General features: G+C 55.8%; 3 protein-coding genes and 5 long non-coding RNA genes across 12 annotated transcripts; all 8 read right to left on the bottom strand.

Annotated features, from left to right (window-relative positions):
- Positions 1-15,673: 15,673 nt before the first annotated feature.
- On the bottom strand, positions 15,674-22,318 carry LOC117099172. The gene is made up of 2 exons (XR_004443725.1): positions 19,221-22,318; positions 15,674-16,218 (listed from the first exon to the last, which is right to left on the bottom strand). It is a non-coding gene; the product is annotated as an uncharacterized LOC117099172 (long non-coding RNA).
- Positions 22,319-31,542: 9,224 nt separating this feature from the next.
- On the bottom strand, positions 31,543-61,525 carry UBAC1 (UBA domain containing 1). The gene is made up of 10 exons (XM_033238582.1): positions 60,883-61,525; positions 55,569-55,689; positions 53,294-53,367; positions 46,931-47,038; positions 45,115-45,217; positions 44,738-44,846; positions 43,896-44,118; positions 38,246-38,332; positions 36,328-36,466; positions 31,543-32,094 (listed from the first exon to the last, which is right to left on the bottom strand). The coding sequence occupies exons 1-10, from the start codon at positions 61,018-61,020 to the stop codon at positions 31,979-31,981; spliced, it is 1,218 nt and encodes a 405-aa protein (XP_033094473.1). The 5' UTR covers positions 61,021-61,525; the 3' UTR covers positions 31,543-31,978.
- LOC117099171 lies at positions 57,683-60,864 on the bottom strand. The gene is made up of 2 exons (XR_004443724.1): positions 59,702-60,864; positions 57,683-57,879 (listed from the first exon to the last, which is right to left on the bottom strand). It is a non-coding gene; the product is annotated as an uncharacterized LOC117099171 (long non-coding RNA).
- Positions 61,526-106,589: 45,064 nt separating the features above from the next.
- On the bottom strand, positions 106,590-203,923 carry NACC2 (NACC family member 2). Of its 3 annotated transcripts, none has more exons than XM_033238579.1 (6): positions 203,746-203,923; positions 156,984-157,928; positions 116,454-116,618; positions 114,080-114,185; positions 113,106-113,203; positions 106,590-111,945 (listed from the first exon to the last, which is right to left on the bottom strand). In XM_033238579.1, the coding sequence occupies exons 2-6, from the start codon at positions 157,867-157,869 to the stop codon at positions 111,437-111,439; spliced, it is 1,764 nt and encodes a 587-aa protein (XP_033094470.1). In that variant the 5' UTR covers positions 157,870-157,928; positions 203,746-203,923; the 3' UTR covers positions 106,590-111,436. The 3 variants fall into 3 exon arrangements, with proteins under 3 accessions (XP_033094470.1, XP_033094471.1, XP_033094472.1); XM_033238580.1 differs by lacking the exon at positions 203,746-203,923 and adding an exon at positions 159,066-159,488; XM_033238581.1 differs by lacking the exon at positions 106,590-111,945 and adding an exon at positions 111,954-112,790 and having other exon boundaries at positions 112,903-113,203.
- Positions 203,924-212,339: 8,416 nt separating this feature from the next.
- LOC117099167 lies at positions 212,340-221,237 on the bottom strand. 2 transcript variants are annotated; one of them, XR_004443721.1, is made up of 3 exons: positions 220,989-221,237; positions 213,313-213,443; positions 212,340-212,523 (listed from the first exon to the last, which is right to left on the bottom strand). It is a non-coding gene; the product is annotated as an uncharacterized LOC117099167 (long non-coding RNA). The 2 variants fall into 2 exon arrangements; XR_004443722.1 differs by lacking the exon at positions 220,989-221,237 and adding an exon at positions 216,328-216,600.
- On the bottom strand, positions 216,738-218,257 carry LOC117099168. Its single transcript, XR_004443723.1, has 2 exons — positions 217,606-218,257; positions 216,738-217,292 (listed from the first exon to the last, which is right to left on the bottom strand). It is a non-coding gene; the product is annotated as an uncharacterized LOC117099168 (long non-coding RNA).
- A 2,812-nt stretch (positions 221,238-224,049) lies between the features above and the next one.
- TMEM250 (transmembrane protein 250) lies at positions 224,050-228,345 on the bottom strand. Of its 2 annotated transcripts, none has more exons than XM_033238577.1 (2): positions 227,084-227,340; positions 224,050-226,472 (listed from the first exon to the last, which is right to left on the bottom strand). In XM_033238577.1, exon 2 carries the CDS (start codon positions 226,352-226,354, stop codon positions 225,935-225,937), a length of 420 nt encoding a protein of 139 aa, XP_033094468.1. In that variant the 5' UTR covers positions 226,355-226,472; positions 227,084-227,340; the 3' UTR covers positions 224,050-225,934. The 2 variants fall into 2 exon arrangements, with proteins under 2 accessions (XP_033094468.1, XP_033094467.1); XM_033238576.1 differs by lacking the exon at positions 227,084-227,340 and adding an exon at positions 227,955-228,345 and having other exon boundaries at positions 224,052-226,472.
- Positions 228,346-235,844: 7,499 nt separating this feature from the next.
- On the bottom strand, positions 235,845-242,868 carry LOC117099165. The gene is made up of 3 exons (XR_004443720.1): positions 242,587-242,868; positions 240,806-241,556; positions 235,845-237,117 (listed from the first exon to the last, which is right to left on the bottom strand). It is a non-coding gene; the product is annotated as an uncharacterized LOC117099165 (long non-coding RNA).
- Between the last annotated feature and the right edge of the window lie 17,008 nt (positions 242,869-259,876).

Raw genomic sequence — 259,876 nt, 5'->3', positions numbered from 1 at the left:
TTTTTTTTTTAATCCATATTCGTCATAGATACTGGTCTGAAGTTTTCTTGTGGTGTCTGTGTCTGGTTTTGGAATTAGTATCCTACTGGCCTCATAAAGTGAGTTGGAAGTGTTCCTTTTTTTTTTTTTTTTTTTCTTGTTTTGGAAGAGTTTGTAATTGGTATTAATTTTTTTTCTTTTAGAAGATCGGTGTTCACTATACCATCCAGGCTGGTCACCAACTCCTGGCTTCAACTGATCCTCCCACCTCAAGCCTCCTGAGTAGCTGGGATCACAGGCACAAGCCAGTGGACCCAGCTTTAATTGTTTAAGTGTTTGGTAGAAATCATTATTGAAGCCATTTGGGTCTGGGCTTTTTTGATTACTAATTCAATCTCTATTTGTTATAGGTCTTTCCAGATCCTCTGTTTGTGTCTTTAGAGGAATTTGTCCATTTTATTTAAGTTACAGTGTTTTGGGCGTAAGCAATTTTAAGGAGAAAGTTATCATTACTCAAGATAGGAAAGGTCAGGGCAGGGTAGGGCAGGGATTTTACCTCCCACCAGGTCCCTCCCACAAACTCCCCCTAATATAATACCGGCGGAGTTTGGGCTCTGGCTTTGGATGTGTTGAGTCTCAGATGCCTGTTGGGCCCCCTCATGGAAACGCTGGTGGGTGGTTGGATGAACAACTTACCGGCGTGACCCATGTTGGAGACTGGGAATGGTGACCACAGAGAGAGCCTTTAGAGCTGTCAGACAGGAAGAGGCACCAAGGAGCCATTGCTCAGGTGGAGGGGAAGTTGAGGCATGGTGCTTGGGCCTAGGGGCAGCACTTGGGAGTAGCCAGCCTGAAAGGTGAGAAGTCAGGAGAGGGGTCCCCAGTTTATGGCCTGGAAGCTGACTCAGATTTGGCGAGTGCAGGTTTTGTGGAATGGTGGTGTATTAGTCCGTTTTCACAATGCTAATAAAGACACACCCAAGACTGGGCAATTTACAAAAGAGAGGTTTAATGACTCACAGTTCCACATGGCTGGGGAGTCCTCACAATCATGGTGGAAGGCAAGGAGGAGCAAGTCACATCTTACGTGAATGGCGGCAGGCAAAGAGCGAGAGTGGGCAGGGAAACTCCCCCTCACTTAATACTGTCAGATCTCGTGAGACTTACTCGCTATCAGGAGAACAGCATGGCAAAGACCCGCCCCATTATTCAATTACCTCCCACCGGGTCCCTCCCACAACACGTGGGAATTCAAGATGAGATTTGGGTGAGGACAAAAGACAGGCAGGAGTTCTGAGGATGAGTATTTGCATTCCATGCCTGAGTCTGCTGTAAAGGAGAGCAGCGAGACAGGCATGGGGTGCGGAATGGCGTGTTTAAAATAGGAGTGATGACAGGTTCCCGTTGGAGTGATGCAGTAGACAGGATCTGATGATGGGGAGCAGGCGTTGTGTGCCCTTGAGCAGGAGCCCAGCAGAGAGACCCTTTTTCCTCTTGTAGCAGCAGAAGAGAAGGGAGCAGGGTGCAGGACTGAAGGAGGGCTGGGCTGGGATGGGAGCCTGGCTGGTTTTCCCCCGGTGGCCCTGGAACTGGTTAAGGACAGGGCAGAGGCAGGGCAGGTTGGAGGCAGAGAAGGCCCGGGATAGTTATCTGGGCTGGATGTGGGGCAGTATTCTCGCCTCCTTGGGGACATCCCTTAAGTGGACAGGAAGGCCGGGTGGTACAGGTGTATGTCCTCTCACCAAGAACACGGAATGAAGGTGGGGCCTAGACAGTGGCTGGTTTGACCAGGACAGAACAGTTGAGGGCGCATGTGAGGATCCATGCTGACGCCAGACCTCAGTGGGGAGTGAGGAGAGGGGAGAGTCCAGGGACCAGAAGTCCCCCTAGGCTTAAAGAACAAACCACAAGGAGAAGAGGAAGAAGTCTCTATGTCATCGAAGTTTCATTATCAGGGCTGCTATAATGCTTCTCATTGCTTATTAAAACCCAGTTCTGGCCGGGCGCGGTGGCTCAAGCCTGTAATCCCAGCACTTTGGGAGGCCGAGACGGGCGGATCACGAGGTCAGGAGATCGAGACCATCCTGGCTAATACGGTGAAACCCCGTCTCTACTAAAAATACAAAAACTAGCCGGGCGAGGTGGCGGGCGCCTGTAGTTCCAGCTACTCGGGAGGCTGAGGCAGGAGAATGGCGGAAACCCGGGAGGCGGAGCTTGCAGTGAGCTGAGATCTGGCCACTGCACTCCAGTCTGGGTGACAGAGCGAGACTCTGCCTCAAAAAAAAAAAAAAAAAAAAAAACCCAGTTCTGCAAGATCAGCCTGGCCAACATGGTGAAACCCCATCTCGGCCGGGCGCGGTGGCTCAAGCCTGTAATCCCAGCACTTTGGGAGGCCGAGACGGGCGGATCACGAGGTCAGGAGATCGAGACCATCCTGGCTAATACGGTGAAACCCTGTCTCTACTTAAAAATACAAAAAACTAGCCGGGCGACGAGGCGGGCGCCTGTAGTCCAGCTACTCGGGAGGCTGAGGCAGGAGAATGGCGTAAACCCAGGAGGCGGAGCTTGCAGTGAGCTGAGATCCGGCCACTGCACTCCAGCCTGGGTGGCAGAGCAAGACTCCGTCTCAAAAAAAAAAAAAAAAAAAAAAAAAGAAACCCCATCTCTACTAAAAATACAAAAATTAGCTGGGCACGGTGGCATGTGCCAGTAATCCCAGCTACCCAGGAGACTGAGGCAGGAGAATTGCTTTAAACCTGGGAGGCTGAGGTTACAGTTAGCCAAGATCGTGCCACTGTACTCCAGCCTGGGAGACAGAGGGAGACTCTGTCTCAAAAAAAACAAAAACAAAAACCAAAAAAAAAAAAAAACAACTAATTCTGGCCCAGTATGGTGGTTCACACCTGTAATCCCAGCACTTTGGGAGGCCAAGGCAGAAGGATCGCTTGAGCCCAGGAGTTCAGGACCATTCTGGGCAACAAAATAAGACCCCACCTCTACAAAAAATAAAAAAAAAAGTTAAAAAAAAAAAAGGAAGCAATAGTGTGCACCTGTGGTCCCAGCTACTCAGGAGGCTGAGGTAGGAGGATCACTTGAGTCCAGGAGGACGAGACTGCAGTGAGCCAGGATTGTCCTGCTGTACTCCAGCCTAAGTGACAAAACAAGACTCTGACTCAAAAAAAAAAAAAAAGAGAAAAATATTTTTGTTAGAGCAAAACAGGCTGATCTTTTTTTTTTTTTTTTTTTTTGAGACAGAGTCTCACTCTGTTGCCCGGGCTAGAGTGCAGTGGCTCACTGCAAGCTCCGCTTCCCAGGTTCACACCATTCTCCTGCCTCAGCCTCCCGAGTAGCTGGGACCACAGGCACCCGCTACCACGCCCGGCTAATTTTTTGTATTTTTAGTAGAGACGGGGTTTCACCATGTTAGCCAAGATGGTCTTGATCTCCTGACTTCGTGATCTGCCTGCCTCGGCCTCCCAAAGTGCTGGGATTACAGGCATGAGCCACCGCGCCCGGCCCTTTTTTTCATTTTTAATGTTGAGACCAGGTTACAGCATCATTAGACATGATGAAGGTAGAGGGAAGGTGCTCAGAAGTCTCCTACAAGCATAGCAGCAGCTCAGGCACAGCTCCAGTAACTCCAGGGCCCAGCCTTCTGGGGAGGAGTTGGGTGGGCACATACCTTGAGGGGCTCCCACCTGCCCACGGAGAGCACAAGAGGAGAACTCATCCTGTTTGTCCTGCTGTTCCCCTCTTGTTCCTAGATACATCCTGAGGGTCCCACCAAGTGGACATTGGCTTATTATGCAAGCAACAGGATGAGGCCCCTGGACTCCTCACTAGCGAAATAGTGCAGTAACAGCCACGGCGCCCCCCAAAGATGTCCACATCTTAATTCCTGGAACCTGTGAATGTGTGACCTTACCTGGTGTCTTTTTTTCATCTTTTTTTGTTTTTTTTTGAGACGGAGTCTCGCTCCGTCGCCCGGGCTGGAGTGCAGTGGCCGGATCTCAGCTCACTGCAAGCTCCGCCTCCCGGGTTTACGCCCTTCTCCTGCCTCAGCCTCCCGAGTAGCTTGGACTACAGGCACCCGCCCCCTCACCCGGCTAGTTTTTTTGTATTTTTTAGTAGAGACGGGGTTTCACCATGTTCGCCAGGATGGTCTCGATCGCCTGACCTCGTGATCCGCCCGTCTCGGCCTCCCAAAGTGCTGGGATGACAGGCTTGAGCCACCGCGCCTGGCCTACCTGGTGTCTTAGTTCATTTCTGCCACTATAACAAAATACCACAGACTGGGTGATTTATAAACAATATACATTTGTTTCTCATGGTTCTGAAGGCTGGGAAGTCCAAGATCAAGGCACTGGCAGGTCCTGTGTCTGGTGAGGGCACTTTGTTGCTGTGGTTCCTCTGGAGGGAAGAATGCTGTGTCCTCACAAGGTGGGATGGACAGAGGGGCAAGAAAAAGCCAGACTCCACAGGAAGCCTCTTTTATAAGAGGAGCCCTAGTGACCTAGTCCTAAATGGCCCCACCTCTTCTGTCACCACAGTAGGTACCAAGTTTGTTGTTAGTTAACCTAAATAACAAACAGAAGAGCTCTCTAAAAAGATATTTATTCAGGAATAGGGCCTTACAACGGGAACACGCATATTACAGTAACTGGGCATGTTCAAGGAAGACAAAGGTTTTAAAGGAAAAAAGGAGGATGACATAATCATTTTGAAATGATTACCCTTGACTGCAAAGATTAATAGCAAGGGTGACACCAGTCCAAGTCTGGAAGGTAGCTGCTGGGCAGGTATCCTTGCAGAAGTATTTTCTTGTGTAAGATTTCAATGACCTTGGCCAGGCGTGGTGGCTCACGCCTATAATCCTAGTACTTTGGGAGGCTCAGGTGGGCTGATCACTTGAGGTCAGGAGTTCAAGACCAGCCTGACTAACATGGTGAAACCCTGTCTTCACTAACAATACAAAAATTAGCCAGGCATGGTGATGGGCACACCTGTAATCCCAGCTACTTGGGCGGCTGTGGCAGGAGAATCACTTGAACCCAGGAGGCAGAGGTTGCACTGAGCCGAGATTGTACCACTGCACTCCAGCCTGGGCGACAGAGCAAGACTTGGGCTCAAAACAAAAAAAAAAAAAAAAAAAAAAATGCAACGACCTTTGTGCAAGGTTGTGGTTTTTGCAGTCTTTTGTGATAGTTTTTGTTATCGGGCATACAGACCCTCTCTTCGTGGCCTTCCCTGGCTGTATTTGTTAGGGTTTTCTTAACATTGGTCACTCTGCTTTGATTCTGACAACTTTCAGTTTCAACATGAATTTTGGAGGGGATGACATCTTTTAAATCATCGTAGCTGGTAAAAGGGACTTTGGAGATGGGATTAAGTGAAGGGCCTTGAGATGGGGCGTTATCCTGCATTATCCAGGTAGGTCCCATGTAATCACGATCATAAGAGGGAGGCAGGAGCTTCACAGTTGGACAGAAGATGTGACCACAGAAGCAGGGGTCAGAGGAGAGAAGATGCTGGCTTTCAAGGCAGAGGAAGGGGCCACAAACCAAGGAATGTGGAGACCCCTAGAAGCTGGAAAAGGCAGAGACAGACTCCCCCCTACCCTAGAGCCTCCAGAAGGAGCCAGCCCTGCCAACACTTTGACTTTACCAGAGTGAGATAATTTAGACTTCTGACCTCAGAACTGTAAGAGAATAAATGCTTGTGTTTCAGCCACTGAATTTGTGGTAATTTGCCACAGCAGCTGCAGGAAACGTATACACATGGTGACTGATTACTGAGTTCCTTCCCCAAACACACTCAGGAGCATGTAACCACCCCAGCCTCCTAGTGGAAGCACAGGTCCTGCAGAGAGGCCATGCCTGTGCACCCTAGGAGCCAAGGCCACCCTCCTGCATAGGGCACCACCCCCTGCACCTGCACACTCCAGCCTCCACATGGCCCTTGGTCAGGGCTGGGTACACCAGTGAATGTTTCAAAGTAAAACGTCCCTTACTGTGATCATTCTCAGCATTTTTTTTTTTTTTTTCTGGAAAGATATAACAGAATATGTTCATGTGTGACATGGGCCCATGGGGGTGTTTGGGATAGTTGCCATACCCAGCACACCAAGAAGGTTCATATTGAGAACTGGGACAGGAAAAAATACCATCTTTACCATCACTGGCTGTTAATCAAAATTTAATGTTTTCCTGAATTATGAATCTAGGCAACCAACTGCTGCAGCAGCATCAGCAGTGTCTGGGACTCCACCTCCTACAGAAGTCATGGATGTCTCATATCACATCACCATTGCTGCAGATACCACAGAATACCATTATGCTCATCATTGCTTCAGAATTACCATAACTCCTAGACCAGCTGCTCGATTACATTATTTAATGCATTCGTAAAGCAGCACATGCAGTGCTGTACCACCATTTAACATTTGCGATGAAAGTCTTTTAACTTCATTTTTAATCTTTATAGGCATTAAAAGCATTATCTGAATCTCAAAGAAAAGTCCAAGACCTGATGGTTTCCTGGTGAATTCTACCAAACATGTAAAGAAGAACTAATATCAGCCCTTCTCAAACGTTTCCAAAAAACTGAAGATAAGAGAACATTTCCTAACTCATTCTGTGAGGCCCACTTTACCCTGGTACCAAAGCCAGACACACACACCACAAGAAAAGAAAACTATAGAGCAATATTCCTTGTGAACGCTGATGCAAAAAACCTCAACAAAGTACTGGCAAACTTCAGCAGCATATTAAAAGGATTATACACTATGACCAAGGGGATTTATTCCTGGAATTCAAGGATGGCTCAGCATACAAAAAAAAAAATCGATGTAATACACTATGCTAACAGAATGAAGGAAAAAACTACATGATCATCTCAATGCAGAAAAAGCATTTGACAATACTCAACACCCTTTCATGATAAAATCACTGAACAGATTAGGAATAGAAGGAAACTTCCTCAACATAATAAAAGCCATTTACGCAAAGCCCACATCTAACACTGCTCGCTGATGAAAGGCTGAAAACTTTTCCTGTAAAATCAGGAATAAGAGGCCAGGTGTGGTGGCTCATGCCTGTAATCCCAGCACTTTGGGGCTAAGGCGAGCAGATCACCTGAGGTTGGGAGTTCAAGACCAGCCTGAGCAACATAGAGAAACCATGTCTGTACTAACAACAGAAAACTAGCCAGGCATGGTGGCACACACCTGTAATCCCAGCTACTCGGGAGGCTGAGACAGGAGAATCACTTGAACCCAGGAGGCAGAGGTTGTGGTGAGCCGAGATCACACCATTGCACTCCAGCCTGGGCAACAAGAGCAAAACTCCATCTCAAAAAAAATTAAAATCAGGAATAAGGCAAAATATCCACTTTTGCCCCTTCCATGAAGATCTAGCCAGAGCAATTAGGCAAGAAAAGTAAAAGGCATCCAAATGGAAAAGGGAGAAGTAAAATTATGAATGTTTATAGATTATATGATCCTATATGAAGAAAATCCTAAAGATTCCACAAAAGATCTGTTAGAACTAATGAATGAATTCAGCAAAGCAGTAGGATACAAAGAACAATCTGAAAAGGAAATTATGAGAACAGTTCCACATACAATAGCATAAAAACAATAAAACAAGAATTAAGGAGGTGAAAGACTGGTACAATGAAAGCTGTGAAATACTGCTGAAAGAAATTAAAGAAGAATTAAAGAAATTAAATGTAGAGACACTTTGTGTTGGAAGACTTAATATGGTTAAGATGTCAGTACTACCCGAAGCCATCTACAGATTTAATGCAATCCCTATGAAATCCCAATGACATTTTTTGCAGAAACAGAAAAGCATCTTAAAATTCATTGGGAATCTCAAGGGACCCTGACTAGCCAAAACAGTCTGAAAAAGAGCAAAGTTTAAGGACTTTCACTTCCTGATCTCAAAACTTTCTACACAGCTACAGTAAGCAATGTGGCACTGGCATAAAGACAGACGTACAAACCAATGGAATAGAATAGCGAGCCCAGAAACAAACCCTTGCATACATGGCCAAGGGATTTTTAATGAGGGTGCCAAGACCATTCAGTGGGGAAAGGACAGTCTTTTTCAGCAAGTGGTGCTGGGAATAGTAGATATCCACACGCAGAAAAATAAAGTTTGGCCCTTACCACAGATAGAAAGATTCAAAATGGATCCAAGACCTAAATGTAAGATCCAAAACTATAAAATTCTAAGAAGAAAATAAAGGGCAAAGCCAGGCACAGTGGCTCATGCCTGTAATCCCAGCACTTTGGGAGGCCAAGGCGCGTGGATCACAAGCAAGAGATCAAGACCATCCTGGCCAAAGTGGTGAAACCCTGTCTCTACCAAAACTACAAAAATTAGCTGGGCATGGTGGCGTGTGGTGGTAGTCCCAGTTACTCAGGAGGCTGAGGCAGGAGAATTGCTTAAACCCAGGAGAGAGAAGCTGCAGTGAGCCGAGACTGCACCACTGCACTCCAGCTTGGCAACAGCAAGACTCCATCTCGAAAAATAAGAAAGGAGGACTTCTTGAGCCCAAGTGTTTGAATCCTACCTGGGCAACAGAGAGAGAGAGCCCGGCTCTACAATAAATTTAAAAATTAGCCAGGTGTGGTGGTGCACACCTGTAGTCCCAGCTACTCAGGAGGCTGAGGTGGGAGGATCACTTGAGTCCAGGAGTTTGAGGCTGCAGTGAGCCGTGATTGCACCACTGCACTCCAGCCTGGATGACAGAGCAAGACCCTGTAGCAAAAAAAAAAATATATATATATATATGTGTGTATATATACACGTGTATATATACGTGTATATATATATACACATATATATATGGCGAAAGCTTCGTAACACTGAATTTGGCAATGATTTCTTGGATGTGACATCAAAGGCATGGGCAACAAAAGAAAAGATAAATTGGACATCAAGAAAATTAAAACATTGCTTGCATTAAAAGACACCGTCAGCAGAGGCCGGGCATGATGGCTCATGCCTGTAATCCTGGCACTTTGGGAGGCCGAGGCTGGTGGATCACTTGACCTCAGGAGTTGGAGACCAGCCTGGGCAACAGAGTGAAACCCTGTCTCTACAAAAAACACAAAAATTAGCCGGGCATGGTGGCTCATTCCTGTATTCCCAGCTGCTGGCAGGGCTGAGGCAAGAGAATTGCTTGAGCCCAGGAGGCAGAGGTTGCAGTGAGCCAAGATTGTGCTACTGCACTCCAGCCTGGGTGACAGAGTGAGACTGTCTCAAGAAAAAAAAAAAAAAAAAAAATCAGCAGAGTACAAAGACAACCTACAAAATGGGAGAAAATCTTTGCAAATATTGTATCTGAAAAGGGATTAATATCCAGAAAACATGTGGAGAACTCCTAATACTCAAAAATAGAAAAGCAAACAACGTGGTTAAAAAATGAGCAACAGGCCGGGCGCGGTGGCTTACGCCTGTAATCCCAGCACTTTGGGAGGCCAAGGCGGGCGGATCACAAGGTCAGGAGATCGAGACCACAGTGAAACCCCATCTCTACTAAAAATACAAAAAAAAAAATTAGCCGGGCGTGGTGGCGGGCGCCTGTAGTCCCAGCTACTCAGGAGGCTGAGGCAGGAGAATGGCATGAACCCGGGAGGCAGAACTTGCAGTGAACCGAGATTGCGCCACTGTACTCCAGCCTGGGGCACAGAGCAAGACTCCGTCTCAAAAAAAAAAATGAGCAACAGGCTTGAATAGATGCTTCTCCAAAAAAGATACACAGATGGCCAAGAAGCACATGAAAAGATGCTCAACATCACTAGTCAATAGGGAAATGCAAACCAAAAACCATGAGAGACCCCCTCTCAGCCACTAGAATGGCTGCTACCAAAAAACTAGAAAATAGCAAGTACCAGGGAGGATGTGGAGAAGTGAGAAGCCCTGTGCACTGTTGCTGAGAATATAAAATGGTGTAGCCACTGTGAAAACCAGCATGTAAGTTCCTCAGACAATTAAACAGAATTACCATGGGCCCTGTAATTGAAAGCAAGGTCTCCAAGGGGTGTCTGGACACCCCTGTTCATGGCAGCTTATTCCACTTGGGTGGGAACAGCTGAAGTGTCTGTGGACAGATGATGGATAAGGAAAATGTGGCCTCGCCACACAAGAAAATACTACTCAGCCCTAAAAAGGAAGAAAACTCTGACCCACACTACAATACGGATGAGCCTTGAGAACCTTATGCGGAGTGAAATGAGCCAGTCACAAAAGGACACATCCTGTGGTTCCACTTATTGACAGTCCCCAGAGTCATCAGGTTCATAGAGACAAGAAGTAGAAAGGTGGCTGCCGGGCTGGGGAAGGGACGGAAGTGAGTGTTTCATGGGGACAGAGTAGGCAAATGGAAAGTTCTGTGGATGGAGGGAAGGGACAGTCCTGCATTGCAGTGACTGCTTAGTGCCACTGACCTGCGCACCTGCAATGGTCAATCTCTGCCCTCCAGCGGGTGCCCCCGTGGTGCCAGGCCCCCCTCATCTTGAGGTGCACAGCGCAGCGGCCTCTCACCAGGATGGGATTCGCTGAGGGTTGGAGCCTCAGTTCAGGCCAGGGCCCTGCACCTGCCCCCACCACACCATACACACCTCCCCAACTCTGTTCCCCATGGGCCCCCTCCTCGCTCCACCCGTGCTGTCTGGCCCCTTCTCCCCCAGGTTCTGCACCACCCCCCAAGACAAGTAGAGCGGTTGTGGTGGGCCCACTTGCAGTCCCAGCTCCTGGGGAAGTGGCAGGGGCTGCTGGAACCCAGGAAATCCCAGCTCACTGGGCATCTTGCACCTACCAAAACATACCCTCAGCAGAAAATGAGAGAGCAGGAAGGACGTCGGCAGAGCCCCTGTGGACTCTTCCACAGGAGGGAGGACTCTCATGCTAACTTGCAAGGAGGCGCCCCGGAAGCCCCCAGTCCAGGAATGATGTGGGAAGGGTAGTTCGGAGGCAGGTTTCTGACCCCTCTGGCCTCCATCAGAGCCAACGCAAAAACTCCACCTGTTACATAAAAACGGACTGAGGCCGTGGTGCACTCCTGTCATCCCAGCCCTTTGGGAGGCCGAGGCGGGAGGATCGCTTGAACCCAGGAGCTCAAGACCAGCCTGGGCAACATAGCAAGACTCCACCTCTACAAAAAAATTAGCCGGGTGTGGTGGCGTGTGCCCGTGGTCCCAGCTACCCAGGAGGCCGAGGCGGGAGGATTGCTTTGGCCCACTGGATTGTTCTGCTAGGAGGGGGTAGTTTACAGCCTGTGAGCCACGGCAGTGAGCACTGTGAGCAGGAACAATGGGGGATGGGGTTGGGGTGGGCTCCACAAGCGCTGAAAGCTGAGCTATCACCTGGGAGGTGCCCCTGCGGCTGCCGAGTTTCTCTCTGGATGTGCACCATATCTGTGAACCCTAAGGATGGATCCGCACTTCGCTGGGAGCCTCGGACGCTGGGGGCACCATCCCCAGTCCCTCGGGGCAGGCTCAGATCCTGGCACGCTGACATTGCCAGCCACTCCTGGGCACTTGCTGTGTGCCGACTCAGGACTGGGAGCTGCACCCAGGCCCCACGATGTCCCCTAGTTTGCAAATGTGGAAACTTGAGTCTCAGAGACTCAGGGACATTGGCCTCTGTGAATCTCAGGGCTGCTTCTCCTGAGGCCTGAACCAGGCCTGGCACTGTCTGCTGGGTTTTGGGCCCAGCCCTGGGAGGACCCAGAACGGGTGCTCACAGACCTCCCATCTCACGGCTAACCCACCGCCAGGGAGGAAACCTGTGGATGCTTCCACTGAAAAATGTCACTCTCTACAAGTATGCAAGGGAATCGGACCGTCTCCCATCAGATCTGGACACCTACCCAACACCACAGCCCCTAACACTCCCACCAGGTCGCTCCAGGCTGGCACAGGTGGCGCCCAGGCAGGCATACTTAAAGCAGGACTTCCTGGCTTTACCACATCATCACTCCCCCAAGGAGGAAATGCTAATTTAATTAAGTGAATTAAGTGCTAATTTAATTAAGTGAATTAAATTCAATTTCTCCCTTGTGAGAGAAATTAAATAGTAAGGAATGCGATTTTGCCAGGTACGGGTGAGCTTTGAACAGCCACGCCATGGAACAGCTAAGAGGTCTGTGCCACCCGAGACCTGGTGAACGCCCGAGTTTCAGCCTCACACACGTTCCTTCCCCCAAGAGCGGCTGTGCTCTGTTCTCCCACGGGAGAAGCTGTCTGCTTTTGGTGCTCCCAGACACCTCCTGCGTTTGCCCGTCCTGCACTGCGCTCTGTCGTCTCTCACACTGCTCGGCCGGCCATCGGGCTCCTGGGACAGGTGAGCCCAGGACACCCCTGGGCCTCCCTCCACACACGTGCTCTCTGAGGCCACCTCGGGCTCCCCGGCTCTGGCCCTGCTTGCCTGTCCTCACGCTGTGTGGATCATCCCCCAGTGTTCCATGACTTCTGGTGGTCAGTGACCTGAGAAGTGGGGCGAGTAGGCGCTGTTTCCTTATGCGTCAGGAATCTGGGGGCCCTGCAGAGAGGTGCCATTGCCCTCACCAGCCCCAGGTTCCCACCTCCGTGGGGGAAAGTAGAGGGACGAATGGGACACCCTCGTGTGGATTGTGGCACATGGACCCAGTCCCTGTCACCCTCGTCCAACTCACGGTCAGGTGCCAGTCCTTCTGGAACCCTGGCCTCTGGTCACCCCACCCTCCTGGGTGACCTGATCCCCAAGCATTTCAGATGCAGCTGCTGGGGAAGGCAAAATGCACCATCACTCACACATCCCCTCCCCTCCTTCATAACCCTAACCCTAACCGCACACCTGCCTCCTGGGGCTCTTCTCCCTGAGCCTGCCTGCCTCCCTTTTGCTCCCGTGCCCCCAGCTCACCTCCCGCTCTGGGTGGTGACCCAGGTGAGGCCTTCTGGCCCTTGCAGCCTCTGGGCAGCCCCAGGCCAGCCCTGCAGATGCCCCTGGCCATGGACGGAGGAGTGGGGAGTGATGAGAGAGGAAACCCTGGCCTGGCTGAGCTCTGCGCCCTTTGCCTTCTCAGTGGCCCCAGGATGGCCCAGCTGGTAGCCCAGATATCCCCAGCGGGCCAGCCCATCAGACCCTCCCCGGCAACAAGGTCACACAAGCTTGGTAAAGGTGGCAGTGTCCCGCCCTGGACCCAGGCCTTCCAAATCGGGCCCTGTACCCCCTCAGGAGGGGCACAGGACTTTTCCCTACCTGGCCTCCAGCCTAGTTGGAAGTCAGGGCAGGGTGAGCCCATGCTCCTGGGCATCTGGCCTGCAGGCTGACGCTTGCTCACCTCATCATAAGGAGGTCTTTTCTTTTATTATCAATAATAATAATAATAATAACAATAATAGAGACAGGCTCTTATGTTGCCCAGCCTGGTCTCAAACTCCTGGGCTCAAGCGATCCTGCCACCTTGGTCTCCCAAAGCACTGGGATTACAGGTGTGAGCCACCATGCCCAGCCTTTCTTTCTTTTTTTTAATAATTTTTGTAAAGAGATAATTTCAACATATTACCATCTCCCCTAATGACAGTGGTTTGTTTTGTTTTTTAGGTGTTTTGGTTTTTTTTTGTTTTGTTTTTTGAGTCTCGCTCTGTTGCCAGGCTGGAGTGCAATGGCTCAGTCTCGGCTCGCTGCAACCTCCACCTCCCAGGTTCAAGAGATTCTACTGTCTCAGCCTCCCAAGTAGCTAAGATTATAGGTGCCTGCCACCACGCCTAGCTAATGTTTATACATTTAATAGACAGTGTTTTATCATGTTGGCCAGGCTGGTCTTAAACTCCTGACCTCATGTGATCTGCCTGCCTCAGTCGCCCAAAGTGCTGGGATTACAGTCATGAGCCACCCCGCATAGACTTTCTTTTTTGAAATGGAGTTTTCCTCTTGTTGCCCAGGCTGGAGTGCAATGGCGTGATCTCAGCTCACCGCAACCTCTGCCTCCCGGGTTCAAGCAATTCTCCTGCCTCAGCCTCCCAAGTAACTGGGATTACAGGAGCGCACCACCACGCCTGGCTTATTTATTTATTTATTTATTTATTTATTTATTTATTTGTGTGTGTGTGTGTGTGTGTGTGTGTATGTGTGTGTATTTTTAGTAGATATGGGGTTTCACTATGTTGGCCAGGATGGTCTCCATCTCCTGACCTTGTGATCTGCCCGCCTTGGTCTCCCAAAATGCTGGGATTACAGGCGTAAGCCACTGCGCCCGGCCAACTTTCTTTTTTTAATTTTTGTAAAGGTAATTTCAACATATTACCACTTCTCCTAATAATAGGGTTTTAACAAATATTAGGCAGCTTCATTTTTGCTTTGAGTTGTGCTTTTAAAAGAATTAAATCAGCCAGGCGCGGTGGCTCAAGCCTGTAATCCCAGCACTTTGGGAGGCCGAGACAGGGGGATCACGAGGTCAGGAAATCGAGACCATCCTGGCTAACACGGTGAAACCCCGTCTCTACTAAAAAATACAAAAAACTAGCCGGGCAAGGTGGCGGGCGCCTGTAGTCCCAGCTACTCGGGAGGCTGAGGCAGGAGAATGGCGTAAATCCGGGAGGCGGAGCTTGCAGTGAGCTGAGATCCGGCCACTGCACTCTAGCCTGGGTGACAGAGCGAGACTCCGTCTCAAAAAAAAAAAAAGAATTAAATCAGGTCACTGGAGATTAAAACATTTACCATGTAGCAGACGGGGCCTGTCCAGAGCACCAGTCAGGAAAACGGGCTAAACAGCTGGCTTAGCTTAGCTTTAGGACTTCCCTCGTTCCCTCCTCTCCCTCCAGTCCTGGGGACGGAGGTTTGGTGTGGGGGTCAGCGTGGCCACCGCCCACTCATGCATGGGAGTGCTGCACAGCCCACTCCCCTGCGACCCCCAGGCTGGGCTCCAGCAGTTGGCGAGGAGCCCCGGGTTGGGGATCTCCGTGCCCCAGCCCTTCCCGGTCAGGCTAGTTACCTCCCACAGCGCAGCACGCATCTCTGTCTCCGCTGACTTGCAAGGCTAAAAAAGTGCAGAACCCAAACCAAAATGTGCCTGCCCATCATGTTTAGAATACCACTGTTACAGATGTATTATCGTATAAGGTCTGGCACGGTGGCTCACGCCTGTAATTCCGGATCACTTGAGGTCAAAAGGTCGAGATCAACCTGGCCAACATGGCAAAACACCCCCACCCCGCCTCTACTAAAAATACAAAAATTAGCTGGGCATGGTGGCGCACGCCTGTAATCTCAGCTACTGAGGAGGCTGAGGCAGGAGAATCGCTTGAACCCAGATGGCAAAGGTTGCAGTGAGCCGAGATCACGCCATTGCACTCTACCCTGGGTGACAGAGCAAGACTCTGTCTCAAAAAACAAACAAACAGAAAAAACAAAAGTATTACCATGTGGAAATTATTTTATGATGAAACATGCATATTGGTTTGCTTCAATAAACTGTTCTGATTCTAACAGTACTTCAGGCCCAGCATGGAAATTTTGAAAAATCACAGATGATAAAAAACATGAGACTAGCTTGAGTCTCAGGTTTTTCTTCCCTGGAATTTTGGTTTTTCATGAACTTTCTGGGAAATGAAATTTAGTAGTTTGGTGGCATCGATTAGTTCATAGAGGATGTAAAATGGAGGGATTGGGTTCAACGCCTTAAAAATCCCAAAAGTTACAGCTGGAAAGAAAGGTGGAGGCAATTTTTTTTTTGTATTGAAGTGAAATTCACAAAACAAACTCAGCCTTGTTACGGTGGACAATTCAGTGCCGTCTGATCCATTCCCGATGCATCACAGCCAGCACCTCCACCTAGTTCCAGAACACCATCATGCCCCCAGAAGGAAACGCCCCCCCCATCAGCACTCACTCCCCATTCCTCCCTCCCCCAGCACCTGGTAACCACCCATCTTGTGTCTCTGTGGATTCACCTGTTGTGGACGTTTCATAGAAATGGAATCAGACAACATGTGGCCCTTCATGCCTGGCTTGTCCTGCTCAGCATGATGTCTTCAAGGTTCACACCTGTCACTGCATCAGGACTCACCTCCTTGCGTGCAGAACACCCCATCGTCTGGTCGACCACACGTTGTCCACCCACTCGTCCACCGGTGGGCTTCGTGTTGTCTCCACCTCTTCGCTGCTGTGAACCCCTTTGACTTTTTGAACTAACTTTCAGATTCGCTCTTGTAGTTTCAAGGTGTGGAAACACCAAGCCATGTCGAATCTACAGAGGGTGAAAGAGACCCGCGGGTTCAGGAATGGTGCAACCAGTGGCCTGGCAGCTGCAGGTCCCCCATGCTGGGGAACTTTTTTTTTTTTTTTTTTTTTTTGAGATGAAGTCTTGCTCTGTCGCCCAGGCTGGAGTGCAGTGGCACAATCTCCGCTCACTGCAAGCTCAGCCGCCTCCCGGGTTCACACCATTCTCTTGCCTCAGCCTCCCTAGAGGCTGGGACTACAGGCACCTGCCACCACGCCCGGCTAATTTTTTTGTATTTTCAGTAGAGACGGGGTTTCACCGTGTTCGCCAGGATGGTCTCGATCTCCTGACCTCGTGATCCGCCCGCCTCGGCCTCCCAAAGCGCTGGGATTACAGGTGTGAGCCACCACGCCCGGCCTGCTGGGGGTCTTGACTGTGATGGTTTCCCAGATGCCCGCTTGTGTCAGGAGCCTCCAACCTGTGAACCTCAAACACACAGCTTGGTGCGTGTCAGGTCCAGCCCAGTAGAGCTGTTCTTTTTTGGGGGGCGGAGGGTGATGGAGTTTCACTCGTTGCCCAGGCTGGAGTGCAATGGCACGATCTCGGCTCGCTGCAACCTCCGCCTCCCAGGTTTAAGCAATTCTCCTGCCTCAGCCTCCCGAGCAGCTGGGATGACAGGCATGTGCCACTATGCCCGCTTAATTTTGTATTTTTAGTAGAGATGAGGTTTCTCCATATTGGTTAGGCTGGTCTCGAACTCCTGACCTCGTGATCCACCCGCCTCGGCCTCCCAAAGTGCTGGGATTACAGGCGTGAGCCTCCATGCCCGGCGAGCTGTTCTTATACAAAGGATGGGACAAGGAGCAGTCCTGGCAACCACACGGGGTGTGCAGTGTTAAGCTGCACGTGGGGTGTGCTGGGCTCCCTGTGAGCACGCAGGGCCTCTGCATGTCCACAGAGGGAAGTGTGGAGGCTAGAACCACACCCTCTGTGTTGAACAGAGCTGCTGACCTCAGGAGCTGGGGCCCACGGCCCTTCCTGGGACCACCAGCTCTCTGGGGGTTTTAGGAGTTAAATGAGGGGCCCTCTCTGAAGGAGAGCAGTGCTGAGAATATGTGTGCGCACCCCCAGGCGCGCACCCCCAGGTGTGAGCGTGTGTGGGTGTGCATGCATGTGCATGTGTGTGCATGAGTGTAGGTGTGTGCATGAGTGTGGGTGTGCATGCATGTGCATGTGTGTGCATGAGTGTAGGTGTGTGCATGAGTGTGGGTGTGCATGCATGTGCATGTGTGTGGGTGTGTGTGCATGAGTGTCGGTGTGGGTATGTGTGTGCATGCATGTAGGTGTAAGCATGTGTGTAGGTGTGTGTGCACGTGCATGCGTGTGGGTGTGTGCATGTGCATGTGAATGTGTGTAGGGGGTGTACTTGCATGCTCTCAGGAGGTGGATGCTCTGACAAAGGACAGTACCATCCTTCCCACGATGACCCAGTGCAGGCAGAGGCACTCATGAGGGTATCGGAAGAAGCTGAGAGCTGGAGCAGCCAGGTTTGGTTGCGCTGAGTGAAGTGAGTGGGAATCTGAGAACCATTTTCATGGGGGTTACACCTGGGCACCCTTGTGCAGTGTGTCACGGGATGCAGGCTGGACAGCCAGTGTCAAGGCTGGGGAGAAAGGCCAGGTGAGGAGGGCACAGTCCTCCCTTTCGGTGGGTGGCAGCAACCTCCTCTGCAGTGAGTGCGTCCAGCAGGAGCACCCACACCTGTAGCTCAGGGCTTGTGTGCGTTTTTCACGAAAATCCCCAGCCCTAAGTGGCACGCACGGAGTCACCCCTGTCCTGCCCCCCCGTCCTCACCACCCTCGCAGGGCCCTGCTCAAACGCACCAGCCCAAACCCGTTCCTGCCCCTGGGGACTGCAAACCAGCCATAGTCCCTCCCCACCATGCACCACCTGCTCCCCAGCCTCTGAGAGGCCAGTGACACAGCAGACAGCTCCAGGACTGGCAGTGGCGTGAGGGCAGCCGCATCATGGATGTGGCGGGGCCAGCCTGGATAGGAGGGAAGCAGCCAGAGCGTCCACTGTCTGTGAGGGTCACCTTGGCCCCAGATTCACTTCTGGGTAGGGCCTGTGGGGTCAGATCCCCTCCCTCAGCGAGCCCCAGGGAAGCATGGGGTCTGACTACCTCCATCCTGGGACTGAGTTTGGAGGCCTCAGTGCTTGGCTGGCAAGAGCAGCCACCTGGGGACACGGTGATTAATTCAGCATCAGAATGCAAGTGTGGGCGTTTCCAGGAGCGCTGAGGTTCAGGTTTGGGGACGGAGAAGAAAAGCAGCTCATTTTCAAAAAGCACTGAGAAGCTGGACCCCGTGGCTCATGCCTGTAATCCCAGTGCTTTGGGAGGCTGAGGCAGGACTGCTTGAGGCCAGAGTTCAAGACCAGCCTGGGCAACACAGCAAGACCCCCTCTCTAGAGAAATTTAAAAACTAGCTGAGGGCAGTGGTGCATAACTGCAGTCCCAGTTACCCTGGAGGCTGAGGCAGGAGGATGGCTTGAGCCCAGGAGTTCCGGGCTGCAATGAGCCGTGATGGCTCCACTGCACTCCAGCCTGGGTGACAAAACGAGAACTAGTCTCTAAAATAAATACATAAAACCTAAAAAAAAAAAAAAAATGGCCAGCTGCGGTGGCCCACACCTATAATCCCAGCACTTTGGGAGGCTGAGGCGAGCAGATCATGAGGTGAGGAGTTAAAGACCAGCCTGGCCGACATGGTGAAACCCCGTCTCTACTAAAAATAAAAAAATTAACTGGGTGTGGTGGTAGGCGCCTGTGGTCCCAGGTGCTCAGGAGGCTAAGGCGGGAGAATGGCATGAACCCGGGAGGCGGAGGTTGCAGTGAGCCGAGATCTTGCCACTGCACTCCAGCCTGGGTGACAGAGCGAGACTCTGCCTCTGTGTGCAAAAAACAAAAACAAAAACAAACAAACAAACAAAAAACAAGGAGAGCCCTGCAGGCCCCTCCTTAGGCTAACCTCAGAGGTCTTCAGTGGTCAGAGGGTGCGAGGAACTGTGGCACATGCTGATTGGGGCGGCTCCCACCATGCCCTGGGATGCACCCTGGCTGGGACCAGTTTCCAAATTCCCCTGCATCCGTCTCAGGCTGGGAAACTCTCCAACCAAGTTGCCTCCAGTCACTGGATAGGAAGCGGTGTCTCAGCTGAGCCGGACCCTCTCTCCTTCAGCTGGTGCTGCGGTGACTCCAAGTGACCAGTGACACCAGGTGTGACAGCTTCACACAGCGTTTATCATGCTGCACTCAAGGGCTGCGGGAAGGGAACCCAGGCAGGGCCCAGTGCCATGGTGGTCTCTGCTTTGCCGTGAAGAGAACGGCCGGGTGACACAACCGCAGCAGGGCGTTCAGTGTGCTCTTCACTTCCATCTGTGGCAGTCGATTCTGGCTGTCACCCTGAGCGCGTCCACGTAGCCTCTCTGAGTGGCCTCTCCACATGGCCTGGGCTTCCTGGCAACGCAGTCGCCTCGGGGAAGTGTGACTTCCTGCGTGGTGGTGACTCAGGACAACAAAAGCGAGAGGTCCCGACAGCCAGGCAGGTACCACAGGGCCTTGCTGAGGCAGCCGGGGATCTGCTGACACCACTGGTGGCCAGTGAGTCAGAGGCGGAGGTGCCAGAGACCCCGCCCGATGGGAGGAGATCTGAGAGCCTGCAGCCACAGGCTCCTCCAGGACTCGAGCACCAGGGCCACACAGAGACCCCTTTCTCTCCTAGGCAGGCCAGGCCGGGATCCCCCAGCGCCCTCACCTGCTCTGTGACCACAGGGATGTGGCCCTGGGGATGTGCCCTGCCGCTCTGGGTTCCAGTGCAGGACTCAGGGCTGGCCACCTGAGAAGCATCTCCAGGATATTCCAAACCTAGAACATTACAGCATTGTGGCCCTGCTCTGGAAGGCCGCGTGGAAGCTAAGTTGTTGTCCTGGCCTGTCCTGGCGGTGCCTGTGGCCTTGCTTCCTGTCCTTGTCCCCAGGGGCTGCGCCCATCCTACTGCCTTCGCCAGCAGTGCCAGCCGGGTCCCAGGCACCCTGGAGCTGCTCCGTCCCCATCAGGGGCCAAGAGCTGCAGGTCCACACCCGAGGCCCTGGTCACACAGGAGCCACAGGACAGCCGGAAGGGAAGCCAGGAGGCCTTGTTTGGGGAGTTGGGCTCACGGCTGGCCTCCCTGTGATGCTCCCCCACACAGAGCACACAGGCACACCTGTGCATGCACACAGAGCACACACGCACACCACACCACCACACAGACCACACACAGGTGATGCCGCAGGCAGAGTGCACCACAGCCCCACAGCCAACACCCCTGCCCTCTGGGCGAGTCCGCTTCCGAGCTCACTTCGAGGAGGATCTTTCTGGTGACAGAGCCAGTGCTGTGGGCGGGAAGGCCCCAGGCCCTGGAGCCAAGGCCCCACCTGACCATACCTCCTGCTCTGTGGCACCTGTGTCCCCCGCCACCCTGAGCCTGAGTAAAATTGTTTCTCTAGACTCTGAGGCTGGGCCCTGGAAGTCAGGATCACCCGGACCTGCCACGGCGGTGCCTGCTGCGGCAGAGCCAGGACGCCGGGTCTCCTGTCTCCATCCATCTCCACTCAAGGACAGGGGTGCAGATCCCAGAGCTTCTGTCAGGACCCCGCCAGCTTGCAGAGCCGCTGCGGCCACATGGCTCCTGGTCCAGTGCCTGCTCCACCACGGCCCTTGGCAGTGGCTCTGACCCCTGGCTGTGGCCCTGGTGCCCGAGGCTCACGGCGGGGCAGGAGCATGCTCTTGGGTGTGGGTGGGGTCCACTCTGACAGGGAACTGGAAGGGAACTCACAAGTCTGGGATCCAGGCCTTTGTCATTTAGGAGCCCACGAGGGGTCAGCCAGGTCCCCAGAGGGGAAGGGGATGTGCCTGGGCTGTGCAGTCCACAGCCTCTGGGTGAAGCAGAGGCCAGCCCAGGATGGGGCTCGCAGTTCTCGGGAGCCTGGGAGGCGGCAGTGGGAGGGTGGACGTCCCCGCCCACCCCACAGAGAAGCCAAGTGCAGGGCAGGAGTGGGGCCCCACGGCCCAGGGGGCACATGGCTGCTGAGAGGAAGAGCACAGCTGCCTGGGGGAGGCTGGGCACGATGCAAGGCAGACAGAGACCCACTGCTGGGGGAGAGCCAGACTCATGCCCCGCCGGCACCAGAGCCTGCCCACAGCCTGGAGGCTGCCTGGGAGGTGTGGGAGGACCACACTTGGGGCCCTACACAGGCTGGGACTCATTTTGAGCCCCTAAGGACAAGTTGTGGGAGAAGGGAGCCTCTCTTGGGAATGTGGAGAAGACAGTGGGGCACCTGCTGGCCAAAGAAAGCCCTGGGCCCATGTCCAGTTGTGTGGCAGTGGTAGTGGCAGTTGGGGTCAGGGCACTCAGCCATGCTCCCCGGCGACTGTTGGGTGATGAGCAGCCCGACGGCAGGCCCTGGCCCTGCCAGCCCCAGGCTTAGGCTAAACCCAGCAAAAAAGGTCCTGTCTGGCCTTGGAGAGCCCACTGTGCCCTGCGGGGTATGAGGCTGGCAGGCCCTTGAGGAGACAAGCCAGGAGACATCCCTGGCGGAGACTCAATCCCAGGAAGGTGCCGGGGGTGCACTGGCAGGTTCCCCTGCAGGGAGCCAGCTCTTCGGAGCCCAGAATGCAGACACCACCAGGGGCTCCCACAGGCTCCCTTGTGTGCCAGGCCAGGGAGCCCCCCTGGGAGTGGGGCAAGGGTGGACCTCACTTAAGTGCAGCTGTTCAAGGGGAGGCTGTGAGGCGGGAAACCAGAGCGAGCTCTGAGAGCACCTCGAAGAGCCACTCACTGCCTCGGATCCCCGCCCCCCAGCCCTGCCCAGTCTGCAGCATCCAAACCCTTGTCTCCCAGAGCCACACAGCTGTGTTCTCCTCTTAGGAGCCAGTGCCCAGCCAGGCACCAGGCGTCCTCACCTGGAGGCGGCTGTGCCTCCCAAGCCTCCGCTGGGCACAGAAAGCTGCTTGCAGGTGCCATACCTCACCCCCAGCCCTAACAGGGAAAGAGCCCTGGGTGGGTGGGGGCACCGCCAGGCACACGCTGTCTCTGGGCGGCACTCTCATGGCTAGGAGGCTCACATGGCTAGGAGGCTCAGATGGTTAGGAGGCTCACATGGTTAGGAGGCTCTCATGGTTAGGAGGCTCACATGGTTAGGAGGCTCTCATGGTTAGGAGGCTCTCATGGTTAGCAGGCGCTCATGGTTAGGAGGCTCACATGGTTAGGAGGCTCTCATGGTTAGGAGGCTCACATGGTTAGGAGGCTCTCATGGTTAGGAGGCGCTCATGGTTAGGAGGCGCTCATCGTTAGGAGGCTCACATGGTTAGGAGGCTCTCATGGTTAGGAGGCTCACATGGTTAGGAGGCTCTCATGGTTAGGAGGCTCTCATGGTTAGGAGGCTCACATGGTTAGGAGGCTCTCATGGTTAGGAGGCGCTCATGGTTAGGAGGCTCACATGGTTAGGAGGCTCAGATGGTTAGGAGGCTCTCATGGTTAGGAGGCTCTCATGGTTAGGAGGCTCAGATGGTTAGGAGGCTCTCATGGTTAGGAGGCGCTCATGGTTAGGAAGCGCTCATGGTTAGGAGGCTCTCATGGTTAGGAGGCTCACATGGTTAGGAGGCTCTCATGGTTAGGAGGCGCTCATGGTTAGGAGGCGCTCATGGTTAGGAGGCTCACATGGTTAGGAGGCTCAGATGGTTAGGAGGCTCTCATGGTTAGGAGGCTCTCATGGTTAGGAGGCGCTCATGGTTAGGAGGCTCACATGGTTAGGAGGCTCACATGGTTAGGAGGCTCTCATGGTTAGGAGGCGCTCATGGTTAGGAGGCTCTCATGGTTAGGAGGCTCTCATGGTTAGGAGGCTCTCACGGTTAGGAGGCTCCGCCACGTCTGCACATGGGGTTCCTTCTCACCAGCCTGCGCTGGGCCCACAATGCCAACCGTGCCTTTCCTCTGGCTGAGGCTGTGCCCAGCACATGAATGCTCTGCCCACCCCACATCCCACAAATCGCAGCTCATTCTCCTGCCTTTCTGTGGGACCGAGCACGCCTCCGAGGGCAGCGAAGGGCACAGGTACGAACCCCACGGCTAGGCTGAGGCTGACCCAGGCAGGCCCTGCCTGCTCCCTGGATGCACAGAGGCCCCCGATGGTGCTGTCCCCACACCCCCAGCAGGACTATCCTCTGGGATTCAGGCTCCTACGGTCTATGGCTCCCATGCTTCCCGTCCCAGCCCCCCCCCCCACCCGCCTGTTCCAGCGAGTTTTTTCCAAGTGCCTCCATGACCACCCAGCCCTGAAACGGGACAGAGCAGGGCCCTGACCTCGAGAAGGATGCGGGCTGGTGGACCCCCAGCCTCTCCCACAACCGGTACCTCCTGGAGCCCCCCAGTCCCCACCAGCTAACAGTGAGCCCCACCTCTGCCTTCAGACTCCTCACCCGGCATCCCACCACCATGCTATCTCGCTGTAATGGCCCAAGTGGCTGGGCCACCTCGCTCTGTGCGTGGGGGGAGGAATCCCCTGCTTGTGTGGACAGCCCCTACAGCAGGCGCGGCAATGTCTTGAGCACACGATCTCAGGGGAAGTCACCCCTCCAGCGGCTGACCCACGCTGTCCTGGAATCTCAGCATGATCCCACTCCACGAGGAAACACGTGTGTCATCGCCGAGCTCAGCCGCCTGCACAGGAGGGAAGCTGGCCAAGTGAGCACTCCAACTCCCTCCAACTTCCCTGCATACAGGTGACCTGCCTCAGTGCCACACCCTGGTCTAGAGCCCTGAGCATGGCCACGGGGGCCTGCCCGAAAGAAGAAAAACAGCTTAGCAGAAGCTCAAAATGACACCGATGGCCCTTATCTCAACAGAAGGATGTGCACTGGCACATTGTGTGGGAGCACCCATGCCCCCCAGAGCCGGGCAGCCCGGCCCAATGGGCTGAGAAGCCACTTGGCCCTCAGCAGCTGGAACAAAACTGCGCTCAGAGCCAGGGTTGGGCAGCTGCCTGCCCCTAGCTCATGGGCCACTGTGGCAAAGGGCACATGCGAACGGCGGCGTTACTGGTCATGGAACTGAAGTCCACGTAAAGGAATAATTTCTAGAGTTTGCCAGCCATTTTGTTTCACCTTCTAAGATACGACCTCAGCCCTAAAATACGCGCGCTGGACACAGGCTTTGTTCACAGGGACGGTGTCTCGCCCATGTGTGCACTGATGGCCTGGCCCAGGGAAGCGGCAGGACCGCGACCAGGACCAGAACGCTCCCCACCCCGCCAGCAGCCGGTGCAGGAGCAGAAACCATGTTCACCAGGGCAGCTGCGACGTGCCTTCCAGAACCCACCTGCGCACGGCCCACAGCCCCGGGGAAGGCCTCGGCGGCACAGGGTGTTTATTCACCGCTGTGGCTCTTCCCAGAACTCCACGACTGCAAGCAAACCGCCCCCAGGTTAAAATGTGGATCCACGCTCACCAGAGGGCAGGGCTGAGTGAGAACGCGCATCCCTGACCCCAGGGCCTCGGGGGGCTGAAAGGCAGGTGCAGCAGAACACGTGGCCAGTGGAGGAGGCGCACCTGGGGAAGCTGCGTGTGCAGGACCAGCCAACGGCAGCAAACTCAGCATCTCTGAGGAAAGGCGCACGCTTCCCTCCTCACAGCCGCCATATCAGGCAGGTGTTGGTGTGACCCCTCGCCCACCTCATGGATGCTCAGGCCACAGCAAGATGATGAGCCGGGCAGCCATCGAATCCCTGGAAAGCGCGGCTCCGCAGCCCGCAGTACCGGGAGCCGCCCCAAGGACACACCTGTCCAGAGGTTCCTGGGAAGCAATTTCCAACATTGACTCTTAAACCCACTGAGGAGAACATGCTCTTCCGACTCGCAAGTTTGCCAAAAGAAGATGGCGGGCGAGGGGGGCACTGTGGCTGGCTAGACCCTGCTGACGTAGGACAGGCCAAGGGCCTGTGGCCTGGCAGGAGGCTAGGGGACAGGCATCTCTGGACCCAGGTCCTGGAGCAGGAGGCCCAGGGCTCGCAGGCCTGTAGCCCTGCCCACAGGTGCTCTGAGCAGCACCTGCATCAAGCAGAGCCATCCAGACGGGCTGACCGCGGACAAGCGTCTTGGGTGCTTCCTTGCCTCTGCTGCCTCCCTGACTTCAAACACACTTACAAAACCGAGTCCCCAGCGTTTGGTTGGGAAACACCACTGGGTTTCCACACTGACTGCATTTTGTTGAAAGTAACACCCATCCAGCTGGGTTACACGTGAAGCTTTGAGGGAAAGGGCTCTCCACAGGGCACGTTTAACTGCCCGGCCTCATAATCGGAAAATACAGGGTGTCCATCTCAGACCGACCATGGCTCCCAGTGATCCCCATGAGGCCACACAGCCACCTGGCCCGTGCATGCCCGCTGGGGTGAGGGGCATGCGGGGGGTGGTCTGTGGACACGGCAGAGCCGCTGTGCTGCTCGTTCTTGTTTCTCCCGTCACCGGGACCCTCAGCAAGCCCAGCCCTGCCCCAAGGGGGACTGTGGGCCCAAGCAGCTGGCAGGGGATGGCCTTGTCCTGCCCAGCTTTCCCAGGGCCGGCCCAGCCCTCAGCAGCTAAGACTGAGAACGAGGCTGTCTGAGCCTTGAAACAAATTTAAACCGTATTTCTGGCATAGTCTTCATTCTCACTGAGTTTTCCAGGAAGGCTGCTACCAGGTCAACTGTCCTTTGCTGAGTTTGGAACTTTATCCAGGACAGAGGCCCACTCCTGAGAATCACAGCTGATGACCAAACCCCACGGACGCTGTCACCGAGCCCATCCCGGCCTCAGCCCGAACGCGTCACTCTCAATGTCAGAGTGAGTCCACTCACAGGGATAAGGGACTGATGACTACACTCTTCCTTCCCCAGTGTCGCCACCTGAGAATCCACACACTCAAATGCACGATTTGGTAACATTGCTACCTTAACTTTTCTCTTCTATTCCTGTATGGTCAATGGACTTTTTGTTTGTTTTATTTTTGAGATGGAGTCTTGCTCTGTCGCCCAGGCTGGAGTGCAGTGGCATCTCAGCTCACTGCAACCTCTGCCTCCCGGGTTCAAGCAATTCTCCTGCCTCAGCCTCCCTAGTAGCCGGGAATACAGGCACCCGCCACCACGCCCAGCTAATTTTTTATTTTTTTTGAGATGGAGTCTTGTTCTGTCGCCCAGGCTGGAGTGCAGTGGCATCATCTCAGCTCACTGCAACCTCCGCCTCCTGGGTTCACGCCATTCTCCTGCTGCAGCCTCCCAAATAGCTGGGACTACAGGCGCCTACCACCATGTCCAGCTAATTTTTTGTATTTTTTAGTAGAGGTGGGGTTTCACTGTGTCAGCCAGGATGGTCTCAATCTCCTGACCTCGTGAGCCACCTGCCTTGGCCTCCCAAAGCGCTGGGATTACAGGCGTGAGCCACTGCGCAAGGCCTGCCCAGCTAATTTTTGTATTTTTAGTACAGACAGGGTTTCACCATGGTGGCCAGGCTGGTCTCGAACTTCTGACCTCAGGTGATCCACCCATCTCAGCCTCCCAAAGCACTGAGATTATAGGCATAAGCCACTGCGCCCTGCCAGTAAATGGGTTTTTAAAGCTAAGCTTGTATACAGGTTGTATTTTCTCTAAATATCATTGCAAGAAAGCAAAGGAAGCATTTAGAGGAGCTCCGTTATAAACAGGGGGCTGAGATGCCTGATCCCACCCAGGCCCCATGCCCAGGCTCGGTGCAGTGTGGCCACATAGACTCACGGTGCCAGCAATGCCACGGGTAGGCAGCCTGGCAACGTAAGCCTAACATCACTACCTTGATCTGGAACAGAAGCCTCCCACACCAGATACTCCGGTAACTGCAGGTCCCAGCGCCTGAGGCATTGCTGGGGCCGTTTTCCAGATACCACCAGCCCCACCTGAACCCGAGTGGGGCTGCCACCCGACTGAGGCTGCCACCCGAGTGAGGTTGCCACGAAGCAGAGGTCCCACAGCAGGAGCTGCTGCAGATGAGGGGCCACGATCCACAGGGCGGGCTCTGGAGGCTACTCCGCCAAGCCCGGCCCGGGTCAAGGCCAAGTGCTGTCAATAGCAGAGGCAACTGGCACAGCAGGCGAATCCGAGCGTGGCCCATGAAGCCAACTTGACCTCAGGTCCTAACCACGAGACATGAAGCTGTGGCTGCCACCCGCTCGACAGGACCCCACCCATCTGGGGCGGCCACAGCTCCAGGTCCCCAGCCGGGAAAGGAAACCGACCTCAGGAGCAGGAGCCCACGGGGAGCCAGCGCAAGCACCCGGGGGCCGTCCTGTCCCCTCCCTCAGACCCAAGAGCAACATGGGAAGGAAGCAGGCACACAGGAAGCCCCTCGAGGCCAACGGCTCCTGTCCCTTTCCAGGAGTCGTAAAAGCACAGGAGCACAACCAAAATGAACACGGCTGCGCTGACAGGCAGCAATAGGCTTTTCTTTTTTTGAGATAGGGTCTTGCTCTGTCGCCCACACTAGAGTGTAGTGACACAATCTCAACTCCCTGCAGCTTCAACCTCCCAGGCTCAAGCAATCCTCCCACCTCAGCCTCCCGAGTAGCTGAGACTATAGGTAGGCAACACTACACCTGGCTAATTTTTTGTATTTTTTGTAGAGAGGGGTCTCACTATGTTGCCCAGCCTGGTCTCAAACTCCCAAGCTCAGGCGATCCTCCCACTTTGGCCTCCTAAAGTGCTGGGATTATAAGCGTGAGCCACCACACACACCTGGCCCCAGTAGGCTTTTCTTACTGAGGGATCTCCTGAGACAGGGCCTTGCTCTGCTGCCCAGGCTGGAGTGCAGTGGCCAGATCATGGTTTACTGCAGCTTTGACCTCCTGGGCTCAAGTGATCCCCGTGTCTCAGCCTCCCCAAGTAGCTGGGACTACAGGTACATATCACCTTGCCCTGCTAATTTTTGCATGTTTTGGTAGAAACAGGGTCTCACTATGTTGCCCAGGCTAGTCTCGAACCCCTAAGCTTGTCAAGCGATCCTCCTGCTGATCCTCGACCTCCCAAAGTGCTGGGACTCCAGGCGCAAGCCACCGCTCACCCAGCCTCCTGAAGCATCCTAACAGGAGACACGCATGAGTTCGTGTGAAGCCCGATGGGGTGACTCCCTTACCTGCACCCACCTGCCCAGGGCTGGGATGTACCGGGGACAGCCCAGCACCCCCGGGACATTCTCAGCTGGGGACTTTGCTTTTCTGTAGAGGATGAGAATGGAAACACAGAGCCCCGAGCGCCCTGTCCAGGGCCGTGCTTTAAGTTTGATGTGCACGGGAAGGCTGTAGCCCCAGGGCCCAGCCCACAGCTTCAGGATGGGGCAATTTCACAGTGTGGGAGTAGAGCAGGAAAGAAAACAGATAGGAGACCTATGAACGATGTACTTTGAATCTGCAGAATAAAAGATTTAGTTATCATTCAAAAAACAAAACACAGGCCGGGCGTGGTGACTCACGCCTGTAATCCCACCACTTTGGGAGGCTGAGGCAGGTGGATCATGAGGTCAGGAGTTCCAGACCAGCAAGGCCAACATGGTGAAACCCTGTCTCTACTAAAAATACAAAAATTAGCTGGCTGCGGTGGCGCACGCCTGTAATCCCAGCTACTCAAGAGGCTGAGGCAGGAGAATTGCTTGAACTCAGGAGGCAGAGGTTGCAGTGAGCTGAGATAGTGCCACTGCACTCCAGCCTGGGAGACAGAGAGACTCGGTCTCAGGAAAAAAAAAAAAAAACAAAACACAACACAACACAGGCCGGGCACAGTGGCTCACGCCTGTAATCCCAGCACTTTGGAGGCTGAGGCAGGTGGATCATGAGGTCAGGAGTTCCAGACCAGCAAGGCCAACATGGTGAAACCCTGTCTCTACTAAAAATACAAAAATTAGCTGGCTGCGGTGGCGCACGCCTGTAATCCCAGCTACTCAAGAGGCTGAGGCAGGAGAATTGCTTGAACTCAGGAGGCAGAGGTTGCAGTGAGCTGAGATAGTGCCACTGCACTCCAGCCTGGGAGACAGAGAGACTCGGTCTCAGGAAAAAAAGAAAAAAAACAAAACACAACACAACACAGGCCGGGCACAGTGGCTCACGCCTGTAATCCCAGCACTTTGGGAGGCTGAGGCAGGCAGATCATGAGGTCAGGAGTTCGAGACCAGCAAGGCCAACATGGTGAAACCCTGTCTCTACTGAAAATACAAAAATTAGCTGGCTGTGGTGGCACACGCCTGTAGTCTTAGCTACTCAGTAGGCTGAGGCAGGAGAACTGCTTGAACTCAGGAGGCAGAGGTAGAAGTGAGCTGAGATTGCGCCACCGCACTCCAGCCTGGGAGACAGAGAGACTCCGTCTCAGGAAAAAAAAAAAAAAAGAAAGAAACACAGGCCAGGCGCGGTGGCTCATGCCTGTAATCCCAGCACTTTGGAAGGCAGAGGTGGGTGGATCACTTGAGGCCAGGAGTTCGATACCAGCCTGGCCAACATGGTGAAACCCAGTCTCTACTAAAAATACAAAACTTACTGAGCATAGTGGCGGGTGCCTATAATCCAAGCTACTGGGGAGGCTGAGGCAGGAGAATTGCTTGAGCCCAGGGGGTGGAGGATGCAGTAAGTCAAGATTGCGCCACTTCACTCTAGCCTGGGCAAACAGTGAGACTCCATCTCAAAAAAAAAAAAAAAAAAAAATTAGACGTTGTGGCATGCATCTGTAATCCCAGCTACTCGGGAGGGTGAGGTTCGAGAATCACTTGAACCTGACAGGTAGTAAGCCAAGATCAAGTTACTGCACTCCAGCCTGGGCAACAGAGTGAGATTATCTCAAAAAACCCTGTCTCTACCGAAAATACAAAAAATTTGCCAGGCGTGGTGGCGGGCACCTGTATTCCCAGCTACTTGGGAGGCTGAGGCAGGAGAATGGTGTGAACCCAGGAGGTGGAGTTTGTAGTGAGCCGAGATCGTGCCACTGCACTCCAGCCTGGGCGACAGAGCAAGACTCCATCTCAAAGGAAAAAAAAAAAAGAAGTGAGATTCGTGGGCTGGGCACAGTGGCTCACGCCTATAATCCCAGCACTTTGGGAGGCCCAGGTGGGCAGATCACGAGGTCAGGAGATCAAGACCATCCTGGCTAACATGGTGAAACCCCATCTCTACTAAAAATACAAAAAACTAGCCGGGCATGGTAGCAGGCGCCTGTAGTCCCAGCTACTCGGGACTAGGCAGGAGAATGGCGTGAACCCAGGAGGTGGAGCTTGCAGTGAGCCAATATCGTACCACTCCACTCCAGCCTGGGCGACAGAGCGAGATTCTGTCTCAAAAAAAAAAAAAAAAGTGAGATTCGCAACTTTTGAAAAGCATTTTTAGTATTTCTGCCCAAAGAGTTTAAACTGGCCAGGCGCGGTGGCTCAAGCCTATAATCCCAGCACTTTGGGAGGCCAAGACGGGCAGATCACGAGGTCAGGAGATCGAGACCATCCTGGCTAACATGGTGAAACCCCGTCTCTACTAAAAAAAAAAAAATACAAAAACTAGCCGGGCGAGGTGGCGGGCGCCTGTAGTCCCAGCTCCTCGGGAGGCTGAGGCAGGAGAATGGCGTAAACCTGGGAGGCGGAGCTTGCAGTGAGCTGAGATCCGGCCACTGCACTCCAGTCCGGGCGACAGAGCGAGACTCCGCCTCAAAAAAAAAAAAAGAGTTTAAACTAACTTTAGTTTTAAATCTAAACCTCAAAAACAATGAAGAGACCTAGACATGTGAAGAGAAACATTTTCTGAAAACATTCTTACTCAGCTAAAATGCAGCCAGAGCTCTGCTAAGGTTCCCACACCAGTGGGCAGGGAAGGGAAGAGGAAGGGCTGGTTCAGAAGAGAAGTTCAAAACAAACAGCTTGGAACTGGCTGCTTCCAACAACAATGAGCAGGCTTCACAAAAAACAAAACTCATTTTCTCATTTTAAGACACAGATAATGGTAATGTTTTTTAAAACGAAAAAAAAGGAGGAAGCCAGAGGCAGGCAGGGGCTGCCGTGCTCAGGCCCAGCACCTGTGTCCCGGGAATACGGGCTCAGCTCCAGTCCCTTAAATCCAATACAACACGAGGCTTTGCCCACCAAACAACGCCACGAGACTGCCCACATGCCGCAGTGGCCCCGGCGCCCACCCCGGGTGGGAGCAGCGAGCACAGAGCCGTGGGGATGCAGCCTCCCAGGGACGCATGGGCTGCTTCTGTGGCCCCAAGAAAAGACCAAGATAGGAAATAGGAAAAGGGATTTTATTAAAGAAAAGTCAGCTGTGAGTGACTAAAGTAGCATGCTTGACGTTAACACTCTGGGTTGAAACCTACCTCCGTCAAATAACACGTGGACTCTCCAAGCAAACGTCTATGAGGCAATTCAAGCAGCAACAACAACTCAAGAGCCCAGAGGAGCACTGGAGAGGAGGCCCTCACTCCACTTCCCAGCACAACAACTTTTTTGTAAACACCTGGCAGATGCTAAAAATACGGCTTTACACACTACCATCACCGAAGTTTATAAGCAGTAAGATCAGAGAGCGGGAGCAGCCGCGGTGCCTCTAACAGTCCAGGGCCGAGGTGCTGAAGGTGACTTTCCAGGTGAGGTCCGCTCTGCCCAGTCTCGGGCCGTGCCAGGGGGCTGCTGTGGCCGGACAGCCGAGGGGAACAGCGCCACCTACGTGCGATTTAGTGTCTGGAAGATTCTAGAGATTTGCAGCATGACGGGACCCGTTTCCGGATCATTCATCCACTGGGTGCTGTTCAGCGGGTTCTCTAGCATGTCTTCAAACGCTGCAGGGAAAACAGAGCCAGCCTGACTGCCCATGCCCCCACTCAGCCAACAGGCACAGGCGTGACTTTCCTCTTCGGCAGCTTCCTAACGAAGAGGGTGTGTCTCCAATACAAAGGCCACACAGAGCTCACTGCTAAGTGTGCACTCTCAGGCTGAAACCCACCCAACTCTGTCAGATGCACCCATCAAATCAGATCTGATCACAATCATGCACTCAATTCTGGCAGGTGGGCAGCATGCCTGTGCATGCTCATGGCACCCACACTCTGGGCAGCTGTCTGGCAGCCGCCAGGGCTCAAAAATCATCTCTCCCAACAACTCCACTTCCAATCCCACCTCGAGAAGGTCAGCAGATGCAGAAAGGACACACAAAGACACTGATGCAAAGTTAACAACAAACTGGAAAAACGTAATGCTCAGCCTTAAGAAAATTACTTCTTTAAAAAACCAGGCCGGGCGCGGTGGCTGAAGCCTGTAATCCCAGCACTTTGGGAGGCCGAGACGGGCGGATCACGAGGTCAGGAGATCGAGACCATCCTGGCTAACACAGTGAAACCCTGTCTCTACTAAAAAATACAAAAAAAAAACTAGCCGGGCGAGGTGGCGGGCGCCTGTAGTCCCAGCTCCTCGGGAGGCTGAGGCAGGAGAATGGCGTAAACCCGGGAGGCGGAGCTTGCAGTGAGCTGAGATCCGGCCACTGCACTCCAGCCTGGGTGACAGAGCGAGACTCTGTCTCAAAAAACAAACAAACAAAAAAAAAACCAGCGCATTTAAAATGCAACACAGCACTTCTTCAAAATGGAAACTTGGGTTTTCACAGCTTTACAAAGCTGTTTCCCCCAAACAGGTGGATTTTAGCAAACAGCTCTCCACCCCACCCACTGTAAGGGAGCACGCGTTCTGCTGGCTGCCGGCCCCTCTGCAGGATCGATGGCTCCATGCTGACCTGACACACATGGATGCGCTTCAGCATAAGTGGCCCCAGGTCTACAGGCTCCAGGGACAGGGCTCACTACAGGAGTTCACAGCCATTCACGGCCCAGTAGCCTGTGGCTGAGCACAGAGCTCAGAGTGAACCCAACTTGGGTCTGTTCGTGATTGGAAACAACCCCCAGGCCCTAAAACAATCCCTGGTGCTCTGATGAAAAGTCCCCAAAAGCTACTTTAAAATCTGTGAAAAAGCCGGGCGCGGTGGCTCACGCCTGTAATCCCAGCACTTTGGGAGGCCAAGGCGGGCGGATCACAAGGTCAGGAGATCGAGACCATCCTGGCTAACACGGTGAAACTAAAAATATAAAAAATTAGCCGGGCGAGGTGGCAGGTGCCTGTAGTCCCAGCTACTCAGGAGGCGGAGGCAGGAGAATGGCGTGAACCCGGAAGGTGGAGCTTGTAGTGAGCCAAGATCGTGCCACTGCACTCCAGCCTGGGTGACAGAGCGAGACTCCATCTCAAAAAAAAAAAAAAAAATCTCAGAAAAAGTCCCAGAAAGACAATGACAACCTGATGCCTGATGTCTACGAGAACAAACTGTAAGGTACGAAACAGCTGATTCACACGCAGGGCGGGAGACTTAATTTCCCATTTCCTCCCGAAGACAGCAAAATCAATTCTGGAAGGATGCAAGAGTTGAACAAAAAGATAAAGAGTTAAACATGAAAAACCACACCGACGAGTATTTATCTAAGAATTTAATTTTTTTGGAGACAACGACTTGCTTTGTTGCCCAGGCCAGAGTCCAGTGGCGTGATCACAGCTCACTGCAGCCTTGAACTCCTGGACTCAATGATCCTCCCACCTCAGTCCCCTGAGGAGCAGGGACTACAGGCACATGTGCCACCACTCCCGGCTGATTTTGCTTTTTTGTTTCTTTGCTTTTTTTAGTAGAGAGGAGGTCCTGCTATGTTACCCAGACTGGTCTTGAACTCCTGAGCTCAAGTGATCCTCTTGCCTCAGCCTCCCAAAGTGCTACGACTACAGGCATGAGCCACCATGCCCAACCTGAGAAAGGACTTTCTTCTCTATATCCTAACTTCTGTATGTCAGAAAATGCCACACAAAATTAGAGAGCAAAAACCGTTTACAACACACAACAAAGGCAGATGTGCTTAACATCCAAGAAGCTATTAAGGAAGCTCCAGGATTAATATTGCAATAGAAAAACAGATGCGCCAGGTGCAATGGCTGGACAGGTAGAGGTTGCAGTAAGCCAAGATCAAGTTACTGCACTCCAGCCTGGGCAACAGAGTGAGATTATCTCAAAAAACCCTGTCTCTACCGAAAATACAAAAAATTTGCCAGGCGTGGTGGCGGGCACCTGTATTCCCAGCTACTTGGCGCATGCCACCACACCCAGCTAATTTTTTGTATTTTTAGTAGAGACAGGGTTTCACAATCTTGGCCAGGCTGGTCTTGAACTCCTGATCTCGTGATCCACCTGCCTCAGTCTCTCAAAGTGCTGGGATTACAGGCGTGAGCCACCACACCCCGCCATGGAAGGTTTTCTTTAAAGGTTCACATCCTAAAAAAAAATCACCCTGAAGGATATCAAAACATGGGATTCTGCCCATTAGCATGAGTAAATAAGCCAGAAACTGAACAACGGCATCTGCAGCACAAATAAATGGGAAAAGGGTCAGCATCCAGGAGGTGAGGACCTTTCCGAATGAATAAGAAAACAATCCGGGCCGGGCGTGGTGGCTCACGCCTGTAATCCCAGCACTTTGGGAGGCCGAGACGGGTGGATCACGAGGTCAGGAGATCGAGACCATCCTGGCGAACACGGTGAAACCCCGTCTCTACTAAAAAATACAAAAAACTAGCCGGGCAAGGTGGCGGGCGCCTGTAGTCCCAGCTCCTTGGGAGGCTGAGGCAGGAGAATGGCGTGAACCTGGGAGGCGGAGCTTGCAATGAGCTGAGATTCGGCCACTGCACTCCAGCCTGGGCGACGGAGCGAGACTCCGTCTCAAAAAAAAATAAAAGAAAACAATCCAAGGGAAAAGAAGGCCAAACACTGAGCGGAAGGTCTCTCACGGCCAAGGTTCTACTGACAGCCAATACACTTCCGAAAGAAGGCCAGCCTTCAAGATCAGGGCACGGCCATCCCAGCTTCCAGAGACACTTCCAGCCTGCTTGGGTGGTAAAGGCCCTCCCAACATCCCGGAACTCGGCTCCTGGGGACCAAAACGTCTGTAATCTCAGCACTTTGGGAGGCCGAGGCGGGTGGATCATGAGGTCAGGAGTTCAAGACCAGCCTGGCCAACATGGTGAAACCCGACTCTACTAAAATACAAAAAATTAGCCAGGCGTGGTAATGCACGCCTATAATCCCAGGTTCTCAGGAGGCTGAGGCAGGAGAATTGCTTGAACCTGGGAGGCGGAGGTTGCGGTGAGCCGAGATCACGCCATTACACACCTGCCTGGGTGACAAGGGGAGGCGCTGTCTCAAAAAATAAAAAAAAAGGGGGAACATCAGGAGTGGCACCACATGCAGACAACCCAATGACCCCTGGATTCCCGGTGCCTTCCATCAACAAAATACTCCACAACCCCCACAAAGAACGCAGTCAGTCAGTCACAGAGCCCTGCTTAAAACGTGATTCCACTTACACAAAGGTAGTAACAAATGAGAGATTGTTTGAGGAGACACAAATACGGCAAAACTCTACAGGGAAGCAGAGAGGTAAGCCGTGGCCACGGCGACAGCCAGGCTGGAGGGAGAGATGAGGTGCGTAGGGGAGGAGCACCCCAGGCCCAGAGCTGAATGGCAGATACACGGCTATTAGTTTTATCCTTCTTTAAAGTTACAACATCATAAACACTTTTGCATGTAGGTATCTGACAATAAAAATAAACAACTGCCATCGAAGACCCTGAGGAATAATAAGAGCAAAAGCCCACACCACGCCTTGTTCTCATGTGAGTTCCTAAGCTGCTGGTGTGGTCTCCACCCCGCTGGCCCTCGGAAAGCCACTGGCACTGGCTTTCTGAAGCCTGTGTCAGAGTCATCGTGCAGGAGACAGTCACACCACGATCAGAACCTGACCTGTGGGCTCCATGGTGACGTAGCAGAGCTACACCCGCAGGATGCCAACCTGCATGGCAGGACGTGCTGCCAGCGCATGGCGATCCTCAGCGCTGGATCCTCCGTGTTGCCTCCACAGCACCCGCACGGCCTACGAGGGAACCAGCCAGCCTCCCCGACCCACGACTTAGCATAAAGAAGGCGCACATACCTAGCAATGTTTTTGGGTTGGTAAGGCCCAGCTGCACCACCGGGTTATCCAGGATGGCCTGAAAAAGAGGACTGTCGGGGTCGATGCCCTTGTCCAGCTCCTCCGGAGAGGGCTTCCGGTCCCCCAGCAGCCACTCGCACTGCAAAGCCAAGAGCACCAATGCCACTGTTACCACCTTCAGTGCCTCTGCAAGACGCCACCTTTCTATTGAGCCCCCGAGGCTGATCTCACTGGAAGGGACCCTACCATGAAGACAAGCCCAGTCTGGATTCACTGCTGTGCATGTCAGACCAGGCCAGATTGAGAAGGAAGAGCTAGTCTGCTTTTCTCTGCAGACGCTGGCATTGCAGATCACTGACTGCTGCCGCTTCCCCAGCTACCTGGGCCAGCATGGCCCACCCAAAAGTGCTGGAAAAGTAATTAACAAATGTACCAAGTGCCCAGCTTGCCTGTGGTCCTGTTATGGGCAGTCAGTGGTGCTGGAGCCATGAGGACACAGGCTCCTCATCTCTGTCTTGGAGGTGTGAGCCACCAACTCCACTGGCATTGGTGGGGGGGTGTCGGCCACCACAGGGCCCTCCCCAGGCACAGCTCCATCGGCCCAGCTGGCACACGGGCACAGGACAGGAATCATTCTTAAAGAGTCAGTTTAACCAGATAAATGGGCTGGGTGTGGTGGCCCATGCATGTAATCCCAGCACTTCGGAAGCCAAAGCAGGAGGATCGATTGAAGCCAGGAATTCAAGACCGGCCTGGGCAACAAAGGGAGATCTCATCTCTAAAAAACTAAAATCAATTAGCTGGGCATGGTGGTGTGTGCCTGTGGTCCCAGCTACTCAGGAGGCTGAGGCGGGAGGATCGCTTGAGCCCAGGAGGTCGAGGCTGCAGTGAGTGTGATCACACTGCTGCATTCCAGCCTAGGGGACAGAGTGAGACTCTGACTCCAAAAAATTAAAAAAAAAAAAAAAAAGATAAATGAATAAATTACCCACCCATAAAATAGGTACATATAAGGCACCCTTTTAAAAAGACAAAGCCTAGAATTCTGTATTTTTAAATTTTTTACTGTTTGCGCCATCTATCCTATTGTCTCACTTAAAGAGCCACATAGCCGGCTGCATGTGAAAGTAGACAAACACATCGCCTCTACCATGCCCAGGGCACTCATGAGTGAGGCTCCCAGCACTCACCCAGCCTGACACTCACTCACTACAGCCGACACTCACTCACTACAGTCAACAGTCACTCACTACAGCCCAACACTCGCCACAGCCTGACACTCACTCACTACAGTCGACACTCACTACAGCCCAACACTCACCACAGCCCGACACTCACTACAGTCGACACTCACTCACTACAGCCCAACACTCACCACAGCCTGACACTCACTAGTCGACACTCACTACAGCCCAACACTCACCACAGCCTGACACTCACTCACTACAGTTGACACTCACTCACTACAGCCCAACACTCACCACAGCCCAACACTCACCACAGCCCGACACTCACTCACCACAGCCCGACACTCACTCACCACAGCCCAACACTCACCAGAGCCTGACACTCACCACAGCCCAACACTCACTCACCACAGCCGACACTCACCACAGCCCAACACTCAATCACCACAGCCGATACTCACTCACCACAGCCGACACTCACCACAGCCCAACACTCACTCACCACAGCCAACACCACAGGCTGACACTCACTCACCACAGCCCGACACTCACTCACCACAGCCCGACACTCACCACAGCCCAACACTCACTCACCACAGCCCGACACTCACTCACCACAGCCGATACTCACTCACCACAGCCGACACTCACCACAGCCCAACACTCACTCACCACAGCCCGACACTCACTCACCACAGCCCGACACTCACTCACCACAGCCCGACACTCACCGCGGCATTCTGTTGGTTGTTATTCACTCTGAGGGCGTCTATCACCTCCTTCTCATCGAATCCCATCTCCATCAGGGAAATGACGGCCTAGAGGACAGCACAGCCGTTAGCTTGCTGGGGGCGGCAGGAGGCCGAGGAACCAGTGCCCTGCATGCAGAGAGGGGGCCCTGCTCCCCGGCACCCTAGCGGGGGGTGCTCCCAACAGCCCTGCGGACACTCTCCGTCCATGTTCTCTTTCCTCACAGCTCTACTGAAACAGATCTTGGTTTTCAGCATCCTAAAGCTGAAGAAGTGAAGAGTATGACTGTAGTTAGCAGAGCCAGGGGGTCAGTGCAGCTCCCAGGCTTGTCTTCAGGGAGCCACAGGTTGTGGGGAGAAGCCACAGGTTATGACAGGTAGAAATGCATCGCTTATGTGGACATGAGGCACTCAGGCCAACTTCAGACCCCTTCAGGTTTGTCCCAGTGACTGTGTGGATAAGACTGTCTCAGCAGCCACTGCAGGTTTACCCCAGAGGGGCTTGTTACCCAAGAATAAGTGGCATTAGAGAAAAGCCACGTCAGTAAATGCAATCTCAGGGAAACAAAAATGTCATTGTAATCCGTGAAAAAAGGTTTTATTCAGATTTTATCTTAGAAAAAAAATCCTGGCCGGGTGCAGTGGCTCAAGCCTGTAATCCCAGCACTTTGGGAGGCCGAGACAGGTGGATCACGAGGTCAGGAGATCGAGACCATCCTGACTAACACGGTGAAACCCCGTCTCTACTAAAAAAATACAAAAAGCTAGCCGGGCGAGGTGGCGGGCGCCTGTAGTCCCAGCTACTCGGGAGGCTGAGGCAGGAGAATGGCATAAACCCGGGAGGCGGAGCTTGCAGTGAGCTGAGATCCGGCCACTGCACTCCAGCCTGGGCGACAGAGCGAGATTCCGTCTCAAAAAAAAAAAAAAAATCCTAAAACTAATTTTTTAATTTTAATATTGAACAAAACTTAAGCTACAACTAAACATATACTAATTCATTTTTGGGGAAGGACGTACATTTTTCTGGTCACAATTCATGTAACAAGATAATACGTCCTTTACTCTGGAGATTTATAACACAATGTTAAAGGGGTCCGTTTTGAAAAAATATAAATAAATAAAATGAAGGCTTCATCAAAATTTCAAGGGCCTCTCCTAATCCCTGAAAGGTCAGATCCCACTCTCTTGAAGCCCCCAGAGTCCTCTCCATCTTTGTCAGTTTTCCGGCCACCATAAGGCCATTAAGTGGAGGGGTGCCGGCCCCACACAGCTCCCAGCACCACCCAGGCTGACTTCATGCAGCACCGCGCCCCACGGACCGTGCATGTCCTCAGCCAGTCTAGCTGGACTGCATTGTCAGATGCTTCCAAGAGAACCTGGCAGAAAAAGACTTGAGCTGGGGTAGAGCTCAGGAAGGATGCTGGCTGGAGCTAAACTGTGTGCATGATCAGCTCAAAAGTCCTGGCCAGGTGCACTGGCTCACACTTGTAATCCCAGCACTTTGGGAGGCCAGGGCGGGAGGATCACCTGAGGTCAGGAGTTTGAGACCAGCCTGGCCAACATGGGGAAACCCCATCTCTACTAAAAATACAAAAATTAGCTGGGCGTGATGGCACACGCCTGTAATCCCAGCTACTCGGGAGGCTGAGGCAGGAGAATCACTTGAGCCCGGGAAGTGGAGGTTGCAGGGAGCCGAGATCGCACCACTGTATTCCAGCCTGGGCAACACAGTGATACTCCATCTCAAAAAAGAAGAAAACTCCGTATCTTCTATTTATGGTCCTTCCTGAGCCATATCCTAACTCCAGGAGCTCCAACAATGAACTTTGGAAGAACCCACCGTACAATATTTTGGTATCAAAGTCACATAGAATAGCCTGGAATCTATTGAATTCAAGGACAGGATGCCCTTCTCACTAGCTTCAATAGGAAGCACTCTCCCTCATTTCTACCTCAGCCCAGGAAATGATGCCCCAGTACTGCTGAGGCAACACCTGGCAGCCCCTGCCCTCCCTCCCAGCCCATGGGGGCACAGACTTGCTTATGGGCAGCAATGGGAGAGGGGCCTTGCACTCACGGGCTGCAGGATCTCTGCCCTGTCAGCTCTACCCCCGGCCAGCAGGTATCCTGTCCACCACTGGAAAGGCAGGGGCAGCAGCAAATCTGTTTTGGCCTCAAGTCAGAGCTCTCCAATCCTTTCTCGGTAACGAAGCTAATATCTCGATCCCTACTGGATACTTGCCTGATCTCAAGACTCATACAGAAACCAAAGGGTAGAAGGACTGATAGGCTGGCCCCTCAAGCCTTGACCACCTTGTAACCATTTTCATCAAAGACATTCTACGGAATATTCTGACACAGAGACATGACAGGAGGGAATGACAATGGGGAAGATCTTAGGAAAATGAGCACGTTAAGATTGTTAAGAATGAGCATCTCTATTTAACAAAAAGGCTTAAGACGGCAAGAAAGAATATGACTAACAACCTCTAAGAGACCGTGTAGCACCACAACACAGGAGAGTGCAAAGTCCAGCCTCAGTGCACAGGGGACCCAGCTGGAGAGTGGCCGCTCCGCCCGACAGGCTTCCAGGATCAGATGTGAACTTGGCTCCCTAGGAGACAAGCACAACGAGACAAACTTTCTGCTAAACCTAGAAATGCTAGATAAAAATAAAACAAAAATGCTTTTAGGCTGGGCACAATGGCTCATGCCTGTAATTCCAGCACTTTGGGAGGCCAGGAGTTCAAGACCAGCCTGGGCAACACAGGGAGATCCCTATCTGTACAAAATTTTAGAAATTAAAACACTAGCCCCATTTGGTGGTGCGTGCCTGTAAGAGCTACTCAGGAGGCTGAAGTAGCATCATTTGAGCCCAGGAGGTCAAGGCTGCAGTAAGCCATGATTGTGCCACCACCCTCTAGCCTGGGTGACAGAGTGAAACTGTCTCAAAAAAAAAAAAAAAAAGAGAGAGAAACTTTTAAATGCATAGCTAAACTCACAAGAAAGGGATATCCGGCCGGGCGCGGTGGCTCAAGCCTGTAATCCCAGCACTTTGGGAGGCCGAGACGGGCGATCACGAGGTCAGGAGATCGAGACCATCCTGGCTAACACGGTGAAACCCCGCCTCTACTAAAAAAAAAAAATTACAAAAAACTAGCCGGGCGAGGTGGCGGGCGCCTATAGTCCCAGCTACTCGGGAGGCTGAGGCAGGAGAATGGCGTAAACCCGGGAGGCGGAGCTTGCAGTGAGCTGAGATCCGGCCACTGTACTCCAGCCTGGGCGACAGAGCGAGACTCCGTCTCAAAAAAAAAAAAAAAAAAAAGGGATATCCACAAGTGATAAAAAATCAAGAAGGAAGAGACAAAAAACTAGCTCTATGAAAGGGTGTGCGCAAGATCTAATGTCCATACACAGACAGAACGTGCGCCTTGGGCCCATGGGAGGTAGACAGTGGGAAATGACACCCTTACTTAAAACGAGGATGAAAAGATGAGAAGATGGACTAGAAAAGCATTTGTCTCAATGGGATCTAACTAAACTGAAGAGCTTCTGCACAGCAAAAGGAACGACCATCAGAGTGAACAGACAACCTACAGAAGGGAACATTTTTATAATCTATCCACCTGACAAAGGGCTAATATCCATCATCTACATGGAACAAACAAATTTACAAGAAAAAAACAACCCCATTAAAAACTGGGTAAAGGACATGATCAGACACTTCTCAAAAGAAGACAGTTGGCTGGGCGTGGTGGCTTACTCCCGTAATCCCAGCACTTTGGGAGGCCGAGGCGGGCAGATCACTTGAGGTCAGGAGTTTGAGACCAGCCTGGCCAACATGGTGAAACCCTGTCTCCACTAAAAACACAAAAATTAGCTGGGCGTGGTGGGTGCATGCCTGTAGTCCCAGCTACTTAGAAGGCTGAGGCAGGAAGAATCCAGCCTGGGCAACAGAGCAAGGCTCAACATTACTGATCATTAGAGAAATGCAAATCAAAACCGCAATGAGATACCACCTCATGCCAATCAGAATGATGATTATTAAAAAGTCAAGAAACAACAGCTGCTGGTGAGGCTGTGGAGAAACAGGATCGCTTTTACACTGTTGGTGGGAATGTAAATTAGTTTAACCATTGTGGAAGACGCGTGGTGATTCCTCAAAGACCTAGAAACAGAAATACCATCTGACCCCGCAATTCCATTACTGGGTATATACCCAAAGGAATAATAGAAATCATTCTATTATAAAGATACGTGCACACATATGTTCACTGCAGCACTATTCACAATAGCAAAGATACAGAATCAACTCAAATGCCCATGGATAAGAAAAGAAACTGGATAGGCTGGATAAAGAAAATATGGGACATACACACCATGGAATACTATGCAGCCATAAAAAGGAACGAGATCACGTCCTTTGCAGGGTCACGGATAAAGCTGGAAGCCATTGTTCTCAGCAAACTAACACAGGAACAGAAAACCAAGCACCTCATGTTCTCACTCATGAGTGGGAGCTGAACAATGAGAACACATGGACACAGGGAGGGGAACACCACATACTGGGGCCTGCTGGGGACCTGGGGGAGGGAGGGCATCAGGATAAATAGCTAATGTATGCTGGGCTTAATACCTAGGTGATAGGTTGACACGTGCAGCAAACCACCATGGCACATGTTTACCTTTGGAACAAACCTGCACATCCTGCATATGTATCCCAGAACTTAAAATTAAATTAAATGTCAAAAGAAACAAAGAAAAGCATTTGTCTCCATGGGACCCTGTGCAGGGAAGACCTGAGCTGTGAAGCCGGGGGGTTACACTGCAGGACATGAGGGGCAGGGGCCCCACTCATCACCAGCAGAAGCAAACTCAGAATCACCCCAGGTGGGTGTCTACAGCCTGGCCACAGGGAACTCCATGGAAGACACAGCCCCGCAGGTGAGGCCACAGCACAATGTCACACACCCCAGGGAAACGATCAGCGCCACACGTGAGACAACAGCATGCAGATGGAAGCCCTGACGGAGCAGATCTGCCGTCTGAGCATGTCGGAGAAGACAGAAACTTCCAAGGAGGAAGTAAGACCCGAATCAAAGAACAGGAGAGAGAAGGAAGAATGGGGAGATGAGGTGCGGGCGAGGAAGGTCCACACACACAGGTGCAGGGACTCTGCAGCCCTGCAGACAGCACCATGGAGGCGGTTGGCCAGCCTGAGCGGCCCCTTGCTCACAGACACCCACCACAGCAGATGACCCTCCCGGTCTCCGAGCAGGACCCCCACCCCGCAGAGATGCTGCCGAACAGGGGAGGCTTGTGGATATGAGTGGTCAGCAGGAACTGTAAAATGTTGTTTTTCAAAAGGTGATGAATGTGGCAATAGAGAGGAAACTGGGGTGCCTGGATTCAAGCCAGGATAACTTACAGGGGTGCTCAGAAACTCGGGCCATGGTCCCCAGGCTCGCCACTTCCCAGGCCCGCCCATAAACCCCTTCCCCAGTTTCTCTCTCTCCTGGGACAAGAGCCGGCTCAGCCCAAGGTCAGCCACACAGCCCAGCTTCCTTTCTATGGCGCCACCTCAAGGGAAGGCACGGCGACTCTGCCTGGCGACAGGTCTAGTAACACATACCCGAGCATCAGCCCGAAACTCCCTTTTCCTCCGGATCTTCTTGAAGATTTCCGTGAGCTCATCTCTGGCCTCCTCCTCGGTGGTGCTGGCTCCTGCGGCAGCCTCAGGGGCGGCTGCTGCGGCCCCCTCAGCCCCTGAGGGAGCTTGGCCTGGAAGAGGCGTGTCTATGGTCGGGTCTTCCGCATGTTCAATGAGCCACTCCATGGCCTGAGGCACCGACATGCTGCAAGGCAAGAGACTCTTTCCAACACCCCCCGGCTAACGGACCAGGGCCTTCGCCTCCTGTCCGTTCCCAAGAGCCTCTGCTATGGTAGTGACTTCTCCAGCATCAGCTGGTGGCCCTTATAATGAGAACCTGAACGAACACAGGTGCCACTGCAGCTCTGGTCCTTGCCTCAGACTACCTTGAGACCCTGGGCAGAAACAGAAGCCCGTCTAAGAGAGGCAAGCGGACCCGGAGGTCTCTGCCGGGAGCTTAGGGATGGAGCGCCCCCGGCTGCCCCTGGATCTCGGATTATTCGTTTTAGATCTGAACACAGAAGCACAAAAAGTGACTCACACGGAAATCCTGAGAAGACTGTTAGAGGCCGTGTCCCTGCTATGAACGGGCTTCACCTTGAGTTCTCATACAACGGCCCAAAGAATTGATACAACGACTGTTCTGTCACATTCACCCCAAAAACACTTTGCAGGCACATATTTAAGGTACCTCTTCAAAACCCCACATTAGAAAAGATTCAGTCAAACAAAGAGTTTAGGGTAGGAGGACGTCACCCACGGTGGGAGCCCCACAAGACCAGGCCCCACGTGTCTCCGGCAGGGAAGGAGGTGGCCCCACGCACTGGTTCAGCTGAAGGGCCTTGGTGGCTCTGTTCTCCGGAAAGCCCATCTCCGTGAGCTGCCGCAGGGCGGCCTCGTCCACGCGCTCATCCTCGTCCTCGTCCAGCATCGCTGCAGGGAGACGACAGGGCCATGAAGGCTCCAGCCTCAGGCCCAGGGGCCTTATCTGAGCACAAACATTTGCAGGAATTATCTGTCTGAGCTCTGCCTGCCCACCCTCAGGCGTATCAGCAGGAGTTGCCGGTGAGGCAGGCCCCAGGCCCTCATCAGCGCTTCCATAAAGCACTGAGGTTCTGGTCGTGCGGGTGTGGAGCTGCAGACGCTCCCCAAGGCAGGCAGTGACCCACGCCTGGAATGCAGCATCAGGGTTGACTCATACCATTCGCCTTCTTAAACAATTCCACCGCATCTGGGTTCAGTGCTAACAGCTTCTGCGCCACCTCGATGAGAGACACCAGTATCTTCCGGAGTTCTGTCTGGAACTGCAGTGAAAAAAAAGGAGATCAATTCTCTAAATGTCCAGCAAACCTACTCGGACCTATGACTTGCTCCCATCCTGGAACTCCGATCCTCAGAGTCGAGATGACACTGCTTTCCTGCAAGACAGCAGGATCAGCTGAGGGCAAGGCAGGGGATCGGCAGGGCCAAGGGCCTCCCTGAAGGTGGGACTGAAGCCAGTGAAAAGGGACACGAACGCCTGGTGACAGTCGCTCAGTGCTGGCCTGATACTCAGCCTGTGCCCAGTGAGGAAACCGTCGGTCTAGCCAGCATGGGTGGGGGCAAGCTGAAGACCCTCTCTGGGTTCAGGGAAGAAAACAGAATCATCTGAGGCTCCAGGCCCACGAGTCTGCCGGCCCCCGGTGGAGGCATGCCTGCCACACAGCGGTGGCCATCACTGTCCTCCCCAGGCAGGACAAGCTGTGGGATGGAACAGAGACGCCCTCCAGAACAGCTCCTGGCTACAGGGCCTAGAGGTCAAGTGTCAGCTGCCCCTTCTCTCACACAAGTGTGAGCCTTGGTGTGGATACCACACTAGAGAAACACCTCTGAGCTGGACACACACAGGATGGGAGACACACATGCTGGCTGCTGGGGAAAAGTCACCATGCCGTGGTCGGGACAGAACTCTCTGGAAGAGACTCCAAGAGGTTCATTCCTAAAATGAAACAGGGTTTATGGCAGCGTCCTTAGGTCAGACTGGCATCGGATGAAGTTGGAAGCCAGCCGTCCTCCCACCCCGGCACAGCACGTGCCCCCTGCTGGGGTGTCGACGTGAGCACTGCGAACACTTTTCTTTTTTTTTTTTTTTTTTTTGAGACGGAGTCTGGCTCTGTCGCCCAGGCTGGAGTGCAGTGGCCGGATCTCAGCTCACTGCAAGCTCCATCTCCCGGGTTTACATCATTCTCCTGCCTCAGCCTCCCGAGTAGCTGGAACTACAGGCGCCCGCCACCACACCCGGCTAGTTTTTTGTATTTTTTAGTAGAGACGGGGTTTCACGGTGTTAGCCAGGATGGTCTCGATCTCCTGACCTCGTGATCCACCCGTCTCGGCCTCCCAAAGTGCTGGGATTACAGGCTTGAGCCACCGCGCCTGGCCACTTTTCTTTTTTAACTGAGAACGTTCTGATCCAAAACAACTCACGGGTTCAGATTTTTTTTTTTTTCCTTGAGACAGAGTTTCGCTCTTGCTACCCAGGTTGGAGTACAATGATGCGATCTCAGCTCACTGCAACTTCTGCCTCCCGGGTTTAAGCGATTTTCCTGTCTCAGCCTCCTGAATAGCTGGGATTACAGGTGCCCACCACTATGCCTGGCTAATTTTTGGTATTTTTAGCAGAGACAGGGTTTCACCATGTTGGCCAGGCTGGTCTCGAACTTCTGACCTCAGGTGATCCACCCGCTTTGGGTTCAGAATTCTATCTAAACATGTTTGCCAAACTCAGGGCCGGACTGACGTTTTCCCAGGGTATCTATCTTTCCAGTCCTGCCTTCAGATGGCTTTCCAACTCTCACTTGGAAATAATTTTTGATTTACAGAAAAAAAGCAAAATAGTGCAGTCCTATAGACCCCCTCACTGACTTCCCCAAATACTCCTAGAGAATCTCCTCTTGCTGCCCCGCCCTGCGGGAACCCCCCACTGCAATCCCCCACACGGGGACCCCACGCGCCCGCCGCCGCTCTGGGCCGACACTTACATCTCTCATGTTGGTCTGGACCGCAGCCCGGTCCATGTTGTAGGAGGGCAGGTTGGCGGTGGCCCGGAGTATGGCCTCTTTATCTGGTGCTTTCTGATCTTGTTTTTTCTACACAGAAAAGTCATCAGAAAGTCAGACATGATGTAACAGCACCAAAAAGCAAGATGATAAAAACTGAATCAGCAGAGCTCTGCCCAGGAAAGACTCCGTCTCCTTTAGGAGCCAGAGGTGTAAACTCCTTGATGAGCTGGGGGAGCCTGGAGAGTTCTGGGCAAGGCCCAGGGACAGCAGACGTGTCCTCAGCGTCTGCTCTGCCGTAAATGAGAGTGAAGCGGTAGGTGAGGGGCAGAGCAGGAGCAAGGGTCACAGAACCACAACCACACAGGGGCTGTGGCAGGGCTGGGGCAAGGGAGGCAACTCCAGAAGAACCACCCAGGCTGCAGCTGAGCCCTGAGGCCAAAATCACGAACTCATCTCTGCTTCTTCTGGAAGCTCCTGACGGGCAGTTACGACAGTAGAAACTCACGAGAACACAAGTGATGGGAGAGGAACAGAACCAGAAGAGTGACAGCACATCCTCAGAAGACGGCAAAGGATGAGGATGGAAGGATCAGCGGAGCTACGAAGGCTCAGGCCAAGAGCAGAGCATGGACGCAAGACCCTTCCAGCCTCCTAGAACTGCATCAGTGGCAGGGGACGGCGAGTGAGCCTCAGGAGCTAGGACTCCATCCTCCCCCGCCCTGCCCTGCGCTCCCCTGCCATCCAGTCCTGCCGGCAACTCCCAGAGAGCTGGGCTTGAGACCCCGGGCCAGAAGCCCTCGGCTCATGAGAGGGAAAGCGGCACCCCCAGCACCCTCGACAGGGAGACCCAGCAGCAGGGGGGCGGGGCAGACACAGCCATGAGGTGGGAAGGGGCAAAATGGCAGGGTCTGCACCCAAAGGGCAGTGCCCCAGGCAGCCACTCAGTCCCAAAGCACTGCTAACAAGATCCAGGGCCTCTGGAAGGTGACATTCAGCCACAGACAGCCGGCCAAACGTTTGAGGAAAGCTTCCAGCACAAAAGACAAAAACCCAAATAAAAACAGGAACAGGCTGGGTGCAGCGGTGCACGCCTATAGTCCCAGCACTTTGGGAGGCCGAGGAAGGTGGATTACTTGAGGTCAGGAGTTCGAGACCAGCATGGCCAACATGGTGAAACCCCATGTCTAATAAAAATACAAAAATAAGCCGGGTGTGCTGGTGCACGCCTGTAATCCCAGCTACCCGGGAGGCTGAGGCAGGAGAATGGCTTGAACCTGGGAGGTGAGCTGAGATCACAACACTGCGCTCAAGCCTGGGTGAGTGACAGCGAGACTCTGAAAACAAAAGAAAAGGAATAACAGAAAGCAGCACAAAGTGAGGAGCCAGCAGGGAAGAGGACAGTGTTTATGAGCCAGGACGCACAGCCCGCAGAGGAACACACCAGAACGCTAGAAGACAACTGAGGAGGAGAACCAGCTTAGGAATTTAAACACGTTACAGCCAGATCAAAAAGGCTACAGAATGCTTCTTTAGAAGATAAAGCAAGGGATCCCTCAGAAAACAGGCCTACTGGCCAACTCATAAGGGTTACAGAAAGAGAGAAGAAAACAAGATCAAAAAACCAACTCAGGACATTTTCCAGGACTACATTTCCCAGAACTCAAACCTCTGAATTTCCAGAGTCAATGTGCCAGGCCCAGCGAAGAGAAAAAGACCTGCAGCAGAGACACCGTGGAACATCCCAGAACGCTAAAGCACACCAGATGGCAGAAGGTTCTAGAAGGAGCAGAGGAAGGGGAGGCCTCGGCTGGTGCAGGGAGGAGTGGCTCAGAGCTGCCTCGTGCACTGCACACGGCGGTGCCCCCTCCACAGCTCCTGCGCTGGAATGCGAGGCCTCAAGACGGTTTCCCCTCCCGGGCACTAGAGGAAGTCAGGCTCCACCAGACCAAGGGACAGGTCGAGAAGAACAAGACACCTGGTCCTGCGGCAGGCAGAACTCAAGGACGGCGGCACGCTCCCCGTGCCTGGCAGAGCATGGCTGCCAGTGCGTGGCTGCAGAGCATGAGCAGGAGGACACATTCCACTCTGGGTCAGGTCACATCACGCGGCACAGCCGACTCTGGGGAAAGAGCATGATCCTTGGTGGGCCTCACCTAATCAGGCAGGTCCTTAAAAGTGACGGGTCTCTTTCTGGAAAGAGAGATTCGACACTTCAGAAATCCCGCTGCTGGCTCTGGAGGAGGAGGAGGCTGTGTAGGTAGGAATGCGGGCCACGCCCAGGCCCTGGGAGCAGCCCCCAGCTGGCAACCAGCAAGAAAACGGGTCAGAACTGGACTCTGCCAACCGCCGGAAGACCTCGGAATCAGAATCTTCCCCAGCCTCGGAAAGGCCGGCAGCTCTTCAGCACCCTGAACACAGCCCTTCCGCACTCTCATTTCAGCTCGAGACCCTGAGCACAGAAACCAGCTGAACTCACCCAGCCAGACTCCTGCCCTACAGAACCGCAAGCTACAAGCCGAGTAGCGTTTGAAGCGGCTACGTGCGTGGCGATTTGTTGGGCGGCAACGGAAAACTCGCATAGACTTAGCAAACTCTACCATAGGAGAGAGGCAGGAAAGCCAGGCTGTGCAGCAGGCCTGGAAGACAGTGACTCAGACACATGCACAGGCCAGAGGGATCTGGAGGGACAGCCCTAAGAGAAAGGGAACGCCCCAGCGACCTAACATCTGTGACCACGTTTCCAGAAGCTTTATCAGCTCTGTGGAAGAGCATGAAAAAATCAGCGATAAGCCTATAAGAAACTCAACAAGCAAACGAAAGGAAGAGGCAAGTATTAATTCCAGGAAAAACAAAGTTGTGTGAGAAGGATGGATAATCTTAATCTATTTTGCTCACAGTTGAAAACTACACTTCAATTATAATAGTAATGAAAACCCTGAGATCTTCAAGCAGCATTATGATCTAACCCTCAAGGGAGGAGAGAGGGCGGCACTACAGCTTCTCCATTAAGAAGTCAATAGAGACTAAAGTTGGTCATTCAAGGAATAATAATATCCACATATTATTTAGAAATCAGGAAGAGAATTGTTAAAGATAACAAGAGTTGGCCGGGCGCGGTGGCTCACACCTGTAATCTCAGCACGTTGGGAGGCCGAGGCGGGTGGATCATGAGGTCAGGAGATCGAGACCATCCTGGAGAACACAGTGAAACACCGTCTCTACTAAAAACACAAAAAAATTAGCCCGGCATGATGGCGGGCACCTGTAGTCCCAGCTTCTTGGGAGGCTGAGGCAAGAGAATCACTTGAATCTGGGAGGTAGAGGTTGCAGTGAGCGGAGATCGCACCACTGCACTCCAGCCTGAGAGACAGAGCGAGACTCTGTCTCAAAAAAAAAAAAAAAAAAAAAACAAGAGTTATGAGTGGTTGGGCCAGGCGTGGTGGCTTACGTCTGTAATCCCAACACTTTGGGAGGCCAAGGTGGAACAGACCACCTGAGCCCAGGAGTTCAAGTCCAGCCTGTGTAACATGGCGAGACCCCATGTCTAAAAAAAAAATACAAAAATTAGTAAAGTGTGGTGGCACACACCTATAGTCCCAGTTGCTTTACTCCTGGGGCTGAGGGAGAAGGATCACTTAAGCTCAGGAGGCAGAGGTTGCAGTGAGGCAAGATCATACCACACACTCCAGCCTGATGTGCACTGCCTGGCTTGTGCCAACACGCCCAGCTAATTTTTTATGTTTTTTGTAGAGACAGGGTTTCATCATGCTGCCCGAGCTGGTCTCAAATTCCTGGGCTCAAGTGATCCTCCCACCTCAGCCTCCCAAAGTGCTGCGACTACAGGCGTGGGCCACTGCACCCAGCCAAGACTACTAATTTTTATTAAAAGATTTGTAGTATTATTTGACCTTTTAAAAACATACGTCACTTTGACTTAAAAATTAATTCATAAATACAAAAATTAGCTGGGTATGGTGGCACACACCTGTGGTCCCAGCTACTCAGGAGGCTGAGGCAGGAGGACTGCTTAAGCCCAGGTCAAGGTTGCAGTGAGTTATGATTGTACCACTGCACTGTGGCCTAGGCAACAGAGTGAGATCCTGTCTCTGAAACAAAAACAAAAACTAAATTAATTTAGGCCAGGCGTGATGACTCATGCCTGTAATCCTAGCACTTTGGGAGGCCGAGGCAGGTGGATCACCTGAGATCAGGAGTTCGAGACTAGCCTGGCCAACATGGTGAAACCCCGTTTCTTGTAAAAATACAAAAATACAAAAAAAATTAGCCGGGCGTGGTGGCACGCATCTGTAATTCCAGCTACTCAGGAGGCTGAGGCAGGAGAATCATTTGAACCTGGAGGACGGAGGTTGCAGTGAGCTGAGATGGCGCCACTGCACTTTAGCTTGGGTAACAAAAGCGAAACTCCGTCTCAAAAATAATAATAATAATAAAATCTTACAACGTTTCCAGTTTGCAAATATTTAAAGAGAAAAGGTAAGTTCCTCAAGTTAGCTCCAAGCTACCCATCCAAGGGGCTGTGGGGCAATGGCTATACGGTCAGACCCATCTGTTTATATTAGTTACGGGCCTGGAAGTCTGAACACCAACAGTCAAACTGTAATCTGAGAACTGTGAATGCTGCCTGCAGCAGTTCCCAGAAACAGGCCTGACTGAGGGACAGGCGGAGGCAGGCCCAGATCTGTCCACTACAGATGGGTGGGGCAGCAGTCTGTGTGTCACTCACGCGTGGCTAGGTGTGGCTGAAGATAAGGAGGGGACCCAAGCCCAGGGCGCTCTTCCTGGGGACCCATGGTCCCAGAGAAACCCAAAAATAGCTTCTGCACTCCCAGGCACGGGCCTAGCCCAAAAGAGTTTGGCCCACTGCTTCTCTGCGGTGAACACTCTCCTTAGCCTCTCAAAGCATGAGTAAGAAACTCTACCCTTGAGATGAGTAATGCAAAGACAGCAGGGGAAAGTGGCTGCCCTTCTCGCCAGCAGGCTCCACGCTCGGCACAGGCTCGGGCCCTGCTGTGGGGTAGGACATGCCACTTGCAGAACACATCTTCCTCTGCTCAGTGAGCTTTCCAAAGTGTGAGCTTCTGGGGTAGCCAGCAAACACCACACTGCACGGTTCTCCTAAGGTACACGCGTGAGTGGACGGCGCAGACCATGAGTCAATAACGTGTGTGTGAATGTACACACCAAGGACATCCAGTTCTGTTTTGCAAGAAACAGACAAGACAGGCAGAACTCAGCCCCTCTCAGCATGAAGAGTGTAGGCTGAATATCCCCCCCACCTGAAATGCCTGGGACCAGAACTGGTTCGGATTTTGGGTTTTTTCAGATTTGGGAATATTTGCATTCCAAATAATAAACTCAAAAAGCACCAACGAGCACTTCCATTAAGTGTCATTTCGGCATTCAAAAAGTTTCAGACTCCGGTGCATGTGGATTTTTGGATGGGGATGCTGAGCCTGTGCGGTGTGAGGCGGAGCTTGTCGCGAGTGCTCCCTCGCCAGCCACTCTCTGCGTGCGCAGCCCTTATTCCGTGTGGTGGTTGGTTACCAACTTTCCTCTGTTTTTCTGCTTCAGAAGAGGAGGGAATGGGAGCACACACAGGTGAAGGCGGACAGCAGCACGGGAGTGAACTGTCACGCAGGATGTGCCCCTACTCTCCTGTCTGTCTCAAAAAACTCAGAGGCAGGTTTTCTGGGCTGGTCTCGTGAGCAGGGACCAGACTGACATGGATTAAACAAGCTCTGCCAGGAGAGAGAACCCCTTATAACCACATCTACTGTAAATGGCAAATGTGTGGGTTGGTGAACAACTAGTATAGAGAACTTCTTTATAATTCTTTTTAAAATTTTATTTATTTATTTATTTAATTTTGAGATGGAGTCTCACTCTGTCACCAGGCTGGAGTGCAGTGGCATGATCTCGGCTCACTGCAACCTCTACCTCCCGAGTAGCTGGGACTACAAGTGCCCACCACCATGCCCAGCTAATTTTTAGTATTTTTTTTTTTAGTAGAGACGGGGTTTCATGGTGTTAGCCAGGATGGTCTTGATCTCCTGACCTTGTGATCCACCCACCTCGGCCTCCCAAAGTGCTGGGATTACAGGCGTGAGCCGTGGCACCCGGCCATTTTTTTGTATCTTGTTTAGTAGAGACAGGGTTTCACCATGTTAGCCAGGATGGTCTCAATTTCCTGACCTGGTGATCTGCCCACCTCGGCCCCCTAAAGTGCTGGGATTACAGGTGTGAGCCACCGCACCTGGCCTATAATTCTTAAATGTAAACTTCTACCAATCAAGGTCCCCAATTGCAAACTTTGAAATTTACCTTTTCTTCTGCTGAAACCTCAGCCATCTTGGGAAGTGGTGATGGAGCACGCTTTGTTATCAATAATAGGACGTCTAGAAAAAACAACATGTATATCCATCACACTGGTTATCGGTTCATATCCACAGAACGGCATAAAGGGTGCTGGGGCCGGGCGCGGTGGCTCAAGCCTGTAATCCCAGCACTTTGGGAGGCCGAGACGGGTGGATTGCGAGGTCAGGAGATCGAGACCAACCTAGCTAACACGGCGAAACCCCGTCTCTACTAAAAAATACAAAAAAAAACTAGCCGGGCGAGTTGGCGGGCGCCTGTAGTCCCAGCTACTCGGGAGGCTGAGGCAGGAGAATGGCGTAAACCCGGGAGGCGGAGCTTGCAGTGAGCTGAGATCCGGCCGCTGCACTCCAGCCTGGGCTACAGAGCGAGACTCCGTCTCAAAAAAAAAAAAAAAAAAAAAAAAAAAAAAAAAAGGGTGCTGGATGCCCTGAGAACAGAACAGCAGGGGTTCGGCCAGGCACGGTGGCTCCCATCTGTAATCCTAGCACTTTGGGAGGCCGAGGTGGGCAAATCACCTAAGGTCAGGCGTTCAAGACCAGCCTGGCCAACACAGTGAAACCCCGTCTCTACTAAAAATACAAAAATTAGGCGGGCGTGGTGGCACACACCTGAAATCCCAGCTACTCAGGAGGCTGAGGCAGGAAAATCACTTGAACCCGGGAGGCAGAGGTTGCAGTGAGCTGAGCACCACTGCACTCCAGCCTGGGCGACAGAGCAAGACTTCATCTTAAAAAAAAAAAAAAAGAAGAAGAAGAAGAGCAGGGCTTCAGCTGGGTGCAGTGGCTCACTCCTATAATCCCAGCACTCTGACAGGACGAGGCAGGCGGATCACTTGAGCCCAGGAGTCCAAGACCAGACTGGACAACATGGCAAGACCCCATCTTTACAAAAACACAAAAAATAGCTGCACATGGTGGCACATGCCCACAGTCCCAGCTACTTGGGAGACTGAGGTGAGAGGATTGCTTGAGCCCAGGAGGTCACGGCAGCAGTGGGTCTGACTGTGCCTCTGCACTCCAGCCTGGGTGACTGAGCAACACCATGTCTCCAAACAGCAGGGATTCCTTTGGTCTCCCCAAACCAAGGATCTACACCAGCCTTTCCTCCCTTTTTCATGACGTCTGTATGGCTCTAGCTGAGGTACAAGCTCCCAGGCCTGGCACAAAGACCCAGGTGACCCGTGGCCCAGGAGGTGCACAGAGCATGGCCCCAATAATTGTGCAACGAATTGCTGACAATCCTGCATAGGGCCCTCATTTTAACTGGCTCAGTTTTGAAAAAGTCTGTGAGGCTGGCGAGTTTACTCTTAACCCTCAGAGGTCAAAAGCTGAGATGTGGCTCATCCTCAGCCCACGACGGTGGCCATCCCCCCACTGGCTTGGAGCTGGATGGTCATCTCAGTGGATATCTGTTAGCAAAACTTCCAGGATTTTCAAAACAGCTTACTTCAAGGAATTTCATAATTAAAGGCATTATTTGAATGACATAACCAAAACTGATGTTAGCTCTTCAAGTGCCTCCAGACACAAAACCATAAGCAATTAAATGGATGTGTGTGTCTAACACTGCACTGGGATGCTGACAACAATCACCACAACGAAGGTGAAACCTGCAGAACCCCTGGAGTCTCTCGCTTTGCTCCGAAACAGAACTAAAAGCAAAATTCATGTTTGGCGTCTCAAATGTCTGCTGCTTGTTCCATTTCAATTTCTGCTGTTTTTCACAGATATTCTATAACGGAACTCTTTTTTTTTTTTTTTTTTTTGAGACGGAGTCTGGCTCTGTTACCCGGGCTGGAGTGCAGTGGCCGGATCTCAGCTCACTGCAAGCTCCGCCTCCTGGGTTCCCGCCATTCTCTTGCCTCAGCCTCCGGAGTAGCTGGGACTACAGGCGCCCGCCACCTCGCCCGGCTAGTTTTTTGTATTTTTTTAGTAGAGACGGGGTTTCACCGTGTTAGCCAGGATGGTTTCGATCTCCTGACCTCGTGATCCGCCCGTCTCGGCCTCCCAAAGTGCTGGGATTACAGGCTTGAGCCACCGCGCCCGGCCAACGGAACTCTTTTTAATAAAGGAAAAACAGAATGCTTCTAGTCGATCTCATTTTCGTGCTCGTGTCCAGCTCAAAACACTGACTCCTGTGGGTGGACCGCCCCCTCCTGGCTCCGGCGCCCCCAGCAGCGCACGATGCCTGATGCCAACTCGCCCGCCCACAGCAGCCTTACCTTGGTCCTGGATGTTCTCTTCCAGGATGGTCCTGGCATCACTCAGCACCCTCTCTGAGGCAGCGTGGATTAATTTATGATGGGTTATACTTTTGGGATCTTCTAAGCTCCCATGAACACACTGGGGAAAAATAGATATTTCAAGGTAGAAAATAAGTAAATCGTAATTCTAATAACATAGGACCTGGTATCCCAAGCCACACCTGGAATTTACTGGGTTTCCTTAGGAGCTAAGAAATTACACCATGGATGAAATTCAACAATTCCCACTAATAGTAGACGGCAAATGAAGCATCACAGAGCCAGACCCCCAGGGCCAGTGAGCTCATCCCCAGCCCACAGAGTACTCCTGAAGCAAGCTCCCGGCTCTGACATACCACACACCCTACTGACCATTCACAGCCACCAGAATTGCTTCTTTGGTCTAGAAAGATCTGGAAAATAATTTTAAATGAAAAGAGCAGATCCATCGTTTTCTGATGGCCTAAAGATCTACGTACGTTTTGGGCAGTTGTTTTTCTTTCTTCCACAGATGCAAGAAAGGGGCCCAAGAGGCTGCCCAGAAAGAAGCCTGGCTCACAGAGAGCCCGAGATTAGGATAAGAGGAGCACTTGGCATGACTGCTCTTGGCTTGACCGAGCTCACTAAGCAACAGCCATGCTGCACCCTGAGACTGGGATAAGAGGGGCACTTAGCATGACTGCTCTCGGCTTGGCCCAGCTCACGAAGCAGCAGCCATGCTGCACCCCTGGGCGGCTCGAAGGGGGACCGATGGGCACACCGTCACCAGGGCCCTGGAAACCCTGCAACACCCACGCAGGAAACAGGAGGCCACACATGGGCAGCAGTGAGGAGATCCCCTCACACACACCACAGCCACCTCTGACCAGTGCTCAGGGGCACCTGGGAAGCCATCTTGACAGCTACTGACTGCAAACTCCAGGAGGAAGTTGGAGCAGACGCTATGACCCCTTCCAACCTGCCATCACGAAGACCTCACAGCCAACGGCTGGCAGGGGTAGATCCTGCTCCTCAATTCAGCCAGCATCCTCTCGGCAAAACAGCGCACAGCTGTCCCTGACTCATGCACATGGCACTGGCTTGCGGGAGTTCTGCTTTCCTCTGGACACGGGGGCTGTGCGTGTCGGCTCACCATTTTGTGAAGAACGGCAAACACCAATGGTGCCACGTGATGAAGACCGAGGTCGGCACATGTGCCTGCGTGTTCGTGCCCAAGTCGGTCCAGAGCTCCACGACTCCACCCTATTATCTATCTGTCTCAGCACCATATGGCCCGACACATCACACCACACCACAGCACACCAAACAGTGCCCACCTAAATACCCACCGTTGCCACAGCCTGGCCTGAAAACCCTTCAGAACTCAGAGCTTGGGCGGCGAGAAGGCTGACTATTTTCTTGCTCTTACACATCCCCTGAGGTTAGATGGTAGAATTACCTGAAGATCAGAAAAGGATGAAACCCTCGAGGGGCACTTTCTAAACCTGGTAGCGGGCTCAGCCCCTGGGTCAGGAGCATGGCCCAGCCTGGAGCCGGGCCGGGGCACCACCCCAGGACAGGCCGTCCTGGGACATCTCAGGTGGCCGGGCAGAGGCCCCGCTGGCAGCTCACTTTGTACCTCCCTTTGCTGCCACAGAGGCTCTGAAACACCCAGCACACACAACTGCTTGCTGGGAAAGAAAATCTAAGCACACACTTCACCTCTCAACACTGGCATCTGAAGAGTAACTGGAATTTTCTGTTACTCTCAAGACTGAAAACAGCTTTGAAAAAGGGGCTGTCACTCCTTCACACAAAACTGGCCAGGCTGAGGGGATGTGAGGGGAGACACGGCTACTGGGAAGACACACTCCTGCCATTTACGACAGGGCAGAGAGCCCCTCAAGGGCCTCTGGATTTGACAATGGCTCTGCTCCCTGAAATACTGGGGGTGCTTCTTCATGATCCTAAAGTTTGCAGGCTAGTTCATTTGTCAAGTTCAGAATATACAGACTACAAAATGCAATTTTCCAAAATAATTCTCATACCGATTCCCAAAAAATCTGTAGTCCACATGCCACCAGCACACCAGGAACAACATGGAAGCACTAGGATGACCATGTCACTCTGCTTCTTTGTCCTCAGCAGAAGCTGGGGTATGGCAGCAAAAAGGCCCCAACCAAGGCCGCTGGGGGAGGGAGGCCCTCACACCCCCACCCCTCTACATCCTGCTCCTCCCCAGAAGAGCAGTGACTCGGTTTCTGCTTGTTCCTGACGCAATCCGTCATCTGAGGACCCATCTTCATGCGATCTAGGAAACGGAAAATTTAACAGCTCTACTAGTAGGTACTGTGTTCTATTTTGGCAATTTCATAAACTCTTTTTTTTTTTTAAAGACAGGGTCTCATTCTGTCACCCAGGCTGGAGTGCAGTGGCACAATCTGCATTCATTGCAACCTCCACTTCCCAGGTTCAAGTGATTCTTGTGCCTCAGCCTCCTGAGTAGGTGGGATTACAGGAGTCCGCTACTATGCCAGACTTTTTTTACATTTTCAGCAGAGAAGGGGTATCACCATGTTGGCCAGGCTGGAATTTCATGAATGTTTACGACACACACCAAAAACTCTACTGCACCACAGGTATGATTTTCCTAAACTCATGAACCACCTGTTGCACAAGACGGGTTCCTCTGCCCGCTTCTCCATTCCAGGGCCGTGGAAGCTAGAGACCACCACGGTGATCCCAATTTGCACAAAACAGAAAAGGGAAAGACAACAGCAAGAGTTGTAATCATAAGACCCCTCGATTCAGCAATGCACACCCAGGAGCACAGCGGGGAGAAGGCGACATCATGCCCCTCCAGGTAGAGGGGAAAGAGGAAGGATAAAATCGTGCCAGTGTCAGCACGCACTAGGGACCTGGCGAGGAGGAACAAAGCTAAAACACACCAGACCTCACTGCCTACAGCAGGATGACATCCAGGGACTGGCTTCCAGAGAGACATTCAAATACATAACTTGAGGGTTCTCTTTTCTGACTAATGTATTCTAGCCCTGCCTGCAGAACCACGATGGGATGTGGTGGTGGGGAGCCTTTCTGACGCTCAGCTCTGGAGTCCTGAAATTTATGTCAGCTCTTGTGGTGTGGAAATCCCCTGCTAGTCAGATCCTCCACACCTGCGGACACCGCAGAGTGAAATACAATCTCAGTTTAAAGTAGGATAATGACAAAAAATCCCAAATGATACATCTCAACATCAGATGGAGTAATAAATACCAGGAATATCATAATTAGCATCACGTCGGAACTGGCTGCCTAACTGACCCCTGGTGCTCCTGAAATTCATGAGTGAGTATCTGTGGATCAAACAGCTCTCATTTCCTATTTCCTTTCATAAAAGAATGTCATGATGGCCATGTGCATCACGCCCTGGGTGAGTTAAACTAAATGCCGCACCAATGCAGGTGACGTCCCATGTCGGTGCAGTGTGGGGTCCACGGGATATTTTTTGTCCATTCCATTAACCCACAAGTTTGTTTTAGTGCCACACTCTGAGCCTGGCCCTGGACTTGCGGACATAAACCCAGTCCCAGGAGCTTCTGCATTGGCGCAGGGAGGATACAGCACCTCAGAGAAGTTTGTGGGATTTTTTTTGTCTGTTGTGGTTTTTTTTTTTCTTTTGAGACAGTCTTGCTCTGTCGCCAGGCTGGAGTGCAGGGGCGCGATCTCATCTCACTGCAACCTCCACCTCTCGGGTTCAAGTGATTCCCCTGCCTCAGCCTCCCGAGTAGCTGGGATTACAGGCGCGCGCCACCATGCCTGGCTAATTTTTTTGTATTTTAGTAGAGACGGGGTTTCACCAGGTTGGCCAAGATGGTCCCGATCTCCTGACCTCATGATCCGCCCGCCTCGGCCTCCCAAAGTGCTGGGATTATAGGTGTGAGCCATCCCCGCCCAGCCCGGAGAAGTTTTTTAAAACACAAGCAACTAGGCAAGCAACAACGCCTGGCTCCAACAGCCTGGATGCCCATAGAGTTACCGGCGCTGGAGCTTAGCGCTGCCCCGATGGTTTCCAGACGGCGAAATCATGCAGACTGGGCCAGAAGAAAAGCAAGAAAGCAACCAAAACATACTGGCCCTTGAACGCAGGAGGCTCAGCCCCCTCCTTGGTGTGAATCCTGAGGACAGCACCTCCCAGTTGTTCACAGCCAGTGCGTTCCAGACGGGGACTTGCCAAGCCTGCCTCTGACAGTTCCAGAACTTCACAGAACCATGCTCACAAAAGCAACTCGAAAGTACTCTATGCAAGCAGCTGCTGTTGTAAGAACTGAGGTTTATCCTTAGAGACCACACTTAGCTCAAGTCTAAGGCACTCAACCTGTCAACACAGATATGTAACTTATCACATGGAGTCGCCGCTAGAAAGCTGCAGCCTCCTTCAACCTAAATTCTGCCAAGCCCTCAGATCATGTCAAGTATAGACAGGAGGTCGGTCTGACACACAGACAGGCTTCTTAGGTGACCTTACTGAATCCTTTAGAGACTCGAGAACTAGTGCCAAAAATCAGCAACCTAAGGAACTAAATACACAGGACTATTTCAGGTGAATAAACTTTAAAAAGTGTCTCAGCCAGGAGACCCTACTCCTGGGCCTTCCCTCTTGACCAATTTTACCTCTGCAGAAAAGCAGGGGCGCGGGGCCTTGTCCCGCAACGGCACTATTTCAGGGACTCCAGCTAAGAGGCACCGTGGCCAGCCCGGCTGTGCCAGCCAGGAAAAGAGGTTCAAGCAGCCGGCTCTGCGGGAAAGGGGAAGAGGAAGGAGAAGGGGCCTCTTAATGAAGGAGCCTACGTTAATTCTCAGCTCTCAGAGATGCTGCTGAAAAAAACCTCACCCCAACAGCAAAAAGGTACAACTGCTGGCAAGTCGTCAGGCCCTGCTCCGTCGGCGACTCCACTCTCCAGGCCTCAGTTTCCCGATCTGCCCCTAACTCCCCGCGTAGCTGCAGAGTTAACTAAGAGGCTGGCGTGAAGAGGGCTCGGCCAGGCGGCTGGCACCGGGCGAGCGCTTAGCGACCGGTGTCCGCCGGGCGGCCGGCCAGGCCCGAGACGAGCGTCCAGAGGTGTGGGATCCGAAAGGGGGAGAGTCGGACAACCGGGCAGGAGGCGCTGCCTCCACCCCCGGAGAAGAGGGCCTGGGAGCTGCGGACTGGGCGGCGGACCCCAGGCCGGAGCGGTTCGGGGACTGAGGTGGGGTCCGCAGTCGGAGGCGGCCGGGGCGGGTGTTGGGGGCGGGGGAAGGGGCCCGGCCTTACGTGCTTGAGGCAGCGCTCCTTGAGCTTCTCCACTGAGGTGTCCTCGGTGGCCTCCTCCAGCCACTCGGCGCCGTCGGACGCGCAGATGTGCAGCCGCAGCACCTTGCCCGCGAAGATCTTCTCCTCCTGCACAAACATCCCGCCGCCGCCGCAGGGGCCTGCGCCCGCCGCCCGGGCCCCTGAAGGTCACCGGGCAGGCGGGCGGGGCGGGGGCGGGGCCAGGCCGCCCGCGCGCTCCTTCGCTGGGACGCCGCCGCCCCGCCCCGGCTCCCGTCGGCCCGGCCGCCGTCACTCGCCGCGGCCTCAGCGGTCGCCTCGCTCCCGCCGCTGCAGCCGCCGGGGGCGCGCTGTCGCCGCCGCACCGGAAGTGCGTCACGGGCACCCCTGACGCATGCCGGGAGATGTGGTTCTCAGACAGGTGCCTCGCTCCCGCCGCCGGGGGCGCGCTGTGGCCACCGCTGTGGTCACGGGGCGCGCCCGGAGCATGCCGGGAGCTGTAGTTCTCTGGCCGCTTCGATGCTCACCCACCTGCAAGCTCTTCCCACCCGGGGCACTCACCACGTGGGACTGTATAGGCTCTAAAGGTAAAATACACGCTGGATCCCAAAGAAGTAACGGGAAAAAAGAATGTAAGGCATCTTGATAATGTTTTCATATTGATTACATGTTGAAATAATATTTTGTATCTATTGGGTTAAGTAAAATATGTCATTAAAATTAATTTCGCCTGTTTCTTTTAACCTTTTTAAGATAGAATTTCAAACTGCGTACACGGCTGCTGTGATATTTCTTGGAGTGCAGTGGCGCGATCTCAGCTCACTGCAAGTTCCGCCTCCCGGGTTAACGCCACTCTCCTGCCTCAGCCTCCCAAGTAGCTGGGACCACAGGCGCCCGCCACCGCGCCCAGCTAATTTTTTGTATTTTTAGTAGAGACGGGGTTTCACCGAGGTCTCGATCTCCTGACCTCGTGATCCGCCCACCTCGGCCTCCCAAAGTGCTGGGATTACAGGCGCCAGCCACCACACCCGGCCTGCTGTGATATTTCTTTTGGACTGCACTGCTGTAGAACGGAGGCTCTCCAAAGAAATTGGCTTTAACAAGCCTAGGTCTCTCTGATTCACACGCAGGTCAGAGAGCCACTGTTCCCGCGAAGCCTAGGTTTGCAGGGCACCTAGAGGGGAGGGAAGCCGCCCTTGGTGCAGGTGGTGCTTGAATTCATTGTTGGTGGGGTGTGACAAAGAGTCTTTGCTTGACCAAACTTAGGCAGCCTCCTAAACCTTCTACACCATCTGTGCTCTTCCTTGTAAAATCCAGTTTTAGCGAAGAGCCTTGCTAAGTGAGTTTAGCAAGAACTCCCAGCGTCAATATCAGATCACCCGCGATGTCTGGTCAGGTTCCTCCTCCCCCAGGTGCTGTTTGATATCTCCAGCCTCTCTTCAGCAAGAACCCTGTCAGGTCGGTTTAGCCAGAACCGCCCTCATCCCTGGTGTTTTATCCTATTAATTTTCCATTCACTGACCCCACCCTGCTCCCTGGTTGTAAGTTTCCGCTTGCCCTTGCTGTATTCGGAGCTGAGCCTGATCTCTCTCCACACTGCAAGCCCCCATGGCAGTGGTCCCTGTACCTAGCTCAACGGTCCTGAATAACGTCTTTCTTACCACACTCCTAAATATTAATTTTGTAGTTCGGTTAGACCTGAAGCATTGACTGATCTGTACTCATTCATCCCATTCATTTAAAAAACCTTTACTGCGCAGAGATGAGTAAGGCAGGGTTCCCGTTCTCAGAGGTTAGCAGTCTAACCCGGGAGGCTGTCTCCACCTCTCGCCTGCAGGCTTTTACTCTCTCCACACCATTTTGCACACACGTCCTCATTTTTCTCCTGATAATTCCAACCTTGTCCAGATTCCATGTGTCTAGCTCAGCACTTACTAATTGCCTCTTACGAGTGGGAGCCTCTGCTACTCAGTGAAAATACGGTAGTGATTAAGACCAGACACCAGGATACAGTCCTGGAATGGGGCATTTTTAACACAGGAAGCAGAAGTACCGACTGTTGGAGATCCTAGTGCAAGCGGTGGTGGTATCGTGGAAGCTGGTGGAGGAGGAAGGGGAGGAACACCAAGGTGGTGAGTGGAGAGTGGGAGAAGCCAGAGGGCTTGAGGGAGCCAGGTCGGAGCATTCAGACGTTGCTGTGAGAGCCACTAAAGGTGTGACCAGGTGGCAGAATGAATGGTGGTGGCTGTGGAGGGGACAGGGAAGAGGGCAGGGTGTCCTTCCAGGGGAGCAATGTGGAGGGAGGGGAAAAGGAGAAGGGGGCTTCCAGTGGCCTGTGGGAGGGGAGGCCAGCAGGACTGGAGGGTGCAGACACAAGAGTGAAATCAAGGATGACTTGAAGACTTCCAGTGTGGGTGGCAGAGTGCAGGGCAGTGCCACCCTTTGAAGTAGGAGGCAGGAGGAGGAGGAGGAGCCATTGGCCAGGAAGTCATTGAATAGCTTTGGACACGGGGACCTGGATGTGCCGGGGGCATTCACATGGCGGTGGCCCAGAGGCAGCTGGACCTACAGGGCTGAAGTTGAGGAGAGAGGCCCAGGCTGGAGACAAACACTGGGCAGTCAGCCTGGGCCACATAGCAAGACCCTCTACAAAAAATAAGAAAATCAATTAGCTGAGCATGGTGGTGCACACCTGTGGTCCCAGCTACTCAGAAGGCTGAGATGGGAGGATCACCTGAGCCCAGGAGGTGTGGGCTGCAGTGAGCCGTGATGGCACCACTGCACTCCAGCCTGGGCAACACAGCAAGACCCTGTCTCAGAAGAAAAAAAAAAAAAACAGGCCAGTCATGAGCACATCGATGGCAGCTGGAACTAAGGGGATGCCCGCCCCCTTCACATGTAGAGGAGCCCATGAAGAAAACAGAGAAGTGTGGTACGAGGAAAGTTCCGAGAGTGTGGCTCCATGAAACACAGGGTGGAGAAGATATTGAGGAGAAAATGGGGCCCGTAAGAGAAGAACCAGAAATACCGTGTCATCTCAGGGAGTGTCTCCAGGGACCGGAAGGGGACTAGGGCCCAAGCCTGCCTGGCTGCGGATCTGGTATCTGCAGCTACGGTGATGCTGCGTAACAAAACCGCCCCAAAACTCAGCGGTTAAAACAACCAACAACCCTCGGGCACTTCTCACAGGTCCACGGTGCTGCTGACCAGGCCAGGCTGGGCCGAGCTCATGGGGCGCCCGCCGTCAGCTGGCAGGTGGGCTGGGCGGGACCCCTAGGCCCTCAGCCTCGGTCTCACGTTCCCCAGTGAGTTCCCACGGGAGTGTGTGGGGTCCACCACAGCATGTTTTTCAGCCTTTGCTAGAGCCGTGTTTGTTGATGTCCTCTGGACCAAAGTTAAAGAGGGAGGGGACAAAGTGACAGGGAAAGGATGGAGCCATGGGAAGCCACTAAAAGGCCACAGATGCACCTGTTCCACCTTCCGAGAAGGCTGGAGGAACAGAGATAGGAGGGCACCAGCTGTGGGCGGCCCAGCGGCATGTTCAGATTGGAGAGGTTGGGCGTGTTTCTGGGCTGAGAGGGCAGAGGGGTGGCTGGGGCTGGAGGAAGGAGGAGGGGTGGGTGGCTGGGGAAGGGGCTGAGGCTAGGGCCTCAGGGGCATCCCGCTGGCTTCTGACAGGAAACATCTGAACCCCCCAACTTGGCATCAATCCCTTGCCCAGTCTCCCTGCTGCCTCCTGGCCACGGGCTTTACAGCGGGGGGACAGTGCCATCACCAGGACCCTGCAAGGGTGCACAGAGGCCATGCTGGCAAAGACTCAAGACTGACGCGAGTCCTGGAGGGACCCCTGTGCCCTCCCGTGGAAGGATAGGGGGTTCGTGGTACTCTGAGGCTACTCCAACCCCCACCCCGCTTCACCCACGAGGCTGTCAACGGACGGGTTCTCATTGTCTCCCCTCCTGTCATGGGTCTGAGGCCATTTCCTATAACAAATTGCCACCAACTGGGGCCGAGGGGTGGTGCTTAAAACAACGGAAATGGCCGGGCGCGGTGGCTCAAGCCTGTAATCCCAGCACTTTGGGAGGCCGAGACGGGCGGATCACGAGGTCAGGAGATCGAGACCATCCTGGCTAACACGGTGAAACCCCGTCTCTACTAAAAATACAAAAACTAGCCGGGCGAGGTGGCGGGCGCCTGTAGTCCCAGCTACTCGGGAGGCTGAGGCAGGAGAATGGCATAAAACCCGGGAGGCGGAGCTTGCAGTGAGCTGAGATCTGGCCACTGCACTCCAGTCCGGGCGACAGAGCGAGACTCCACCTCAAAAAAAAAAAAAAAAAAAAAAAAAAAAAAAAAAAACACGGAAATGTATTCTCGCCCAGTTCTGAAGGCCAGAAGTCTGAAATCCAGGTGTCCGCGGGCCATGCTCCCTCTGGAGCCACAGGGGAGGGTCCTTCCTGCCTCCTCCAGCTCTTGGGGACTCCGGGGTTCCTTGGCCTGTGGCCGCATGGCTGCAGCCTCTGCCTCCGTCTTCACGCAGCCTCTCCTCTTCCCGTGCCTCTCCTCCGTGTGCCTCCCACGAGGACACTTGTCGTTGGATTTTGGGTTACCCTCATCTAGGATGATCTTACCTGGAGATCCTGAACTTAATTACATCTGCAAAAACCCTTCTCCCCAAATAAGCTCCCACTCGTAGTTCCAGGGTTGGGACACCGAGGTGTGTTTATCAGGGTCACTATCCAGCCCACCAGAGAGGCTTCCGGCCGACCCCCGGGTACAGCTGGAGCCCAGCAGGGGCTCCTCAGTGGCAGGCAGTTCCCACCCTGCCGGAGTCGTCGGCCTCTGCCGTTCTGATGCTGTCCTTTTTGAACAAGGGCTTATGATCCTCCTCCCTCATTGTCTGTGTCAGAAGTGGCTTCTTGTGTCTCTCGCAGCCAAAGCACTCAGGCTGGCCTGGCCCCTCACCCTGCCTCCTGAGTCTCAGTGAAGCCCCTCCCTCCCTCACACCTGGGTTGCTCACGGCCGCACCAGCACTCCTGCTTCTCTCCCTACCTCGAAGCCTGTGCCAATCCAGCCCATTCCTCAGAGCCCATTCCTCAGGCTCAGGGCCTCCTCCTCCAGGAAGCCCGCCTTGGCTGCATCTCCTCTGGGACACCACACAGCACATCAAGTGTGTCAGCAAGGAGCCTGGAAGTTGCTGGAAGCCGCCTCCCTGTTCGTGGCAGCTTTGCCCCAGGCCGAGGTCAGCTGGCAGTACCTCCTCCCAGCCCCTGAATGCAGGAGAGGAACAGCAAGTACCAGAGAGGTCTAGGGGGAGTCCCTCTCCAGTGGCCAAGCTGTCCTGAGGCCTCCCAGGCCCCATTCTCTGGGACTCCCTGGAGTGAAGGGCTGGCATGAAGGGAAGATCCCGGAGTCAAATGGCCCGGTCTGGCATCCACATACTGTCTCTTCCCAGTCAAGAGGCCTGGACAGGTTATTTTCTTTTTTCCTTTTTCCTTTTTTTTTTTTTTTTTTTTGAGACAGAGTTTTGCTCTGTCACCAAGGCTGGAGTGCAGTGGCGCGATCTCAGATCACTACAACCTCTGCCTCCTGGGTTCAAGTGATTCTCACGCCTAGGCCTCCTGAGTAGCTGCGGTTACAGGTGCCGAACCCACACCCTGCTAGTTTTTCTATTTTCAGTAGAGACAGGGTTTCGCCATGTTGGCCAGGTTGGTCTCGAACTCCTGACCTCAGGTGATCCGCCTGCCTTGGCCTCCCAAAGTGCTGGGATTACAGGCGTGAGCCACTGCGCCTGGCCGGTTCTTTTCTTTCTGAGCCTCCGTTTCCCTTTCTAGGAGCGTTAGGCTTTGGTGTGGACATGGAGACACGACCCAGAGCCCCCTCTGAAAGAGGACCTGCTGCCCCCATCCCTCAGCCTCAGCCTCAGCCTTGGAGGCCACCTTTGAGGTCACACCCCTCCCTGCATGGCGGAGCTGAGTGGGGTGTCAAGACCCAGCCATTTCAGAGGATCTCCCGGCAGGGAGCCCTTCCCCGAGTCCCCCGACCCCCCGGCTGGCCAAGGCCTGCATGAAGGTTCGGCTTCTCCCTCTGCCCGATGCTGCCTCCCTGGCCTGATCCAGTGGTCCCCAGTGCACCCCAAACTCCATCTCAGCCTCTGCTTCCAGGGAACCCGCCAGGCAGGCCCCCCTTGGTGCATTGGTCCATTGTGTGTTTAGTGCCTACTGTGTGCTGGGTGCTGCTTTAGGCCCAGGGGAGCAGCAGGAAGAAGACAGATGAGGCTTCCCATCTGGTGGAGAGTGAGCCCCATGCTCCCAGGGTGGGGGAGGGGCCTCTTAGTTGCAGCAACAGACCCCAGCTTTGACCAGTTCAGGCAGAAAAGGAATTCAAGGAGGGGTTTCTGGGGCGCTCTCAGAACCTCCTGTGGCCAGGAGGACCAGGCTGGGCCCCAAGACCATACTGCAGAGGGGTCTCCAGGAGAGCCCACCGCCACGGCCACGCCGGGCACCCTACCCCACCCACAGCCATAGGAGCAGGCTCCGTGGCGGCGGTGTCAGTCCTCAGATCTCCCTGCAGTTCTCAGGAAGAGGGGCAGGCCAGGTGCGTTCTCTGGAGCTGCCTAGTTTGGTCTGGGCGTAGCTGCCCAAGGCCCTGCAGGGAATCAGCGAGGGCCCAGGTGACAGATTCCCTGCATCTGCAGGGGCAGAGCCAGTCCTGGTCTGAGGCCTGGAGTGAGGCCGCCCCAGCCTGTCCTGGCTCCTGCCGTGGCCCTGAGAGTTCCCTGGAGGAGCCCCAGCTGCCCTGGGTGGTGGCAGCTAAGGACATGGCTGCCCTGCCCACGATCTCCCCGACCCCTGCCTCGACTTAGCTCCTTGGGCAGATGTGGCCAGAGCCCCCAACCCCCATATGGTGTCAGCACCTGGTTGGGCAGGCCAAGCAGGGTCTCCTGGCAAAGGGGGCTCCAAGTGTGACTGAGGTGGGGGTGTGCCGCTCTCATCCACTGCACCCTCAGGAGGCCTGGACCTAACCCAAAACTCAACAAGCAGCAGCCTGGCCGTGGTGCCTTAAGACAGCCACTAGAGGGTGCAGGTAAGCTGTCAGCCTGTCTGAAGGGGCAAGGTGGTGGGGGTGAATGTGCAGGCATGTGTGTGTTCGCGCGCGCGTCTGTGTGTGGACGTGTTGTATACATGTGTGCATATGTGTGCACTGTGTATATGTGCCATGTGTATGCATACATGTGTCCGTATGTGCATGCATGTGGGTGTGCATGCGTGCCATGTATGCATATGTGTGCATGTTCGTGTGTGGTGTGTGTGTGCACCTGTGTGTGGGCGTGTTGTGTGCATGTGTGTACGGTGCATATGTGTCATGTATGTGCATGCATGTGTCTCTGTGTGCATACACGTGTGTGTGCCATGTATGCATATGTGTGCATGTTTATGTGGGGGGTGTGCATGTTGCTGTGCATGTATGTATGGGTGCATGTGTGCCCATGTGTGTGAGTGACTCAGGGTCTTGGGGCCTGGGATTGCCACTTCTGATCCACAAACCCTGCAGGGGGCCATGCCAGAGCCTGGACTGGGAGCAGGAGCTGACCTACAGGAGTCGGGGATGCGTGGAGCTCTGAGGACCTAGATAGCTCAGGCCAGCACCCCCAGAGAGGGGCACTGGAAATGGGCCGTAAAGGATGACTAAAAATTCTCTAGACAGCAGGAGGGAGGAGGTTGGAGGGTGGCGCTGAGGTGTTCCAGCTCCCAGGGCCCTATGGGTGTGCTGGGGAACCCAGCTTGAAAAGCATAGCTCTGGTTCAATCCCCTGCAGCGGGAGACTCTCAGGTGCAGAGAGAGGAGTGGATGAGCATCTATCTAGTCACTTGGTCTGCTCACTGAAAAAGCCGGCATCAGGCCCCACACAGCCAGTCCCTGGGAGCTCCAGGGTCTCGGGACATGGTCCCCCACCCTGCACACAAGGCCTCCCTCCATCACTCTCCAGCAGCCCCCGAAAGGGACAGCCGCTGTAGGAGCGTCCTGGGGCTGCCAGAACAAGCCCCTTCAAACCAGCGTTCTTAAAACAATAGAAATGCATCCTCCCCTGTCTGGAGACCAGAAGTCCTAAGCCAAGACACTGGCTGGCTTGGCTCCTTTCAAGGCTCCGAAGCGGGTGGCGGGAGGGGGGGCGATCTGTCCTAGCTTTCATGGCACTCCCTGGTCTGTGGTCGCATCAGTCCAATCCCTACCTCTGTCCTATGTGGCCTCTTCTCTGTATCTTCTTCTCTTCTTATACAGATACCAGTCGTTGAATTCAGGGTCCACTCTAAATCCAGGATGATCTCATCTTCAGATTCTTAACTATTGATATTTGCAAAGACTGTTTCCAAATAAAGCCACATTTGGAGGCTGCAGGTGGACATGAGTTTTGGGGCCCCTTACTCAACTCACTGCACCAACAGAGAGGTTATGGGCATTTGCAAGGGCAGGGCATGTCCTCATCACTCTGCTCGGCCTCAACAGCCCCGCCCTGTCCTTGCCCAGGGGAGGCCTAACCTGTCTTCACCAGACAAGTCTCCCATGAGCTTTGGCCTCGGTCTCTCAGCCAAGGTCTCAGGCCTTGTGACCTCAGAGGGGCGTCAGTTCCGAGTGTCCCGGCATGCAGAACGGGAATGGGATCCAGGGGCTGGGGAGCCGGAAGGTGGCTACACCCCCACCCTGTAGTAGCCAAGGCATTGGGAGCTTGTGAAATGTGAGTGATCCCAAGGTTAATTAATTATTACATTAAAAATGCGCCCGTTAAGGGGCCTCGCAAACAGGAAAGTATTAATCACCCGTTTCCTCAGACTGACAAGCGCATTTCCCTAAATTCCTTGGCTGCTGACTTAACCGAATGATAATCTCCCTGCTGCTGCCACTTCCCATGAAGTCACAGCTCATGAATATTCCAGCATCGCAATTTGCTTTTTAAAAGGACAGACTTATTATTTCATTTTTAAGTTTGCTGTCATGAATAGTAATTTTCCAGCCCCTAAATAATGAAATGGCAGTGACCACTCCGGCCAGCCGGGACCCAGGAACTCAATGACACAATGGGGCTAGTCCCTGCCATCCCCTGGGAGACAGGGAATGCCAGGTCGCCCTGCACCAGTTCCCAACTACAGTCAGCCCATGGAAACAGCAGTTAATGGGTGGCCCTCCCCTCGGCACTTAACAGTTTATAAGCTGGTCCCCCTCCAGGTCCTAAGTCTTTGCAGCCACTCTGTTCATTGGGCCACAGCAGTTTTGCCATAGGTAGCAGGTTGGGAAGCATAGCCATGAAGTCAGACAGATGCCAAGTTCAAATCCTGACACTGCTGTTTGCCTGCTGTGTGTTCTTGGGCAAATCACTTAACTTCTCTGGGCCGTGGTGTCCTCATCTGTACAGTGGAATTGCAAACCAGGATCGGACCCCATGCTCACCCAGTGCCAGGGCTTGTGTTTCTTCTCCCTCTCTGCTGCGTTGGATCTGGAGAGACCCAGGACTAGACCCCACTGGCCTGAAGTTTAGATCTCCTCTTTTGATGGAGCAGAAATGATGGCACCGAGGGCTGGCCTGAGAAACAGCCACTTCAGCTTCCCTGGGAGCAGCTTCCCAGGGTGATTTCTATTACTTAATGCAATTCCAGGCTCTCCCACGTGCCCAGGAAGCCATGGCAGCTCACTGCACACATGTTTAAGTGGCAAATCCAATTTCACAACTCCTTTCCGTAACTGCTCACGTGAGGAGGAGCACCTCCTGACACCCCCTTTCCAGAGATGGATGGTGGTAAGTGGGACGGGCCCTCCTCACACCGTCCCTCCTCTGGGACTTGGCATCATCACCCTGGCTGGCCTTCCTGTGCCCCGGCTGTTACCAGAGGGAGCCTCCCTCCTGAAACCCCAAAGGCTCCCACCATGTCGGCCCCGAGGGTGGGAGCATCTCCCCAACTGGCCCCCAAGAAGACAGGCTCCTGGCTGTCCTGGGCTTCCACACCTTTTACACCCACGACGCTTCTCCCCAGGCATCTACAGCCCAGTCCCTTCGGCCTGGCCCTCTCCCCTTGCCCCATCACCTGGCAGGAAGCTCCCACCAGGCTTGAGTGAGGACCCCCATGTCGTGGTGCCCCACATGCAGGTCCTCTGGGATGAGCGCATTGAGCACCCCAGTTCCCCTTGTTTACCTCTGCCCCTTGTTGCCCTTGACAGACCGAGTCCAGGTCTTACCACTTCCCTATTGCTCTTGCCTAGGTGCAGGTAACAGCTCTGCCTGCACTTGCGCTGGATTGCTCTGAGTGAATGAATGAATGAACTCCTATCAGAGGGGCCAGTGACACAGGTTTCCCCTGAAGATGATATGTGTTTATGGAGTGTGAGCCACTCACAGACGGCTCTGTGAATTATGTTTTCATTTGCACGGCCTCCGCCACAACTTACTTTTCAGAGCAATGGTAAGAAATGTGACTCTGACCCGTAGGGACCCACAGGGCCACTCCCAGCAACCAAAGTAATGTCATGCAGGTTTCGGGGTTGGGGTAAACCTCCAGCATGCAATTAGTTGATAGCACTGTGTGAATGTAAAGCATTGGCAACCCTTGGGTGAACACTGTTGACTCAGGACCAGGGTTTTACTGTAACCGGATGCCTTTACCATCCCCGGGAATCATGTCACAGAGTCTGAGTGGGCCTACTTTCCGGAAGGCTGCGTGCTCTGGGCTGAAATGGCATTCGTGGAACTTGCAGTAATTTGTCACAGGGGCCTGGTGGGTGGAGGATGCTGGGGGGCAGGGCTGTCTCACACGAGGGATGTTTGGCATCCTGGTTCCTGGGCACTAAATGCCAACAGCACAACTCCTTGCCTCCCTGTGGCGAGAACAACAACAGACTCTCCTGGGGGAAGGCGATGACATCACCCCAGCTGAGAATTTGGTACCAGAAGGTCGCAGGCCAGAGGCACTCAAGAAAAGAAAAGAAAAGAAAAGAAAAGAAAAGAAAAGAAAAGAAAAGAAAAGAAACGGAGTTTCTGTCTTCCCTGTGCTGGCTTCACCTGGGCCTTTCCTGTTCTGGCTGGGCTGGGAAACCCTGGGCCCCAGAAAGCCCTTGTGGGGTGCGGTTAAGAGGTCCGGAGAGGGCAGGAGCTTTCTCAAGGCCATGGGGGTGGGCAGTGCAGAGCAGGGTGGGACCCGGGCCTCCGAAGCGCCTTCTGGGGCACTGTTGCCTGCTGGGATCTGTGCAGTGGCCGGATCTCAGCTCACTGCAAGCTCCGCCTCCCGGGTTTACGCCATTCTCCTGCCTCAGCCTCCCGAGTAGCTGGGACTACAGGCGCCCGCCACCTCGCCCGGCTAGTTTTTTGTATTTTTTAGTAGAGACGGGGTTTCACCGTGTTAGCCAGGATGGTCTCGATCTCCTGACCTCGTGATCCGCCCGTCTCGGCCTCCCAAAGTGCTGGGATTACAGGCTTGAGCCACCGCGCCCGGCCGCCTGCTGGGATCTTTCACTGAATCCGTCCGTCTCTTCTGGGCTGGGGCCCCCTCAAGTGCACAGCCTCCGGGAGGAACGTCCGCCTGACCAGGGGAGTGCTATGAGCATCAGGCCAGAGGGGCAGGGGCCTGGGAAGTCTCCCCAAGCACCTTCCCTGCTTCAGCCAGAGGAAAAGAGTGGGCAGAGAGCCCGCAGAGGCTCCTGCTCCTGCACCCAGGTCCAGAGGCGCCGCCCAGGCAATCCAGGTGTGGCGGTGTCTCTCTCCAAGGTGCTGAAACGCCCCTCGCCTGGCCACCCTCCAGGCTGGAGTCCTTTCAGCCACAGGCCGCTGTGAGTTCCTGTCTCACCAAGACTCCCCGGACATGCCAGGGCCCCTCAGCAACACTCTTCACCATCCACATCTTTTTATTTAAAAATTCTAGTAAAATACGCATAATGTAAAATTTACCATTTTAACCATTTTTTAAGTGTATAGTTCATTTATTTACCTACTCTATTTTGTTGTTGTTGTTTTAGATGGAGTCTCACTCTGTCACCCAGGCTGGAGTGCAGTGGCACGATCTCAGCTCACTGCAACCTCTGCCTCCCAGTTCAAGCGAAATTCTGTCCCCATTAACACTGACTCTCCATTTCCCCCAGCCCCTGGCACCCACCTTTCTACTTTCTGTTTGTATGAAATTGACTACTCTAGGGACCTTATATAAATGGAAGCATATAGTGTTTGTTCTTTTGCAACTGGTTCATGTCACTTAGTACAATGTCCTCAAGGTTCATCATCCACATTGTAGCCTGTGTCAGAATTTCCTTTTTCCTTTTTATTTGTTTATTTTTTTTTGGAGGAGTCTCGCTTTGGCACCCAGGTTGGAGTGCAGTGGCACCATCTCAGCTCACTGTAACCCCTGCCTCCCGGGTTCAAGTGATTCTCCTGCCTCGGCCTCCTGAGTAGCTGGGATTACAGGCGCACACCACCACGCCCGGCTAATTTTTGTATTTTTAGTAGAGATGGGGTTTCACCACGTTGGTCAGGCTGGTCTCGAATCCTGACCTCGTGATCCGCCCGCCTCGGCCTCCCAAAGTGCTGGGATTACAAACATGAGCCATCGCACCCAGTCAGTTTCCCTCTTTTTTAAGGCTGAGTAATATTCCATTGTATGAATGGACCACACTGGTTTATCCACTTATTTATTGATGGACTCCTGATTGTTTCCATCTCTTGGCTATTGTGGCTGCTGCTATGAACATGAGTGTGCAAATATTTCTTCATGTCCCTGGTTTCAATTATTTTGGGTGTAGACCCAGCAGTGGAATTGCTGGACCATACAGTTATTTTTTTATTTTTTTATTTTTTTGAGACGGAGTCTCACTCTGTCGCCCAGGCTGGAATGCAGTGGCGCAATCTCGGCTCACTGCAAGCTCCACCTCCCAGGTTCACGCTATTCTCCTGCCTCAGCCTCCCGAGTAGCTGGGATTACAGGCGTCTGCCACCACACCCGGCTAATTTTTTGTATTTTTAGTAGAGATGGGGTTTCACCCTGTTAGCCAGGATGGTCTCGATCTCCTGACCTCGTGATCCGCCCGCCTTGGCCTTCCAACGTGCTGGGATTACAGGCGTGAGCCACCGTGCCCAGCCTGTAATTCTATCTTTAATTTTGTTGTTACTGTTGTTGCTTTCTGGTTTGGGTCGTGCACCATCTTAACTGGTGCATCATCACCTTCTTTTCTGACTGCATTTTGCTTTGCTTCACTTTGTATTTTTGCAGTGGGAGTTGCTACAGGCAGGCAGAATGGTGGTGGAGAGCACAGTTTTTGAGCCAAACAGAGCTGGACCCAAAGCGTTGCCTCACAGCTCAGCCACACGTGACCTGAGACCGTCCTCAGAGGGAAGGAGGAAATGCATGTGGGGCGCGGAGCAGAGCGCAGAAGGAAACACAGGGCAACTGTTTTCATCGTCATCGTGACAGGCAGGACTTTGTACTGAAGGGAGGACTTTAACGTGGAGGGCTGTGTACACAGGTGACTGACTGTCCCACCTGGCTTACCTGGGTGGGGGGGTGGCTGCTGCCTGCAGAGGCTCCTCTTTTCCTCGCCGGCTTGTCAGCTAAGCCGCAGGAGGCCCACCGTCTGTGGTGATGATCTAATGCTTCCAGTTCCGTGATAATGGCCTCTGAAGATGCACAAAATAGCTGATGTTTGGGCGCCCCCGACGCAGGAAGCATTCGGCACCGTTTCTGGGAACACGAGACATTTAAGTGACTTCCTTGCTGAATATTTCATGATTTACATTAATGGCTTTCTGGTGTTTTTCATAACAAAACTGTCCACATGATGATGGGTTAAAGTGTGGTTATTCCACCCACTCTCGCTGTAAAACACCATCCCCCAGTACCAGTCTCTGCAGTCCCCCTGCTGGCCCCGTCTCCCCAAGGGCCCACCTCCTCCTAAATGAGGCTCCCCTCCTGTGGGACAGGTGTTACCCATGCATCCAGCAGGCACCTGCATGCAGTAGGGGCTCCGACATGGGGATGGAGGCATTTGTGACAGTTCTGTGCCACAAGGGAGGGCCAAGCCCAGGGACCTGCTACATCAGCCAGCCTGCAAAGTGGCCTGGGGTCTGGGGCTGGAGGGACCCTCCCAAGCCCTGGTCCAGACGTCCCATATTTTGAAGCACATGACTTGCACATGTCATGACCTTGACGGGTTTGTTTGTGTTTGTTTGTGTTTTGAGATGGAGTCTCGCTCTGTCGCCAGGCTGGAGTGCAATGGCGCCATCTCGGCTCACTGCAGCCTCTGCCTCCCAGGTTCAAGCAATTCTCCTGTCTCGGCCTCCCAAGTAACTGGGACTACAGGTGCACACCACCATGCCTGACTAATTTTTGTATTTTTAGTAGAGACAAGGTGTTCATCATGTTGGCCATGCTAGTCTCGATCTCCTGACCTCAGGTGATCTGCCCTCCTCAACCTCCCAAAGTACTGGGATTACAGGCGTGAGCCTGGCCTAATGTTTGTATTTTTAGTAGAAATGGGGTTTCACCATGTTGGCCAGGCTGGTCTGAAACTCCTGACCTTAGGTGATCCGCCCACTTCAGCCTCCCAAAGTGCTGGGATTACAGGTGTGAGCCACTGCGCCCGCCCGACCTTGACAGTTTTGAGAGTTGCTGCTCAGGTTCTGTCAGGCATCCCTCAACTGGGCTCTGTCTTTGGTGTTCCTCACAGTTGGACTGGGTGATGGGTTTGGCGGGAAGAGCATGCAGGTGACACACCCTCCCACCACACCGCATGGGGGGACGCTGCCAGCATGGCCTTCACTGCCAGTGTTGACCTCGGTCACCTGGCGGAGGAGAGTTTGCTGGCATTTGCTTTGTCATCAGTGACCACCACTTCTCCCCTTTACTGTCTTCTCTGGAAGATGCCACTAAGCACAGGCCACACTTAAGGGGTGGGGACTCAGGTCCACCTTCTTGGGGAGTATCTATATACATTATTTGGAATTCTGCTTGAGAGATACATCCATTATCTCCCACTCCTTGTTTATTTAATCTTTAATTTACAGCAGAATGGACGCATGTGTCCTTATGTTACACTGTGGGTTATGACCTGGGGTTATGCTATTTTGTCACTCAAGTTGTCCCAGCATTGGCCACCGGGAGCTCTCTTAGTTTGGTTCCTGGGCCCTGTTGACATATTCCCATCTGTTTTTCCCTCTGAGAGATTTTTAATACATATTTCTAAAATTTTAATTGTGGTAAAGAGCCCATAGCATGAATTTTACCATGTTTTTTCTTTTTCTTTTTTCTTTCTTTCTTTTTTTTTTTTTTTTTTTTTTTGAGGTGGAGTCTCACTCTGTTGCTCATGCTGGAGTGCAGTGGTGTGCTCTCAGCTCACCACAACCTCCGCCTCCCGGGTTCAAGTGATTCTCCTGCCTCAGCCTCCAGAGTAGCTGGGATTACAGGTGCACACCACCACGCCCAGCTAATTTTTGCATTTTTTAGTAGAGACAGGGTTTCGCCATGTTGGCCAGGCTGGTCTTGAACTCCTGACCTCAGATGATCTGCCCGCCTCGGCTTCCCAAAGCGCTGGGATTACAGGCGTGAGCCTCCGCGCTCAGCCCATCTTCACCGTTCTCAGGCACACACTTCAGCGGCATTAAGCACATTCACACTGCTGTGCAAGCATCCCACCATCCATCTCCAGAACTTCCCATCTTGCAAAATGAAAACTGTGTCCCCATTAAACACTAACTTCCTGTTCCCACTTCCCGGACCCTGGCACCCAGCATTCTACTTTCTGTCACTAGGGACTTGATGACCCTAGGGACCTCAAATACAATATTTGTCCTTTTGACAGGCTCCTTTCTGGTAGCATAACGTCTTCTGGGTTCATCCATGGACCTTGGAGCATTGTGTAGGCTGGAGTGTGTGCCAGAATTTACTATATATATATATATTTTTTTTTTTTTTTTGAAACGGAGTCTTGCTCTGTCGCCCAGGTTGGAGTGCAGTGGTGCCATCTCAGCTCACTGCTAGCTCTGCCTCCCGGGTTCACACCATTCTCCTGCCTCAGTCTCCCGAGCAGCTGGGACTAAAGGCGTCCGCCACCACACCCAGCTAACTTTTGTATTTTTAGTAGAGACGGGGTTTCACTGTATTACCCAGGATGGTCTCAATCTCCTGACCTCGTGATCCGCCCGCTTCAGCCTCCCAAAGTGCAGGGATTACAGGCGTGAGCCACCGTGCCCTGCCAATTTCCTACCTTTTTAAGACTGAATGTCCTCACGAATTCTTAAATAGTGTGATAATAAGAAATGTCTATTCCGACTTTGTCCAGGATTCCTGGCACAGGCTCCTAAAATCCTTGGAGTCCCTGAGTGACAAGCTTGCCTTTGGGATGCTGACGAGATGGCTGGTGGCTGGGAGCCCCTAGACAGCTTCAGGGTGGGGGTGGTGCCCTGAAGGACCAACCACTGGTTAGAGGGTTAGAATCTTCAACCCCACCCCCTGACCCTGGGGAGGGGAAAGGGGCTTGAGGTTGAGTTCGTCCCTGATGGTTGATGGTTTGATCAGTCAAGCCTATTTAATAGAACCTCCATCAAGGTCCCTAAATGATAGGGTCCAGGGAGCTTCCGGACTGATGAGCACATCAAGGTGCTAGGAGCGTGTGCCCAGAGAGGACCTGGAGGCCCTGGCCACCCCTCACCTCACCCTGGACATCTCTTCCATCTGGCTGTTCTGGAGCTGATCCTTTCTAATAAACTGGTAGCAGTAAGTAAACTGTTCCCTGAGTTGTGTGAGTCATTCTAGCAAATGAGGAAGAGGTGGTGAGAACCCTCGATTTACAGTTGGTCGGTCAGAAGCAGCGGTGGCCCCAAAGGGAGGCTGGCAGCTGAGGTGGGGGCAGTCCTGTGGGACTGAGCCTGCCTTGGGGTCTGTGCTAACTCTGGGCAGTTGGTGTCGGCATTGAACTGAATTGTTGAACACCCCGTTTGTGTCTACAGAGACCTGGAGAATTGGTTGGTGTGGAAAATCCACACATTTGGTGTCAGGGTGCCGCGGTGTACAAACACCCCTGAAGCCGTTTTATGGACCACTCCAGGGCCTGCTAGTTTCCAGGAAGTCACCACTCGAGAGGCAGAGGGCAGCAGATGGTGGCAGATGCGGGCACAGGGGCTTCTTACCCATCCCCGCTCCCCTGTGCAGCCAGCTGGGCTGAGAGGGCGAGGTCCTCCTTGGGTGGAGCATTTCTCTGCACACAGCTGTAGTTAGCTCAGTACAACGTCACTGAGAGCTGGGAGAACCTGGGCCTTGGGATGAGGAGGGGTCTTAGAGAGATCTTGCACCTTCTCCCTGGTGCAGGGTGGGGGTGGTGGGCAAAGGTGGGACATGGCGATGGGGAAATCACCCAGCCAGGGCCCCTCTCACTCTGCAGGGGGTTGGCATCCAGCCCCCATGGTGCCTCAGAGCCTCTCGATATTCCATAACTCAAGTTGTAAAATCATAAAAACCAGAACTATCCGGAGCCTCTTAGAAAAGCCGGGCACGTGCAGTGCAGGCTGGACTTGAAGAATGCACAACTCACCCTTTCATGGAATGCACGGCCTTTCCAGAGGATCCTCACCTGTGTGGGCTGCTGGCCCTTCTTGGAAAGCATTTGACTACCTGAGAGCAGCCCTGGGACACCCCCCATCCCCCCCAGCAGCCCTGAGACACCCCCCTAGAACCCCCCCCAGCAGCCTGGGACACCCCCCATCCCGGCCAGCAGCCCTGGGACACCCCACCATCCCCCCACCAGCAGCCCTGGGACACCCCCCATCCCCCCCAGCAGCCTGGGACATCCCCAGACCACCCCAACCAGCAGCCCTGGGACACCCCCATCACCACCAGCAGCCCTGAGACACTCCCCAGAACCCCCCACCAGCAGCCCTGGGACACCCCCTAGACCCCCACCCTCAGGAACCCTGGGACACCCCCCAGACCATCCCAACCAGTAGCCCTGGGACACCCCCCAGAACCCCCTCAGCAACCCTGGGACACCTTCCATCCCCCCAACAGCCCCGGGACACTCCCTAGACCACCCCAACTAGCAGCCCTGGGACACCCACCAGAACTCCCTCAGCACCCTAGGACACCCTCCATACCTCACTCAGCAGCCCTGGGACAGCCCCCATCCACCCCCCTCAGCAGCCCTGGACACCCCCATCCCCTGCTCAGTAGCCCTGGACACCCTGTTAGGGCCCCAGTTTACCTCCCCAGGGCCTCTCCTCTCAGACCCCAGCGACCCCAGGTGAGGGCCTGGGGGTAAGTCCAGGTGTTGGGCCTCCCTGGTGTCTACCTCACTCTCTGTGCTTCTCCAGGCATCAGCCCCTCTGCAGGGATGGGACAGGAGCCAGCGGTGGCGGAACCCTGGGCCAGGAGTCAGTTCCCCATCCCAACGCACTGGGCTCCGGGGAAAACTGCTGTCTCCACCTGGACTCCATCTCCTGTCTGTCAGCCAGGACTAGCCCTCTGCAGGCTTCCAGCTCCAGCCTGGCACTGGCCTGCAGTTGTCAGGATAGACACCTCTGAGCCTGAGGGTGGAGGCCCTGGGTGGCTCTGGGTGGGGAGTGACCAGCAGCTCTGACAGCGAGGCGCATGGGGCAGGGCGTGGCAGCTGGAGGCCCTGCCACACGTCACCGAACTCTACCAGAGAGAGGCCAGGAAGCCCAGACACCAGAACCACCCCAGAGCCCTCTGAAGTCATGACAGTCGGGGAGGAAAATGAGTCCCCAGACGCAGGGGCAGAGCAGAGCTGCCGGGAACCAGCAACAGCAGCCTGGCCAGGGAGGCTGCCAGCCAAACCCGGGAAACAGGACCGGGTTGGGGCAGCAGCCACGCAGAGAGCATGGGCCCCTCCCAGGGCCTGGCACAAGGACACCCTTTAATTGTTGGAAACAGGAGCGTGGAATATGAACCACAAGGACACTGCGTTTCAATCTGGCTTCAGGATCTAGGCACACAGCGCTTCAAGCCCGGTCCCCATCTGCGGCATGGGCCTCCTGCTAGGGCGTCTGGGAAAACCTAGACCCTGGGGACCAGCAGGGACTCAGCTGCAGGCGGTGGTGGCCTGTCCCAACCTGGGGCCATGTGGAGAGCAGTCCTGGGCCTGCAGACCACCCCAAGCAGGGGTAGACATACCTGCCCTTCCTCCAGGGACACCCAGGGAGGCCGGGCACCCAGGAAACACTCATGGCTGAACCAGCGCAGCCGGAGCCTCGCAGCAGACAATGCAGGACCACGGCCCTCACTGCCTCCTCCCGCCTCGAAGCCCAGCTAGGGATGGGGGTCATTCCCATCTCCATTTCCACAGCCAGCCCCTGTGCTGAGTTCACGGCCGGCCCCCATGCTGACGCCGTGCAGGCCTGGCCCAGGAGTGTGGACGTTTCCTTTGTCTTTTTTTGAGATGGAGTCTCGCTCTGTTGCCCAGGGTGGAGTGCAGTGGTGAGATTTCGGCTCACTGCACCCTCTAGCGCCCGGGTTCAAGCGATTCGCCTGCCTCAGCCTCCAGAGTAGCTGGGATTACAGGCGCCCGCCACCACACCCGGCTCATATTTTTTGTATTTTTAGTAGAGATGGGGTTTTGCTGTTGGCCAGGCTGGCCTCCAACTCCTGGCCTCAAGTGATCCGCCTGCCCAGGCTCCCGAAGTGCTGGGATTATAGGGGTGAGTCCCCATGCCCGGGCAAGGTGGGCGTTTCCATCCACATTTGTGGGTGAGGACTGTCCCGGTCATGCAGTTCCCATGTCTGCCAGGAAGCCAGTTCCCATGTGGTGGCAGGACACGCACCTGCGTCCCGCACTCCTCCTTAGACAGCATATGGGGCAACCAAGCCAGGCTGGGAAGAGGAGTGGGCTGCAGACTCGGGGAGGGTGTGGGGGGGTTCCCTAGAGCTGTGGGTGGCCTCGCTCCCACAGTGGCTGCAGCACCCACCCACCTGGCTGTGCCGGCCACTGGGACCCTGCCTCTGGCTGGCGGCACAAGCTTTAGGTGGTCACCACTCCTGCTACTAAGAGATAGGTAAACTGAGGCACAGAGAAGGCTGGTGAATGGCTGCGCTGGGTGATTCCTAGAAATTAATCAGCTCCCTCCTCCCACCTCTACCCCTACCCCATTCCTCCAGCAAGACCAGAACTTTCCGGAGGAGCAGGGTCTGAGAGGCGCCCCCTCAGTCAGCTGACTCTGCTGTGCAGGGCCCCCCAGCACAGTTTTGGGGCTCAGGTTGGGGGTGGTCCCTGAGCCTAGTGCCTCACTCACACTCCTCCTTTGGCCTCTCCCCACCCCCCGTGGCCAGCCTGGCATCAGCGGCCTGGGCACCATGGCTGGGCCTGGACACACGAGCTGCATTCAGATCTGGTCCCTGACGAGGAGGCGGCGGGAACACAGTGTTCTCTTGGTGCCTGGCCAGACAGCCTGGCCCCTACCCTCCTCCGCTCAGGCACTTTCAGCAGTGGCAGCGGAGTCTCAGGCCCTGCCCACTCCCAGACACACACTGTCTGCAGCCCAGGGCCCGCGGGTGCCCCCTGCCAGCCTGTGGGACAGCGACACAGGAAAGGGAGGTAATGGGGGAGCCCTGCTGCCCTGGGTGAGGGGACAAGGACCCCACAGGGGCCAGGTCTGGCCACCACTGACCCCAGGCTGGAAAACCAGGACATGACCCTCCCCCACCCTGCTTGCAGGTTGTCACGGGACACGTGGCCATGCCCAGGCACACGGGGAAGTGTCCTAGCAGCTCTCCTCTCAGCGCAGGTCCGGAGGAGCTACAGGCACGACTCTGCCTTGAGAACTCCCCCCAGCCTGCTCCTTCCCACCCTTGGCTCATGAAGCTCCTCCAAGGACCACAGGCCTTCCACAGTGCAGCCCTGCCACGAAGCCTCCCCACGTCTTGCCTCCAGCATCACCTGGCCGAGATGGACCTAGGGCATCCTTCTCCAGCATCACCTGGCCGAGATGGACCTAGGGCATCCTTCTCCAGCATCACCTGGCCGAGATGGACCTAGGGCATCCTTCTAGGGCCGAGGTCATGGCCACATAGCCCCCAGCCAGGAGGGATGACACCCCCTCCCAGAGGCCAGCAAGATGGACATGGAGACCCCACTCTTTGGAGCAGAAAATGGTGTTGAATGAGGGGCAGAGCTCATCCTGGGTCACCAGACCTAGGATGCCAGAGTCAGGATCTGACCCAAGTCTCCAGCGGGTGCCTGACCATGGGTTCAGCTGTTCCACCTCTGCAAGGATTTGGGGAGCAGAAGGAGAGAGCCCCTGAAGTCAGGGGACAGTGGGGCCTTGTCATTGGGAGGACAGGCGGGTGGTGAGAGCCAGTGATGGGAGCATGGCCTGGACTGGCCAGGAAGTGGTAGGCCAGGGGAGTGGAGGTAACAGGGCCCACCGATAACAGGGCATCTTCTCCAGGGCCTCATCCAGTCTCAGATCAAGTTTATGCATCATTTTCCTCCTATTGACAATTGATCAGCCACCAGCATGGATGCCTCAGGGCCACCAGCACGGATGGCCATCAGCCGGGAGGAGATGGGGGTCCTGGGGGTCCACACTACTGTGCTGTCATCTCAGAGCTGGAGCAGCCAGGGAAAGGAAGGGAACGACATTTGGGGGGCACAGCTGGCCGCCACCGCCCGCTGAGGTGGGTCTACAGCAGGGGCAGGAAAGAGAACGTTCCAGCAAGAAGTGCAACCCCACTGATGGCCCCAGCCTGCCCCTCACCCACCTGTCCCCCATCTCGGTGAGGACAGCAGGTGTGTTCTGATACCCTGTCCCTGCCTCCGTCCCGGCTGTAGGCTGGTCCCGTGTCACACCTGGTGGCCTCTTGCTGCTCCGTGGCCTCTGAGGCCCCAGGTACATGCTGGGTCCTGCCCAGCCCTCCCCTCTTCTGCTCTCAAGAGGACCCCTCCAGGAGACCCCTCCCTGCCCAGCGGCTGAGGGGGCTGCGTTTCCCAGCTGGCGCCCGAGAGTGGCGCCCGTGTAGTAATTCCTAATTAAATAGAACACAAAACAGGGGCTCGTCTAGCGATTAGCCAAACCAGTTGGATTTTGAAGAGCAAATATCCCGTTGGCACCACTTCTGCCGAGTCCACATGGCCGTGAAGCGGAGACATACGGGAGCTCGGTAATGAATATGGAAACCTTCTTTTCTGGTATTGCTCACTCATAAACGAAGCCGCTTTATGGAGCACGAGCAGAGGGAAAATGACTGCGCCCAGCCTGATTTATCTGCTCAGATGCTTTGTAGTGCTTCAGATTAATAAAAATATTTAATAAAGAATCAAGAGGGTTTATCTGTAATGCAAAGAGAATCACATTGCCTATATTTTTATTACTGAAAAATTGGAAGCAGGAAGAAATAATGATATAAGCTACTGTATAAATGACAAAAATACCCATTCTGGTTATGTGCTTTGTGCGCCAGTCCCTCGCCGCCCTCTAAACATAATCTATTCGCGTGCCTCTTTCAGCTGATTCCAGAGCCTGCTCTGCACTGTGGAGTTTAATATCACCCTGTTCTCAACTGCACAGGAAAGTGATTAAATAAGAAATAAATTCGGCTGTCATTGCATTTAAAATCAAATCAAGGATCATTTGTTACTCCAAATGAAGCAGTTCTCCTTCCCTGCCCGTAAGTAGGCTGCTGTTCGCTGAACCATTTAGGAATGTATATATAGTAAACTCCCGCATAATGGCTTGTACTCTGATATGATCTTTATGGCGCTGCCGCTCCGAGTGCCGGGAGCGCCCATAAGCAGCACATGGCTTTTTTAATTTAAAGTTATAGGTACGAGACTTCGAGGTCCATCCGAGTCTCATTGGAGGGGGCCCGTGTGAGATGTGGGGGCCACTGCCCGGGGCCCCTCCCCCTGCATATCCGCTCAGCTGCAACCAGCCCTCCTGTCCCCGGAGGAGGATGGGGGAGGGGAAGGAGCTAAGTCAGGTCCTCAGTGATGCACCCCTAACCCCAACCCGACCCTAAAGGGCAGGAGGGGCCGGGAAGCTGCTCAGAGGCAGGAAGTGGAGAAGGGGGCTCTGCTGGGCTCCGTGGTGGGAGGGGAGTGCTGGGAGATGGGGTGGCACAACGGACCCCATCCTGTGCATCCTCCTCACCTACAGTTGCCGTCTCCAGGCTCGAGCACCCCCCAGTGCCTGGCAGTGGCCGAGAAACAGAGAGGGGCTGGCAGGGACAAGGAAGCAGAGCAAGTCAACTTGGGGCATCGCGTGGAGGGCATCGTGGGCAGCTGTGTGAGGGGCCAGCCCAGTTGCTGGGCTAGCTTGAGGGCAGCGGGCAGCTGTCCCGTCATGCTCATGTCCCCGTCTTGTGGCTGCAGCAAGAAAGCCCACAGCCTGGAGGGCTTAATTCAACAGCTGCTTTCTAGAGGCCGGACGCCCACAATCAGAAACAGCTAGGCTCCTTCTGAGGGTCTGAGCGGAGCCCCTTCGGAGCCTGTGGTCGTGGTCCCCGGGCCTGTGGCTGCAGGTCTCCAGTCCCTGCCCCGAGGGCCTGCATCTCTAGCTCCGCTTCCTGTAAGGACGGTTTGTGGGGGCACATTGGATGAGGGGCCCCCCACTCCAGGATGGCCTCATCTAAACCAATCGCCTCTGCGTGACTCCATTCCCAAATAAGGTCCCTGCAGAGGTTCTGGGGGTTGGGACTTGGACGTACCTTTCTGGGATGACACAGTTCAGCCTGTGGCTGTCACCCTTACACGGGTCTTAGGGTCTTATCTGTTCTTATCTGGCATCCACGGGTTGGAGAGAGGCAGGGTGACTGGTCTTATCTGTTCTTATCTGGCATCGATGGGTTGGAGAGAGGCAGGGTGACGGATTAGTACATTTCCTGAAACTTTATGCGTTTAAACGCTAAAGTCAGCTGGGCGTGGGGGCTCATGCCTGTAATCCCAGCACTTTGGGAGGCCGAGGCGGGCAGATCACATGAGGTCAGGAGTTCGAGACCAGCCTGACCGACATGGCGAAATCCCCTTTCTACTAAAAATACAAAAATTAGTCGAACCTGGTGGTATGTGCCTGTAATCTCAGCTACTTGGGAAGCTGAGGCAGGAGAATCGCTTGAACCTGGGAGGCGGAGGTTGTAGTGAGCCAAGATTGTGCCACTGCACTCCAGCCTGGGTGACAGAGTAAGACTCTGTCTCAATAATAATAATAATAGTGTTAAATAAATAAATGCTAAAACCTACTAGGCTATTTTTTTGTAGGAAAGTCTCCTAAAACTCACCTCCCAGTGCCCTGCCTTCTCTGGGAGAGCCTGGGAGTCAGACTGGGAGAGCATCCTGGAGGTGGTGTCAGCCTCCTCTCCCTGCCTTTTTCCTCCTTCCATCAGAAGGAAGGCCGCAAGCTGCCACCCACCACTGGCTCCTGGCCTGGCCCTTCTGGCCAGGGCTCCCGTACCTGCCACTGTGCCCTGGGCGTGCGGCCTTGCTGACGCTGTCCCCTCCCCCAGCTGCTGAACACGAGTGGGTAAGTCTCCAAGCTTCAAGCTTCTTGAGCCCTGTGAAGTGCTCTGCTCACCTGTTGGTTGGGACTCGGGTGAACACGAGGGAGCGGAGGCCGTCAGAAAGGATGCAGTGAGGGCTGCACTTACCCCCATCTCTCTTTTCGCTGGGGCAGGCCCCTTCCTCCTGCCCCTCGTAGATGCTGGCACCTGTGCAGGCCTCTGCTGTGACTCCAGAGCTAACCCATGCGCAAACCTCCACATGCTGACCTGGGCAATGGCCTCCCCCTCTCCCAGGTCCAGAGAATGGCTCTGAAAGCCTGTAGGGGCCAACAGCAGCAGCCTGTCCCCCACCCTGCACCTCCAGCCTGGGCTGTCCTCCTCATCCTGTGTTCCTGGGCCTGGTGTGGAGCTGGACGCGACCTGAAGGGCCTGTCCCTGTCTCCCTGCGCAGGCATCGGGTCTGAAATGCCTTCGGGGCTTCAGTGTCCATGTGGCCTGCAGGACACTTCTTCTAAAGTGGACCAAGAGCCATTCACTCGTGCCAAGGGGTGTTTGAGAACGGAGCCAAGAGCAGAGCCTGCAGGGGCAGTGCTGGGGAGTGAGGGGTGCCAAGGGCTGTGGCCGGGCGCCTACAGCCTCCCCATCTGCCCTGGGGCCCCCTGAGCTTTGTCCCCTGCCACAGCCAGTGCCAGCAGCAGGTGAGACTGGAGGGGCCTAGAGGAGCCTGGCCTGCCCCACTCCCAGGTGGGGAGGTTGAGGCCCAGGGTGGGGAAGGAGCACTGGCTTCAGGGTGAGATAGGCTGGGCAGGAATGCTGGCCCTGCCCAGCGTGAGCTTGAGCAAAACACCCCACCCTGAACCTTTGCTTCCTTCTGCGGAAAATGAGGGTGTCCATGGCACCCGCCTCGAGGGGTTCCTGGGAGGAAGCACCTAGGGCCAGCCTGGGGGGCACACAGTGGGGGGGTTGGTGCACACTTAGGCCCTTGGCTCTGACAGGCCTGGAGCAGTGCAGGGCTGCCGTGCCGGGTCCTCAGTACCAGCTCCCAGGCAGCCAGTGACTCCCCAGAGCTCCCGGGTCACCAACCCAGGCTTGATGGAGGCCCCGGCCTCATCTCTGACCCCTGACGCCAGCCTCCATCAAGCCCCACATTTGACTGGAATTTCGCCTGCATCTTTGGCCACGTACTCACAGGAGGGTCTGAGCAGCCAACCCTTTCAGACAACCTGGCCGGGGGCCCTGGTGGTCCTTTCCTCCACTGCCACTCCCAGGGGACCTGGGCCCCTGTCCCTCCCCGGCTGGAGACCTGGGGGTGGAGCCCCTCTGTCCAGGCCCAGCAAGCTGGGATCCCATCCGGTCGGCGCCCACCACTGCCTCTGCCAAGTACATGACGGTTAATGTGATCGCCGTGTTAACAGCCCACTGTGTCACAGTGTGCGATATAAACTCAAAAATTAATTGTCTCACCTTCAAGAGAGTCTTTAACTGCTCCTGAAAGGAAACATGGCTAAAACCATAATTTTAACGTCAATTCTTATTAGAAGGTCACGTTTGACCAAATTCTTTTGTTAGCTCATGACTTCGCATTTTCTCCTCCTTAGAAAACACATCTCCTTTATCTGTGTTAGCCCTGATTCTTAAAATAACTGAAGGGGCCAGGTGCTGTGGCTCACACCTGTAATTCCAGCACTTTGAGAGACCAAGGTAGGTGGATCACCTGAGGTTAGGAGTTCAGGACCAGCCTGGCTAACATGGCAAAACCCTGTCTCTACTAAAAATACAAAAATTAGCTGGGCATGGCGGCGGTCACCTGTAATCCCAGCTACTCGGGAAGCTGAGGCAAGAGAATCACTTGAACCTGGGAGGTAGAGGTTGCAGTGAGCCGAGATTGCGCCACTGCACTCCAGCATGAGCAACAGAGTGAGACTCCATCTCAAAAAATAATAGGGGCTGGGCGCAGTGGCTCACGCCTGTAATCCCAGCACTTTGGGAGGCTGAGGCGGGCAGATCACGAGGTCAGGAGATCGAGACCATCCTGGCTAACATGGTGAAACCCCCCTCTCTACTAAAAAATACAAAAAATTAGCCAGGTGCGGTGGCGGGAGCCTATAGTCCCAGCTACTCGGGAGGCTGAGGCAGGAGAATGGCGTGAACCCGTGAGGCGGTGCTTGCAGTGAGCTGAGATCGCGCCACTGCACTCCAGCCTGGGCAATAGAGCGAGACTCTGTCTCAAAAAAAAAAAAAAGAAAGAAAGCAAGCAGAGGCCGAGGGTCCCCAGCCTGAGGTGTGGGAGCTGGGCCCCTTCCTCTGGGCTCCTGGGGGAGGTGGGCACACCGTGTTCCCCAGGCAGCTCTGGCCCGGCTGCTCGCAGGCCCCTCCCTTGAGCAGGTTGATTTTCAGTGCTCAGAGAACAACAAATCACTCTCTGACAGTAATGGGGATGAACAACAGACACTTAATTATGAGGCCACGAGACAGCGCGATTATTAATTTTAAATTGTGCAACCCAGTCCTGAAGGCTGAGCCTGGAGTGCTATCCCGGGGGGTCACGGGGGCCTGGGAGCCACAGGGCTGGCCGGAGCTCAGAGACTCGGCTGGGCACTGGACTTGGGGGGCACAGGGCCGTGAGGCTGGGGGACTCCTGGGTGCCCCTGACCTCCCCCTCCCCACAGCAGAAGGCCCAGGGAGATGGCTCTGCAGAGCAGAGCCTGGCGTGGTCCGGCTGCAGGCTACCTCCCATGGGCTGACAGGGGTGTGGGCGGGGCCAGGACTCTGGTGCCTGAGAGGCTGCTCTGCCAGCGTACTCCAGGGCTGATGAGGGTGTGACTGTGCCAGCTCCCCACATCCACTGGGGACCAATTCTGGCAGAGGGGGCCCACGCAGGGATGGCCTAACCCTTCCCAAAGCAGTTGGGGCAGGGGCTTTACTCTGCGCCTGTCTGGGGCCTAGGCCTATGACCACTCTCCTAGCCAGAGTTGGTGGTCAGTGTCTGCTGGGCAAGGAGGGCACCTCAGAGGAGCCGCAGGGACCCCTGGAGGGGATCCCAGAGGCAGATCAGATCCCAGGTCCCTGGAGAGTCACAGACCAGACACGCAGCATCAGCTCCTGTACAGAGGCTCAAGGCGGAAACCTTGCACGCCAGTGCAGGGTTGACCTTGAAAGGTGATGGGGGGGCCTGTCCCCAAGGCTCGATGACACTTGTGTTCCTTTCTAGGGCTCCTCAGCTTTACCCAAATTTGCCGTCTCCCAAAGTCCTTTCATCTCTAGCCACAGGGGTTCTGGATTTCCTCCGGGTCTATGGGGACTCAGGAGCTGCAGAGGTGGCTGTGGGGGGTGGCATGGGGACATAGCTCTGGACAGAATGGGAACACAACAGGACCTGGAGCCCTGGGGGAGGCTGCAAGGCTGAGTACATCCCGGGACAGACTCCCGGCTGGCTCCTGTGGGAGGTCGGCGAGAAGCCCGGTGCCAGGCCAGGCAGCTTGTGCGACCGACTGCGCGGCAAGCTGTCGGTGCTGGCGGCACTTGGCAGGCGGCGGCGGCAAGGGGATGTTTGCAGACTGCCGCCGACAGCTTCCCGGCTGAAATCTCCCTGGTTAGACTACGCAGAAGTGAGCAGTGCCTGCAGGCGGGTCTCGGAGGAGCGGGAGGCGGCCGAGGGGCTGCTGGGGCTGTCGGGCCCTTCTGGGGCCTCCCACTGGGCCTGCCCACCCGCTGTGGGCCTGGCTTGGGGCCTGGATCCAAGCCAGCACCCCCACACCCTGCAGGCTCCTGGATTCTGGTCTCTGGGGCAGTCGTGTTAGGCACCAGGGGAGAATTTGGGGGAAGGCTCTGTGGGGAGGAAGCCTTGGACCCTCTGATGGGAAGCCCCTTTGTCTATTATCCCAGGTGGGCTGCACAGCTGAGGTGGGCAGAACCCCCCCGTCCATTTGGGGTACATTCCTTCCCCAGGAGCTGTGGGAGCATCTGCAGGCAAAGACGGGGCAAGCTTGCATGGTGGCGTTGCCATTTGTCACTGTTTCTGTTTTTTAATTCAGGAAGCACATGCACAAAGCATGCATGGAGCTGTTTCGTGGAGCAGACCGCGTCACCGGGCACATCGGAGGGTCGCACAGGGAGTGGAGAGCCAGCCTTGCGGCCTCTGGCCTCTGCAGGGGCAGCAGCTCCCCAACCTGCGCTCCCCATGCCCTCCCCTCTCCACACCCCTCAGTAACCCCTCCCCTCCAGCCATTTCCCTCTCCTCTCCACACCCCTCTGTAACCCCTCCCCTCCCACCCTTTCCCTCCCCTCCAACCCTTTCCCTCCCCCTCCACACCCCTCTGTAACCCCCCCCTCCCACCCTTTCCTTCTCCTCTCACACCCCTCTGTAACCCCTCCCCTCCCCTCTCCACACCCCTCCGTAACCCCTCCCCTCCCGCCCTTTCCCTCTCCTCTCCACACCCCTCTGTAACCCCTCCCTCCCACCCTTTCCCTCCCCTCGCACCCTTTCCCTCCCCCTCCACACCCCTCCGTAACCCCTCCCCTCCCACCCTTTCCCTCCCCTCTCCACCCCTCCGTAACCCCTCCCCTCCCACCCTTTCCTCCCCCTCCACACCCCTCCGTAACCCCTCTCCCGCCCTTTCCCTCTCCTCTCCCCACCCCTCCGTAACCCCTCCCCTCCCGCCCTTCCCTCTCTCTCCACACCCCTCCGTAACCCCTCCCCTCCCACCCTTCCTCCCCTTTCTCCCCATTGCTCCTCTCCTGGCCCGTCTTGAGGTCAGACAGTCACATCACAGCCCCGTTCTGTTTGATCTCCCCAAGAACCCAGAGTTGCTGTATACAGATCCCTGCCCTCCTCCCTCGTCCTGCCAGTTTCAGGCAGGGCACAGACCTCAGCCCTGGGATCCACCTGGGGTGGAGGCAGGGCCACTGCCACCTCCCGGGGCTTGGGCCCAGCCTCCCTGGTGGCATGCGCCCGTGAGTCTGGCGGGGTCTGGCCATACAGGTCCCTGCCCGGTTAGGAACCAGGAAATGGAGGCTCTGAGAGCCAGTGGCATCCAGTCCTTGGGCTGTGATGGGCAGGGGAGCAGGGGCAGGCAGCTTGAGGCCCAACCCAGGGGGACGGCAGGGCAGACACAGCCCTGAGCTGCTGTGTGCAAAGTAAGTGGGGGACACTGATCTAAACACATGAGTTCAGGCCATGGTGGCTCACGCTTGTAATCCCAGCACTTTGGGAGGCTGAGGTGGGCGGATCACTTGACCTCAGGAGTTCGAGACCGGCCCGGGCAACATAGTGAGACCCCCGTCACTACCAAAAATTTAGAAGAAAAAAAAATTGGCCAGGTGTGGCGGTGCACACTTGTGGTCCCAGCTACTTAGGAGGCTGAGGTGGGAGAATTGCTGGGGTCCCGGAGATGGAGGTGGCAGTGAGCTGGGAGGTCAAGACACTGCACTCCTGCCTGGGCAACAGACTAAGACCGGTCCGGAAAAATAAAATACAAACCTGAGTTCTTGGAAAACCAGGACGAGGGCTGTGAACATGGTTGGAGTTTTGAGTGTGTTGTCACGTGAACAAGAGGCACAACTTGTCTGAAGTCTGAAGAGGCTCCCTGCTGGGGCGGCCATAACAAAAGGGAAGGTGTTCTCAACAGAGGGGTCGGGGTGGCCAAGGCCACATGGCAGAGACCCGGCCGAGGACCAGACAGGATGGAACGGGGGTCTGGCGGGGAACAGAGCTGGGGGTCGTGAGCAAGGGGAGACCCCATAGGGTAAGGGAAGCTCACCAGAAAAGCACAGAACACCCACCTAAGTTTTGATTTTAAATGAACGATGCATTTTAAAAATAGAAATATGCCCCCAAATTGGATGGGTCATATACTAGAAACTGATTAGTTGCTAGTATGAAATGAGAATTTCACTGGGTGTTAAGTATTTTTATGTGTTCCCTCTGGCCAGAGGGTGAGGGACAGACCCTTGGAGCTCAACTGGCCACAGGGGAGACCCCCGCCATGGCTCACCCCTGCCCTGGGAGTCCTGACGTTCTCACCGAGGGCAGCCACCTCCCTCTGGGATCTCCTGGCTCTTTCATCCCAAGGTCCTTTCTTGGAGGTGACAAAGAGGGGCAGAGGAAAGCACTTAGCCCGGTCCCACGCCAGAGCACCCTTCCTGGAGGAAGGCAGGGTTTTGCCTTGGTTGACCTGGCTCCCAGGTAGCAGGTGGCCCCTGGCTAGACGCTCTGCAGGCCCCAGACACTTCCAGCACCCCAGCCTCCTGCCCAGGCTAGGGGTGTTCCTGCCTTGCTGGGCACCTACAGGGCCTTGGGCTAGGCACAGAGAGGCCATGCGGCTCCCGGGGCAGCCCAGCCCTTGGCCAGGCCACCGGCCCACACTGAGACCTCTCTGCTCCCCGGAGTGGATGATAAATGTCTGCCAAGGAGTGATTACAAACAGCGCAGCTGCCGGTTACAGGAACTGGGGCCGGGCGGGCGTGGCTCTGCCGGCGGTCGCGAGGGCTCAGGCTTCGTCCGGTCTGGAGACTTGACTGCCCACCTTCTTTTTCTGGAGGGACAAAAAGAACAGATTTATTGCGGCCATAAGAAATCATCCGAGCACTTAGCAGCTTCCAGCCCCTGGTTTGAGGGGAAGCTGGGGCGGTGGGGGCTGAGATGAGCTGGCCTGCGGGGAGTGGGGGCCGGTCAGCTCCCGGAATCCCCCTTCCCGAGGCTGCTCCACCCACCAGGAGCACGGGGAGGCTGCTGCTGGGGGAGGGGCTGTGGCTGGGAAGTGCCCCCGCCCCCTTTCCCCACCGCCCTCGCTCAGTGAGGCTTTTCTCCTGGGAGAGACAGAAGCAGCCCCGACCAGCCAGGGCAGGCTGGGGATTTAGGCCTCAAGGTTGTCTTTGCGGCCCGAGATGTCCAGCGGCAGTAGGCTCCCCTCCCAGGCCCAGCCTCTGCCCTGCAGAAGGGTATGCCCCTCACAGCACCAGGTCCCCTCTCCCAGCCCGGTCCTCTAAGAGTGACCTGCGTCACATGGTTTCACCCCTCTGAGCCTCGGTTTCCTTTCCTGCAAAATGGACAAAACGGGCGACTTCCGGTGGATTCCAGGGCACCTGCCAGGCCTCCGAGGACAGCTCCGAGGCGTAAGGGGCTCACCCTGCAGGAGCTGCTGTGATGTTCTGCTCCTCGCTGGCCTCCTGGGCCCTGAGGACAGAACGGAGGGGCAGGCTCTGGAGCTTGAGGGTGTGGGCCTTGGGGGCTTTGGTAGACGAGCTGCCACTTCCCCGCCACGCCTTCAGTGCACATCCCAGCAATCGGAGCTGTCGGTGATCAGACTTCAATATTCAAAAATAATCGGTGGGCCTGAATTTCCATACAATAACTGTCTTATTAAATCTAAATTTAATGTGTATTTGGAATCCTTAATTTAAAGTGTTACTGCGCCCACCATCTGCTCCACTCTCTAAATACAAAAGCAGCCAGCACATAACTCAGTGCGGCTGCGGAAAAGCGCGGTCCCGGGAGTGGCGCGCACCACTACTGCTGCTTCGGGTCTGCCTGGCCTGGCCGGCTCTCCCTGGGCAGCAGCACCCCAGGCACTGCAGAGCCAGGCAGGAGAGGTGTCTCCTCCTGACTCCAGGCTGCAGGAGCTCCGTGGCTGCCTGGCCCTCCGCCCCTACTGCTGGGGCTCTGGCAGGCCTGGACTCTGAGCCTCCCACCTGGATTCAGGCCATGCCACCACCTGCCCGCCCTTCCCTCCTGTGTCCTGGACACCCTGCAGAGCCTGCTCCTGGCCATCTCCAGCACGAAGACTTCCCCTGCCACCCTGACCACTGCCCTCTGCCTCCTCCCTGATCTGACGTGAGCCAGGGCGGCTAGGTGACCCCCGGGGTTCCTTTCCTGTGAACTCACTGGTACCTACGGCTGCCTCTGCAGGGACCACCCACCCTGGACCCTGGACTCTGAGCTGCCAGCCCTGGGTGCTTAGAGAAATACTCTGAGCCAAAATTGCTTCCTCAAGCATCGGTATGGCCTGGGACAGCTCCCTTGCCTTCTCTGTAAGTGGGCATGGGGCTGCGAGGGGCTAGGAGGGGTCAGTCCAGCATCTTTGGTAGCTTGAAAGGGCGGGGGTCTGCGGACTCTGCAGCCCCCTCCTCCCTGCCTGCTGGCTGGCCGCCACCCCCCACCTTCTGTGGCCCCTCCTGGCCAAGTCCACCCCTGGCTTGGAAGGAAGGGTGGGCCCTGCCCGGGACCAGAGTACCCAGGGACAGCCCCTCCTCCACCAGGGAGCCCTCGGCCTTGGGCCAGCCCCTGTCACCCCGGCTCTTCCCTGTGATCAATAATGTTCCATGGGCTGGACTCCCACTCCAGGCCAACCCCTCACCATGCCATCCTCTGCAGGATGAAGTCAGAGCCCTGGGAGGGGCCAGCGGTGCCCCTCGAGCCTCTTCACCACGGAGGCGAATGGAGTGGGGGCAGAGCCACGTCTCATCCCTGTGCCCAGGCCGCTGGGGGCACAAATGTGCAAGGAGCCCACCACCCACTTGCCCATGTGCAAGCCCTGGGCATGCCAGACCCCACTCACAGCCAGCCCTGGTGAGGGCACCCGGCCCAGGTGACCCCCCAGCACCAGGTCCCTACACAGGACAGTGGCTGGTGGAGGGCACAGCTGCACTGGCCTGATTCAGATTCTCATCTCAGCTCCAGCACTCACTAGCAGTGAGGTGGCTTTTTTTCTAGCCTTTTTTTTTTTTTTGAGACGGAGTCTCGCTCTGTCACCCAGGCTGGAGTGCAGTGGCCGATCTCAGCTCACTCCAAGCTCCGCCTCCTAGGTTTATGCCATTCTCCTGCCTCAGCCTCCCGAGTAGCTGGGACTACAGGCGCCCACCACCTCGCCCGGCTAGTTTTCTGTATTTTTTAGTAGAGACGGGGTTTCACCGTGTTAGCTAGGATGGTCTCGATCTCCTGACCTCGTGATCCGCCCGTCTCGGCCTCCCAAAGTGCTGGGATTACAGGCTTGAGCCACCGCGCCCAGCCTTTTCTAGCTTTTTAAAAATTGTGGTAAAATACACAAAACACAGGTTGCCATTGTAACCAGTGCAAACTGTATAATCCGGTGGCATTAAGTACATACATAATATTATTGTGCAACTAATACCATTATCTAGTTCCAGAACCTTCTCCCACGAAGGAAGCCCCGACCCCATTCAGCAGCCACCTCTACACCTCCCTGGCCGCTGCCCCCAGGTCCTGGCCACCCCCGTCCACCGTCTGTCGCCACAGAGTCGCCTGCTCGGGGCCTTTCGTATCAGTGGAGTCGGGCCACACCCACCTTCTGTGGCTGCCGTCCCTCACTTAGCAGAGTCTTTCCAAGGGTCATCCGCGCTGTGGCTGTGAACATTTGTGCACACGTTGTGCCAGGAGGGAGCGGCCAGGTCACGTGGTGATTCCGTGTGTAACTTTTTGAGACCTGTTTCCACAGGGTCTGAGTGCACCATGTGACATCTTCACTGACCATAAGATCTGGAACCTCTGGGCCGGGTGTGGTGGCTCATGCCTGTAATCCCAGCACTTTGGGAGGTTGACGCAGGCGGATCACGAGGTCAGGAGATTGAGACCATCCAGGCTAACACAGTGAAACCCCGTCTCTACTAAACAAAATGCAAAAAATTAGCCAGGTGTGTGGCGGGCGCCTGTAGTCCCAGCTACTCGGGAGGCTGAGGCAGGAGAATGGCGTGAACCCGGGAGGCGGAGCTTGCAGTGAGCCGAGATGGAGCCACTGCACTCCAGCCTGGATGACAGAGCGAGACTCCGTCTCAAAAAAAAAAGATTTGGAGCCTCTGGAAGCCACGATGTTCCCATCTGCTAAATGGGAATCATAACCTCTGCAGCACGTGAGGAAGCGCGAGGGAGAGGATGGGGTCTGCTTTGCCAATGGGTGCATGCCGCGGCTCTGTCACCATGATGATCCACGAGCCCGGTCTTTGGAGGAAGCACCAGGCCTGTTCCACCATCTGCACGTGCTGACGCCAGGTGAGCTGTGGAACTGAGCAGAACCAAAGGGACTCCGATGGAACGGCTGAGGGCACTTCCGGCCCTGAGGCTCTGCTGAGCCGCTGTGAGCCCGTGCTGGGCGGTCACGCCTGTCTCAGCTTTGCAGCAGCTGGTCTGGCCTGATGCTCCAAGTGGTCGCTTTGTTCTTGGCTCGCCCCATAAAACCATGAGAATTGGAGGTCCCGTGTGGGGCATCTGCAATGTACCAGCCACGGAGCTCGGGGCCCACAGCAGTTTCTCAGGAAATACTGAATGGACACTGTTTTCCAGTTTCCGTGACACATCTGTAAGATGGCAATCGTTATCCTATTTTACAAAATCTTAGACAAGTTAAGTGACTCTGAAAGTCCCCCAGCCAGGAGATGGAGCTGGGACCTGGTCTCAGGCCCGCCTGGCTCCTGACGGCTAGGCCGCTGCGCACATGTGTTCAGGTTGCTACTGAACAAGGGCACTCAGCTGAAGGGGAGGAAGGGGCGAATCTCCATTCCCCATCCTTTCTCCCTCCCCACCATCACATGGCGGGCACTGCCTCTGCCCAGGGGCTCCTTGTGATTGTAACAGAAGGCCGAGTGGTCTGGTGGGTCCGGGGCCCATTCTGTGCTGCTGGATCACCCTCCACACAGCAACATCACGGGAACCATTTCCACGGGCGCCATTTCCACAAGCACTATTTGCCTCTGTTGTGTGACAAGGGTGGGGGCCGGAGAGAGGCCTGCATCCTTGACCAGAGCCCATGAGGGAGAAGGCAGCGCAGAACCGCACCAGCCTCTGTGTGGGACTCAGGCTGCGGGCTCGGGCCCTCCGTGTTCTGGCTTCCAGCACGGGAGGAACAGAGGGGATCCTGCTGTGGTCAGTCCTCCCTTGCCAACCGGGGAGGTGGTCATTGTCCCATACAGAGAGGGAGACTGAGGCTCAGGGTGGCCAGGACGTAAGCCCAGGACCCCGGCTCTTCATGGTCCTCTCCACTCGACCCGCCCATCTTGGGAAATTGTGGTGTTTGGATCCAACTCTTTCTCGGTTTTTTGGCACAGAATCCCCCAGTGAAATCCTTCTGAGGGCCCAGCGTGCGTGTCAGGCAGCTGAGCTTCCGTCTGGGCTGAGCAAAGTCTGCCTGACCAGGCGTTTCCTGGGGTGTCCTACACTCAGGCACTGCTGTGTGCTTTGTAAAAATGGCCACTTTGAGCCCCCATACCTTGCTGGTGGGCACCAGCATTATCCCGTTTTACAGAGTTGAACACTGGGGCCGAGAGGAGCTGAGCTACACACCAAGGCCAAATGGGGAGCACCCCAGGGACCCCCACGCCTCCCAGCCCGAGGCCCGGGCCAGCGCTGCCCTGGGCACAGACGTGCAGCCTCCCCGACTCCTCAGGTTCCTCTCTGCAGCATTTCCCGGGGACGTTGTACATATTTTTACGGAGCTGGTTCTCCACCCGGATCACAGCTGCGGTCCTAGCGGTAATTGACTGCTCTCTAATCAAATTGATTTCCATTCCAATGAGTCCCGCCGTCCTCTCCATTCCAGGAACGCTGTTCTAGCAGGAGGAGCTCAGTACAAATGCACCATCAAACTGCAGAACGCAGAGCGCACCACGGTCCTCTCTGCCACGTAGTGACAGCTAAATGGCCTGAGGGCTTAGGCCTAGCCACTCACTAATGCATTCCCACTTGGGAGAGGCACACACCCCGGGCTCATCTGCATCTGACAGGAGGGCTTGGTGCGTATTCGGAATGGGTCAGAGTGATGGGATTTCTTTCCCATGGAGTCCCACTGGAGCCTCGCCTGTCCCCACTCTGCTGGGGCTGGCACGGCCATTGCCTTCCGTTCCTGCAGTCCCGGCTTCTCCTCTTGGCTGTGGCCCAGCATGGAGCTGGCTGGTTCTTCCTCCTGCACACTCCAACCTGGGACTGAAGGCCCCTGAAGTTTCCACATGGGCTGACCCCAGAGTCAGCTCTGTCTAGGCTGTTTCTGGGTCTGCTTGGACCACTGCCTTGGGGGCACAAGAAGGAGGGGGGTGGTCCTGAGGCTGTGATTGCCCAGGGCCCTGTGGTTCCTGGCATCTATGTGGAGGGACAGACCCAAAGCCCATCAGGGCTGGCAGGGACATTCATACTCAGCCTACTTCAAGTGGGCGAGGAGAGGGGTGGCCTGCCCAAGGCCCCAGGACCCCTGCCGCCCAGCTCCTGGCCTGGCCCCACCACCTGCACCCTCAGGTGGTACTCCCAGAAGCTGAAGCAACTTAGGGGGGTGCCTCGTGCAGATGGGGGACCTCCTGGGACTATCCAGGCCTTCCTGGGTGACCACGCCTGTGGGTGGAGTGATGGGGGTCTCCAGGTGTCTCCTCCTCTGCCCCATCAGAGGGAGCCTGAGTTTTAAAACCAATGCAGCACTCCCTCAAAGCTTCACGACTGACCACAGTGGCTCCCAAGCCAGGGACTCTGACGGGAGGTGACCCCCATTCCTCCTCCCCTGGGTGCGAGAAGCTGGAGCCCAGTGGGGTGGGCATACAGAGAACCAGGAGGAGCAGGAGGAGCCTCTATGGGTTCCCCTGGCGCTATCAGGAACCAAGGCTGCCAGCCCCACCACTCTAGGGTGGCACAGGTGCCTCTGGGCCGGCTCCAGAATCCTGCCAGCCCCTCTGTGCCCAGGCCTGGGGGCCTCTTTCTGCCACAGTCACTGTTACCATGGAGAAGGGACACTGTCATCGGCTTCCTGCCCCCTGGCCAGCACCTGGACTAGGTTGGCATTGGAGGTGCCACACGCTCACATCGTTCACACGCCAGGGGAGATGCCAGCTGGGAGCAGGGCTCCCCAGGCCTCGTTCACAAAAAGCGTGGGATGCCCCTGCTGGCCCTCAGCTGTGGCTGCCAGTTCTCACAGCCTCAAGACTCTTGATTCCAGAAACTGAAGCCAGAACAGACAGGTGCTACCCAGGGACCTCCCCCAGCCCTGGGACCTCTGTCATGGGCCCTGTGTCCCCTTCTGATGCAGAATCCAGTCGCCAATCTCTGACTCTGTGGTCATGCCTGGCTGCTCTGGGGCAAGCAGACTGCTGGTGCCCCCAAGGCCCCTGCAGCGGCTCTGTTGTGACTTGGCCTCTGGTGGCACTGAGATGGGCCTAGAGCAGCCCTGCCCCCAGGCAGTGGGACCCTGTCTCTTCCCATCCCTCCACTGCGGGCAGCTCTGGGTAGATGGGAAATAGTTTTATTTATTTATTTATTTATTTTTTTGAGACGGAGTCTCGCTCTGTCTCCCGGGCTGGAGTGCAGTGGCTGGATCTCAGCTCACTGCAAGCTCCGCCTCCCGGGTTCACGCCATTCTCCTGCCTCAGCCTCCCGAGTAGCTGGGACTACAGGCGCCCACCACCTCGCCCGGCTAGTTTTTTGTATTTTTTTAGTAGAAACGGGGTTTCACCGTGTTAGCCAGGATGGTCTCGATCTCCTGACCTCGTGATCCGCCCGTCTCGGCCTCCCAAAGTGCTGGGATTACAGGCTTGAGCCACCGCGCCCGGCCATTTATTTTTATTTTTATATTTTTTTTGATGGAATCTTACTCTGTTGCCCAAGGCTGGAGTGCAGTGGTGTGATCTTGGCTCAATGCAGCCTCTGCCTCCCGGTTGCCTAACCACGCCCAACTAATTTTGTATTTTTGGTAGAGATGGGGTCTCACTACGGCTGGTCTCAAACTCCTGACCTCAGGTGATCCGCCTGCCTCGGCCTCCCAAAGTTCTGGGATTACAGGCATGAGCCACCGGCCGGGAAATGGTTTTAGTGCAAATGCCATAAGCAAGGCAGAGGCTGGGAGGCAGTGAGGCCCACACTGTCAGCAGCCAGGCAGGGGCGGCCCAGCCATGCCCCAGGCCCCAGGGTGCTTTGTCCCACCCTGCTCAGCAACCTGACCAGCCAAGGCTTCCGGAACCCCGTTATCAGCAGACCCAGATCTCAGGCGCCAGTGTCAAAGAGAAAAACGCAAGTGAGTATGTCTGCCACCTCGGAGGAGGATGCCAGATGAGTGGATATAGAAACTCCAAACTTCAGGCCTGGTGCGGTGGCTCACGCCTGTAATCCCAGCACACTAGGAGGTCGAGGCAGGCGGATCACCTGAGGTCAGGAGTTCGAGACCAGCCTGGCCAACATGGTGAAACCCCATCTCTACTAAAAATACAAAAATTAGCCGGGCATGGTGGCAGGCGCCTGAAATCCCTGCTACTTGGGAGGCTGAGGTGGGAGAATCACTTGAACCTGGCAGGCGGAGGTTGCAGTGAGCCGAAATCGTGCCATTGCACTCCAGCCTGGGTGAAAGAGCGAAACTGTGTCTCACAATAAATAAATAAATAAATAAAAAGAGAAACTCAGAACTTCTCTTGGGCCAATGCCCACCCCACAGCAATGTGACAGCCACAGAGACCCAGTGAGCTGGGAAGGCCTGCAGGCCTGGTACAGGGCTCTGTGGTGAACAAGGAGAAGCGTGCGTGTGGCCGGGACAGGCACAGGATGGCTGTGGACGTGGGAGTGCGACCGCTGACTGAGATTTGCTACCATACAGGTCAGAGGACGGTTCCCCCCCGCCTTTTTTTTTTTTTTTAACATTCATCCATCTGGTAAAAAAGGAAACCATTCGTAAGCCCCAGTGTTGGTAAGGGGGCGGCATACGGGCACATCTCCGGCGAGGACCGCGGATGCCTCTCCAGCGGGCAGTGAGGACACCTCCACCCTGGTGCTCCCATAAGCCCGGCAAAGGGAAGCGGAGCGAAGATGCGCGGAGCACCCCGACCTGGACGAGGCCCGCAGGCCACAAACACCAGAGGCAGCGAGTGTGCAGTTGTTGATCTGTGTAGTCTCTGCACACGAGTCTGTGCTGCATGAGGAAAGAGCCAGGTCTGTCCACCACAGAGTGTGGGCCGTCCTCTCTGGGCAGAAGGGATGCCCTTGCGGCCTCACTGTGTGGCCAGGATGTTGAAGGCAGAGTCCAGGCCCACGCCAGACCCCCAGAGCCAGATCTGTGCACTAACAAGATGCCCAGGGGGTTGGAGGCACAGTCAATGTGAGGAGCCTGATGGAGTTCATGCCTTTGGCTGAACATGTGGGGAAACTGAGGCACAGAACAGGACGATCTCATGAAAAGGTGGCATCAGACGGGTTTTCCAGTGTTGTTTGGGGGAGTTAGCTGCATGGGGCTGCTCCCACAAAAAAGAGGGGCTGCTTGCTCAACGTTTCAGCGGCGAGGAGGGAAAGGAGTGGGGTGGGCAGGCCGGGCGCGGTGGCTCAAGCCTGTAATCCCAGCACTTTGGGAGGCCGAGACGGGTGGATCACGAGGTCAGGAGATCGAGACCATCCTGGCTAACACAGTGAAACCCCGTCTCTACTAAAAATACAAAAAACTAGCCAGGCGAGGTGGCGGCGCCTGTAGTCCCAGCTACTCGGGAGGCTGAGGCAGGAGAATGGCGTGAACCCGGGAGGCGGAGCTTGCAGTGAGCTGAGATCCGGCCACTGCACTCCAGCCTGGGTGACAGAGCGAGACTCCGTCTCAAAAAAAAAAGGAGTGGGGGGGCTCCCTGCCCTGGGGGGGCCCTGGGGTCAACCCTTCCTCCAAGCTCGTCGGACCCAGACTACCAGGGAAGGACCCACGGCAGAGGCTTCCAGAAAGAGAGGGGCTCGGGTCCTCCCTGAGCTACTTGTTTAAAGCAAGGAGCCTCCATCTCTCTCAGACTCACTTCCAGCCCCCAGCCCTGGCCAGGTCGCCTAGCCCGCCATCAGCAAGAATCTGGCTTTGGCTTGTAAAGGAGCCCTGAAGGCTGACCATCATGGCCCATTCATAGACACTGGCCCCTTGAGTGGGTGCAGGAGCTGCCTCAGGGTTGCAGTCAGGTTGGCTCAGCGGAGGGCGCCTCTGTTTAACCCTCTCCTCTCCTGCAGGCCCTGAGTGAACCCAAGCCACTGCTGGGAAACACAGAACGTGCCGGGAAATGCCTCCCTCTGCAGCTGCTCCCCGGCCTCCCCGCACGGGGACTGAGGTTTGTCACAGGCCACAAGCTGCACGCCCTGCCCCGCCTTGTCCTCTCAGCAGCCTTTCCCAGGGGATCGGTTTCTCTTCCCCACCCTGTCTTTAAATATATACATGTACTATATATGTGTTTTTTTTTTGTTTTGTTGGTTTGTTTTTTTTGAGACGGAGTCTCGCTCTGTCACCCAGGCTGGAGTGCAGTGGCATGATCTTGGCTCACTGCAACTTCCGCCTCCTGGGTTCAAGTGATTCTCGTGCCTCAGCCTCCCAAATAGCTGGGATTACAGGCATGTGCCACCATGCCAGGCTAATTTTTGTATTTTTAGTAGAGATGGGGTTTCACCATGTTGGCCAGGCTGGTCTTGAACTCCTGACCTCAGGTGATCCATCTGCCTCCCAAAGTGCTGGGATTACAGGCATGAGCCACCGCGCCCGGCTATAGATGTATGTTCTAAATCCACCATTTTAGCCATTTTTCAGTGCACGACTCAGTGGCACTGAGCACAGTCACCTTGTCGTGCAGCCATCACCCTTGTCTGCAGAACCCTCCATCTTCCCCAACTGCAGCTCCACCCCCATGAGACACTGCATCCTGCACCACAGCCCGGCCCCTCCATCCTACTTCCTGTCTCTGTGGTTTTGGTGACAGGGCACCTCACGAAGTGGACCCTTGCAGGAGGGAGTTGTCAGCCTGGCTCCTCTCACGGAGCCTCGTGCCCTTGGGGTGCATCCCTGTTTTAGGGCGCATCATGCTGCACTTGGCAGATGGACCTTGTTTGCAAGTTGTCATCTTCATGGGTTCTGGGCGGCTGCACCTCTGGGCAGTGGGAAGGGGCGCTGCCGTGACCGTGGGTTCCTGCAGGGTCTTTGGGGCTGCCGGAGTGCTTCTCCCCAGGGACTCCGATCCGGCAGAGCTCCACCTGCCCGGCTGCAGCCAGGCTGGTCTGAGGGCACCCCAGGGAGTACTCCTTGCCTTTGGGATGGCCTGGCTGAGCCCGGGGCCCACCCCAGTTCTGGTGCTGACCCCCTCACACGGGTCCTGAGCTTGACTGGCCAGTGTGCATGCTCTTGCCGCTGCTACTGTCACCCTTCCCAAAGAGGCACCTCCATGTCACCCTGCCCCCTGAGGGACAGGGCCAAACAGCCCAATCCGTCCCTCCTTGGAGGAGAGCAGAGGAAGCCCCTCGTGGTGGGGGTAGGGCGAGGTGAAGGAACAGGTGGCACCTCAACCTGTGGGTGTGGTTGGTAGGGGACCTCAACCCTGGGCTGGGATCCCAGTTCCGGGGCCACGCCTGGGCTGAGGTGCCTGGAAAGACATGTGCCCTGTCACCAGCTCGCAGGCCCCAAGCCCAACCTTGAACCGGGTCTTGTCTGTCCCCGAGCCCCTTCGATGAGAAGTCACTGGGAAGCGCTGGTCTCCCGGAACGGTCCTGGCCGACTGACATGGGACAGCTGGGGAACCAGGGCCCCAGTGGGCAGCCAGAGCTGTGGACATTCCTGGGCTGCTGGAGCCTCCCAGCTGGAGGGGAGGAGGAGCGGGGGATGAAGACACGTGCTCAGGACCTCTGAGGCTGTCCCTCTGTCCCTCTGTCTCCTGACTGTCCCGTGTGACCCTCCCTCCCTCCCTCCTGAGTGCAGCCCACAGCTGGAGGCCACAGCTGCTTCCTTGAGAGGAAGCCTAGTTTTGCCCTCAAGAGGACTCCAGGAAGAGGGGCTGAGGGGGGCGAGGGAGGGGCACCATGGAGCTGGCTTCTCAAGGGATTGGCTTGGAAGGAGGGGGCACCCTGAAGCTCCTGTGCGAGGGAGAGCTGCCTCCTGGTGCCAGGGCAGGTACCCGGCGCTGGTGCTCAGGGAGCCCCATTCCAGAACCTGCCCGACTATAGGGGCCAGAGGGACACATAGTGACCTCCCTGGGTTGTCTCGTCTTACCTGCTAGAGCTGGCAGCCAGCCACACACCTCAGCCAGCCTTGGCCCCATCTCGAGGCCCCTGCCCCCAGCTCAGGACGCCCGCTCTGCCCAGCCTGGGTCTTGAGGGTGGGTGGGAATGGTACCTGGCAGAGACCCAGTTCCTTTGCTGGCTCAGCCTGGCTATTTGCTCACTGAGGGGTCTGTGCCCCCCACCCAAACTCCTCTCTCTCTGGGCCCCCAAGCCTTCCGCAGCCAGCTGAGCCCTGCCTGGGAGAGAGGCCCTGGAGAGGCTGGGTGGGGACTTGTCATCGGGAACCTTCCCACCTCCAGGCCTGCTCAGTACCCTTGGCCCACCCAGATAGCCTCCCTCAGCCTGGTAGGGTCCCAGGCAGCCAGGCGGACCCCTCCACAGCAGCTCCCCACTCCCTCTGGAAGCCCAACCCTCAGCTCACTTCTGCCACATTTCCAGTGGGGCTACCTGGAGTTCCCCCAAACCCCACCCCAGGCTTCCTCTACCCGCTCCCAGCTCCAGCCCTCCAGGATGGCCGCAGAGCCCCAGGGAGCCCCAAGGGGAGGGTGTGGCCTCGGGCCCTCAACGTGAGGGTGGGGATGCAGCCCTCTCCAAGCCTCTCCACCCCTTAACTCCGTTACAGCCCACGGAACCCGTGGACACCCCACCACTCAACCTACCTCCTGCCCGTCATCTGTGTGCTCAGACCTATGTGGGGCCCCCAGTGATCAAGAGGTCATGGGAGCCGGGTTCCTGTGGGCGGGCCGATGAGGCTCCATCCTCCCCCCACCCGCCCCACCCCCTTCCTGCTCCCAGACTCTTCACCCAGCCTGAGGTGCCCACTGCCAGACACCTTCTAGTCTTTGAGACCAGAGAGTCCTGGCCTGAGGGCCACAGTAACCCATGGCAGGGTCAGCCACTCTGGGCGAGCAGCTAGGGGCCCTCTGCCCCTAACCTGCTGCCCCTGCCCTCCTTCCCTTTACCCGTAAAACTCCCCCCGCCCGCATCATGGTTCCTCCCCAAGAGGCCTGTGTCCACCGCCAAACAGAATGTCCGGCCAGCCTACTCCTCACAGGCCGCCTGGTGGGATGGGCACAGGGCAGGGCTGGACATCCCCCAGCCCCTGGGTAACACCAGAATAAGGCCGGGAGGTGGATGAAGGCAGGGGTGCTCTCACTGGCAGCCCGGGGAGCCTTCCTCTCATCAGAGTGGGGTTTGTCCATCCCACGGGTGCCAAAAGGCACACGTGACCCAAAGCGGCTCAGGAGTGAGGGAGATCACAGGGCCCCATCCCAGCCCCCAGACTCTGAGCTCAGCTCCCTCCCGGGCCCCTCCTCCACCCAGGGCTCCTGACCCTTTTGTGCCGAAGTACAAAGGGCTGGGGACAAAGCCGTGGGTCCTGCTGATGCAGCACCCTCCTGTCAAAACTGACAAAGGGGTGCCAGGTGGGGGAGGCCCATGTAAGGCTCCTGATGCCTCAGCCAGTTTCTGTCGGGGCTGCAAGGGCGAGGCAGCCGCTGGAAGGACGGGGGATGGGGGATCCAGGACATGGGATGGGATGGGCAGCAGGTGCCTGGCTCCCCCGCCTCCTTGGAAAACCAGGGCTGACTCAGAGGAGAAGGGCTGGGCTGGGTGGGCTGGGTGGGCCCCCTCCCAGAGTGGCAGGATTCCTGGGCGGAGCTGGGGCATTCTCCATGACCCTTCCTCCCCTCACCGTGCTGCCCAGGCCTCAGCAGTCCTAGCTGCTGGGGTGGCCTGGGACCCACCTGAGTGGGGCATTTGGGGTCTCGCAGGTGTGCATCCAAGCTGTCTGTCCTCACCAAGCTCCCCACTAGCCAGGCAGGTGCCTGGACACTCAGCATCTGCCAAGTCCACCCCGTGCAGGTGAATGAATAGGCCAGGTGGGGCGGGCACGTGCCACTTGTCTAGAGCAGAGTCGGCCTGGAGGAGCGGGGCTGGGTGGCCAGACCAGCCCTGAAAACAAGCCCTGCCTCGGAGGACGGCCCCGAGAGCCGGGGGCTCTGCTCCTTCTCCAGGAGGACGGTCCTGAGAGGCCAGGGCTCTGCTCCTCCAGGAGGATGGTCCTGAGAGCCGGGGGGGGGGGCTCTGCTCCTTCTCCTGGAGGATGGTCCTGAGAGCCAGGGGCTCTGCTCCTTCTCTAGGGAAGTTGAGTCAGACGCACTTACCCTGGCAGCTTGAGGCTGGACTTGGTGGTGGGATGGGGACCGGAACGCTCCATGTTTCCTGGCCCCCACCTTGGGCGTTCCTGGTGGGGACAGTGTGGTGATGCGGCTCCTGTAGGAGGTAATGGCTCAGGGTGACCCCAAGCCACCATCCGTATTGTCACAGGGGCCCTTCCATCCAGGGGGCCCATATGGAAACCACATCCATTTAAGACATCAGGGGCTGCCCTGTGCTGGCCCAGAGGACCCTCTTCTGGGAACACAGCCATGAAGCCCTGCCCAATAAATTCACCACCTCCCTTCGGGAAAGCAGGTGCCACGAACCCTGCGAAAGGGGAAGAAAGGCCAGGGAGGGGTGTCCATGAGGTGATCAGGATGGTCCCCTGGACGAGACCTTCACATGACCACAGGAAGTGAGGAGCCCACCATGCAGATGTCCAGAGGAAAGTGCTTCCAGACGTAGGAGGCACCCATCAAGGGCTCGGCAGGACCCCAGTTCTGGGGGTCACATGATTGCAAAGCACTCGGCCTGTCCTTGTGGATACACCAGAGGAGCAAAGGGAAGTGGGGCTGGCCACGCAACAGAAACCCCAGGACACCAGCCTCAGGGCTGGAGAGAAGGCCAATCCTGTGGGCCCAGCTCTGCCCACCTGCACTTGTCTCTCTGTGCACCTGGGGACAGACATGGCCCAGGAGGGGTGGCAGAGGGGGAAGGGGAGGGAAAGAGGGAGCCATGCACCTTTTGGGTGGCAGGTGAGGCAGGGGCTGCCCCACTTCTCAGACGATAAAACCAAGGCCCCGAAAAGCAGATCCCTCCGCCCTGGCAGGTCGCCTGGGGGTCCGGACAGGGCTCCCCTCTAAGAGGCACACTAACACCTGCAGACATCCTACCCACCTTGTAAAACACTGGGGAGATCAAGAGACGGGTCAGGTGGCCTTGAACCCCACAGCCAGATCCCTGCCCTGTTGTGTGGGCAGCTGGCCTGGGGACGCCGCTAACAGGGGCAGGGGTCCTGAGGCTGCCCCTGGGGGACCACTGGCCACCCCGCCTTCAACAGCCCAACCTTGGCTTCTCTGCGTCTCCCCCAAACCCCACAGGGCCAAGTCAAGTCCAGGAAACTTAGGTTTGAACTGACTTTATTATTTTGTAAATGTGAATTTTACAAAGCGCTTTACAATTAATGATCACATCCTTTTGTTTGCTTGTCATGGATTTCCACTGTCTGAAACGGCTCTGAGCACGTTTGTAGCCCTCTGTTTCCCTGGTCGGTTTTGGATGTTTCAGTTTTAGTTATTGATACAATGTCAGCCATGGCTAAAAAGTAACAGTCTTGACTCTACCGAGTAACAGCACAAAAAGAGAGTGAGGGCTCAGGAAAACAAAACAAAGGCTTCCTCCTTAAAAAAAGACAAAAAAAAAAAAAAAAAAAAAACCAAAAAAAAAAAAAAAACAGCGAAGCATCTTCTGTGGCTGAAATCTAACTCAGTGGTACTGTGAAACCTTCCTTTACAGCACAGGAAAATTTATTTTTTTAACAGTCGTGAGTTACAGTACTTTAACCCCTAAACAGACTCTTTAAAACAAACATCTCCTTTTTAAAAGTCTCTCTTTTCCAAATATTCCGTCCGAAGGATGGATGTTCTACTTGCACCCAGTGCCATCCAAATGTTCAAGTCAAAAATATTTATACATTTTATACTTAGTTCTTTTCTTTTTTTTTGTCTGCTAAAAATAGTATTGCAAGTTTTGGCTTCTTTTGACATAAAAATCACAATCATGTGTACGATGCTAACAATGGAAGCGACTGATCGGAATACGAGCAGGTCGTCCAATCTGAATGCTTTCGATTCTGCATAATTTTCCTTTCTTTTTCTTTTTCCAAAGAAACAAAACAAACAAACACGAAAAACCTTTGCCATTTTAGAAACATCTTGTACCAAGCCCTAAATGCTCCGGTGGTGACACGCACGCACGCGCACACACAGACACAGACACACGCGCGCGCACACACACACACTCGTACACTGGAGCCGGAGCTGGCTGGCTGACATGACAAATTTATGCAGCAGCAACATTCTGAAACAGTAGTTACAGCTGAGGACAGCTATGAGTTCTCGATTCTGTCTAGGACTCGCTGCTGGCAGAGGCAGACAGAGATTTCTTGGAGTTTTCAGTTGGTTCATGGGCCATACACCTTTTCCACTTGCTGCCAAGATGTTTCCATACACATTTCCCTTCTGAGGGGAACCCAGGCAGTACATGGCTGGGTGGGGTGGGGGGACTGGGCCAGTGCTTACAGCTCCAGCTGTCGAATGAGGACAGGCCAGGGTCAGGCACTCGAGTCCCCTCAGAGGGCTCCAGCCCCGAGGGCCAACCAGCCCTCTGTCCCTACCATCCACCTTCCTCCTGGCAAACACAAATGCCAAAGAATGACTCTTCCTGGAGGAGAAAGGAGGCCAGGCAGCCAGCTCCCACCTTCTAGGAGCCCTGACCCACAGTCGCCAACACCGGGACACTCAGGCGGGTCCTGCTGGCCTCTCGCCCACAGCTTCATCCACATTCAGGGGCAAAGTACAATAACCAAATCCAATGCAAAGTTAAGTGACGACAGAGAACTCGGGTGGGCAGACACAGTGCGGAAAACGAGACAGAATTCAAGTACCGAGGCACCCAACCAGGCGCGGCCTGCTGGGCTCACAGTATCTGTCACACCTCCGGTCCCTCCTGGACCTCTGCATGCAAACCAGCTGCCTCCTGGGCCCATCCCCTTGGGGAAGAGGAGGGCAGGGCAGGAGAGGCGGCTAGGTATCAGGCCCACCACCTGCCAGGCGGCAGCTCCAACACAGTCCAGTCCCTTCTGTCCTCCTTAAAAGGTGCGGAGATAACGTAGCTCTGTAATAGATTCTATATAGGATATGCGTATTGCTAATAGTCAGGCTTAGGGATAAAGGTGCGGACAGCTCATAAATACTGAGTGGCTCGTCTCTCTCTATAGGGTCTGGATGAGTCAGGGTCACACTCACAGGACAGGACAACCCCGGATTCTGGAATTAGTCATCTTGTAAACAAAGGAGGGAAGGGTCCGGCTTTCTTAATTGGTTTCCTTGGGAAAAATGATCAAAGGATGCTAAGGCACTCTGGAAGGCCCCTCCGAGCCCGGGCCGCCGCCCCCGCCCCACGGTACATTCAGGACGCGGAGGGAGCACACGGCAGGTCCGCTCAGCAGCCATGCACGTCCGCAGACACTCCCGACTCACGCCCACCGTGGGACACATTAGTGCAAAATGCTCAGCCTGGCCCGCCCGGGGCGCAGGGAGAGCTCAGAACCCATTCACATTAAATTATTATTATTTAAGTTTTACCTATAGCTCTTGCCTTCCTTACCCAGAACAACAGAACAGACGGCGATTACAAACGAGTGAGGAAGGGGCCACGGGACATTGTGCAGGCCTGAGCAGCAGTCAGGCGTCCTCTGTGCAGCCACCACCTCCGGCAGTGGCCAGCGGCTCCCTCCCTGTTCTGGCCAAGGGTGGGGGGGCACCCACTTTGGAGTGGAGGGCGGAGAGAGCCCTTCTGTCAGCAGTCAGGCCCCCAGGGATGGTCAAATTAAAGTGCAAATTTGGGTGTGGGGCAGATGCAGGAAACTCCAGAGGGAACTGAAGTGCAGCTCAATCTCACCTACCTGCCCCTGCTTCCTCCCAGCTCCAAGGAAGGTTTGGTCCAGGTTCCCAGTGGGCCCCATGGGGGCTCCAACCCCACCTGGGCCCAAGACAGGGGAGGAAGAGGCAGAGAGAGGCTCCCTCTAGGCTGGGTGGTTCTGAGTTCAGCAGGAGGTCCAGCTGTCTCTGCACCACTGATCCACCTCCGGCCCTAGGAATGCAGGCCTTGGTCTCCCTGGACTTGGGCCCTGAGGAACAGGTGGAGGGGCCGAGGTTAGTGTCCATAGTGTCTGCCCATGGTCCCCCACCTCCTTCTGGAAAGCAACGTAGTTTTCTAGAGGGCAGGCACGTGCTGGGCCTGGCTGGAGGAAGCCCAGGGGGCTGAGTGCAGTCTATAGAGGCGGCCCCATGGGAGGTCTCCCAGGGCCTTGCCACAGGGGTAGGCTGTGGGGCAGAAAGGGGTCACCCAGTGGGAATGTGTCTAACCCACACCCTGTAGGTCCCCAAGCCAGGGTGCAGCACATGGTCCTCCCCTAGCGGGGGCGGCCTCCACTTGACGGGTTGTGGAGGTTGGGGGAGTGGGCTGTGCTGGTCGGCCACCGCTCACCGGCCTGTGTGCACACGGGAGGGGGTGCTGACGGGTACAGCGCTGCACTTGTTTTGCACACGCAGATGGGGAAGCTGAGTTCTGGAGGGACAGAGGTGAGCAACAGACATTTCAAGTCTTGGGATGGGGGGTTCTTCTGGCCACACTTCAGAAGGAGGGCTGCCCCTGGACAAGGGCCCAGGCCCCCAAAACGAAAGGGAGAGGCACCTGGGTAGGTGGCCACACCAGCACTTCACATAGGACTTCACATGGTCTGTGACCCCCACCACTTAAAAAATAGTCATTAAATTACAAATTAAATTTCTCCAGCCTCAAAACCTACCAGCCCCACCATCCATGGGCCTTTCCTCCACTGTCTCTGGCCCCCAACATGCATCCCTAACCCTCTGTCCCCTACCAGTGCCCACACCTCCAACTGCCCCAGCCCAGACCTGTCTTGGCCACCTCCTGCCTGCAGCCTCCATTCATGCACACCCCCAAGGCAGACGGGGAGCCCAGCACTGGGAGGACCCACTCTCGCCCTGGCCCAGCCCTGGCCGCTGCCTCCTGCCTGAGCGGAGCCCCGCTCCCCAGGTCGGACCCTGAGCTCAGCTTCACACATACTGGTCGCCCATCCGGGACCCCCTTTTCCCCCAGTGGGAGACGAGTGGTCCCTGGCCCTGGGCGGGGGGCAGGGGGGTGCACCCTGACTGCCACAGATGACCCGCCCCAAGTCATGGTGGGCCGGAGACAGGTACACCATCCCACCCAAAGTTTTTGCTCTATTGAGTCTGAAAGTTTCCAAACCATACATGAAATAGATCTAAATTACAACAAAACCTAAAAAAAAACAAGACAAGCATAATCCCAAAGTGGCTGAGGCGGCAGAGGGCGGCGTGGGCTCCATCAGCTGTGCACGTCCCACAGTGGGCCCGGGCAGGACAGTGGGAGGCCAGGCGGGGTCAGCGGTGCCCTGGGGGTCAGGGGACCGAGGGGCTGCAGAGCCGAGACAGACTGGGCAGAACAAGGATGGGGTGAGGGGGCAGAATAAAGTACCCTTTTCTCCACCCCCTGAAGGGTGAGCCACAGCCATCACTGCACCCCTCGCCACGCCCCCTGCACACGCACTCGCGCACACACACACACACTCGTGCACACACCCCACACAGGTGGGAGGCCTGGTGGGCCTGGCCCCGAGTCTCAGAAAGAAGGAAAAACGAGGAGTTAGGGCCCTGGGGCCTGAGCCCTGCCCCATTACCCCAGATGGGTTCCACGGGTAAGGAAGGAAGGGTCAGTGACACACAGCCCAGCGCCCCCCACCCCCCCACCGCCACAGGCCACTGCCCCTGCTTTGCCTTCCGGGCAGAAGGAGCAGGAAGGGCGGGGAGGAAGGGGCAGAGCTGGGCACCAGGGGCCTGGCGGCCTCCCGCCCTCCCCGAGAAGGGGGAGGGAAGCTACACTTGGAGACTGACCTTGTGAATATCAAAAGGGAGCCCTGGGAGCGTCCTCACAGGAGGCTGCCAGTGGCCTAATTGTTTACAGTATAATGAATGCATTTGTTTCCTTCATCAATTTTAAATACAAGCAGAATAAAAATCACATTTTTCTCAGGCAACAGTAGCAGTTCAGTAGGTAAGTGGCTTGATCACATTTGTTTGTATTAGTAACGCATGCAAGCAGCTCTAGTACTCGGTCCCTCTCGCGCAGCCACCCAGCTCCGCTTACAAAGTCCCTGCATAGGTGCCCTCCGGCCTCCGGGCCGCGGCCGCGGGCGTCTGGGGCCTGCTGGGGCTGCCCCCGCCCTGCTCAAAGGGCTGTGGGGGGCTCTGGCCATCGGCGGGCAGCGGCTCGGGGGCGGCCACCTCCTGGATGACCGAGCCGGCCCCATCCACCTCCTCCCCGGCGTCGAAGGCGGGGTTGGTGGCGGTGCTCAGGTCAACATTCACGGTGTCAGTTCTCAGAGCCACGATGGTGGCCGCGTCGCTCCGCCGCTCGGCATAGATGCGCTGCTCGAACACCTGTGCCGCAGCGGGCGGGAACTCGGGGTCAAGGGGCACACTGGCCGCCGAGGAGCCCATGACTGTGCGGTACATCTCCACGCCCTCCGGCAGCATGGACTTGATCTTGGGCAGCCAGCGCTTGCGAACGCGGCGGGCGTTGGTGCACATGTCCGCGGCGATCACGTTCATCTCGCTCTCCTTGAAGCTGGGGGCGAAGTTCTGACAGTACACTGTGAGGACGGGGTGGCGTGAGCTCAGCCACCTGCCTGCCGGGAGGGCCCGCCCCTCCCCAAGGCCACGGAACCATGATGCCCTGGATGAGCCTCCCTGGCCACTCCTGGGGCTCTCCTGGGCTCAGCCAGAAGACCAGAGGTCACCTTTCTCACTGCGTGGCCTGGGAGGCCTCCCCACCCCATTCCTCTGGAACAGTCTCTGGCCTGGTCAGGCCCAGCAGCCTTGGCTGTCCGCCAGCTGTGAGGCTCAGGCCTGTTTTTAATCTCTCCGGGCTTCCCTAGCCCCACTGGCTAACGGGAACTGGTCAGAGGGTCCCCCTCTCAGGAATAACAAGACCCCTCCCCGTCCCAGTCCCAGCCTGGAGGAGGGGAGTGACAGAAGCCATCACTTCAGCAACCCTCGCCTCCTTTCTCCAGCAGGAGCCCAGGCCAAGGCCGGGCCATTCTTCCCAACAGCATCAAACCCAGAGGCAGATCCCAGGGGCCACGTCCACCTTGGTGCCTCCCAGAATCTTCCCAGAGCCCCGGCTGCCACCCTACGCTTTGGGACTGTAATTCCTGGATGCAAAGGCCCCTTTTTGCTCTAAAACAGAATTTGCCTCACAGGTTTTTTTTTTGTTTTTTGTTTTTTTTTTAAGAAAGAAAACAAGATAGTGCTTCTTGGGCTGAGGGCCACAGGAGGCTGTGCTCTTGGCCACCTGGTGTGAGCCGGCAGCAGTCAGCATCTTCCACATCTGGGGTGCGGGCCGGGGGAGGTGGCGGTCTGCCCCGGAGATGGACTGGGCTCCGCCCCCACACGCCCAAGAGCGGGAGGCAGAAGCCGGCCGAACAGATGGCAAAGGCTCAAAATAACCGCAAAATGTAAATAAGGGGTTTTGTTCAAAAAGGAAAATTAGATCTATTTCACATATTAAAATAGTTTCGCAGCTGAATTCATCACACTTGGAAACCTACCAAGAACGTTAACACCTCGAGACCTGGCTTCTGAGAGCTGCTCTTTTCTCCTGTCGTTCCCTCAATCCGACCGTGCTCAGCCCCCGGGGACGGAAGCTGCAGGTGGCCGGGAGCACCCCCGGGGCCCACCCAGTCCTCCTCAGGCTGGGATCCGAACCCAGCCTCAGCCCCAGCCCCCCACCCGGGAGACCCCAGGCTCTTACGTTTCACAGCGTTCAGGACCCGGCTGTCCAGCGGCTTCCGGCTGGGGTCGCTGGTGGACGAGCGGATGCCAGTCCCACAGCTGTTGGCCAGCGTGTTCCTGGTGGAGGGACCAGAAAGGGTGAGGACAACGGAGAGGGGACCTGGAGGCGACCCGCCCGTGTGAATGCCCTGCTGGGAAAACACTTGGCCTCACCCTTGGCTGGTTTGCATGTGTCCCAGCTCGTGGTCTGGTGGCAGCAGCCAGCCCAGCCACCCTCTAAGGGACAATACAAAGGAAAAGCGTCTGGGCTGAGAAGATGACCAGGTGACGGGGCTGCAAGGTGACCCAAGCGTTGTCCTCAGGGACTCTGGGGGCATCTGAGGAAGTTGCTGTGTCCTCGGGAAGGTTCTGTCAGCCCATCCGCACAACAGAATAAGTGTGGCTCTTTGCTTTTTTTTTTTTTTTTTTGAGATGGAGTCTGGCTGTGTCGCCCAGGCTGGAGCGCAGTGGCCGAATCTTAGCTCACTGCAAGCTCCGCCTCCCGGGTTTACGCCATTCTCCTGCCTCAGCCTCCCGAGTAGCTGGGATTACAGGCACCCGCCACCTCGTCTGGCTAGTTTTTTGTAGTTTTTAGTAGAGACGGGGTTTCACCATGTTAGCCAGGATGGTCTCGATCTCCTGACCTCGTGATCCGCCCGTCTCGGCCTCCCAAAGTGCTGGGATTACAGGCTTGAGCCACCGCGCCCGGCCTAGCTTTGCTTTTTTTGTTGTGGGGGTTGCATCCATAAGGCCCTTTGAGAAAGGCCATGGAAGACGGCCCCTCCCTCCCCGGGAGCCTCTCCACCGTCCTGGGGCTGGCAGGCCACAGCTGAAGTCAGGAATGCAAGGGGACTTTCAATGCCACAACCCTGGACAATCAGACAGCTCACAGCTAAAGGAGCCAGAACCCTCTGCAGCTCCACTGTGCCCTCCAGCACCCCTGCCCCGACCTACCTGTCAAAGAAGGTGGCCAGGAGCCTCCGCAGCAAGACCTTGTGCTTCACCCCTGCGCAGAGGTGGCAGTTCATCAGCTGGCCGCGTGTGATGTAGACCCCAGAGCCTGTGGCCGCCAAAAAGAAAAAGGGCTCATGGCCTTCCCAGGCCACCAGGGTCTGAAGAGGCGCACAGAGGGGTGAGGGGGAGGGTGGGGAGGAGCCGGAGGCCTCCAGGATTTTTTTTGGGAGGAGCAATTTGAGGTCCCACCTGCTGGTCACCAGGAGAGGCCACGGCCAAGGCCAGCCCCAGCAGGTCCCAAATCACACATGGAACTAAGCAGGGGGTGGGGAAAGCCACGGAGCCCCCCTACCCTCCCCATCGAGCCCCAAACTCCAAGCTCTCCCCGCTATGCTGCGACCCCAGGCTCAGCTCCCTCCCTGGGAACACGCTTTGTTGCTGTTTAGAGACGGGATCTTGCTCTGTTGCCCAGGTTGGAGAGCAGTGGTGCAATCACAGCTTACTGTAGCCTCGACCTCCTGGGCTCCAGTGATCCTCCCACCTCAGCCTCTTGAGTAGTTGGGACCACAGGCGCCACCACCGTGCCCAGTTAATTTTGATGAAGTCTCCCTATGTTGCCCAGGCTGGTCTTGAACACCTGGCCTCAAGCAATCTTCCCACTTCGGCCTCTCAGAGTGTTGGGATTACAGGACTGGGGCACCGCACCTGGCCTGTGGGAACGCTCTGAAGGGCTGGCTCTAGCCCTGGGTTTGGGAAACACGCATGTCTTTGCCTTTCTGCTCCGTCCCAGATACCAAAGAGCCTCAAGCAATGATGAGGGAGACGGAATCCCGACTGGAGGGTATGGCTGGAGCTTTGCAGGGCCCAGCACTGACCTCCTCTGAGTATGTGTGAAGGGGGAAACCAGCTGGGGCAGCAGCGTGGCCAGGGAGGTCCACGCTGTGCTATTTACCCTCAGAAACTTGACCACACCCCAGGTGTCCCACTAGGGTCTGGGTGAGCGAGGGCATGAACCAGCAGCAGGACTGACCCCGCTGGGAACAACGGGGAGGGACCGCTTTCTGGGGACAGCCAATCTCAATGACCACGAGATGCCACGTCCTGAAGGATGCTGATGTCCAGGTGTGCCTGCTTCCAGGAGCCTGTAGTGCCCATGGCCTCTTCCTGCCATGGCCCGTCTCCTGACCCACTGCTCCCACAGGCCCTTCCTGCCAGGGTCTGGGCTGGAGGAACTCTCCTGAGGAGCTCATAACTTGAAGCCCCTCACCCCAAACACAGGCCACAGCTGCTGGAGGCTGGGGTGACAGAGCGTGTCTTCCCAGGACCATACCAACGTGAAGCACCAGGGCCCACGTGGGCACCTGTGCCCCAGAGCCCAACCCCAGGGGCCCACCCAGCCCTGGCAGCCCAGCATGGTGCTCCCCATCCAGAAGCAGTGCCGGGGCAGGGTGAGGGCTCAGGGCACAGCAAGGTGGGCCCTTACCCCTCCTGGCCAGGGTAGCCCAACACCGCCAAGTGCAGCCCAGGAGGCCGCTCTCCCATGAGCACGAAGTCCCTGGCAACTGGAAGGCGAGGCCAGCCCAGGCCACTGGCAACCCTTAGGTGGCGGCACACACTTAAGGCACTCGTCCTGCTGGGAAGGGAGGACCCTGACATGCTGCCCAAGGTGTGGCCTTTGGGGGTGGACAGGAACAGGACAGGGCTGGGGCAGAACTGCTCAAGCTGTGGCCAAGGAAAGCGCCTAAGGGCCCCAGCGCAGGGCTTCCTGGAAAACCAGGAAGAAATCCCCGGAAAATGGTCCAATAGTCACCAAAGAAGATGCCCATGGCACGGGTCAGACTGGCTTCAGCCTGCCTCATCTTCTCCTTGAACGGTTGTAAAAATCTACAAGGAGCTATGATGCCAAAGGAATCCAACACAAAAGGTAAATATTCCTGAGCGAGGCCTGGCCCCCATGGGCTTCTGGACTCAGACGTGTTTGTTCTGCCAGAAGGATCCCGCCTTCATAGCAGCTACCACTCAGAACCTGGCCGTTACCCCCAAAGGCTGCAACTGGATCCTCGGGGGGCGGGAGGGCTGGCAACCATACATGACATGGTTTTTATCTGTGACCCAAATTAAAACACATTGTGACTGCAGCCCCTGCCAATCAGGAGTGCGACCAGCCCAGGGGATTCAATTAAAATGCTAAATTAATTCAATTGAATAACTTCTCTTAATGACACATTCTTCTAAAAGGAAACTACAGGAAATTTAAGATTTTTTTTTTGACTGATTGGTGATGAGTACATTGTTCAGAGCGCTGCAAAAAAGAAATAATAAATGAATGAGTGAGGACATTTGCATACAATAGATGGGTGGGAGGCAGCCTCACCTGCCACCAGCTCCAGCTTTTCTCCGGGGTCCCCCTCCGAGTAGAGCTTGGGATGGCAGCGGTATCCGATCTGGCTGATGAGGCTGGCAGGCAGGGCCACGAGGTCGCGGCGGATGAGGACGCAGGAGCGGCTCTCCAGTGGCACTGGCTCAGGCTTCTCTTGCACTGCGGGCCCAGAACAACCTGGTCAGGTGGGCATCTGGGGGGCTGGGCTGCTCTGTGCCTGCCCACCTGCCCTCCATGCTCCCTGGGGCCTGGGTTAGACCCACTCTGCCTCCCTGGGCCCAGGTCAGGCCATCTGTGCCGCTCTCCTGCTGGCCTGGGTCAGACTGGCTTCAACCCGCCCCATCCCTACTTGGTGCCCTCTTGCCCACCTGGCCTTGCCCTCACAGTGAAGACCCTGTGAACGAGTGAGCAGAAGACGTGAGGCAAGGGATGCCCGCCCAGGCCCAGGGAATGAGCTGCGGAGGGTTGGCTCCTGGGAGGGTGCTATGCAGAGCCTGCTGGCCAGGCAGGAGTGACAGCTCAGTGCTCAGGGCCCCAAGGGAGAGTACAGCATGAGACAGGATGGAGGATGGAGGATGGAGGATGGCTTGGCGGGGCCAGCAGGGCAGCCACCTCTGGGGCCATAAAAACTGCCGGGTGGAGGAAAGGCGGGTAGTTGGACAAGGGTGACAGGTACTGTGGCCCCCGACTCTTCTCCCAGCAGCTCCCAGCAAGGGGCAGTGGGGCACGGCCACCCGACTCATGGGCAAGGACATGGGGACTCAGTGCATCCAAGAACACGGCCCTGGGACCGTGTTGGCCCGACGAGGAGCAGCTCCATAAACACCTGCCAACAGCCAGGCCGACAGATGCGCCAACACCAGGGGCAGCCCTCCTGCTATCTGGGACTGTTCCTGACACACCACTGCTGGGGCAGACAATGGCCGGGGACCCTGCACCCTTGGAACCTGCAGCTGCACAGTGTGACCCCGACGGCACCATGCGTCACAGATGGGCCCCTCGGAGGCTCCTGGGCCACACAGCCCATGGTGCCACCCCGGGGTCCTCAGGCGGGACTCTCTGCTGTCAGGGTCACAGAGCCCCTCTAGAGTGTTCACGGACGGCCAGGGCCGAGACCCCTCATCTGACAACCACCTGCTGGACACCCAGCATGCACCAGGCACGTGGGGCCGAGGAAACACAGCCCTGGCCCCAGATCCTGCCCAGCAATGCCTGGGGTTCCATTTTCCCCACGGGCCCCCACTTCCCTGTTGCCCCCTCCCCCCGCTACCCTGAGTCCCAGGAAGCCTCACAGGGCCCACCCTCACACAGGGGTCCTCACAAACCCAGCAGGGTTCCAGGGTGAAGATCAGCTCCCCTGAGCGGACCCCCAGTACTCCAATGCCACCGTGGACACCAGTCTGGCACTCCTCACACCCCAGCCTGGCAGGCTGACCGCACAGCCACCCTGCCCAGGTGAGGGCGGAGCACCGCCTGCCTCATTCCTGTGTCCCAGCACAAAAGACAAGGCCCTGAGAGGGCCACCTCCCCAGTCAGCTGCCTTCACTAGGGCATCCCACTGCCCTGGGCTCCTGCACACCCCACCAAGCTGCAAGGCCTGCAGGGAAGGCCCCACGGCACAGCCTCCACCTGCCCGATTGCACGAGGGCAGCCTGCAGGTGGGAAAGGCCCTCAGGCCACCTAGGGCTGGACCTTGCTTGCCAAGGGCAGGGCACGGTCCCCTCGGCAGCCTCAGTGAGATGGGAAGTCCCCCGGTGGGGGGTGGGGGGGCAGCTTGCAGGACCTGCTGGTCCCAGGTGTGCAGAGGGAGCAGCAGGGTGGAACCTGTGTGTCCAGCACGCTCAGGGCAGGCAGCTCCATGCAGAGCCCACCAGCAGCTGCACCAGGATGCTCAGAGGCAAGTGTGCCTGGCCATGCTGTCCCTGTTCCCCGTCTCTCCAAACTATGACCCTCACTTTGGAGAGTCACAGAAAAACTCTACAGGAGTGGCTGAGCCTCGGGGTGTGGGGGCTGCCAAGGGGGCTGCTGGGGAGCAGCTTCAAGAGGACAGGAGGCAGGGAGGGTGCTGGAGTCAGCTGGAGTCACCTTTGCACCCAGCACCTGTCAGGGAGGGTCAGGCCACCCAGTCCTGGGGGCTGAAACCTTGGTTACTGAGGACCCCACGTCCCAAATTTATAGCGGGCGCCCCACTGAATGCAGTGGGTTCCACTCCTGAGAACCACGCGGGGTCTGAAATCACCCACCCTGGAGTCACCCCGACACTCCCTCCCCAGGGAACCACTCGCCCAGGATGAGCGCGGTGCACACTGCACCTGTCAGTCCCAGGGAGGAGGGGGAGCCTCCCAAGGCCCAGGGACACCCACGCGGAGGCTGCGGCAGAAGAGAGGCCAGAAAGGGGACCTCAAAGGTGGGTGCCAGCCCCTGCCCGGCTGCTACAGGGGTCAGGCAGCATTTCCCAGGGGTGGCAGAGCACCGCAGGATAAGCCCAGAATTACCCGGGTGCTCAGGGAACACAGCAAAACAACCCGGGTGGTATTTTAAAACATAATTACGCACCCCCACCCCCGGTGCAGCCTGCTGTGATTACACACGCAGAGGAGCAGCGCGGTGCGTGGCATTTACATAAAGAGTTCACCAACAGAAATAATTCCCCATCCACAACCACCTCATCTTGAGATGTTTTTCTAAACAGCAGAAGTGGTTTGTGCTCGGCACACCCGCCCCTCCCCAGCCCCTGCCCGACTCCCCAAGAGCCAGAGACTGTTAGCATCAGAATGGCCAAAAAAACCTCTTCTATTTCTGCCTTGCCGTGCACTGGATGCTGCTGCTGGCTAAAAATACCCCGCACCGAGTCGAAGCTCAACTGCAAAGGTGCCTCAAATGTCTTCACGCAGCCTCCACCTTCCCGACCCCCAACTCACCCTCCGCAGGAACTGAGCTTCAAGGTCCAAGTTACAACTGGGCTTTAAAAGAGAACCCACAGAGAGACTTGTTCACGGCAGAGACAGGACGGCTCATCCCTGCTGGCCCCCGGGTGGGCCACGCAGAGACCCGGTGAGTCAGGGTCAGAGCTGGGTTCCCAGAGTGGCGGGAGGCCCCTTGATGGGCTTGTGAGCAGGGAAGAGGCCCCTGCCAGTCACACCAAGGTCCCTCCTGGGCCTGGGTCTTGGGTACTGGGGGATCCGTGGCCTCCTGTCACTCCAGGACTGGCCGCCGTAGCAGAACTGCCGCCTTTACCCTCGACAGCCCTGTGAAGAAACTCAGGTGCCAGGACGGTGCCCTCCAAACCTCTCGGCATGGTGACATCTGGGAAGAGCTGGGAAGTGCAACGAGCCAACTGCATGGAGGTGAGCAACAGCTCCCCCCGCATGGAAGGTGTGCCAGGGTCACAACGGGAGGGCTCAGAGCAGCAGCCTCCCGGGCAGCAGGGCCCAGCTACTGAGGGTGGGCAGGTGGGCAGCCTCTCTGGACCACACAGGGCGAAGTAAACACAAGGACAGATGCAGCCTGGGACGCAGGGTTGGGGCCTTCAGGGACCGAGAAGGAGCCCCCACTGTGCCTTCCAGGTCCTGCTGCTCCCAGCCGGGCGACACCAGGGGAGCCTGGGACAGGGTGGCTGAGCCTGGAGGACACCAGCCTCAGGAAGCGGCCAGACACAGAGGGACACATCCCGGGACTCCACTCGCAGGCAGCCCTCAGAGTCGTCAGGTCCACGGAAGCGGGAAAGAGGGTGGGTGCGGGGCTGGGTGGGGGAACGGGGAGGGACCGTTTCATGGGGACAAGAGGTTCATCTGGGGAAGATGGGAGTTCTAGAGCTGACGGCAGTGATGCTCACACAACAGTGGGAACGTGCTTAGCACCACTGAACCGCGCACGTAAAAATCACTGCAATGGCCCATCTTATGTCCACTTTACCACAATAACAACACTAAGAACGAACGAACGTTGGAAGGAGGGGGCCGTGCAGGTCTGGAGAGAAATCGGGTGTCATTGGCCTTGCCATGACTTTTCTCAACTCCCTGGGGGTCACTGACTGGGTTCTGAGGAGCCTCACACCCTCCCCAGGCAGAACACCTGGAGACCCCTGTCCACGGGCCAACGCCACAGCAGGACGTCCCAGATGGCGAGCCCTGTTCCCATCCCCAGAGCAGTGTGTCACTGGGGACTCGCCCAGGTGACACCATCAGAGACCGCACAGGCAGCCCCACCAGGGGAGTCCATGCAGATGTGGGTGGCAGTCGGTGGGTGGCAGGGCCGCCTGGTGGAGCCCAGCAGAGCCTCGGCGGGGGTAGGAGGGAGGTGGGGAGGCCCACTCCCTGAAAGTATATGCCATTTGTTAGGCCAGGCATGGTGGCTCACGCCTGCAATCCCAGCACTTTGGGGGCTGGGTGCGGTGGTTCGCGCCTGTAATCCCAACACTTTGGGAAGCCGAGGTGGGCGAATCACGAGGTCAGGAGAGCGACACCATCCTGGCTAACGCGGTGAAACTCCGTGTCTACTAAAAAAACACAAAAAATTAGCCGGGTGTGGTGGTGGGCACCTGTAGTCCCAGCTACTGGGGAGGCTGAGGCAGGAGAATGGCGTGAACCCGGGAGGCGGAGCTTGCAGTGAGCCAAGATCGCGCCACTGCACTCCAGACTGGGTGACAGAGCGAGACTCTGTATCAAAAAACAAAACAAAACAAAAACAAAAACAAAAACAAGTATATGCCATTTGTTAAAATGCAGAACAAGAAAATGAACCCCTAATCCTTGATGATATAGAAACATACAACTTAAATGCAGACAGACAGAAGCAGTGCTGAATCACACTGATTTTAAGACTTCCTGTAAAGCCACAGTCATTAAGCCTGTGTGGTTCAGGAAAGTGGACAGACAGGTCAATGGCACAGAATAGGAGACCCACAAACAGACCCACGCGGCCACGCTCGACTGGCTTTTGGCAAAGGTGCACCAGCCATTCAACGGAGAAGGCAGCGGCCTCCACAAATGGGGCTTGAGCAACGGGTCGTCCGCACACACGCACGGCACCCAAACCACCCTCCGTCTCAGCCTCACACCCTACATGAACACTGCAGAAGGTCTTCATGATCTTAGGTTAAGCTAAAGCCTCAGACATGACCCCCGAAGCATCATCCACAGTGGAAATGATTGACGAGCTAGAATTCATCAAAATGAAAAACTTCTGATCTCTGAATGAAGATAAAAAGACAAGCCAGCTACAGACTGGAGGAAGATACTTGCACATCACATATCTGACAAAGGACTTGTATCCAAAAAATATAAAGAAATCTCAATACTCAACAGTTAAAAACAAACAATCTAGTTTCAAGAATGGGCAACATATCTGAACAGACTCTTCCCCAGGGGACTCACAGATGGAAATTAGCACATGAAAAGACGCTCAGCATCCTTAGCCACTGGAGAAATGCAAATCAAGCCACGATGTGGTCCCACCTCCCAGTGCGGCAAAACGTAAAAAGACCAGCACCGCCAAGTGCTGGCGAGGATGCGGGGCAGCTGGGACGTCCTGATCTCACTGGGGAGAGTGCAAAGTGGCACGGCCACTCTGGAAAACTGCTTGGTGGCTTCTTATCAAGTTCAACATACACTTACGACATGGCGATTATACTTTTAGGTATTTGCCCAAGAAAAATGGGAATTTATCTCCAAAGACAGCCTGCACAGGAATGCTTATCCCGTCTCTATTCTCGAATGCCCCAGGCTAGACACAGCCTGGATGTCCTGCAACGGGCACGCAGACCAAGGCACTGTGAACCATCCACATGACACGTTACTGCTTGGCTGTGAAAAGGAATAAACGATTGGCACACAACCTGGATGGATCTCCAATCGTGCTGTTTACACAGAAGACATCCAATGGTTACATACTGGTGATCCCATTTGTATGACATTTTCCAGGGGACAAAACCTGAGGGACAGGAACAGATCGGTGGTCACCAGGGGTTGGGGTGTGGATAAGCCTCAAGGGTAGCATGGAGGGGTTTGGCGAGGGAGCCACTGTGAATCAGGAAAGATCAGGCTACACACCTGTCCCCAGAGGGGCAGCCTGCAAGACTCGAGGCAGCCTCTGCTCACACATCTGGAGGCTGACCTGGCACATGCCCTGTACTACCTCTGCAGCTGCTGGTTTGGCACAGACCAGCTCTGGCAACACTGGTGAACCTGGTGGCATCGGGCGCAGAACAGGTGCACAGGGACCCAGGTGGAAATGGTGAGGGGCAATGTGGGGGCACCACAGATGGGTGACCAGGCCCGGGTGATATGGTAATGGGTGCCCCACATGCAGTGGGCCTCTGGGAGATGACCCGACTCTCCATGTGGGACTGTGTCCCATCCCCGAAAACACACAGGTGTGGACTCAACACCCTCCTGCCCGATGCCCAGCCAGGCTGGGACCACAACTTCCTTCCCAGCTCCCCGCCCAGGTGCCTCCTGATGGCCAGAGCCCAGGGCCAGCTGTGGGGCCATGTGGTACAGACGTGGCATTGAGTGTGGTCACTGCAGCTCGGGGAGACTTGCCCTCCCTGCTGTTGCCCCTTCCACCCAGCTTTGGGGGTGGGTCCGTGGTCCCAGCTGGCTGCCTCCTGGCCAGTGAGCCTGTTCTGGGCCCAGTGCTTCTGGCAGTGAGGGGGCTCACCCTACTTGCAGTGTCCCCAGGGTCTGGCACACAGCATGCACTTAACACACAGGCCCCATCGACTACCAGGGCTGGCTGGTGCGGTGCCTCCGTCATCCTCCAGAAAGACCGGAAATGACTTCAACACTGTAGTTGGTGGAAACACAGAGACCACAGTTATAAGGTACATCATTCTCTCATGTGCCACAGGGCAAAGGTACCACCAATTTAACCACATCACGCCATAACTGGGAAGGCAAAACCATCACCAATTACCACGCAATGCCATGCCACACCGTGCCTGTGAGACACAGCCCGTTTCGTGGATGCTGAGACACGGGGAAATGTGGAAAAGTCCAGCTGGGAACGCCAGGAGGAAGAAAAATGGAGGCGGAGAGGGACGTTCACGTCAGGAAGGAGGGAGGGAGGGAGGGAGGGAGGACCTGTGCCCACATCCCGGCCTCTCTGGGTCTCCTGGGAACCCAGATAGAATGGGGCTCGCTTGGCTGGGCAGGGTGGCTCACACCTGTAATCCCAGCACTTTGGGAGGTTGGATCACCTGAGGTCGGGAGTTCGAGACCAGCCTGACCAACACGGAGAAACCCCGTCTCTACTAAAAATACAAAATTAGCCGCGCATGGTGGCACATGCCTGTAATCCCAGGTACTCAGGAAGGCTGAGGCAGGAGAATCGCTTGAACCCAGGAGGTGGAGGTTGCAGTGAGCCAAGATTGCGCCACTGCACTCCAGCCTGGGCAATAAGAGCGAGTAACTCGGTCTCAAGTCCCCGTGCCCACGCTCATGGTGCAGCTGCAGGGAAGATGTGGGGACCGGTAAGAGGTGGAATCCTCACTGGCACCGCCAGGGGCTTGCACCTGACGTGAGGGGCCGGCACCATCCTGCAGCCAGGGATCCTGGGCCTGCTCAGCTCTCGGAGCATGTGGGATCCTCCCGAGTGACTGGGGCCCTCTGGGCTTCTCCGTGACCGGCTCAACAGTCCCATCAAACCTGGCCTCTACCCTGCCCTACCTATACCCCTGGCCAGTGCCCTCCCTAGAGCTGAGGCTCCCTCCAGGCCTGGCAGGTGCTGTCATTTTATCTCCTGCAAACCCCAGCACCCACTCCTGATAGCACCAAGCCTGGTCCTGGAGACTCGAGAAATCCCCAAGTGGTCCAAGCCTCTGACAGGGATCCCAGCAAAGATTTTTACGGTTGATCTGATGGCATCACTTTCCTGCTCTACAGCCATCCACGAATTTCTCAGACTTGCCCAAGGACGCCCTCGAGACAGCAGGCGGCCCGCCCTGCCTTTGCAAGAGCTTGTCCTGCCATGGGCATGGGTTGAACCAATCCCACTCACCACAGCACATGGTGCGGGTCACTGTGAAGACACTAGCAGGGTGCGTGTGTGCCGAGAATGACAACCAGGACTGTAAGGACACACGAAGGGCACTGCACGGGATGGCACCCACACCACACGTGTGTACCCAACGCCACACACAGGCGCATGCCCCCAACCACATGAATGCACAGCCCCGACACACACGTGCACATGCGTCACACATGGAGGAAGCGCCCAGGATGTGTGCCAGCTGTGCGTTCCTCCGCGAGACTGTGTGTGTGAAGACGGATTGTGTGTGTGCGGACAGTGTGCATGTGAGAGGGGAGAGTGTGTGTGAGGACAGTGTGTGTGGGGACAAAGTGTGTGGGAGGAGCAAAGCATGTGTGGGGACAGAGTGTGTGGGGACAGAGTGTGTGGGGACAGAGTGTGTGTGGGGACAGAGTGTGTGTGGGGACAGAGTGTGTGTGGGGACAGAGTGTGTGGGGACAGAGTGTGTGTGGGGACAGAGTGTGTGTGGGGGGACAGAGCATGTGTGACGACAGTGTGTGTGGGGACAGTGTGTGTGTGGGGACAGAGCATGTGTGAGGACAGTGTGTGTGGGGACAGTGTGTGTGTGTGGGGACAGAGCATGTGTGAGGACAGTGTGTGTGAGGACAGTGTGTGTGGGGACAGTGTGTGTGGGGACAGAGCATGTGTGAGGACAGTGTGTGTGGGGACAGTGTGTGAGGACAAAGGGTGTGTGTGGGGACACTGTGTGTGTGAGGACAGAGTGTGTGTGGGGACAGTATGTGGGGACAGAGTGTGTGTGAGGACAGAGTGTGTGTGGGGACAGTGTGTGTGTGGGGACAGTGTGTGTGTGAGGACAGTGTGTGTGTGGGGACAGTGTGTGTGTGGGGACAGACTGTGTGAGGACAGAGTGTTGTGAGGACAGTGTGTGTGTGGGGACAGTGTGTGTGTGGGGACAGACTGTGTGAGGACAGTGTGTGAGGACAGTGTGTGTGTGGGGACAGTGTGTGTGTGAGGACAGAGTGTGTGTGTGGGGACAGTGTGTGTGTGGGGACAGACTGTGTGAGGACAGTGTGTGTGTGGGGACAGTGTGTGTGTGGGGACAGACTGTGTGAGGACAGTGTGTGTGTGAGGACAGAGTGTGTGTGGGGACAGAGTGTGTGTGAGGACAGAGTGTGTGTGTGGGGACAGTGTGTGTGTGGGGACAATGTGTGTGTGGGGACAGTGTGTGTGTGGGGACAGAGTGTGTGTGTGGGGACAGAGTGTGTGTGTGGGGACAGTGTGTGTGTGAGGACAGAGTTGTGTGTGGGGACAGTGTGTGTGTGAGGACAGAGTGTGTGTGTGGGGACAGACTGTGTGAGGACAGTGTGTGTGTGGGGACAGTGTGTGTGTGGGGACAGACTGTGAGGACAGTGTGTGTGTGAGGACAGAGTGTGTGTGGGGACAGAGTGTGTGTGAGGACAGAGTGTGTGTGTGGGGACAGTGTGTGTGTGGGGACAATGTGTGTGTGGGGACAGTGTGTGTGTGGGGACAGAGTGTGTGTGTGGGGACAGAGTGTGTGTGTGTGGGGACAGAGTGTGTGTGTGAGGACAGAGTGTGTGTGAGGACAGAGTGTGTGTGTGGGGACAGTGTGTGTGTGGGGACAGTGTGTGTGTGGGGACAGAGTGTGTGTGTGGGGACAGAGTGTGTGTGTGTGGGGACAGAGTGTGTGTGTGAGGACAGAGTGTGTGTGTGGGGACAGTGTGTGTGTGTGTGGGGACAGTGTGTGTGTGTGTGGGGACAGTGTGTGTGTGGGGACAGTGTGTGTGTGTGGGGACAGTGTGTGTGTGGGGACAGAGTGTGTGTGGGGACATTGTGTGTGTGGGGACATTGTGTGTGTGGGGACAGAGTGTGTGTGTGAGGACAGAGTGTGTGTGAGGACAGAGTGTGTGTGAGGACAGAGTGTGTGTGAGGACAGAGTGTGTGTGTGGGGACAGTGTGTGTGTGAGGACAGAGTGTGTGTGTGGGGACAGTGTGTGTGTGAGGACAGTGTGTGTGTGGGGACAGAGTGTGTGTGGGGACAGAGTGTGTGTGAGGACAGAGTGTGTGTGTGGGGACAGAGTGTGTGTGGGGACAGAGTGTGTGTGTGGGGACAGAGTGTGTGTGTGGGGACAGAGTGTGTGTGAGGACAGTGTGTGTGGGGACAAAGTGTGTGTGGGGAACAAAGCATGTGTGAGGACAGAGCGTGTGTGAGGACAGTGTTTGTGCGGACAGAATGTGTGTGTGGGGACAGTGTGTGTGTGGGGACAGTGTATGTGTGAGGACAGAGTGTGTGTGTGGGGACAGTGTGTGTGTGAGGACAGAGTGTGTGTGTGGGGACAGAGTGTGTGTGGGGACAGAGTGTGTGTGGGGACAGAGTGTGTGTGAGGACAGTGTGTGTGGGGACAGAGTGTGTGTGGGGAACAAAGCATGTGTGAGGACAGAGTGTGTGTGTGGGGACAGAGTGTGTGTGAGGACAGTGTTTGTGCGGACAGAATGTGTGTGTGGGGACAGTGTGTGTGTGGGGACAGTGTGTGTGTGAGGACAGACTGTGTGAGGACAGAGTGTGTGTGTGGGGACAGTGTGTGTGTGCGAGGACCAGCAGGGGAGAATGGTTTTCACTCTATGACCTTTTCCTAGTCTTTAAGACAGTGAACACACATTAGTTATGCAAAAATAAATATATTTAACTTCTAAAACGCCCCAGAGACGAGGGAGCAGCCAATATTAGACTAACTCCCTCATCAAAAACAACTATCAAAATTATCAAAAAAACAACTATAACCCTGAGGGGCTGAGATCCTGAGAACAGGGACCTGCCAGCCATGGGGTGCAGCGGATGGAGCTGGCAGCGGTTGATGGAGCTGGGAGCCTTGGGGGCCAGGATCCTGAGAGCCGGACTCAGGCTGCGATTTCAAAACTGTCCCTTGGATATTTGCTGACTACTAAGTAGCCATGTGTGCAGGCAGAGATGGAGCAAAAACAACTGCCAAGAAATGAAAAAAAACAAGGAAATCTAGAATTTGGCATCCTGTGTATTGGAGAGATGAAAATGGATTGATTTCAAGGCCAGCCAAGAGGAGGGGTTCTGGGGAACACCAGGCTTTCAGCTGAGGCCCGGGAAGGGCTACAGGCTAGGGTGTGGGGGCAAACCAGAAGCACCCCAGCCTTGGAGAATGTGGGCACGGGAGCTGCTGGATGGCACAGATTTCCCCTCACAGCAGACCTTCAGGCAACAGTCCCCAGACCCTTCTTGGAGTAGCACTGCTTAGGGCTTCTCATGCGTTTTCACACAATGTCCGGCCGTCCATAAGAAAGGGCCAGGACGGTGGCTCACGCCTGTAATACCAGCACTTTGGGAGGCTGAGGTGGGTGGATCACGAGGTCAGGAGATCGAGACCATCCTGGCTAACACGGTAAAACCCCGTCTCTACTAAAAATACAAAAACATTAGCCGGGCGTGGTGGCAGGTGCCTGTAGTCCCAGCTTCTTGGGAGGCTGAGGCAGGAGAATGGTTTGAACCTGGGAGGCGGAGCTTGCAGTGAGCCGAGATCGTGCCACTGCACTCCAGCCTAGGTGACAGAGCGAGACTCCGTCTCAAAAAAATACATAAATAAAAATAAAAAAGAAAGGGCCAGGAATCCCAGAAAACAGCACCAAATGACAGAAAACTAATTCACAAAGAGATGTTAGATGTGGACCCATAGACCAAATGATAAAAAAAAAAAAAAAAGAAAAATTTACAAAAGGACATCAGATAATTAGCAGACACCGACTTTAAAATAACAATTCTTAATGTGTACAAGAAATGCAGGCAACAAGATGGAAAATTTCACCAGAAAACTAGAACAAAAAGGATTAAGTCTTATTAAAAAAAAAAAAAATGCAGCCGGGTGCAGTGGCTCACACCTGTAATCCCAGCACTCTGGGAGTCTAGGCGGGCTGATCACTTGAGGTTAGGAGTTCGAGACGGCCTGGCCAAAATGGTAAGACTCTGTCTCTACTAAAAATACAAAAAAAAAAAGTACCCGGATATGGTGGTATGCACTTGTAGTCCCAGCTACTCAGGAAATGGAGGCAGGAGAATCGCTTGAACCCAGGAGGTGGAGGTTGCAGTGAGCTGAGATTGTGCCGCTGCATTCCAGCCTGGGTGACAGAGTAAGACCATCCCAAAAAAAAAAAAAAAAAAAAATCCAACAACTAACAATATGAACTCAAAAGAATGATTTAGGGGAAAATTAAACAGTTCAGATGAGATTTGTGAACTGGAAAATAATTTAATACAAAATATCCAGATTGATGCAGAATACGAAAGAATAGGCCGGGCATGGTGACTCACACCTGTAACCCCAGCACTTTGGGAGGCTGAGGTGGGCGGATCACTTGAGGTCGGGAGTTCGAGACCAGCTTGGCTAACATGGCGAAACTCCGTCTCTACTAAAAATACAAAAGATTAGTCAGGTAATCCCAGCTACTCTGGAGGCTGAGGCAGGAGAATCGCTTGAACCCAGTGGGGTGGAGGTTGCAGCGAACCAAGATGGCACCACTGCACTCCAGCCTGGGCAACAAGAGCAAACACTCCATCTCAAAAAAAAAAAAAAAGGAAAGATAAAAGAATAGAAAATACAGAAAATAGAAAGGCACATGGAACATATAGGACTTGGGGAAAGCCTAACATACATGCAACTGGAGCCCCGGAAGGAGAGGAGGAGAGGAGGAGAGGAGGCTGAGGCTCTGAAGAGACAGAGTGAGAGGTTCCCAGACCGACAAGGACCTGGAGCTCCATGAAAAGGAAAGTGATCTCAGATAGGGAGTGAAGTGACGCAGGAGACACTGAAAAGCATGGGGAAAAATGTGCAGATAAATATAAACACGATGTAAAATGACAAAGGCAGATCTAGTGGTGCTTACAACACACAGAATTAACACACAGAACATTCTAACTCAGGATGAACGCTGAAATCCCTAAACTACAAGAGCAGTCCACAAACTTATAATAGGCATACACAGGGAAAAATGGAATACCTGATTATTCAGAAAGGAGGGGCAAGAAAGGAGAAGCAACAGGAGGTCAGAGGGGAAGAGCAGAGACGAATGGACAAGACGGTAGATTAACCCAGCAAAGTCAGCAACCAGGTGAAATGAAAGTCAAAACACTCCAGTAGAAAATAATGTTTGTTGGCCGGGCGCAGTAGCTCATGCCTATAATCCCACGCCTGCAATCATGACTGTAATGGGAGAGCTGAAGCAGGGGGATCACCTGAGGTCAGGAGTTCAAGACCAGCCTGGCCAAAATGGTGAAACCCTGTCTCTACTAAAAGTACAAACATTAGCCGGTGTGGTGGCGCACGCCTGTAGTCCCAGCTACTCGGGAGGCTGAGGCACAAGAATCGCTAGAACCTGGGAGGCGGAGGTTGCAGTGAGCCGTGATGGCGCCACTGCCCTCCAGCCTGGACGATGGAGCAAGACCCGGTCTCAAACCAAATAAACAAAATTAATGTTTGTGAAGAATGAATAAAACCAAACCCAAGAGAAAACCTGAAACAAGAGGACACATGATGGAATTAGATGTACCATGTAAATATTAAACAAAAGGAAGCTAAGGTGGCTCTGCCAGTATCAGACCAAGCAGATACTAAAGCAAGACCTGTTGGTAGCCCTGAAGAAGCATAGTTCATGATAAGAGCATCAATGCAACAGGAAGATTCAACACCTGAAATTAATATGCATTTAATAGAACTAGCACGACTGAAAGGAGAAATGGTCAAAACTACAATCATGCTTAGAGATTTTAACACACCATGTCCATAACCAACACAAGAAGATAAAAACACACCTGAAAGAATATACATTGGCCTTCCTTATCAGTACCACTTATGCTGTTTCTTTTCAGTGCATATGGAGCATATACAGGAGCACAGGGAAAGTCTTAACAAACTCCAGAGGAACAAACTAGGCTGAGTGCATTAGAGTCCACTGGAAATTTAATTCAGGATTCATAACAAAAAAGATGACCAGAAAATCCAAAAAGGTTTATAAATTTTTTGTTTGTTTTGTTTTTTGAGACGGAGTCTCGCTCTGTCGCCCAGGCTGGAGTGCAGTGGCGCGATCTCAGCTTACTGCAAGCTCCACCTCCCGGGTGTACGCCATTCTCCTGCCTCAGCCTCCCAAGTAGCTGGGGCTACAGGCGCCCGCCACCACGCCCGGCTAGTTTTTTTTTTGTATTTTTTAGTAGAGATGGGGTTTCACCGTATTAGCCAGGATAGTCTCAATCTCCTGACCTCGTGATCCGCCCGTCTCGGCCTCCCAAAGTGCTGGGATTACAGGCTTGAGCCACCGCGCCCGGCCAAGGTTTATAAATTAAGCAGTACATTGCTACATAGCGTAAGGGCAAAAGGGGGAAAAAAAATCACAATTCGCTAGAAAATACTTTTATCTGGGCCGGGCGTGGTGGCTCAAGCCTGTAATCCCAGCACTTTGGGAGGCCGAGACGGGCAGATCACGAGGTCAGGAGATCGAGGCCATCCTGGCTAACACGGTGAAACTCCGTCTCTACTAAAAAATACAAAAAAGAAAAACTAGCCGGGCGAGGTGGCGGGCGCCTGTAGTCCCAGCTACTGGGGAGGCTGAGGCAGGAGAATGGCATAAACCCAGGAGGCAGAGCTTGCAGTGAGCTGAGATCTGGCCACTGCACTCCAGCCTGAGTGACAGAGCGAGACTCCGTCTCAAAAAAAAAAAAAAGAAAATACTTTTATCTGAATGATAATGAAAATCTGACATATGAAAATGTGTTAGAATTAGGCAGCGCTGATCAAGAAGTACAGAACCCTAAGTGCTTTACTTTAAAAGGCTGAGGTATCAATGATCTACAGATCTCTCTCAAAAACTAGGAGAAGAATAGCAAAGTAAACACAAAGAAAGTAGAGATAAACTGAAATAAAAAAAAATATAAATACATCCATAAAACAGAAAATCCAGAAGTTGGTTCTTTGACAAGACAAATATAATGGAAACTCTCTAGCAAGTCTCACCGAAGAGAAGAGAAGACAAAAATTAACATCGGCCAGGCGCAGTGGCTCACACCTGTAATCCCAGCACTTTGGGAGGCCGAGGCAGGTGGATCACTTGAGGTCAGGAGTTTGAGACCAGCCTGGCCAACGTGGTGAAACCCTATCTCTACTAAAAATACAAAAATTAGCTGGGCATAATGGCGGGTGCCTGTAATCCCAGCTACTTGGGAGGAGGCTGAGTGGCAGGAGCCACTCCAGCCCGAGTCACAGAGAGAAACTCCATCTCCAAAAAAAAAAAAAAGACAACACCGAGAACACTCCGTTACACAACAGGTTCTACAGAGCAGGGTTGGCAAACTTCTACTGGAAGGGCTGGAGAGTCAATACTTCAGGTAGGCTGACCACATGTACTTTCTGTCACATGTCTTTTGCTTTAGCTGCCTTTTCTCTTTTTGGACGCAGGGTCTCTCTCTGTCACCCATGCTGGAGCACAGCAGTGTGATCTCAGCTTACTGCAACTCTGTCTCCCAGGTTCAAGTGATTCTTCTGCCTCAGCCTCTTGGGTAGCTATGACTACAGGTGATGGCAGTGGTGGCACGTCTGGACCGGCCACTGCCATGGCGCCAGCTATAGTGGGTAAGGCGTGGCCAGGGCTGCACCCTCCACGGAACTGGCAGGAGCCGGGAACAAGTAGAAACCCTGCCCGCTTCCAAGTTGGAGGGGTGGGAGTTCCACCCTCCCAGGCACAGTTGCAGTTGCCCAGCTATGGCTGCAGACCCGAGCATCTCTGCACTCTTGGGGGCCTGGGCCCCCTGCCCACACAGGCTCAGAAGTGCCTGCTTCTGCTGCCTGACCCTGTCCCTGCTTCCAGGACCTGCTCTGATTTTGGAGCAAAGCTGTGGCTTAGCCCAGGCACTGTCATGACCTGGCTGGGTGCACATGTGCTCAGGGCAGTGCTGACATGCCACGCCCCTGCTGCCTTGGCCCCCTCTGGATGTTGGGCACCATCAAACACAAGAGGGAGGCCGAAGAAGGGGCTAAGGGTGGCTCGGTTTTGGCCTGAAGGCACCCCTTAGCACAAACAGCCTGGGTGTGTGTGGCTACCATGGACAGCAGGTTAATGGTGGCAGGAGGCAGACAGGCTCCTGGATGGAAAGGGGTGGGTCCCTGGTAAGCCCTACCTTTAAGCCAGGGATGGCCTGAAGCCCAGGGCCCAGGCTGTCAGTTCCATAGACCAGAGTGAGAACTTCTGGCGACTTTTCCAGGCCCACTCATGGCTGCCCATGGACAAATTGGCATGTATGTCCTCCCCTCTGAAGGCCATAAAAACCCCAGACTCAAGCCAGACTTGGGCAGACAACGGGATGGCCTACCTGCGGAGAGGAGCTACCCACTCAGCTGACAGCTGAGCAGATGTCAAGGAGACCCGCCTGCAGAGAGGAGCTACCCACTCCAGGGTCTCCTTGAGAGCTGTACTGTCCCTCAATAAAGCATCTCTTCACTTTACTTGACCTCCAGTTGTCTGCGTGCCTCATTCTTCCTGGATGCAGAACAAGAACTTGGGACCCGCCAAATGGCAGGATTAAAAGAGATGCAAGAGCTGTAACACAAACAGGGCTGAAACATGCCCCTTGCTCATCATGTTGTGGGCAATGAGGAGAGGAGAGCTGCAGCTCTTTGGGGATCCCAGACCCAGGAGGTCCACGAGTCAGGGCTGTGATACCCTCTTTGGGGCTCTCCAGTTCCTGGCATCTCCAAGCTTCCAGGTGCCACCTGTTTCCCAGTGTCAATAGGAGCTGCCTGAGGTATGCCCGGTCCAGCTGCAGGTTTGCAGGGAGCCAACACCTGTGCCGGTGCCTGGAGCTGCCCACCCCACCGCAGGCAGTGTCCCTGGCTGTGCACAGTGGCTGGGCCTGGCACTTGCTCCCTCACATACCCCTTGCTGCTCTGTGCCTGGCTCGCCTTCGGAGGTGTGGGATCCGGGCCGGTAGTGCAAGCCTAGCACAGCCTGCCAGGCCAAATGGGTGGAAGGAGCCCAGCAGGCACGAGCAAAACTCGGGTAAAGGCACCACCAACCACAGAGGTTCTGGCTGGTGAAGTGACATCCCAAGGATTCCGTGACACACACTGTGCCCGGCTAAATTTCGTAATTTTAGTAGAGACGGGGTTTCACCATGATAGCCAGGCTGGTCTCGAACTCCTAACCTCAAGTGATCCACCCGCCTCAGCCTCCCAAAGTGCTGGGATTACAGGCGTAAGCCACCGTGCCCGGCCCTTCCTTGCTTTTTAAAAGGAATCCTTTTAAAATATACACCCCATCTTTAATTTGCGGGTTGTACAGAAACAGGACACGGGACAGATCTGCCACAGTCAGAGGAGGCTCATCCCTGCTGCAGACATTCAGAAGATCTCAAAGAGGGTACTGGAACAATTTCCTGTCAATACATCTGTACATTAACACTTGAGACAGGAGTCTCGCTCTGTCACCCAGGTTGGAGTGCAGTGGTATCATCTCAGCTTACTACAGCCTGCGTCTCCCAGGTTCACGCGATCCTCTCACCTCAGCCTCCTGAGTAGCTGGACCACAGACAACAAACCTCCATGCCTGGCTAACTTTTTGTATTTTTGGTAGAGATGGGGTTTTGCCATGTTGCCCAGGTTGGTCTTGAACTCCTGAGTTCAAGTGATCTGCCCACCTCAGCCTGCCAAAGTGCTGGGATTACAGGAGTAAGCCACCACACCTGGCCAATACATCTCACCTTTAGATGAAGTCAATGAACTTCCAGAAGTACACAACTTACCAAAGCTGACACAAGAGGAAATAGATAATATGAACTATTTCTGCAGCTACTCAAGAAAGTGAAGCTAAATAAATATCTCCCCACAAAGAACTCCAGACTGAAATGACTTTGCCTATGACATTTTTTCAAATGTTTAAGAATGAAATAGTACAGCGTTATACAAACTGTTCCAGATCATTAAAGATAAGGAAATAATTCTCAATTCATTTAATGAGGCCAGATAATCAAAACATAGGACTTTGGGAAGGTAAAGCGACGAGAACGTTGGTATCAATGTTAGTGCCTTTCTCTCTCTTTTACTCCACAGCCTCCTTTCTTTCTCTTTCAATCATTCACTCATTCATTCATTCATTCTGAGACAGAGTCTCGCTCCATCACCCAGGCTGGAGTGCAGTGGCACGATCTCGGCTCGCTGCAACCTCTGCCTCCCGAGTTCAAGCAATTCTCGTGCTTCATCTTCCCGAGTAGCTGGGATTACAGGCGTGCGTCACCACGCCAGGTTAATCTTTGTATTTTTAGTAGAGATGGGGTTTCACCATGTTGGCCAGACTGGTCTCGAACTCCTGAACTCAAGTGATCCACCTACCTCAGCCTCCCAAAGTGCTAGGATTACAGGTGTGAGTCACTGTGCCCGGTCCATGGCCCCATTTTAAAACACAGAAAAAAGAACAAGAGGCTGGGTACGGTGGCTCAAGCCTGTAATCCCAGCACTTTGGGAGGCAGAGACGGGCGGATCACGAGGTCAGGAGATCGAGACCATCCTGGCTAACACGGTGAAACCCCGTCTCTACTAAAAAATACAAAAAACTAGCCGGGCGAGGTGGTGGGCGCCTGTAGTCCCAGCTACTCGGGAGGCTGATGCAAGAGAGTGGCGTAAAGCCGGGAGGTGGAGCTTGCAGTGAGCTGAGATCCGGCCACTGCACTCCAGCCCGGGCAACAGAGTGAGACTCCGTCTAAAAAAAAAAAAAAAGAAAAAAGAACAAGAAAACACAGAACTTTTCCTTAAAGGAAAATTAGAGGGCAATCTCTCGTGAACATGGCAACATAAATCCTAAAGAATATATTAGAAAATAGAAACGTATGATCTCATCCCACACAGCTAGTGGCCACTCATGGAACTGATTTAACCCACATGGCTTTTACCGCTGCCTCCAGGCCCTGGCTCTGTATTCCCACCTCCTCTAACTGTGAGGTTTTGGCATCTGCACCAACACCCACAGTTGATGTGTACGGGCAGCTCTTCAACAGCTTTCCTGATGTTCAGGCCTGGTGCTCTGCAAAAATGAATGGAGGGGGCGGGGGTGGGGGCAAGGGGCATCCTCTGCAGCACCCTGGGTGCCCAGGGTAAATGAATAGGGGGCAAGGGGCATCCTCTGCAGCACCCCCAGTCCTCACTGCCCAGGTCTGGCCACAGAAGGGACGATTTCCCTCCCTCTGGACTCCTGGAATCCCACCGGCCTTTTCTGTCTGAGGCACTGTGTAGGACTTTTAACACTGAGGAGGATCCATGGCTCCGGAGAGCCGTCCAAAAGGAGGGGAAAGAATATTAGCAAGCCGCGTCCAGAGGAATGTGTAACAGAAGGCTGCCACAGCGCAACTAGGATGCATTTATTCCAGGAATACGAAGTTATTTCAATATTTGGAAAAGCAGTCATGCAACTAAGCACATTAACAGAAGAGGAAAACCACAGGACTATTACAAATGCTTAGAGAAAGCTTTTGTTACAATGCAACACTTACAAGGAAAAAAAAACTCTCTTAACCTAGGAAATGAAATAAATTTCCTTAATCTGATAAAATGTATCACAGTAAGGCCTAAAGCAAATATCCTACTTAAAGAGGAACAGTGAAAGCTTTTCCTGAGTTGAGAAATGAGACAGGGATATGTAAGAAGTTCTGGCCAGTTCAATGAGTCAAGAAAGGAAACAAAAAGGTTAAAATTAGAAATAAAGAAATTGTGGTTATGAGCAGATGACATGTCTGTATCCAAAACAGGCTGGGCGTAGTGGCTGATGCCGGTAATCCCAGCAGTTTGGGAGGCCGAGGTGGGCGGATCACTTGAGATCAGGAGTTCCAGACCAGCCCGTCCAACATGGTGAAACCCATCTCTACTAAAAATACAAAAATTAGGCTGGGCACGGTGGCTCATGGCTCATGCCTGTAATCCTACCACTTTGGGAGGCTGAGGCGGGTGGATCACCAGACTAGCCTGGCCAACATGGCAAAATTCCATCTCTGTAACCCCGTCTCTACTAAAAATTACAAAAAAATTACCCAGGCATGGTGGCAGGTGCCTGTAATCCCAGCTACTCGGGAGGTTGAGGCAGGAGAATCACTAGAACTATGGAGGCAGAGGTTGCCGTGAGCCGAGATCACACTGCTGAACTCCAGCCTCGGCAACACAGCAAAACCCCGTCTCAAAAAAAATAAAATAAGTTGGGCATGGTAGCAGACACCTGTAATTCCAGCTACTTGGGAGGCTGAGGTAGGAGAATCACTTGAGCCCAGGAGGCAGAGGCTGCAGTGAGCCAAGATCGTGCCATTGCACTCCATCCGTCCTGGGTGACAGAGTGAGACCCTGTCTCAAAAATAAAATAAAATAATAAAATGCAAAATAATCTGCAGGTAGACTCTCAGAGTAAACCAGTGAGTTAGCAAGGTAAGCAGACTCCAAAGATAATCCAATTTGTTTCTATATATTAGTAACAAACATGAAAAAAAGAAAGTTAAGTAGTGTAATTCAAATTAAAAAATGAACTTCTGGCCGGGCGTGGTGACTCACGTCTGTAATCCCAGCACTTTGGGAGGCCAAGGTGGGTGGACATCTGAGGTCAGGAATTCGAGACCAGCCCAGCCAACACGGTAAAATCCCGTTTCTACTAAAAATACAAAAATTATCCAGATGTGGTGGTGGGCGCCTGCAACTCCAGCTACTCGGGAGGCTGAGGCAGGAGAGTCACTTGAATTCGGGAGTTGGAGGTTGGAGTGAGCCGAGATCTGCCACCGCACTTCAGCCCAGGTGACAGAGCGAGATTCTCAAAAAAAAAAAAAAAAAAAAGAATTTCTAGGAATCAATCTTTTTAAAAAAAGATGTGCAGAGAACTACAAAATATCCTAAGAAAAATGGGGACAGACATAAATAAACAGAAGGACACACCACGCCCATGGATTGGAAGACGCAATATGGTAAAAATGTCAGGTCACCCCGCATCAGTCAACAGAACCAATGAAATCCTAATCAAATTCCAGCAGGGGTGTGTGTGTGTGTGTGTGTGTGTGTGTGTGAGTGATATTTGGTAATCTACCTCTGAAAAGCCTATGAAAATGCAAAAAATAGCCAACGCAAGGCAAATCATAAGGAACTCAAACCTGAAATAGTTAGAGAAAATATTTAGAGAGATTTAGAAAAAAAAATGGTAAAAACATGTACTGCCATAGGGAAAAACAGAGAGATCAAGGGTATAGGACAGAGTTCAAATACAAACACATATTTTACAGACACCTCATACACAGCAAAGGGCCCCTGCAGGCCAGCGGTGGAAAAGACCTTCTCGGTGAGAACGTAGGTCAACTGGAAAGTAAAATGGGGACAAGTGCGTTCTGAGCCCTGGATCGCATCACACACACAAATCCATGCCAGATGTACTACAGACCTGAAAGTCTTTAATAATAAATCATAAGAGAGACCGAATCTTGACTATCAGGAAAGAAAAATAGGAAGAGACAAAGAAACAAGGAAAGGAGGAAGGTCACGAAGAACCCTGGAGTGCTGATTGCGTTGGGGAGTATCAGTATGAACTCACAATTCTTGTTTTTGTTTTTTTTTTTTTGAGACGGAGTCTTGCTCTGTCGCCCAGGCTGGAGTGCAGTGGCCGGATCTCAGCTCACTGCAAGCTCCACCTCCCGGGTTCACGCCATTCTCCTGCCTCAGCCTCCCGAGTAGCTGGGACTACAGGCGCCCGCCATCTCGCCCGGCTAATTTTTTGTATTTTTTTTTAGTAGAGACGGGGTTTCACCGTGTTAGCCAGGATGGTCTCGATCTCCTGACCTCGTGATCCGCCCGTCTCGGCCTCCCTAAGTGCTGGGATTACAGGCTTGAGCCACCGCGCCCGGCCACAATTCTTAAATATATAAATTCTTAGCTCTCACTGCTAAAAGGCTATAAAAACAAAAACACTTAGTGGCAATAAACAAATCTAGCACAAAGATTCTGGTTTCTAAATTCCCCACTACAGGAGAAATAACTGATTCTAGGGCTAGGGACCAGAGAGTCTAGGATGAGCCTGGAATATTTTGCCGAAAAAGACAGCAAGAAAATGCTCTTTAAAAAAAAAAAAAAAAAAAAAAAAAAAAGCACTTTGGGAGGCCGAGACAGGCGGATCACGAGGTCAGGAGATCGAGACCATCCTGGCTAACATGGTGAAACCCCGTCTCTACTAAAAATACAAAAATCTAACCGGGCGAGGTGGCGGGTGCCTGTAGTCCCAGCTACTCGGGAGGCTGAGGCAGGAGAATGGTGTGAACCCGGGAGGCGGAGCTTGCAGTGAGCCAAGATGGCGCCACTGCACTCCAGCCCGGGAGACAGAGAAAGACTCCGTCTCAAAACAAAAAACAAAAAAAAAACCACCCAAAACTCTATACTGATGGTAAACAAATAGTAACAATAAACGAAGGAATAAAATCAGTGAGTGGGGGATATAGGGGAAGCTCTTTCCTACAAGATTGCTAACTAGTAAATATGGGAGCTGTGGAGTGAGAAATAATCGTAATTGGGGGTCAGGCACAGTGGCTCACGTCTGGAATCCCAGCACTTTGGGAGGCACTGGCGGGCAGATTACCTGAGGTCAGGAGTTTAAGATCAGCCTGGCCAACATGTTGAAACCCCATCTCTACAAAAAATACAAAAATTAGCCAGGCGTGGTGGTGGGTGCCTGTAATCCCAGCTACTTGGGAGGCTGAGGCAGCAGAATCACTTGAACCCAGGAGGCAGAGGTTGCAGTGAGCTGATATCACACCCCTGCACTCCAGCCTGGGTGACAGAGGGAGACTCCATCTCAAAAACCAAACCAAACCAAACAAAAACCAATCCTATCTGCACCCATCAGAGCAGTACCTGACTCAGACAGAAATCATCAGTAAATACTAGAGTTAAGAGAAGGCTGAGGACACACAGGATATTTACACAGCCTCTTCTCACAAAGGGGAGAGCAGTGACCACCTGGCAGAGACCACCTGCACCAAATCATCAAAGGAACATCACCAATATTGAGCCAAAGTGGTGTCACATGACTCCTATGACGCACTGAGAAGGTTTTGCTGCTGTGAACTGCAGCCAAAACGCACAACCTGACCCCAATCCTGAGATGAAACCTGACAAATCTAACGAGAGGGATATTCTACAAAATAATGAACTGTGCTTTCCAAAAGATCAGTGTCAGAAAAGACAGAGGCCGAGAAACTATTCTAGAGAATAAAGAGATGCAAGAGAAGAACCACAAAATGCAATGTGTGATTCTGGATTAAATACCACATCAGGGAAAAAATCACTGCTCTAAAGAACAATATTGAGACAATCGGGAAAATGTACAGTCTGTAGTTACATGAGGATGATGTATTGAGATAACATTTCTTGAATTTTGCACAGCGTATTGTGATTATGTAAGAGAATGTCCTTGTCTGTTAAAAAAAAAAAAAAAGTTCGGCCTTTAGATGTAAAGGGCATAATATCTGCAACTTACTTTCAAATGATTTAGTGAAAAACCTCTACGTGTAAAAAGAATGACAGAGCAGATGCGGTAAGTTCCTACCAATTGTGAAGGGGATACAGAGGTTCTCTGTACTTACAACTTCCCTGCAAGTTTAAAAGGATTTCAAAACAAAGTGTGTTTTTTGTTTTTCTACAAACATAGAACATCATCCTAATCCTGAGGGAGGAAACAAACTTCTTTAAATAGGATATAAAAACTGCTATTGTACAAAAAGTTTGATAAACCTCACTATAAAAAATTATATTAAGAAAACGGAAAGCTGCACAGTGGGAGAAGCTACTTACGCGTCTGACAAAGGATGTCAATCCACAGCGTAGAACGTTCAAAGTGGCAAGAGAAGAACAGATAACTCACTCTATGAGGAACTGGGGCAAAATATTTAAATAGGCACTTCCCAAAGGAGGATGTCCAAGTGGCTGATACGCCTATGAGAATGTGCCCAACGTCATGACTCATTATTGAAATTCTACCTAACACCACCGTGAGAGAATCAAGGATGGCAACTTGGAGATGCTCAACAATGCAACAACTACAATGTCCAGCATCTATTAAAAAAACAAACACGTGAAGGCCAGGTGCGGTGGCTCACACCTGTAATCTCAACACTTTGGGAGGCCGAGGTAGCCAGATCACAAGGTCAGGAAATTGAGACCATCCCGACTAACACGGTGAAACCCTGTCTCTACTAAAAATACAAAAAATTAGCTGGGCATGGTGGTGGGCACCCGTAGTCCCAGCTACTCAGGAGGCTGAGGCAGGAGAATGGCGTGAACCTGGAAGGCGGAGCTTGCAGTGAGCCGAGATGGCACCACTGCACTCCAGCCTGGGCGACAGAACGAGACTCCGTCTTAAAAAACAAACAAACAAACAAACAGAAAGGTCACCCTTAAAGAGAAGAAAAATCAGTAAAAACAGAAACAAACAAAAACAAAACAAAAACAAAAAACAGAAACAGACCAAGAAATGACAAAATGCTGGCATTAGCTGATAAAGGTTATTTTATATATACATACACACACACATAGATACATATACATATATATACAGATACCCATACATCTATACACATACACACACATACATATATACACACGTGTATTTATAAACATGATCAGAGCATTATAAAACAAAACAGGAATTCAATGAGGGGAGAAATGAAAAGTATAAAAAAAAGAACAAAACAGAACTTTAGAAAAGAAAGCCCTTGAGCATGAAGAAATCACAGCAGAGATTACTCGGCTGAAAGCCTATAGAAGAAAAAGTCTAAATAATAATCAGAACCTCAGTGACAAAAACATACATTTAGTTTAACTTCTAGAGGGTAAGGGGCAGAAGAATATTTGAAGACACAATAATTTTTAAAATCCCAAATTTAATTTTTTAAAAAAGTATAAATGTCCATGTTCAACGAATCCTGAGCAGAATAAACACAAAGCAACACAAAGGCATACAAGAAGCAAATTGCTACAAATGTGAGATAAAAGCAGCCTGAAAAGAAAACACAATAAACACAGAAGAACATAGATAAGGATGACTGTGATTTCCTGGGCAATTGAGAAGACGAAGAATATGACATCCTTAAAGTACTGAAAGCAAAAAAAAAAAAAAACCCCGTCAACCTAGAATTCTATATGCAGCAAAAGTTTCCTTGAAAAATGAAAGTGACAATAAATTGCATAAGGAAAGCTGATGCCTTTTATTGTATGTAAGGTATACCTCACTTGGGCAGATATTTTTATATAAAGTTTTTTCTTTTTTTGAGATGGAATCTCACTCTGCTGCCCAGGCTGGAGTGCAGTGGTGCGATCTCAGCTCATTGCAACCTCTGCCTCCCGGGTTCAAGCTCTGCCTCAGTCTCCCGAATAGCTGGGACTACAGGCCCACACCACCACGCCTGGCTAATTTTTGTATTCCATTGTATGGCCACACCACAGTTTGTGTACTTATTACTAATTACTCATTAGTAATTATGAAGTAAGCTGCCACGAACATGTGCATACGTGATTTTGTATGCACTTGAGTTTTCTTTCTTTTTTTTTTTTTGAGACAGAGTCTGGTTCTGTCACTCAACTCAGGCTGGAGTGCAGTGGCGCAATCTCGGCTCACTGCCTCCCGGGTTCAAGTGATTCTCCTGCCTCAGCCTCCCAAGTAGCTGGGATTACAGGCACCCGCCACCACACCTGGCTAATTTTTTGTATTTTTAGTAGAGATGGGGTTTTACCATGTTGGCCAGGCTGGTCTCGATCTCCTGACCTCAGGTGACCCACCCACCTCGGCTTCCCAAAGTGCTAGGATTACAGGCATAAACTCCCATGCCTGGCCAAGTTTTCGTTTCTATTGGGTCAATTAACCTAAAGAGTAGGACTGAAAGTCATATGGTTTAAAAAAAAAAAAAAATGAAAACTTAAGTGCATACAAAATCAGGTATGCACACGTGTGTTCATGGCAACTTAGTTCATAATCACTAAAATCCTAATGTCCTTTAACCGGTGAATGCATACACAAATTGTGGTGTGGCCATACAATGGAATACTACTTACTCAGCAACAAAAAGAATGAAATGCTAACACATGTGAATCTCTAATGCATTCAGATCCAAGAGGCCACATAACTGCATACAACGCCATCTATAAGCCAGGAAACAGATTAGTGGTGGCCGGGAGTCAGGGGACGCGGGGCAGAAATGACCACAAAGGGGCAGGATGAGTTCAGAGTGATGAGATTGTTCTGTATCCTGACCAGGGAGGTGACTACATAACTATAAGTTTTGTTGTTGTTTTTTTTGAGATGGAGTCTCACTCTGTCGCCCAGCTGGAGTGCAGTGGGTCAATCTCGGCTCACTGCAAGCTCTGCCTCCCGGGTTCACACCATTCTCCTGCCTCAGCCTCCCGAGTAGCTGGGACTACAGGTGCCTGCCACCGTGCCTGGCTAATTTTTTGTATTTTTTAGTAGAGACGGGGTTTCACCGTGTTAGCCAGGATGGTCTCGATCTCCTGACCTCGTGATCCACCCAACTCAGCCTCCCAAAGTGCTGAGATTACAGGCGTAAGCCACCACGCCCGGCCAACTATATGCATTTTTTTAAACAACAGGCTGGGCATGATGGCTCATGCCTATAATCCCAGCACTTTGGGAGGCCAAGACAGGTGGATTGCTTGAGCCCAGGAGTTCCAGATCAGCCTGGGCAACGTGCTGAAATCTTGTCTCTACAAAAAAAATCCACAAAAATTAGCTGAGTGTGGTGGCATGTGCCTGTAGTCTCGGCCACTCAAGAGGCTGAGATGGGAGGATGGCTTGAGCCCGGGAGGCAGAGAGTATAGTGAGCTGAGATCGTGCCACTGCATTCCAGCCTGGGCAACAGAGTGAGATCCTGTCTCAAAAAGTAATAATAATATAAATTGTTTTGAACCTCCAAATTGTACACCAAAGAGTAAATGCTACAATATGTAAAATTTTAAAGTTATTAAAAATGGAAAAAGGTTATTTTATGGTAAAAATAATAACATCAGGCTTATAGCATATGAAGAAGTAAAGTGCAGGACAACATTAGCACAAAGGACTGGGGAGGAGGAACATGAGAAGACACTGTTTTAAGAGTCCTAAGTTATGCATGAGGGGCGTCGCACAATTGAGGAGGTGGGCTGAGGTACGTGAGAGATGCTACCGTGTGGTCTAGAGCAATCGCTAAACAACTGAAGCAGAAGCAGAAATAGCTAGTAAGCAGGCGTGGAGCTGAATACGAACACTGGATCATAGTCAACAGAGAAACATACAGGGAAGGAGAAAAGGTAAATGAACAAATTGCAGGATGGCAGACGTACACCTAAAGCCACTGAAAGTTACATCAAATGTAAATGGTCCAAAGATTCCAAATAAAAGGCAGATTGTTAGACTGCATAAAAATGCAAATCCCAACCATATGCTGTCTCTAAAAAATATACTTTAAGACACAGGTAGGTTAAAAGTAATAGGACAAAAAGAGCCAAAACCATGCAAATACTAAATATAAGAAAGCTGAAATGCTATGGTAATACCAAAGTAGACTTCAGAGATGGATAAACGACATGAAAGACCATTACTATGACTAGAACAAGATAAAAGAGAAAATCCTAATAGTTCTATGTCTAAAGTAATATTGATAATTAAAGTCAATTGCAATTGGTAAGAATGCTGCTAATTACAGTAAATTGGTAATTAAAAGCCTTTCCACAATTAACAACAGCAACAAACCCCAGGCCCAAGGGGCTTCACTGGTAAGACAAGTCTATCAAACGCTTCAACAACGTCAAGCTTACATCAACTCTTTGAAAAAATAAAGGAGAAGGGAACGTAAAGCCCACACAGATACCAAAACCAGACAAAGACATTAGAGCAAAATTACAGATCAATAACCTTCATCAACATAAATGCAAAATTTCTTGAGAAAATTTCAGCAAGTTGAATCTACCAATATATGTAAACACTGTAATACAAAATGACCAAGTGAGGTTTATTGCAGGAATGCAAGGATGGTTCAATAGTGGAACAGTAACTGATGCAATACACCATATGAACAAAATTAAGGACACCCACAAAATCACTTGCATAGATAGAAACTTCCACAAATTGATCAAATGCAGCCATGAAAAACCTACAGGTGACATCACACGTAACAAAGAAAGGCTGAATGATCCCCCCCCTCCCCGCCGAGAGAAAGCATGGCAAAGATGTCTGTTCTCACCACTTCCACTCAATCTGGAGTGGAGATCCAGAAATACAAGGCATGAAAACTGGAAAGGATGTAGTAAAACTGTCATTATTCACAAACAGGATGATGGCCTACGTAGGAAATGTCAAGGAATTTACAGAAAGCTATAAGAACTAATCACTAAAGGTAGCAAGGTTATAGAATACAAGGTCAACATACAAAAAAATCAACTTTATTCCTAAGTACTGACAATAAACAATTGGAAAATGAAATTATAAACAATATAATTCACAAATGCACCAAATTAAAACCAAACAGGAGAACGGAGAAATACATGCAAAAAATATGTAACGTCAGCAGTTCTACTCCTAGGTATGTAAGTAAACATATGGAAAACATGCGTCTGTAAAGACCTGTACATGAATGTTCACAGCCACATTATTCTTTTTTTTGTTTTGTTTTTTTTTGTTTTTGAGACAGAGTCTGGCTCTGTCACCCAGGCTGGAGTGCAATGGCCGGATCTCAGCTCACTGCAAGCTCCGCCTCCCGGGTTCACACCATTCTCCTGCCTCAGCCTCCCGAGTAGCTGGGACTACAGGCGCCCACCACCTCGCCCAGCTAGTTTTTTGTATTTTTTAGTAGAGACGGGGTTTCACCGTGTTAGCTAGGATAGTCTCGATCTCCTGACCTCGTGATCCGCCCGTCTCGGCCTCCCAAAGTGCTGGGATTACAGGCTTGAGCCACCGCGCCCGGCCCACAGCCACATTATTCAAAATAGCCAACAAGTGGAAAAATTCCGAAAGTCCATCAACTACTGAACTGATAAATAAAATGTGGTATTATCCACACAGTGGAATCTGACTTTGCAAGGAAAACATGGCCGGGCACAGTGGCTCACGCCTGTAATCCCAACACTTTGGGAAGCCAAGGCAGGTAGATGGTTTGAGCCCAGGAGTTCAAGATCAGCCTGGGCAACATGGTGAAACCCTGTCTCTACAAAAATCCAAAAAAATTAGCCAGGCGTGGTGGCGCACGCCTGTAGTTCCAGCTACTCTGGGGGCTGAGGCTGGAGGACTTCTTGAATCTGGGAGGCAGAGGCTGCAATGAGCAGAGATCATGCCACTGCACTCCAGCCCGGGTGACAGAGTGACAGTGAGACCCTGGAGAGAGAGGGGAGGGGAGGGGAGGGGAGGGGAGGGGAGGGGAGGGAAGGGAAGGGAAGGGAAGGGAAGGGAAGGGAAGGGAAGGGAAGGAAAAAGGAAAGGAAAAAGGAAAGGAAAAAGGAAAGGAAAAAGGAAAGGAAAAAGGAAAGGAAAGGGAAGGGAAGGGAAGGGAAGGGAAGGGAAGGGAAGGGAAGGGAAGGAAGGAAGGAAGGAAGGAGGGAAGGAGGGAAGGAGGGAAGGAAGGAGGGAAGGAAGGGGAAAGGAAGGAAGTAAGCAAGTGTTCTTGGCTGGGCACAGTGGCTAATGCCTGTAATCCCAGCACTTTGGGAGGCCAAGACAGGCAGATCACTTGAGGTCAGGAGTTGGAGACTAGGCTGGCCAACGTGGTGAAACCTCGTCTCTACTAAAAATACAAAAAATCAGCTGCCATGGTGGCGGGCCCCTGTCATCTCAGCTACTCAGGAGGTTGAGGCAGAAATCGCTTGAACCCAGGAGGTGGAGGTTGCAGTGAGCCGAGATTGCACCACTGCACTCGAGCCTGGGTAACAGAGCGAGATAGGATTTGAGAAAAAAGAAAGGAAAAGTGAGGCACTGACATATTCTTCAACACGGGTGACTCCCGATGCCAAAAGGAAAAAGCCACTCACAGTATATCATATGACTGCATTGCTCTGAAGTGCCCAGAATAGGAATCTACACACCAAGTAGACTAGTGCTTGTCTAGGGCCAAAGGGAATACGGGGAAATAGAAATGTCTGCCAAACGGCATGGGGTTTCTTTGGGGGATGACAGAAATATTCTAAAATTGATTGTAGTGATGGCCACACAGATCTGAATACACACACACACACACACACACACACATACACAAACCACTGGATTATTACTTTAAACGGAGGAACAGTACGGCATATGAATTATGTCTCAATAAAGTTATTACATATATGAATGACATCCATATACTAAAAGCCAGGAGAAATTACAACGGCAAGAAATTGAGAGAAGTACTTTCCTCAAGTACTAACTAAGAAAAGTACTTTTCTTAGAAGCCTCAATATTGTTAAGAGGTCAGTTCTTCTCAAACTGATCCACAGATTCAACGTAACATCAATCAACATTTTAGTAATCTTTTAGTTAGAGATCAGCAAACAGCAAAGAACTGTGATAATCCTTCAAAACAATTTCTTTCTTCTTTTCTTTTTTTTTTTTTTTTTTTGAGACAGAGTCTCACTCTGTGGCCCAGGCTGGAGTGGCACGATCTTGGCTCACTGTAACCTCCGCCTCCTGGGTTCAAGTGATTCTCTCGCCTCAGTCTCCTCAGCAGCTGGGATTACAGGTGCCCGCCACCACACCGGCTAATTTTTGTATTTTTAGTAGAGACGGGGTTTCACCATGTTGGCCAGGCTGGTCTCGAACCCCTGGCCTCAGGTGATCTGTCCATCTCAGCCTCCCAAAGTGCTGGGATTACAGGTGTCAACCACCGCATCTGGCCCAAAACAATTTTCAATAAGAAAATGAAGTTGAAGACCTACGCCACCTGACTTCAAGACTTATTTAAAGCTACAGTAATCCTGACAGTGGGATATCTGGCATCAGCACAGACACACAGGTCAATGGAACCGAACAGAATCCAGAAACAGGCCTGCACGTACATAGTCGATTGATTCTTGTCAAAGGTGTGAAGGGACTGGACGTCTACAGGGAAAGGAAATGAACCTTCCCACTGCCTGAGCCCTTCTGCAAACATGAGCCCAACACGAACCGTCCGCCGGAACATCAGAGCAAAAACGCTAAGACTTTCACAAGAAAACACACACACAGACAGACACACAGACACAGAGACACACAAAGACACACACACAGACACACAGACACATACACAGACACATACACACATACACAGAGACACACACACATACAGACATATACAGACACACACACACATACACACACACACATATACACAGACACACACAGATGCACAGACACACATACACACACACAGACACATACACACAGACACACATATACACAGACACACACACATATACACAGACACACACAGATGCACAGACACACATACACACAGACACACATACACACAGACACACACAGACACATACACACACACACAGACACACACAGACACACATACACATATACACAGACACACACAGATGCAGACACACATACACACACACAGACACATACACAGACGCACACACACAGACACACACAGACACACATACACACACACACATATACACAGACACACACAGATGCACAGACACACATACACACACACAGACACATACACAGACGCACACACACATACACACACAGACACACATACACACATACACAGACACACATACAGACACACATACACACACACACACAGACACACATACACACACACACATATACAGACAGACACAGATGCACAGACACACATACACACAGACACATACACAGACACACACACACAGACACACATACACACAGACACACACAGACACATACACAGAGATAAGACACAGACACATGCACAGAGACACACATACACACAGACACACAGAGACACACACACACACAGACACACATACACAGAGACAGACACACACAGACACAGTATTGCCCCATCCCTAATGGGCAGGAATTCACACAGAGACACAGAATTTTAGGTAGACAAAGACTTCTCCAACAGGCTACAAAAAGCACTAGCCATAAAATATAACATTAATAAATTGATCTTCATCAAAATTTAAAACTTCTGGTCTTTGAGAGTCACCATTACGATAATGAAAAGGCAGGTCAGACTAGGAGAGAGTGCCTGCAATAAACATATGTGAACTTACTTGCAAATTATATAGGAAACTCTTTTTTTTTTTTTTTTTTTTTTGAGACGGAGTCTCGCTCTGTCGCCTGGGCTGAAGTGCAGTGGCCGGATCTCAGCTCACTGCAAGCTCCGCCTCCCGGGTTCACGCCATTCTCCTGCCTCAGCCTCTCGAGAGAGCTGGGACTACAGGCGCCCGCCACCTCGCCCGGCTAGTTTTTTTTTTGTATTTTTTTTAGTAGAGAACGGGGTTTCACCGTGTTAGCCAGGATGGTCTCGATCTCCTGACCTCCTGATCCACCCGTCTCGGCCTCCCAAAGTGCTGGGATTACAGGCTTGAGCCACCGTGCCCGGCCTTAAAATTCAATGTTTAAAAAATGGACAAAAGATCTGAAGACACACGTCACAATAAAAGTTATAAAGTATGGCTTATTCAACCTGTAAAACATGCTCAGCCTTATTGACCATCAGGGAAATGCAAATCGAAACGACAAGGGATGTCATCGATATTTCACCCACTAGGAAGGGCTGAAACGTTCAGGCTGACAGAGAACACCGGCTGCTGTAAGGGCGTGGGGCGCCTGCCGTTCTCACCAGCTGCTGGTGGGAGTGCAGCCTCACGCAGCCCCTTGGCATCATGCATTCAACCGCACGACGAACAGAAACCATGACACACGGAAATATACAGGATCTACCGCTGCACGGTTCCATGCACAAGGATCCTATGAGAAGCAAAATGGCAGCAGGAGGCAGCAGGGTGGTGGTCCCGTGGGGCCAGGGTGGGGTGGACGATCCCATGCAAAGAACCCCAGGGTAACCCCTCCACAAGAGGAAACTATTCTGTATCTTGATTGCAACATCGCCCTTGATGGTACGGTGAACTCACTGACGGCACACTTTATACAGGATACAAATACTTCTGGTTTTTGTTTTCTGGTTGGGGACAGGGTCTCGCTCTGTTGCCCAGGTTGGAGCGCAGTGGCGAAATCTCAGCTCAATGCAGCCTCTGCCTCCTGGTTCGAGGAAACTATTCTGTATCTTGATTGCAACATCGCCCTTGATCGTACGGTGAACTCACTGACGGCACACTTTATACAGGATACAAATACTTCTGGTTTTTGTTTTCTGGTTGGGGACAGGGTCTCGCTCTGTCGCCCAGGTTGGAGCGCAGTGGCGAAATCTCAGCTCAATGCAGCCTCTGCCTCCTGGTTCAAGTGATTCTCCTGCCTCAGCCTCCAGAGTAGCTGGACTACAGGCGTGCAGCGCCACACCCTGCTAATTTTTGTATTTTTAGTAGAGACGGGGTTTCGCCACGTTGGCCAGGCTGCTCTTGAATTCCTGACCTTAAGAGATCTGCCTTGGCCGGGCGCGGTGGCTCAAGCCTGTAATCCCAGCACTTTGGGAGGCCGAGACGGGCGGATCATGAGGTCAGGAGATCGAGACCATCCTGGCTAACACGGTGAAACCCCGTCTCTACTAAAAATACAAAAACTAGCCGGGCAAGGTGGCGGGCGCCTGTAGTCCCAGCTACTCGGGAGGCTGAGGCAGGAGAATGGCGTAAACCTGGGAGACGGAGCTTGCAGTGAGCTGAGATCCGGCCACTGCACTCCAGTCCGGGCGACAGAGCGAGACACCGCCTCAACAAAAAAAAAAAAAAAAAAGATCTGCCCAGCTCAGCCTCCCAAAGTGCTAGGATTACAAGGGTTAGCCATCGGCCGGGCGCGGTGGCTCAAGCCTGTAATCCCAGCACTTTGGGAGGCCGAGACGGGCGGATCACGAGGTCAGGAGATCGAGACCATCCTGGCTAACACGGTGAAACCCCGTCTCTACTAAAAATACAAAAAAAAAAAAAAAACTAGCCGGGCGAGGTGGCAGGCGCCTGTAGTCCCAGCTGCTCGGGAGGCTGAGGCAGGAGAATGGCGGGAACCCAGGAGGCGGAGCTTGCAGTGAGCTGAGATCCGGCCACTGCACTCCAGTCCGGGCGACAGAGCGAGACACCGCCTCAAAAAAAAAAAAAAAACAAACAAGGGTTAGCCACCGTGCACGGCCAATACAAACACTTTAACAAGGAAAAAAGGTGCAGAGGAGAGAACAATGGCCTAGACGGGCCACACCACAGATGAGCCACATGTACAGGATGCTGATGAAAGCTGCCACACGGTCCAGTGCGGTGGTTCCCACCTGTAACCCCAGCACTTTGGGAGGCTGAGGCATGAAGATTGCTTGAGCCCAGGAGTTTGAGACCAACCTGGATAAAATAGCGAGACCTTGTCTCTATAAATAATTACAAAATTAGCTGGGCATAGCGGCACACAACTGTGGTCTCAGCTCCTCGGAAGGCTTGAGTTGCAGGGGTGTTGGCCCTTTAAAGCAAAAGGAACCCTTCCCCCTCCAACCCCTGCAGCCAACAGCACTCCTGGGTCTGCCCACCTCTGCCTGGGGCTTCCTTTTGGGCCCCATCCTATCCAGGCCAGAGATGAAGGCACCCTCTGCTCCCTGGGTGGCGGTGGGGGGCAGGGGGGAGGCTCTAACAGTGTGGACGCCCCCTTCCCAGGCCACGAGGCAGCAGTGGGGGGAGGACGGTGCGATTTGCACACCTGGCAACCTCAAGTCCAGCCCCTCTTCTCGCTTCTCTCTGGGAACCCCAAACAACAGTCCTGAGTTTTGAGCTGCTGGTAGGAGCAGCCTCGGACACACAGATCTGCCCCCCGACCAGGCAGAAGTGCCTTCCGGATGGGCGATGGTGGGGGGTGGGTGGCTGCAACGGAGACCACCATAGCCAGCAGCCCTGGCCACCTGGGTTCTGTGGCCCAGGAACGGGAGCAGCCTACCCAAACCTAGGTGTTCAGCCAAGGGCTGGACGGAGTCAGCGCTGACCTTGCAGGTCACCCTGAAAAGGGTGGGGCCTGGAGCAGCCCTCTCCCGATGAGCAGAGCCAGGACGCCAGGACAGATGTGCTGCTGTGTGCCAGGACCCGCGCCCAGGAGCATCTGTCCAGGGTCCAGGATGTGGGCAGCTGGGCTGAGGCTGGACGGGAGGGTCGCCCAGAGCCTGAGCAGTTCCAACTCTGCCTGTTTTGCCTGAGTTCAGGCTGCCCCATGGAAGTGGGTACTGACCTTACGGATGGGTGCCTGACCTTCATGCCCCGCAGAGAGGCACACAGGGCACACTGGGTGGACCCCAGAGAGGTGGGGGTGGGGGTGGGGGTGGGGGTGGGGGTGGGGGTGGGGGGGCAGAAGGGAAGGGGAAATGCATAGGACCACCCGCTCACAGGCCCACAGGCCCTGCAGCCAGAGCTGGCCCCTCCCCAGAAAGGGTTCCTGTCCTGGACACACAGGCCCTGTGGCCAGAGCTGTCCCCTGCTGGGAAAGGGTTACCGTGGAAGTGTGTGGCTGGTGTCCATACCCAGGCGTGGCTCTGTCTCCACCAGCCACACAGAGTGACATCTGTCAGCTGCAATTAAACATCTGCCTGCCCGAAGCCACTGCTGAGGGCGTGAAAAGGACGGCCAGGGGAGCCCCGTCAGGCACAGGAGGGGGTGCAGGTGCAGGTCCGGGCAGCCCCCTCCCCTTCAGAAGACAGGAGAGAAGCCCCAGCATGGCACCAACCCTTCCCTCGCTGTGCCCTCTGCAGCCTGCCACGCCACAGGTGCCTGTCGTGCCCTCTGCGAGCTCCATGTCCCTGCCCCTGGACCTCAGCGGCCTGCCACGCCACAGGTGCCTGTCGTGCCCTCTGCAAGCTCCATGTCCCTGCCCCTGGACCTCAGCGGCCTGCCGCGCCACAGGTGCCTGTCGTGCCCTCTGCGAGCTCCATGTCCCTGCCCCTGGACCTCAGCGGCCTGCCGCGCCACAGGTGCCTGTCGTGCCCTCTGCGAGCTCCATGTCCCTGCCCCTGGACCTCAGCGGCCTGCCGCGCCACAGGTGCCTGTCGTGCCCTCTGCGAGCTCCATGTCCCTGCCCCTGGACCTCAGCGGCCTGCCGCGCCACAGGTGCCTGTCGTGCCCTCTGCGAGCTCCATGTCCCTGCCCCTGGACCTCAGCGGCCTGCCGCGCCACAGGTGCCTGTCGTGCCCTCTGCGAGCTCCATGTCCCTGCCCCTGGACCTCAGCGGCCTGCCGCGCCACAGGTGCCTGTCGTGCCCTCTGCGAGCTCCATGTCCCTGCCCCTGGACCTCAGCGGCCTGCCGTGCCACAGGTGCCTGTCGTGCCCTCTGCGAGCTCCATGTCCCTGCCCCTGGACCTCAGCGGCCTGCCGCGCCACAGGTGCCTGTCGTGCCCTCTGCGAGCTCCATTTCCCTGTCCCTGGACCTCAGCGGCCTGCCATGCCACAGGTGCCTGTCCTCAGCTTGGGTGACAACAGCCACCCTCACCATGATGAAATAACCGTCAGGGCCCCGTGCTGTCCTCTGTCCTGGGGTGAAAGCAGCAGCCATGCCCATCTCGGCTGCGCTGCAGGGACCTGTGGATCCAGATGCGCCAAGGAGACCACAGGAACAGACCCCTGAGTGCAGCTGGGGAGCCCCCACCCCAAGCCCAGCCGCAGCTGGCACTGCCCACCAGGCCTGCTGCCTTGCCCAGGGAAGTCCCTGGCTCCTGGAGTCACTGCTGGACGTTCAGGTGCCCCCGAGCCCTGAGAGCCAGCAGGAACGCAGCCACACCCTCTGGGGGAATGAACGCGGGTAGGCGAGGAAGGGGGCCTGAAGAGGAAAGGGCCTGCTGCTCAGGCCACAGCACGACCAAGTCCTGAGGCTCGGGCTCCCTCTGGCCGGCCCACCTCCTGCTCTCTCCAGGGGCTGGCCCCTAAAACTCGTCCCCGTGGTGGGGGGGTAGGGATGGGGGTGCAGGGGGGGTAGGGATGGGGGTGCAGGGGGGGTAGGGATGGGGGTGCAGGGGAGGCAGAGGCAGGCATTTCGCAATCTCTAGCTCAGATGCAGGGCCCCTGATGAGGCGAGGCAGGTACGCCTGTGCTTCACTCCCCGGGAGGTTTCCCCATCAGCCAGAGGGGAACTGCACTGGGCGTTTTTCCCTTCTGGTGGATACGATGTTTTTCTTTCACCCCTGGGTGCACCCCACCCCCAGCTCATCTGGCTCCGGGGTCTCCCATCGCTGCTGGCCACAGGGCCGGGAGGAAGGTCCCTGCCCGCCGCAGGGGTGATGGCTTAAGTCCCAGGAGGGTGCCATGAAGTGACTGCTGCAGAGATGAGGGCTGCTGGGTGGGAAGCATTGAACGTCCCGAGCCAGAGTCCACCCGATGGGGCCTGCCTCGCTGGGTGTGGGGGGCCTGGACTCGGACCCGTCAACCTCACACACCCAACACAGAGCCTTCTCAGCAGCTTCACTCCTGACTGCAACAAATTGAAAACAACCTAAATGTCCTTTGATAAGACCCTGGATAAATCAAACGTGGCGGCTCCTTCTGACAGGTGGCGACGTGGGACCTGGAGGGAGGAGAGGCACGAGACTGACGTCACGTGGAGACCCTCACCGTGAGGCCACATAGACCATGGGACGGGGGCTGCCCTGGGGTTGAAAAGCAACTAACTTTATCTGTAATATTTTGACTTATTTCAAAAACAAGAGAACAGCCCTACAGGACAAGCTGTCCATGGTTCTTAACGCGAGAGACGGTGGAACAGGCATACGCATTACCACATGCCGAGATGCAGCTCCGGGACCCTCAGCAATCACTCAGCCCGCCTCTCACTCGACAAGTAGGGAGACTGAGGCCAGAGAGGAGGAGCTCAGCCCGCAGGGACCTTAGAACACGCTGGTCCTACGAGCCCAGACACAGCTGCCTGACTCCATTTCTGCATGGCCTGGCGAGGGCAGCAGCCAGCCTCCTACATGGGTGTAAGGACGTTCCCCGGACGAGCCCAGGGCACGGAGAGCACGGGGCACAGGAAGCCAACACCCAGGGGCAGCTCTGGGTCAGGGGACGGCCCCTCCCTCTACCTGCTCCCCCCATGGCACCGCCAACCCAGCACACCCAGCGACGCCAGCAACGTCACAGCCAGTAACCTAGATTTTAACCAAGAAATCACACACCCCCTTTCTCTGTCCCACTTATGGGCTTGCCGAACAGAAAAACCACGACAAGAAACCCAGACTGTGGCATCCAGAGCCAAACTGTATGGTAGGTGGGCGGGAGCAGGCCTGGCCTCCCAGCCGCCCACTTTCCACCACGCTGGCGTCAGCGATACCCGTGCAAAGGCAGAGACTGCCTCGCAGCACCTGCGGCCTGGACAAGGCCCTGCAGGAAACATGGCCTTGGGGGCATCCCCGCCCCTCCGCCCCAGCAGGACTCTGTACCTCGTCTGGTCTGAGTACAGGGGAGTTGGAGGGAAGGACTTGCCAGAGCGGCTGCCTCCTGTTCCCACCCAACACACATCCGGGACTCCACAGAGCCGCTTCCTGGCTGCTGTCCTGCCTGCTTCCCGAAAAGCCGTCAAGGCAGGTGGGCTTGAGGGCTTCTAGCTCACGAAGTCCAGGTGATGTGAGGGCTTAAGGCTGACCCAGCACCCAGGGGCAGATGCATGGGACAAGTCACGAGGCTTCACTGTGCTCCCAGCAAACCTGACACCCAGCCCTGCTTTCCATCACCCCAAACGCACCGAGGCCCAAGGTCACACTGGAGCAGCAGGGAGCTGTGCAGGGAGGACCCTGGGAAGATGTTTGGACACGTTGGGTCTATTTCCATCTCCATAGTGCAGCTTCCTGACCTGTCGGCAGGGCACTGTCTGGCTGCCATCATTAGGGGAAGTCCTCAGGGACTGCAGGGGTGGCTCAGCCTGTCTGGGGTTCTGCCCTGGGACCGGAGCCCATGGACAGAGCCCCTTCCCAACAGGGCCCCTGGGTGGGCCTTGGGAGCCTTCCCCAGCAGCCTCTGGCTGGTCCCCTGCCTTCCCCAGGGCCGCTGTCAGCAGGCGCAACGGGATAGTACACACAGGGCGGACTCCCCGGAGGCCTCAGCCAGCTGGGTCCACAAGCACTGACATCCTGTACGGCCTCTGTGGCAAGCTGGAGCCCAGTGTGCTCTGCCCTCGGGAAGGGCCAATTCAGTAGCTAGCACAACTCCTGGTCTCAGGAAAAATCCAGCCCTACCCCCTACCACTAAACGAAAACAAAAGCTGTGAAGTCCAGATCTAGATGGCCTGTGAGCTGGCATTCTGTAGGATTCATGCAAACACAGCAATATACATTTAAATAAAGTGCGGAGTTCTCAGGAAGATACCACAGAGCCCAGAGCACCTGCTGCCAAAGCAGTGGTTTCTCCTGCAGGTGGAGAGGGAGCCAGGTTGGCCAAAGCAGAGGCTACCTCGCTGTTCTGGCTGTGGTGGCACATGCTGCACAGGGACCCAGCTGACCTAGGAGTCTGAGCTGGTGGGTGGTCCTGGCCCCCTCTGCCCCCAACCAGCATTGCAGGAGGGGAAGGGCAGGAGGGAGTCCAATCAGGGCATGAGGATAGGTGTGGTGGGGTGGAGAGTCCCCATGCTGCCCCTCGGGGCCCATCACCTGCCCGCTGCTGGCACTATGCGCCCACACCCAGGCCCAGGCCGCTGCATACAGGCCCTGCATGCAGACCAGCCAGGCGGCCAGCCCAGACACAGTCAGGTTGCGGGGACACCCGATTCTGGGCACCAACTGTGGGACTCTGCCCAGCAAAGCCTGAACAGTCTCCAGAGGCTGTAACCCAGGAATCTCAAATTAGGGCAACCTGGGTTTGCGGGTCCCAGGATGGGGAGCAGTCCTTGAAAGAAAGGAAGAGAGAGGAGGGAGGACAACCACTCACTCAGCTCAGTGCAGCGGGCACTTACTGGCCCGTCCCTGCTGCGTGCGGGGCCTGGAGAGGTGGTGGCAAAGGGGCTGAGTTCAGGGGAGCCTCTGGACCTCGCTGGGTGAGGTTAAAGGGGAAGTAGGCGGGTCCTCCTGGACACCTTGTGGCTCCAGGCCCTTCACAGATGGGGAATGTGAGCTCTCGGGCAGGTCCCTGGGCCACAGACGCCTGAGTTTCCTCATCTATCCAGTGGAGACAAGACCCTTCCTACAGGCTGGCAGAGTCTCCCAGGAGTTCCTGTCTCATCCAAGACCAAGTTTGAACTCCTTGGTGAACGGAGCTCCGCCACCTCCTCCAGGCTTGGTGGGGGGCTCCCCTGTGGCCCCACAAGCCTCCAGCCCAGCGGCCTCCTGAGCCGCCCTGGTCCCAGGCATGCCCTGCTTCCCAGCCAGGTGGTGTGGGGCTCCACCCTGTCTCGCATTACCTGCATAGCTGCCAGAGGCCTTGATGTACATCTGGCCATACTGCTCCTCCACCATGGTGTCGTAGGCCTCGTCGTCTTCCTCATCCTCCTCATTGTGGTACGAGGTGGGGCTGTCGGTGGTGGGCAGGCTGCTGGCGCCCGGACTGGTCCGCTCCCCCTGGGGGTAGGGCATCTGCTGGATGCCGGGGATGAGGGTGGCCAGGCTGGGCACCCCGTAGTAGGAGACTCGGGGCAGTTTGAGAGGGGCTGCGCCCGCCGCCACCGCAGCCCCTGCGGCCACCGCCACGCCGTCCCGGGGCCCCGTCTCCAGCGGACGCTTGGGGGCCAGGCCTGGGCCGGCCGGTGGCAGCTCCATGGCTTCATGCTTTATGCGGGTCAGCAGCGGGATGGGCACCGAGGGGGACACGACGTAGGGGGCGGCGGCGGCGGCGGCCGGCTGCAGCTGGTTGCAGGGGCTCTGGGGCTCGGAGCCGGCGTCCTCGATCACAGCGGTCTGCGAGTCGCAGTGGGGCGAGCTCACCTTGAACATGAGGTCGGTGCCGCGCTCCACGATGTGCTGGATCTGCAGGAAGCCGGCCGTGTACATGACCACGAGCTGCTCGCTGGCCGTCATGGTGAGCCTGCCCGTGTAGCAGAAGGACAGGATCTGCTGGAAGCAGGCGGGCGGCACCGAGCCGGGCAGCTCGAAGGCGTTCTTGCTGTTGCCGCTGAACAGGTCGCGGAAGTAGAGGCTGCTGGCGGCCAGCACCGCCCGGTGGGCCTTGAAGGCCTGGCCCTTGACCACGATGGACACATCGCAGTAGAGGCCCAGCAGGCGCTGCTCGTTCAGGCAGCCCAGCACTGTGTTCCCGAAGTTGGGGATCTCGATGTGCAGCATCTGAGACATGGCGGGCGGGCAGCGGCGGGGCTGGGCTCTCAGCGCGGGGCGGCCCTAGCGGGGCTCATCTGTGGGGGCAGGAGGCACGTGGTCAGTTCCTCCAGGCCCAAGGCTCCCCGCTCAAGGGGCGATTCCCACACCCACCCCCTCCCGCCAGGGGCTTACAAAGAGCGAGCCTTCCCCATGCACCCTCCCCTACCCGTCCCGGCTGGGACACTCCAGAGAAGGGACCCGGGGTCTCCCAGATGCCCTGGCAGAGGAGCGAAAGGGCCCAGCCAGCACTGCTGCAGACCCCGGGGGGCGCTGCCCGGCAGGAGTGCGGCCACACCACTCCCAGGGGGCTGCTCTTAGCGACTCGGTCTCAGCAGGCGAGGAGGAGCGCAGGCCTGAGCCTGCCCCGGGACCGGAGGTGGGGGATGCCGGGGAAGACGGGGGTGCCTCTGGGCAGGTCTGCAGCCACTATCCTTCCCTCAAAAAAGTTCCAGCCCGCACGGGAGCTCCCGGGAGGGGCCGCGCTGGAGCCGTGGGGAAGGAGGGAGGGAGGGGGTCTTTGGAGCTGTGCAGTTTGCGGTTTGCTTTCTCTCTCTTCCCTCTGAGCAGCCTCACAGCGGGCCCCTGGGGGGAAGGCGGGCCAGCGTCCCCTGGTCCCCCTGAGCCTCCCGGGCAGGTGGGGAGGGGCTGGTGGCGCCGGGAAGTCCGCTGAAGCCGCGTCCACTCCTCCCCGGAGCAGAGAGACCACCCTGGGCGCGCCCGCTCGCTTCTCCGGTGTTCTCCCGGCTCGGACCAGACCCAGGTTTCCGAGCCGCCGCCAGAGCAGGAGTTGGGAAGCCTGTCGCAACCCCACTCGCGGACGCCCCCCACCCCGCTCGCCTCGCTCCCGACGGCCCGGCCCCAACCCAGGTGACTACAGGGGTCCCAGCCCTCGCTGGGCTGCCCGGACCCCGGGGCTGGGAGCTCGGGAGGGCGCCGCTGTTTATCTGGTGCGCACTCCGGAGGGGGCGGGGGCGGCCCAGAAGGCGCCGGCCCAACTCCGCAGGGCCGCACAAAGGCCGCTGTGTCCCGCGGGAGGAAAGTGCGGGCGGCCGCAGAGGCGCCGGGCGGAGGGCGGAGCCACCGCGCCTGGAGCTGGGCAGGTGGACGCGCGCCGGGGGCGGCCCGCAGTGCCCCCGCTGCGGAGAAGTTGCCGGCCGGTCGGGAAGACCTACCTTCCGCCGCTGCGGCCGCCGGCCGGCACTGCCCGCTCCGCCTGGCAGGACAGGCTTCCCGCACGCAGCCCGCCTGCCCAGCTGCTCCGCGAATGCAGCAAACGGAGCGGGAGCCCTGGGGTGGGGAGGGCGCAGGGAGCCGGCAAGGAGGAGGAGGAGGAGGAGGAGATGGTGGAGGAGGAGGAGGAGGAGGAGGAGGAGGGCGAGGAGGGCAGAGCGCCTGGGCGCTGGGCTCGCGGCCGCAGCTCAGCTGCACCCAGGCCGGCCCTCCCGGGCAGCGCACCGCATCTCAATGAAGGGGCCGGATGCAGACGAACGTTCCGGCGGCTCGGGAATGAATAGCCGCCTTTGATTTGGGAGCCGAAGTAAATGCCAGCTCCCAGCCCCGGCTTTAAAAACAGTGGAGTGTTGGTGCCAGAGGAATGCGCGGCCCCGGGTGCTGGTACGAGACAGACTTTTGATGACTCACTGCAATGCAAACAAAGATGGCAGAAATACTGTACAGTAGTGGAGAAATGCTTCCCGGTGCCACGGCAACTGAGACAGCCTGGAAATTTATGGTGCAGTTTTGCATATGAATTACCCAGTAAACTGCCTCCCGGCCTTCCAGGACAGCCCCAGTGTCAAAGCATTTAAACTATTCCAAACAGTCTGCAGAGCTGGCAGAGCTGAACTCCTCCACCGCGGGCGGGGAATGGGCAGAGGCGCTGGGGGAGGGGGGGAGGAGGTCAGGACAGATAGGGGAGCCAGGGAAGGGGAGGGGAGGTACAGCAGAGGATGAAGAGAGGCACAGAAACGGCAGGCAGCGGGTGGGCGAGGCAGCACCCCAGGTCCTGGCGGCCTCAGAGCTGTGTCCTCTGCCCAGGCGGCAGGCCCGGGAGTCCAGCCCCAGCACCTCTCCCCATCCCACTCCCAGCGCCCTCCTGGCACTTTAAGAAAAGAGCGACTTTGTGGCCGGGCAACCAGGAGCCGGAAGGGGCAGCCCCGCCGGAGAGGTCCCAGCAGAGGGCAAGGCGGCCGCCCCACTCCTCCCGCACACTCCGGCTGCGGCCACACAGGCTCCTGGCGGACCCACTTCTCAGCTGTCATCAGCTGCACCTCCTGTCCAAGGGGTCCACAGCGTCTGACCGTTATTGAGCCTTTTCCTGGCAAAGGGCTGCTGTGCAGGACTTGTGGTGGCCCCGGGGCGCCTCAGAGAATGTGCACTTCATCCTGGGCTCACACCACCCTCGCTGTGTGGGGCCCTGAGGCCGACCTCCGGATTACGCAGCCTCAGTTTCCCTGCCACCGGCGGTGACCTCCAGGAAGAGCACATTCCACCCAAAAGAAGGGTCCAGGCTCGAGGCCGTTGAGGTGAGCCCCCTCCTGCCTGGCCAGCTGCCTCCACCACTGTAACCCTGGTAGCAGGAGGCGGAGGAGGCCCGAACAGGCCCTGCCCCTCACTCCCGGCGTCCCTCTGAGGCATCCGGAGACCAGAGAGAGGGCCATCTGGTTCCTCCCTAGTCACACACTGTGGGCTCAGCTTCTCCAGACCAGACAAAAAGCCACTGAATGGGGACGGGAAGAGATCCAGGTGCGGGGAAGCTGCCGGCACAGGCCCGTGGAGGTGGCTTCGTGCCTAGTGTTTTCTGCCTCCTACAAGGGGCTGGTGACGACTCAGGGAGACTGGGATGGGGGCGTTTACAGAAACGTCCCCACTTGGCCACGCAGAAGAGCTGGGTTCCCCAGGGCCAGGAGACGCAGGGCCCAGCTGTCACCCTCCCTGCCACACCCTCCACCCTCAGGTCCCCACTTAGTTGCCGCCTCCTCCAGGAAGTCTGCCAAGTGCCCTCATAAGCTCGGCAAGGGGTGAATGCTGGACACAGCCTGGGCAGGGGGGTGCAAGAGAGGGGCCTGTGCAACACAGCAACACAGCACAGAGGGCAGAGGCCCCTAAACAGCTCCCTTCACAGACCCACTGCGCCCACCACCAGGAGACGCCCAGAGAGCCCATGGTTTCTGTTGGGGCAACTTCACCCCAAGGACGGGAGTAGGGATGTCTGGATCATACAGGGGCTCTTGTACCAAAAGAGGGGACAGGCAGAGGCCAGCACAGTGCCCCGGCTCCTGGGGGTCCCAAAAGCCTGGGCTGGGCAGGCCAGCAGCAACCAGGGCTGACAGAGAGAACAAGAGACAGTGTAGGCTCTCAGCCTGGCCCTTCCAGCAGCAAGAGGGTTGAAATCCTAGGTCCCGTGGGCACCAGCCACTTCCTGTAAGGACGCCGCAGCCTCAGATGCTGAGCTGTGAACTGGGGTTATAATTTACCCTCAGATGGTTCCTGGGGGTGAATGGAACAATGTTTGTGAAACCCGTAGCTGGAGCCTCACACACAGTAAGCCGGTGATGCCTGTGACCTGCTGTGACCTGGGCGGGAGAGCAGCTCTCAGCTGGGCATCCAGGTGGGCGTCTTAGCGCCCTGCCCAGTTCGGGCTGCATCCACACCTCGGGAGCGGGAGCCCCAGGGCTGGGGGCCAGACCAGCTCTCCCAGAGAAGGGGACCATTATTCCCTCTGAAGGTGATGGGGCCGTGTGGTCCCTGGGGATCGAGGACAATTGGAGCTCTTGCTGGCTTGTCCTCAGGCCACCTGCCCGGTGAGGCTGCAGCCCCACGCCCCAGCCTGCTGAGAGCCGGACAGGAGCTGGTTTTAGGTTGCTTTCTTGGAAGGCTCAAGAACAAAGCTGAACTTTAGGAGAAAAGAATAAAATAAAGGCTTGGCTCACGCCCCCAGGGCCAGGAAAGCGCACGGGGTGGGGGGGTGGGGGGGCTGCCCCTCCTACTGCCAGAGAGGAGGGGGCCGAGGGCCCAGGTGGGCCCAGGGACATGAGCAGGGCTGTCTGCTGAGGAGGGCAGGGCCAAGCCCTCCTCAGACACCAGGGCCTCTCCACCCTCCCTTGCAGATTCTCTGGTGACTCAGTTTCCCCACCACTTTGCTTCCCAAGCCAATACCTCCTATTGTTTCCCCTCCTTGGTGAGATTCACCACACTCATTCACTTATGGAAAGTTCTGCAGAGCCAGGCACAAAATCAGAGGTTGCCAACTTTGTTTACCCCGGCCATCCTCAGGATTGTGGCACCAACGACCCTTAGTCTCAAAACGCCCTTCATCAGAACGGAACCCACTTTGAAAAACCTGTGTAGATGACCCAAGGCCCGAGTCCAGTCCCTGCAGCTGTGCCAGCCTTGGGTGCCCCACCCCACACAGACACACACAGAGGAGGCTGGGTTCCTCTGAGCCCATAAGCCTCCCTGAGGAATAAGAAAACACGGGTAGCTGCGGCAGGGAGGGGCGGGAGGTCTCTTCTCTGCAGAGCCTCACTTGAGGAAGGCTGAGATTCAGGCCAGGCTTGCCCTGGGGTTAGGGGTTGTCGACCGTGATGAGCCATGCCCAGCAACCTGCCAGTGGGTGAGAGGAGCCCACGGGGAGGACAGGGGCTCACTGGAACTGCAGCCCGACGCACACACAGGGGTTGGGGCAGCGTCTTCAGAATGACCCCCCTTGTCTGAGTGTCGTCCTGGCCGGATTCACACAAGAACAAGGTTACCAGGTTGGTGCCAGGCCAGGGCACCGGGGTCCTGGCATCTAGTACCCAGGAGCACAGGCTCCGGCAGGTAGAAGACCCCTGAAAGCATCCCCCAGGCCAGAGGACAGGGACAGGGACCAGTCGGGCAGCCCAACAGGAGGACCCCCTTTCCGGGGGCCCAGCCAGGCAGCTCCATGGTCTGAGGGCCTCGCCCAGAGTCCCCAGAAACCCTGCACCTCCAGATTGTAAAGCACTTCCTAAGCCCAGCACAGTAAACTAGAGGAATGCAGCACTGAATTTCTGCAGGATCACTACAAGCAAGGGGAAGGGAGGCGAGAGAAATTAAATTAAATTAAATTATCTTGGATTTAATTTCACCAATCTAATAAGAGGTTCTGGACCTCGGCAAATGCACAGCCATTAAACACGTGGTAGAGGACGGAGAGAGGTGGGACATGGGAAACGTCCTGCGGAGGGGAGAGCCCCTCTACCCCCAGCCCCGGCCCCTGGTGAGACCGCCTGGCAGTAAGTGAGGAGATCTCCTAAAAGGTCAATGGAAGGCGCTCCTAGAGCATGAGATGGTGTGGGGATGGGGCGGGCCTACTGTACCAGCTGCTCTGGAGTCAGCAGGAGCACATGGGGTGTCAGGAACACGGCCTGGAGGCTGCTTCCCTGTAGACTTTGCCCGCCTCAGAGCAACGCCTTCCCTGTCCCATACAGTGCAGGCTCCAGGAGGACTTGCTTTGACCCCATACCTTCAGAAGAGGGGGCCTAGGGAGGACAAGGAGGCAGCAGGGGCCCTGGAGGTTAACCCTGGTTGAGGGGGTAGAGGCTGCCCAGCTCCGGATGTGCCAGGGCCCCAGGGAGCTGGGCGTGGCACCAGCTTAGCCTTCAGGTTTACATTAAACTTTTAAGACACCAGAAAGCAGAGCTGGGCCGCCTGGAGGCCTGGCTGCTAATGGAACCAGCAGCTCCACGCAGATGAGATGCAGGAGCTCCAGGCCAGTGCCCTCGGTGGCCAGGAACTCCCCCCAACCCCGAGGCCCCCACACAAGCCAGGATGGCGTGTGCCGTGTGCTCACCTCCCCACTACTGGACATACAGATGAGGAAACTGAGACCTCACAGTCAGGAGGCAGCTGGGCCAGGCCCCTAGCCATCATCCTTCCTGGGTGGTCTCTGGTCATCAAGTCACAAGAGCCAGAGGGGAGGCCTGGCCCTGCCCAACAGACCCCGGGTAGCAACGACCCTGCCAGGGCCCCAAGGACTCCGCAGCAGAGAGGAAAGTTGCACCCAGGAAAGGGGCACACAGGCCCCCAGCTTCAGGGTCACAGAGGTGCGGGGGGTCTCCGGGCTGACGGGCCCCCTGGGACTGTTACTGTTGCCTCAGCCTGGGAGGCGGAGGAGAGCCGTGCAGGGCTGGGCCCAGGCCAGGCTCTCTCCATTGAGCAGGGTCGCTAGGCGGCTTCTACCCCAGACCACAAGCCGGGGCCAGCATCAGCCGTGAGAGCCGGCAGTGACTGCACTAATGAACATCTGCCTGGAAGCTTTCTTCCCAGATGGAGAAGAGCAGTACTCCAGGACCTGCAAATCCACAATTCCGTGTATCAGCCCTTCCTCTCAGCCACCCGTAGGCAGGCCCACAGAGAGAGGGGACAAAGCCAGGGACACGGCAGGGGGCCTCTGGACAGCACAGCCCCCAGCCCCCACACCCAGGGCGGGCCTCCAGCAGCCAGTATTTCGTGGGAGGGTTGGGAGGATGTTCCCAGCATGGCAGCAGCAGGTTCTGCGTCCAATAGGGCCTTGTGGGGTGCCCATGGCGTTGGCCCTGCCAAGGGTCTAGTCCAGGGGTCTGTGTCACTGAGCAGAGCCCTGCGCTTACGGGGAATGACCCAAGCAGCCACGGCTCCCCTGAGGCACGGCCCCTGGCCAGCGACATGCTCATCTCTAACCTTCGCTTGCAGGATATTCTGACTTTCTTCTGGGTGAGGACTTAGGGGACAAACACAGCACAGACTGGCAACAGGGATGGCTCAGAGGAAAAGAGTGACTCGCAGGCTGGGGAGGGATAGGTGGGGCTGGCGCAGCTCCTGTTGAGCCTCCAGACCCGCCCCACGGCCCCACCCCAGCCAGCAGACCCACTGGGTTCACACACTGTGCGATGCTCCCTCACACCACAAAACATTCTAGAAGGTTTCCAGAGAATTAAGCTGTGTTTTGAAAAGAGCCAACAATCTCCCTCACCCGTATTTGTAATTTAAATAACGTAAGCTTGAAGAGCGTCTCCCTCGGGCACAGTTTAGTAACTTAAAAAACCAGCGCCAGCTCCAGCGCAGGGCCCCCTCCTCCCCTAGGGCTGCGGCAGGGTCTCCCCTGCACCGGTGGCCGGGTGGAAGCTGAGATTGAGGCTGCCCAGGCAGAGCGGCGGGGAGGGGAGGGACCCCCCCTTGCTCGCTCACCCCCTCTCTTGATGACCTGGAGGAGCTGTGACCTGATCATCACCACTGGGGCCGGGGGTTGTGAAGGTGGTCGGATCCCAGGCACCAGCGGTCAGAGGTGGGCAGTGGGAGGCGGTCTGGAGTGTGCTGGGCCCCGGCGCTGGTCACCCAGCCCTTTAGAGACGGCGACTTCGCGGCATACTCTCATGGTTAATATTCATAGCTCTCCTCATCTGCATATCATGCCATAAATAGTCGAGGCGAGGTAAGACACAAAGCTCTCCTGCATTTCTAATTATGCTTAAAACTCTCATGTAAATCAGAGCGACACAGAAACACTACATCAGCCGCTGGAGGCGGGGGGGCGGCGCCCAACGACGCCTGGAGCCACGCACCTCTGGGCCCTGGCAAGGGTGCTGCCGGTGCCACCTCTGCCTGGAGTTGGGCAGCAGGGAACCCAGGCTATATTACTGGGGTCACCAACCTCGCCTTGCCTTTGCCCCAAAGGGTGAACTGCAGGGCAGACACTGGCAGCACCTCACGGTCGCCTCCATCCCTGCCCCACCCCGCCCTGCCCGGTCCCCATGGGCTCCCAGTGCCTGGCCCAGGCCCTTTCCAGCCGGGGACCGGGGATCACATCTTCAGGGGTCTCCGGCGGAAGCTGCAGGCACCTGCTTAGGAGGGGGCTCCGGAGGTTCCCCAGGGCCCTGGCCATCCATGTTTTACCCCCTGGACATTCCCGTCTGGGACCTGGGCTTTCTCAGCTCTTCAGAAAGATGGGACGTTGGATACACATGGACATAAACATAGAAACAACAGACTCTAGGGACAACAGGATGAGGGAGGGAGGAGGGCAGAGGCTGAAAACCGACCCACCGGGTACCATGCTCACCACCTGAGTGACAAGCTCAATCGCAACCCACCTCAGCATCGCACCATGCACCCAGGTGACAAACCTGTACACATATCTCTGAATCTAAAATCAAAGTTGAAAAAAGGACAAGATTCCACATGCAGCACTGGAGATTCGGAAAAGCCCCCACCCGCACACTTCAGGCAATGCCTCACGCTGGGGTGTGGAATTGGACAAAAGTCCTGGGCAGAGCCCAAGCCATGGAGGGGATGCAGGGGCCAGGGCAGGATGGTCTCCTGACCACCACCCCACCCCAGTGGATGGCACGGCCCCCGGATGGGCAGCAGAGGCCGTGGGCAGCGTGACTCTGGCCCCTGGGCCCGGCCCTCCTGTCTGCAGGGAGAGGCAGCGTGGGGGCTGTAGAGGGAAGTTGCTGGGTCAGTGGCAGGGGAGAAGCATGATCTGAAACCCACATCAGAGCCTGAGACAGCCCCAATCCCTGTGAGCAGCACAGAAACAATCACAGGGTCCCTGGAGAAGCAGTTTCAGCTGGGACATCTGAGGGCAAAACTGCCATCCAGCGCGCCCAGGAGCAGGGCCACTCCCCAGGACTAGGGACACCCTCAGGGCTAAGGCCACAGGTGCCCAGGCTAGAGCCGCACAGGGGCCCGCAGAGCTAAGCAAGGGGCACAGCCACGCTTGGTGTCCAGATGCGAGCACCGGCCCTCCCGGAGTGGTGCCCGAGGACATGCCAGGTCAGCACCTCCAGAGAGCAGCTGGCACGGGGGCTGCGCGAGAGGCCTCACTGCCCAGACCTGGTGCTCCTGAGACAGTGGACAGCGGCAGCCCAAGAGGCGTGACCTGCACTCTGGTTGCGAAATTCCACCTGGGGCCGCCTCCTTGGGTGTGTGGTTCACTCAGGGAGCCCGGGGCGGGGTGAGGGATTGTCAAAGTCGGCTAGACGTTAAACAAAAGGCAAGTCCCTTCTCCAGCAATGCGTCTAGGTTGGCAGGTCCAGCAGGGGACCTGAGCAGGCTGCAGGCTGGGACTTCCCAGCTGGCTGCAGGAACACCCTCCATAGGGCTGGCCTTGGTCCTCTCTACCATGACAAGGACGGGACAGTCTGCCTTGGGCAGGGCCGCTGGCTACATGGGGACTGTTGGGCCTGTGTGTGTGTCCCTGTGGCCCACATCATGTCACCCAGCTTCCCCAGCCTTCCGCTCAGCCTGGCCTCCGTCAGAGTCCCGTGAAGAGTCCCCACCTCCCCCTGTCAAAAGGACCCCAACTCCACAACCCTACCTCAACTGCAGCCAAGACCCACCCCGATGTCCTGACCAGAAGAGAGGAGCTGCACCCTGTCCCCTCCTCAGGGTGCACGGGGAGCCACCTTGGGGGACCTGCAGGAGGCACAGGGCCAAGGGATGCAGGGTGACCCCACTCTGCCATGAGACAGGGATGCAGAGATGCTGGCTGCCCGCATCTGCCCTGGCGGCATGCCCAGACCTATTTTTAAGCCCATTTACTAGAAATCCCACAAATTAAAGGAAATACGGATAATGTAGTAAGAATCCTGGGGGGCCAAATAAAAGCTGCACATAATTGTCCTCGTGCTCCAGTGTGAGAATCTTAACCACAAAACCCAAATCTCCCCAAAGCTCTTTTGAAACACTGAAGAATCTTGTGTAAAAGAGGGAAAAAAGGCGGGAGGCGGGGAGGCCTGCACTTGGCTCTGGGATCACGGGGAGGCCCTGGAGCTGGCTGGGCTGCCTTTAAGCCGGGGCCATAAAAGGTAATTACCGATATGAAAAATAAAGACCATAAATACAATCACCCAACTTCTACAGCTCGGCTCGGGAATGGCAATTGTGAAAGTGGCAGCAGGCCGCCTTTCCAGAAGGCAGTGCCAGACCCAGGCCCCATCCCTCTCCCCTCCCTGAGGGTCAGCTCCACACTGGGGCCGGGTGGGGGATGCCACCCTACCTTGACTCATCTGGTCCAGTCCCAAGAAGGCCAAGCCCTGCTTGATCCTCCCTGGCAAGGCCGGACTCCAGCACCACACGCTTAGTTAGCCCCATCGGGTCTCAAAGGTGCCAGCTGGGGCGGCAGGACACTCCCGGGTGAAGGGCGTGGGAAACACAGCCAGTGATCACAGAGCCGTCAGGGGACCCTCAGAGCCCTGGGCACGTCCCCACCAGCCCGCAGGTCTCCAGGCTTCAGCCCTCCTCTGCTCATCCCTCCCGCCAGACATGGCTATCTAGGGATCTGCCAGCTGACCAGAGCCTTCTCCTCTGCATCGGGGAAGCCCCCCAACAGTCATTCCCTGAGAGACTGTGGGTGCAGGGGTCAGGGGTTGGCCCGGGGGAAGGTGAAAGGCGGAGGGGAGGATGTCACCCCAGGATGCCCTGGCCTGAGGCCACAGTTTGTTCTGCACCATCACAGGGTGGGGACAAGGGCCCACTGGCTCTGCTACATACTAGAAGGGACAGACGTTCCCTTGGCGGCTGGGGGAGGAGGAACAATGCCCGGTAAGGGGCTCCTCTTCTGCCTCCTCCCCTTGAATGCCCCTAAACCCCATCAAGGTCTGCAAATACCCCACCGTGAGATCAGATTCTGCTGCCTACGGGTGTCTCCCACTGCCTGGTTGGGAGGGACAGGCCAGGACTCCTGATGCCCCAGCTGGAGTAGTTACCAAACACAGGCTGCCCCGGCCTCCAGTCACTGGGACCCACAGCAGACACTGCCCATGGCAGCAGCTCCATTTCCCAGGCACTCACCACACAGAGGCACAGCCCTCAGATGGAGGGGTCCCCTCCCTCCAGGCCCAGATGCTAGAGGTCACCAGGCCCAACTCCCGGGCTGCCCCCTCACCCAGGAACCTTGACCATTGAGGGGTCCATGGCATTTGGCCACAGGAAGCGGCTGGAAGCAGAGAGAAGGCAGCCAGGGTGGGGGAAGGTAGATGGATGGGCCATGCTGATCGCACCCAAGAGGATGTGTGTTCACGTTCGGGAACCTGAGCAGCTAAGAGCCTGTACAGCTCACACTGGGACCCAGCAGGTCTACCCCAGCCCCCAGCCTCAGCCCTCGTACGGCCAGGCAGCAACACCCTCCTGGTCAGAAAGAGGCAGATTGGAGGTCTACCAGGCTCAGGAACCAGCGAGAAGCCAGGTGGGTGGGCGGGGACAAGCCCACAAAGCAGAGAAATGCAAGCCCAGGTGCAGAGCACGCCATTAAGAAAAGTTAGTGGCTGGGCATGATGGCTGACGCCTGTAACCAGCACTTTGGGAGGCCAAGGCGGGCGAATCACCTGAGGTCAGGAGTTCGAGACCAGTCTGGCCAGCATGGTGAAACCCCATCTCTACTAAAAATACAAAAATTAACTGGGCATGGTGCGCACCTGTAATCCCAGCTACTTAGGAGGCTGAGGCAGGAGAATCGCTTGAACTGGGGAGGTGGAAGTTGCAATGAGCCAAGATTGCACCATTGCACCTGTACTCCAGCCTGGGCAACACGGCGAGACTCCATCAAAAAAAGAAAAAGAAAAAAGAAAGAGACAGCGAGAGCGAGAGAGCAAGAGAGCAAGGAAGAAAAGAAAGGAAGAAAAGAAAGAAAGAAAGAAAGAAAGAGAGAGAGAAAGAAAGAAAGAGAGAGAGAGAGAAAGAGAAAGAAAGAAAAAAAAGAAAGAAAGAAAGAAAGAAAGAAAGAAAGAAAGAAAGAAAGAAAGAAAGAAAGAAGGAAAGAAAGAAAAAAGTTAGCAAGAAATTAGCAATTAAGCAACACGATGACTACAAGTTCTTCCCCCCTCGATGCCAAGGGACCACCCCACAGTCACTCGTTTACCTAGGATGGTGCACCTTTGACCTGCCATCTACCCCGAACCCGGCAAGTTACAGGTATACATGTCAGCTTTTGTCCAGGAAACATGCAAAGATTTCTCTCTATAGAAAAGACAATCCCAAAGACAGTGAGGTTTTGGCCCGTGCGGCATTAACCAGTTTTAGACCTTGTCTAGCAAGATCTGGTAGGACCTCATCTTCAGTGCCCAGGCCCAGGGGCTCCTCTGGCACACTCCCAGCCAGTGACCATCCTACCTGCTCCTTCGTTGATGAGTGAAATACATAATACATGTTCTCTGTGCATTCGCACCGTTCTCATTTATCACTTTAAAAATTATACAGGCTGGGCATAGTGGCTCATGCCTGTAATCCCAACATTTTGGGAGGCCAACGGGGGCGGACTGCTTGAGCCCAGCAGTTCAACACCAGCCCGGGCAACATGGCGAAACCCATCTCTACAAAAAAATATGAAGAATTAGCCGGGTGTGGAGGTGGATGACTGTAGTTCCAGCTGCTTGGGAGGCTGAGGTGGGAGGATCACCCGAGCCTAGGGGGCCGAGGCCACAGTGTGTTGTGGTCGTGCCACTGTACCCCAGTCTGGGCGACAGGGCAAGACCCTGTCTCTAAATAAGTAAATAAATAAAATTATATGTTGACAGGACATCCCAGCAACATGAGGTATGTGGCTCATGCTCAACCCCACGCCTGTCTTCTCCTTTCTTCCCGAGGGAAGAACCCAGACTTCGCCATCACCGTTTTCTTGGTTTTTGTTGTTGCTGTTGTTGCTGTTTCACCCTTTTTCCCTAGGACTGTTTCTGTGTCTGGTTGTGGGTCAAGTCTGTCGATCTATCTCTATCCTGTCAAATGTGTGGTTTAAGCCGCATTCCTGTTCTGTGGCAGGGACCGGGGATTAGCAGCTACCAGGACCCCTGCGCTGGTCTCGGCCATGCTGTGCAGAGCACCTGGGAGCAACGTGCCAGTGAGGGGGCCCTGGAAACTGGGGTCTGACTCTGCGGGCTGACCCTGTGGAGAGGCCTGCAGGGCCAATGAGGGGCTCGAGTCCTGTCCCTATTGATCATCTTTGTTCTTCAATCTAGGAAAGAGGTCATATACAATGCAGAAGCAAACACTTCCCTCCAAGATAAGAAGAGGTGAGCCATTTTGCAGATTTACGTTTGACCTGTGGCTGAGCCTGCAAGTTCTCTGCATGTCCATCACCAGGACAAGCCTTTCTCTCCCATCAAGTATAGCATTTTTCCTACCTGGGAAGGGTATGCACAAACAAGACTACAAAATCTCTTAAAGAGGCCAAGCACAGTAGCTCACACCTGTAATCCCAGCACTTTGGGAGGCCGAAGCTGGTGGATCACCTGAGGTCAGGAGTTCGAGACCAGCCTGGCCAACATAGTGAAATCCCATCTCTACTAAAAACTGAAAAATTAGCCAGGCATGGTGGTGGGCGCCTATTATCCCAGCTACGCAGGCGGCTGAGGCAGGAGAATCGCTTGAACCTGGGAAGTGGAGGTTGCAGTGAGCCGAGATCACACCACCTGTACCCCAGCCTGGGCAACAGAGGGAGATTCTATCTCAAAAAAAAAAAAAAAAAAAATGAAGTCACTTAAATAGCTGTGCCCTCATTGGCTAGCAGATACTGTGCAACTTTACAAATCTAACACTGTTAGAACTCCTGGAATGTAATGAAACTGTAGGCCAGGCGTGGTAACTCAGGCCTATAATCCCAGCACTTTGGGAGGTCAAGGCAGGAAGATCACTTGAGTCCAGGAGTTTGAGACAAGCCTGGGCAACATGGCAAGACCTCATCTCTACAAAAAATTCAAACATGAGCTGGGCGTTGTGTTATGTACCTATGGTCCCAGCTACTCAGGAGACTGGGGGAGAATCGCTGGAGCCCAGGAGATCAGGGCTGCAGTGAACTATGACTGCACTACTGCACTCCAGCCTGAGTGACAGAGTGAGACCCTGTCTCAAAAAAAAAAGACAAAAGTAAATCCTAATCCTTAAAAACTACTAGAAGAATGAACAAGCACAGCGAGATTGCAAAATATAAACTCAGTATCCAAAAATCACAAGTATTTCTCTACACTTGCAATGAACAACCTAAAAATAAAATCAAGTAAGCAATTCCATTTACAACGGCATCAAAAAGCATAAAATACATAGGAATACATTTAACAAAAGTAGTGTAAAACTCATACTTTGAAAGTTTCAAAATTCTGTTGAAAGAAATGAAAGATCTAAATAAATGAGAAGCTATCCATATTCATGGGATGGGAAAACCTCACATTATTAAAGTCTTCCTTAATCATGTTAATTAAGGAATACGCCCCAAATTGATCTACAGATTCAATGCAATCTCTATCAAAATTCCGGTTAACTTCTTTGCCACTATTGACGAGCTGATGCTAAAAATTCATATGGAAATGCAAGGGACCCAGGAGAGCCAAAACAATATTGAAAAAGAGGAACAAAGAGGAAGAAGTTGAATTTCGAAACTTGCTATAAAGCCACTGTCATCAAGACAGTGTGGTGCTGATCTAAGGACAGACTTAGATCAATGGAATAGATGAGTCTATAAATGTATTCATGTGTCTGCAGCCAATTAATTTAACAAGGGTGCCAAGACCATTCAATGGGGAAAGAACAGTCTTTTCAAAATATGGTGCTGGGACAACTGGATAGCCACATGCAAAAGAATGAGGCAGGACCCTTCCCTCACACCATATCCAAAAATTAACTTAAAATATTTCAAAGACCTAAATGTAAGAGCTAAAAACTATAAAACTCTTACAAGAAAATATGGGATAAATCTTTGTGGTCTTGGGTTAAAGAATGGATTCTGGCCGGGCGCGGTGGCTCAAGCCTGTAATCCCAGCACTTTGGGAGGCCGAGACGGGCGGATCACGAGGTCAGGAGATCGAGACCATCCTGGCTAACACCGTGAAACCCCGTCTCTACTAAAAAATACAAAAAACTAGCCGGGCAAGGTGGCGGGCGCCTGTAGTCCCAGCTACTCGGGAGGCTGAGGCAGGAGAATGGCGTAAACCTGGGAGGCAGAGCTTGCAGTGAGCTGAGATCGGGCCACTGCGCTCCAGCCTGGGTGACAGAGGAAGACTCCGTCTCAAAAAAAAAAAAAACAAAGCTAGATGGTACAGCCTACTGCACACTCAGGCTACATGGCATGGCCTAGTGCTCCTGGGTTATAAACCTATGGGGCATGGTACTGTACCAAATACCGTAGGCAACTGCTAACACAATAGGAAGCATCTGTGTATCGAAACATAGTAAAGGTTCAGTAAAAACACAGGATAAAGGATTAAAAATGGTGAAATTGTAGAGGGCACTTATCACGAATGGAACTTGCAGGACTGGGCGTCGCTCTGGGTGAGTGCGTAGTGAGAGAATGTAAAGGCCTGGGACATTACTATACGCTACTAAAGACTGTGTAAACACTGTACGTTTAGGCTACACTATATGTATCTTTTTAAAATAAATACTTCTGTGACTGGGCACGGTGGCTCATACCTGTAATCCCAGCACTTTGGGAGGCCGAGGCAGGCAGAGTACCTGAGGTCAGGAGCTCAAGACCAGACTGGTCAACATGGCAAAACCCTGTCTCTACTAAAAAATACAAAAATTAGTTGGGCATAGTGGTGTGCACCTGTAATCCCAGCTACTCAAGGGGCTGAGGCAGGAGGATTGCTTAACCCAGGAGGCAAAGGTTGCAGTGAGCCCAGATCGCACCACTGCACTCCAGTCTGGGCAACAAGAGTGAAACTCCGTCTCAAAAAAAAAAAAAGGTAATTTTGCACTGACATTATGATGGCTAAAATGTCATTAGGGAATAGAATTTTTCAGCTCTATTATAATCTCATGAGCACACCACTGTATATGCTGTCCACTGACCGAACTGTTGTTATTCAGTGTGTGGCTATATACTAAAAACCACTAAACTGTACAGTGTATGAGTGAATTGTATGGCATGTAAATCATCTCAATAAAGATATTATTTCAAAACTAAAAATACAGATAAGCCAAAATGAAATTTTAAAAATCGAGCGGCTCACAGGAAGGCAGGAAAAAGAAACAAAAGACAGGACAGAATGGCCGGGCGCGGTGGCTCAAGCCTGTAATCCCAGCACTTTGGGAGGCCGAGACGGGCGGATCACGAGGTCAGGAGATCGAGACCATCCTGGCTAATACGGTGAAACCCCGTCTCTACTAAAAATACAAAAACTAGCCGGGCGAGGTGGCGGGCGCCTGTAGTCCCAGCTACTCGGGAGGCTGAGGCAGGAGAATGGCGGAAACCCGGGAGGCGGAGCTTGCAGTGAGCTGAAATCTGGCCACTGCACTCCAGTCCGGGCGACAGAGCGAGACTCCGCCTCAAAAAAAAAAAAAAAAAAAGACAGGACAGAGTAAAAAACTGAAATAGGAGACAAGGCCTTAGCACATCAATAATTCCATTAAATGTAAATGATCTAAATACACCCATTAAAAGACAGAGATTGATAGAATACTATTTTTTTTTTTTTTTAAGATGAAGTTTTACTCTTGTTGCCCAGGTTGGAGTGCAACGGCATGATCTCAGCTCACTGAGACCTCTGTCACCCAGATTCAAGCGATTCTTCTGCCTCAGCCTCCCAAGTAGCCAGGATTACAGGCATGCACCACCACGCCCAGCTAATTTTTTGTATTTTTAGTAGAGACGGGGTTCACCATGTTGGCCAGGCTGGTCTCAAGCTCCTGATCTTGTGATCTACCTGCCTCGGCCTCCCAAAGTGCTGGGATTATAGGCATGAGCCACTGCACCCGGCCTGAAGTGAGTTTCTTTTAGATAGCATATAGCTGAGTCATATTTTAAAATGTCTTCTATCAACCGAGCATGGTGGCTCACATCTGTAATCTCAGTACTTTGGGAGGCCGAGCCAGGTGGATCTCACCTGAGGTCAGGAGTTTGAGACCAGCCTGGCCAACATGGTGAAATGCCATCTCTACTAAAAATACAAAAATTAGCCAGGCGTGGTGGCAAGCACCTGTAATCCCAGCTACTCGGGAGGCTGAGGAAAGAGAATTGCTTGAAACCAGAAGGCAGAGGTTGCAGTGAGCCGAGACCATGCCACTGCATTCCAGCCTGGGTGAAAGAGTGAAACTTTGTATCAAAAAACAACAACAATAACAAAACAAACAAACAAACAAAAACACACCTCACTTCAAATATAATGATATAGGTAGGTTAAAATGAAAAGAATAGGCCGGGCATGGTGGCTCAAGCCTGTAATGCCAGCACTTTGGGAGGCCGAGACAAGCAGATCACGAGGTCAGGAGATGGAAATTATCCTGGCTAACATGGTGAAACCCCGTCTCTACTAAAAAATACGAAAAACTAGCCGAGCAAGGTGGCGGGCGGGTGCCTGTAGTCCCAGCTACTCGGGAGACTGAGGCAGGAGAATGGCATAAACCCAGGAGGCGGAGCTTGCAGTGAGCGGAGATCGTGCCACTGCACTCCAGCCTGGGCGACAGAGCGAGACTCTGTCTCAAAAAGACAAAAAAAAAAACCAAAAAAACGAAAAGAATAGAAAAAGATAAATCATGCAAACTTAAAACAAAGCAAGGGTTGTTTTATTTACATCAAATAAAGCATATTTCAGAGCAAATTATCAGAGATAGAGTAGGACACGACATAATCATTAAAGCATCAATCCACTAAGATACAGCAATCCTAAATGTCCATGTACCAGACAACGGACCTACAAAATACATGAAGCACAAACTGACAGAACTAAAGACAAATCCACAATTCTAGTGGAGACTTCAACAACCCTCTCTCAACAATGACAGAACAACTAGACAGAAAATCAGCAGAGACGGAGTGAATTAAATAACGTCAACAGGATCTAACTGACATTACAGAACTCTCCACTCAACAGCAGCAGAGCATATGTTCTTTTCACGTACCTGCGGAACGTATGACAAGGGAGACAATATTCTGGCCCAGAAAAAAAAAAACCCTCAAGAACTTCACATGACTTAAAATTACACAGTGTGTTCTCCAATCACAGTAGAATCAAACTAGAAATCAGAACATAAAGGTAACAGGGAAATCTAGAAACAGAAATAAACAACATACATCTAAGTAATCCACGTGTCAAACAACAAGTCTCAAGGAAATCAAATATAATGGAAAGAAAAATACGACATACCAAAGTTTGTGGGACACCACTTAAACGGGGCTGAGAGGAAAATTTATAGCATTAATGGATGTATTAGAAAAAAGGAAAAGTCTCAAATCAATCATATAAGCTCTCATCTCAAGCAATCACACACACACACACACACACACACAAAACTCCAAAACTCAAAGCAAGCAGAAGAAAAGAAATGATAAAAATAAGAACATAGGCCGGGCGCAGTGGCTCAAGCCTGTAATCCCAGCACTTTGGGAGGCCAAGACGGGCGGATCACGAGGTCAGGAGATCGAGACCATCCTGGCTAACACAGTGAAACCCCGTCTCTACTAAAAAATACAAAAAACTAGCCTGGTGAGGTGGCGGGCGCCTGTAGTCCCAGCTACTCGGGAGGCTGAGGCAGGAGAATGGCGTAAACCCGGGAGGCGGAGCTTGCAGTGAGCCGAGATCCGGCCACTGCACTCCAGCCTGGGCGACAGAGCGAGACACCATCTCAAAAAAAAAAAAAAAAAAAAAAAAAAAAAAAACATAAATCAATAAAATTGAAAACAAGAATAGAGGAGGAAAAAAAAATCAATGAAACAGCTGGGTTTTTGAAAAGATAATAAAACTGATAAACCTCTAGCAAGACTGACAAAGAAAAAAGAGTATATACAAATTAATTTTAGTATCAGAAATGAAACAGAAGACATAATTACAGACCCTGCAGATAGCAAAAGGATAACATGGAAACAGTAAAAACAACGTGACAGCCAGGTGCGGTGGCTCACGCCTGTAATCCCAGCACTTGGGGAGGCTGAGGCAGATGGATCGCTTGAGGTCAGGAGTTCAAGACTAGTCCAGCCAACACAATGAAACTCCGTCTCTACTAAAAAAAAAAAACTTAAAAAATTAGTCGGACATGGTGGATCATGCCTGTAATCCCAGTTACTAGGAGGATGAGGCAGGAGAATCACTTGAACCTGGGAGGCGGAGGTTGCAGTGAGCCAAGATCATACCACTGCACTCCATCCAGCCTGGGAGACAGAGCAAGACTCCGCCTCAAAAAATATAAAATTTAAAAAGGCTGGGCGCGATGGCTCACGCCTGTAATCCCAGCACTTTGGGAGGCCAAGGTGGGCAGATCATGAGGTCAGGAGTTTGAGACCAGCCTGGTCAACACGGTGAAATCCCGTCTCTATTGAAGATACAAAAATTAGCTGGGCCGGGCGCGGTGGCTCAAGCCTGTAATCCCAGCACTTTGGGAGGCCGAGATGGGCGGATCACGAGGTCAGGAGATCGAGACCATCCTGGCTAACACGGTGAAACCCCGTCTCTACTAAAAGCTACAAAAAACTAGCCGGGCGAGGTGGTGGCCGCCTGTAGTCCCAGCTACTCAGGAGGCTGAGGCAGGAGAATGGCATGAACCCGGGAGGCGGAGCTTGCAATGAGCTGAGATCCCGCCACAGCACTCCAGCCTGGGTGACAGAGCGAGACTTTGTCTCAAAAAAAAACAAACAAACAAACAAAAAAAAGAAACAAAAAACAAAAATTAGCTGGGCGTGGTGGCACACACCTATAATCCCAGCTACTCAGGAGGCTGAGGCAGGAGTATCACTTCAATCTGGGAGGTGGAGGTTGCGATGAGCCAAGACCACGCCACTGCACTCCAGCCTGGGTGACAAAATGAGACTCTGTCTCAAAAAGAAAAAAAAAAGAAAAAAAAAAAGCCAGTCATGGTGACAGGCACACCTGCAGTCCCAGCTACTCAGGAGGCTGAGGTGGGAGGATCACTTGAGCCCAGGAAAGTCAAGGCTGCTATGGGCCATGATTGTGCCACTGCACTCCACCTCTCAGAGAAATAAGGATAGGAACTTCATATACTTTATCGGGAGCATCTACCAAAACCTACAGCTAAAGCTCTCTCCTTAAGATCAGGAGGAAGTAAGGCAAGAGTGTGTTCACACCATTCTTGTTGAACACAGTGCTGTAAGTTTTAGCCAGTGCAATAAATGAAGATGTACACAGAATGGAAAAGAGGAAATAATCCTGTCCCTATTTGCAGATGACGTAATTGTCCACATAGAAAATCCCAAGAAATCTACAAAAAGAAACCTCCAAGAATGAATAAGTTAACCAAGGTCACAGGCTGCAAAATAAACAATTGTTTCTATATACCAGCAATAACCAAAACTTGAAATACCATTTACAATCATTCAAAAAAAGGGTAACATCTACATGTAAATCTAGCAAAACATGCACAGAATCTGTATGCTGAAAACTACAAAATGCTGATGAAAGAAATCGAGATCTAAATCAAGAGATGTACCATGTTCATGGATTGGAAGATTCAATGTAGTGAAGATGTCAAGTCTCCCCAAACTGATAGATGAGTTTAACACAATTCCTATCAAAATTCCAGCAATTTTGATTCCAGCAAGGACCAGACTGCAGGTCACACATGTAATCCCAACACCTTGGGAGGCCAAGGCAGGAAGATCAAGTGCGCCTGGGAGTTCAAGACCAGCTTGGCCAACATAGCAAGACCCTGTCTCTACAAAATGAAATAAATGAAAAATAATCAGCTGGGCATGGCGGCATGCATTTGTAATCCTAGCCACTCAGAAGGTGGAAGTGGGAAGATAATTTGAGCCCGGGAGTTCAAGGTTACAGTGAGCGATGATCATGCCATCACACTCTTGCCTGGGTGATGGAGTCAGACCCTTTGTAAAAAAAAAAAAAAAATGGTGGGGGTGGACATGGTGGCTCACGCCTGTAATCCCAGCATTGTGGGAGGCTGAGGCAGGCAGATCATGAGGTCAGGAGTTCAAGACTAGCCTGACCAACATGGTGAAACCCTATCTCTACTAAAAATACAAAAATTAGCCGGGCGTGGAGGCGGGTGCCTGTAATCCCAGCTATTCGCGAGGCTGAGGCAGGAGAGCCACTCAAACCCAGGAGGTGGAAGTTGCAGTGAGCTGAGATCGTGCCACCGCAGTCCAGCCTGGGTTACAGAGCGAGATTTCATCTCAAAAAAAAAAAAGAAAAAAACCCAGCAAGACCTTTTGTAAATATAGATGAGCTTATTCTTAAATATATATGAAAAGGCAAAGAAATGAAAATAGCTAAGACAATTCTGACAGAGAATTAAATGGGAGAAATCAGGCTACCTGATTTCAAGGGTTATTATAAAATACAGTGATCAAGACTGTGTGGTACGGACAGAGGGACACACATATGGATCAATGGAACAGAATGAAAAAAAAAAAAAACCCAAAATAGATCCACACAAAATTTGCCCAACTGATTTTTTTAAAAAGAGGCAAAAGCAATTCAGGGGAGAACAGACAGCCTTTGAAGCCAACGGAGCTGGGGCAACTGCATGTCCAGACGCAAATGTGCTGAACTCTATCCAAGCCTCATATCCCATTCAAAATTACTCAAAAGCCGGGCATGGTGGCTCGAGCCTGTAATCCTAGCACTTTGGGAGGCCCAGGCAGGTGGATCACCTGAGGTAAGGAGTTTGAGACCAGCTTGGCCAACATGGTGAAACCCTGTTTCTACTAAAAATATAAAAATTAGCTGGGCGTGGCAATGTGTGCCTATAATCCCAGCCACTCAGGAGGCTGAGGCAGGAGAAACATTTGAAACCAGGAGGCGGAGGTTGCAGTTGGCTGAGATTGTGCCATTGCACTCTAGCCTGGGCAACAAGAGTGAAACTCTGTCTCTAAAAGAAAAAAAAAAAAAATTACCCAAAGGCAGGGTGTGGTGGCTCACGTGTGTAATCCCACCACACTGGGAGGCCGAGGTGGGCAGATCACTTGAGACCAAGAGTTTGAGATCAGAATGGCCAACACAGTGAAACCCCGTCACTACTAAAAATACAAAATTAGCTGGCTGTGGTGGTGCACGCCTGTAATCCCAGCTACTTGGGAGGCTGAGGCACAAGAATTGCTTGAAACCAGAAGGCAGAGATTGCAGTGAGCCAAGATCACATCACTGCACTCCAGCCTGCACAACAGAGCAAGACTGTCTCAAAAAAGAAAAGAAAAGAAAAAAAAGGCTGGGTGTGGTGCCTCACGCCTGTAATCCCAGCACTTTGGGAGGCCGAGGTGGGCGGATCACCTGAGGTCAGGAGTTTGAGACCAGTCTGACCAACATGGAGAAACCCTGTTTCTACCAAAACTACAAAAAAATTAGCTGGGCGTGGTGGTGCATGCCTGTAATCCCAGCTGCTTGGGAGGCTGAGGCAGAGGAATCACTTGAACCCGGGAGGCAGAGGTTGTGGTGAGACGAGATTGCGCCACTGCACTCCAGCCTGGGCAACAAGAGCGAAACTCTGTCTCAAATAAAATAAATAAACAAATAAATAAATAACCCCCAAATTAATTGGAGACTTAAACATAAAACTAGGGGAGAAAAAAACCATAAGAGAATATCTGCAGAATCTGGGGCTAGGCAGACAGTTCTTCCATAAAAGGAAAAACTGATAAATTGGACTTTATCAAAATTTAGAAACTTTTGCTCAGCACAAGACACTGGTAACAGGATGAAAAGACAAGACACAGGTTGGTAGAAAAAACATGCCAGGAACACATTGAACAAAGGACTAATATCGAGGCTACATGAAGAATTAATTACGCGGGTGTGGAGATGCATGCTTATAGTCTCAGCTACACAGGAGGCTGGGGTGGGAAGATCACTCGAGCCCAAGAGTCCAAAACCAGCCGAGGCAACCTGGGGAGACTTTGTCTGTACAAAAAATAAAAACAGGCCGGGCGCAGTGGCTCAAGCCTGTCATCCCAGCACTTTGGGAGGCCGAGATGGGCGGATCACGAGGTCAGGAGATTGAGACCATCCTGGCTAACACCGTGAAACCCCGTCTCTACTAAAAAATACAAAAAACTAGCCGGGCGAGGTGGCGGACGCCTGTAGTCCCAGCTACTCGGGAGGCTGAGGCAGGAGAATGGCGTGAACCTTGGAGGCGGAGCTTGCAGTGAGCTGAGATCCGGCCACTGCACTCCAGCCTGGGCGACACAGCAAGACTCCGTCTCAAAAAATAAAATAAAATAAATAAAAACAAACTAGCTAGGCATGGTGGAGTACACCTGTGGTCCCAGCTACTTGGGAGGACTGAGGTGGGAGGACTGCTTCAGCCTAGGAGGTCAAGGCTGCAGCGAGCTGTGGTCTCGCCACTACATTCCAGCCTGGGTGACACAGCAAGACTGTCTCAAAAAAAAAAAAAAAAAAAATATATATATATATATATATTTAATTTAAAAAAAAAATGAGGACCCCAGTAGGAGCTGCAGTGGAGAGGGGGTGTGAGCGTGGATCCAACTGCCTCAGAGTATAGTTCTGCCCATCGGGGAGAAGAGGCGTTTGTCTCAAAGTGAAATGCACAATTGGTCTAGAATGCCAAAGAGAACAGGAAAAGACAAAAGGCTCCGGTGGACAACCCAAGAATGTTTGCAGAAAGTCGACTTGATTTCCCTCGGTTTATAATACCTGTATATAAGGAGTATGAAAAGAAGCCGCGTGTGAGCTACAATTTTGGCACAATTTGCTCAGTTTCGATGGGTATATTCCTAATTGTTTTAAAGGTGCTTATGCATCCTCTACTGCCAAGTACTGCATTCGCATCCAAGCAGGATTTGGTGTTCTGTCTGCTAAAATGCCGACTGGTCTTAGAGTATGTGGTCTGCCCAGAAACAGGGTCAACAGTAAGTGGTGATCCTTCCCTCTGCCCTGAAAGCAGACCCTGGCTCTCACCAAAGTAACCAACAGGGCTTTGCACAGACTCCGTCACGTCCTTGACTTTTTTTTTTTTTTTTTTTAATTAAGATCTTGGCCAGGCACAATGGCTCATGCCTGGAATCCCAGCACTTTGGGAGGCTGAAGTAGAAGGGTCACTTGAGTCCAGGAGTGAGAGACCAGGAGAGATGGTGAGAGTATAGTCTCCACAAATAATTTGTTAAAAAATTAGCCAGGCGTGGCCAGGTGCGGTGACTCATACCTGTAATCCCAGCACTTTAGGAGGCCGAGGTGGGCGGATCACGAGGTCAGGAGATCGAGATCATCCTGGCTAACGCTGTGAAACCTCGTCTCTACTAAAAAAAATACAAAAAAAGTAGCTGGGTGCGGTGGCAGGCCCTGTAGTCCCAGCTACTCGGGAGGCTGAGTAAAGAGAATGGCATGAACCCGGGAGGCGGAGCTTGCAGTGAGCCGAGGTTGCACCACTGCACTCCAGCCCGGGTGACAGAGCAAGACTCCATCTCAAAAAAAAAAAAAATGAGCCAGGCATAGTGGGACACACTTGTCATCCCAGCGACTCGGGAGGCTGAGGCAGGAGGATCCCTTGAGCACAGGAATGCGAGGCTGCAGTGAGCTATGATCCCGCCACTGCACTCTAGCCTGGGCGACAGAGCAAAACTCCGTCTCAAAAAAAGAAAAAGAAATAGAAAACAAAGTTCTTCATTCCAGAAACATTAAGGTTCCTTACAAAGATGTTAATAATTTCTGAGGTTATTTAAAATTATGTATTATCCCTTCAATTAACACAGACGGACAGGTCAAAACCATTCCTCGTTCTCCAGCCCAGCAAGGCTGCCTGCCTTCCACAAGGACCCAATCTCTGGTTCCATATTGACTCCATACTGACTGTGCCTCTGCCAAGTCAGACCCTAAACTGCACCGACAGACAAAGCTGGACCTTCCCAAAGACCATCCCCTGTGACTCCCACAGGGTCCACGTGGGTGGTCACATTCTATTCCCAGCTCACCCGCAGGGCTCGGGGCTATGTCATTCTGAGCCTCAGCGTCTACATCTCACACAGAGCAGCAGGAAGCGCAGCCTTCCCAACCGAGGCTGAGTCGGTAGGGTCAGAGGATGCTGGCGAGGATGGGTTCTCACATGGTCTCCTTCTGGGAGCCCGGGAGCTCTGTCCCCCACTCGCTGTTGCGTATGGGGCTGGGGGAACAGCAATCGGATCCTCACGAAACAGGGATGTGAGCCCCAGTAGAGGATGTGACCTCCTCCAGGCCGACGCTCTTGGTTCTGTATGAAATGAACCGATTCCACCTTGTCCTCAACGGCGGCTTCTGCTCCCTCGAAGAGGCAGGTCAGGAGTGGGGAGCCCCAGGTGTGGGTACAGCAGGCTGCAACGACCCACACACACAGACTTGGCCTCAGACAGCTGTCACACGGCCCCAGGGCCCCAGGACTCCAGGACACCTTCTGGTCCAGTCCGGCACTGACCGGGATGAGGGTGAGCTGGCTGCGACCGCCTGGCTGGGATACTGAGGGGGGAAAGCCCTCCCTAGCTCCCCCGAGGCCGGCTGCTGCAAAGTGACTGAAATGCTCGTTACAGGGTGTCCACTCTCCCCAGGCTTGGAACTTGGAAGCGAACGTCTCCCAGAGCCTGTTTCCCTTTCATGGCCATCAGCAGTGGCTCCGTGTGAACCTGCTGTCTCCTACACCACAGTTCAGTTTCTCAAACTTTGTGCAGCCGGGGCCAAGCCCGGGCCGTCGTGACTGAGGATGCATCTTCTTTCACGGGGCAAAGGCCCACATTCGGGGTTCAGGGTTGCAGGTCCTGCGGGAGCAGAGCCTGCAGGGCCCCCCAGGGAAACCTGTGCTGACCCTGTCCTGAGCTCCCTGTGCTCGGCCTTCCACACGCAGGGAGGGCACCTCCGTGCAGACCGCACCGAGGGGAGGAGACTCACCCAACACCCACAGGCCCTGTCAGTGAAACCTCAGAGACAGGGGTCTTGGGTTTGGGCTCCAAGGCTTGGGACACAAGATCCAATAAGAACAAAGTCATCCCTTTCGGAGTGAGAGGCTGCTGAAAACGGAACCCAGGCTTCCCTACAAAGCGCCCAGGGGCAGCCCCACAGCCCTCCATGTGCTCAGTGCCTGTGGCCCTAACACTGCTGCCCGTTCCTCTGCTGCGTCTGTGACAACACTCGTAGACACCTGTTTCTCAAAGCCCTGCCTGAAGGTTATTTGTGGTCACAAAGAGATCCTGCAAAGAACAGTCATCAAAAACTTGGAAACAAAGCAAACAGGCACCCTTCGCGGCCTCTGCCTGATTTGCAACTCAGTAGTGATGACACCCCGTATACTCCATGACATCCTAAGTCTTCATATATGCAACCAAAAGAGAAGCAAATTATTTCTGTCCAGTAGCAAAGAGAACCCCAAGGGGCAGGGTTTCCCGGCCCTGCGGAACTGGAAGCAGTGCTATAACTAACCGAACAATCTGTCCAGCCTCCTCTCCTCAGTGACTCTCAACGCCCAGTTCCTCAAATGTTCTCTGAGCCACGCTTCCTGTCCATACAATGGCAAAAATGAAACGAAGTTCTGATGCACCCCTCAGCCCGGTGAACCTCAAAGACATTACGCCGAGTGAAAGCTACCAGACACACAGAGACAACGCCATGGGGTTCCCCTCACACACGGGCCCAGAGCAGGACGGTTCAGAGAAAGGAAGCAGAATGGAGGTTTCTGGGGCCTGGGGGACAGTGGGAGGGGAGCTGGTGTTCAGTGGCTGCAGTTTCGGTCAGGGATGATGAAAAAGTTCTGGAAACAGAGGTGAGGGTTGATAACGCATGTGAATGTTCTTACTGACATTGAACTGTGCACTTAAAAATGGTTAAAATGGTAAATTTCATGTTGTGTATATCTGACTACAATTTTTTAAAAATGTATTGGCCTGGTGTGGTGGCTCACACCTGTAATCCCAGCACTTTGGGAGGCCAAGGCCGGCAGACTGCTTGAGCCCAGGAGGTCGCGACATGGTGAAACTGGGTCTCTACAAATAATTTAAAAACTAGCCTGGCTTGGTGGCATGTACCTGTAGTCCCAGCTACTCAGGAGGCTGAGGCGGGAGGATCACCCGAGCCCAGGAGATGAAGGCTACAGTAAGCTGTGATTGCACCACGGCACTCCAGCCTGGGCAACAGAGTGAGACCTTATCTCCAAAAAACTAAAAGTCCTTAAAAGTTACACTTTGATCAGACCTGCATGTGAAAGACCAAAGACTAAACTTTCAAGAGCTGAAGAGGGGCCGAGCGCGGAGGCTCATGCCTAGAATCTCCAGGCTCACTTTGGGAGGCCAAGACGGGCAGATCACCTGAGATCAGGAGTTTGAGACCAGTCTGGCCAATAAGGTGAAACCCCATCTCTACTAAAAATACAAAAATTAGGCCGAGCGCGGAGGCTCACGCCTAGAATCCCAGCACTTTGGGAGGCTGAGGCGGGCGGATCATGAGGTCAGCAGATCGAGACCATCCTGGCTAACATGGTGAAACCCTGTCTCTACTAAAAATACAAAAAAATTAGCCGGGCGAGGTGGCGGGTGCCTGTAGTCCCAGCTACTCGGGAGGCTGAGGCAGGAGAATGGCGTGAACCCGGGAGGCGGCACTTGAAGTGAGCGGCGATCGCGCCACTGCACTCCAGCCTGGGCAACAGAGCGGGACTCCGTCTCAAAAAAAAAAAAATTAGCCGGGTATGGTGGCAGGCGCCTGTAATCCCAGCCACTTGGGAGGCTGAGGCAGGAGGATCGCTTGAACCCGGCGGTGGAGGATGCAGTGAGCCGAGATCGTGTCATTGCACTACAGCCTGGGCAGCAGAGCAAGACTCCATCTCAAAAAACAAAAAAAGCAGAAGATAAACATTGCCTTTGGCAAAACAAACAATAAAAAGAAACCAGGGCACAAGGGACACTGTTGATAAATCGTGCTTCATTAAAATAGAGAAAAATAAAGACCAACACTAAGAAAAAACAAGCTGAGAAGGACAGAGATCTGCAACATGTGTATCTTGAGCAACGGGTGTGCGGTCAGAGTACGGAAAGAATTCTACAAATTCTACGAATCAATCAAGAAAAGGGAAACTCACAGAGCGGGGAGGGGCAGGAGCCCAGAGCAGGCCCTTCACACCCAGACAGTGACACCTGAGCAGGGGGCAGCTGTGCGGTCACCAGGGAAATATGAGGGGACCCCCAAGGAGTCAGGCCACACCCACACCAGGGAGCAGGCAAGGGGGCAATAAAATTGTGCTTAAAATTATTTATAAAGTAATAAAAGGTAAGTGAAAGTAGTTTGCAAACTGAATAAGGATCAATGAATACTGGCTTGTGCTTTATTACACAAAGGGGTGCTTTTAAGAGTGAAAACCATGTAAATATCAGTCCAACCATAGTACAAAAAAAAAGAAAACTTTTTTTTAGTAGACACAGGGTTTCACCATGTTGGCCAGGCTGGTCTCGAACTCCTGACCTTGTGATCTGCCCGCCTCGGCCTCCCAAAGTGCTGGGATTACAGGTGTGAGCCACTGCGCCCAGCCCGTAGTTTTATAATCATGAGATTTGCAGTACTGTCTTTAAACGATCCACACGAGTTTACAGACACAGTGGTAGACAGTGGGATGGACCAGGCACCCACCCAAACCCTCATCCCCAAGGCCGGGTGCATACTCACCCCCTGGCAGGGGGTCCCCAGGACCCCCAGCCCCCTCAACCTTGTGGCCAGCCCACCCGCCTGCAGTCCAGAAGACGCTAGAATTCCATGAAGCGCAGTCCCTCAGAATGCAGAATTCATGGGCCATGAGCAGGACAGGCACATCTGGGAGCAGGTTCTCCAAATAATTCCAGCTCTCTCATTTCAGGAACTAAAGGCCCAGGCTTTTCCATTTAATCTTTAAATAGCAATCCTTAATACAGGTTTTTCCATTTAATCCTTAAAGTACGCTCAGGAGAAATACCACGACCCTACTGTACAGATGAGAAAACTGAAGCTTGGAGTTAGGACGTGGCCGGCTTGCTGCCCCTGGAACCGTACCTGGGTGCATCAACAGGATTCCAGGGGAATGTGCTCCTGAGCCATAAACCTGTGCAGGGCAAGAGGAGCCAGCCCAGCCCCGAGAGCAGGACAGAAAGGGCCGCGGGAATGGCCGGGGGACAGATCAGGCACCTGGGTCTCAGCCACATCAGAACTGAGCAAAGCGAGCCCCTCAGGCAGGGCTGTCATCACGAGTGTGGCACCACAGCCACCGCCGCGTCCTGGTCCCCAGTATGCACCCCCAGCATGGTCCCCTCCAGGAGCGGAGGCTCTCAGGGGCCGGACCTCTTGCCCCTTGTCCAGGCGACCCTATGGGCAGCAGGCGAAGCCAAGGGAGGCTCAAAGCACACATCCACCCCCGCGGGGAGTAGACGCCCTTGGCACTGTCACCAGCATGATGCCGCGCCGCCGTCCTTCTCCGATTCCCTAACGGTTCCCGAGGGAGCACTGAAGGTAAATATGTTAATTTGACTTCAATCATAGCTTTTTTTTTTTTTTAAGTGCACGTGGTATTAGTTTAGGGCACATAAACTGAAAACTGCTTGCACATGTCTGTGCATCCCGTCCTTAGCAAGAGAAAGCTTGAGCTCCTGCCAAGAGGGCTCGGGGCTGAGGGGCCACAAGGGGCAGACATCCCCCCAGGGTGGGCACTGCACTCTGAGCTGAGGGGGAGACCAGGGAGAGGCCGGGCACTTGCCCAGAGTCCCATACCCAGGAGGGGCTGCCTGGCACCCATCCACCCACGGGCCTGATGCAATGGGGTGCCATCCTCTGGCTTCCAGGCAGGAGACACTCCTACGAGCACAAGGTGCCAACTGCAGAAGCCAATGCATGGGCTTCAGGGGCCCAGGTGCAGCCAAGGAACAGGATCTCCAGACAGGCCCCAGGCTGCACACGCTGGAAGCCAGCAGGTGGGACAGCAAGCCCCTCCTCAACCGCAGGCCCCCCACGGCCTGCTGAGAATGACATGAAGGACTAGGCTGACTGAGTGGAAAGGCCACTTGGCCCTCAACCGAGGCCAGAAGGGAGGCTGGAGGCCCCCCAGAGCTCCTTCCTGGGGCCCTGCCATGGCCAGCACTCCCCGAATGTCCTCCAGGGTCACCAGAGCCCTGGAGCATGGCTGCAGAAGCCCGATGGGTCTCAGGCCTCCCACTACCCAATTCTGCTACTAGGAATAGGAAAGTTACTGAAATCTTGAAAGCAGTAAGATTTCAGGCCATCAGGACAGGCGGCAGCTGGGGAAGTCTCAACTTTTCAGGATCCCAAGGGCCAGGCCACAGCCATGCTGTGGAAGGCGCTGCCAGCCCTGCCACCTGTTCCCCAGGGAAAGCGGGCCCTTCCAGAGACCTACAGACGGGCTCCGCTGGCCACGGGGTTGCCTGGGCCAGGCCTGCGGCTGATAGCCCACACCCTTGGCCACCCACTGTAGTCACGGCCCAGCCTGGCAGACACCCACAGTCCCTACCCAGGGCGTGGCTGCCAGCCAAAGCCCATGCCACTGTGCCCTGCAAAACCCAATGGTTTGACCACAAGGCCCTCCTAGCAAGGCCCTGTAGCCACGCCACAGCAGGGGTGGAGCCAGAGCAGCACTGCAGCCCCAGCCTGTGTAGCCTCATCCCAGCGGGGCCCCCACACCCATCTCCGAGCTCCTCTTCTCTGAGCCCAGGCCACTTTGCTGCCCCTACATGGGATGCCTCCTCTCAGGGCATCCAAAACCCAACCCAGGTTCTAGGAAACTCCACCTGGCAGCCCACTGCAGTGGGGTCTTAAAAACGTCTCTACTAAAAATACAAAATTAGCCAGCATGGTGGGGCACACCTGTAATCCCAGCTACTCGGGAGGCTGAGACAGGAGAACTGCTTCAACCCGGGAGGCTGAGGTTGTGTGCTGAAATCGTGCCACCTGCACTCTAGCCTGCGTAACAAGAGTGAAACTCCGTCTCCACCCACCCTGCAAAAAAAAAACAAAACTCCAACACTACTGCCAGTGCACCGTCCCCCACCCCACAGACCGCACAGAATCAGCCCATGGAGCTCTTATCTGATTCGGAGGCCGTGGGGTGTGGGTTAGCTGGGGGTCTCCTCCTCTCTGGACATGTAGAGACGGGGCCATGACACACACCCAGACCTCAGCGGAGTCACTGCAGAGGATGCAGGGAGAGCAGATGGCAGACAACCACAGGCCGACCTGTGCCCAGCGCACTCCGGCCAGCTGCATCAGACCCCTGGCAGAGCCGCCCCTGCGTGCTAGGGTGCCAGGACCCAGCCACTCGAGAGCAGGTCGGGGACACACAGGCCTGGGACAGATAGGCCCAAGGTAGTAGCCCCTCCCGCTGTCCCCCACCCCAAGCATATCAGATTAATGGAGGTGATGGAGGAGGACGTTTTCATCCCCAAAACACCACGGGCCCAGGGTCACGGATCACAAACGGCTGTGGGGAGAAGAAACACGTGTTTCCCATATTCCCGTAACACAGGAAACCGTTCCCAGAGGAGGAAGGCCAGACCAAAGGGACCCTCAATGGCCACCTCGGGACTCTCCAGCTGCCCAGGCCGCTGGAAACCCAGGGGGAAGGAGCCAGGTGGACTCAGGCCCGACGGGCACTGGGGGCTCTGCAGGACAGGGCAGGGGTCGGCGTACCTGGGCTCGGCCTGCAGAGTGACTGGAACAACCTGCACACCACTCTCCCAACCAAGGTGAAGCCAGCCACCCACTGGGCACCCCATGGCCCGGCCCCGCCTGCTCACAGCCATGGTTCCCATCCTCTGCGCGTCCTCCCAGCTGGAACTCGGCATTCGGACCTGCTCTCTGAGCGCGGGGTGCCCGGGAAGGCGGTGCTGGGCGTCCGCTTCCACCTCGGGCTTTAACAGAATTCCCTCGTGACGTTTCTTGGAAATCAGTGGCTGTAATCACAGCTGCCGAATCTCTGCAAAGGCCTCTCAGCTGCTGGGTTTCGGTGTAATTATTACGAAAGCGCAGTTAAAGTGAGGATGAACCGAAGCCTCTGGGAAAACCCAAGGGCCCAAGGAGGGCAGCTGCAGCCCCCAGGCCAGGAACACACACAGCCCCTCCCGGCTCAGACCCCAGGGCGCCATCCCCACCCAGTAGCGGCAGCAGCTGACCCCTGACCAAGCTCCCTCTACCTGGATGGCACCTGGCCCAGGTAACCAGGCATCATCAGGCCGAGGGCAAGGCGGGGAGGGCAGCCAGCCCCCACCCCCGCCCACCGGACCCCTGCTGTCTTTGCACCACTCCTCGCGGCCCAGCCCACCTGCAGCAGCACCTCCGAAACCCCAGGTCCCTGCAGAACTCGGAGATGAGGGTGGAGCTGTCACCGGAGCCAGGCTACACCAAAGGCCCATCTGCCCTGGCCAGGGCCTCCCAACCTCCCTGGGCCCATTTCTCCTTTCACAGAATGGGGGCACCAGACATTCACCAAAGACTCTCCGCCCGAACACGACCTGCCGGGGCCCTGGGTCAGCTCATCACTAAAGCAGGTGATCGCCCAGGACTCCCAGCAGAAGGGAGAGGTGGGGCTCAGGCAGGGATACCCCTCTGCCCGTCTCCCCAGGGTCTTCACCCACAGGACCATCAGTGTAGCCAGAATGCCATGGCCTGATGGAAGGGGGCAGGGAGCCTTGGGTCCCACACAGGCTTGGGAAGCAGAGGCCACCCCAAGGCCAAGTCCAGGCTCTGCCCGGCCCGTGCCATGCGCTGAGCCGGGGGCTGGGCCTCTGGGATGCTCAGGTTCACCTGTCTCCCCACCATGCCGGTGAGAGGTCTGGGCAGGTGTGTGCAGGGCTGAGCTCACAGTGGCCCTCACCTCGCACCTCGCAGGGTCACCATCCATGAAGCACTGGGTCTGGCCCGCAGAGCCCAACAAACAAACCTAGGTAGAACCGAGGCATCTTAGCAGGTGCTACCGAGCTGACGAAGACCCTCCGCCTGCCAGGCCCGCGCTGCCTCCTCGGACCAGCCTCCCATGAAGCACCCAACCCCAACAGAGGCACAGCCCTCAGTCCAGCGTGTGCACCATTAAATCACGGCCTCCTCTCGCTGGCGGGTGGGGCTGGCTCTTGGCTAGCGGATCCCACACCCGCCCTGTTCTCTGGGTGTTGACTGCCTTCCCTCTCCCCAGGGGAAAGACAGATGCTCTCTTCCATAAGCAGCTGAGGGTATTTTTCTGCTCATTTACCACCGTGCATGGCCCTCTCAATGCCTAGGATTTTGTGCTGCCTGACTCACTTCTGCCAGATTTCAGGGCGAGGGGGAAGACGCTGTGTTTTACAGCTGCCATAACTTCTGCCCCATTAGACATCTACACTCACGTGAAAGCGACCAGATTGATCTGACGGCCGAGCACTTCACAGGGCAGAACTTTTCTAGCGCCGCAACAGAAACCCGAGGGTCCTCTTCCTCGATACTAGAAACGGGGCCACCCTGCTGGGGCGGAGACTGTGGGCATCACACACACCCAACAGAAGAGCCAGTGGGCACAGGGCTCAGGGGAGCTGGCGGGGGTCAGCCCCTGGGGAGTCCAGGCACGGTCAGCGCTGCACCCCAACCTGAGCCTAGGCACGTAGGGGTCATCTCATTGCTCAGGGAGGCAGCGCCGCCCTCCCTTCCTTCCCAGGCTGGATTGGGGAGGAGGCAGCCACAGAGAAGAGGGAGTGGATCTCTGTGGGGTAGGTGGGCACTTTGGCCTTCACCCCTGTACTGGGAATAGCATCTCCCCAAAATCCACATGTACCCAAAACTCGAATGTGACTGTATTTGGAACCAGGGTCTTTGCAGATGTAAGATCAAGTTCACATGAGAGTTTCCCAGATTTAGGGCAGGTCCGGAGGTGTCTTCTGAGGAGGGAAAACGTGGACACCTAGGAAGAGTGCCGCACAGAGACCAGGCTGAGACTGGCACAAGATGGGCACGAGATGGGCACGAGCCTAGGGCACCACAGGCAGCCGGCACCACGCTGCGGAGGCTGGCGGGGGCCCCAAGACACTGTGGCCTCAGGCTTCTGGCCTCCACGGCTGTGCAAGAAGAAGTTCCTGCTGTTTCAAGCCTCCCCACCCCCCACCTGTTAGTGGGGCCATGTTCCAGCAGCCCACGACATTCACCTACAGGATCATCCGTGTGGCCTAGACCGCTGCTGAGGGGACCCCGGGCCCGGCTGGGTTGAGGGCAGATCTTTGCGAACCCAGCCGGCCCTGGCAGCTCTGGGGCCCAGAGACAGATGCTGTCATAGCTGAAAAAGCCTCTCTACCCCACCCCAACTTCTCCCTCATCACTCAGTGGGGAGACCCAAGACTTGGCCACAACCCCATCTCCTAGTTCCACTACAGCCCCACAGCCCAAGAAAGAGTGGAGAGGTCGGGACGGGGGTGCCAGCCAGGGGTGTCCCGCACTCACAGTGGCTCCAGGGACACCGGAGGGACAAGGATCCAGCCAGGAGGGGATCTGTCTTTCCGGGAGCAGTGGGTTCTGATGAGACCCTCATCACCACTCACCAATCTGCAGCCTCCCTGTTCCCAGGCCAAAGACCTCCACACCCAGACCTGGTCCTGGGTAGCCGACCACTCCCCCAGCCCCTCCTGTGTCCAGCCCTGCCCATGTGCACACCTGGGGCCTTCACCAAAGGCGAGTTTGCTGGAGAGTTGCTTCCGAGACTCACCCATCACACAGACACTTCCTATGCAACATCCGGTCTCCAGCTGGTGGGGCAACGTCCAAGGAGACAGCGTCTCTGACGTCCTCACCCAAGACACGAATCACCAGGAGGCCACAGACAAACCCACCTCGAGGCTGGGGTCAAATCTGTCCAACTGGCTTGGACCCCCGAGTCAGGGTCATGAAGACCATGGAAAGGCCACAGAATACACCAGGCTGGAGGAGCCCAGAGACACAGCAAGACTCAAACAGACGCGCATGCCACGTCCACAGCAGCAGCACCCGACAGCCAAGAGGCAAGTGGCCCCGGGGTCCGCTGACAGGTGACAGTCAAAGGAAATGGTGGTGGGCGCATACACACACACACATCATACAGCCTGGAGAAGGAATGGAGTCCGCCACTCCCTAGAACCCGGAGGAGCCGTGGGGACATGGTGTGCAGCAAATGAGCCAGTCACACGAGGACACCCGCTGTGGGACTCCACTCACATGCAGTCCCGGAGGCAGGCCCACAGAGACAAGAAGTAGAATGGTGCCTGCCAGGGGCTGGGGCAAGGATGGGGAGTTTGTGTCTGATGGGGAAAGAGGTTCAGTTTGGGAAGATGAAAAAGTTCTAGAGATGGTGGTGAGGGCAGCACAAAAATGCGCAGGCTTCGTTCCACTGGAAAAGCTAAAATGGTAAACGTTATGTATAATTAATCAGAAAGTTTTTCAAAATCTGAATTTATAGCTTAAGCAACATAGAAAGATTTCATGTCTACAATTTTTTTTTTTTGCAAGACTGAGTTTCGCTCTTTTTGCCCAGGCTGGAGTGCAGGGGTGCCATCTCAGCTCACTGCAACCTCCGCCTCGAGGGTTCAAGTGATTCTTGTGCTTCAGCTTCCCGTGTAGCTGGGATTACAGGTGTGAACCACTGTGCCCGGCCCAAAAAAATTTGTTTAATGCTGGGTGCGGCAGTTCACACCTGTAATCCCAGCACTTTGGGAGGCCAAGGCGGGCGGATCACATGGTCAGGAGATCGAGACCATCCTCGCTAACAGGGTGAAACCCCGTCTCTACTAAAAATACAAAAAATTAGCCAGGCGAGGTGGCGGGCACCTGTAGCTTCAGTTACTGGGAGGCTGAGGCAGGGGAATGGCGTGAACCCGGGAGGCGGAGCTCACAGTGAGCTGAGATCATGCCACTGCACTCCAGCCTGGGTGACAGAGCGAGACTCCATCTAAAAAAAAAAAAAAAAAAGGCCGGGCGTGGTGGCTCAAGCCTATAATCCCAGCACTTTGGGAGGCCGAGACAGGCGGATCACGAGGTCAGGAGATCGAGACCAACCTGGCGAACACGGTGAAACCCCATCTCCACTAAAAAATACAAAAAAAAAAAAAAAAAAAACCTAGCCGGGCGAGGTGGCGGGCGCCTGTAATCCCAGCCACTTGGGAGGCTGAGGCAGGAGAATGGCGTGAACCCGGGAGGCTGAGCTTGCAGTGAGCTGAGATCCGGCCACTGCACTCCAGCCTGGGCGACAGAGCGAGACTCCGTCTCAAAAAAAAAAAAAAAATTAATTAGCCAGATGTGGTGGTGCACAAAAAATTTTTAAATCAGCCATGTGTGGGGATGCGCACCTACAGTCCCAGCTACTCCAGAGGCTGAGGTGGGGAGATCACCTGAGCCCAAGAGTTTGAGGCTGCAGTAAGCTATGATTCTACCACTGCACTCCAGCCTGGGCAACAGAGCAAGACTCTATCTCAAAAAAAAATTTTTTTAAATTAAATTTAGAGAGGCTCAACAAGTAACCGTACTGTGGGGTCTGCACTGGATCTGCTGGTGTAAGGCCGGGAGGGGCCTGGAGGGGACAGCTGCCAGGGGGTGGGTGCAGGTAGGTGCAGGCGGGTGGCGGGCAGCCCTCAGCCGGGAGGGGCCTGGGAGGTGGCTGCCAGGGGGCAGGTGGCAGGCGGATGGCAGGCAGCCCTCAGCCCACACTGGAACAAGACACACAGGTATACAGGGGAGGTTTACTCTCAGATGGTTCGGGAAAATGTTCTTTGTACAATATGTGCCATTTTTCTGTAAGTTTAATAGCTTTATATTTTACTTTTTTCTTAAACAACTGAAGCAAAGTCCCCACCTGCCAGTGCTGGGCAGCCAGGTGGGGTAGGTCCCTGCACAATACTGGACTCACTGTGGAAACAAGGCCTGGGATAAGGAGTTGGCAGAGCCCAGAGGCCGGGCGCCACGCAGGGCAGTTCCGATGGGAGGGGTTGGCAGAGCCCAGAGGCCAGGCGCCACACAGGGCAGTTCCGACGGGCAGGAGTCGCCTCCAGGCCTTTCACCTCCGGCTGGAGAAAACCAAGTCACCCCTGGGGACCCTCGCTGGACATTCTAAAAACCTTCAGAAGCCACTCCCCGAATGTGGCCAGGACCCTCCACGGGCCTTTAGAGCAGCAAAGTGCAGTGCTGGCCTTCCTGTGAGAGAACCCCCACGCCGCGCAGCTGGGCACAGGATGAAGGGCACACGCCCCCCGAGGCCTCCCACTCAGAGCTGGGAGGGTTTGGGGGCAGGGGTGCCTCTGTTCTCCTGCATCATCAGGAGCCTGGTGAGGCCTAGGGCTGAGCCCTGAGGCAGCTGCTGGTCTGGATGGCACCAGGCCTGGCTCTTGAGGTCCCAGATCTGGGAACGCCTGGGCTTCCCTGAGGTGTGGCTTGGTTTGGGCCCCAGGGATGTCACATGCCCCCAGCTTCCTGACAGCCGTCTGCCTGCCAGCACCCAGCCACAGCCCCACCCCGGGCTCCACTATGACCCACACTGTCATTTCCAGGCCACTTCCTATGACATGGACTCGCCACCTAAACTGGGTTACAATAATTAACACGAATCCTGTTCCCAAACTTACATAACCACAGATGACAACGCCAACTCCTAGGAAAACCCTCCCCCACCAGTGGCCCCGTTTCTCTCCCACGACCCCCACTCAGCTTGGGCCTGGAGCTGGCCAGCTGCACTGGTTTCACGCCCATCCAGGTGCCATCCCAGCAGTGGCTGCTGTCTGTGCCTGGCTCCTCCCACTGTCCCGGGCAAGTGCAGAGCCAGCCCCCCCAGTGCCCTCTACCCACTAAAGACTTTCTGCCCCTCCCACACCCCATGGGAGGTTCCCATCTACCTGACCCTTTGAATGTGGCCTTATTTGGAAACAGGGTCTTTACAGATATCGTTAGTGAAAGGAGGTAAGATGAGATCATCCTGGATGTAGGGTGGACCCTAACACGTATCCTTATAGAAGGGAGAAGTTTAGACACAGATGCACAGAAGAAAGGTGGCCGTGTGAGGGCGGAGGCAGAGACGGTGCTGATGCTCCCACATGCCAAGAAACACCCAGGACAATGGCAGCCTCGGGAGGTGGAGGATGGCGTGGGATGGAGTCTCCCTCAAAGCCTCTGGAGGAACCAGCCCTGAAGATGCACAGTGTCGACTCCGGGCCTGCAGAACTGGGACAGGAGCACTCTCTGAGGCTTCCTGCCACCAAACCTGTGGCCTCTGTCATGGTGGCCCCAGGAGATGGATACCCTGCCCTCCTCCAACAAACCCCAGGGTGCTGGAAAAGCCGCTTCCCTCCTCCCAGCCTGTCACCTGTACAGGTGCAGACACCCTGCCCTCCTGGAGCTGGCGGACCCTCACGGGGACCCCCAGAATGGCATTCACAGGGGTCGGGCCAGCCCCACAGGAAGGGAGGGCAGCAGAGCCAGCCCACAAAGGGCTTGGCCGGGAAAAGGCCCCGCAGCCTCTGGGGCCGCCTGGGAGTCCTCTCTCTGGGTCTGCCTTGGACTGGCCCAAGACCTTCCCGGTGACCAGAAAGCGGGGTACTGTACCCCATTCGGAGCTCACAGTGGGAAAACTGAGACGCAGGGAGGCCATGGCGTTTGCCCCACTTCCCCCGCGGCACTGGGGAAATGGGGCTCAAATCCCAAGACAGAACTTGCTCTCCAACCCCGGAAGTGACTGCTCAGCTGGGGACAGCCCAGAACGGCACCGGCAAGATCCCTGTCGAGGCCCCAAGCGCCCCATCCTCCCCAGCCTGAGCTGCTCAAGGAAGGGCAAGCCCTCCCTGTCCTTTGTCTGCTGCCCAAGGCCGGTCACAGCCCAGGCAGGCCCAGCTTCCCCCTCCGGGGACTCTGCTGAGAAGTTTCGGAGGTGACCCGGAAGACGGGCAGCCCCAGTGGCTGTCATTTCATGCACGGAGGTGAGCGGTATCAGGGACTGTTGGCTTGTATGGTCTCCAGGAGGACCCTGGTTCAGAGAGAGTATCAGCAGCCCCTTGGCTGTGCGGGGTCAGGGGAATTTTGCTCTGCACACGCTCTGTCCAGCTCCCTTACAGAGGGACGGAGCCTCCGGGGAGGATCTTCAAGCTGGGAACTGTCCCACTGCCCACATCAGGCCCAGCTGGAAGGGATGACGGGGGCAGGGCACACACTGTACTCAGCAGGGTGCGAGGGACCCTCAGACCCCACTCCCTGCCTCTCTCCCCCAGGGCACAAATTTGAGTCCACACGGCAATGCTGGATCCAAGCCACTGCCTACATCTTTCCCGGCAGCTGCCCCTGAGCCCCTGGAAGCTGCAAAGCCACACTGGTCAGTCGGCAGGATGAGCCACTGTGCATGGACACGGCCCAGTCTGTGGCCAGGGACCCTTTCTCGGGGGCACTTGGGGCTCGTGAGGACCCAGGTCCGGTGACCACCGCAGTGAGCTGTGGTTAACCATCAGCAGGGGCCTCACTGCCATCCCAACCACAGCGGCCTTGTTGAGGCCCCCACCCAGCCGGCCAGCAGGCATCATGGTCTGGGGTCACTGAGACACAGGGAGGCAAAGGACTTGGTCTTTCCCGATCCACTGTTTCATGCCTCCTAGGGTCCCCAGCCACAGACAAGGGCTGAAGCCTGGGCATGAAGGGCTGGGTTGTCCCACAAAAGGACCTACCCCAAGCCCCAAGGGGAGCCAGCCCAGCCCCCGGCATCCTGGGAGAAGGTTTCCCGGAGGAGACATCGGGCAATTTGCATAATATTCTTTGCAAGTTAATATCAGCCTCTGATAATGATCTCGGCATCGCGTGGAGCGGCTGAGGCGGCTGTTACAACACTAAGTAATCATATTTTAAATTATGTTTCCCTTTATAGAAAGGTGTTGCAAAAACACACAGACACGAAATCTGTCTGTTGCAGCCCCGCTGCCAACCACCTGACCAGCTTTCCCGGCGCCGCGGGTTACGTTTGCAGCACTGCAGCCCGGGAGAACCAGCGGGGCGGCAGTCACAGGCTACCCCCAGGCCCCCACCCAGAGCCTCCCCCTGCCAGGGGACCCTCCCCACTGGGGACCCCACCCAGATCTGAGCCAGGCTCTGGCCAGGGCCCAGGGCCTCAAAAGAGGACACACGGTCCATGTCTGCCTGAGGTCCCTACGGCCCTAGGAGGGAGACAAGGGGGCTCCCCCTCCCCACAGCCACTCCCCTTGCTGGAAACCTAGCACCCACCGAGGCCTGACTTCCAGGTGAAGGGTGGGGTACAGATTTCAAAGAACTCAAGGCCCTTCAGGTTCTTCTCCACCTGAGCCTCCATGTCACCCCCCCAACTCTGCCTAGTGGGGGGGCTTGTCAGCCCCTCCCCCAGCGCTGGAGGCCTCTCCCCAAGAAGGTGAACTCAGCTTTGGGGTACCCTCCCTCCTCTGAGGCTCCCCCAACTCCTGTACCTCTACACCCCTTGGCACATCCACAGTTGGGGGAGGCCCTGAGGGACCCTTGTCCCCATTCATAATGGGGGACCCCAGCCCCAACAGAGTGAGTCATGTTCTTCTACTTTCCCTCTTCATTTAGGAGCCACGGCCGACCACTCAACCTCTATTTTCTTAAAAGCTTTTTTTTTTCCTTTTTTATTAAAAAAAAAAATCCAATTATAGCACAAATCTCTCAGCAGGGGTCAGTGTGGAATAAGAATAGCCAAAGTTAATGGACATGACACAGGCAAGATTAATGCCTAAAGGGTTTCAAAAGTTGTGTGATGCGGATTTCATTAACATTTTAATTGTAATGTATCTTTTTAATCTTCTCTCACCCTAATGGCTTTATATCCAAAAAAAAAAAAAGAAAGAAAAAACTGCTGACAACAACAAAAAGTATCAATATACAAAATTTAACAAAGGCGCTTAGCTGTGCAACGGAAATGAAATTAAATGAGCAAAACTCTGTTAACGCTGATTTTTTAACAGCACAAAAGTCAGGAATGCAGCAAGATGGTTACTTCCCCTTTCTTGGCACAGATACCCACTGGGTGGTAGAAGGGAGATGGGCACATCCCTGGGGCAGATGCCCAGCCTGGGTGGGGGCCCTGGCCAGAGGGGATGCCTCAGGAGGACCCTGGGAGGAGAAAGGTGCAGGACAACTTCCTTCTGCTCCGATCCAAAGGCAAGGCCAGCGTTGACTCCCTCAAAGACCGCCCCAGAAGCACCAAGGAAGGCCCACAGCTGCCCCCTGACTCCAGGCGTGCCCAAGAGTGAGGAGGTAACTCTTCCAGAAAACACCACCCAACTGGAAGGAGGCCCCAGGACAGTAGGGGTGGGGAGGAGCATCTAAAGTGTCACTGTAATGAGGGAGGCACTAGCGTTTTGTGGGGTAGGGGCTAGGTTGCTAGCAAGTCTCCTCTCAGCAGGCACCCAGCTCTCAACGCCCTCCATGAGGGACCCCAGATGGCTGTGACCAGCAGCACAGCCTGGTTTCCAGCCTCTAGCTTCCAACACCAGCTCCTGAAATGTACTCAAGCCTGACTATGGAGGGCTGGGGAGACTTTTATTTTCAATCAACAAACATTTCTTGAGGCATGACTATGCTGAGGTTGATGCTCTACCCCTTCACAGACTACCAGGGAGGCCACCACCAGCCCCCAGGCCAGGCTGCCCTCGGGGCCCTGGTGGCTGGGCTGGGGCCGGCCAGACTGGGCTTGGGAGACATCCCTGCAGTATGGCTTGCTGCTCACCCCAGTGACTATATATGGGCACTTTCAGGCCCCTTTGTTCCCCGCCCCTAGCACTGCCTGCTTCCCAGGCACAGGGGCAGGAGCTGGGCGGGCCCAGGAGCTCGCGGCCGTCCATGGCCCTGTGCCCTCCTGGATGCCAGGGCCCCGCACTGGGGGAGGGGAGATTCCTTTAGAGAGACCCAGAGCAGCCTCTCCTCCCTGTGGGTCCCTGCAAACAACGTCTGGAGAATAGCCTGCCTCTTGTTCTCCCAGGAGACTCCATGGCGGCCTCCTCTTAAAGGGTAATGAGCCTCACTGGGATTCAGTCACTTCACTGGCCCAATGGCCCCCAGGCCAGCCCCAGCCAGCATGAAGGCGGAAAGGCCGGGCTGCCCACATTCAGCCTCCAGCTCCTCGGAGAAGGCAGAGGATGCTACTCTGTAGCAGGATAGCCTCAGGAAGGACCGGTTCCTCACTCAAGGTCACACAGCCTGGGCTGGGCGTTCTCCCAGGAGACCTGAGCCCAGGGTTCTGGCTGCCAAGTGCTCCAATGGGGACCAGGCCCAGCAAGCAGACACGGAGGATGTGGTGGGGCCCCAGGAGCCCCAGGTCAGGGTCCCAAATGCCCTCCCCTACTCAGCTGATCCCGTGTGGACAGGGGTGAGTGCCGGTCCCAGAGTTCATGTCCCCAAATGACAAGCCTCCAATACTTCCAGACAGACACCTTCGTGCCCGCCCACTGTGCCCTGCTGACATCCTATATAAGGATGTGTGCTTCTAGAACCCAAACTGTAAACAACAAAGGCAGGAAGGCCACAGCTGAGGGAGCTGGGGCTCCCAGCAAATGGGCAGCTGCAGGTGACACAGTAAGGGAGCCCCGGCCAGCCAGGAAGCATATTTTACAAATGATCTCATCTCACCAAGAGCCAGAGCTGGTGAGAGCAAGGATTTGCTAAAAAAGAAACAGAGGTCGCCAGGATCCTGCCCTGCGAGAGAGGCCGGGGGGGAGGGGGCGGGGGGCAGGCGTGCAGCAGCAGCCCCCGGCCTGGGTACCCCGCATTCCGGCCCCCAGAGCCAAGGCCCAAACAACCTTCCAGTCACATCTCCTCGGTGACTCTGGACAGGCTGAAAGGGAAACGAGATCCACCTGGGGATTAGGGGGCGCCTCGGGGAGGCCGGCGTGGGTGCCACACACAGCTCTGAACTGGGGTCCAGTGGGGAGATAAGAGTAGAGAAAGGCTGGCCAAGCTCCCCCACCCAAGGCCCGACTGCCCACCACTGGGAAGACCAAGAAAGTGCCCAGAAAGGGTGCCAGGAAAGGAATGAAATGCTGGGGAGAGGGCACCTCGGGGAAGGCCCAAGATCCAGGGAGCTGGGTCTGCAGACACTCACCCCCGGGGAGCCTGACTGGAGATGGGGTGAGAGGCCCCAGTGAGCCAGCTCTACGCAGGTTCCCATGCCGCCTCATCAGCCCCCAGTCAGACCAGACCCAATCAGACCTCACAAACTCCCGCACCTGCCCACACGCATCAGACAATGGCTCAGGTCCAGCGTCCAGACAGCGGCTAGTGCTACTTCTCCCCTGCCCTGGAGGACGCTCCACGGCCTCACACCACGGGGCTCTGCTTCCCCTTCGAGCCAGGCCTGGAAGCCCAGCCCCAGGTTTCCTCAGCCCAGGTCAGAAATGTCACCCTGAAGTGGAAAGTGGCCTACTTTGTCCTTAGAAGCACAATGGGAGGCTGGCCAGCCTGGGCCATTGAGGCAGGGACATGCACTACCAAGGCAAAGGTGGACTGCGCTGGGGGAGCGGCAGAGTCAGTGGGCCCCAGAGTCAAGTTCCCAAACGTGTTCATTACACTGGGGTCCGCAGAAGGCCCTGGTTCTCCAGAGAAACATGCTGATGTATCCTGGGGTAAGGGGTACCACCTGCTCCCCCCCACCCCATGGACTCGGAGCCTCATCCCACCAGCCACAGTCCAACTGGACCTCGGAACCCACTACGTGACCCTGCAAAGGGGATGGAGTGACCTCAAGGGGCTGTGAGATGCAGAGAGGCAGCCTGGGGACAGTGTGTGGAGTTGGCTAGGACAGGGCTGGCTGAGAAAGGAACATGGGCTCTGCCCCACTGACAGGGGTTGGGGCCAGTGGGCACTCAGTGCCCTCTGCGTTCCAGGGACACAGGTCAGAGGCACAGACCTCAGAGGAAGGGGCACGGGGTGGAACCCTGGGAACTCAACATCCGGGAAAGGATGACACCTTCATTCCCCGTTCCATCCCTCAGGCCTGGGAGACCACACTGCCCACAAACCAGGAAAGCAGGACTCCAGACGCGGAGGCCAAGAGGAGCGCAGGCCTGGAAGAACCGCTCAGCACCAAGATCACCACTGTTGTTTCATGACTAATGCAGCCTCATGCTTTAATTGGAAAACACAGGAAGAATTGAAGAATTTTTTAAAAGTTACCACCAGCCCCCCGGCCAGGGCAGAGCAGCTTTGCGCACCCTTCCAGCAGCCCGTGGTAAAGAACAGAGCCTGTTCTCCAAGCCTGCAGCAGCCCAGCTCCCACTGCTCCCAGCACCAGATCTCCCCGGTGGTGCCTCTGCCGCAGCGGCCACCCTCCCGCCAGGCTGGGGCCAGCGCCATCGGGCCCTGGGTGTGACCACTCCGAAAGGATCCCTGGCCACGAAGAGGTGACAAGTGGTATCTTGTTCCACTTTTTGTGCCCATTCCAAGTGGCTTTGCCGAAAGGACAGGGGGCCACCACCTTGGGTGGCAGCTCCCTTCCATTTCCTCCCCTTGGACTCTGGCCCGGCTACCACCCAACGGTGACCCCAAGGGAAAATGCCAAGAGGCCTCTCGAAGGGAGGGGCTGGGAAATGCCCCACAGAGGACCGGAGGGGTGCTCCGACGGTGGCCGGGCGAAGAAGGGGTGGGTGGCTGAGAGGTGGGGGGTGCTGACTGAACCCTGACCTAACTCTAGGCGCCCCTGCTACGGGTGCTACAGGCTAAAACACCCTGCAGAACGCTGAGCTGAGTGTCCCACTGGAGAGCAGGAGGGAAGGAGGTCAGGAGCCCGCCAGAGGAAAAGAGAGGTGGGTGGGAGGGAAGAACCGGCGACCTGGAGGGACACGGACCCTGGCAGGAGGCAGGAGAGGGCGGCCACGCTGGCGGGCGGGAACACCAAGGTGCACGCGCTCCCGGAGGCAGCTCCACGGGATGGGAGTCCGGACTGCCTCGGGCGTCCACGGGTCAACACCCCCCCACACACACAGGAAGGAACGCGCAACAGAGAACACAGCTCTGGGCACCCAGCGGCCCAGGGAGACGGGCCCACGAGCACGTGGGTGAAACACCTCCAATCCGGAGCCCCGCGCGGGGGTTGGGGGAGGGAGTGGAACGGCCTGGGAGGCCAACTCCAGGGACCGGGCCTCGCGGCCTGCAGACCCACAGGTTTAAGCGGTTCCACGACGAGAGTCCAAGACCAAACTTCCCCCAGAGCCTGGCACAGGGGCTGGAAGGTGACCTCTGACCTCCGACCCCACACGATCCCAGCAAGAGAAGCAGGAAACTCCGTCGGAAGGCCTCGGTCCGCCCTGGCAGTGCAGGGTGCGCGGCGGGCCCCAGGGTCTGCTGAGTTTCTTAAAGAGGCTGGGGCCCCCCAACCTCAGCTCCGCAGAGGCATAGAAGCTGGCGAGAGGCGAAGCCCCCTTCCCTGCGGCCGGACCCCAGTTTCTCCCCAGGCTGGGGCCCACGTGGGGGAGGAGCGGGAGGCGGTGACGACCCACGAACGGGCCCACCTGGACCGGGAGGGCGAGACGCGGGCCCGGCTGGGCCAGGCTGCTGCGCAGATGCGCCGGGAGGGGTGGGTCCCTCCGCCCTGGCCCCGGGCCAGTCCTGCCCGAGCTTCCACACCCGGAGGGCCGAATCGCCCAGTCGGGTCCCGGGGGACGCCGCGCGGGTCCCCAGAAATCCAGGGAAACCCAGCGGGCGGTGGGGAGCGCCCCGGGACGCCTGGAGTCGGGGTCTCCCCAGAACGCGCGGCGCGGCGTCCCGGCCCGGGGTCGCGGGCGCCTCCCCCGGGACCTCCCGGCCCCGCCCGGCCCCCCTCCGCGGGCTCCCGAGGCCGGTTCCCGCGCGCACGCCCGGGCCGGCGCGGAACTCGGCCGCACCCGCCCCGCGCGGCCGGCACTGCGGCAGGGGGCCCGCGCCAAGTTGGGCGGCCGCGGAGTTTGCGGGAAGTGCGGGCTCGGCCCGCGGGACGACCCCGCCCGGCGGCGTAACCCGGGGACGGCCGCGCGCGCCAAGTTGGCGGTACCTGCGGGCGCCCGGCCCGGTCCGGCCTGGGCAGCTGCGGCGCGCCGCCCGCGGCAGGAAGTGCTCGGCGTCCCGGCGCTCCGGCTCCCATGGACTTTCTCCGACCTCGCCCAGCACCGGCGGCCGCACCGCGGCGGGGGCGGGGCGGCGGCGGGGGAGGTGCCCGCGGGCCGTTAAAGGGACAGCGCGCCGGCCGCGCGCGCGCGCACTGGCAGCCAGGTGGGCGGCCGGGGCTGGGGGCCGGGGGCCGGGAGGGTCCCGAGTGGGGACCGGCGGAGCGTGGGGAACCCTGAGCGCGGGGGAGGGAAGGCGGCAGCTCCTCGCCCCTCACGCGTCCTCCTTCCGGAGCTGCCGGCGGCCGACCCTGCGCGGGACACCGGGCGGGAACCGGACGCCGCGGCGCAGAGGACAGGGCTCGGCGGCCGGGCCGGGGAAGGACCAGGAGTGCCGCCCTCCGCCCTCCCCGGGCCCTGGCCTCGGCCGGACTCGCTAAGCCCGGGAAAGCCACCGGGCCCCCCTACCCCGCCCCCGGCGCGCGCCCTGCCCGCGGCGGCCGCGGCTGCACGGTGCAGCCTCCGGGATCCGGGCGGGGGAGGTGCGCGCATCCGCAGCCGCTCTGGACGCTCTAGCGGGCCGTGGAAGACGCCGGTACGGGAGCGCCCTTGGGCGAACCTCTGCGGCGCTCCGGCGCCCGTCCCTGCCGCCCGGGAACTGCAAGCTGCCTGGACTGGGCCCGGCGCTGCCTTCAGGCCTGGTGTGATCCGGGCGCACTGGCGCGTTGACATTCTGGCACCCGCCACGCAGCTCTCCGTCTGTGCAAGGCCACGCTCCTGAGGATAGTGGTGCAGTTTTAAAACAAGGGCACGGAAATAAAACCGGCCACACACCCTAAAGGACCCAGAGACCCTGCCTCAGCTGCCCCACAACCTGGTGCCTGAGGTCAGGACAGGCTGCAGTGGTCCTGAGAGGCTGAGCCCGCCTCACTCCCACAGCCTGTTCAAGGGTCCTTGCAGGAGAATGGAGTGATACCACCTCAGTGGTCCCCAGAAAGGGCGCTGAGAGAAGGGTTGAGAAGTAGATGGCCACCAGCGTCCCAGAGAACACCTTTGGGGCTCTGGGATCAAAACCTGGGGCTACAGCCCTCCTGGCACAGTCAGCCAAGGTCATTCCCTGGACAAATTATCAGAAGCTTGGCCAGGTTCTTGTCACCCCAACCTCAAGCTAGGCCCTTGATCTTGGCCACAGACTGGCCCTTGACCCCAATTTTAGGTTCTACTCAGCTCTGCATCCACAGCACACACACATACACTCCCAGCTCACTCCCTGGCTTGCCCTCTATGGGGGTGAGTATGGAACCCCGCAGGGACTCTGGGCTCTCTCCCCAGAGCCCCACCTAGACCTAAATGCAGTCCCAGGTCCCACACCCCAACCCCCCTCCCCTCCACCACTGCCACTTCCAAACCAGCCCCACAGTCTACCGGGAAGGAGGCAGGACTCTACAGGCTAGAGACACGGCCACCCGTGGCTTGGTGTGTGGGCTTGTGGTCCTGGCCCATGAGGGGCGGGGTGAGAGGGACAGGTGAACAGACAGCAGCTGTGCAGTGGTGTCATCTGGTCAGCACAGGTGGAGGCAGAAGGCCCTGGGCGCCAGGTGGGGGAGGAGGGTTCTGAGTGTCTCCCACGCCCAGGGCATGAGCTCAGCAGCCTCAGGGTTCCAGTAGTTCCTAAGCCTGACTTTACAATCTCTGCAGGATCGCTCAGTGAGCACAGCTCCTCCAAACCCCTGAGAATCGTGAATCTGAGACAGATGCCTGGAGCTGCTTCCAGCCCTGGGGCAGGCCCCAAGGGGCTACCCACTAGGCCCCCTGGCCCTCTAGGGATGGGACCGATTGTTTTAATCACTTTTATTTTCTAAATATTAAAGACATTCTTCTTTAGTGAAGGATATTTGGAAAGCATTGAAAAGTGTTTAGAAGATAGCAGATACCCAGAAATCAATTCCCCAATTTCTGTGTGTCTATATGTACATACACCAACATATACTTGCACCTTTTAAAGCAAACCCTGCATCCCTACTGAATTCTAGGCCTGTGCTACTATGTACGCCTTACCACATTTAACGTTCACAACAGTACCATGAGGTGAGCTCTCAGTTTATTGCTTTTGTTGTTGTTGTTTTGTTTTTGAGACGGAGTCTCACACTGTTGCCCAGGCTGGAGTGCAGTGGCGCAATCTCAGCTCACTGCAACCTCTGCCTCCCAGGTTCAAGCGATTCTCCTGCCTCAGCCTCCTGAGTAGCTGGGACTACAGGCGTGTGCCACCACGCCCAGCTAATTTTTGTATTTTTAGTAGAGACAGGGTTTCACAACGTTGGCCAGGATGGGCTCAATCTCTTGACCTTGTGATCCACCCACTTCGGTCTACAGGCGTAAGCCACCAACATCCGGCCCTTTTTTTTTTTTTTTGAAACGGAGTCTAGGCCGGGCGCGGTGGCTCAAGCCTGTAATCCCAGCACTTTGGGAGGCCGAGACGGGCGGATCACGAGGTCAGGAGATCGAGACCATCCTGGCTAACAGGGTGAAACCCCGTCTCTACTAAAAAAAATACAAAAAAACTAGCCGGGCGAGGTGGCGGGCGCCTGTAGTCCCAGCTACTCGGGAGGCTGAGGCAGGAGAATGGCGTGAACCCGGGAGGCGGAGCTTGCAGTGAGCTGAGATCCGGCCACTGCACTCCAGCCTGGGCGACAGAGCGAGACTCTGTCTCAAAAAAAAGAAAGAAACAGAGTCTAACTCTATCGCCCAGGCTTGAGGGCAATGGCGCAATCTCAGCTCACTGCAACCTCCACCTCCCAGGTTCAAGCGATTCTCCTGCCTCAGCCTCCCGAGTAGCTGGGATTATAAGCATGCGCCACCATGCCCGGCTAATTTTTGTATTTTTAGTAGAGACGGAGTTTCTCCATGTCAGCCAGCCTGGTCTTGAACTCCTGACCTCAGGTGATCCACCTGCCCCGGTCTCCCAAAGTGCTGGGATTAGAGGCGTGAGCCACCACGCCCGGCCTTATTCTCATTTTACAGCTTAGCTTGGGGCTTACTCAGGGGTCCCCAGCAGGGCCTGGGCTGAGTCGGGCTTACCCTGGGTGCATCCTCCGTATCTCCTCCCGGCGTTTGATCTTGTTGATTCCTGGCTGGTACGAGGGCCTGGTGGCCACAGTCTCAACTGAGCATAGCAGCACCGCTGCTATGGGTCTCCAGCTCAGGGAGGCCCCTTCCGGGATCTAGGCCTGAGTTCTCACCGCCTTGTAGCTTGATTTTTCCCCTTCCATCCAGAAAGCATTGGGCAGGGGGTAAGGGGAAGTCACAAGCCACATCTGCAGACACTGCAGAGCCCCTGGGTACACTCAGGAGCCATACACAGAGGACCAACCTGTTGGCCTGGACACCTGCCTGTCCTCCCCTGGATGGCAGAAGCCTTTGGTGGCTCTCCAGGTGCTGCTGCCATTGTGCGGGTGGTGACATCCCACCCCAGTCTCAAGCCAGATCCAGTCTGTGCCTATCCTAACAGCTTTGTGTTAAAGTCATGTCGGTGCCACCCTCCTGGTCCGCAACTGCCCTGTTCTCCAGTGACTGCCACAGTCCCCTCGCCGGTGTCTAGCCTCCCCTCCAGCCCTGCCCCAGCCTGTCACCACATAGCAGCACAGGCCTGTTTCTCAACCTGTTGGATTACCCCCACCTGCTCAGAACCTCCAAGAGCTCCCCAATGCACTTCTTACTCAGAGCACAAGCCCAGGTGATTGGGTGACCAGGACCCAGCTCCCCACCCCCGCCTCATACCCCACCCCACCCATGCCCCACATCCTCCCCTCCCCATCCCACCCCACATCCCACATCCCTCACCCACGCCAGTGCCTACTCAGCTGTAACCAGGCTGGCTTCTGCTGCACCTTCTGCCCCAGGGCCCTTGCACCTGCTGTTCCCACTGTCTTAACCTTCTGCCCCTGTGTCTCCAAGGCTTGCTCTGTCACTTTCTTTGAGTCTCCGCCCCAATATCCCTGGCTCAGGAAGCCTTCCGTGACCCTTCCTTATGCAAGAGCCACATGGCCATTGGCAACAGGCACCCGGACCCCATCCTGACACTGGTCCACCCTTGGCTTCCATTAGCACAGTCTCCCACTTTTCCCACTGTCTCATCACTGGCCCAGTGGGGTGCCTGGCACAGAGCAGGTGCCCTGAGGACTCTCAGAATTAGAGCCTAGGCTCCATCTGTCTCCACCCTGTTTCCTGTGCCCCGTCCCCCGCACGTGCCCGAGTTCTAGTGCTTCTTCCCCGTCCTCAGAATATCCGGGGAGCTCCGTCAGCAGAAAGCGAAGTAGCAGGTAGGGGGCCTCAGGTGCCTTCCTGGTGCTGCTGTTCAGGTCAGCCCTTGGCCAGGACTGTTGGGCTGAGAAGACCCCAGCAGGGCTCGGAGCCTTTCACCAGCCCAGCACAGGCTCTCTTGGCTGTGCTGCCGGGACAGCTCCCCAGAGTCAGAGTGCGCCCCTGCACCCCTGCGGCAGGAGGACAGCCAGAAGGCTTCCCTGCCCACTCTCTCGCTTGCATCTCGCCTGTCGACACAGAAGAGAGGTGCAGAACAGCCTTTGGTGAGATGGCCGGTGGTGCTGCTGTCTGGGGAGGAAGCCGCTTTCATTGTCTGAAGAGCAGTTCACTGGGGGCAAGAGAAACCATCTGATTTCTGTCCGGTCCTCTGCCTTCCTGGGGCAGGGCTCGCCGGTGAGGGAGGACTTTCCTGCTCACTGGGAGCCTCCGTGGTCCCCCACAGACACCCAAGTCCCCACAGTGGGGTTGGAGAAGACCTGGTCAGGCCCCTGGCCTTGTGGCTTATGTGCAGCAGATGATAAAGGCCCCATGAAGACACGTGCGCTCAGTGAGATGGCTGGAGAAGGCTGCTTCTACTGGAGGGATGGGGCTGAGGAGGAAACGAGGGAGTGGGGGACCCTCAGGGATCGGGGGGGGGGGGGGGGTGACAGGAAGCCCTGCCTGCTGGGGCCTGCACCCTCACCTCCACCCAAGGGGGCCCTGTCTTGTGAAGCTGCCCCAACAGCTGGCCTCAGAGGGCTTGTGGTCCAGCAGGCAGCACAGGGAGGACGTGGCAGAGGTGAAGAGCGGTGGTGTGTGTGCGGGGCGGCGGGTGGGGGATATTTGTGCCGGGCGGTGGGGGGTGTGTGTGTGGGTGACCGACGGGCCGGGTGTTTGTGCTGGGCGGTGGGGGCGTGTGTGCGGGGTGGCGGGGCGGGGGGTTGGTTTGTGTGGGGGCGGGCGGGGGCGTGTTTGTGCGGGACGGGGGTGTGTGTGCGGGGGCAGCGTGGGCGTGTGGGGGTGGCAGGGGTGTGTGTGGAGGGCTGCCGGGGAGTGTGTGGGGCGGCGGGGGATGGTGTGTGTGGAGTGGCGGGGGGAGCCTGGGTGGGGGGCAGCGGGTGGGAGGGGTGTGCGGGGCGGCCGGGGTGTGTGTGTGGGAGACCGACGTGGACCAGTGTTTGTGCTGGGCGATGGGGGTGTGTCTGCAGGGTGGCGGGCGGGCGGGGGGGTGTGCAGGGCGGCGTGGGGGGGATGTTTGTGCGGAGGCCGGTGGGGGCGTGTTTGTGCGGGGGCGGCGGGGGCGTGTGGGGGCGGCAGGGGGGTGTGTGCTGGGCAGGCGGGGAGTGTGGGGGGGTGTGTGTGCGGGGCGGTGGGGGCCTGTGGGGGTGGCAGCGGGTGGGAGGGGTGTGCAGGGTGGGAGTGTGTGTGTGCGGGGCGGCGGGGGCAGGCCCAGGGCCATGGCCTCCGGACCAGAAAGGCAGAGACTGACTTGGGCTGGGTTCTTTCCTTTTTTTTTTTTTTTTTTTTTTTTTGCCTTTTTTCCTAAATCGAGGTGAGATTCACATAACCTGACAGCAACCACTGTCAAGTGAACAACTCCGTGGCATTTAGCACATCCCGGGGCTGTGCGTCCGCGGAGACCAGCTCCCAAGCGGCCTTCGTCCCCGCCCACTGTCTCCCCTGCTTCCCAGTGGTCAGGATTCTCCGGGCAGCGCCTCCTCCATGCCCTGCGCCAGGCCCCCTCTTTGTTTTCTGAGTGCTGGTTCCTTCCTTCCATCATAATCCGTGGATGCATTTCAGGGTGTCGGTTTCGCTCCCATCCGTCCTAGAGAGAGGCTCCAGGAAAGCCCTGGCTGCTCCCACCGCCCCCTTGTTAGGGCCCTGCTCTGTGCCAACCTGAGCAGGCCGAGAGTGGAGCCGCTGAGCCAGCCCTTGCGATTGGGGGCTAAACTGGGCCCACCAGCCTCACCCTGGGCCCTGGGTGCAGCCCCAAACTTATAGAAGAAGCCAGGCCCAGTGTTTCACCAATTGGGGTTTTTGCCTGGTACCTCCAGCTTGGGGTTCAAATTGAGCCCATTGCCTCCCCTTTTTTTTTTACTAAAATAGTCCCGATCCTGTAGCCCCCAGGCTGCTCCAGGGGCCAGCCTCCTCCTACTGTAGGAAGTCAGCCCAGGAGCCCAGGGTGGTGCCTGCTGAGTCGTGGAGAAGAGCGAGGGGCCAGGGTCCCCAGAGCCCAGGGAACAAGGACTGTGCACAGCAGAATGGCCCAGAACACTGGACAGGGCCTCACCCACCTGTCCACCCAGAGACTGAGGCCACATTCCAGCCAAAGCCCCACTCGGAACATCAGGCCTTGGCAGGTCCCTGGGGAGTCCGCATTGAACACCACCCCTCGGGGTCCTGAGGCAGCTCCGGGGGAAGCCACCTCCGCTTTGGTTCTGGAGCCAGCTCCTAGAACGTGTGCAGTTTGCAAGGCCAAGCCCAGCTGGCCCCATCCCCACCACCAGCTGCACTGGGTGCGGTTCCACCCACCTGCAGGACAATGGGAGATGCAGGCAGGTGTTTGTGACTCTGCAAGGCCCTGCGTCTCCTGAAGAGCTGGACCTGGCCCCTGGTCACTCCCCCACTGCCATTTCTTTCTTTAGGGCGGTTATTCTAGTGAATGGGTTCAAAGCCTGGGCCAGACTGCCCTGGGCCCTCCACCCCTTGGGGGGTCCCCATCCTGTCTAGGATCCTGCTGGGTAACAGGGCACTTCCGTGGGCCTCAGATGCCAAGGACACCTGGCATCCTGGTGGCTGTTTTGGGCGTCACTGCTGTGACCACTGTGAAGCCAATGTGCTGATCCCGGCAGCTCGCGCCTCTACCTGCTGGGCTGACTTTTGAGGCCTGTGTCCACACCAGGCACTGGGCTGTGTGGAGGGGACAGGGCTAGCTCCAGGAGGCTGGAAGGACCCAGCTTGCCCTGCAGTGAAACTGTCCCTCTGTGCTCAGAGATGTCCCTCCCAGCCTGAGCTGCTGACCTCGCCCACTCCTCAGCTTTGGTCCCCCCACCCACACTGTTCCTTGCAGCACACTGGGCTCTCCCTGAGCTGCTGACATAGGGCCTTTGCACCCATAGCTCCTCTGCCAGCACCCCTGTCTCTCTGCAGGGGCAGGTGAGCTCCAGCTCATCCCCAAGGCCCAACTCAGGCCTTCAAGGAAGCTGTCTCTGAGCTCCCGTGGATCTCCCAGCACCAGGCTCCCTCCTCAGGGCCCTTGATGTAGCTGAACTTACATCCCCCCGCCCCCCTGGACGAGGAGGCACCACTTGCTGGAGCAGCCAGGAACCGGGTGGACACAGCAGAGACCTCTGCGGGTTCCCTGAAGGGCCAGATTTTGGGCCCAGCTGGCCCAGAGATTAAGTGGCCAGCAGGGCTGCAGGTGAGGCCCTCCATCCTTCTGGGGTATGTGGGTGGGCCGGCACCCCCGACTCCCAGGAGGGGCAGGAAGGCACCTGGCCCCGTTGAGAACAAGGTCACTGGCCCCTGCTCCTCTGGGGCTCCTGTTCTAGTAGCAGGGGTGGCAGGCTGGTTAAAAAAGAGACCCAGGTCTGCCATAGAGGAGGCAGGAGGTGGCGAAGGAAGAGGCTGGGCCAGGACTGCGTCTCAGAGCTGGCAGCTGAAGGGGAGCCTCTTGAGGTCTGGCTGCAGGGGAGAGGGCTCTATGAGACCCGCTGGGTTCTCTCCCTGGGGTCCAGTGAGGGTGGGAGTGGCGGTGGAGGGGCTGTGAAGGTGGAGCCAGAAGGAACGAGGAGAGCTGGGAGGGAAGAGGAGTGTTCAGACTGAGGTCGGGCAGGTGGGCCCGTGAAGGCCACCCTATGTCTTGGGATAGGGAAGATGAGGATGAATGGACTGCTGTGGCCATCCAGGTAGGGACAGGCAGTTGCTGCTGGGTTCTCAAGTGTCCAGGGGATCAGGGCCAGACTGGGCTTGGGTCAATGATGCAGGGATGGTCTCTATGACTGGACAAGGTCGCTGGGGGCTGGAGGTCACTTGGGGTAACCATTGCTCCAAATCCGCCCCCGGTTCCTGGTCCTGTCTTAACCTCTTGCATCTGGCCACAGCTGCTTTGCCCTCCTCCACCTTCTTCTAGTGGCTCTGGAGCCTCACTGTTCTCCTGGGCTTTCGCATCTCCTGGATGCACCTCTGCCCACCCTCCATCCCTGGAGATCCCCAGGGCAGAGCAGTTGCCTCTAGGAAAGGTGGAACCATTGGAATCACAGGGTCCCGAGGCCAGACCTGCTGAATCCAAATCTCAGGCAACCAGTGTGCACGATAGAGTCCACGATGGAGTCTGGGGGGCAGCTCCTGAGCCCAGCCTATCCTCTGCTCCAAGCTGTAGGTGCTGGGACCTGCTGGTGCCTGTGGAGGCGGCTCAGGATCTGGCCCTGGGAGGAAAGGGAGCCTCTTGGTCATCTGAAGGTGTTGTGGCGCAAGGGTGAGTGAGAGAGAAGAGCATCCTCCGCCCAGGGTGGCGGGAAGGTCCCCACCATGAGAAGAGGGACGTGGCATGTGGGGCCCCTCTGGGCTGGGGGTGCAGACAGTGCAGCACAGGTGCCAGCAGAGCCCTTTCCTCCAGGTGCCCACAGTCAGGCCACACTCCACCTGTCCACCCTGGCGCACCCCAGTGGGATGAATGCCACCCCCACGCCCTGCGCATAGGGACCTCTGGGGCGGGGAGGAGGCCCTGAGGTGTCCATGCTGCACCTCTGGCCTCCTACCAGCCAGTTTCATGGCCGTGTGTCTGCCAGGGTTCAGGGAACTCGGAAAGGCTGGAGGGGAGGCCGGGTCCCAGGAATGCATCCCAGAGCAATCCAGAGCATCTTGCAAAGGACCCAGTGCCTCTGTGCAGTGGAGAGATGGGGAAGTGGAGCATCGCCAGGGACTCAGGCTTCAATTCCGGAGTAACAACGAAGGGCCGGGAAGCCACCCTGCTGAGCGCCTGCCCAGATGCTGGGCTCGGGGCATTGCCCTGCTACTGCTAGAGCAGTGCCCCGAGCCCCCAGCAAGTGCAGCCAAACACTGCCCATTTCTGTGACCTTCGTGCCGGACGCCCAGGAATGCAGTGTCAGGAGAGAGAGAGCACTGGTGTCCCACCCCACCCTGCAGCTCACTCCCCTCCACCCCTGCAGCCTACCCATGCAAGCCCAGGGCTTCTCCAGGTACAGGGAGCTCACCTGGCTCCAGGCAGGGTGTGCCAGCAGGTGTGCAGGTGCACAGCCATCTGGAGGTGGCTGCTCTGTGACAGAACGGCCTCTGCTTTAGTGTCCATGGGGGAGGGTGTTTCCTGGTGCTTCTTACCTACAAGCTGAAGGACAGAAAAGGCAGCTGATGATCCCACATAAACCCCCTCACTTCCAAAAACCCTGGGCAGGGCACGTTTGCTTTTATTCTAATTCGCCTTACCAGGACCAGGACAGGAATGTCTGTCAGTTTCAAGTCCTGCTAATCTGCTGAAGCACTACTCTGTAATTGAAGCATGCATTTGCTTCAGAGATTCCTAAATTCCCCTAGAAAAGCAGCATCTGGGTGGGCCTGCAGCTCTGCCCCACTGAGAGGGTCTCACTTTCCTCAGTTTCTCTGGCCTGGGCCTGGTGTCATCTGGTAGACCCCGCTCCACTGGAGGCTGAACCAGGACCCAGTGTGTGCACCAGCACACCTGCACCGCGGGGGTCAACAGGGACCCCGGCAGCTCAGATGCGGGGTACATGGTGGGGTGGGTGGGGAGCGCTCACTGGCTTACAGACCAACCCGGCAGGCAGGCCCAGTGTGCTCCTGAGGGCAGAGCCAGGGTCTCCAAACCACCGGCCTCCCTTGTTTTGCTTTCCCCCTCGTCTCTGTAGTCCTGTGGTTAAAGTGAGGGCCGGGTGTCCTCATCTCGCAGCTGGAAGTCGCTGAAGGCTGGTCTGGAGATAGAGACCTGCTCATCTGGCCCCACACTGCTCCTGGAAAGCCTCCCTCTCTGGGCAGCCTCTGCTTCCCCGGGACCATCTTCTCTGGTGGACAGCAAGAGCTGAGGGGCACAGCACAGCTGACCAGCCAGAGGTCTGTATCCCTGTCCCCAGGAGGAAGCACCATTGCAGATGCTGACCCGAAAGCAAGAGTGTTGTGACCCAGGCCCAGGAAGGCTGGGGTGAGACCCTACTGTCCAGGCCCTGCACGGCCTCAGGCTGGGGCAGTTCGTCCAGGGAAAACAGACAGCAGGGATGGAGCTCGGGGGAGCTGCCTGCACGGTTGGATGTGGCTCCTTCCCTGCCACTTCTCAGCCTTGGTCTGGCCTGCCACAGTGGTGCCCACAGAGTCTTGGCGGAAAGAACAGAACATCCCACGGCCCTGAGCCAGGTCCCTGGAAGGATGGTGACCTGGGGCATCTGCTGTGCCCTGGGCCAGCTGGCATGGGCCTGGAGCGGGCTGCATCACCCTCTGAGGAGGAGGTCGGCTCCCACAGGGCCTGGGACATCTGTGGGCGCCTTGTCAGGCGAGTTTGGGTCTCTTTCGCAGAAGAAAACTGGGTGAGTATTTTGGTTCTTGTCAGTGGTTGCAAAGCCCGTGCCTCCCTCTGCTCCTGAATTAGGGCAGTACCGTTTTGGGTTCCGTATGCCCTCCCTCGGTTTAAACTGGATGCTCTAATCGTCTTCCTCTTTCGTCCTAAATTTCCCTCTAATGTTTTATGCAGCTGTAAAGCAGCTGCTGCCTCCTGCTCCAGAGAAGGCTGAGGGTCCGGCGGCTGCAATGACTCACCTCCTCCTGGGAGACACTGCAGAGCCCCTTGGCCAAGTCAGGCTCAGGGGACAGCCAGTGCCCTTTGCAGGACACATGTGAGAGCTGGGCTTGGGAAAGCCTTCAGCAGCAGCTAGAGGTTCCCAGGTAGAACAGACGGAAGGACGTCAAGGGGTCAGGTCCCAAACAGCAGGGCTGCCTTTCTGTGCCGTGTGTGTGTGTGTGTGTGTGTGTGTGTGTGTGTGTGTGTAGGGGGGGTAGTTGTTTTTTTGTTTGTTTGTTTTTGAGATGGAGTCTCACTCTGTCGCCCAGGCTAGAATGTAGTGGCACGATCTTGGCTCACTGCAACCTCCAACTTCCAGATTCAAGCAATTCTCCTGCCTCAGCCTCACAAGTAGCTGGGATTATAGGAGCCTGCCCCCACACCCAGCTAATTTTTGTGTTTTTCACAGAGACGGGGTTTCACCATGTTGGCCAGGCTGGTCTTGAACTCCTGACCTCAGGTGATTCACCCACCTTGGCCTCCCAAAGTGCTGGGATTACAGGCGTGAGCCACCATGCCCGGGCTGGGGGTGGGGTTAGTTGTAAGTCAGCGAGAGGCAAGCACAGCTCCCGTGGGACATCCTGCCCAGAAGACGCACTCGTGGAGGCCTCGGCTGGCCCTTGGCACAGTCATTCAGCAAGTGGGTGCTGAAGGCCTGCTATGCACGAAGCCCGGGGACCTGTGGGACAGCAGCCTGTTCTTTTGTTTGTTCATGTCAGGCTCAGAGCTCCCAGAGAGGGTCTAGCATCCTTCTACAGACTGACCCCTGGAGACACCCCCCACCCAGGATACATCCCTGAGAACAAGCCCCGGGAAAGGGTTTGGGCCACAGATGGCCTTGGTGCCCTGGCCCAAGGTCATCAGATCTGCCTCGGGCGGGGCCTGCAGCCAGCCCCTGGCACCTTCCCTTGAGGAGAGGGTCTGCCCAGTCTTGGCAGCAGGAACAGGGCACCAGCCTCCAGTGCTGCTCCTGTGATCCCATGGCCCCGACCCAGGCCCCGACCCAGGCCCTGGGAAGACAGTGACCCAGGAATCGGGAGCTCCCTGGCCCACTGTGGCAGCCACACCACAGGTGACGTCGGGAGTCCTCCCCGGAGTCCAGCCCCAGCCCTGGTTCCTCCTCCCGGAACTTCCCACCTGCGACAGAATGCCGGCCTAGGGCTTCCTTTGGGAAAAGCCAGTCTAGCGCCTCACTCCGCTGCAGGCTGTAGGCCCAGCCTCCCTGGGTTCCTGCCCCCTTATCTCACAGGAAGAGCTGGGCCCAGAGAGGGGCAGATGGCCACACTGCCCCACGAGGGGCCGCGGAGCCGCACCTCTTTCTGCCAATCAGCCCAGCGACCGGTGACCCCAAGTGTGGGGACCAGAAAGGGAGTGCTTGCCCGTCTGCGTTGGAAAGCAGACTTTTTCCCGGCGGGAACACGGGACTCACCTGCCAATGGCTGCCCAGGCAGAGGCTTCCCTGTTCCTCAAGGGGCCAGAGTCCCTCCATTCTTTGGGGGAACATCTGAGGGAACACGGGAAGGAGCTGTGGATGTGGAGGGCAGTAGGGCCAGGACGTAAGGCACGACAGTAGAAAACACTCGGGCACACAGATGCCACACACCCACACGCACGTACGTGCACACATACATGTACCAGGCACGCACCCCAGCCAGGTGAAGGAGGGTGGAGGTCAAACCAGGCTGCACTGAGCACCCGTGGTGGCTCAGCTCCAGTTGGCCCAGCTCCAGGCTGTGAGGAGAAGGGAGATGGTGGCATTCTTTAGGATGCTTTTATCCACTATGGGAGCAGGAAGACAGCCAGGGTTATCACAGCACAATTTGAAAAACATACAAATAATTCATGTCAGCATGATGTCAGGGTGTTGTAAATAATGAATCTACACTTAAAACCCAGATTGATAGCTTCAAAGGGCAGCTCCCACCCCTGGACAGGTAGGCAGGGCACAGAGCCAGCCCCTCTTGGTTCTGAGAAGCAAACTCAGAAGAGCTCAGGTCAGGGGAGCCCAGGGACCACCCTTGCTGGGAGGGAATGGGTGGAGCACAGCCCACGCAGTGAGCAGGGCCAAGGGTCTAGCAGCATCCAAATGTTGCCCAAAGGGGAGGGAGAGGGTACCAGCCTGCGTGTGCCTGCTCGGAAGAACTGGAAATCCACGTGTTCCTGTTCTGCAAATCCCTTCACCAGGGTGTCGGCCAACAGAGTGGGAAAAAAACCTCTCCTGAGCTGGGGGCAGGCCCAAGGTACTAGAGGCTCCCAGGAGGACTGGCCATGGCCACCCAGGTCAAGATGGCAGTCCCGGGCCTCGGTGGCCAGTCCTCGGCTGCAGACCCCAGTGAGGACAGGGACCTCACCACCCACTGCCCGGCATCTGAGGCAGCAGTGCCCCCGTTAAACCTGAGATGGCCGGGCGCAGTGGCTCACGCCTGCAATCCCAGCACTTTGGGAGGCTGAGGCGGGCGGATCACGAGGTCAGGAGATCGAGACCATCCGGGCTAACACGGTGAAACCCTGTCTCTACTAAAAATACAAAAAAAATTAGCCGGATGTGGTGGCGGGCACCTGTAGTCCCAGCTACTCGGGAGGCAGAGGCAGGAGAATGGCGTGAACCCGGGAGGTGGAGCTTGCAGTGAGCCGAGATCGCACCACTGTACTCCAGCCTGGGCGACAGAGCAAGACTCCGTCTCAAAAAAAAAAAAACCCAAAAAACCTGAGATGAACTTCTGTGGGTCTCTCGGGAAGGAGCCCCGCCTCAGCCTCTGGGCCCCCAGGACGATGACCGTCACTGAGTGGTGATGTCATGTCGCCCATCGGCCTCTTCTGCCTGTGGCCATACAACAGGCCCAGGCCTGTTCCATCCCGAGGGAGGTGGATCCTGACTGGAGCTGGCGGAGACTTATGGGCACACCCTGCCAAGGTGTGCCCGCTGGGACCTGGACCCAGCCCATCACGGCCCCTCTCCCTGTGCCATCCGCCAGCCCAGGCTTGACTGATCTTCCTATGAATATTCATACAGCGTTCTGCCGGGACCGTCGTTAATATTCTGAGAAAGCGGCACGAATGCTCGTCCCTACATTGTGAGCCATGGTCACCGTGCTGCTGATACGATGGTGGCTGTGGATGTTTCGGATGCAATTGTCAGGCCTCCAGGCTCGGGAGGGTGGGGGCAGCACCGCCATCTCCAGGCCCCACCAGCACCTGTCCTCTGACCACAGACCTCCCAGCCACCCCACCTGCCCCTGGCCTTCGCCTACCACCGTGTCCTTACCTGACCCAACCCCGATCAACGGCACCCTCCTCACCCCCCTCTTCCTCACCTATCCTGCCCCTGCTTCTCCTGCTCAGCCCTGGCCCCTCTCCCCACTCTGCATTTACCCCACACCCACAGCCCTCACAGGATGGGGACACCAAGGTCCTCGCATAAACCAAGCCCCTTTACAGAGCCCACTTCCCAAACAGAGCTGGCACCCTCCTCCCCTGGGCCCTGGGGCTGGATCAGCGCCTACCGGCTCACCAGGCCTGCCCCATGCCCTCAGCTAGAGGCAAACCCAAGCTCATGGGCGCAGCAAAGCCGGCAGGAGGGGCCCTGGGGGCTGTGGCTCACTCCTGCACGGCCCTCCTGCTGCCCTGAGAACCCCTTGGCCTCAGCTGTCCCCATTGGTCGGGTGGGGCTCTGTGGGGCCCCGCCCCACTGGCCCCTTCCAGTCTCCACCCAGGTCAGGACGGCAGGTGGCCCCAGCAGGGCCGGCCTGAGATGGAGAAACGCGGCCCCAACCTGGGCTATGGGGAGACTCTGGATGTGGCGGTGGATGCGCTGACGGGGCTTCGGATGTGACTATGTCCTGAGGGCTGATGGTAGCCTGAGAGCACCAAGACCCAGCTCTGCCTTCCGCCTCCCACGGGGCCTCTCCGCTGCAGGAGGCCGTACACGGACTACACCGGGAGGGGAAGCGGCCCCGCAGGGAGGGGGCGCCTGGCAGCCTGCCCGCCGCAGCAGCCTGCCACCCCGCCCCCAGGCGCAGTGCGGGCCACACACCTCGCGCCACAGCAGCCCTGCCAGAGCCCGTGTGACACAGCTGCCGGCATGCCCGGGCACGCTGCCCAGCTGGGCTGGGGGAGGGGCGCCGGGCCAGGAGCCGCTGAATCAGCTGCACCCGGACAGCCCCGCCTGGGCAAGGATGCTGGTGCGGCGGGGCGCTCTCTTTTGGGAACTGTCAGGAGGCGCGCCAGGCGGTGGGGTGGGGGGGTTTCTGGACTGTGGCGCTGCAGCCTGCTGCATGGGAAGTGCTGCTCACCGGGGCTGGGTGCAGGACAGCCCCTGCCTCCGAGGGCATGAGAGGAGGCCTGCAGGGAGGACCTGGGCAGAGAGGGACCCTTTCCTAAGGAGACCCATAAGGAAGAAGAGAAATGCACTGGCCTCTGCAGATCGAAGCACGTTTGTCTGCCCCAGAAAACGCTGAATCAGCACTCACAGCACTGCCAGGGCCCGCGCCCTCCTCCGATCGCAAGCTGGAGGGGACAGGCCCTTCCAAGGTCACAGAGCATCAATATCACCATCGACGCAGCGGCACCGGGGTCGTGCTCTGGTCCAGAGTGGGGGCCGCGCCTGGTCCTGCCACCCTTCCCGATCGGGGCTGTGTCTGGAGCCCAGCACCTTCCCCCTCAACCCCTGCTGTCCTGTCCTGCCCCCTGGGGAGGGGTGGGAGGTGGAAGACATTCCCGTGTTTGTGAGTTTGGGGTGGTTTTGCCTGTGGAGGCTGCACACAGGCGCTCTGCCAGGGCAGCCTTCCGAGGCCACCTGGTCCACCCTGCGCTGGGGATGGGACAGCACATGGCCCATCTTGACCGAGCATCTTAGACCTTCAAATCCCCAGCACCGCCCCCTTCCAGCCATTGCCTGCCCTCTGCTGGCTCCTCGGCTCGGATTCCGCTTTTCAGCAACAGCGACCCCCGGGCTGGTGCCCAAGCTGGTGTCCCCAAGTGGTGGACGGCAGGGAAACGGGGGCTCTGGGAGCCACTCAGCACAATCCCCGGGGCCAGGCACAGACTGAAAATCAGATCCCATTAAGTCAATAGCCCTGGCTGGCTTCGGTGGCTTCCTCCACACTCTGTGCCCGGCTGTGATTTCCTGACTCAGCAATCTGTCCAGCCTGAGATTGAGCCGCTCCCCACCTCCAGATCTCCCTCCCACCTGTCTCCACCCAGGGGCTGCCCTCCCCAGGGCCCCTCTGACTCCTCCCTCCCTGGCCCACCCAGCTCCCCCTCAGCTTCGCCCCTGCCTTGGGCTGGAGACCTTCTCTGTGGTTCAGGCTCAGGGATTGGTCCAGGGTCACCCTCCCTCCTGCATCCTCCAGGCTGAACACTGAGCTCTGGTGCCAGGCTCCTCACTCCCAAACCCATGACTCTCAAACCCACTACTGTCTCTGGGGGCCTCTCATCCAGCCAGTGCTGGGCAGCTCTGATTTCAGAACTTTCCCAGTACGTTGCTGACCTCCAGGCCAGTCTGCAGCTACCTCCACTTCCCCTCATCCCCAGGAGCAGCCAGCGGCCCTCCCTGCCCACACCTGTCCTTCCCAGCTCACCCAGGTCCGGCCGCCACCCGAGTCCCTGGGGCCACTTGCCTCCCTCACAGGCAACCTGGGCCACTGGCAGCGGGAGGGGAGCCGCTGTATGGACCAGCCACCTTGAAAGGATGGATCCTGTCTCCTAACCAGCTCCCAGTTCCCTCCAAAGTGGCTGCACATTGCCTGAGACCTCTGCAGGAGGCCACAGCGGCCATGTGCTTAGGTTCTGTCTCAACACCTTCCCAGTCCTCGACTCCTCACCACTGTTGGAAGCCCCTGGAAGCCTCCAGACATGTAGGTCACTCCTATGTTTTCAGACAGGTGGAGCTCACCACCAGCAAATCAGGCTGCTCTAAATGTGACGTTTCCGTGCAATGCCCTGATCCCCCGGCAGAGATCCTGGCATGTCTCCCTACCCAGCAGAAACACAGCTGCTGCTGGGGGTGCTCAGGCTGCCCAGGACGGACGGCCCCGGACATACAGCACCATCGGCGGTCCCTGGAGATCCCTCTCTGGGTGGCACCCTTACCAGTCACTGCAGCATGGTCTGGTCTGGGTGTCTGTCACTGTGGACAAAGGACCTGGGGACAACCTCCAGGTAGCTCCGGCCTTCCTTGGAGCCGTGGCCCCTGCACAGCTCAGCTGGTCATCTGGGACCTCAAGGGGAGAACGACTTTGAAAACAGCATCTGTCAAACAGGGGAAACGCCTGGTTAACACAGCCCAAGTTTGGCAGGTCTGCTGGGGAGCGGTCGCAAGCAGCTCCACCACCCCTCAGATCCCCCGCAGGGCTCTTCAGCCACCCAGAGGAGCTGGGTTAGAAGGGCTCCCGCAAGGCACACACTGTGGCCATGGGGAAGCTCCTTGGCTCTTGGAGCCTGTGACATGCCCCTGCCCAGGGAATGGCCTGAGCCTAGGAGGTTGAGGCTACAGTGAGCTGTGATTGTGGCCACTGCAGCCTTGGCAGCAAAGCGAGACCCCATCTCTTAAAAAAAAAAAAAAAAAAAAAGGAAAACTTTAAAAAAATGCCCTTGTTATAACCCAGCCATGAGTGGCTCCTTCTGTGGGAACTGCTTCCTTCCTTGGGTCTGATGAGACATTCAGTGGTCACGGTGGCGCCTGTCCCTGTACTCAGTGGTCCTGTGGGCTGGTGGCTCCTGTACACGGCAGTGCGGATGAGGCGTTCCCACTGCCGCGGGGAGTTCTATCAGATGGAGATGGCCCAGGCAGGGAACCACGGAAAACATGCCAAATCCACTGAAAACCAGAGTGAAGCCAGGTGGGGAGGGCCAGGGAAGGCAGGGGCCCTCCTGCAGCCTCTCTGGTGTGGGGCGTGGCCGGGTGTGACCAGTCAAGGGCATAGCCACCTTCACCCACGCCTGGCAAAGCAAAAAGACCAGGCCACTCTCCCAGGCCAAGCCTCACAGCGCCCGTTGGCTAACTGCCCCAGCTTTGTGTGCACAGGTAAGGCTGTGTATCCAGGCCCTGCGCCCACCTCAGGACTCGGCTGCGGCCTGGCATTCCCTGTGGGACACACAGAGTCCCCAGACCTTCGGATCAGAAGCCTGGTCTGGGAAGCAGTGCTCCACACCAAGCTCCAGCCCTGGGTTTGGTAAAACAAATGTCACCTTCCTAAGCTTTTCAGGGGCACACATTTTAGTAATGATTTCACGAACTCTGCCGTCAAAAACAAAATCCCAAAAGTTTGGTCAAACAGTTCCACAAAACTCTACAATGGATAGCTTGTTACCTAATGGAATCCGGAGTTTTCCTTTATCTTCTTGAGACGGGGTCTTGCTCTGTCACCCAGGCTGGAGAGCAGTGACAGAATCATGGTTCACTGTAGCCTCAACCCCTCCCCGGCCTGGGCTCAAACAATCCTCCCCGTTAAGCCTCCGGAGTAGCTGGAACTAGAGGTGAGCGCCACTCTACCTGACTCATTTAAAAATCTTTTTTTGTAGAGATAGGGTCTCCCGGCCGGGCGCGGTGGCTCAAGCCTGTAATCCCAGCACTTTGGGAGGCCGAGACGGGCGGATCACGAGGTCAGGAGATCGAGACCATCCTGGCTAACACAGTGAAACCCCGTCTCTAATAAAAAATACAAAAAACTAGCCGGGCGAGGTGGCGGGCGCCTGTAGTCCCAGCTACTCGGGAGGCTGAGACAGGAGAATGGCGGAAACCCGGGAGGCGGAGCTTGCAGTGAGCTGAGATCCGGCCACTGCACTCCAGCCTGGGCAACAAAGCAAGACTCTGCCTCAAAAAAAAAAAAAAAAAAAAAGCTAGGGTCTCCCTGTTGCCCAGGCTGATCTGGAACTCCTGGGCTCAAGCGATGCTCCCACCTGGGCCTCCCAAAGTGTTGGAATTACAAGTGTGAGCCACTGCACCCAGCTGGTTTCCCTTTAAGTGATACTTTCTGGCCATAATAACTGCCTGGGAGGAAATCGTTGTCATCTTCATGTTGTTAGAAACCTTTGCAAGTGAAAAAATGAGAAACATGAACTTCCTCCCTTCACACAAGCTAAGGAAGCCTTATACAAAGCAAAGATTCTAGAATAATATGAATAGCATGTCTCTCAATCTTCACACTGGTTTGTGCTTTAGAGACAGAGTCTCACTCTGTCACCCAGGCTGGAGTGCAGTGGTGCACTCACAGCTACTGCAGCCTCGGTCTCCTAGGCGCACACCACCACGGCCAGCTCATTTTTAAACTTTCTGTAGAGATGGGGTCTCACTCTGTTGCCCAGGCTGGTCTTGAACTCCTGGGCTCAAGTGATCCTCCTGCCTTAGCTTCCCAAAGTGCTGGGATTACCAGCGTGAGCCACTGCACCTGGCCTCACACCGTTTTTTTGAATAAATAAGAACTTTGGTTTTACTTTTCTTCCAACCTTTTTTTATGTGTGTGCATCTCCCCCTGCGGTGGATCGCGCTGTGCTCGCTCACAGCCCTGAGGTCTCTCTCCTTTCAGCAGCGTCGGAAACACCACCCCAGCTTTATTCTAAGACTCTGACCTAGGCCAGGTGGAGGGGCTCACGCCTGGAATCCTGGCACTTTGGGAGGCCGAGGCAGGTGAATCACCTGAAGTCAGGAGTTTGAGACCAGCCTGTTCAACATGGTGAAACTCCATCTCTACTAAAAACACAAAACTTAGCTGGGCGAGGTTGCAGGTGCCTGTAATCCCAGCTACTTGGGAGGCTGAGGCATGAGAATCACCTGAACCCGGGAGGTGGCGGCTGCAGTGAGTCAAGATCGCATCAACACACTCCAGCCCAGGCTAGAAGAGCAAAACTCCGTCTAAAAAAAACAAAAAAACTCTGAATGGGCCAGTCAGCTGAATGCAACCTCCACTGGCCTGCATAGCAGTGTCCCAGTGACTGCCCTGCTGACAAATCCTTGCTGGTCAGCGAGGCCACCTCCCCACGGCAGCTCCCCACAAGGGGGACCCTGTCTTCAGGGGCTACTTCCCCAGCACCACAGCGAGTGTTTGTGGAAACTTTCCCATCTTACGGGAGAAGATGGTTTCTGTGGTGGTCTGGGTGATTATTACGTCCTTCAAAAAGGAATAAAACAATTGAGCTTTAAGCAATCACTCCATCAACACATTAAAAAAATAGGTTTAATGCAGGTGGGTCATCTCATGACGAATTTCACAGGCACTGGGGACAGCAGGCGGCCAGGTGCTCAGAGGGCACCAAGGTGCCGCAACTCCCTGCAGCGTTGACACCACACAAGCGGCACCACTGGCCCCCTCCTGCCTCCCGCCCCACCTTCACCCTCAGCCGAGAGGCCTGGGTGACTCTGAGTAACACGTTAACAAAAAACAAAGCTTCTTTGAGGAAACAGCGTGACTTAGTGCAAAAGATTCTCTGCAGCAAGAAATGAGGCCCACGCAGGAAAACTCCCACCCGCCTGCCCAGGGCCTGAACACAGCCCGGGCTCAACGGAGGTCATCCACAGAAGCTGCCAACAAATTAGCACGGTTTACGGCCAAAGATTTTTTGCTTTCTCTACCTGATTTAGGGTTTTTCAAAAAGTTTCTCTTCCAGTGGCACAACTGTCCTCCTGGCTCCTGGGCCACTGGTCCACCTGACAGGGCAGGGTCACAAGTCCCACCCATGCCCGGAGTGTGGGGACGTGGATTTGGGGTGCCGCTAGGGTTGTCAGTACTGCACCCTGTGTCCTGCTCTAGAGCAACTCTGCCTGTTGTCCCTGTCATCATTATTCAGGGCGCCCTACCACTTGCCCCCAAAGCCACACGGCCATGGGCAGTCCACCATAGTGCTACCGTAACTGCAAGGCCGAGGAGCAGAGCAAGGGGTCCTGGGCGAGACCCCAGCCCATGGTGGCCGCCCTCCCTGAACACAGGGCATCTGTACCCCTCCAGCCCACCTGCCCCTGTGCCATCGTTTGGGCCCCCCAGTCACTGGAGGGCAGCGTGGGATAGGATCTCAGCATACACCCGGGGCTGTAAGATGCTGCTGGTACTACACAGGCTCCCGGGCTGTGGTTGCCACACTGAGGCCTCTGCCGCCTGCTGTGGACACTCGGGACACGCAAGTCTCCATCCCAGCTCACTGTAGCCTCGATCTCCCAGGCTTTCTTTGAGGATGTTCCCTCAGAGAAAGAGGCCCAAAGCCCTCCTCCGCAAAAAAAGCCAGAAAGGAATGGAGGTGCCTCCCCAGGAATCCACAGCATCTGAGGACATCCTCACAGCCCTCCTGGAAAAGACAGGCCAGTGCTGCTGGAGTCAGCCCCTGGCTCCCAGGGTTTCCCCAGGCCAGCCCCTGAGCTGAGAGCCTGCTGAGGCCCCTGCCACCTGAGCCGCTCTCCGCCCCCCGCTAGACTGCACCTACACTATCCAAGGAGACCCTGAAGGCTGGCTGGGGGCTCAGGACCCACACAGCCCCTCAGGGTGACAAAGGGTGGTACGCGGGCAGTGCCAGGACTCAGGTGGCCCAGGGCAGAGTAAGCAGCTTTGTGGCAGTGTGGTGTGTCAGCGAGAGGAGCCTTCCGTGTCCCGCTGGCTGGGGCTGAGACCAGGGAACGCAGGAAGGGACTGTGCAGCCAGGAGGGCCCCCCCTCCGGATTTGTTCCTGGGCACACGGCCCTCTGTGTCCAGAGGCCTTCCAGGGTGATGTCTAAAGTCCCTGGCAGCTGTGGTCCTGAAGAGAAGCCCACAGAGAGGCAGAACAGACGGCCCACTCCGCAGTACGACCTGAAGATGTGTGAGCAGGAGCCACTGGCAGGTGGGCGCCGCCCCTGAAGAGTGCACACGGAGAGGGTGGACGCAGGAAGCCAGCCTAGGGGCGGCGTCCGCACCCCCATCACGGAAGTCTCAGCCCTTTCTTTTCTCTCCGTGGGCGCTGGGCAGCAGCAACTGCCTGCGGGATGGGCGGAAGGGAAGGCCCTGGCCGACCTCACCCATGGAAAGAACACAGCCACAACCCGGGACGATACATCAAGCTCGCGCTCACGGCCCTCACATGTCCACGAAGACCATGAAGCACCAGCCCAGGCCCCCAACTAGCAGCATGGTGACATGGATGCCGTAGATGAGCAGCTCGTTCACCAGGCGGAAGTCCACGCGCCGGCGGCCCAGCAACAGCAGCAGCACCGACAGCTTGCGCTGGAAGCGCAGCAGGACGCGAACGCCCAGGTACTGTAGGCAGAAGAGGGCGGCCAGAGCACCCCAGAGCGCCGCGGTGAACAGGCTGCAGCTGAAGTAGAGCAGGAAGCGGATGAAGCCGTACAGCCAGCGCGTCTTGATGTACACGTCGAAGTTGTTGTACTTGGTACGGGCCAGGTGGGAGGCGCGCACCGGCCCGCAGGCTGCATGCAGGCAGGTGGTGTGCGGGCCGTGGAAGGAGCGCACCCGCCGCGGGATGGGCATGACCGGCATTGGGCCCTGGTGGCGGCGGCACTAGCTCGCGGTGGCGGCGTCCAGGCAGCGGTCAGCGTAGGGGTCATGAGCGCCTAGGCCTGGAAGCCCGCCGCTGAGCCTCGGGGGAGGCGTCGGCCTGCGGGGAGAGCCGCAAAACCCTTGTCAGTGTGAGGACTCTATGCGGATCCTTCCCCAGGCAATCAGCCGGCGAAGGCGGACACAAACTCCAGGGCCCGGACTACGGGAAAAGGGAGTCCAGGGCGGGATCTGCGGGCACTCCCAGGCTTACTCTTTTCACAAACCCTCCCAAGGATACTTCCAGGGGGCCCACCACCTGGGGAAGCCAAAGTGTTTGTTCTAGGGCAGCACTGGGGAAGGGGGGCCTTCGGGGCAGTGGCCAGGGGAGGCCCCCAGAGGTGGTCAATGCCAAAACGGACGGGAAGGGGCAAGAATGGCTCTTTCCCGCAGGATCCCCGCAGCCCCCCACTAGCTGGACCACCCTCTGCTCTTAGGCAGTTTGCCTGTTACTGCCCTGGTCTTCCGTGGCTGCCTGACCCAGGGCTGGCACAAGCCCTTAAATGACGCCTGCAAGAAGCCACCACAGGGCCTGGAAAAGGGACTCGCAGGTGAACCGAGAACGAGCCCGGCGGGGGCAGGTGACTCCAGCAACCTGACAAGTGCTGGGGGCCAGATGGACGGCTGGGGGGCCCTGGGGTCACCTTGCTGGGCCTGAACCCTGGCACTGACCTTCCCTAGCAGTGACCTTGGGCAGGTCACCTGACCCCAAGACGGCTCCTGCTCTGTCCAGTGGGGGTGCCAATAGCACTGCCCTTGCGAGTAGCTGTGGGAGGTAAGGGGCTGGGCCTGGCGTGCACAGTGGAGGCACAGGGCCCAGGCCCCCGTGTGGAGTCGGCCCGGGGTCTGGCAGCGGCCCTACAGACTGGGCTGCAAAGAGCAGACGCGGCATTTGGCTCTCTAGCTTCACCTAGTAAATGCCGTTTATAGCTTGCCTAAATAATCTGTAGACGGAATGAACTCAAAGGTCAGGAAATAAAATCGGAGTAGGAAAGTTGGTAACACGAAGGGGACTGTTGCCAAGAGCTTCGCCTGCCGTCAGACAGATTCAGCCTGGGCCCTGCCGTGGGGACCTGGCCAGAGCGGAAGCGGGAAAGGCCGGGCCGCCTGACCCTCCCGTGCCCGCAGGGGCCCGGCCTCGCCCTCTCCCACCGCCGGGCTCCTCCACGCGGTGCAGGAGCCAGAGCGGCCCGATTTAAGGCCGGCCTCGGCCTGGAGATCGCCCCGACCGGGACCCCAGCCATGGCGGTGCCCCTCAAACGCGGCTCGGCGGGGCTGTGTCCCCGCGGAGTCTCACGGCCCGCGGCTCCATCCGGGTCCCCGTCTTTCTGCAGAGGCCCGCTCGGCCCGGCCCATGGACCCAGGACCGTTTCCTCGGGGCCGCAGAGACGCGACGGGCCCCGGCAACGCCTTGTGAGCACCGGGCCTGCGCCGCGCCGGCCCCCAGGCTGCAGAGCCCCTGCCGGAGCCACTTCCGGGTCCCGCGCCGCGCGTTGCCCTGGAGACGGCCCCCGCCGAGGCCGGGTCCCCGCCCGCAGCTCACCCGGTGCCCTCTCCGCGGCGGCGCTGGCGTCCCGGACCTCGGGGCCGGCCGGCGGTGCTGGGGGCCGGGCCTGCGGGCGCCCCTGTCCCTCGGGGCTCCGTGCGCAGGACGGCCGCATGGTGCCGGGACGCGCGGCTGGGGGCGCCGGCGGGGCGGCTGCGGGCGTGGTTCACGCGTCCCCGGCTGGGGTCGCCCTGCAGGTGAAGGGGCGCCTGGGCGCGGCCGCCGGAGGCGTTTGGCCCAGCGTGGGAGCCGTAGCGCCGTCCCTCGACGGCCACCGTAGGCCGGCCTCACGCCCCCTCCGCCCGCGCCGACCGAGTCGCCCTTCCCTTCCCCCGCTCGGTGCCCGCTCTGGGCGTCCCGGACGCGACGCTTCCCGAGGCGCGCGTGCGTGCGCACGCTGCGAGCAGTCCGCAGCGTTCCCTTCCCCGAACGCCCTCGGGGGTCGCGCCTGATCTTGCGCAGGCGCAGATGGCTGGCCTGCTCCTGCCGTTCCTGGGCCGCGCCTCCGCGCCACGAGGAGGGGCGGTGCGCAGGCGCGCTCCCGTGGAGCGGTCCTTTGGTCCCAGAACAGGGCTTGACCCTGGTAGTGGCCCCGGCCTGAGTTGTCCGACTCGGCGCGCTGCTGCCGGTCGCTGGGGTGGGGCCGGGCCCCGGAGGAAGCCGCCTTCCCGGCGGAGATGGGCGGCCCAGGGACCGGGAACAGGTCTGGTCCTCGCGGGACCGTGTGCGAAGGCACCCTGCGCGGCTCCGGCCTGGGGTTGGGAGGACGGGGCAGCGGCGGGAATGGGGGCGCCCCCCGGGCTCCGGGAGGGCGGGGAAGGGTGGGGGCGGCCGACGCCACGCGGACCCGGGCGGCAGGGAGCGGGTGGGTGGCTGCCAGGCCTGGTGGGCCAGCGGCGACTTCGGCAGCCGAAGGGGGGACAGCCCCGGAGTGTGAGCAGGCCCAGCAGCAGCCCCAGGGCCCCCCCAGTGAAGGAAAGGGATTTGTGTTAGTGTCCCCACGCCTGGTTCGTACAGGCTGGCGGGTGTCCTGGGGGTTTCCAGCGAGGAGTGTGTTGGGGAGCGCTCCTGGGTGTGGCTGCTGGGTGGGAGGGGAAGGCAGGGTCAGCAGGCCCTGAGGCGACCGGAAAGTGGGTGGCCCTTCAGATTCATGGCACTGGAACAAGGGGGCTGGGCCCTCCTGCCCACCAGGCCCGTCATTGGCTACAGCGAGCTGGCTCCTCCCGGGACAGCGAGCTGGCTCCTGGACCCACGTCCTTTGGACCAGGGCCGCCCTGAGGGCTGGCGCAGCTACCTTCTCCACTGTGGCCCCATCCTCGCCACTGGAGAGAGAGCTGCCTTTACTCCTGCATGAGCAGGAGTTCGAGGAACATCTGGATGAGCAAAGGGCACCAGGAGGTAGCACAGCAAAAAAGGCCAAGAGCCTGTTTTCTTTACCGATGGCTGGCGGCAAATATTCCAAAAGAAACAGGTGTCAGGCAAGAAGTGTTGGTTCACGCCCGTCATTCCACTGCTTTGGGAGCCGAGGCAGGGGCATCACTTGCCCCAGAAGTTTGAGACCAGCCTGGCAACATAGTGAGACCCCTGTCTCTACAAAAAAATTAAAATCAGTAAACAAGTCTTCCTTCTTCAATAGCCCTGTTGCTGGCTCACCTCTCTGCCTCTCCAGATGTGAGGCAGATCCACACTTTTAGCTATTGAGATAAGGCTGGGCGTGGTGGCTCACACCTGTCATTCTGGCCTCATATCTCTTGTGCCCAGGAGTTTTAAGACCAGCCTGGGCGACATGGCTGGCAACATGGCCTCCACAAAAATAAACATTTTAAATATGTAAACATTGAGATAATAAAAAGCATCTTAATGCCTGCCTTCATTTTTTGTCTTCTGTTTTAAGGACCATTAGAGACAGACTAACTAAAGAGAATTCTTCCTCCCATGCAGCTCATGCTGGGACGCCGGCACTGTAAGACAGCTCCTGTGGCCAGAAAGAGGGTGGTGTGTAAACCAGGTGGTCACCCATCACGCGGCTTCTCACGTGCTGGTGAGGGTGGTCGCATGTCCATGGATCAGGGCTCACACCTGGCCCATCTGGTGCTGTGCCACAGGAGGGGCAGAGCCACAGCCCCCTCCTTGCTCTGCGTTTCCCGTGTGCTCCCTGCCCTGCAGTCCCCTGGCCCCAGCTCTGGATTTGATGCCCCCTGCTTCCTGCTGCACCCCCTCAGAGAAGCACAGCATGTGTGCCTGCCCTTGCCCCCATGCTGTTACCCTGCTCTGGGTACCAAGGACATGGGCACAGCAGAGCCCCCACCCTCAAGGCACCTGCCATCTTGTGAGAGGGACAGGCTGAGGGGCAAATGACCGGAAAGGGTGGCAAGTGCCATGTCAGACATACGGTCTTCATACAGGGGACGTCCCAGGACTGCTGGGCCAGAGACCCCTCCTTGTGGGTCAGCATCACCCAAGCCAAAGGCCAAGGAGGTGCCTTCGGCGGCGGGGGGTGGCCATCAGAACAAAGCTGCCAATGAACAGACCCTTAAAGGAGTGGCCAGCTAGTGAGGCTGTGACTGGCCCTGGCTGCATCCAGACCCTAGAGTATCCTGCAGCCAGGGGCAGACACAGGTTTTGTGGGGCCTGAGGCTTCTGGTTTGAGGGACCTTCCTTAAGAAAATACAAAATTAGGAACAGGCCTTGAAGTTTCTGCTGCCAAACTTAGGGTCAGGTGAACCCACTGCCAACTGTGCCCAGAAGACAGCCCCCCAGGCTGAGTCAAAAGTGGTTCATAGGTCGGGCGTGGTGGCTCACACCTGTAATCCCAGCACTTTGGGAGGCCAAGGTGGGCAGATCAAGAGGTCAGGAGATCAAGACCATTCTGACTAACATGGTGAAACCCCGTCTCTACTAAAAAAAATACAAAAAAAAAAAATTAGCCAGGCGTGGTAGCAGGCGCCTGTAGTCCCAGCTACTGGGGAGGCTGAGACAGGAGAATGGTGTGAACACCGTAGGCAGAGCTTGCAGTGAGCCGAGGTCGCACCGCTGCACTCCAGCCGGGCAACAGAGTGAGACTCTGCCTCAAAAAAAAAAAAAAAAAAAAAAGTGGTTCACAAAATCACGTCTGGTATGACCCCTCGTCAGCACAAACATATTCTTAGATGTCCGTTTCTGGGTGAAGTCCTGGAAGCAGATAAATGTTTGCAGAGGTGATGTGTGTGTGTTGGAATTAGAGAGATGAATATATTTTACTTTCTTTTTTAACATTTCTGTAGCAGCTGGATTTGGACAAATAAGAAGTGCATATCAGCCAGAGTGGCCTGAAACATGTTCCTCTAGTAGGATCTCTGGGAAAGCTGGGGCCCTCACTCAGCAGTACCTCAGGCTGGGCCCGCAGTCATGTGCTTCTCCCTGCAGGAGGGTTCTGTGTCCTGAATTCCCAAAAGGTGCAGCTGTCCCCTTGTCACTTTGTCTGTGTTGATGGTTCCACACTCTCTGGTCAGTCATCTGCCCCACCAGCCTCTGCTCGCCCCTGGATGGGGATGGCCAGCTGTGAGAGTGGCTTCCCGGGCTGACCCTGCTGCCTGCTACCCATTGCTTCCAAGGTTGGGATATCACTTGGGGTTTGGGGTGAGGGGACAGTGAGGGGGAGCCCTGGCTGCCCTTTCCAGGAGAATGAGAATTTCAGTGCAGAGTTGTTTATTATTCGACGTCAACAAAGGCGCCACGGTGGGGGACACGCTCACACACCTTGGGTCATAGGGCAAGTCCTGTCTGTCTGCTTTGAATTTTGCTTTGGAGAATCTGCAAGCCCCACACGTGTGGAAGCACCAGGTGTGGGTTCTGGTCTTGGTCGTGTGCGTGGCTGGACGCTCTCCTTGAGGCTGCCCCTTGGCACCCTTCACAGAAGACGGTGGGCGTCACCCTTCCCTGGCTGACCCTGCAGAACAGCCAGCCTCCCCTAACTCCCTGGGAAACCAGGGTGCAGGGCGGGAGCCTGGACCCCTTTACAGCTGCTTTTTCTCTCTCTCTGTCTCTCCTCCATCTTCCAAGCTCCTACTCGCCCTTTAGGACCCAGCTCGAATGCCCCATCTCTGGGAGGCGCCTTCAATCTCGGGCTGCCCCTTCCGTCACACACCCCGTCCCCAGGCGGTGAGGGACATCTGACTGTCTCCTGCCTCCCCCTCCTTCACACGCAAAGCCGCCCCTGCCTGTTGGTGGCCCGTGTCTCCGCTGGCCCAGTGTTCTCTTGCTGTGGCCACTGTGGATTTTGGCCTGGTGACCCAGTCCACCCGTGCACAGCGCAAGTAGCTTCCCAGGACACCGATTTCCTCCCCGGCCATGGCTGTTTCTGGTCTTTTGCCTACTCCCTGAGCTCTGCGCCCGTGACCTGGCCACAGCTCAGTCACCCCAGGACCACCATGTGCTGGGGATTTGCTGCAGGTTTGCCCTGGCATGTGAGGTCCAGCGGGGTCCCCATCAGCTTCCCTGTCCCTGTCCCTGCCCGCTTCCGGCCTCCCACTGCGCTGTGGGCAGTGGCTTGGCGCCATCTGCTGGGCTGGTGCCCATGGTGCCACCAAGTGCAGGAGGGACCAGGCGGCCCTTGGTGGGACCCGGTGGCTCCAGGTCTGTGGGAGACTTTAAGTTGGGGCCAAATGTGGCGCTCGCTGCCAACACAGAGCTCCCAAGCTGGATGGGACCCCCTGGCCACGCAGCTGAGAACACCTGTTGTTCTGCCTTTGCAGGGACAGCGAGGCAATCCCTGCCTGGAAGGAGCACTTTCCCCACCGAGGCCGGCCCAGGGCGCGTGCTAGGATGGAAATAGTGCAACCCCTGGTTGTGGGGCAGGTTGAAGCCCACCCCTGATCCCTCCAGTACCATCCCTCTGTCCCTCCACTCGCTGGGGCTGGGGGCCGAGGATGGAGTCACTGTGGGGACTTTATCCAGCTGGTTGACTTCAGGGTCCCGGCAGGGAGTGACTCTTGCTGCCAGGACAGTAGAGGCCTAGAGAGTCTTATCTCTGACACCAGCCACCTTGCCGGAGGCCTGATCTCTGACACCAGTCACCTTGCAGGGTTTGGGCCAGGGAAGGGGAAGGGATGGGAGAGAATGGATGCCTCCAGGGTCATTTTAACTGGTTGTTGGACAAGGCCAGTGCGACTTCAAGTTCAGTGACAACCCCCCTCTCCATGTCTCTGGGATGGGGTGGCGGCCTGTAGCCCCACTGAGCTGAGCCACCCAGGAGGCTGGGGAAGGAGACGCGGTACACAGAAGCCCAGCCATCCTCTCGGCTGCACGGACATCTCTACCCAGGCCCTTCTACAGCCACCTCCCCACTTACCCAGCAGGAGACCAAGCCAATTCTTTTCTGCGAAACTGGGCTGGCCTCTGTGACTGTCCTGCAACCAGACAGAGGAGGCCTGAGGGACTCTGCACGGTTTCTGGGCTGAGGCAGAAGCAGCCCCGTGGCTTCCCCTCCGCCTCCTGCACGCCGCCTCCTCTTAGTTCTTAGCGCCTGCTGGGAGAAGCTGGCCCCAGCGTGGACAAGCCTCCAGGAGACCGGAACACCCACCACCCTGTGCCTTCCCAACTGAGCCCCAAACAGCGTGGAGCAGAAAGGTCCTGCCTGGCCCTTCCCTGCCTGGCACTTCCTTGAGTGTAACCAAATGGTTGCTGTTTTGTGCCACTGAGTCTGGGGTGGTCTGTGATGTGCCCAGATGGCTTAAGTGGAAGAACGAGTCACTTCAAATCCTCATAACCACCTTCAGGGGAAATGGCCTTGCCTCCCCTGGCAGATGTTCCCACGTCAGGCAGACGTTTTATTCGCCACAGAAAGAGCAGACTGTATTAATGGAAGGCTGTGCAGAGTGACCCACAGCAAATACTCCAGACCCAGCCTGCCACTTCCACCGTGGCTCCACCACTTCCTCACCGTGGACAAAATCTCAGCCTCTCTGGGCCTCAGTCCGTTTGTCTATAAAGTGGAGATAAGGACACACAAGCATCCGAGGGATGTTGTGGGAAACAGCTTTGCTGGCCTGCATGGAGCCTGCAGAAGAGGGCCTGTCCCCTGCTTATGGGGAGCCAGCCCCCAAGGTGGCCCATGACGGCTCCCTGCCCTGTGTGAGCCAGAGGGCAAGGCAGGAGGGTGGTGTGACTTCGAGGCCAGGTCACACAATCCCTCAAGGCTTCCATCTTGCTGACTCGGATCACCCATGGGAGAAGCTGAGTGAGGGCATGACAGCTGCCATGTTGTAAGGATGCTCAAGCAGCTCTGGGGGAGGCCCTCGTGGGAGGAACTGAGGCCCCCGCCAGTGGCCAGTGCCAACTCGCCGGCCGTGTGGGCGAGCCCCTCGGAAACAGACTCTCAGCTCCTGCTGGGCCTCTACAGGGCTGCAGGCCTGGGGACATCCTTTCTGCAACCTCATAAGCGACTCTGAGCCAGACCCTTAGCTTGGCAATGGCCCGGTCCTGACCTACAGACCTGGGCAAGATATGAAGTGTTGTTAGGGTTTGAATTGTGGTCCTCCAAAATCATATGTTGAAATCCTAATCCCCCAGCACCTCAGAATGTGACTACATTTGGAGACACTGTCTTTAAAGAGGTTACTAAGGTAGGCCAGGAGCAGCTCATGCCTGTAATCCCAACACACTGGTAGGCTGGGGCCGGAGGATCACTTGAATCCTGAAGTTCTGAATCAGCCTGGCAACATAGCCAAAACTTGTCTCTACAAAAGAAAAGCAAAGAAAGAAAGAAAAAGAGACAGGGAGGTGATGGTGTGGGGGTGAGGGGGGAGAAGAGAGAGGAAGGAAGGGAGGGAGGGAGGGAAGAAGGGCCATGAAGGGAGGGTTGGTTGTTTGGTTAGATGGATGGTTTGTTGGTTGGTTGGATGATTGGTTGGTTGGTTGGTTAGTTGGTTGGTTGGTTGGTTGTATGGTTGGTTGGTTGCTTGATTGGTCGGTTGATTGGCTGGTTGGTTTGTTGTATGGTTGGTTGGTTGGTTGATTGGTTGGTTGATTGGCTGGTTAGTTGGTTGTTTGGTTAGATGGATGGTTTGTTGGTTGGTTGTTTGGGTGGTTGGATGGTTGGATGGTTGGTTGTTTGGTTGGTTGGTCGGTTGGCTGGTTGGTTTGTTGTATGGTTGGTTGTTTGGTTAGATGGATGGTTGATTGGTTGGTTGGATGATTGGTTGGTTGGTTTGTTGGTTGGATGGCTGGCTGATTAAAGTGCCTGACTTGTGCTGGCTTTTCAAAAATTGAGGCCTGAGGACTTGGGAGGGTCACAGGCCTCAGCCTTGCATGTCCCACTGGCATCCACAGGCATGTAACTCACCCAGGGGCAGCCCTGGCACCATGTGTCGAGTAGCCTGTTGGTGCCATGCAGGGGTGAAGAAGACAACAGGCACAGATCTGCATCTGGGGGCCTTGTGAATGGTGTCAGGGGCCATCAGGGAGGCATGGATCACAGATGTGCTTGATTTCAGAAGTGTCCCCATCCCACCAACCCAGGCTGCAAGAGGAGAATCCACGGTTGGGTAAATGACTTCAGATTCCTGAACGTGCACGTCTATGAGCTGGGCTTATCCTCGGTGGCTATTAATGAAGATTTAATGATGGGAAGCCCTTAGCTGAGGCTGGGGCAGAATAAGTGCTTAATAAACACCACTGTTGGAAATCAGTGATGTTCATGGAATGCAGGGCATTGGCTAGGCTCATGGACAGAGACCCCAAGCTCTCAGCATGGGGAGGACAGTGCTGCTTACCCATCTTTTTGGTGGTCCTGGTCTTCTCCGGGCAGCAGGCCCTTGACCGCCTAATGCAAGTGGCCTCATAACACCCAGATTCAGATTACAAAATGGGCTTAGGAAGCCTGCATTCAAGGTTAGCACTCACCCTGGGTTCAGGCCCTCCTCCCAGGGCCACAATGTCCCTAGACCCAGGCCTGGGCTGTATTTTCTCTTGTGCTAATTTCACAAAACAGGCAACTCATATTCCTGTTGATTGAACAGTTTTGTGTTGACAGCAGTGAAGATTTGTGACCAAGTTTATCATTACCCCAGCACATGGACGATTTGTACGGCTCTGAGGAGCTCACAGGGGGATATATTTTATGGCGCGCTTGGAAGACAAACATACGCATTTATATGTCACTTGTTGCAATATAAATGCTAACTTGTACTTCTTTCAAAACTTTTAATGAATTGTATACATTCTGGAAGATTTACAGGGTGAATGGGATGATTCAAAATGTTACTTTAAACATATTTGTCACTTTGGCAATAGCATCAAAAAAATCTGGAAGATATTGCATTCAGAAATAAATCATAAAAAGCAGCATCTTACATGAGGTTTATTTTGGTCATTAATGGTTGATGGCCCCCCCCATGCAGGATTTAAAGTTAAATTATGCAAAATCAAAAACAAACCTTATAATACTTAATCAAACATGCATAAAACTGTCAGACCCAAATAAATTCTCTCAATTAACTTGCTTCAGATTGTGATTGCATTTGCTAATTTAATCAGCCCCAGAGTAATCTAGAGGCTGGGAAATGATGGATTCCTGTGAACACAAGCCTGAGGGGGGCCAAGGCGGGACACCAAGCCTGGACCTGACGGCCGTCCGAGGTGGGGACCGGAACCAGCTCTCTTTCCACTTGGGGAGCTGTTTCGGTCAATCCCTGACGTGGAAGTAGATTCTGTCAACCAGGCACAGGGCTCGACTTCACTGCTGTCTAGGAACGGCCAGAGGCAGCCTCCTTCCCACACCTGCATCAGCCAGACCAGGGAAGCACCGTCTGGAAAAAGCTCCACTCCGGTTTTGCTTGGCTCCACCAACCTCAGCCTGGGTCCCTCTGTATCTTTTCCCGAACAATGAGAACACAAATGTGCTCAGAATGGCTGTTTCCATCCACATCACCCCTTCAGAGCCTGCTTGTGCCTACCGAAGATTCCTGATTAAATCAGGATTATGTCCTTTTCTAGGGGAAGGGGCCCTGTCTTGGACACCATGGGCTGGAGGTGGCGCCTGCACTGTGGGCTTGGAGCCTCTTGGGCATCCACGGCTCAGCTCCAGGCTTACTCGGCCACTGCAGGAGGCCGCCTCGTCCGGCAGAAACCCCAAACCCAGGCAAACTGCACTGACACCCCGAGACCCACGCAGGTGTTTGTGCTTAAAAATGGAACCAAAGTTTTGTGGGTGTTTATTTTTGTAAAATTTAGTGAATCTAATTCAACCAGAGCCAAACCTGCTTATTGTGTCATTCTAGTGGATGAGGAAGAGACAATGGAGAGAGAGAGACAAAGACGGAGAGAGAGAGACGAAGACAGAGAAACAGAGGGACAGACAGAGAGAGGGAAGGAGAGACAGAGAGAGGGAAGGAGGGACACAGGGAGGGAGAAACAGAGAGACAGAGATGGAGAGACACAAAGACAGAGACAGAGAGAGGGAGGGAGGAGGAGGAGGCTAGTGCATGCCTTTTCTGAGCTGACCGTGAGCTGAATCACTTTGGTGCAGTCCAAAGCCCTGATTGCTGCCTGAACCCACCTTGGGACCCCACCTCATTCCCCCAAGGCCCCCTTCCTCCCACCTCTTGGTGGACCTCCGTGAAGCCTTCAGCACGCATCTCTGTGGGGCCCTGCGCAGATGGGGCTTCAGCCCAGCCTCGGACGTTTGACGGCCCCTGCTGTCCGTCTGGCTAAATGCCCTGTTTTATGGAATTTCAAAATAGGGGTGACGGGACATACATGGGCTTGAATTCTGCTTTTTTTCTGCCTGACCTTATGGAATGAACATTTTTTCAAGTCCGAGTACCCCTCATAAATCTCATGTTCAATGGCCATGGTGTATTCCAGAGTTCGAACGTGCTGTCATTCACCTCGCCTTTCTTCTCCGATTGGATGTGTGAGTGGGTGCCAATGTTTTGTTATTATAAATAATGCTGTGATGAACATCCCTGCACATAAATCTGTGCACGCGTACATTTCAAATACCGCCCTCTGGTTGGACCTGCCGACGGGGCTGAACTTTCTAAGGCTGCTGACACGTGCCCTGGCAAGCTCCGTGCTGCCCGCTAGCCCGGCCGGGCTGGGGGCTCCCCGCCTGAGCCCCACCATCGCCACCCTCACCCGCCCTCCCTGGGGTCTTCTGAGAGGCAGCAAGGCTGTTTCCTGCCAAGGAAACCAGGCCTGGCATCAGCCACTTCCAACGCAGGCAGCTGAGAGCACCCCTCGCAGGGAGGAGTTGGGGGGCTGAGGGGCACAGGAGCGTTTGTCTCGGGAAGGGAAGGCCCGAAGCCCCTGGGGACCTGCTGAGCTGTGACCTGGCTGGAAGCTGGGAGGGTGACGTCCCTGGAAGGGAGACACTGGCATGCCACAGCCAGGTGCAGGCAGCCAAAGGACAAACCCCCGTGTGAGTCTTCACGCCCAGACACTGGAAGTGGAAAGGTGGGTGCCAGGGGCTGCGGTGGGGGCGTGAGTTTTCCATGGGGACAGAGCTTCAGTGGGGAAGATGGAGACTTCCGTGGATGGAGGGAGGTGACAGCTACACCGTCAGGCGAATGCACTCAGGGCCACTGAACTATGCACTTAAAAATGTTAAGATGGGGCCGGGCACGGTGGCTCAAGCCTGTAATCCCAGCACTTTGGGAGGCCGAGATGGGCGGATCACGAGGTCAGGAGATAGAGACCATCCTGGCTAACACGGTGAAACCCCGTCTCTACTAAAAAATACAAAAAACTAGCCGGGTGAGGTGGCAGGCGCCTGTAGTCCCAGCTACTTGGGAGGCTGAGGCAGGAGAATGGCGTAAACCCGGGAAGCGGAACTTGCAGTGAGCTGAGATCCGGCCACTGCACTCCAGCCTGGGCGACAGAGTGAGACTCTGTCTCAAAAAAAAAAAAAAAATGTTAAGATGGTGAATTATCTGTATTTTACCACAATAAAAAGAGAGAAAAAAAGGATATCAAAAGCAACAGACAGGGAGCCCAAGTAGAGGATGGGTAAAGTGAGGAAGGCTGGAAGGTGATAGTGAGAGCTGTTTTCATCCCAACTCCCAATTCCAGCATTGCTGGGCAGCTTCTGTTTGAAGAGAATGGAAGTAAACGCTCTGCCGGGAAAGCAGACAAATGTCTATGCACAATCGTCTATGCAGGACAAACTCTGGGACAAACGGAGGCCGGGGACGCATCCGAGGGGCATCCCCACGCCTGCCTTTGGGGCCCCCCGGACCACCAGGGTGACAGGGTCCAGGCTGGGCCACTCACAGTGGACCAAGCAGGGCCACCATTGATGGACCCCTGAGCTGTTGGTGGAATGACAGGCCATTCCCAGTGCTTCTAAGGCCGTGGAGCTCTCACCAGAAACACCTCCCATCCCGCTCAGGCATCTGGGGCTCTGGAGACCACTCACCCCCAGGCTGGGAACAAGGGGCGTCCTAGACTATCCTCCTCACTGTCACTCCTGTTGGCCAATCTTGCTGTCATTACCTGTTTTTTTTTTTTTTTTTTTTCGTCAGATAGAGTTTCACTCTTGTTGCCCAGACTGGAATACAGTGACACGATCTCGGCTCACTGCAACCTCTGCCATCCGGGTTCAAGTGATTCTCCTGCCTCAGCCTCCCCAGTACCTGAGATTACAGGCATGTGCCACCACGCACAGCTAATTTTTGTATTTTTAGTAGAGATGGGGTTTCATCACATTGGCCAGGCTGGTCTCAAACTCCCGACCTCAAGTGATCCACCGACCTCGGCCTCCCAAAGTGCTGGGATTACAGGCATGAGCCACCGCGCCCGGCGCCATTACCATTTTTTAAATGTAACTTTTTAGTAGATATGACATTTCCATGATTAAAGATCAAACCACATCCTGGCTGTGTGATTAGGAATGTATGTTTACATTCCCTTTTCATTTCTTTTTTTTTTTAATTGTGGCAAAAGACACATAAAATTTATCATCTTAACCGTTTCCAAGTGCACGATTCTGTGTCACTGAGCACATTCACAGTCCTGCAGCCATCACCACCCTCCATCTCCAGAACTCACCACCTTCCCAAACTGAAGCTCTATCTCCATGAAACACTTATTCCCGTCCCTTCCCAGCCCCAGGACCCTCCATTTGACTTTGTCTCTGTGGCTCTGAGGGCCCTGAGTGGAATCACAGGGTTTGTCCTCATTCATCCTGCCTCTCTTGCGTTCAGGCCGGAAGCACGCCACGCCTCTGTGATCAGGTACGTGAGGCCTGGAGTCCCTTCCGCAGCAGAGCACAGACGTCCTCACCCACTTGCACACCTGCGTGGCTCTCCCTCGGGGGATGGACAGGGAGGCTCTGGCATCCCTGCTTGGCTGCTCAGGTACCTACAGTGTCATCGACACCTTCCCAACTATGATCTGTCCCCTCCCAGCATCACACCCCACAGCACTGGCCCAATCCTTCCAGATGCTTCCACAGGTCCTCCTGCAGTTGCCTCCCACTCAGAGGGAACCTTCTTAAAGGCAAGCCTGACCCACAGGCAGGAGTCTGGGCTCCTTTCTGAGCATCTAGAGACTCTAGCTCAGCCCAATCATGGCTGAGGCCACCCTGTCCCAAGGACACCAGGCTGCCCGTGGCAAGGGGCCACACCCCTGACGCCCCTGAACCTTTGCCCATGTGCCCCCCCCTTCTTGGCAGTCTCGCATCCCCTGGCAAACTTTTCCTTTCATATCCTTCAAAATTCAGCTCAAGGCCTCCTCTTCCAGGAAGCCTTCCTGATTGCGGGCCAGACTCACCCCAGTGCCTGTCCCAGAACCGGCCTGGAGAAGGAGGGGCTGTCTGTTTGCACATCTGCCACCCGCTGCGTCACACACTCTATTCAGGCAGGACTGACCTGGTTGGAATGAGAGAAACGCTCCCCAGGCATCTCTGACAAAAGGTTCTTGGCAGCCGTGCTGTCTCGGTTGTCCTGGTGCAGGTCCTTGTGTCTGATTGCTCTGTCCTCTCTCCTGGCAGCAGTCCTGGACACCAAGGCCAGGCTGGACCTACTTCTAGGAGTGCTCAAGTAGGGAATGGGGCAGGTGGGGGTTTACGAGGAGGCCAAACAGGGATCAGGAGAGTAGAGGGCGGAGGGCGGGCCCAGGAGACAGCTCCCCCTGCAACCTGGGGTGTGGGCCAGGGGCCTACGTGAGAGCAAACCTCGGGCAGGGCTAGTGGCCTTCTAGGCAGGGGTTTGGGAAGCGTCACACTTGGGTGTGGGGTGAGGGGAGCATGAGGTGGTGCCTGGATGTGGCACCGAGATCATGGGTATGAAGTGTTGGGTCTCGGAGGTGAATGCGGGTGGCCCAGACAGGCTGCAGGGTAGACTGAGCCCTCAGGGAGGCAACAGTTAGTGCTGCTGGCAAAGTTGGTGGTTGCAAGAGCAAGGACGGGGCATATCAGGGGTGCCCCACACTGCACGAAGCCCCCTAGCTGCTGGTCCTTCTGGTGCCATTGTCTCCCTCTAGGTGGGAGTCCCACAGCCCTGGGGCTGACTCATGATGTCCTCTTCTGGGGGCATTTGGGCTGCAGCTTGGACACAGCCTGGTCATCTTCCCCCCAGCAGGCCCACCCCACCACCTGCGTACCCAGCATCCACTCAGCAGCTGGGCATGAAAAGACACTGAACGAACATTTGCCTTTGGTGTCTTCCCAGGCACAGAGCGGGGTGGGCAGGCCAGCGATGGCCTCCCATGTTCTGGGGTTTCTGGAAAGACCATTCCATTAGGTCTGCGGGGCAGGACGGACAAGTTCAGACAGGAGCTGGTCCCATAAAAGCGTGGCCCATGTGAGCAGTGAACACTGACTCTCAACCTCATGGCCAGGCACTGACCCCTCAGATCACGGCGCCCCCTGTCCTGGAGGCCATTGCTGGAGCACAGCTCTGCTCTGTGCAGTGAGTGTGGGGAGTGGTGACCATGTTCCTGATGGGCACCAGCTGAACACAACCCAGACAGGTGCCCTGTCATCATGGGAGGGGCAGCGGTGGCACACCCTGCTGTCCTCAAAAGTATCAGTTCTCATCGGTGGCTGGGTCTCCTGCCTCCCTGGGTGACACTGGGGACCAAATAACCCCTTCCCTTCTGTGGCCTCCTACCCATGCTCCCTGGGAGGGCCCAGGCGCAGGGGTAGGGTCTGTGTTTTGGGGTACGCACCACTAAGCCCTCCTGCGCATTCCGGACATTCAGGCCTCAGGCAGGGGGTGGGCAGGTGGCCAGTGCTGCCCCTTCCAGGTGGGCTGTCCCGGTCAGGCCCCTCGCCCCAGCCTTCTCCCTGTTTGAGAGGTGAGGCAGGTTGGATGCCTGCAGGGCTGCCTCGGCCTCTCTGCGTGACCCCCAGAAACTAAGACGGTGAGGGAGCTCCCCTTCCCACTGCGCCCCTGCGTCCCTGCAGCTGGGGTGCGCGCCCCGCCACCCCGCCCTGGGATGGAGCTGGGAAACGCCCGCTGCAGGATGCCTGAGACCCTCGAAGGCGTCGGGAGTTGGGGCGGAAACGGCCGCCGCGCGGCCACCAGGGGGCGCCCCCGGCCCGCGCCCGGCGCCCGGCCTCGCTGGGGTCCGTGGCTCGGCTGGGTCCCCCATACCAGGTCCGACTGAGTCTCCATCCTCCCTGTGCGGCTCCTGCACCCCGGCGAACCCGGCTCTCTCTGTGCCTCAGTTTACTCCTGCGGTCCGCTGAGCGGGAAGTGGAGCCCTGGCTAGGGGACCTCAGCCCGAGGCCGGCGCTGCCGCGGGAGCCCAGGCCTCCTGAGGCCGCCCCATGCACAAGGGCGCTGCAGAGCGCGGAGCCCGGGAGCTCGCACCGCCTGTTCGTGGTGTCCCTGGGGTGCAGGGGTGGAGGATATAGGGATGTGGGGGTCGTGGGCAGCCCCAGGTGGGGCGCTGTGCCAGTGCCGCCCCGAAGGCCCAGTGCGCAGGGTCCCTCGCGCCCCGGAGCCTGCCCCGCCCCTACCCCGGTGCCCCATCCAACCCCAGCCTGCTCCGCCCCTACCCGCTGTGCCTCGCCCCCGCCCCCGTCCCCGTCCCCACCCCATACCTAAGCATGTCCAGTCCCCAAGCCCGCCCCCACTCCAGTCCGGCCCGTGCAGCTGCCCCGCCCCGCAACCCGGAGCCTGTCCCGCCCCCGCACCCCATACTCCACCAACCCGGACCTACCCCTACCCCGCCCCGCCCCCGAGCCCGCCCCCCCAACTCCTGCCCGCCCGGTCCCGCGGCAGCGCAGCCACCACGCTGGCTCGGAGCTGGTCCGAGGAGCTGCCGCGGCGCGCGCCAGCGCCAGGGGGCGGCGTTGTCCTTCCCGCGGCTCCAGGACCCCCGCTTGCTTGGGGAGGGGAGACCGCCTTGCAGCGCGGTCCCCAGCCCCGCGCCGGGACCCCGTGCCCCTTTCCTTCCTCCTGATAGGGGAAGAGCGGCCCCGCGGCCCGGGCGCCGACTTTTCTTGCAGAAGCACAGGCGGGGGATGGGGGACCCAAGCCAGGGGCGTGTGTGCGCTCGGCGCCCCCTCCAGAGGGTCACCCAGCAATCAGCAGCGGTGGGGCAGGGAGAAACAGAGACAGAGAGACGGGGGAGAGAGAGAGAGGGAGAGAGAGACAGAGAGAAGGGGGGAGAGAGACAGAGAGAGAGCAGGAGACAGGCAGAGAAGGAGAGACGGGAGAGACAGAGAGACGGGGAAGAGAGACAGAGACAGAAAGGGAGACCCCACTTCTCGGGCCAGAGCACACGGGGCATGGGGTTGGTGCAAAGCCCTACTGTGCACCGGAGCTCCGGTGAGCCAGGCTGGCACCGGACGCCTCCGGTGGAGACAGCACAGGGTCCCGGTTCCACCGGGATGCTCCACAGTCTCCTTCCGAGCTGGCAGCGAGGCCGTGGGGAGCAAGTGATCTGTCTCAGAGCTGACAGGCTGCGTGCGGGGCACAGACCGAGCCCTCGGGGAGGCAGCGGTTAGTGCTGCTTGTCTGGTCAGTCAGTGGTCGCAAGAGAAAGGGCTTGGCCTTTCAAGGGTGCCCTACACTGCACAGTGACCCCCTGGCCGCTGGCCCTGCTGGTGCCATTGTCTCCCTCTAGGTGGTCTGGGCTGCTAAGGGTAGGTGTGGACAGGAGTCCCACAGCCCTGGAACTGGCTCACCGCGTCCTCTTCCAGGGGGCGTTAGGGCTGAAGCTTGAACACAGCCTGGACATCTCCCCAACCTTCCCCCTGGCAGGCAGCTCCTCCACCACCCACCTGTGTCCCCAGCCACCCCATTCAGCAACTTGGGCGTAAGACAGACACCCATTGGGTGAATGGCTCTTCCAGACACAGAGACAGTTTCAGACAGGAGGCAGGTTGGCAGGCAGGCCAGCAATGGCTGACGATACTCTGGGGTTTCTGGAAAGATGGTTCTGTGAAGTCTAGGGGACAGGGAGGGAGAGTTCAGAAAGCAGTTGGTCCCGTAAAAGCATTTGTGTGATAATGGGCCGGGCGTGGCTCACATCCATGATGCCAGCCCTTTGGGAAGCCAAGGCGAGGATTACTTGAGGGCAGGAGTTTCAGATCAGCCTGGGCAACATGGTGAGACCCTTGTCTCTACAGAAATATTTCTTTTTTTTTTAACTAGCTAGGCATGGTGGTGTACACTTGTAGTCCTAGCCTCTTGGGAAGCTGAGGCAGGAGGTTCACTTGAAGCCCAGGAGGTGGAGGCTGCAGCAAGCCGTGATCAGGCCACTGTACCATGGCACTTCGACAGTGGCAGAGCGAGACTTTGTCTCAAAAAAAAGAAAAAACAAGAGAAAAACTTTTTTTTTTTTTGAAATGGAGTCTCACTCTGTCACCCAGGCTGTAGTTCAATGGCACGATCTCGGCTCACTGCAACCTCTGTCTCCCAGGTTCAAGCCATTCTCCTGCCTTAGCCTCCCAAGTAGCTGGAACTACAGGCGTGGGCCACCACACCTGGCTAGTTTTTGTATTTTTAGTAGAGATGGGATTTTACCATGTTGGCCAGGCTGGTCTCGAACTACTGACCTCAAGTGATCCACCTACTTCAGCCTCCCAGGGTGCTGGGATTACAGGCGTGAGCCACCGCGCCCAGCCTAGACTTCATTGTTTAGAGCAGTTTCAGGTTCATAGCAAAATCATCATTCCTCAGAGTCCTCAGAGTACATTAGGGGCTCCTCTTGGAGGTGTGCATGGCGTGGCTTTGGGCAGGTGCATAATGACAGCACCCGCCCTCACAGCGCTCTACACAATAGTTTCCCCGCCCTAAGAATCCCCAGCTCGCCTCATGCCTCCTTCACCCCTGCCCCAGGGTTTCACTGATTCTATTGGATTCTTTCTTGGGATTCTGGCCAGGCAGGGACAGGGGTTCACACTGCTCAGACAGGAGACAGGCTCCTGGGATAGGGGCGCTCACCCTCAGGATGGGCTGAGGACTGACTTGAGCCAGGGTCACACACCTGGAAGCATGGCTTAGCCCCATCCTGTGGGCAGCCAGACGGGCAGCTGCCATGGCACCTGCTGGCTACTCATGCCCCTTGGCACAATTGTGGCCATGGGGAGCTGTTCTATTGTGGAACATGAAGGTCATGGAGAGCCACAGTAGCACAGGCAGCATGTGACCAGCTCTCAGACAAGTGCTCAGGGAATGTCCAGCAGGGTTGTCACCCCATGTGGAGCAGACAGCCCCGAAGTGGCCCCAGCATTTCCTGCAGTCGGCCAGTGAGACAGGGTCAGCTGCTTGAGTGTCTGGAGGCTTCTTCCCTGCCCAGCCCGCCTGCTGTGTGCCCACAAGCTTGGTGGCCAGGAGACATTTGTCAAAGGAATGCGTGATTGCATGAATGAACAGATGCCTTCTCCCGTGAATTGCCTTGGTGCCTACAGAGGCAGGACCAGAGGCCCCCGCCTGGTTGTCAGAACTATAGGGCGATCGAGTGGCCTGCTGTGCCCACCCCCACAACCTCCCGATGGCCATTTATCTGCAGAGCTGGTCCCCACAGGGATCAGAGCTTGGCAGGGGCTCCGATTTGCCCAGCCTTGAGGACTGGCCATCACATACCAGGCTCCAGGTAAGGGCAGCCAGTCTGTTGGCCCTGGAATGATGCTTGTGGTGGAAGCCATGAGCGTCCCTCACCCTAGAGGTCCAGGATGCTCTGGACACAGGCTGCAGGGGGCACGGCGTCAAATTAGCATTGCAGGAGGGTCCTGTGACTGTTGATATCAGCACTTCGGGGTTATTTATGAATTCATCTATTTCCTGGGACAAGCCTTTCTGCATTCGGTTGCCATGGTAGCTTTAAACCCGGTATCTTATTAATTCTGCATGTTATGAAATAAAATAGATCAGACAATTGCAGTGAAGGTTCTATTTTTTTATTATGCATTTGGTTCTTGGTGCCGGGGATGGGATGCTCCCAGCACACCACTGTCAACACACATCCATCAGCCTTGGGGGCCTGGGCAGGCTGGAGGGGCGCACTCCTGTGCCTGAGAACAGAGCGGGGCTGGGGAGGGGACACGAGGCTGCCTCAGGGAAAGGGTGAGGCTTGAAGACCCCCTGGGCACCGGCAGCTCCTGAAGGAATTTCTACAGGCTGGCAGGGATGGACGCACCGGGGAGGGAGGCCGGTGTCCTGGGGTGCTTCGGCTGGAATTGCAGGGAGTGGGACCTCGTGATGATGCCGAGCGGAGGTGCCAGGAGCAGGGGCCACTCAGCCGCCCCCGGCACTGCCCGAGCAGAAGAAGAGACTCCATGGAACCAGCACTGAGCTGCCCCGGCACTGCCTGAGCAGAAGAAGAGACTTCATCTGACCGGCACTCAGCTGCCCCTGGCACTGACTAGGCAGAAGAGACTCCATCGGAACCAGCAGGCGTCACAGTCCCTGATGTTCTTGAGGTTTCAGGCTGGCAGGGGGAGTCCGGTTAGGGAGGGCCCAGAGGTGGAGAGGGGCCCTGCCGGGATCTCTTTTGGGCACCTTGGCTATGGCTTAGTTTCGTGGGCCATTGTGGGGACTCAATGAGCTGCCCTGATAAAGGTGAATTGCCCAGTGGGGTGGGAAGCGGGGCTGTTTCCACCTCCACTTTGCAGAGCCCAGGGACATGAAGTCACAAGTGCACCGGCCCATGGCGATCAGGACTTGAACCCAGGGCTGTTTCCTGCAGGGCCTGGCCCTCCCTAGGCTCTGAAGCAGAGTCCCCCGTGCGTTCCTGATCTCTTCACCCCCTGTGCTTGCCCACTGCAGACCAGGCAGGGTCCGTGTGGCCAGAGGTCACCTGCGTAGTAGTCAGCGCCTCGGGCTGGCAGCAGGCCGTCTGAGGACCAGCGGGGGCAGGGGCTGTGTCTGGCAGAGTGGCTGCTTGGGAGAGACGTTTTCTCCCTGAGTCTCCCCTGCCCTGGGTCACGGTTCTGGCACAGATGGTTCTAGGGAAACAGTGACAGCCTTTGGCTGAGTCAGGCCTTTGCTTCCTCTGACCACTAATGGCCCTGGGCTCAGGACCAAGAATGCACCAGGAACCGGGACGGGCAGGGCCAGGTGAGCAGGGAAGAGGGAAGGGTCCCAGGAAGGGACCTGGTGCAGGGTGTCCAGCCAGGGCTTTGCAAGCAACCATCAGGCAGAGACCGAGTGCAGAGGAGACTCCTAGAAACACGCCACCTGCAAGCAGAGGATGCGTGTGGGCCTGGCTGCGGAGCTCCCAGGCACCCTGGGGCGGGTCATTGGCTCAGGGCCCCAGCCCCCTTCTGTCAAAGGGCTGGGAGGTCACCAGGGTCTGTCCAGCAGCAAGTCCCCAATTCTCTGCAGAGTCTGGTTCTTTGGGGCAGGCTGGGACCCCGGCTGCCTGTCACCCTGCCACGGCTCCGCAGTGGCCCATCGATCCCCCCGTCCCCTGCCAGCAGCCGCGCCAGCGTGGGCCACTCAGACGTTCCCAGCCCCCAGGGCCCGATCAGGGCATCGACGGAACGCCACGCTCGCCATTTAATTAAGCTTAGTTTAATTAAAAACCTGGAGTTCTTTATTAGACTTGGTAATTGATTTAATTTTCTGTGGAATTCAAGTGCCAAACACCTCGATTGTGTGAGCTCCTGAATTTTGGCAGGTGGAGACAGACAGCCAAAAAGAAAAATCCTTCCTCCACTGGGTGAGGTTTGTCTCACAGCAGCAAGGGCAGAATCCTCTGCTGACCCACCCTCCCCTCCCCTCCCCTCCCAAAAACCTCCCTTCCCTAGGCCTAGGGTTTTTCGCCATGGGGAAAGGCCGCCCTTGCTACCAGGTGGGGTTTCTGGAAATCCCACAGTGGCTCGGGTCTCTGCTGGCCCTGGGCTGGCGGTGGAGAGGGGCTTCCTTAGGTGATCCAGGGGGGCTTCTGGGTGGGGAGGAGGATGTGGGGTGCAGGGAATCCATTTTATGGGTTACTTTTGGAAAGTTTGGTCCTTCCTGGCCACCTTCAGCCCTGCCTCACTCCTGAGGGGGCTGTAGGCCTAATGGCGGGGGTCTCTCCCAGTGGTGCCTCACATGTCGCCAGCCAGGTCCTTAGAGCACAGAGCACCACGCCGTGGCTGCACTGGAGCTTGATGGCCCCGGAAACAAGCAGGACACAAGAAAAGCAGTGGGGTATTTGCACACAGGAAGCCCTTCACTCACCTGTCTCCCAAGAACGCCAGCACCCTCTGCAGGAAGTGCGAGCCTCCAAGTCACCTCGAGATTAAAACCCCCCAGGCATCTGGAACAGCAGCTCCAGCGACAACCCTTCATTACTGAAAGCCTCAGAAGGACGCAAGGCCTCCTGTCCAGTATGCAGTGGTGACCTTTGACTCTCGGCTGCTCCCAGGGCGGGAGAATACCTTCTGTAGAAGGAAATTTCTCCTTCCTAATTGGGATAGACCATAAAAGCAGGGTTTTTAAAAAATTATTTATTTATTTTTTCGAGATGGAGTTTCGCTCTTGTTGCCCAGGCTGGAGTGCAATGGCGCGATCTTGGCTCACTGCAACCTCCACCTCCCGGGTTCAAGTGATTCTCCTGCCTCAGCCCCCTGAGTAGCTGGGATTACAGGCACCCACCATCATGCCTGGCTACTTTTTGCATTTTTGTAGAGACGGGGTTTCTCCATGGTGGTCAGGCTGGTCTCGAACTCCTGACCTCAGGTGATCCACCTACCTTGGCCTCCCAAAGGGATTACAGGTGTGAGCCACCGCACCCAGCCAAAAGCAGCTTTTAAAAATCGAGGCTGGTGGCAGAGCACAGGGGCTCATACTTGTGATCCCAGCACTTTGGGAAGATGAGGGGGAGGACTGATTGAAGTCTGGAGTTGGAGACCAGGCTGGGCAACATGGCGAGACTCCATCTCTACAAAAAATAATGTAAAAAAAAAAAAAAAAAAGCCAGGTGTGATGGCGCATGCCTGTAGTCCTAGCTACTCAGGAGGCTGCGGTGGGAAAATGGTTTGAGCCCAGTTCAAGGCTGCCGTGAGCTGTGATCACACTGCTGTACTCCAGCCTGGATGACAGAGTAAGACTCCAGCTCTTACAAAAAAAAAAAAAAAATCAAAAAATCAATCAATAGAATAGAGGTAAGGGCTGAGTGTGGTGGCTCACGCCTGTAATCCCAGCACTTTGGGTGGCTGAGGCGGGTGGAGGGTGGATCACCTGAGGTCAGGAGTTCAAGACCAGCCTGGCCAACATGGTGAAAGCCCGTCTCTACTAAAAATACAAAAATGAGCTGGGCATAGAGGTACATGCCTGTAATTCCAGCTACTGAGAAGGCTGGGTCAGGAGAATTGCTTGAACCCGGGAGGTGGAGGTTGCAGTGAGCTGAGATCAAGCCACTGCACTCCAGCCTGGGTGACAGAGCAAGACTCAACTCAAAAAGAATAGAATAGAATAGAATAGAATAGAAGAATAGAATAGAATAGAATAATGGTTGAGTTTTACAAAAACACTCTGGTGGTTCTCCAAGCTCTGAAGCACAGAGTTACCATGTGACCAAGCAATTCAATTCCTGGATTCAAACCCAAAAGAAACGAAAACAGGCACCTTCAAGAACTTACACAGGAATGTCCACAGCAGCGTTACTCACAAAAGTCAAAATGTGGAAACAGCCCCAAGGCCCATGAATGGGTGAGTGGATAGACAATAGATCTATGGAGGGAACTGCGATTTGGGCCTGAAAAGGAATGAGTTACTGATTCATGCTAAGGCCTGGAGAAAGCTTGAGGACATTGTGCTGAGTGAGAAGAGCCACACACGAGCCCATTCCGTTGACAAGGAAGGCCCCGTGTAGATCCCTGAAGGCAGGAAGTGGATGAGTGGGCACAAGCTTGCGTTCTCTTTCTTTTCCTTTCCTTTTTTTTCCATTGTAAAAAATGTGATTTAAAGAAACCTAACAAAAATTTTGCCATCTCTATTAGTATATATCTATCTTTTCTATATATCATTATAAATCTCATCTATAAAGATCATAATAGCTGGGTGTGGTGGTTCGTGCCCGTCATCCCAGCACTTTGGGAGGCTGAGGCGGAAGGATTGCTTGAGCTCAGGAGTTTGAGAACAGCCTGGGCAACAAAGTGAGACCCTGTCTGTAGAAAAAAAAAAAAAAAAATTAGCTAAGCATGGTGGTGCACACCTGCTGCTATCCCTGCTACCTGGGAGGCTGAGGCCAGAGGATTGCTTGAGCCCAGGAGGTCAAGGCTGCAGTGAGCTGTGATTGCACCACTCCACGCCAGCCTGGGCGACTGAGCAAGACCCTGTCTCAAAAAAAAATCATAATAACTCTCTTTGTATATTGATGTAGATATATGTAGAAAGAGATTTATTCTGAGGGGTGGGCTTCTGTGATGATGGAGGCTGAGAAGCCACATGACCTGCTGACTTCCTGCAAACTGGAGACTCAGGAAAGCTCTGCATGGTTCCCATTCAAGTCCAAAGGTGGAGAACCCAGAGTGCTGAGGATGGAAGTCCCAGGGCAGGAGACTGAAGCCCCAGCTGGAGCAGGCAGGCAAAGCGAGAACACGCCCTTCCGCAGCCTCTGTGTCCTCTCTGGTCCCTCCGCAGGTGGGATAAGGCCCCCCACACTCAGCAGGGACATCTCAGTTCAGTTCCAATACTCATCTCTTCTGGACACACTCTAGGCACACCCAGAAATGTTGTTTTTGAGACAGGGTCTCGCTCTGTCACCCAGGTTGGATCTCAGCTCACTGCAGCCTCAAACTCCTGGGCTCATGTGTTCCTCCCACCTCAGCCTCGAGTAGCTGAGACTACAGGTGCACACCACCATGCCCAGCTAAGTTATTTTTATTTATTTATTTATTTATTTATTTATTTATTGAGATAGAGTCTCACTCTGTCACCCAGGCTGGAATGCAGTAGCATGAATTCTGCCTCCCAGGTTCAAGAGATTCTCGTGCCTCAGCCTCCCGAGTAGCTAGGATTACAGATGTGCACCCCCAAGCCCAGCTAATTTTTGTATTTTTTAGTGGAGGTGGGGTTTTACCGTATTGGCTAGGCTGGTCTCGAACTCCTGGCCTCAAGTGATCTGCCCGCCCCAACCTCCCAAAGTGCTGGAATTACAGGCGTGAGCCGTTGTGGCCAGCCTAATTTATTTATTTTTGTGGAGACCGGGTCTCACTATGTTGCCCAGGTTAGTCTCAAACTCCTGGGCTCAAGCGATCCTCTGGCCTCAACCTCCCAAAGTGTTGGGATTACAAGCACGAACCATTGCACCCGGCCAAATGTTTGAACAAATATCTGGGAATCCAGCAGCCAAGTCAAGTTGACACACAAAATAGCCATCACACCATCCTCACTATTTTGAACTGCACACTTCAGTGGCATTAAGCACATTCACATTGCTGTACAAATATCATTTTTCTCCATTGACAGAACTTTCTCTTTCTAAACTGAAGCTCTGTTCCCACCCCCTCCCCCAGCCCCTGGCATACACCCCTCTGCTGTCTGTCGCCAGGGCCCCTCGTAGGAGGAATCACTCAGGCCTTGCCTTTTCATGGCTGTCTCCTTTCCCTGAGCACAACGTCCTCCAGGCACGTCCCCATCACAGCTCGTGCCAGAATTTCCTGGGGTTTCTTTCTGAAGTGAAGAAAATGTTCCAAAATTGACTGTGTTGATAGTTGCACACATCTGTAAGTACACAGAAAACCGTTGAATCATACGCTCTAACTGGATGAATTGGATGGGATGTGAGTTCTATCTCAACAAAGCTGTTATTTAAAATATAGAGGTCAGCTGGGTGCAGTGGCTCACACCTGTAATCCCAGCAATTTGGGAGGCCGAGGTGGGCTGATCACCTGAGGTCAGGAGTTTGAGACCAGCCTGGCCAACACGGCAAAACCCTGTCTTTACTAAAAATACAAAAACTAGCTGGGCGTGGTGGTGCGTGCCTGTAGTCTCAGCTACTTGGGAAACTGAGGCAGGAGAATTGATTGAACCTGAGTGGTGGAGGTTGCAGTGAGCTGAGATCACGCCACTGCACTCCAGCCTGGGCAACAGAGGGGGACTCCGTCTCAAAAAGCAATACAAATGAATAAAAATTAAAAATAAATAAATAAAATATAGAGCTAAGTGCAGACCACCTGCCCCCTCATTCCCTATCCTGTGAGGGGCTGAGCTCTAGAGACCAGAAGCTGTGGATTTTCCAGCCAGGCCTTATTGGCTGAGGCACACATGTGGCTCCCCCAAGACAAGAAGCTTCTGGAAACTCATGGCGCCTAGCACCAAGCCAGCGAACCAGCCTTCTTCCCTGCTAAGCCCGTCCCATCCCGGCAGAGCCCCCTTGTCTCTGCCCATTCCCAACCCGGAGGTGCTCACCCTTAGCTCCTGCCCAGCTCTGGCCTCCTGGCAGCATAGGGAGCTTTGCAGAGCATTCTGGAGCTTTCCAAGGCAGCAACTGCAGTCCCTGCCATTCTCCAAAGCTTAATTCTGCTCTCACCTGGTCCCAGCTGTGACCAGTGCCGGCCTCAAGAAGCCCACAGCTCAGGGTCCGTCCTCCCTATAGACTGGACAGCAATGCCACCTCTCAGGGGACTCGCAAGGACAGGGTCCAGGGCAGGCTTACGGTGGGAGGCCGGCAGGACCGAGCCGGGGCAGGCTCCTGCCACCACCATAGCAGGCGTCACTGAGAAGGAGGCAAGGCCTAGACCAGTCGGCACCCTCTGCAGAACTGACGCATCCAGGGAGCTGGTGGTCCCTGTGTGCTTCCGGGGTTCAAAGCGCAGGGGATGCGAGGGGAAGCAGGGAGGCTTGAGACCCTCTGGACTTCAAGATCACCATTTCTGCACCACAAAGCCGATGCCTCCACCAACACTGGCCCCTGCAGGCCTCGCAGCTCGCCTCGAGCTCAGGAGAAGCTCAAAGGACCCCAGTCTCCCTCCCTCCCTCCCTCCCAGGGTTCCCTCCCCACCTCCTGGGGCTCCCTCCCTCCCCAACCTCCCCCCCACCTTCTCCCCATCCCGCTCCTGCACTTGCCAGGCCCTTCCCCCAGCCTAACCCTGGCCCACCATTTATTCAGCCTATTTAGCATCGTAATGCAGACTGGTTGTGCTGGGTCCTACAGGTATTGATTTTGCTCTATTTTACTGGTTTTAACTTAATGACTAGAAACCCCAAACAAATAAAATTTCCTTTAAAATCTCAGGGAGATCAATGCACGCGGGCTGGAATCACTATTCTACGAGCCGAAGGGACAGTCCCCTGGGCTCCCCGCATCATCGCTCATGGCCAGAGGCTCCCCAGGGGCTTGGGAAGGATCCTAGGGTGGTGGTGGGGGCGAACATACCTTGCCTGCTCAGGGCGGCCGCTTCCCTCATAAAGCGAGACCCCCACCCTCTGGCTGGTGAGACTGTTTAAAAGCCTGTCTCCAGGTTGTAAAACCGGAAAAATTTAAAACATATTATTCATCTGTTTCCACGTGTCCCAGGTGGCCTCTGAGGTTGGCCGGGCTCTGAGGCAAGGAGGGGTGCTGGCCCTGGGCATGGATGCAGATGTAGTGGACCTCTCGGAGCACGCAGGTGCTGAGGCCCCCAGCCCGAGCTGGCCAGGACCGCCCTGTTCCCGGCTGGTGGGCTGGGCCACAGGTCAGTCCGTGCCCCACGGCCTGGGGGCCACTCCTCCTGTGCCCTCCTGCAGGCTGCCCAGGGCGGCTGCTTTTGTGATCATCAAGGTCTCCCAGAGATCCTGGAGTGGCAGGGGCCCCAGTCCATCTAGTGGAAGGGGAAACTGAGGCAAGGTCATGGACAGGGAGTCCTGGCTCTGCCTCTTCCAGTGAGACCTGGAGCAAGTCTCCCGCCCACCTAGGTCTCCAGGCTTCTGGTTGTGAAACCAGGGGGCGCTCAAGGGACACTCAAGGCTCTCAATTCTCCCCATCCAAGTCCTCAAAGTCAACAGGACCCACGGGGCAGGGGAGAAGAGGAGCAGAGTGGGCCAGGGGCTGGGGTGGGGAGCGGGCCGGAGTGGGGACGGAGGCCTTGCCCTCCCTTGACCTCCCAGATCTGCCCCGTGCTTCCAGGAGGGTGAGGAACCAGCAAGGACCCCCACCCCATTGCACCGAGGTCCCTAGGCCAGACCTGCAGCCTGCCTGGAGGGGCCCGTTTATCGCCCCTCCCCAGAGGCCCAACCCAAGCTCCTCACCCCAACGGCATTCATCCAAGCAGCCAGGACGAGGGTTCCCATCCCCACTGCTCACACTTGGGAAGGTTTTAAAATCAGCTGGGATCAGTTACAGGGAAAGCAGGACCTCTGTGCCCGCTGGGGCTAGCCCAGCTACCTCCAGCAGGTAGCAGAGTGGGCCAGGGGCTGGGGTGGGGAGCGGGCCGGGGTGGGGACGGAGGCCTTGCCCTCCCTTGACCTCCCAGATCTGCCCCGTGCAGGGTTGGGGCCTTGGAAGCCTGTGCATGCCGGGGAGGGGGCACTGGGCTTTTCGCCTGCTCCCTCAGCCCACTCTCTGGACTGCCCTGGCCCCCAGCAGCTGGAATCCCTGCTCCCCGGAGGCCCACACATTTCTGCAGCCCAGCTCCCCACTTCACCCCTCTCCCTCCTAGCATTTAGGCAACTCTAGGGACACCCTGGTCATCTCATCCTGCCTCGGGCAGGATCATGGAGCACATGATTTAATCTCCTTGTGCCTCAGTTTCCCCCTTGGTGCATTGGGGTTCATGCCTCTGGGCTGACAGAATTTGGCTGCTGGGACACTTAGGCCCCTGGAGGAGCCAGGAACAGCCCCCTGGCCGGCTCTGCAGTGCACACGTGGTCAGGTCCTGAGGTGGTCAGTCTGGAATCAGTAGGGCCTGGCAGGTGGTGTCTCCGGCAGGTCTGGGGAGATGCTGGCAGGTGGGTGGAGAGGCTATTGAGAAGGGCGCTGCCAGGGCCCAGGGCAGAGTCTCCACATCCTTCCCACCTACATGGGCTCCCTGGCTTTCAGCTCTGCAGAAGGTGACATGTCCAAGGAATGGGGAACGCAAACCTTCCCTCTGCTGGGCCACAGCACCATATCCAAGTCTGGGCCAGCAGCCAGATGGCTGGACGCTCTTTGCAAATTAGTGTTTCACCATTTGACTTTCGGCTGTGGAAGGTGGTGACAAAGGCTTTGGTCCCCCACACTCAGCTCTCGGCAACAGCTCTGCCTGGGTTCCCCCGAAGCACAAGCATTTATCACCTGCCACCCGCTCTGGGCCCTGTGGGTCCAGCTCTGCAGCCCAGCCCACCACTTACAAACACAGTAGGTCAGGCAAGTGGCTTCTGCTCCCAGGTCTTGATTTTCTTGTCTGCACAACGGGCCTGAGCTCTGTAGCGGAGGCCAGAGTGATAGCAAAGGCTCAAGGAGGTCAAATCCCAGAACCTCCAGTCCAGCGCCGCCCCGCGTCCTGGGGACGCTGTGTGGATCGAGCATTACGAATGCATTTTGTAAGAAGGCGTTTGGGGGACTCCAGCCCCACGGGACAGATGGGAATACTGAGGCCCCAGAAGGCACCTGTGAGAAGGACGCGGGCTCCAGTCCTGGTCGCAACACAGATGCATGCCTCTCGGATCCTCTCTGCCCCCCACTTCCCCAGGGGTCAGCATTCTCAGGAACGCTCAGGGTGTGGTGGCCCACCTGCTCTGAAGGCCCAGGCAGCTCTGCCCCCCAAGGGCAGCAGAGGCCCTCCAGCAGGCCAGTGGGCCCAAGAGTCCTCGTCCTCCAAAGCCCAGTAGCTTAGGCACAATGAAGGGATTCTGCAGCTGTGTTTCTGTAAGGAGGAAATCATTGACTCTGGTTGGGGGCAGGGAGTTTGGGGGCATACCTGGAAGGGGCACCATCACAGGAACTGGGAGGCTGGCACCTGGATGGGTCCCATGGGACCCACTGAAAAGTGACCCACATGTGTGAGTTGCCCATGGATGTGGCTGGGACCTGGAGAGTGGCAGGGAAAGAAGGCGTGCTGTCCAGGCTCCCAGACAGCGTCTGCTCCGGGCGGAACTTGTTTATTCACCACCCACCCAAGGCTCCCGGGGTTGGAGGTGCAAACCCACCAACTCCCCTCTCCCCTCCTCCCCTTCCTCGTCCTCCATGCAGTGGAGGTTGCCTGGCTTTGGGATCCTCTTCCATTTCTTCTCTGCAGACATCACTCCTGGACCCAATCCCCAAGCCCTGCAAGGTTCTGGAGCCTGAGATACTCTCCCCACAACTCAGTCCATCAGTGGGACCTTGGCCTCCCTCACCTGCTAGGAAGCCCCTTCCTCGGGCTGCCTGCCCTTGGGGCCTTCAGGCAGAGCTGGAGTGAGTCCACTTGAGGGAGCGGCACCATCCAGATGGGCCCCCAGTGGACAGGGGAAAGGCGGGAGACCTGCACCTGGCCAGCTGCCCTGGCTTCCCGGCTCCCTGGGGGCTGGTGGGACCCTGTTATCACTATGTCGGGGAGCAGAGCCCCGGGGTCAGGGTGTGGATGGCAGGAGGGCTTGCGGAACTTGGCTGTGGACATCTGGCCACCTGGTTTGGAGCTGGGCAGCACTGGGCAAGTTTTTCCCTACCCCTGGCCTCAGTGTTCTCAGCTGTAAAATGGAATAATAAGTTCAGGTTGTGAGGCTTAAACAGAATAAAGTGAGAGGAAGGGGCTTAGCTCATTGTGTCCTGAGAGCAGCCACTCCGGGGAGGCCTGAGGGAGCACCTCATAGACAATGCCTGTCTCCATACTCAGGTGGTTCTAAGCCATCCCGAGGACCCCCTTCGGCTGCCACTCCAGCCCCAGCAGCCAGCCCCTGGTCACCAGGCCCCCACCCCCAACCCCCTCCTCACTCAGGCCTTAGAAGGAAAGAGCTGCTGGTTCTACAACGAGGATGCAAGACCAGGGCAGGACTCCCAGCGCCCTGGCTTCACTGTCCTTCTTCCCACCTCCAAGGGCAGAGCCACGAAGGCAAGTTTCTGAGCAGAGCCCAAAGAGGTCCCTGAGGTCCCTGGAGCCTCCAATAGGCCCCCAGAGTCAGGGCAGAGGTGGCAGGTCACCTTCAGGAAAGGAAGTGTGGACATGTGTGTGGTGTGTGTGCACAGCGTGAATGTGCTTGTGTGTGTGCATCTGTGCATGTGTGATGTGCAAATGTGCACAAGTGTATGTGTGCAAGGGCAAGTGGTATGTGTGCACATGCACATGTATGTAGGCATGTACATGCATGACTTGCTGTGTGCAAACACATGTGTGTGCTGTGTGGTGTGTGCATGTGCCTATGCAAGCAAATGTGCACACGTGGTACATAGTGTTCAACAGGCACATGTGATATGTGTGTGCACAGATGCATACGTGTGTGATGTGTGCAATGTGTGTGTGCATGGCCATGTGTATGAGTCCACACACACCATGGGAGAAAGGAGCCCATGCTCACAGCAGTGGCTCCAGGGACCCGCAAAGCCCCCCTTGCTGATGAAGTTCCCAGGTCCAGGCCACCCCCAGTGTGGAAGGGGCACCGGCCACGGAGTAGTGAGTGGGCAGAGCTCCTCTCCCAGACCCCGGCCAGGACAGGCCCCGCCTCCACCCAGCCGGTGCCCCTGCCTCTCAAAGCCGGTTTAATCTGATTGCTGCGGACCGGGTGAGAAGCTCCCCACCTGCCAGATGTTCTCCAGGATTCAATTGTTAATATCTTTCATCAATTATTGAAGGGGAGGGCTCCCTCTTTTCTTAAAAAAAGCCCCAGCACAGGCGCACAGGAGCAGCTCAGGTTACCTGGCCTGCAGGTGCCAACTCGGCTGTGAGGAGGGCACGGAGGAGCTGAGCCCCAGGCCTCTCAGTGAGCTGGGTCAGCACCCCTGGAACGGCTGCCCGGGAGGGAAGTTGCCTCCACTGGAAGCCCCTCTGCTGCAGCCCCTCCCTGCCTGGCCCTGTGGGAGCTCTGATCTCTTGATCCTCACAGCAGTCCCCCCAGGGTGCCTGGCGGAGGGGATGGCAGAGAGGGCTGTGCCTGCTGGTGGGCTGCGCTCCCTGGGGCTGCACGTCTTGGGGAGACACAGTTACAGGCTTGTGGTCTTCCAGGCTGGCTCCTCTGCACCTGGTGTCCAGCCCCTAACTGTCTGCTGGGACTGGCTGGCAGCTGGGCCATGAGGGGCCGACCTCCACCCCATTCCCTCCACGAGGAGCGAGCATTGAGCTGCCGCCCACCCGTGGCGGGGCCAGGAGGGAAAGCCCAGGGGCCTTAGGACACAGACACGGGCAGCTGCCGTGGCGTGTCCACTCGGAGATGCTGTGTGGCCCACATGGGTCCCCGGCGGTGCATACCAAGGTCCAAGGTCTCATTTTAGAGTTGAACATGAGGGTGGAATTGCCTCTCTGGCTTCGCAGCGTGGAAGGGGAAGCGGGATCCTCAGGGCCAGAGCCAGGGTTGAGGTTCGTGCCCAGGGCTCCAAAAACGTCAGCCTCGAGCTGCCCCATCCTGCTGGGCCTCCAGGGGCCACTTTTCCATCATCCTCATGCCCCCTCAAACCATGGAAGGCAGGTCCTGCCCTGCGTCCATTTCACAGATGAGGAAACTGAGGCCTGAGGAGGCAGCGACCTGATCAAGGCCACACAGCAGGTGGGGGGATGGAGGTGGGACCAAAGCCCCACACGGCCAAGCCCTGAGCCACTAAGCACGTGTCTGCCTCTGGGGCACCAGCAGCCAACTTGACCCTCACACCCGAGCATAGAGACCACCCACCGCTCCCTGCATGGCCTGTCACCGCAACACAGACGGGGCAAAAGGACACGTGTCCTGTTCGGCAAGTGTCCGGTGTCGTGACATCCGATCAGGCCATTCAACTCGCCAACGCTCATTCGCTGGGGCCTCTCTTAGGTGCCTGAATTATGCAGGAGGCCAGGCAGATGGCGGCGCACACAGTAACTGGAGCCTGGGCAGGCGGGCACGCTTCCCCTCCCCCGCTGCTCTCCTGGGGATGAAGACATGCACAGGGCAGGAGGGCCCCCCAGTCCCAGGGATTCCACTGCAAGGGACAAAGGGCCTGCATAATTCAGGTTCAAGGAACGTTCCCCTTAAGTCTGTTTGTTCCTCTTTGAATTCCAGATGGAGGATGCAGCCTCGTTTGTCATGTTCTGGGCGGGGCCCTTGGGCATGTGGAGCTCAGATGGACGGGAAGGCGGTGCCAAGAGGGCAGGGGCCTGGCCCAGCCAGGGAAGGGGTGGGGGAAAGAGGGCAGGCCCCAGGGCCTGTGTCTACTGGGACAGGGGAGCCAGCACTTGCTGGGCACCAGGGACTAGGTTGTAAAGAGGGGACGTGGGGCCCAGATGAACAGAGACCAGGGGCCTGTAGGGCCCAAGGGGCCTCCACCCCTGGCATTCTCTAGAGTTGGTGCTGTCTGCCCCAGGCTTCCCTGAGCAGCTGGTGAGCTGGCAACACCTACGTTCACTGGAGCACCAAAGTCACGAAAGCCCTTCTACCGGGCTCAAAGGTGCAGGGCACCCCCCCCCAGGGCAGCTGAGGTCAGGCTGGCATTGGACA

Source organism: Trachypithecus francoisi, unplaced genomic scaffold, assembly GCF_009764315.1.
Source record: "Trachypithecus francoisi isolate TF-2019V2 unplaced genomic scaffold, Tfra_2.0 Lachesis_group16, whole genome shotgun sequence".
NCBI lineage: Eukaryota > Metazoa > Chordata > Mammalia > Primates > Cercopithecidae > Trachypithecus > Trachypithecus francoisi.
Note: the sequence above shows the minus strand (reverse complement) of the source record. Positions and strands in the feature narration are given on the sequence as shown.

Coding starts and splice junctions, on each gene's coding strand:
- TMEM250 (XM_033238576.1), bottom strand. CDS start 226,354: ATGCCGGTCATGCCCATCCCGCGGCGGGTGCGCTCCTTCCACGGCCCG.
- NACC2 (XM_033238579.1), bottom strand. CDS start 157,869: ATGTCTCAGATGCTGCACATCGAGATCCCCAACTTCGGGAACACAGTG. Junction 116,619..156,983: donor GGCCTCTGGCAGCTATGCAG/GTAATGCGAGAC, acceptor CTGGGCCCGCAG/TGCAAGAGAAGCCTGAGCCA. Junction 111,946..113,105: donor GGTCCTGAACGCTGTGAAAC/GTAAGAGCCTGG, acceptor CCGTCCTCACAG/TGTACTGTCAGAACTTCGCC.
- UBAC1 (XM_033238582.1), bottom strand. CDS start 61,020: ATGTTTGTGCAGGAGGAGAAGATCTTCGCGGGCAAGGTGCTGCGGCTG. Junction 55,690..60,882: donor AGGAGCGCTGCCTCAAGCAC/GTAAGGCCGGGC, acceptor ATTTTTCCCCAG/TGTGTTCATGGGAGCTTAGA. Junction 44,847..45,114: donor ATTGTTTAAGAAGGCGAATG/GTATGAGTCAAC, acceptor GTCTCCCTGCAG/CGATGCTGGACGAGGACGAG.